This window comes from Saccopteryx leptura, chromosome 5 (genome assembly GCF_036850995.1).
Source record: "Saccopteryx leptura isolate mSacLep1 chromosome 5, mSacLep1_pri_phased_curated, whole genome shotgun sequence".
In the NCBI taxonomy this organism is placed as follows: Eukaryota; Metazoa; Chordata; class Mammalia; order Chiroptera; family Emballonuridae; genus Saccopteryx; species Saccopteryx leptura.
Window position 1 is genome coordinate 201,217,307 of NC_089507.1, and position 288,358 is coordinate 201,505,664.

Sequence of the window (288,358 nt, forward strand, 5' to 3'; positions counted from 1 at the left end):
GATCCCTCCCTGTTGTCACACACAGATACAGACCACGCTTTTTACATCACTCCCTGGCGAACCACAGCACAGTATGACTCTTCTGCGTTCGATCTCACCGGTCATTATTGGACGGGCATTTATTTCCAATTGTTTCCTAAGATAAGCCGTATTTTTTTCTAGCAGACCTCTATGCGTAAGCCTCCTAACGCACAGCACATGCAGAAGTGATGTTTGGGGCAGCAGCCTGGGCTCATTTTCGGTTTTCAAAGCTCTTGTCAAATTACCCTTCAGTGTGTGTGTGTGTGTGGGGGGGGGGGAGGTAGGTGTCAGTTTCTGTTCTTTGGGCCCGTGTAGTCCTGGTTTCTTGTCTGTAGTGGCTGCAGGGTGGAGCGGAGCCAAGGGGAGGCAGGGGGAAATTCACCTCTAGGTGTTAGAGGCTGGGAGGACCGCAGGGCAGACCTCTCTGTCAATGGGGACTTTGTCCCTGGGTGCATCCCTGAGCAGAATCCGAAAGCGAGATGTGCCGATGTGACAAAGGAGTCTGGGACCTCACCCCTTGACCCAGAGATGCCATGTTTCTAAGAGTCTTACACAAGGAAATGGAACAGGGGTGCATGCGTGTGTGTGTGTGTGTGTGTGTGTGTGTGTGTGTGTGTGTGGCAAACCCCCAAATAATTAGGTTATAAAAAAGAAATGAGAAAAGAAAAGCAGTAAAAGGAGCTGACGACTAACTATAAAGATGTAAAAGGAAAGGCCATGCCAATTTGCATCCCAGGAGAAGGGGGAGGCGCAGAGGGGACGATGGGGTTTGGGGGGGAACCAGGACCAGAGAAAGGCGTGTGTGCAGGATCAAGTCCGGTCTGAGGAGGGCACGGAGGGCCAAGAGGGAAGAAAGGAGGGAAAGGAGGAAGCGTGAGGAGGGAGAAGAGAAAGTGACAAGGTAAGAAGAGGAGGAAGCAGCAGGGGAGGGAGGGGGAGGCTGCGTCCCTGTCTGTTTGCGATTAGCACGGAGCCCGGTGCAGAATGGAGTAAACAGAAACTTCGAGGCGTCCCCACACCCCCCTCTGAGGCAAAGCAGAAATCAGATGCTCCATGATTAATCGCGGAGAGTTCAGGACACGACCACAAACGCTGTGCGGACTTGAAACTGCCTTTTCCCAGTCCCCTTGCCAAAATGGGAGTGGGGGGTGGGACGGGAAGGGGTGGGGGCCCCGCCTGCTGGGGGCCAGCATGGAATTCTCCCTGGCAGAGCTCAGAGTGACACTGACGGGCAATCAGCTGCGTCCAGAGCAGCAGGCAGCATCCGGGGGAGCGGGGCCGCTGGGGGCGCCCCAGGCGGGCTTCCTGGAACCCCGGCTCCTCGGCCGCCTGCCTGCACCCTGACACAGGCCAGATAAGAGCCAGGCCGTGCTATCAGAGCCCGCAGCGCGCCGTCCCCAAGACGCTGCGAAGAAGACCGGGACAGTGGCTCCTCCGAGGTGATCACCGGAGTGGCCCGTCTGGAGGGGCTTTCCCCAGTCCTGGCTCCTCTCTCCTCTCCCCGAGTCCTGCCGTGGATGGGAGCCCACGCTTGCTTCAGCGGTCAGCCACACTGCTTGGAGGAGGATGGCGTGACAGGGTCCTAAAAGTCCAGACCCGCTGATGGTGAGTGGGAAGCCACTGCTCCATGTGCAGCTGGTGAGGGTAGGGAGGTGTGAGGAGGGCAGCACATCCTCACTTTCCAACCTGGCAGCTCCCAAATCCAGTGAAGGGAGCCTGTGTTGAAGCTGAGATGGCACTGCAGTATCTTGCTGTGTGGCCTTGGGCAAGTTCCTTCCCCTCTCTGGGCCTCAGTCTGTCTCTAAAATGGAGTGGTTGAATGAGGTGATCTTTAAGTGGTTAAGGGGCTCTTGCTATGACTGCTAGTTCTTGTGTGTCTGCTGTGTGCTGGGAATTGTGAAACTGTAGATCTGGGAATCCCTACAAGCCCCCATGGAGTAGGTATTATTAATATTCTCCTCATTGTACACGGAGCAAACGGAGGCTCAGAGAGGAGAAGTGACTTGTCCAAGGTCACACAGCTAGTCAGTGGCAGAGATGAGAGTCGGATCTTGGCTTTTCTAACTTTATTTTCACTAAACTCTCCATCCCAGTATGTGTATTCTATGTTCTCTGAGTCTGGGGAACCCCAGGAAGCAGGGGTGAAGGAGGAGGGAGCATTAACTGGAGGAGGAAGGCAGAAAGGTTGGACAGAGGAAGAAGCCACAGGCTCAGTAGCCTTTAGCTCCTTGGCTAGTATGTCAGCACACTATCCTGGGATGGCCAAGGGCTCCTGACTTGAATGAACAGTACCTGATGTCATTTGCTGTGTTTGCTGCCCTGTTGGACAAGACTCCTAGGCATGGACACGGGAGTTAATATTAGGCAGGGGTGGAGAGAGCGGGGTAGGAGGTGGGGGGCGGAGAGAGTGGCACATGCCTCTACTAGATTTTGTTCCAATTTTATTTCGCCTTTTCAAAAATGTGTTTCAAATCATTCTGGGTCCCCACCACTCTTCTGGACGGAACAGAATTGTGAAACACACACAGTTCTTTCCATATGCTCCCCCCACCCCCCAGGGAATCACACATTAATATTATCGCAGGCAATTTGCATATACTTCCTTGCAGCTGGGGCCGGCAGCAGCCAAGAGATAAGAAGTATACAGCAGGGCCACGGCAGGTGGGAAATCCCTTGGGTTCCAAGCATCTGGGCAGAGTTGGAGGTCCTGGCACCCAGATGTGGCTCCCTGTTTTCTCTTCCTTGGAAAATTCCATCCTGCAGCAGCACTGTACTGACTCAGACCTCCTGTCTTTGTAGGGGCTGGTTCTGCCGTGGGCTCAGGCTGAGACCTGAGTGGTGGTCCTAGCTCTAGGGTAATGGCCTTGTCCCAGAAACCCCCTCAGTGCTGGGCAAACGGAACGGTTGGTCACCCTGTCTGCATTATCTGTGCTCCTCAGGTTCTTCACCTCTACTGTAGCTGTCTGGTAGAAATACTGTATAACCATGTGCTATGGCACATCTCTCCCCAGTTTCATTTTCAGTGATGGCAAGTGGGTAGCCTGTTATCAGCCACACTGGGAATGCTTACACTTGGGGAATTGGCAAACAAGTATAACTCAGGGCTTGAGTTATCGTTTTGTTCGTTGTCTAGATTTGAGAAAGTGAGGGAGAAAAAGTTAACTGATGCAGATTAAACATGAAAGTCTATTCTCTTTCTAGCTGTTACATGTGAATAGCTAAAAATCGAAGATGTTGCCTATTTCATGAACAAACAAGCTAAGTTCTGACATGCTCTTTGTTGTATCATGTTGGTCATACTCCTTAAGGTAAAATTAAATATCAACCAGTATTCTTCAAGAACTACAATCGCTCGCCTGTTATAACCATAGGTTGACTACAGATCTAAGAACTAGGGGCAAAAATCAGTAAAAACGTCCTGTGTGAATCAATGGATGATACGAAATTTACAAACAGGAGTATCATAAACATTATTTTTATTTGTAAATTGTGTGCTGCACGCCCTTTACATCAATACAATCTATAATAAGCCTAAGTATACGTGTGTGTATGGGTATTGTACGTGTGTGCATGTGTATGTTTGCATCTATTTGTATACACACATGTGCGCGCACACTTTCTCCTTGAGAGCTGGTTGTTCATCCTTCACCAGCACAGCACTGGTCCCGCAGTGAATGTGCTTGTGTCCAAGGTCTCAGAAGCCCTGTCCTGGACTGTCCTCAGCCCTCACTCAGAAGGATGCAAACTCCAGGCCTTGGACACAGTTCCCTCAACTTCCTCTTCTCGGCTGAAACAAGCCAACAGCCAGACGGCTCTCTCCTGCCCTGATCGCCGGAACAGACGCAGCGGTTGGGTGGGGTAGGAGGTGTCGTCCACACTTACAGCATCTCCGGCGGGCCTGTCAGTGGCAGTGGCCTGCTCATTCTCCACTCCCCCTCAGGTCTCACCCCTGCCATCCTGCATTTTCACGCACAGCGAACAGTTCCCTAATACAAATGGCATCTTGGCACAAGCAGAAGGAACAGCTAAGCCAAAACTATAGGAAAGTTAAGACAACTTTCTATTTTTAGAAACTTTAGGAGCCAGGTGGGCCCTTTCCAGCTCTCCCGAGCCAGCAAGCACGAGAGGAAAATATTTCTCCCTTCCAAGTTCCGCCTCCCTTACGACTGAGGCCAAGGAGGAGGCCCAGGTAGGGACACTGGCGAAGGGCAGGAAGTGTGCTGTGACGGTAGACGGGAGCTGTGTCGCAGCAATTTTAAAGAGAACCAAAAATGGGGTTTATTATCACTTTATTTTGCAAACCTGAGGTTAAATCTCCATTCCAAGTAATTAAGGCCAGGTGTGCCTATTTTTCCAGCCCATTCATTCCATTATATTCATAAGTTACAAAAATGAGATCATTTTCCATTCTATTCTGCCTCTTCCTTTTTTCCACTTGACCATGTATCCTGGGTGTTTTTCCTGGTTAACCCACGAAGACCAGAACCATGCCTTTCAATGCCAGCATGACAGAAGTCCCAGGAGGTTGTAAGAAGAAATCCCTTTTGATAACCATGTCTCTACTTGCTAACCAAGTCTCAAACTTTCTTGACCCCAAAACACATTCCGTAAAGAAATGTGATCAGCTCTACCCTCAACCTATAACTGGAAGCTGACCACTTTCTGTTACCTCCACTGCGCCACCCTGGTCCGAGTGGCCATTATCTTTCTTTGGACCGTGATCGTTGCCTCTTAACCAAGGTCTCTGCTTCTCCTCCTGCCTCTCTGACGGTGTTCTCCACTTGCAGCCACTCAGGTCCTGTTAAAAGGAAATCAGGTCCTGCCCCTTTTCTGCTCAGGACACCCTCATCCCCTCCAGTCCTGACTCCCTCTCACCTAGAGTGGAAAGCAAAGTCTATGGCCACGAGGTCTAGCAGGGTCTGAACCTCATCTCCCTCACCCCCCTCCTCACTGTTCTTGCTGTTCTCAGTTGTGCCAGGCACAGTACTGCCTCAGGACCTTTGCACTTGCTTTCTCTTCTGCCTGGGACACTCATTGTCCAGATCTCCACATGGCTCACACCTTACCACTTATCATCCAATGTCTCATATACTATATATTTTTCTTTTCTTAAATGTCCCCTAAAAGGTGAATTTCCTGAGGGCAGGAATCTTTCCCCCTCCTGCTTTGCTCAGTGCTGTAACCCATAGTAGGCACTCAATAAATGCTTGCTACACATAGTAGGCACTCAATACATACTTGTGGAAATATTTGCTTTGCTATGTTGCCAAAGGTGACAGGACAGCCAGACTTTTGGGGAGAATCCTAAGTTAGCGTCACGGGGAACCTCTAGCCTCATGCTGTATTTAATTTATGAACAACACATTTTATTTTATTTTATTTTTTTACAGAGACAGAGAGAGAGTCAGAGAGAGTGATAGATAGGGACAGAAAGACAGGAATGGAGAGAGATAAGAAGCATCAATTATTAGTTTTTCGTTGCGCATTGTGACACCTTAGTTGTTCATTGATTGCTTTCTCATATGTGCCTTGACCGTGGGCCTTCAGCAGACTGAGTAACCCCTTGCTCGAGCCAGCGACCTTGGGTCCAAGCTGGTGAGCTTTGCTCAAACCAGATGAGCCCATGCTCAAGCTGGCGACCTTGGGGTCTTGAACCTGGGTCCTCCGCATCCCAGTCTGACGCTCTATTCAGTACGCCACTGCCTGGTCAGGCTGAACACCACATTTTAGTAGCCTGTGCTGCTTCACTAAGTGGCCCTTCGCTGGCACTACAGTGACAGTGGAACTGTGCATCTTCAGATGTGCCTTTCAGACCAGCCGGGGCCCAAGTTCTGAGCCCTTCATGTGGCCCCTGCGCTCATCCCGTCTGTCCCAGGTGGGCTTGGAGGACAGCAGCCCCCTCTTCCTGACCTGAGTCCAGATAGACCCAGGAATCAGGCAGACTGTGGGACTTGGATCCTGTTGTGGTCGGGTGGCTGTTACCGTGTTGTCCCTTGATTTGAACCCCCCAGTCCCACGCCAGTGCTGCTGGCAGCCCTCCTCTGAGGACCATGCCCAGCATCGCCCCCCTCGGAGGGGAGAGAGACCCTGCAGGGGAAGCATGAGGAAGGGCCATAAGTGTCCCCTCCAAACACACCTTCGGGTGCCCACACCCGCCGGGGAACAAACAGGCTCATCGCTGGTTAACCACAGAGGGAATAGCCTAAGGCCTCTGCTCCTTTACCCAGGAGAGGAGTCCCCATGGATTCCTGGTCCCCAAATCCAGGTCTAGAGAGCTTTCTGCAAGACTTTCAAAAATGGAGCTCGTATGCCTGACCTGTGGTGGCACAGTGGGTAAAGCGTCAACCTGGAAACGCTGAGGTTGCCGGTTCAAAACCCTGGGCTTGCCTGGTCAAGGTACATATGGGAGTTAATGCTTCCTGCTCCTCCCCCCTTCTTTCTCTCTCTCTCTCTCCCCTCTCTATAATGAATAAATAAAAAATCTTAAAAAAAAAAAAGGACCTCGTAGGTTAACCAGTGTCATCCCAATCAAATTTAAAAAAAAAACCACCCAAAATAAATGGACCTGAGGGAGAATAAATCATCACCTCACCACAAACACACTGAAAGAGGCGCCCGAACGGCCCCCTTCCATCTAAGTCTCACTGCATCTACTTATAAAATAAAGAACTCTGCACCCCCATTGCCCACCGAGAGCCAGACTCTGACCATGACTTCCCAGGGCAGGAGCTGCTATCCTGAATGTCGTGTGCATCACCTCCCCGCACCTCTCCCACGGCTGAGCTCCCTTTCCCAGAAGCCTCCGTCACTGCGCTTCTCTCGTGCCCTTCGTTTCCAGCTGGGTTGGGTGCCCACTCCTGACACAGCTCTGGAGTACGTGGTTGGCGTAAGTCTGCCAGGGCGGTCCCCACAGCTGGGGGGGGGGGATCAACTCCACTCCAACCAGTGTCTGGGGGACCCCAAAGCCAACTGCCGCTCCCGGAGGGGGGAGGTGATGCTGTACCACAGGGGAGCCATGTGCATTCCAGGTGGGCTGGTTCGGGCTGTCGACCTCAGTGGCCATCTTAGTGCGAAACAGGCCAGCCCAGTTGAACAGTGGCCACCTTCGGCCGCGTCCGGGTGAGCCTGCCAGCCGCACACGGGCAGCTGCACACAACATGTCTGGAATACCTATTCCGGAGGGTAATTCCCAGGGATAAAGCATGTTTATCCTTTCTGGAGGGAAAAAAATTCCATTTCTGTTGCCAATTAGTTCTGCTTGAAAACAGCTTTCCTCAACACCAACACGTTGGCCGTCCGGCCTTGAGTTCTGCTGATGAGCTCAAAGGGGGGGGGGGGGGGGAGACAGATTTTTCTTTCCTTCCTCCCCTTTCCCCTTACGAAACCCGGCTGTTAGTGATGAAAGGGGTCCTGTGGATTGTTTCATTTTCCTTGTCATGACTCCAGGAAAGGCCATAAAGATAATCAGTGGGCCCCACTGGCCGTAATTGACTGGAGAGAGAAGTTGGCTACCACAGCATCCGAGTTATCGTGCTCTGTTCCGGTCAGGCCTCTTCTAATGACACCTGCGCTCCCGAGCCAGCGCAGGGCGGGGAGTGCTGAGGGCGGTCCGTGTGTTTCTCTTCTTTCCCGGATTCTGGGGTGCTCCTGGCAGAGGGAAGCTTGGCAAGATGGTGCGGCTGGGAGGCCGGGTGGCAAAGCGGTCTCGAGCATGACCTCAAATCCCGGCTGCACCATGTATAGCCATGGGCCTGGAGCCAGGGACTGGACCTCTCCATGCCTCAGTTTCTGTCTTCATTGAAAGTGATGATCGTGGTCCAGCCCCGAGATGGAGGGAAGGATTAATACGCTGGGATGAGCCTTGCCCACCTGTGAGGTTCTTCCCAAAGGTCAGCTTTTAGTATTGGCTCACGACCCTCCCACTCTTCCTCCGCCGACACTTGGGTCGTATATGGCTGTGCCAGAGTGTCTTCAGTCTCCTGTTGATGGACGTGAGATCGGTTCCAGTCTTTTGTGATCGCAAACAAGGCTGCATTGAGTAGCTTGTGGCTTTGTGTACCCAGCCCTCCCCTAAGGTATGCGAGCCCCACGGTAACCTTGGCTCTGGCCCTTCCTTCCCGAGGCCTGCAGAGTGAAGAGTGGTGCACAGGGCGAAAGGCCAGCCTGGCCTGGCATGCAGACGGGCCTGTGTGGCGGGGCGGGGCGGGAGGCAGGACGGATTCCTCCCAAGTCCCTCGGGAGAGTGAGGTGCCAGGCGTAAGTTTCAGAAAGTTGGGGCTTTAGAACCTCCAACTCCCAGGTTCCTGGCAAATGCCCCGAGGTGATCTCAAGAGAGGAAATCTGTGCTTTGCAGATTCTGCACATCCTTCGTGATCCTCTTCCTCCAGGAAGTCCCCTAGGATCTTTCCTTTAACACCCTTGACTGTCTCTGCATGGAGTCAGCACCTATGCTTATTCAACCCCATTTTGAAAAGGTAGGGCAAAACCTCACGGGTAGAATCAGGAAGGCCCGATTTTGGTCCTGACTTGTAAGTGCCACCACCCATGTCACCCCCTGGGCCTCCGTGTCCTCATCTATAAGAACAGAATAACAATAATGGTAACAACTCTCAGGAAGGTTTCATAAGGTCTCAGGGACATAATGTGTATGAACTGTTTGGCTCTATATCGGGCACTAGAAATACAAGCTCATGTGAGGAATGTCACAGCTATGGCCTCAGCCTCCCACTGGGCCGTGGGCACTTGTGGGCAGCAGTATGTGCTGTGGAAGCAGAATTTAAAGGAAGTCCAACCTAACTGGGGGACCTTGAGCAAGTTACTCCCTCTGAACTGAGTTTTCTCTGGAAAATAGAGGTCCTAGTGGTATGTATCTTACAGGCTTGTTGTGAGAATTCAAGGAGGCGAAGCACATGATGCTTTGGATCTAGCAAAGGCTCAGTAAATGGTGGCTACTGCTGATGTTGCTAAGCGTCAGTGTCAACAGTTCTAAGTAACCTCCCAGAGACTGGCACGGCGTTGTCGGGTATGGAGTTGGTGCTTTGTGAATATGAATGGATTTACCCACAGTCCGAGTCCTCGTGTTATGAAATAGGGTCTGGGGGAGGCACTGATACAGGCCCAGTTCTCACATTGCTGACCCTTTCGGGAAGACAGAGGAAACAGCCCAGCACGACCTGTGGCTGTCACCTGCTCTAGGCTCTCGTCTGTGAGACGACAGACAGACCCGGCCGTCGTATCCCCGTTTACGGTTAAGAAAGCCGGTGCCCAGAGAGGGACATCTCACCCGCTCCCTACAGCAAACCTGCAGCCCAGCAGGAGCCGACCCGCTGTCCTCACTCTCGGGCAGTGGTCCTCACTGTGACCCTCGGCTTGTGCAGGAAACAGACCGCGGGGGCGAGATCCACTGTCCCTCAGAGGCCAGCGCCCTTGCACATTTCTGACATTTTTGCATCTTGGGACAAAGGGTGAAGAAACTCAGATGAACTGTTTTGGTTTCCTGGTGGAAAAACACTCCTGACCTGGGTTGGGGATCTTTGCTATTGGGCTGCACCCTAAGGGTGGTTTTGTCTGTATTCTGTTACCCCCCCCCACACACACACACACACTCTACTGCTCAGCAGCAGCAATTGCAAAAAGCCCAGATAGAGTAAACCCAGGGATGACCTTTGAATTGAGGGCATTGAGTGGGAGGGGGCTCCCCGCCCCATTGATGCTGCCCGGGCTCCCGCCTGGTCGGCCGTTGGACTTGCCCTGAGCCGGACAGCAAACGAATGAGCAGCTACTCCGTGCCTTTGCAGCCCTCTTCCCAGTGTCCTCTCCTCCTCTTAGAAGGACACTGGACTTAGGGCCACCCTCATCCAGTACAAACTCATCTTCACTAAGTACATCTGCAGAGACTCCATTTCCAAAGAAGGCCACGTTCTAAGACTCTGAGGACACATGCACATTTGGGGGACACTGTTCAGTTTATGACACCACCTAATGAATATTGGCTGTTAATAACACTCCTCTCACCACACAATTCCTGCAGCATATTCCAGGCTTTAAAAAAAAATTTTTTTTCTATTGATTTGAGAGAGAGAGAGAGAGAGACAGAGAGACAGAGAGACAGAGAGAGACAGAGAGGAGAGAGATGAGAAGCATCACCTTGTTGTTCCACTCAGTTGTTCCATTTAGCTGTGCGCGCATTGATTGCTTCCCATAGGTGCCCTGACTGGGGATCAAACCTTCAACCTCGGCACACCAAGATGACGCTCTATCCACTGAGCAACCCAGCCAGGGCTCTAAGCTCCTTTCTTTTCTTTTCTTTCTTTCTTTTTTTTTTAAAGATTTTATTTATTGATTTTAGAGATAGGAGAGAGAGGAAGGTGGGGGGAGAAGAGCCGGAAGCATCAACTTCTAGCTGCTTCCCATATGTGCCCTGACTGGGCCAGCCCAGAGTTTCGAACCAGTGACCTTAGCATTCCAGGTTGATGCTCTATCCACTGCGCCACCACAGGCCAGGCCATAAACTCCTTTCTTTCATTCTCCCACTTAGCCCTCTTCACAACCTGTGAAGTGGGTTCTATGAATACGTGTTTGAGGCCCAGAGAGGAACACTGACTTGCCCAAAGACACACAGCTAGTGAATAGCAGATCTGAAGTTCAGACCACACCCCCCCCTTTTTTTTTACTCCAAAGCTGGTCAGGTTTCAAGACTCTCCAATCTCATCCCAAAGGTGTGGAGTGGGCATACTTTCTGTCTCCGAATCCCGTCCATCTGAGATGTGCTTGTCCTAGTCCACACCTCTCTCCAGGCACATCTCCTCCAGAGAGGCTCTGATAAGGCGGTGGGGGGGAGGAATCTCGACTTTAGAGTGACAAACGTTAAGCCGCATTCTGTCTCAGATCACTGGTGCCCTGCTCCCCCATGGATAGGAAGCCGCGTGGCCCCGTGCGTGGAAGAGCATGCCAGAAGCACACATGTCAGCGCTGACAGCTGGGAACATTTTAGGAGTCATGACTTAGGGCTACAGATTGAAAAATGATCCATTAAGGTGTGATTTATTCAACATCGAGACAGTGCTATTAAATGCTCGCAGTGGTTCACTCTGTCGGGTCCACACGCTCTGACTTGTGGGCCAAGCCTGGCCGAGACCTTCACAGGATGACAGCAAGGAGAGAGGGGGGCCTGGTGGGACCAGAGAGCGGGGCCTGACGGAGACAAATGAGCTTGCTGCCACATGATGTACGACAGTTTACATTTTAACACGCCTGGGTCGCGGCTGTGGAAAGAACTTGCTTTGGCTGATGGTAGACGTGTGCATTAGGCGCCTCTTGGAGCCATGAGCTCGGAGTCAGGAAGGAAGGATTGTAATTTCCAACAACTGTGGCTTTGGGGCCAAGAAATAGTCGCTGTGTCAGCAGGGCGAGCCGGGAGCCTTCCCCTGGCCAGCGAGTGGGTTGGAGGCCTCTGGGGAGAGCAGGGGTTCCCGAAGGACAAAGTCAGCCTGCAGAGCTTGGCTGGGGGTGGCTGGCCAATGTGAAGGAGCTAGCCACATCACGGAGAACACTGTCCCAAAGCCAGACTGCCCGGATTTAAATCCTGCCTCTGCTACCAACATGCAGGGGCTTAGCCGGTCTCTGTGTCAAATAGGGATTATAACCTAACCTACCTGCAGGGTGGTTTGTGGGGGTTCCCTGAGCTAGTAGCACAGAGGGAGCTTCTTCATTAATGCTGACCGTTGTTGTCATGGTGGTGACGGGGCCTGCTGGTGGTGCAGAGAAGGACGGGAGCTAAGACGAGAGGGAAACAGTGCTAGAGCCTCTCTTGTGGGCTCTGTAGGGGGCCAGGCTCCCAACTTGCCCGATGCACACTGGGCAGGAGCCTGCTCCTAGTACCTGCCCCTTTGGGTATCTGGGTGACCAGTACTGATGTCAGTCATCCTCCACCTTGAGTGGCCCCTGTGCCCCGCCTCCGAAAGGCTGTGGGTGGGATCAGCTGGAGATGGGGAGGACCCAGAAGAGGGGTGGGATTATCCCCAAGCTCAACCTGCTACAGGTGAGTTGCCTGTGGGCTGCCAGCCAGTCTCCATCAAGGGTCTGCCTCTCATTCCCAACTGAGAAGTGAGGGAAGAACAGACAATGGCCACGTGGCCCCTGTGACCCTTCTGCCCAGGTGGCTCCAGCCCCGGATGAGGTGAGGGACAGGTGTGCACTCCTCTGGACAGCCAAGCCAGGTTTGGCAAAGCGAGTCTTGCTCGGGTTTGGGATCGCACAGACCCGGGCGGGGAGTGCTGGACAGCGTATCTGATAAGGCTCCCGAGTCCTGTGAGGTGTATTCAGGTCGAAGTTTATTCTCCTGACTTGGAGTCAGCCATCTGTTACTATGTGAATGCTGACATCTGACCCCTCCCCTTTGTCCCTGTCACCCCCAGGACTGACTGCCGAGGAGCTGTGGCCAGGCTGTGGTACCCACGCCAGCTGGCTGTGACTCTCCCACGAGGGTCAGTTTCTAGGGATATCAGATGCTGTGGTTGTCAGCTTGTTTGTCCCTGTGGCGCCAAGCCCGGCCAAGTTCTGGGCAATAGCTGCCCCACAGAGAACATAACCCTTGAAGAAGGGACAGCAGAACCCAGCACGGGATGCTGGACGTCCTGGTTGCTCAGGTCACTGGTCCTTGGGAGCCCCAGGAGGAACTGGCCGGTGAAGTGAGGACGGAGGTAGGACTTCACCTTGGTGAGGGACCCTCCCGGGCTTACAGATGGGCCCTTGGCCCTGTGGCAGTTGCTCAATGAGAGCTCTTCACAGCTTTGCTCCAACCGGCCCCTTGGGTTTTCTTTCCTGAATCTGTGATCTTCTCCCTGCTCCAATCAGTGGTCCTATTCATTCATTCATTCATTCATTCACTCACTCACTCACTCACTCACTCACTCATTTTCTTGGTCCTTGTAATGAACCTGTAAGATGGAAAGGTGTGATTGTTATGCCCCCTTTTTTGATACGGGTACACACGTGAAGGTTAAGTGACTGGTCCATGCTTGCAGAGCTGTGTGAGTTACCTCCTGCAGCATAACACACGGCCCCTCAACTTAGCAGCTTAAAACAAGATGTTTATGATCTCAAGTTTCTGCAGGTGGGGGGTCCAGGTGTGGTTTGGCTGGGTCCTCTGATTCAGGGTCTCTCACAGGCTGCAGCCACAGTGACGGCAGGGCTCAGTCATCTCAAGGTTCAGCTGGGACGGGGGCCGTGTCCGGGTTTGCTCAGTGATGTGAGCAGGATTTAGTTCCTTGTGGGTCCTTGGACTGAAGGCCTCAGTTCCTCTGTGGCTATTGGCTGGAGGCCTCAGTGCCTAGCCACATGGGCCTCCCTAACATAGCAGCTTGCTTTATCAAAGTGAGCAGGCCCAGGCCAAGAAGGGGTGTGTGTGTGTGTGTGCGTATGTGTGTGTGTATATAGAGAGTATAGTCAATGTCTTCTACAACCTGATTGTGGAGATGACATTCTATTACTTTGCCATATTCCATTTATTAAAAGCAAGTCACTAGGTCCACTCACACTTAAAAGAGTCTGACCTCCAGGAGGTGGGGTTACCAGGGCCACATCAGAAGCTGTCCACACGAGGGCCGAGCCAGGCTTTGCACCCAGCAGGGTCTGACCTCAAAGCCTGTGCCCTGGAAGCTGAGAACAGAATTCCCCCTCTACAGTCTCAGAGTGGCCGGTCCACTGCCGATCAGGCCAGAGCTGAGGCCCAGTTACACTCCCCTGGACGATCAGTGAGCACTGGCCACGCTGCAGACACCGTGCGGAGTGGATGGTGTGGCTCCACCCACAGGAGCATCCCTCCTGGTGACTGACACGGGGCCCATTTACTCACACTGTCCTGTGTGGATGTGGAGAGTTGTTTTGTTTTCTTTTTTAAATTTCCCATAATTGACCTGAGCTTTCTCACAAACCCCAGTCCTAGGGCAACAAGGGAAAACACCAGATTTCATGTAATCTGGTCAGTTTAATCTGATCTAGAACAGCAGGCCTTCAGGTAATGCTCAGCTCAGGTGTCTCTGGGCTCCCCCCTTGGCTCTCTCTAGGACGGCGCCCTCGGGTCTGTGTGTCCGGAGGTGTGTCCACGGTGAGACTCTGCAGCGAGGGGAACAGGGCAGGCTCAGCAGCCATGTCTATTGCCCAGGTGGCCGCTTGCCTTTCCGGTGTTTGTGGAGGAGCTCAGGGCCTGGGACCCTGCCTGGCTCCCTGTCTCCACCTTGGCTCAGAAACCCCTCATCTCCACCGCAGCCATCCCCTGACCCTGGCTGTCACCGCCGGCCCCAGCTGCAGTCACAATGCCCCTTGCCCTAACAGCGTGTCCTCAGCTGCATCAGCATATGTGGATCCCTATCCTGGCCACGGGGGAACCCCGTGTAGCCAGGAAAAGCGGAACATCAGAGCTTCCTTCCTTTCAACCTGCTGCGTCTCAGGGTCCCCACTCTAAACTGGTGGCTGGTGGTCTCAATGCAGCTTCCCCCTTTGGGCCCCCAGGGGGGTCGTGCGAACCCCTGACTTGGAGCTGACTCTACTCGCATTAAAAAACATGAATACATAGAAACACATAGAATTATCCACCAAAGCCTACTATCCACCAAAGTCCATTCTAAGCACCTCACACCTGAATTCACATAATGCTCACAGCAACTCTGTAAGGAAGTACTCTTAGTCCCACTTTACAGATGAGGAGAGTGAGGCACAGAAAAGTAAAGTGATTTACTCATGATGACATAGCTAGTAAGTGGCAGAGCTGGGATTTGAACCCAGGTAGCCACCCTCCTACATGCTCCTGTCCTTTCCGGGCTGAAGCCAAGAGGGTCGGAGGGGATGCCCTTCTTCCTTCTTTGCTTGTGCTCCTGCCGTAGGTCATGAAGAAAGACTCTCCTACTTTCTCAGCAATTTGGGAAAATTCTATGTCTGTGCTACGTTAATTAGCAGCTAATGGACTTATATTGTTGTTTTTTTTTTGTTTGTTTTTTTTTTACAGAGACAGAGAGAGAGTCAGAGAGAGGGATAGACAGGGACAGACAGACAGGAACGGAGAGATGAGAAGCATCAATCATTAGTTTTTCGTTGTGCATTGTGACACCTTAGTTGTTCATTGATTGCTTTCTCATGTGTGCCTTGACTGTGGGGCTACAGCAGACCGAGTAACCCCTTGCTCAAGCCAGCGACCTTGGATCCAAGCTGGTGAGCTTTTTTTTGCTCTAATCTGATGAGCCCGCACTAAAGCTGGTGACCTTGGGGTCTCGAACCAGGGTCCTCTGCATCCCAGTCCAACGCTCTATCCACTGCGCCACCGCGTGGTCAGGCATTAGCTAATGGACTTTTAAAAAAATGTTTTCTCACAGTGGTGGCTTTTAAGTCTACTATGTCACGAGAAAATCTGTTTTGATTACGAGGAACTGACTATTGCCATGGTGCGGCTCTGTAGTCCTCTCTACATATCCAGACCTGAGGACCAGATGTGGAGGGGATACTGTTTACCCAGAAAGGCAAAGAGGAAAGTATAGTAATATTTTTCAAACGATTGCCTTTTACAGAAATGAGCACACACTTCATTGGTCATGGAGAGACAAAAAAGAACAATGAGGGTGCATATCAACTGTCGCGGTCCGTTCAGGCCACTGTAATAAAGCCCCACAGACCCTGTGGCCAGAGCTTCTGCCACAGCTCAGGCTCTGTCAACAGACTCTGGGATCTGGGCAGAGACTCAGCCTCAGTTTCCCCGTGTGGGAAAGAAAGATCAATCAACCCTCTGGAAGGATGAAGCAGACAGTTCTCTATAGGCTGACCCAGCATGCAGAAGAGAGCAAGTCTCAAACTAGGGTGGCTGGGGAGGTCATGACCACCCCTCGTTGTAGAATGATGCAGAAATTCTGAGGGTGTCCCAAACATCCTTCTCTCTCTCTCTCTCTTCTTCACCCTGTTGTCTTCCCGCCCTGGTCTAAGCTGATCAAAATGAGAATGACAGGAACGTTATTACTATACCAGGGGTCTCAAACTTGCGGCCCGCCGAACAATTTTGTGCAGCCCGCAGACTAATCCACGAAGTTCAAAATATTTTGGATAAAATTAAGTAAGCCTAGGGGCCTAATTGTATTTTTCATTTCTCTAGCATCCTAGCTAGATATTAGCTTAGTTAACAGCAGTTGTGATGCGAACTACAGTTTCTGGTCGTTTTGTGACACTGAGTAAACTGCATGTACGATTGTGCTTGTTGTACTGATTTTTTTTTTGTTTTCAACTGCAGTGAGAAAAGTGTTGCATAATAGTTGCCTTTTGTAGACCTAGTGCGGCCCGCCGAACGGCTATGATCTTGCTCTGCGGCCCACATGCTGAGTTGAGTTTGAGACCCCTGAGTTAGGCATTGTGCAAGCATTGCAACATCAAATTCTCAGAAATGATCTTATGGAGGGGTAGTATGATTATCCCCATTTTACAGAAAGGAAAACTGAGGTTCAAATAGGTTAAGCAATTTGTCCACGATGACACAACAAGTATGAATCAGACTGTTCTTCATCCCCAGGTCTGTCTGACTCCAAAGCCTTCACTATTCTCCTGCCGCTGCTGGGTCTTTCAGATTCCCAGATGTGGGGGGTGGAGGGGGGAGTAGGGAAGAATTTGCCTCAGAAGAAACTTCAGCAACTAGACTCCAGAAATGCCCAGAGCTGTTAGTCCCATGTCCTGCTTCCTGCACTGTGAAGGAGCCAGGCCAGTAAGCCGATATATTAAGAACTTTAAGCAGAAACCCAATTTTGCAACGGTCTAGACGAGGCAGGGAAGTTTCCTTGGGGATGGGGCGGGGGTTCCAGTCCATTTAACTGGAGGAGACGGGGTGGGGGTGGGTGTGAGCAGGGATATTAACTTTGCTGGTTGATGGTTAATGGTCCTTCTCAAGGGTATTTATGATTTGTGTCAATGTTTTCAAACAAACTTTAACCAAGCTAGATTCAGTGCCCCAGAAAGCTAAGGAAAAAAAAGTTCATGAAAACTTGGTTTTAAGGAGAATAGAAGCATGTTTCAGACAATTTGGCCTCTTTTTAACCCAACTGATCCAAAGCAGAGGCCGTCTTATCACAGAGACCCCACAGAAGGGGTCTCCCAGGCTTCTTCACCTGAACACATTGCTGCCTTTTCTCTGCACTCTAGGCCCCTTGTCTTGGCTGGGTTAAAAAGAAAAGAAAAGAAAAGAAAGACCCAGATGTTCTCACTGTCATATTAGCCAAACCCTCTTTGGTGCCTATTCTGGGCCTATTAGAACTCTTTGAGTTATAAGTGATGAAACTCTGATTCATGCCAGTTTTAGCAAAAAAGAAAAAAAAAAAAAAAAAAAGAGAGAGAAGATTCCCTGGCTCACAGAATTTCACAGTGTAGGGTAGGGTGAGCTTCAGATATGGCTGGACCCTGGGGGTGGCTGGGGCTGGGCGATCTTAGGGCTGATTTTCAGTGGCCTGCCCTGGCCTGGCAGAGATTTCCTTGGCTGACCCAGTCACTGCGGCTGTGGGATGTGGTGGCCCGAACGGGCCTCAGTCGTGTGTGCTGAAAAGTGGTAATGGTTCACGGATCATGAGAAGCCTGGATGTTGTTAGAAAAAAAAGTCAAATCAACAGAAAGATCTTAAATTTTGTGTGATCCAATGAGATCTTAAGAATCGAGCCATTTCAAACTTGGAGGAACCTTATAGAGCTTTTCTGGGTTGGGGTGGTGAGTGTGAGTGTGGGACACCGAATGTATCATTTTTGCCCATCCTTTGATTTCGCGGCCGACATTGGCAATCAATCACAGCACCCCCTTTTTAGCGAGCGAAACACAGGCTCAGAATCCATCGCAACACGACATCAAAGCATCCCACGCCTACCAGTTGGTGTTAGAACATGAGCCAAAACCAATTTGCAGTTTCTGTTCTAAGGCGATGGAGATACGGAAACCAATGCTCTGAGAGGTGGCGTGATTTGCCTAGCGTCCCATAGGAACGCGGTGACCACGCCCCCCTCCCAACTTCCCTGTGGGATTCTGCCTGATTTGAGCACTGAGAGGTCTGTCTCTCAGCGGTTTCTACTCCTGACAGCTGCTGCACACAGATCGGAAGTAGACTCGAGGGCAGAGGGAAGCCAGAAAGCTCGGCCGCTGCCCTGGCTCTTGCTCACAGTGCTGCCCAGAGCTGAGCGCAGCGGGCACACGGGTGGACGATGCACGGGGAACCCACCAGGCAGACCATTTGTCCATCCACAGAGATCTCGGTGGTCTTTTGTTGCCTTAAGCAATATAAACCCCAGGAACGTGGTCTACCAAACACGCATTCTCAAAGGGGGGTGAGGCTGAAATAACTCTTTTCTGGGGGTGGGGGCCCAAGTCCGCCTTGGAGGGGAGAAGAGACGGCTGGGAACCAGGTGAACAAAACCAGAAAGCAGAGACTAAGTCCTTGACGGCCATTGCTCTCCTGGCTCAGCTGCAGCCGATCAGCCAGAAAATAGGTACCCAAGCTCCGACTGAGCTGTTGGTGGTAGGAAGGTACCCAGGGCTGTCCTGACCTCAAGGAGTCTGTTGTGTTAAAAGGGTCACCATGTGCTTCTCCCAAAGCCAAGAGCTTTGCGTGTATTATCTCAATTTAAATTCATTATTGTTCTTAGCTAATAATTTTTGCCCTGTGAAGTAGGTGGAGTTATTTCTTATGATAGACGCTGAACCGAAGGCTTGAGAGGCAGCCAGACTGAAGTCAGGGCGGACCTGCCTCCAAGTCAGGGCTACCTGACCCTCGTTCCGACCAAGCCACACTCACGGCTGGCAGACATTGCGCAGAAAAACGGAACAGAGAGCGTGAGTCATTTAACCAGGAAGCACGTTGCGCCCAGCAGCAGCTCCGAGCGAGGTGCCAGGTGAGATCAGATGGGCACGAGGTCATTCCCGGAAAGGACGGGGTGTACACATCACCATGGAGGTGGAATAACATCAACACATGCCTGTCGTAGCTCCATCAGTTGAGCTCAAGGCCCGCAGACAGGTGCAGTCAGCAGTTTGAAAACTTCTGGTCTAGCACCAGCCCCTCATTGTATAGGTGAGAAAACTGAGGCTCAGAGAGGAGCACTGACTTACCCCAAGTCACAGAGCTAGTGAGCGTGGGACCAGGGATCCAAACTGCATCATGATTTCAGTTTGGCTTACTCCCCTGGGGTCCTGAGAAACGGCGGGAAGCCCACGATGAAGGACTGTGCTGGGCACCCATAGGAGGTTCCTGGATGGACCTTGGCTGAAGAACCGCCTAAGGGTGCTGGGCTTCGATGCCTTCTACGGTTGGCCCAGGGCTGACCCTGCAGTCTTTATAGCAGCACCTAGATGTCCACCACCTGGGCTCAAACCCCAGCCCAGTGCCTGGCTATTAAGAAGCACTCACTTTCACAGATGTGGCCAATTCTTATTGCTTATTTATTTCTTTTAGGAAATTTACTTCTAGTTCTTTTTGGTTTTCCCCTTCCTTAGGGGATCTGGTCCTCCCCAAGGCAGCCCTGTCTGATGACAAAAGCAGATGCCCCCAAGTGGGCTGGACATACCCACGCCTCCAGAGGGTCTGGCAGAGTCAAGTTTGTGGCAAATCCTTTTCCTGGTCAGCAGTCAGCTCCGTGCAGACTCTGAGGGACGTCTGGAAGGGCCACTGATTGCAGAACCAGCTGGAAGGGAAATTCAAGGGCGAATATTGAAAAAGAGGTCACACTTTGTGGGTTAAATAAGTTTGCAAATCTGATATATATGTTTGCTCGCTTATAGTTTGCAGTGGGTGTGGGAGACAGGCTGTAAATTGGCAAAGTCATAATAGCCTAAGGCTTAGTTTTAAAACTAAGCTTTTCTCCACACCCTTGACTGTTGCATGATAGGGGGTGGTGCACTCTTATGAGGAATCCCATTATGCCTCGGATAAGTGACTTTGTATCAGAGACTTCCTTGTTTTGTATATTGGATTAAAGGTTTTGATTTCTACACTATAAAGGAGAGGAGCCCATGCTGTAGTAGAGCAGAGAAAGGCCACGTGGAGGAGAGGAGAAGCAGCCAAGATGGCGGAGTGCTGAAGGAGAAGCCAGTTTGTGCAGAGTTTGTGCAGAGAGAAGGAGATGGGGAACAGAGGTGAATAAGGCTGGTGAGGTACAAACCTTTGATTCTAGGAAACTTGGATAAGTCAGTGGCTTTGGGAGCCCTGAATGGAAAGGGAAGTGTTTTCCCACTGTGTGTATTTCTTGCCCGCTGGGTGCAAGCTAGGATAAAGATGATGGCCCACCAGTTCTTGGCTCCGTTGTTTCATTACCGTCTGTCCGAATCAAATGCGAACGTACATGGGCCAGGCGGCTATGATGGCGGCCGTGGCTACTGGCCATACACACTTGAAGCCCATTAGACGCAGGTTCAAATCCCAGGGCCACCACTTGCTGCTAAGCCACTTTGCCTTGATGAGACTCGGTTTACTCCCAGTAGGGCCCTCGCACTGGGTCACCATCTGTCGAGTGAATGCTATTCGTTCCCATTGTCAGCTAAACTCACTGTGGACAACAGCTGTGCTGCGGGGGCCCAAGGGAAACAGAAGACATATTTCTGCCCCACCAGCAGCCTGTGCCTTCTCTCCCAGGCCCCTGCCCTGCCCTTCAACCTTAGGAGTTCCTGGCTTCACCCTTTGTCCAACCTCCAGAGAGATTCTGATAACAGCAGTTCTGAGGCTGAGAAGGGGTCGTCATGAGGACAGGGTGTTCCTGCAGCAAAGTTCTGACCTCTTTGTCTCTCTTCCAAGTGCCTCAGACCAGGAAAGGGGAGCTTGTCACTGGGACATGCAGGGACACTGCTTTGAATCCCGAACTCTTCCAAAGGGCTTCTGCCTGCCTTGGTGTGGTCGGTTTGGGTTCTGTGGATCATAAATCTACTCTAACAATTTCAGGTAAAAAAAAAAAAGGATGCGTTAGAAGGTTCTAGAAATGTTCCTTTTGGTTACTACACACACACACACACACCAAAACCCAGAAAATATAATATAGTGAATTTGGAAAGTCCAGTGGTAGGGTGGGTTTCAGGTGAAGGTTGATCCAGCCACTCAGTGCTATCACTGACATCCCAGGTGCCCAGCACCTACCCCTCTTCTGCATACATCTGTGTGCGTGTGTCCCCAGAGTGGCAATTCCAACACCAAACATCCATGACCCTCCAGCACAAGTATCTGCACCAGTTGGGATGTTCTATATCTCTTGATTTACATTTCTGAGGGAGAAATACAATATGTAGGCTCATCCTTTTGGACCAACCATCAGAAGTTGTATGTTCCTGGCCAGGGAGTAGATGTTCTCCCCTGGGTCCAGTGTCCAAGGCTTGTTCAGTCACTGGTGGCCAGATCACAAGGGTCACGTGCCTGCTCCACCCCAGTGGAGGCAGCATGTCAGAGAAGGGTAACAGCCCAGTCAACCACCTCAATACCTTTCCAAAGAAGTGGGGACCAGCCTGTGAGTCCCCAAAGACACTGCCATTCTTCCCTGACCTGGAGACTTTCTAAAAAGTCCTATTTTTGTTCTTAGCCAATAATTTTAGGAAAATTTTACATTTGGTTCGGGTTAGAGGTTTATTTTGCCTAGTTCTTTCCCAAGGCTCTGTTTCAGGCTCATTCAGGAGGAGAAATTCAGACTCGGGGTTAGGAAATGGTTTTAATCACTATCCCTGAGAAATTAGTCAACAATCACATGTGTGCCCCATCAGCGAGCTCAGGCTCAGTCCAGATGGCTGCTAACAGACTGTTTCTCCAAACAAGCTCTGCGTTATTTTATTACTGTCATACCAGGAAAAAGGTTTGATCTTCAAAACAATGCACCCACGTCATTGATTAAGCTGGAAGAACTTGTTTGGCCATAGTTAGAACCCACAAGGAGGATAGGGAATAAATTTAGAATTGAACTCTGAACCACGAGGACCAGCAGCTCCGAAGTCTGGCACTGTGTCTCGCTAACTCCATGTGCTACCTTGAGCTTGGCGGAATTTTCCCTCTGACTCTGCGTCCGCAGAATTTCTGTAGGATAATGTAGCCTTCAAGGGTACGACCTGGCATCTAAGCCTATCTCTACTACTTATAAGCTGTGTGACTCTGGGAGTGTGTTTAACCTCTCTGAGCAGTAGTTTCATCATCTTTTAAAGAAGGGGGTGGGTAATAATGTACTTTGTTGGATGTCATGAGGATTGATTAAGATTTTTTTATTGTCCTGGCCAGTTGGCTCAGTAGTAGAGCGTCAACCCGGTGTGTGATGTCCTGGGTTCAATTTCTGGACAGGGCACACAGGAGAATTGCTCATTTGCTTCTCCACCCCTTAGCCTTCTCTCTCTCTCTCTCTTTCTCTCTCTCTCTCCCTCCTGCACCATGGCCCCTGGCATTGAGGATGGCTACGTGGCCTACTCTCAGGCACTAAGAAGGGCTAGGTTGCTAGCAATGGAGCAACACCCCATGTGGGCAGAGCATCGCCCCCTCAGTGGGCTTGCCAAGTGGATCCCAGTCATGGCGCATGCGGGAGTCTGTCTCTCTGCCTCCTCTCCTCTCACTGAATTTAAAAAAAAAAGATTTTATTTTATTGTGGTAAAACATACATGACATTAAATTTACCATTTTAACCATTTCAAGGTGGACAGTTCAGTGGCATTAAGTATATTCACACTGTTGTGTAACCATCACCACCAGTCAGCTTCAGGATTTTTCCATTTCCCCAACCAAAACTGTGCACCCCCTTAAACACTAATGCCTCACTCCCCTGTCCCTCAGCCTGTGGTAATCACCGTTCTAATTTCTGTCTCTATGAACTACTGTAGGAACCTTATGTAAGTGGAATCACCCAATGCTGGTCCCTTTGTGACTGGTTGACGTCCCTCAGCACATCCTCAGGGTTCATTCGTGCTGTAGCATGTGTCAAAATTCATTCCCTTGGCCCTGGCCGGTTGGCTCAGCGGTAGAGCGTCGGCCTGGCGTGCGGGGGACCCGGGTTCGATTCCCGGCCAGGGCACATAGGAGAGGCGCCCATTTGCTTCTCCACCCCCTTCCTCTCCTTCCTCTCTGTCTCTCTCTTCCCCTCCCGCAGCCAAGGCTCCATTGGAGCAGAGATGGCCGGGGCGCTGGGGATGGCTCCTTGGCCTCTGCCCCAGGCGCTAGAGTGGCTCTGGTCGCGGCAGAGCGACACCCCGGAGGGGCAGAGCATCACCCCCTGGTGGGCAGAGCATCGCCCCTGGTGGGCGTGCTGGGTGGATCCCGGTCGGGCGCATACGGGAGTCTGTCTGACTGTCTCTCCCCGTTTCCAGCTTCAGAAAAATACAAAATAAAAAAAAAAATTCATTCCCTTTTCGAGGCTGAATAATATTCCATTGTGTGCACATACTGCATTTAGTCTATCCATCATTCCCTTGTTAGTGGACGCTGGGGTTGCTTCCACCTTTTGGCTATTGTGAATCATGCTGCTAGGAACACAGGTGTACAAACGTCTGTTTAAGACCCTGCTGCCACTTCTTACCCAGAGAGTGATTAAGATAGTTTACAAAGAGCCCTTAGCCCATGCGTGGCTTACAGCAAATATTAACAAATTGTAGCTAGTAAGATCAGTATTAGAAAAATAGTGAGGAAAAAACTTTAAACGCAAACTAAAGAATTGAGATGACATTTTGCCTCTCAAATCAGCAACAGCGAAAGGCAGTGACCGTCACTGCAGCCGGGACCCGGTGAGACGGAACCTTTCACAGACAGCGCTGGGTAATCCTCCTGGAAACTAAACTCGCAGTGCTAGATGGGATGCATTGAGGTTCTTGGAAGTGTTCGCATCATTTGACCCAGTAAGTCCACTTTTGAGAATTCATCCTATTCATCCTAAAGGCAGAACCTCGAATGCAGACCAAGATTTGAATCTAGAGAAGTTTCTCACAGTAATTTTTGTAACACTGTGGAAGCAACCTCTATTTCCATCCACAGGAAACGGTTGAAAAATAATGTTGGTGTAGCCCTGCAATGGAATATTTTGCAGTTTTTAAAAATGCATATGAGAATGGTGAAAAGAAAAAAAGAAGGTATACAAATGATATTTACTTATCCTATATAAATAGGTAGCATGTCTTGAGCATTTCTTATGTTCTAGAAACTAAGTCTGTATGTACTTTCTCTTGTTTACTCCTCTCAACAACGCACAGAGGTAGGTACAGTTCTTACTCCATTTCACAGATGAAGAAACAGAGGTTCCAAGTGGTGATGTGACCGTCAGGGTTACACAGCCAGCAAGTGTCCAGGCTGGAATTCAAACCCTTAGGCTCCAAAGAGTAGAGAAGGAATGAAGAGAATTGGGCACTCAAGGCTGATCGCGGCTCCTTGGAAGAGGAGTGAGTTTCGCTCCCGTCTTTATACTTGTCTGTATTATTCCCCAAAACCAGGGGGGGAAAAGGAGCATGTTAGGGAAGGAAAGGAGCAATAGCCTCTTGCAACCAGGCATCTTTGCAGATAAACCACGCAGGTCTTGTTTCCCACGTCATGAACTCAGTTTGTGTCCTTTTTTTTTTTTTTTTCTGGTTAAAGTAGAGCAGAGTGTCCTGGCTGTATCTGCAGGCTGATTGCTTAATAATCGTGGACACACACACACACACACACACACACACACACACAGCCCACGCTGCCTGAGACAGGAGAGGAGACAAAAAGCAGCAGTAGCCAAAACTCTGCTAGATCGATGCAGACTGTTACAGGCACGGCTCTCCAAAAAGCAGAGCTTGCTGAAATAAATATTTTTCCTGTGAGAAGAGGCTTTAGTCGGCGATCTTAACAGCCCCCCGATTCATTCCAGATCCGCCCTGATGGCTGGCGTCAGCGTGCCCATCTTGATGTACTTAGGATCGCTTAGTGAGCGCAGCGTGCCTGTGCGTCTGGCTGGCTTCTCTCACTCGGCAGTGTGCCAGGGGCGCTGGGCAGGAGGGCAAGGAGAACGTGTTCCCTGGGGAACGCCCTCCCTACAACCTCCTGGGGTCTCTGACTTGCTTTTCCTGGTAAACCATCCCGAGTTCATCTAAACTGGAGGCCTGGGAATTCAGCCTCTTTTCTTGGCAAAGGCTTTGTTCTTTTGAGTCCTGGAGACAATCTGCAGGAAGAATTTAAAATTGGGGACTTTGAAAACATACACACAGGAGGTCTGGGTTATCTCAAAAAAAAAAAAAGGGAGCTTCACTGTCCAGGCAAAAATTCGTTGATTAATTCATTCATTCACTTTCTCGCTCAGCAGTTGCTTACTGGGCCATCTCCTAAGTGGAAGACCTGGTACAAAGCTAGTGTTATAGTACAAAGCCTCTAGAGAGACAAGATTCACTTATTCATCCATCCATTCATCCATCTGTTCATTCAGGAGATATTTACTGAATGCCTCATAGGTGCCAGGCACTTCCTGGAAATGCTGGGCCCTTAGTAGTAAGCCGCTTCTTAGAGCTTGCTTTCTAGCTGGGGTAACAACAGGAAAATGTAGCGTATAGGATATCAAATGGTATTCAATGCTAAAGACAGAAAATAAAGCAGAGGTCTGACCTGTGGGGGCACAGTGCCTAGTGTAGACCTGGAACGCTGAGATCACCAGTTTGAAATCCTGGGCTTGCCTGGTCAAGGCACATATGGGAGTTGATGCTTCCTGCTCCTTCCCCCTTCTCTCTCTCTCTCCTCTCTAAAATGAATTTAAAAATTCCTTTAATATAATAATAATAATAATAATAATAATAATAATAAAGCAGAAAGGGGGGATTGGGAAATGGGTGCGGGGTGGACCCATAGAGATGAGGGGCTAGAAAAGGACTCACCAAGAGGTGATATTTAAGTCACAATCTGCAGGAGATGAGATAATTTAGGAGGTGCAGGCATAAAATAACAGTGACTCCCAGATTGCATAAGTCCCTTTTCAATGGACTTTCCATCTCGATTATGCCAGTGAGAAAGTCTGCTTGTTGCTAATGTCCTTGCTGCCTCACCGGGACCCACTAGCCTCCCCCTTGAAGGTGAAGGGGCTTCGCAGGCAACTGTGCCCGCCTGCACTTGAACCTGTGTTCAGTTTGACTACTTTGTGGTCCCTATGTTATTAATTCATGGCAAATGACCTTGGTTGGCTCAGTGTTTACAGGTTAAGGTGTCTTTTTAAAATACTCTTACTTTTGCCCTGGCTGATTGGCTCAGCGGTAGAGTGTCGGCCCGGCGTGTGGAAGTCCCAGGATCCATTCCGGGCCAGGGCACACAGGAGAAGCACCCATCTGCTTCTCCACCCCTTCCCCTCTCCTTCCTCTCTGTCTCTCTCTTCCCCTCCCGCAGCCAAGGCTCCATTGGAGCAAAGTTGGCCCGGGCACTGAGGATGGCTCCATGGCCTCCGCCTCAGGTGCTAGAATGGCTCTGGTTGTAATGAAGCAACAGCCCAGATGGGAAGAGCACCGCCCCCTGGTGGGCATGCCAGGTGAATCCTGGTAGGGTGCATGCAGAAGGAAGTCTGTCTCTCTGTCTCCCTGCTTCTCACTTCAGAAAAATACGAAAAGAAAAAATACTCTTACCTTTTTGAAAAGTGAGTTGACTTAAAGAAAAATATTAAGGGATAGCCTGTGGTGGAGCAGTGGATAAAGCATTGACATGGAATGCTGAGGTTGCCTGTTCAAAACCCCTGGCTTGCCTGGTCAAGGCACATACAGAAAGCAACTTAGGTTGAAGCTTCTCACTCCACCCCCCTCTTTCTCTCTCTCTCTCTCTCTCTGTCTCCTTTCTCTAAAATCAATAAATAAAATCTGTAAAAAGAAAAGTATTTAGTACCTTAGGATACAGCTGGTACTCACTTTATGGGGAAAATTGGGAAGGGGATAAATGAATGACATTTGAGACACACTAACATAGGACATGACCCTTCTCATCAGGTTGCTGAGAAAGACAAGGTAGGCCAGGGCAGAGGGGTGGACAGATGGGGACGATCAGCTTGGCGGCGTGGGTATCAGGGGGCAGAGCTGCTGGGGGAGGCAGGCCCTGGGGAGACCACCCGACTTCCTCCTCTCCCAATGACTAATCCCAACATGGATTCTGAAACCTCCATTTACTGAGCACTGCTTTCATGCATTTTTTAAAATAGGATTTACTAGGGTGACTTTGGTTCATAAAATTATAAAATTCTATAGGTTTCGGGTGTACAGTCCTATAGCACATCATCTGTGTATTGTATTGTGTGTTCACCGCCCCCTTGCATTTTCCCGTGTGACCCCAGCAGACCCGCACGGCAGCGCTGTGGTTATGGTCCTGTTCTATGGCTGGGGAGTTGGGGAGCTCAGGCCTAGTCACCTGTGCAAGGTCATGTCGCTACTAACAGTCAGAAGTGTTTTGAAAATTGATTTTAAAAAATTGAGATATAACTCGCGTACCAGAAAATTCACTCTTTTAAAGTGTTCAGCTCAGTGCGTGGTTTTCAGCGCCAGCTCACGAAGTTGAGCGGCGATCACCGCCATCTCGTTCCAGAACACTGATCTCTCCCAGAAGAAACGCCTTACGCACTGACAGTCACTCCCACTCTCTCTGCTTCCAGCTCCTGGCGACCATTAATCTACTTCCTGTCTCTATAGATTTGCCTGCTTGGCATTTTCATGTAAATGGAATAATAAAATATGTAGCCTTTCATGTTTGGGTCCTTCCACTCAACATAGTGTTGTCAAGATTCATCCGTGCTGTAACATACATCCACACTTCGTTCCTTTATATAGTGGAATAGTATGCCATGGTATGGATATGCCATCTTTTGTTTATCCATTCAGTAACTGGGTAGTTTTCCTTTCTTGGCTGTTAATGAATAATGCTGCCAAGATCTGTGCACAGGTTTTTATTGGACATGCGTTCATTTCTCTTGGGTGTGTACCGAGGAGCAGAATTGCCGGGTCATATTGTAACCTTATGTTTACCCACGTGAGGACCTGCCAAACCATCTTCCAAAGCAGCTGCCCATTTTACATGCCCCCAGCAGTGTCCGAGGCTTCCAATTTCCCCATGAGATGGAGGCTTAGCAGCGAATCCTTTAGAAAAAGTTTCCTCCTCAAGTAAATCAGTGCAGTGGGATCTTGAGGAAGAAACTACACCCAGGCCTGAGCCAGACTCCAAGGGGGAGCTGTGAGCTCTGAGGCCTGGTCTGTGCTCTGCTGTGCCCACTAAGAGGATTATGTACATGCCACCTATTTCCTTCAAAGTTGGGGCTCTCTTTTTATAGGTCCTGATTCCCCAAGTGGCCTGTAGCTCCCAGGTCAGGGCTGGTTCCCACGTTCTCGGTGTGTGGGGCGGGGCTCTGAAGACCACCAGTGCGCTGTGGTTAGCTGTCAGCTGATTCTAACCATCCACATGTACCATGCTCACACGTCTCAAGCATTTACGACAGGCCCTCACGATGTACTCTGCTCCAATGCTTTACACGTGTTTCATTTCCATCCCCATTTTACAGATGAGGGAACTGAGGCTCTGAGAGGTGAGGGAGGTTGTGCAGCCAACATCACACAGCCAGTGAGCTACGGTACAGTTGGGATTGGGGACTTGTCTCTAACCACCATGCAACCCCAGGAGGGCAGATCATGTAGGAGACTTTCATGGTAAGGCTCCCTTTACAGAGTGGGCGGTGGGGTTTCTGCTGCAGTGTAACAAACAGCCTCAAACCTAGCAACTTCACACAGTCCCCACCGAAGAGCTCCCGGTTCTGCAGGGCAGAGTGCCGGCGTGAGCAGGCTGGGGTCTCTGCTCAGGGTGTCACAAGGCTGAAATTCAAGATATTGGTCAGGCTGAGCTCTTGTCTGGAGGATCTGGGACAAATCCATGTCCAAGATCATTATTGCTGGCCTCGTTCAGTTCCAGGTGGCTGTAGGATTGAGGTCCCGCTCCCTTGCCAGCTGTCCCCTGGGCCAGCTCTCGGCTTCTAGAGGCCTCCCTATCCCTGAATCCCTCACCATGTGGCAGCCCATCTCCAGAGCCAGAGATAAAGAATCTCCTTCACACCGAGTCCCTTTCAAGCTTTCAGCTTCACAGCTTTCACCCCCACTCAAAATGGACAAATTATTCAAGATTGAAAGTCACTGGGGGAGGGGGGTTACTATTCTGCCTGCCACCGTAGGTCTTAGGTTCTAATGATACTGATGATGATAGCTATGGTTAGGTTGGTACTTTCATCTGCTTAGAGCAGCGGTTCTCAACCTGTGGGTAGCGACCCCGGCGGGGGTCGAACGACCAAGACACAGGGGTCACCTAAAGGCATTGGAAAACACATATTTTATATGGGGTCGAACGACCCACAGGTTGAGAACCGCTGGCTTAGAGCATCCTGGTTTTCAGGCTGATTCTACATCTGTTGTAGCCCAACAGTCATGCTGTGAGGTATGTGTTTTAGCCTGTTTTACCCACAAGAGAGATGCGAATGCCTAGTTAGCCGGCTGGGGCTAGAGCCCAGATCAGCCAACCCCCAGCCCAGGGCTCTAGGCGCCCCCAGCACCCCCACCTCCCCTTACTGCTCTCAGACCGCATTCCTGTCTTCGGAAGGGGCAAAGCACCTGTTTCCAGCCAGCCCCGCCCTCAGGGAGCGCTTCCTTGTAAACCTACCACACTGGGTTATCGAGACTCTAGGCATTTATGGGAACTGCCAGGGGGCTGGGCAAAGCTGACCTCAGCAAGCAGGAAAACCAATAAAGCCCGAGGGGCACAGAATCCAAGCAGCACGCGTGCGGGGAGGAGCACGCATGCGGGAAGGAACACGCGTGTAGGGGGCTCTGCTCAGCAGTGGCCCAGCCCCGGTGGGGGTGGGGGAGGTGGCTGGCCCAAAGTGGGGGGCCTCACTCTCGGACGGCAGTGTGTCACGTAGCGGTCCCCACTGTCCTGTGTCTGTGCTCCAGGCATGCTCCTTGGAACTTGACATGGATGCCCAAGCTGATATCAGTCCCTGGGCGCCCCCATCTTCTGGACTTTTTGTGGCTGCCCCTCCCTTTAGTGCTTAACCCAGGCTGAGGCCACGGTGAGAAACCCAGGACCCTGCCCCCTCCCTGCTTTCTCCACAATCCCCAGAGTTGCTCGAGGGGTTTAACGTTTCTTCCAGGCACCTCTGTGCCGTTTTGTTAATTTTTTATGTTTGTTCCTTTCGCCCCACGCTGTTCCCTGCTCCAGCTCTGCAGTTCTTCCTGAAGCATGGCCGCGACAAGGCTTCTGGGACAGCAGACTCTGGGGGTATCAGTTGTGAGCTGGTGTCAAAGAATCTGGCCCATTCAGGCTGGAGAGGGGGCTTGCTGATGGGTCCAGAGAACCAGGCCTGGGAGTGCGCCTGAACCAAGGGCTCAAGAATCCAAGATGGATTCACGGCAGTCATTCCGACCAGGGTCCCACCATGGGCAGGATGAATGGCATCCAGCACGGTCCGCGTCCTGTCCTTCTGGTCCAGTTTCCTCTTCCGGGGAGGCCGTGTCTGCCTAGCGTGGCAAGGGTCTTGTGTCTCCTCTCCTTGGTGAGGGGACCAGGCGGCGCTGGGCCAGTCCCATCAGGCCGACAGCAGCGGGCAAGAACTAAATCCTCAAAAGGAAAACAGGGTGCCATCAGGAAGAGAGTCTGCAGCATTAGGGGTCATGGGACCGTAGGGGGAGCACCCTTGGAAATAAATTCTAGAATCCCCATCTGAAATGTCACTTGCACAGAGAATTTCATGTGTTGCCTCCTTGCCTCCCCCAAAGCCTTCCCCTTCTCCAGCTGTCAGTCATCACACACATACTTCTGTGGTTTCCTATTCCAAACAATCTGTCGTCCCTTTTGCGCCACCCACCAATGCTTGGGGCCCACCTTGGCACACCCAACGCCTTATTAAACTGCTGGGATAAACAAAGTGTTTTCTACCTATGAGGGATTGAATTGTATCCCCCAAACCATAGGCTGAAATTTTACCCCTTTGTACCTGTGAATACGGCCTTATTTGCAAATAAGGTCTTTGCATATATAATCAATTTAAGATGAGGTCATTAGGGTGAGCCTTAATCCAGTATGACTGGTGTCCTTATAATTCCTTGTGAAGACAGAGACACACAGGGAGAATGCCATGTAACAAAAGAGGCAAAGGTTGGAGTGATGCAGCTACAAGCCAAGGAGCGATGGCCAACACCAGAAGCCGGAAGAGGCGAGGAAGGACTCTTTAGAGGGAGCATGGCCCTCTGGCCTCCAGAACTCTGAGACGACACATTTCTGTTGTTTTAAGCCACCCAGTGTATGGTCTTAGTTACAGCAGCCACAGAAAATTAGTGCCCTACCTCACATCTCTAACCTTAGCAGTGCAAAGTGCTAGAAAAAGCTGTCAGTTATTGTTTGGTTCTTCCTATTTTTTTTTTCTTTTTTTTTTTTGTGGCAGAGATAGAGAGAGTCAGAGATAGGGACAGACAGACAGAAAGGGAGAGAGATGAGAAACATCAATTCTTCATTGCAGTTCCTTAGTTGTTCATTGATTGATTTCTCACATGTGCCTTGACCGGGGGGCTACAGCAGACCGAGTGACCCCTTGTTTGAGCCAGCGACCTTGGGCTCAAGCTGGTGAGCCTTGCTCAAACCCAATGAGCCCGCTCAAGCTGGTGACCTCGGGGTGTCGAACCTGGGTCTTCCGCGTCCCAGTCCAATGCTCTATCCACTGCGCCACCATCTGGTCAGGCGTGTTTCTTCCTTTTAACGAGGAAAAATAGTATGTCCTAGCAAGTGTAAAGTAAGGTAATTTCAATGGCTTCCATTTTATAAATAAGGAAACTGAGGCTCAGAGGACTAGTGACTTCTCCAAGTCAAACAGTTAGAAAGAGGTAAAGGCTGGACTTGAACTTGGGTTTTTTGACTCCCAAGACCAGGGGTAGTCAACCTTTTTATAACTACTGCCCACTTTTTTATCTCTGTTAGTAGTAAAATTTTCTAACTGCCCACCGGTTCCACAGTAAGGTTGATTTGTTTATTTATTTATTTACAGAGACAGAGAGAGAGTCAGAGAGACAGATAGACAGAGACAGACAGACAGGAACAAAGATATGAGAAGCATCAATCATTAGTTTTTCGTTGTGCATTGCGACACCTTAGTTGTTCATTGATTGCTTTCTCATATGTGCCTAGACCGTTAGCCTTCAGCAGACCAAGTAACCCCTTGCTGGAGCCAGCGACCTTGGGTCCAAGCTGGTGAAATTTTGCTCAATCCAGATGAGCCCACGCTCAAGCTGGTGACCTCGGGTCTCGAACCTGGGTCCTCCGCATCCCAGTCTGACGCTCTATCCAGTGCACCACGCCTGGTCAGGCAGTAATGGTGATTTATAAAGTAGGGAAGTAACTTTATAAAATTTATAAAGCAGAGTTACAGCAAGTTAAAGCATATAATAATAATTACTTACTAAGTACTTTATGTTGGATTTTTGCTAAGTTTGGCAGAATAAATCTTTATAAAACAACTTACTATAGTTAAATCTATCTTTTTATTTATACTTTGGTTGCTCCACTACCGCCCACCATGAAAGCTGGAACGCCCACTAGTGGGCGGTAGGGACCAGGTTGACTACCACTGCCCCAGACTTCTACTCATCACCTTTCTGTGACTCTGTGGATGTGCATCTCACAGGTTATTGCAGAGTCCCCAAATCCTAGTCCCCAGATGTCACTTTTATTTTAATTACATGAGCTTCCAAACTTAGTACTATCCTCGTCCTTGTCTCTGTGGGAACAACCTGTTCTGGCCATGCTTTCTATAATATGAGTCTCTATAAAGTGAGCCCTCTTTCATTACAAAAATTTCATTGCAAAATCGAAGGCTTTTATTACAAATTTGGCAATTTTCATTCCAAAATTGGAGATTCATTCCCACCAAAATCATCTCCCAATAGACCCAAGAAAGAATGTTTGGCTAGGAGGGAATATTGATAAACAGCTTGTAGTACACAAACTCCAGAGTTGGCCCAGAATGTTTTGCAACACTTTCGGAAACTCCAGGATGACAATTCCAGCACAAGCTGTTTATTTCAGGCTTTAAGCCACACAGATATCCTGCGTGCTTGGGAATCCACTGTTGTCACTCCCAAGGGCCAGCACAGAGCCCCTCTCTCGCTTTTGTGGACATCTGCAGAGCCTGGTAGACCAGGGCTGCAATACCTGGGGAGACCAGTAGGGGGGAATCTTCCTCCAACAGGAAATAGATTTAAGGCTGAAGATTCTAGAAATTCAAGATTTTGGATTCGAGAAAATAAGTCTGTTCCTCTGGGAGAAAACCTACCCTCCTTACAATGTGGGTTAACCATCTGGCATAAAGAGGTGTGAAAAAATGTGACATTTCCTGGGGCAGGGAGGCACTTGAGCTGGGGCCAGGGTGCCTGGGACAGCCTCTCTCTCTGCACCCCACACCCAGATGGGAGGGAAACTGCACATCCCCACTGTCCAAAGAAAAACCAGGACAGCGGGCTGGCTTGATTTATCTCTTGTAAATTGTTTACCCCAGGACGACCAGATGGCTCATCTCTTGCTGAACCCTTGACATTTCTCTTGCTAACAGCCTCTCTTAGCAAACAGCCCCCTCTCCACCGGACCACGTGTCTGTGCAGGCGTCCTGGGGCCTGCTATTGGGGGAGCCTCGTGCATTCCAGGAGGTTGACTCAGTGGGCTATGAATCCTTATGAGACACAGGGTATAGGCTAGTCAACCAGCCAGGGGTGTGTGGTCAGGATAGAGAGCACCCAGGGGGCCCCGCAGTGACGGCCCCGGCCCCTCCCCCACTGACGGGCTCCTCCAGTGTGGTCTCTGTTCATCCCACTCCTCACCTGTCACCAGGAAAGTGCTCAAAATATGTCTGAATGCCAACATTTCCCTTCTGGGCCCTCCTCTACCTGGCTGTGTGAGGGTGGAAAAGCCACTTCCCCTCTCTGAGCCACAGTACTGCAGCTATTAAAGGGGTGGGGACTGGGTGGGGCACCAGCAGCTCTTCCTGCCTGCCTCACAGCCTGGGGTGGGGGGAACAGGGTGATGGTGTGAACTCCCGCCCATCTGCTCACTGCCACCATGCACCTGCTCCTCCTATGACAAGACCCGGTTGTGGCTAAGTTCTGAGGGGTGGGAAGTGGGCACCACGGGGGTTCTTGCCTTCCTGGGCAGTGGGTGGAGAGCTCCTGGAGGTCTCAGGGGGTCTCTCTGGAGACGGCACCTCCTTCAGGGCCATCTGGGTGTGGTGTGGGGCTGAGTCTTAAATTCTCAGCATGCCCAGAGCCCCAAGCCTGGGGTGGGCTGTAAGAAAGCTGATGGACCTTTCTAAAAGCTCACTCTGTTTTCCGTGGGGGCAGAGGGCGAGGGGTCCAATTCAGGGTGTTTCTGAAAAGCAGGGCAGAGAGTGGAATCTCTTGACTGAGCCCTAGAGAGGGAGAAATGCCCTTAAGGATGTCACAGCATGGCCAGGAAGGCAAACTTCCTACCTAGGGGGTGAGGCTTCCGTGGTCAACAGGTTCAAAAGGTCATCCTAGAGGCTTAGAAAGCAGGCTGCAAACTCTAAGACACAGGAGGAAAATGTCAGCAGACCCAGCATACAAATATCGGAAGCTTGTTACACACACACACACACACACACACACACACACACACTCATGCATGCGTGCGCGCACACACACATACACACACACACTCATGCATGCACATGCACACACACACACACACACACTCTCTCTCATGCATGTACATGCACACACACACGTACACACACACACTCATGCATGCGTGCACACACACACACATACACACACACACTCATGCATGCACATGCACACACACCCCTCATTACGAATGGGTTAAAAGGTGAGGAGGCTGGGAGAAAACAGGATCACCACCCAGCACCTGAAAATCAGTAAGAAAAATCTAGATAGTCGGACAAAGGAATATGGAAATTAAAAAGATTAAAAAGACAATGGCTCTCATCAGGAATCGGGAAGTGTAAGTGGACAATTGAGGCCCACCCTCATTGAGTAGGGGACCAAGTGAAGGTGGAAGTGGACTAGGAGGGCAGGCAGATGTGAGAGCTTAAACCCGACTCCTTAAGGAGGGGAGGCCTCTCACGGGGGGGGGGGGGGGTCATACTATCACAACGGTACAATCTGACTCCTGTCTGAAGGCCCTGACCCATTTTACTGACCCGTCAGTTGAGACCTGTAGGCCTGTGGTTGAGAGGCTGGGCAACAGCCTGGCTGTCTGGATTTGAACTCCTCAGTCCTGAGGGCCTGAAAGGGACAAAGTGGAATCTGCAGAGCCACATCTTGGTGAAGGTCAAAATGAACTAAGGCGGGCCAAGTGCGAGGTCTGGCCCTACTCTCAGCGGCTCCTCTCTGCTCGGCCAGGCGGAGCTGGGAGCAGGGAGAGTGGGAGGTGAACTGCGAGGAGGGGGCAGCAGAAAATGGCTAACTTGACCTCATAGGACTTGGGTGGGAAAGAGCTGGAGGAGCACCTGTGGGCGGAGGGGAAGGGCGGTGGAGGCAAACTGACTGGAGGGAGGGCTAGGAGCCGGCCACGGGCCAGTGTCTGCCCTGACCACCTCGGCCTTCATGGGACTCCTCATAAAATAATATTAGTGTGGCCCTGGCCGGTTGGCTCAGTGGTAGAGCGTCGGCCTGGCGTGCAGGAGTCCCGGGTTCGATTCCCGGCCAGGGCACACAGGAGAAGTGTCCATCTGCTTCTCCACCCCTCCCCCTCTCCTTCCTCTCTGTCTCTCTCTTCCCCTCCCGCATCCAAGGCTCCATTGGAGCAAAGATGGCCCAGGCACTGAGGATGGCTCTGTGGCCTCTGCCTCAGGTGCTACAATGGCTCTGGTTGCAACAGCAACGCCCCAAGATGGGCAGAGCATCGCCCCTGGTGGGCATGCCGGGTGGATCCCGGTCGGGCGCATGCGAGAGTCTGTCTGACTGCCTCCCCGTTTCCAGCTTCGGGAAAGTGCAAAAAAAAAAATAATAATAATATTAGTGTAGTATAGCATGACTGAACTGGTATAAATACCAATATGGACATATCACGTCATGAGATACATACTATTAACATATAAGTAATAATACAGCCAATATATTAAATGATATCTTCATATAATAGGAAATTCTCTGTGACCTAAAGGGTCATGTTTTGTCTTCTGAGTTTAAAAGTAATGCAGGCATGTTCATGGGCCCCTGACGCACTGGCCCCCGGGCCTGTGGAGAGGCAAGCGGTAGCTCTTCCGAAGGCGGCGGTAGGGAGTGGGATTCTCTCTCAGCCCTTTGGGCTGATGTGTAGAGAGACTGCTCTGATGTCCAGCTGTGGGGTGGGGGACTCCGTGTCCCTGACAGGCTGGAGAATTTGGGTGGTTTGTCCGGGACAGAGCGGTTGGCCCAGGTGGCCTTCGGGGCTCCAGCAAACAGGCCTCAAGGAGGAGTCCCGCCTCCTCTCCAAGTTCAGGCACCTGGCGTCCGGCCTCCAGGAGGCCAGACATGTGTGCATGTGCGCTCATGCATGTGGACAGGTGTGTGTGTGTGTGTGTGCGTGCGCACATGCACGCGAGGCTGGGGTGGCAGACGCCCGGCGGGAGCTGCGGGCTCAGGGCCCCTCCTGAGACGTCAGGCTGCCTGCTCCCCCACTTCCCACACCCTGTTCACATGAGGGAAACAAGCCTGGACAATATTTGAAGCCAACCAAATAAGACATCTTCAATATTGCTCCTTTCACCCACGAGAAATGCTCCGTGACAGCCATCTCGATAATTCATGGGCCCTTAGTGTGGATTTGAAGAGCTGCCTTTACTGGCTGGTTCCCACCGAAGGTGACTCTGTCCCCCAGGGGACAGGTGGCAGCGTCTGCAGACATTCTCGGTTGTCACAGCAGGAGAGGGGAGAGCTGCTGGCATCCAGTGGTGATGCTACTAAATACACAAGACCAACCAGCAGCAAAGAATCATCCAGCCCCAAACGTCCACGGTGCCGAGGCCCAGAGACTCTGCCACGCAGCTGTGGGCATGGGCGGTGCTCACTGAGTGTGGACTGTCGTTAGCGCCATCACTGGTCTCAGTGTTGACATCCAACAGAAACCAGTGTGGCCTCCCCCTGCCCTCCCCTGGGGGTCCCTCGGCACTGCCCCTCCTTCGGTACCCCTCACTTCAGTGCACTCCCTCCTGCCCGACCCCATTTTTACCCCAGGTTCTACAGCAGAGCAGGTCGTGGGCAGAGGTCGGGAGGAGATTCAGTGGCTTCCTGTGCATCCAGAGGCTCAGCTTTGGTGCCCACCTCTGTTACTGTCCACCAAGGCCGTCTTCCCCATCCGGGCCCCAACGTCACCCCGGGCACCCATGCACTCTCCCACCCCCATGACAGTTCGGGACGCTCCTTCCTCAGAAAGTGGCTGTCTCTCCCCGGTGACCCTGGCCAAGCTGGTGAGGACAGCAGCGATGAGACCATTTAAATTAAAACGCTCTCTGGATATTTCACAGAAATCCTGAGTCATCCTACCTTGTAAAACCCCAGCAGTTAGATGGGCATGTAGACATTATATGTGAACCTTAAAAAAAAATTTTTTTTTTCTTTGAAGAGGGAAGTTTCTCCTCTGATCCCAGGTTTATCATGAAGAACTGTGTTCTTGAGATAAAAGGGCACACAGGGTCAGCTTCATGGCCAGTTACTGTGCAACCGAGGATGACTTAATCAATCTCTCTGTTTTCTTCAATTAAAAAAATTTTTTTTTGTGAGAGAGACAGAGAGAGACAGATAGGGACAGAAAGACAGGAAGGGAGAGAGATGAGAAGCATCAATTCTTTGTTGCAGCACCTTAGTTGTTCATTGATTGCTTTCTCATATGTGCCTGGACCAGGGGGGCGGGGCTACAGCTCTCTGTTTTCTTCAAATTAACTTTTTTTCTAATTCTGAGGGACACACGTTCATCGTAGAACACTGGTAAGGCATCGTTTCAAATTAAAACTGAGCCTATGTTGCATATAGTTTACATCTGTCTTATTCACTCAACATCTTATTTTGACCATTTTGCGCGTCATTTACTCTCCAAAGTCATATTCCGATGGCCACACAATGTCTTCTGTGTTTGGCCGTGCGTGGCTGCATCCATTGTTCTCACCTGTGAAATGGCACAGGTTTTGCTGTGAAGTCCAAGGCGATGGCCCACCTGTGCCCTCCTGTGGTCACTCACATGATGGGCTCACTGCACCTGCAGATCTGGGTTGGAGCAAGAGATGAACTCCTCCCAGGCCTGCCCTGGGCAGGAAGGTCACAGGGGGCTGTAGACTGTGGTCTCCATCTGGGGACCACAGTCTAGTTTTTAGAGCAGCTGCCTCAAGGACGCCCAGGCCTTTGTCTAAACTCACATTCCCCATCCTGGGCTATTTTGCCATTTCCTTTTATGCTAAACCAAAGGGGCTATTTTGGAAACTCTTATAAGCAAACTAAGCCCTGGCTGGCATTTGAGCGGATATGAAAGAGCCCTAAGTGAGGGGCTCAGGCAGAAAAGCTGCCCAGCCCTGGGAGCCCGGCCATTAAATTTAGAAGCCTCACCTCCAAATGAGGTGAAATTGCAGGTTGCCTCTGGCGGGCGGGCGGCTTTGGCCAGCAGTGAGCAGGACAGATTTAGTGGAGTGGGCCCGGCTCCCTCCAGCCACACCTTGGGGGCAGAGGCCCAGGACAGTCCTGGAGTCTGAGGAGCAGCTGGCTGTGTCAGGACCCCCTTCGGCAGCCTGTTGTCCCTGTGCCCGCCAGCTGTGTGCCAGTGGCATCATCAGCGAGGGCTGCCGGTGGTGCCAGGCCGGAGAGAGAGGCAGCGAGGGACGCGGGAAGAGGCAGTCCTGTCTGCCACTGAAGGTTTGGGACCGGCACGACTTCTGCGCCTCTCTCCTTTCCCGGGGCTGCGAGGTCTCTGGCTTGTCTCTCACACCCTGAGGAGTGCCTGCACTGAGCCACCCGAGTGAGTGTCCCTCTCCAGGGACGTCCCAGATCTGCCCACACCCAGCAGCTCAAGGGTTCATGCCAGCCACAGCAGGAGAGGTGGGAGGAGGGGGCCTGCAGGTGGAGTGAGCCTTCCAGCTGCCCAGCCTTTGTTTTCAGTGGTTGGTGCCCCTGTCGCGCCTCAGTGATGAAACAGGAATACAACCCTGGCCCAAGGTGACCAGCCTTCATTGGGGCTGGTCAGGAGCTGCCCACCGAGGCTGCCTGAGGTTCCAGGGGTCTCAGCTAGGCCATCCCGTCTCAACGCCCCACTGGGTGAGATGGGAGCGAAGCTGACTCCGGTCCAAAGGGACCCACAGGGACCTGGGCTCCTATATCCCGAAGCCTGCAGAGCATGAGGCTTGATTTTCCTGGGCCACCCCCTAGTGCTGTATTTCTAGCTTGGCAGGTCCCGTTCATGAGACTACCTCCATTCTGGGGCCCCCGCCTCCCCACTCAGCTTGGGTCTGGCTCACGGGAAGCAGAAGCCAGTGCAGCCTGGCGTGAAGTGACCAGGCTGTGGGCTCCATCGCGCCCAGGTTCAAATCCCCGCTCTGAGGTTTCTTACCTGTGTGACCTTGGATGAGTCATTTCCTCTCTGGTTTCTTTATCTGCAAAATGGGGATAATAATAGTACTTGCTTCCGAGAATGTAGGGAGGATTAAATAAGATTTTAAGTCCTTAGGACAGGGAGCGGGCAGAGTGCTGGCTACCCAGGGTCACCCATCCAAAGCTGCTGCTTCTGTAAAGAACGTATTATTGGAGCACAGCTATGCTCATACATCTACCTATCGGCTGTGGTTGCTTTTGGTCTGAAATGGTAGAGCGGAGTCCTTGGGACGAAGATTGTATGGCTCGCAAAGCCAAAAAGATTTACTCTCTGGTTCTTTGCCGAAAATGTTTGCTCAGCCTTGGAGTCTGGCTCTGCCTGTCCTCTGGGCTGCACAGAGGTGAGGCGGGGGCAGCAGCCTCAGCCTTTCAGTCATTGTCCTTTGGGTCCATACAGATGTGAATCGAATCTTCCCCCAGCCCCCGGCTGGTTCCCGAGTCCACTTCCCCCCCGCTGACCTGGCAGTCAGCCTCCCTCCCTGCTCCCTCCTCACCCCCTTGCCCAGCTTGGCTGGGGGACGGGTGTCAAGCATTTTGAGACGGTTCACCCAGAGCAGATGCTGAGGGTGGTGGGACAGGGGGTCCCTAATACATGTTTAATAACCAGCAAGAAAAAAAGCCCTGATTGGCAGCCTCACTGATTTCCATGGGGTAAGTATTCCTACTGTAGTTGATTTCAAGCTAGCAAAATTCCTGAAAATGTTAACAATAGACGCTTGTGAGCTGGTGTAAGACAACAGATGTGGGCTGTGGGGACCTCCCTGCAGGGCTGAGGCAGATCGTTGGTGGCGGGACCCCTGACCACGCACAGTAAAGGTCAGGCGTCCTGCTGTCCTGCGCTCGGGCTCTGAACCTGGCTATGCTGCTTTTGAGCTGGGTCCCCAGGTCAACCTTGTGACCTCTCTGAACTTCAGTTTCCTCATCTGCAGAATCAGGTTTGCCATCGCTCCTACACCTAAGGGTATTGTGTGGATTTAATAAGATCATTTAATAAGGCATTTAGGCCTGACCAGGCGGTGGCATAGTGGATAGAGCCTCAGACTGGGATCCCGAGGACCCAGGTTCGAGACCCCGAGGTCACCAGCTTGAGTACGGGCTCATCTGGTTTGAGCAAAGCTCACCAGCTTGGACCCAAGGTCGCTGGCTCGAGCAAGGGGTTACTCGGTCTGCTGAAGGCCCACGGTCAAGGCACATATGAGAAAGCAATCAATGAACAACTAAGGTGTCGCAATGCGCAACGAAAAACTAATGATTGATGCTTCTTATCTCTCTGTTCTTGTCTGTCTGCCCCTCTCTCTGTCTCTGTAAAAAAAAAAAAAGGCATTTAGCCAGGGCTGGCTTAATAACGAGCACTCAATAAAGGATGCCTCCATCACCGGAGTGCCTCAACCTCCCCATCTGTACACAGCGCTGTTGTTCATGGATTTATAGCCGCTGACAGTCCCTGGCATGGGGGCCTGCCACACACTGGGCGTCTAGCGTATGCTCACCAGCTTCCCCTGTCAGGGCTAGAACTCTCTGGCTTATCTGTCTCCGCAACTTGCCTCCAGAACAGCGGCACAGAGACAACTAGATCTCTCTGAGTGTCTCTTGCATTGTGTACTCTCAGCTTATTGGCTCCTTAGTCCTTTTTTGAATTCCCATTTTACAGATGTGATCACTGAGCCCAGAGCCTGTGAGTGCACAGGCATAGCCAGGATTGGAGCCCAGGTCTGGCTTTCCTGTGCCCAGTGCTCCCCTGAGGGGCGGTGGGGTTGGGGGTGAAGAGGAGGAGGGGAAGGCTTGTGGGGGCCGCGTAGACCGGCTGGGGGTTTAGAGCGAGGGCTCTGGGGGCTGACAAATGAAAGGCAGGTGGCTGGAAAGAGAACATTATTCCAGGCAGAGGCCCCCGCCTGCGCAGGATGGAGACTGGGCCCAGTGGGGGTGAAGGGGCTGTGGAAGGCGGGGCGTTAGCAGCAGGAATCAGAAGGAGTTGGTGGGTGGGCTTTTTTATAGGTTTGGCCTAGGAGGTGGGGTCCTTGGACTCGTTGGGTGGACAACACCCTGGCTAAGGAGTCAGGTATGAAACCGTAGCAGCAGAGATTTAGGTTAGATATGAAGGTGAACTTTCCGACTGTCCTTGCTAGAAGATACTGGGCAACAGTCCCAAGAGAGGTGGTGGCATTTGTCCAATCTAGAGATGATTTGGAAAACAGGGCAGACAGCCAGGGTTCTAGGCTGGCCTCACTGCAGCCTGGGTCAGAGGTGGGGCAAGGGATTGGGGCTTCTGGAAGCCTCTGGTGCCAGCGGCCTGGCCTCACGTGAACTGGGCTTCGTCAGCCCCTGCTCAGAGCCCTCCCATGGCCCCCAGGTACCCCTGCTCCCATGGCCCCCCATGCCTGGAGCTCTGCTGGCCTCTCCAGCCTCACCTGGAGCCACTTCTTTCCCCTTTTGGATTTCATCATGTCCTCTGCGCCTCTAGGCCTTTACCACGCTGTTCCCTCTGCCTCAGATACCCTTCCCTCCCCTAACTCTCCCCCTTCTTTCCCTTCAGCCTTTCCTTTAACTCTTGGTCGCCTCCTCCATGGCTGGGTCAAAGACCCCCTGGGTTCCCCCACCACTTCATTATCGACTCCCCACTGTAACTGTCTGGTGGCTCGTTGGCCTCCTGGACCGGGAGCCCGAGGGACACTTGGCCTGTCTCGTTCAGTGTGTGTCCTCAGCATGTCTGGCACACTGTAGCCCAGGGGTCCCCAAAGTTTTTACACAGGGGCCAGTTCACTGTCCCTCAGACCGTTGGAGGGCCGGACTATAAAAAAAACTATGAACAAATCCCTATGCACACTGCACATATCTTATTTCAAAGTAAAAAAACAAAACGGGAACAAATACAATATTTAAAATAAAAAACAAGTAAATTTAAATCAAGAAACTGACCAGTAGTTCAATGGGAACTATGGGCCTGCTTTTGGCTAATGAGATGGTCAATGTGCTCCTTTCATTGACCACCAATGAAAGAGGTGCCCCTTCTGGAAGTGCAGGGGGGCCGGATAAATGGCCTCAGGGGGCCGCATGTGGCCCGTGGGCCGTAGTTTGGGGACCCCTGCTGTAGGTGCTCAGTGAGGATCCGTGGAGGGGTGAAGGTTCCTGGCAGAGAGGAGTAGCAGAGGGGGGGTGAGACGAGCTGGGTTCAGGAGGCACTGTCTCCTCTTGCACAAGAACGTGAGCACAGAGTACAGAGACCTGGATTCGAATCTTGCTCCTGCCACTCCTCCCAAGCAGGTTCGCTAATCTTACCGAGCCTCAGTTTTCTCATCTGTGAGCTGGGGACAGTGCCAGCTGCCCCTTCTCCATTGTAAGGACCTTGGAGGCCCCAGGGGAGAGTGGCCAGCCCTCAGTCAGCTCTCTCCAAGTGGAGGTGCAAGGCTGACGCTCCTGTCCTCTCCCTGCAGGTGACAGCCATGTCGGTGAGAGTGCGGTTCCTGTCCTCCGGGGACACAGGGGCCGTGGGGGTCGTGGGCCGGAGCGCCTCCTTTGCAGGCTTCAGCAGTGCACAGAGCCGCAGGATTGCGTAAGTTCTGCCCTTGCGGGGGGAGGGGGCAGGGCGGGGGCGCTTGTTCTAGGGCTGGACAGGACAGCAGGGACCTCTTTCTGCTGCCAGTGACCCTGAGGCTTGCTCTCGTGCCAGGCCTGCAGCCCAGGACTGGGTGTGTTACATGTGGTGCGTGGTGAATGTGAGCGTACGTGTGAGTGTGTGTGACTCTTGGTGTTGGGAGAAACCTATTAGGCCCACTTGGCAGAGCAGAAAACTGAGGCTCAGAGAGATGAAGCCACTTACGCAAAGTCACAGGGCCAGACTGATTCTGAGCTGGAACTTGGGGTCCTGGGGGTGGGTTCAAGGTGGAGTGTTCTTCCTGTTTGATAAAATGGAAAACGGGGCCACCTATCCCAGCTCTGTGACCTGGGACAAGTGACTTCAGCCCTCTGACTCTCGGTTTCCTCCAGTGTAAACAGGGATCACAAATGTCCCCCCTCACGGGGCTGTCACAGGGCACAATGAGGTGACACGGGGCAAGCAGCCAGCACACAGTGACATGCTGTCGGAGCTTGTGGGGAGTTTCTAAAGGAGGAGAAGCCACCTCTATGGAGACAGCGTGGGGTCAGTGCTGACCCTCTGGGCGAGCGTTGCTGGCCGCTCCGCACGAGTCTCCTGTAGCTGAAGGTAGTCCCAGGAGGAAGAAGGTAGTCCCAGGAGGAAGAAGGTAGTCCCAGGAGGAAGGAGCGTTTCTGCTCTGGGGGCCGCCGCCCCGGCAGCCCCAGCCAGCTGGCCCTGGGCTCTGGGCAGCTGTGTTAGCCACACTGACCCCTCTCCTGCAGGCCTCTGCACAGTCTAGGCCCTCCATGGAACTCGCCTCCCACTCCCCTCCTGGCCACTCCTGTTTAATCTTCTCCGCGGCTTGGCTTCAATGCCATGTCCTGGGTCCCCCTGGGTCCCAGACCCGGCCCTCACCCTCCCATAGCTCTTTCCCGTGGGTTTAACAAGTGCATATTAGACCTGTGAGGCCTGGCCCGCTGGTGGGGCCTGCCCAGCTCACTGACCTTGTCCACGGGCTGCTCGGTTCTGAGGTGTGCCTGGAAGGAGTGCGTGTCAGGGATGACATCCTGGAGTGTCCCAGCTGGAAGCACTCTTAGAAATCCCTAATTCATCCCACAAATATGTATGGAGCACCCACTCTGGCCAGCCCTGGGCCCAGGCTCTGGGAAAAGACCTGACTCGGCCTCCTCCGGGGCAGCCAATAGGAAGCCAGTGATCACCAAGACAGATTCAGCTGTGGCAACAGCAGCACGGCGGGGGAGTTACAGGCTGGGGCTGGGGGAGGGGCCTCAGAGGAGGTCTCCACAAGGCAGGGGCACCTGAAGGCCAGGGAGAAGAGGAGGAGCTGGTCATGTATGGATAGGGTGCAGGAGTGGGGGAGCCTCTCAGGTGGAGGAAACAGCAAGTGCAAAGGTCCTGAGGTGGGAATGCGCCTCGAGGGACAGAAAGTGGTCTTGTGGCTGGCATGTAGGACAGTGGTAACAGAGGGAGGAGGAGGACCCTGCAGGCCCTCATGGGCCACCGTGAGGACATTCATCGAGTGAAGGGAGGCACTGAAGGTCTGAAGCAGAGGAAACCGAGGCCCTAAGGTGGGGAGAAATTTGGCCACAGCCCCAGAGGGATTAATGTCCTGACCCCAGCCTCTAAGATGAGAAAGTGTGGATGCCACTGTGAGGAAGGCACACAGTAGGTGCTCCATAAATGCTGCTGAGAGGCCACGTGTAAACTGACCAGGCATAATCCTGTCTTGTGACTGAGTGAACCACTTCTGAGCTGCCTCCTTTTAGGCTTCGTCCAGTCCCCCGCCCCATGGCGTCTATAGTCAGCGCTGTTAAGGACTGCTGTGCAGGTGACCCAGACAAGGGGGCCTCCAGCCTGGGTCACCTTCCAAGCTGTGTGCCCTGGTACGAAGCTGGTCCGCCCGAGGGCACCTTTCTCTGGTCACACAGAGGCACTATGGGGACTCTGTCCCCGTGGCCTGGCAGCAGGGAGGGGCCCACAGACTGGCACAGAGCCCTGCAAGTAGATTTAACCCTCTGCTGTTACCATCTAGAAGTTCTTAAGTGTAGAACAAAGGACTCTGTGTTGTTGTTGTTTTGTTTTTTGTTGTTTCCCAGGGCTTCAGGAACTCTTCAGCTGGCCCTGCCTGCAGCTGCCCTCCAGTCAGGCCTTTGGGGGCCTTTGGACTTCCTACATCCGTGGGAAATGTCCCCCCAGGCCCCAGTTAGGACCCTACCCAGAGAGTGCCCCCCGGTGGTCCCCCTCTTGGATTCCTGCGGTCCGCACTCTGTGAGGGAGAGCAGAGAGGCGACCCAACCCCAGGCACTAGGGCTCACTGATCACCAGCAAGGGGAAGACACAGGTCCTGCACAGTCTGTGTTCCAGTCCACACTAGGACTCACTGATCAGCAGCAAGGGGAAGACACAGGTCCTGCACAGTCTGTGTTCCAGTCCACACTAGGGCTCACCGCTCAGCAGCAAGGGGAAGAGCAGGTCCTGCACAGTCTGTGTTCCAGTCCACACTAGGGCTCACAGCTCAGCAGCAAGGGGAAGAGCAGGTCCTGCACAGTCTGTGCGCTAGTCCACACTAGGACTCACTGATCAGCAGCAAGGGGAAGAGCAGGTCCTGCACAGTCTGTGTTCCAGTCCACACTAGGACTCACTGATCAGCAGCAAGGGGAAGAGCAGGTCCTGCACAGTCTGTGTTCCAGTCCACACTAGGACTCACTGATCAGCAGCAAGGGGAAGACACAGGTCCTGCACAGTCTGTGTTCCAGTCCACACTAGGACTCACAGCTCAGCAGCAAGGGGAAGAGCAGGTCCTGCACAGTCTGTGTTCCAGTCCACACTAGGACTCACCGCTCAGCAGCAAGGGGAAGAGCAGGTCCTGCACAGTCTGTGTTCCAGTCCACACTAGGACTCACTGATCAGCAGCAAGGGGAAGACACAGGTCCTGCACAGTCTGTGTTCCAGTCCACACTAGGACTCACTGATCAGCAGCAAGGGGAAGAGCAGGTCCTGCAGTCTGTGTTCCAGTCCACACTAGGACTCACTGATCACCAGCAAGGGGAAGACACAGGTCCTGCACAGTCTGTGTTCCAGTCCACACTAGGACTCACTGATCAGCAGCAAGGGGAAGAGCAGGTCCTGCACAGTCTGTGTTCCAGTCCACACTAGGACTCACTGATCAGCAGCAAGGGGAAGACACAGGTCCTGCACAGTCTGTGTTCCAGTCCACACTAGGACTCACAGCTCAGCAGCAAGGGGAAGAGCAGGTCCTGCACAGTCTGTGTTCCAGTCCACACTAGGACTCACTGATCAGCAGCAAGGGGAAGAGCAGGTCCTGCACAGTCTGTGTTCCAGTCCACACTAGGGCTCACCGATCAGCAGCAAGGGGAAGACGCAGGTCCTGCACAGTCTGTGTGCTAGTCCAAGAAAGAGGGCCCTGAGGGCTGAGACTATTATGGGGAACTCCCCCACCTGGAGCACCCCACCCTGGAGGGAATTCTGGAGGGTGCGTGACCCGGTGGGTTCTGCGGTCCCTGAGTGGCCACCATCTGGCCTCAGCCTCTGCAGTCCCCTTGTTCCCTGGGTGTGAGGAAAAAGCCGCCGCCATAGTAGGGAAGAGGGAGTTCTATTTCCAACTTCCTGTCTCGGTCCAGCTCCCAGGGGTCTGGACCCTTGGCTCGGGGTTGGACGGCCTGGATTGGGTTTCAGGCCTCACCTCTGACCTTATTTCCCAGGTAATTCAACCAGGCTGAAGCAGAGCCACATTGCCAAGGCCTGAGCGGCTGGCACGGGTCAGGCAAAATCACCTTAGACACCAGGAAGGAGAGCAGGCCTCCACTGAGATGGGGGTGGGGCGTAGACGGCCCCTTTGTTTTCCACCCCCGCCTGGCACCTGAAAACCCCTTTGACTCTGGACAGGGCTTTTTATTCCATAATCAAAGAATCCACTTGGGAAAGTAATCTGGTGGGGGAATTTTACACTAAGGTATGAATGGTTGCTATAATTAAGCCATATATAATAAGGTGGGGGGGACGAGAGGAGGCCAGGCCTTGACACTATCCCAGTCTGCCCTGATTGATAGGCATGGCTGCTCTCACCCCCTTCCTGCCAATCCACAGTCAGGCCTCCCTTGCCCCATGTCGTCAGGCAGGTACCCTCCTGCCAATGTCCTTACCAGCTGGGGAATCCCCTGTTGGGACAGCTGGGACCTGTGGATGGGAAAATTCAGCAGCAGCAGCCCTTGATTTTCAAGGAGAGGCGGCTGGAGAGAGAGGACACAGCCGAGGCCCTCCCACAGTCCTGTGCTGGTGGAGCGCAGACCTTGGGGACCTCAGAGAGCGTGTCAGGAGAAACGGGCTAGCATGTGTGAGCACGCAGAACAGCTTGACCTTGGCGAGTGCGTGTTTGTCATCATCCCCGGCCATCAAGCACCACTGGGCACCGGAGAAAAGGCTAGCTTACACCGCTGTCCCACGGAGGTGCGGGCTCGAGCCCTGCCGGCCCCCAGAGCTTGCATCGGCAGTGGCCACGTACCCGGGCCTCCAACACCAGGCAGAAAGACTGCCATCCTCACGTGAGGGCTGGGCCAGCGGCTTGCACGTGCCCGTCTGGAATCTTGCGTGGCATGCCAGGGGCTGTTTAATATTTACTGAGTCCTCCCAGAGCTGGTGAGACATCCGCCCCAGAGGCTGCTCCCGGCCCGGGCAGCTGTGACAGCAGTCCAGACATGCAGCCTGCTTTCGCCACCCCGAGGCTGTGCACGCATCGCCTTCCCCTGCTGGGCCGGCCCTCGGAGCGGCCGCCACACCTGCGCTGTTGAAGCTCACACAGGAGCACTGGGCTCAGAGCCTCCCCGGGAGCGGGCGCGTCCAGGCGCAGCCGCAGCGGCCAGGGTGAGGAGGTCTCCGGGGAGATGCAAGGGGGGGTCTGGCCGAGGGTGCACACCTGCCAGGACTGTGGGCCCCTGGGAGCGGGCAGCTGAGCGTGCCTGCCCACTGCACCTGCCGGCCTGCCCCCCTGCCGGGGACCCAGGCCTGTCTGACACCCGCCTCTCTGGAGGCTGCAGCCCTGCCCGTCTCTGCTGGCCCGTTGATGGCAACTTTGCAGAGGGTCTGTTCTGAGAGGTGGGCGATGTGGCCTCAGGGAGGGGGTGGGGGGAGGGAGTGCACCCCCTTTTTGGCCTTTGGAAAGTGTCTCTTGCCATAGAAAAATGCATAACAGCAACAGCAGGTACAGGGTGAGCACTAATGAGGTAGCAGGCTCTGTGACCAGTGCTCTGAGCATGTACCTTGAATCAAACATCACCTGATTGGAGGAGCCTTCCCTGTTCACTGTCCTGCCTGTATTTTTTTTCCTTGGCATTGAGCACTCCCTAATATAGGATTTTTAAAAATTATCTTACTTAACTTGGACACAAACTCTTTGCCAGGCACTGCTCGAAGCCCTTTACATTTTTGTAACTCTCACAGCAACACTGCCTCTGGTTCCCATTTTATAGATGAGGAAACTGAGGCACAGAGAGGTTCAGTAACTTACCCAAGTTCACACAGCTTGTACATTGCGGAGCTGGGTAGGGACGCCGACGTCTGGCTCCGGAGCCCACCCTTGTTACCGCTTCCCACGGTCTCCCCCTGCCAGCTCACGGCTCCCAGGCGGTGGCATTTCGTCTGTTTTGGTCACTATTGTACCCCCCCATCCCCTAAAACGGTGTCTGTTGCACAGTAGGTGCTTGTTTAAATATTTGTTGAATGAATGACTATCTCATAACGGTGGGACAAGCGCTCTGATTATCCCCCTTTGACAGATGGGGAAACTGAGGTGCTAGTTATATACCCGTGACCTCCGGGGCTGGGATTTGAACATGGGCAGCTGACCTGAGCTTGGTGAAACCTCTGCAGGGCTGGGGTGGGATTCCAGCTCCCTCCCTGCTGCCGCGTCCTCTGAGACCAGTTCTCCGCGTGTCCTACCAGGGCCTGGGGTCTCTATTTCCGGTTTATACTGTGGCTGTGCGGCCGTGGAGGGGAGCCATGGGCCTTGGGGCTCCGTCCGTGTCAGCAGGGGTTGCCGGCCAGGACAACTCTTCTCTGCTGGGTCAACAGCAGGTGTCCGCGTGTGTGTGTGTGGAATGTGCAGCATCTGGCTGGCCGGAAACACAGCCAGCTGCTTGTGGAATCCCTGGGGGACCAGGCACGGTGGGGGCCTGGGGGCCCTTCTCGTAGGCCTGGCAAAGGCGCAGGAGCTGTGTTCCACTTGCCCTCGCCTGGCTCTCCAGACCGTAATCCCCCCTCTCTCCTTGTGAACTGTGAGCCCTCCAGAGGGGGGTGCTGGCCACCTGGCTTTCCTCATGGCGCCTGACCCAGGGAAAGCCCTGCTCTGGGAGTGTTTGAATGAACGAACTAGTCCTGTGCCTAGGGAGTGAAGGCTCCTAGGGGGACGTGGAGCTGGGCTTCTAGCAGCAGGATGTCTCCCGAGTGAAGCAGAAACGGTGAGTCCCTAACTCTGTGCTCCTCGAAGTGTCGCCCCAGGACCAGCAGCGTCACCAGCTCTGGGAAACACGTGAAAACGCACGTTCTCAGGCTCCACCCCGGACTGTTGGGTCTGAAGCTCTGCTGGGGTGTGGGGGGCGCAGTCAGCAACCCGAGTCTAAGTCCTCCAGGTGGTTCTGAGCGTCACCAGCACTGGGAAACACGTGAAAACGCACGTTCTCAGGCTCCACCCCGGACTGTTGGGTCTGAAGCTCTGCTGGGGTGTGGGGGGCGCAGTCAGCAACCCGAGTCTAAGTCCTCCAGGTGGTTCTGAGGGCCCCGGAACCGGCACCCCGCTCCTGGCTGCAGGGTTCAGATCCCCTGCTGAGGGTCTGCGTACATTTGGGTCTGGGTATGGCTCTGCCACCTACATGACCCTGGGCAAGTCACTTATTTGAGCCTCAGTTTGCCTACCTTGCAATGGGATTTAAATGAACACCTGCTTCCTAGGTGGACGTGAAAGTTGTTATCTGTACAGGTGAAGCTGTTTTGGCAAAGAACCGCTCCCCCAAATACAGGGGGCGGTTCATGAAATAAGATAGGCATTCCCCTCCCCTCTGCCTTGTCACAGTGTGCAGCTAATGGGTGGTGTGCTCCACAGCTGACCCTCCTCCCTTGTGGCTCAGCCATGCCTGTGGGAGCCCTCGTCACAGGGCCCTTAGTGCACCCGAGGAAGACGAGGAGGAAGGGGAGAAGTCGGAGAGAAAGGCCAGCCACTCCCTTTTAAGACAGTGACCGTGGCCAGATAGCTCGGTTGGTTAGAGCATCGTTCCAAAGCACAGAGGTTGCCTGTTTGATTCCCGGTCAGGGCACATATGTTCCTGGCTTTCTTTCTCCTTCCTCTCTCGCTGAAAACAATAAATAAAACTTTAAAAGAAAAAAACAAAAAAACCCCTCAAGTGACCCAGAAGTTAGTGTTAAGCATCATTTCCACCCTTGTCTTCTATGAGAAGGCAGTCATGAAGCCACACCCAGTATAGTGGCATTTGGGAAACAATATCTTTAGAGCGATAAGATGGATGGACTTAAACACGTCTGGTGGCAGCATCAGCAAGCCCTGGGCCTGAGGCTAGAGGACAAGGCAGAGGATCATAAGGTGCTAGAAGGGGCTTAGCTGCCAGTGACAGCAGCTCCGTGCTGTAATGAGGGCACCCTGACTCTACTGCTATCATCAATCCTGAAATGCCCATCTATCCCCAAAGGGCTGAGAGACACAGCTGTCACTGCTGGGAGACAGCAGTTCTTAGCATCACCCAGTCTGCACTTCCAGCTCCAATAGGCTTAAGCAAAAACGAGAACCAAATGGCTTATATATCTGAAAGTCTGTGGACAGGTCTAACTTCAGGCAGCGCTGAATCCAGGAACTGTCCAATGGATTTGGTCTGCTTCCATTGCTTGTCTCTGTGCTGGCTCCATTCTTCCTACATGATGGCAAAAGAGGAGGCCGGAAGTTCCAGGTGTGTGTCTCCCAGATTAGCTTGCTGGCAGGGAAAACTCTTTTCCCTCCTGTAAATTTGGAACCAAATTCCTGACAGAGTTACTAGCCAGACTTGATTCCCATTCCTCTCCCTGAGCCAGGGAAGTGGAATATATTGAGAAACCCAGGCCTAGGCCATGGGTTGGCCTCAGAATCCCTATATATGCATGTGTGTGTGCACGAGTGTGTTAATTTGTCAGGCTACCTCCCTCCAAACCACATGTATAAAGATCAGGGTTGGGGACGTTCACCAGACAATCAAGTTACTATTAACAGAGGGAGGTAGATGGATGATGGGCAGGCAAAGCCAATAGGTGCCCACCCCATGGTTGTATCACAGGACTATGATTTGGCCTCTCATGTTGCTTTGCCTGCATTGACAAGGCATGCTGAACAGACAGCACTGGCATTTGGGCTGCTTGATTGTATTTCTCATATTGGCTAATTTCTCATAGTATTAGTAGTAGTAGTAGTAGTCTTTCAATCCTAAAATCTAAAGCTTCATTTTACAGATGAGGAAATTTAGGCCCAGAGAGTCTTAGCAACTTTCCAGAGATTACGCATCTTGGTGGTGACAGGGTGGGACTCAGCTCGGCCACTATTCCCAAAATGCTTGCCCCTGGGAAAGACTTTGTCCAGATCCCTGCCCTGACCCCTCCCCTTGCCCCCCGCCCATCTCTTTTCACAGAAAGTCCATCCAAAGGAACTCGGTGAGGTCTCGAATACCTGCAAAATCCTCCAAGATGTACGGCACACTGCGGAAGGGGTCTGTTTGCCCGGACTCCAACACGCAGCAAGTGAAGAAGGTCTTTGAAGCGCTGAAAAGAGGCCTCAAGTAAGGATGGGTTGTTTGTGCCTTTAAAAAGTGAACTCTTCCCCTGGCTGGTTGGCTCAGCAGTAGAGTGTCAGCCCAGAATGTGGAAGTCTTGGGTTCGATTCCTGGCCAGGGCACACAGGAGAAGTGCCCATCTGCTTCTCTACCCTTCCCCCTCTCCTTCCTCTCCATCTCTCTCTTCCCCTCCCACAGCCAAGGCTCCACTGGAGCAAAGTTGGCCCGGGGCACTGAGGATGGCTCAATGACCTCCACCTCAGGTGCTAGAATGGCTCCGTTTGCAATGGAGCAACGCCCCAGATGGGCAGAGCATCGCCCCCTAGTGGGCATGCCAGGTGGATCCTGGTTGGGCACATGCAGGAATCCATCTCTCTGCCTCCTTGCTTCTCACTTCAGAAAAATACAAAAAAAAAACAAAACAAAACCAAAAACAAAAAGTAAACTCTTCGGCTTTGCTTGCTTGCTCCTCTCTGCCTCTCCCAGGGGATCACAGTTAGGTCTTGTCTGTAAAAGGCCACAGAGGGAACTCCTGGTTATTCATTTAGATGGGAAGTGACTTATCCAGGACCCCACGGCCAGAAAGCAGGAAGTGGGACTCCAGGGCCAACACCACCCAGGAGGCATCCCTTGCCCTCCTCCCACAATGTACCCAGTGCGGGTGCAGCGTTGGGCCTGGGTGGTGAGCCTGGAGGGTGGATGCCTGTCTCCAAGGTGCTCACCTCCCAGGACAGCTTCTGGCGATTCCTGCAGGACCGCCTGTTTGAGACTTGTCTGGGCTCAACAGCATCCCGTTTTCCTGAGAAGCCCAGTCTCTGAGTGAGCAAAGGCTGGTAGATAGTGGTATGAGTGGGACCAGAGAGGGTGAGTCACTTTCCTGGGGTGACCCAGAAAATCTAGGATGGATCACCACTCCGGCCCCAAGTTCAAACCTCAGGTTTCCTGCCCGAACTTCTTTGGCCAGAAAACACAACATGAGACGTTCTGTCCTGGCCCACAGCATTTTCTCTGCTTTCCAGAATGGGTCTTCCAGGCTCCTCTCTGGTTGTTGGCCCTGGGCATCCAGACAGCAGGACGACCTGCCCTTGTCCATGAGGGCGGCGTGCTCTCACTGACCTCCCCTGGGGCCGGGGTAAAGATATTAGCCTCTGGAGACCACTGCCTGGTTTCAAACCTGGTTCAGCCTTTTCCCTGGGGTGTGACCCTGTGCCAGGTTACTTGCAATCTTTGAGGGTCAGTTTGCCTCTCTCTAAGATGGGTTTAATAAGAGTAGAATCTGTGGCCTGACCTGTGGTGGCGCAGTGGATAAAGCGTCAACCTGGAACGCTGAGGTTGCCGGTTCAAAACCCTGGGCTTACCTGGTCAAGGCACATATGGGAGTTGATGCTTCCTGCTCCTCCCCCCTTCTCTCTCTCTCTCTCTCCTCTCTATAATGATTAAATAAAATCTTTAAAAAAAAAAAAAGTAACTAAGTTACTAAAAAAAAAAAAAAAAGAGTAGAATCTGTCTGTTGGGTTGCTTGGGGAATTATCAGAGCTATCCCCCGTTTTTCACAATGCCAGGCACGTGGCCCACAGCGTGTGGGATCTGGAGCCCAGCAGATGGGGCCAGGCTTCCGGGTGGGTGGGAGGTGCTGCCCTCTGCCCTCCGAGCCTGCTGGGAACCTCAGCTGCTCTCCACGTGGTGGCTGTGGCTGCCTGCTTCCGGGACACTGGGCATCGACCTGCTTCTTTTTTCTCTTCCTGTTCCTTTTCCAACCCCTTCTCCTCGTCCTCCTCACAGGGAGCACCTGTGTGTCCAGCAGGCCGAGCTGGACTACCTGTCCGGACGCCACAAGGACACCCACAGGAATTCCAGACTGGTGAGAGCCCTCCCCGCCCCTTCCCACCGGGGGGCAGCCCTGGCCGGGGGTTCAGAGATGGACCCCGCCACACTCCCCTGTCTGCACCGTGGGTGCGAGTCTCTGGAACTCAGAGGCCTCAGGAACGGACTTGCTTTATGTTGGGATGAGTTTAACCGCAGAGACTGTTGGGAAGCTCCTCCCTGTTCCAACATGGTGCAGAGTTCACACATCTAAGGACCCACCTTCATTCTCTCTCTGGTTCTAGAAGTAACTGTAAGGCAGGTGGTGTACAGAGGTGTGTGTTGTAGAGGGCCCCGTTTTATGGGCCTTGGTCATCTGGGTGCCTGCTGTCAGGGTGACTCCTGTGATGCCAAGAAGTTGGGTCAGGCATTGAACCTAGGTTGTGGCACAGGGGCCCCGATGCTGTCCTTGATCTGCCCTGTGTGTCCCCCATCATGCGGCAGCTCTGCCATTTTCCGGCCACCTTGAGGGCAGTGGCTTTGAGACTGCCCTGGGGCCTGTCTAACCCAAGGCTCATCTGCTCTGGGCTTTTGCTATTCCCTTCCTCCTCAGCAGAGCCAGATTTAGAAACACACACACACACACACACACACACACACACACACACACACACTCTCTCTCTCTCTCTCTCTCTCTCTCAAGACAAAAAACTAACAAAGATTAGTATCCCAGTTAAATCTGATTTTCAGATAAACAACAAATAATTTTTCACTGTAAGGATGTCCTGTGCAATCTTGGGGACATACTTATACTAAAAAAAAAAAAAAGTATTCACTGTTCATTGGAGCTGTAAATGCCACTGGGTGTCCTGTGTTGTACTGCTCATTGCCTGCACTCACTGCCCAGGACCTCCACCCTCCTGGGGAGGAGGCTTTCTTTCCGGTTTGGGGAAGTCCCCGCCCACTCTTCTCCACCCCTCCCTTCTTTCCTTAATGGGATTAGAAACAAAAGCCAGGAGGCCTCCTTGCCTGTGGGCTCCTCCAAACAGCCAGTTTATTCCCAACATCCCTCCTCCCAGGTGCCAAGCAGAGAGCAGGGGTTGGAAAAATGGGAGGGGCTAGTGAATCTCTCTACCAAACAGCCCCTGGCCCCCTCTGTATCCTGGCTCCAGCCCAGAAGTCCTTGGGGGTCTGCAGGGCGGAGACACAGGGCCTGCAGGCTCTCAGTGTGCCGGCTACTTCAGGGCGGCCACGCAGATGGAGGAAGGAGGCATTCCCAGATCCTGCCCTGGTTCTGGCCCTGCCCAGCAACCAGGGCCCCTGCCTCACAGGGGTGCAGAGGGTCTCACATCCCCCAGGCTCTCTGCCCCAGTTCTAGAGAAAGTTCTAAGGTAGATGAGTGTACAGAGGTCTCTACACGGTAGCTGTCCCCCTTTCATAGATGGGCACGCTGAGGCCACATGGCAGGATGATGGATGTGGGTCCTGCCTCCCTGGACGCTGCTGATCTTGGTTACCAGGAAGTGGTGTGCAGTTACGTTCCTTTCCAAAGACTTGGGAACTTTCCTAGTTCTTCTTACGTGGTGCTTCAATTTCATGATCCCACACGCACAGTTTCATGTCAGTCCATACATGGGAACACACAGAATCTGGGTGGGGGTTAATCTGCCGTTCCTTTTTGCTTGACACCCTCCCGCATTGTGTCTTTCCCACCCTGTTGAATCCTCACGTTCACCTTCCCTGGTTTTCTCTCTGGTCACGTAGTCATACAGACACACATACGAGAGCGCAGGGAGGGCTCTGGTCAGTAGCTGTCTTACAGAAGTGAAGTCGGAGCTTACATACCCTTCTCCCCAGTAGACTCCAACCTTGTGGAGACTCTCCGGGCTCAGATATGGCGATTCTAGTCTGCGTGGCCAAACGAGGGCCTCTTTCGGAAAGGCGGTTTGTCCACCCATGGCCACACCCATCACTACGTATTGTCTGTGGCTGATCTCACGCTGCCATGGCACATGGCAGAGACCACACGGCCTGCAAAGCCTAAAGTGTTTACTATCTAGCCCTTCCTGCAAAGATTTGCCCACCTCAACAATATATTCTTTTTATCGGTGATATGCCGGCCCCTGGCAAGGGTGGACCAGTCTGGGTTAGCCGTTTCCTATGATCTGAACTCCTGGGTGGTGCCGGCCACCTTTCCCCACTCCCAATTCTCCTGGTCACGGCTGAAGTCACCCCTGAAACAATCAAATCGCAATGGTCCCCATTTTGCTGAGTGCTGACGATGTCTTGAACTCTTCATAGCAACCCTGTGGAGTAGGTGCTATGGCTGTCCTGTTTCACGTGAGGAAATAGAGGCTCAGAGAGATTGAGTAACTTGCCTAGGACACACAGCTGGGAAACAGAGCCAGGCTTAGAACTGCCTCACTCAAAGCACACGTGTTTAAACCCTCTTCTTCCTCTGCCTGAACCACGGGCCTCAGAGGATGGAGTGGCTGCTGCCTTTCCGTCCTGTGAGCTCAGGTGCCCCTGGGGTGTAGCCTTACGGATCTTGGGGGACAATCTGGAGCCCTGATGCCGTCTCCCTCCTCCCTTCCCTCCCCCCACAGGCTTTCTATTACGACCTGGATAAGGTGAGTGGAACCCTCTGTCTGCATGTGGTGAACGAGGTGGGCCAGGCTGGACTTGGCTGGAGGAGAGCAATGTCTCTGTCCCCTGCTCCAGCCTCTGGCTGTCCTCTAGGAGAAATACCTGGGGCCCTGCCCTTGTACAGATGGGCAGACTGAGGTCCAGCAATGCAGCTTCCTCAAGGGTGGTGAGGGGCTGTCCTGGCTTGGAGCCCAGTTGTCTGTGTTGGGGCCCATGGGAGGGTGGCAGGGGCCAGTGGGGGGTCCAGGCTACTTGTAAAGCATCTTCTCTTTTCCCGGGAGAAGCAAACACGCTCTGTGGAAAGGCACGTCCGGAAGATGGAGTTTCACATCAGCAAGGTCAGCCTGGTTCCTGGGGTGTCTCAGGGTGGGGCCAGGGTCATCTCTGGCCCCGCTGGGCCTGTGCTGGATAGCAGGAGCCAGGAGGCCCCTCTGAGCGAGGGGGAGGGCTCTCTGGGTGCTGAGCAGCTGGGGAAGCAGGAACTTCAGGGCCTGAGCCCAGAAAGATGTCCTGCTCAATATCAGAGGGCCAGGAAGGGTGAGACCGAGCACCCGTTATAGAGATGAGAGAGTGGAAGCCCAGAGAGGGACAGGAATTGCCCAAGGTCACACAGCAAGTCCTTTAAGGTCTGAAGTCAGCAACTTTTTCTATGATCTTGCTTTACTCCCCAAGGAGCCCAGTGGGTAGGCAGGATGTCAGAAATCCACCTCCCGTTACTGTGGAAAGTCAGGCAGTGGCGGGGGGGGGGGCTGCAGTTGCCTATCCAGTTCCCTGTTTTCATTGCGCACTGTGTACCAGCTGCTGCCGGAGCTGGGGGTGCGGAGCGGATGAGACGTGGTTCCGGCCCCCATGGGCTCACTTTCCGTGGGGGCCAGGGACCACTGTCAGGGGCTGGGTGGGGACATCAGCTGAGGGGCGGCCTCTCCTAGAGTGACAGGCAGGTCTGGGTCCCTGCTCTCCACCCCGGCTTGGGCAGCAGCCACCGTCCGGTGCCCCTGGTAGGTGGACGAACTCTATGAGGGCTACTGCATCCAGTGCCGCCTGCGAGATGGCGCCTCCAACATGCAGCGGGCCTTCTCCAGGTGCCCGCCCAGCCGTGCCTCCCGGGAGAGCCTGCAGGAGCTGGGCCGCAGCCTGCAGGAGTGCACCGAGGTGGGCTGGCTCTGAGGGTCCCGGTGGGCAGTGGGAGGCCTGGCCCAGCCTTGGGGGGGGAGTGCCCTGGGCCCTGAGGAAGCTCTGCCCACCAGCCTCTGCCTGGCAGGGTCTGTGCGTGTCCCCCTGCCCCACGTGACCCAGCCTGGGGGCCGGCGCTGAGCCATCCTGTGTGCGGCTTTGCAGGACATGTGGCTCATAGAGGGGGCCCTGGAGGTCCACCTGGGCGAGTTCCATGTCAGGATGAAAGGTAACAGGGCTGAGAGGGGGTGGGCAGCGGCCCATTGGGGTGGGGGGTCAGGCCTTCTGGAGGACCCTGGGACTTCTGCTGAGGGTGGATGTGGGTCAGGAGTTTGTACTCCTGTGACATGTGACTTCAGACAGGTCCCGCCCTCTCTCTGAGTTGGATCTGAGGGCCCAGGCCTATCCATTGTCCATCATAAGGGCTTATCCCTGAGTTTAAAGATTCCCAGACTCAGGTCAGGGGGGCGATCCCTCTTTGAGGGCCTGTGACCCATGGGGCAGGGGCAGAGGACAGAGAGATCAGCCCATATCTGTGTTCCAGGCTTGGTGGGCTATGCACGCCTCTGTCCAGGAGACCAATATGAGGTATGGCCATCCTCTGGGGTCAGTCCTCAGGGCTCCCCACCAGGTCTTTGGGGGCCCCAGGGTCCCAGCTGGCAGGGAGGGCCCCCATGCAGGTGGCAAGGGGGGGTACCCACCTGGGGCAGCTGACCTGTCATCCTTGTTGGACCTTGCCCACAGGTGCTCATGCGCATGGGCCGCCAGCGCTGGAGGCTGAAGGGCCGGATCGAGTCTGATGACAGCCAGACCTGGGATGAGGAGGAGAAGGCCTTCATCCCCACCCTGCACGAGAACTTCGAGATCAAGGTGGGTGGGGCCTAGGGCCAGGGCCAGGGCTTCCAGCGGCTCGGCAAGGACAACACCCACAACTCCCTACCCCAGGTGACAGAGCTGCGTGGTCTGAGCTCGCTGGCGGTGGGCACAGTGACGTGCGACATCACCGACTTCTTCACGACCCGGCCGCAGGTCATCGTGGTGGATATCACAGAGCTGGGCACCATCAAGCTGCAGCTGGAGGTGCTGTGGAAGTGAGTAGGGGCCAGCCTCCTTCCATGCCCTGTGGCCCCTCCCCAGGGAAGCCCCAAAGTTCCACCTGGAAGTATACCACACAGAGCGCGAGCCTGATGGGTCTCGCTAGCTCCCCCTGGTGGCCTGACTATAACATAGCGTCCACTTGTGGGCATTTCTGCCTGCAGGGCCCGAGTCACAGTCACAGGACTGTGTCCCAGACACCTCCAGCCAGGCCTTTGTGCAAATGAGAGAGAGAGCGGGTTTCTGGGAGGCAGGGAGGGTTTATCCAGACCTACCTGCTCTGTGACTAGAATTGGCAAGACCGTGGGCCCCACCCAGCCTTACCTGTAACAGGGACTGACACAGGGGTCCTTCTAAAATGGTGCCCCTTACAGATGAGAAATCTGAGAGGGGTGGTGACATGGTTTGCCCAGGAAATGGTAGCACTGTCTACTGCTGGTCTGCTGAGCTTCTCCAAGGCACCTCTAAAGAGGGGTGGCATTCACATGTGTGGTCGCCCATCACTGCCCTGGCCACCTGGCTAAGGGCCCTCAGGGTGGTGGCTGTCTGAGAGACGGTTCCAAAAAGGTTGAGGATGTGATCTCGAGTCCCTGGGCTTTGCCTGTGGTCCGGGGCAAGGCCCTGCCACTCCCAAGGCCTCCATTCCCTCTCCAGTCCCCTGGGTCGTGGACATGTTTAAATGTCCTCCCAGCCATCAGTGACACCCCAGCCTTCTGTTCTCTCCCCCAGCCCGTTTGATACCGAGAGCTTCTTGGTGTCACCCAGCCCCACAGTCAAGTTCTCTATGGGCAGCAGGAAGGGCTCCTTATACAACTGGACGCCCCCGAGCACCCCCAGCTTCCGGGAGAGGTACTACCTGGTGAGTGGCCGGGCCGCTGTGGTCATGCTGTGGTGGGTGGTGTTGGGCGACTCCCCAACCGCCAGCATTGGGACTGGGCTGAGCAGCCTGGCACCTCTCTGTGCAGCACACTTTGGGCTCAGCCTCCCTTGCTTTGGGTTATCCTGTGTGCTTTCTGTACTTTTTCTTCCTCGATGCTGGTCCCTCTAATCCGGGGGGGTGCTCTAGGCTTGATTGAGTCTCCTGGATGCCTGGAATAAGGTGTTTTGGATGGTCCTATCACCCAGGCCATGAACTTGGCCTCCAATTTATTTGTTTTAAACTTAAACTGAGTATGTTTCCAGTAGGTAATATCTTGACATAGTGTATAGTAAAACATCTCCTTCCTGTGACCTCCCGGGATCTAGGTCCCCTCTTTTGTGCTGTTGTCAACTTCTTCCATATCCTTCCAGAGATACTCTATGCCACCTGGGAGCAAATGCATCTTTCCCCCCATCTTTTAATCCGTAACAGCCTTTCTAGCCTAATGATGCATTTGGACACTGGCGGTGTGAGGGATAAATGAGGCAGGACTTGAAGGCCCTCAGACCAGCCCATGTAAACACCTAATGCTTAATGTAATGATGAGCTGCAGTTTCTATACCGTGAGCACTTCTTGAGTATCGTATGTCAGGTCCTTCATTCACTTATCACTTCGCTCATTCAAAACTATGTATGTGCCAGGCTCTTCTCCAGGCTGGGTGAGGACTGTGCCCTCAGGGAGCAGTGCCTGCCCGCCCGAGGGTGGAAGGGCCATGGGGAAATAAAGCAGAACATTCTTTGGCAGGGAGCTCAGTCAGTGCAAAGGCCCTGAGGTGGGAATGTGTGAATGAACCTGGAGGGTGTGAGAAACAGCAGGGGGTCCCTGGGGCTTGGAAAGCGCGGGTTAGAGGGGTGGTGATGGATAAGAGCAGAGAGGCTACAGGCTGCTGTCAGCACCTCCGAGTCAACTTGGTGGGCCTCAGCCATCCAGAGAAAGTGGGCAGGCAGAGCCAGTGTCTGTGGTAGGGGTCATGGGGACCCTCTGGGACCCTTGCTGTGGTCCCTGGCTTAGCCAGTAAGGTTGGTCCTGTGTTCCCCTCTGCAGTCTGTCCTGCAGCAGCCAGCTCCGAGGGCCACCTCCATCCTCAGCTACCTGTCCGACAGCGACCTTCAGGGCCCTGGCCTGTGCAGCCAGAGTCAGGAGCTGCCTGAAATGGACTCCTTCAGCTCTGAGGATCCCAGAGACACTGAGACCAGCACATCAGCATCCACCTCGGACGTGGGCTTCCTGCCCTTGGCCATGGGCCCCAACGCCTCCATCGAAGAGGAAGCCCAGGAGGAACCCCCGCCCCTGGGCCTCCTGCCAGCGATGGCCCACCTGGCAGGAGGCTCATTTGTGGAGCGGCCTGGCTGGAGGGACTTGGGAGTAGAAAGCCCCAGCCTGCCACAGGGCTCCCCACTCCACAACCATACAATGCTGGGCAGCCTGAAGGACCAGGACAGAGAAACTGGGGATGGAGTGGATGAACCTGGGGTGAACCCTGAGAGGTCCCTGCAGGAGGTCCTGGACTTACTGCGGAGCACCGACCCCTCCCAGCCCCGGCTCCGGGAGCTGGAGTACCAGGTCCTCAGCTTCAGGGACCGGCTGAAGGTACGTCCACTCTGCTGGTGTGACGACTGGGAGTGGGCTCTGGGGGCAGCCAGCCTGGGCCACATCCCGGTCTCACCTCTGCATCACCTGGGTGGGCAATGTCTCCTCTCTGGGCCTCAGATTGCTCATCTGTCAAATGGGGATAACAAGAGCCCCATCGGGCAGGAAGGAAGATTAGGAGAAAGTCAGGGCTCAGAGTGGATAGCCTGCTCCATATGCCGCCGGAACCCAGCCCCAGCTTGCATCTTCTGACTCAGCATTAAAACCCCAAACCTGAGCCGTCCTCACTGTCAGAGCCGGCGCTGTGGAAGGGCCCCAGCAGCCACACCCCGATGGTGAAACTTCTCCTCGACAGGGCCCACACCACACTCTGTTCTCCTGTGGCTCTCAGAGGTGCTGCCCTGGGCAGATTATTCTACTCTTTTTTGGTTTATATAATTTTTTTTTTGGGGGGGGGCAAAGATAGAGTCTGAGAGAGGGACAGATAGGGACAGACGGACAGGAACGGAGAGAGATGAGAAGCATTAATCATCAGTTTTTCATTGCGTCACCTTAGTTCATTGATTGCTTTCTCATATGTGCCCTGACCGTGGGCCTTCAGCAGACCGAGTAACCACTTGCTCAAGCCAGCGACCTTAGGTCCAAGCTGGTGAGCCTTGCTCAAGCCTGATGAGCCCGCGCTCAAGCTGGCGACCTCGGGGTCTCGAACCTGGGTCCTCTGCATCCCAGTCCGACGCTCTATCCACCTTGCCACCGCCTAGTCAGCCTATGCTTGTCCTTTTTGCAGTCTATTTAGTGCTACGTTTTCCACATTTTTTGTGCCCTTTTTTTAGGGGGGGGGGGCGATTATGCTGTTTTAAATGGTCCCCAGCGCACGCTAGTATCCTAAGAGCAACACAGCGGTGATGAGCCTCACAGAGAAAATACTCAGGTTAGGCATGAGTTACGGGCTGTCGGCTTGGACTCATTGTTAAGGAATAAATACATAGGAAGTACAGTGTCTTTAAACAGAAACACACATAAAACAAGGTTATATAATGGCCACTGGTGAAAATGTTGTGACCAGAGGCTTGTACCTTCTATTTTTCGAGAAGGGGCCATGGCTCCAGTTTCACAAAGCCAGTAGTGACTCTATAAACCACCGCAGATGATGAGAATTGCCTGTGTGTATGCGCGCGCGTGCGCATACAAGCACGCATGCACACGCACACGCACACGAAAAGATATATAGGCATACATTTTTTTCCATCAGGAAAGGAAATCTCTGCAGCTAGCTTATTATTCTCTTGTTGCTCACGGTTTTCTGTCGTTGGGCTCACCTTTCGGGACAGGCTGGGATCTCCACTAGTGGATTTCTAGATGCTGAGGGAGGCGCCTGCGGAGGCTCTGAGGCCCCGGGGGCAGCATGCGCGGCGGCTCCCAGCGCTCTCCGCCCCCAAGGCAGGGCTGCTTTCCACCGCCCCTCCTCCCGCGTCTCCCTGGGAGAAGAGACACCTGGAATCCGCAGGCTAGCCTGGCATCTTTGAGCCCCCTGAAAAGGTGTTTGGCCTGACTCATACCATATTTTAAAAATAAATTAAAATTAGTTGTCAATATTTAAAAACAGGGAGGCTTCCTACAAAAATCTAGGTTTCCAGCTTTTCTTAGAAAACTGAACAATCTGGTGACATTGGCTCCAGGTTCCCAAGTGGCAGGTGGCAGCTGCAGCAGCAGCTTGTCCTCTTGTGGGAGGGCACCTGCTCTGCTTTCCATGGTCCCCCCACGACCACTCACCCACTCCTGTCACTTGTCCTGACCCTAATGGGTGTCTGCGACCAGGTGAGATTTTTCAGATTTGTCTCTCTTGAGATTTGCACCACATACATTGTCACATGCCATTCAGGAGGGTCCTTGGGGAGTGGCGCACCCCCGTGCCCATCACCCGCTTGGAGGATGCTGTTGGGCGGGGGTGTAGCGGGGTGAGGGGGCCGGCTGCTCTCAGGCCTTGCTCGCCCACAGCCCCGCGGAGGCCGCCGGGAGCACAGGTCTGCCGAGAGCCTGATGGAATGCATCCTGGAGAGCTTCGCCTTCCTCAATGCCGACTTCGCCCCCCACGAGCTGTCCCTCTTTGGGGACCCCCCGGACCCCCGGTGAGTGCACCCACCAGCACTGACTAGATGACTAGCCTTAGCTTCATGCTTCCTATCGGCCTCCTGGCCGTGTCTCCCACTGCCCACTTGGTATTTACTTATTGTGCCCCCACCTCGCATCCCCACTGCCTGGCACGGAGCAGGTCCCCAGTAGCCAGAGTGAATGAAATCAGCTCAGCCTGGCCCTGAGCTTTCTTCTCCGAGCAACAGATTTTAAAAAATCTTTAAAATGATGATGAAAGACACAGCAGAGCCTCTGCCCTTGACCTGACGCACAGCAGTAATTGTGGTTCCTGGCCCCTCTACATAGCTGTCCACCCTCACCTACAACCCGCCTTGACCTCCCCGATCAGAGCTCTCCAGGGAGCGAGGGTCCCCTCTACCCTAAGCAGAATGGTCACTTGGTTCTCCATTCAACTCAGAAATGACAGGACCCTGCCTCCGCCGCCATCACTGAGAGAGTCACCCAGGGAGCTCACAGCTGGCACCCCCGAGCTGGACGTGCTGCTCACGGTCCACCTCCAAGTCTGCAAGGCTCTGCTGCAGGTGGCCGAGGGGCCTGGGGAAGGGAGGGGAGGGGGGAGAGGGCGGGGCTCCCGGCCAGGGGGTCTGGGCTGGGTTTGGAGTTCTTGCAGAGGGCTGATCTTGAAGGTGGGGGGCATGGTGCAGGGATGAGAACCAATGAGACTGAGGAGGTCCCCCTGTGGAAGGCTCAGGCCAGGCCCACGAGAAGAGTCATGTGGCTCTTACACAGCCCCGGCCCTGAGACAAAGGCAGTGGCTGTGACTCCTTCGGTTACAGAAGCCAGAACTCCAATCCGAACTGGCTCAGTGGAAGAAAACATGTTTTGGTCACAGAATTGACAAGGCCAGAGGTGGGGCTTCAGGCCCAGCTAGATCCAGGGTTTCAGATGTCATCATGACCGGACCTCTTCCTCTCTCAGCTCTTTCCTGCAGAGGTTGGCCTCACTTTCAGGCAGGCTGGTCCCTTCTGGTGGCAAAGGCAGCCCCTGGAAGCTCCAGCCTATGTCCTACTGTCTCAGCCACCATGGTGAAGGGGGAGTCCCCAGGCGACGGAGCTACCACGGGGATAAAAAGGGTGGGCACGGGGCAGGTGGGGGCCAGGGTCATGACGGCTGACATCAGAGGGCGTGTCTGTGCTAACTTGGGGCGCTGTGGGCTGCTTCCCAGAAACTGGCCTCTCCTCATCTGTCGAGGATGGTGCAGGAAAGCCTTCTGGAAGAGGCTGCGCAGCAAAAGCAGGTTCTGGAAACCCTGTCTATGCTTGATTTTGAGAAGGCCAGCAAGGCGACATCCATTGAAGAGAGTAAGTAACTGCCAAGCGCCACGGGCTGCTTGTGGGAACGGCACGGAGTGACGGGCTTCGAGCGCGGGGGAGTCTCGTCTCCCCGGACGTCCCAAGTTAACCGGGGCCCAGGGTGTCTCAGGCTGGACTGGGCTCACAGACACACTGTAGGGGCAGGAAGGGAGGCCCTAGCCGTGGAGGGAGCAGCACCCGCTCTGTGGTCAGCTGTGTGACTCTGGGCACAAGAGCCCCGAGCCTCAGCCTCCCCACCTGGATAATGGGCCGGCCACTGGGGAAGGTCCAATGAAGGGATCCTCGGGACACACACCGGGCACACAGCATGAGCTCAAAAAAATGTAGCTGGGACCCCAGTTCCGCCTCCACCCCCTGGGGTCTCCCCTTGTCCAAAAGAAGAGGCTGGTGACAGTCAGCTGCTTGTTCTGTGTCACACTCGAGTGTGGGAAAGGACACTGCATATTGCTCCTGAGGTCCCTGACCGTGAGTCCTCGTGGAGGGAAACCTTTGGGCCCCTGTGCTTGCTCTTCCCGCCGCAGCCGGGTGTCTGAGGCTGGGCTTTCAGTCATTCCGCAGGCCGCATGGAGGAAGGGCTGCCTGAAGCTGTGGAGGGGGTGCACGGAGCCCGGCGGGGTCCTGGCCTGTCCTGCCGCGACGCTGCTGAACCAGCTCAAGAAAACCTTCCTGCACAGAGTCCGGGGGAAGTACCCGGGACAGCTGGAAATAGGTAGTGCCCCACCCTCCTCCCCAACAGGAGGCGCTGTGCCGAGTCCCCGTGCCTTCAGTAGTGTCACAGCAGGCCTCATCGTAGCCCTAGCTCCATCCCTGAGTGTCTTTATGGCATCAAACGGAGGTCGTTTCCCAGGGTGACCACAAGTCACCTCCTTTTCCTGGGGAGACGAAGGAGTCGTCTGTGAAACTGCAAACGATAGTGGGTTGTTGCATTTTTCTGGGGACAGATTCCATAGCTCCCACCAGAACCCGCCAAGGGTTAAGCAAGAACCTTCATGGGAAGGCAAGCAGGCCTTTATCTGCCCCATGAAAGTGTCCTGACATGTCTTCAGAATGCAGAGCATTTCTGTTAAATATCTGAGAGGTGACAGCGGAACTCTGGGTAGTGTCTCTGGAATGAAGCAGCTCTAACCAGCACCTGGGCCGCTCAGTGGCCTGCATATTCCCAGGCCCTGGCCCTGGCCACATGGACATTCCCTCAAGACCGCCCCAGTGCCCCGCTGGACCATGCTCCTTCTCCTGGGCACAGTGGGCACAGGGAGACACCCGCCTGCATGCTGTTAGAAAGCTTTTACCTGACCCGGCCACGCTGGGTAAGGAGCTCCAGGGGGCGAGGTCTCCGTCTCTCCTCACGGCTTTGTCCTGTGTCATCAGTGTGCCGCAGGCTCCTGGAGCAGGTGACCAGCTGTGGCGGGCTGCTCCCCCCTGGAGCCAGCCCCTCCGAGCAACAGACTGTCACCTGGTTCCAGTTTCACAGCTACCTGCAGAGGCAAAGTGTCTCAGACCTGGAGAAGCACTTCGCTCAGCTCACCAAGGAAGGTAGGGGACTGGGGAGGGTGACAGGTGGCCTCAAAGCCACATGTAACAAAGGAACTTCCATCTTTGGAAGTCCCGGCTCTTGGAAGCCAGTTTTTCAGAACTGTGTCTTTCCCCTCCAGCTGTTCTGCTGAAAACCCCAATGTAATTAGATTCCACACTCAGCCCATGTTAGATGAAATTAGCTCTAGGGGAAGAAGGCTTTACTCAGCCCAGAGCAGAGGTCAGAGCTGGCCAGTGTCCTTGAAGTATGGGCTGGGGTTGTATTAGTCTTCAGGCGAATTTGATCCCTTGCTAGAAAGCCTTCCTAGAGACTCCAGGAGGCCCCTCTGTAGTCAGTCCAGACTGGGGCTTGGTGAACCCATGAGCGTGCTCTGGGAGTTGCTTCTCCATGGCTAATGGCAGGGGCTACACTCACCTGCAGCTGCAATCAGAGATGGACCCTGGGCCCACTTCTTCTGTCCCTTCCAGTAACCCTTGTCGAGGAGCTGCAGTGCAAGGGGCAGGCCAAGACGGTCAGGAAGCTGCAGGGGAAGCGGCTGGGCCAGCTGCAGCCCCTGCCCCAGACGCTCAGGGCCTGGGCGCTGCTCCTGCTGGACGCGACTCCGAGGGTGTGCAGGGCGGCCAGTGCTTCCCTGGCCAGCGCGGCCAAGAACAAGAGCTTTCGGGAGAAGGTACGGTCTGAGGAGGGGAGGTGGCGGCCTCCCGGCCACAGGTGTGGGGAGATGGAAGCAGGCAGGCTTTCTTTCTCAGAAAAATAAAGTTGTGTGTGACCGTGGGCTGCATTCACTGCAAGATATTTGGATTTAGGGATGCTCCAAACATGAACGCTGCTCCCCGCACACCACCACCACCGGCAGCACCAGCCCTGGGGAGGGATCTAGGCTGGGTGGCCAGGCCGTCACATATGGTTCCGAGTCACCCACAGAGCCACATGGCACACACTTACCTCCCCCACCTCAGTGTTTCTAAAGCAACATTATATGCTCTCTTAGAAGATGTCACTTGCATGTAGTTTGTTAGAATTCCAATGGTAATACTCATTTACTTGCAATTTATACACGTGGCTGGTTGTTCCTTATGTTCAGTCCATTTCAAAACCAAGAAATTGGACCCCTCTGCCTTTTAGGTTCCTGGATCTGTGACTATTCTTCATTTAAGGTACAGCCCCCAAGGTAGGGGAAGGGCACTATTAGGGCTCACTGAAGGCCAGGCACATCTCCATGTGCTTACAACTATTTTGAGAAGGAAGTGCCAGCTTTATTTTCCAGAGGAAGTGACTTGGCCATGGTCATATGACCAGTGTGTGGGCAGAACTGTCTGGAAGGGGGTGATGAAGAGATGCTTCTCCTTCCGGCCCGAGGAGCAGCGTGCTAGGGTAGCTCCATCATGTGTACAGTTGTCCTGGCTGGATATCCAACTGGACATCCGATTGCTCTGATTTAGCATTTTCTCTGGATAGCAGTTTCAGAACATTCTGTAAACATTATTAGACAAAAAGCGCTTTTTTCATCTGATGACCACCAGCCCAGGGACCAGTGTTTTAGCGATAAGCTCAATACTCTAGTAGACAGCTCAGGACTGCACCTGACCCAAAGATGAATGGATCATGGGCACCCCCCGCCCCTTCATTCACAGCAGCCTTATTTCCCAGGCTGTGCTTTTCTACACCAACGCCCTGACCGAGGATGATGCAAAACTCCAGCAAGCTGCATGCATGGCACTGAAACATCTCAGGGTGAGTTCAACCCTGTCCTCACTGGTGATGGGGGAAGCCTGCTTGCGGTTACTGTTAAAGTTAGTTCATTTCAACATTTTTCTACCAGGACCAAAACAAAAAAAAATAAAATAAAATAAAAATAAAGAAAAAAAAATCACTGCTAGCTAAAGAGCTAGGTTAGAGGAGCAGCCAGTCGTTGGCCCCACTAGCAGAGTCCTCTCCATAGCGAGCATTTGCTCTGGTTCCGGGTAAACAAGCAGATGGTTCCAGGGACTTAATTCTGAACTCTTTGATGGTATGTTTTAATATCCTCAATTAAAAATTTTCTAAAAGCTTGTTGTAGGGAAAAAAATGTGAAACATAAAAATGTCAATGATCTGTTATCCTACTACTAGTGATGTTTTGGCATATTTCTTGTTTGAGAGTGTGTGTGAACATTGAAAACAGGTAATATTAGCCTGACCAGGCAGTGGCGCAGTAGATAGAGCGTTGGACTGGGATGCCGAGGACCCAGGTTCAAGACCCCGAGGTCGCCAGCTTGAGCGCGGGCTCATCTGGTTTGAGCAAAGCTCACCAGTTTGGACCCAAGGTTGCTGGCTCGAGCAAGGGGTCAGTCAGTCTGCTGTAGCCCCTCCCCCCGTCAAAACACATATGAGAAATCAATTAATGAACAACTAAGGAGCTGCAACGAATTGATGTTTTTCATCTCCCTTCCTGTCCTGTCTGTCCCTCTCTCTGACTCTGTCTCTGCCACAAAAATAAAGAAAACAGGTAATATTAAATATAGTTTTAAAACAGTGAGCAAAGTAAGTTTTTGTTAGGCTGGTAGTCTTTGGAATTTTTTTTATGAAGGGTCTATCAAAGGTATACAGTGGTACCTTTGAGATACGAACAGACCAACATATGAATTTTTTTTAAGATATAAGCTGCAACTTGGTCCGTATTTTTGTTCGCGATCCGAGCGAAATTCCAAGATATGAGTCGTGATTCGGGAAGCTGCCGCTAGTTGGCGCATTGGCGCATGGGTCCAGTATCGGCAGTTTGATAACTAGTTGACTGACTTACGAGCTCGGTTACAGAACGAATTAAACTCGTACCTCAAGGTACTGTAACCGAGCTCGTAAGTCAGTCAACTCATATATCAAACAAATTTCTCCCATTTAAAATAACTGAAATAGATTTAATCCGTTCCAGCCCTGTGAGACATCCCCAAACCATCCTAAATTATGAAAAAAGACGTTTTTAATTAAGAAACATACATGTATACTTTACCAATGCATAACAAAATATATGAAATAAAAGAAAATAGTGTTATTTAGTACTGTATTCTTACCTTGGAGACAGACGAGTGCGACTACAGTAAATGGCGGAGGAGGAGGGAGGGAGGGAGGAAGGGATGCAGGCACTGTAGACACGTACATAAACTAAAACTGCATTTTCTTAACTAAACTAAAACTGCATTTTATTTACTTTAAACAAAACTAAAATTGCACTTTCTTTACTTAAAATGAAACCACAAAAACTAGAGGCAGCTTCCCGAATCACAACTCGTATCTCGGAATTTTGCTCGTATCTCGAACAAAAATACGGACCGAGTCGCAGCTTGTAATCTTAAAAAAATCGTATGTTGGTCTGCTCGTATCTCGAGGTAACACTCTATTCTCATTTTCAAGACGGGCCTTTTAATCGTCCATCTATGCTGTGGCCTGCTTGCTGGCAGGTGTCAGGACTGAAAAGATGAGACACTTGCAATGGTCTTTCTGATGAACCTAAGGCCATGTAGGCAACTAGAACCTTCAGAGAAAGGTTTCAGACCCCAGGGACTATTCTAGGGCGGGTCCTGCAGGGATTATATATACAAGTGGATTCTACCTGCTAAAGTGTCTCCTCCTAATGAACCCTCTTTCCTCCAAGCAGGGCATTGAAAGCATTGATCAGATTGCCGGCCTGTGCCAATCTGACCTGGAGGCCGTGCGAGCGGCAGCCCGAGAAGCCACACTGTCATTTGGTAAAGTATAGCATCTGGCATCCTGTGCAGTGCAGTGGGGTTCCCGGGTCCTTAGCGAGGTTGTGCTAGAGCAGCCACAGCCAGCTCTCGAAATATGCAAATTAGTACAAGGATGGGCACTGTTAGCAACCCATTTAACTGCCTTTGGTCAAAGCAGGTGTTTTTCATGGTCGAGGTGGCAAGAAACGCTTTATTTCCTTCTTAAACTTCAGTTTATGTTTCTTGGGAATGAATGCGGATGCAAGGGACACAATTCACGTCCAGTTGACTGTCCTGGATGTAGAGGCAAGGCATGAGCCAGCCAGTTAGGAGCTCCCGAAGTGCTCCCGGCCCTCCCCTATACAGCAGCGCCTGAGACCCAGGCGTCCAGAATCGCTAAGGCCATCTTGACCTGCCAGAGTAGGAAACACAGGCAGGGGACAATCCCATGACAAATGACCTTAATATTGCAGGAGAGAAAGGTCGCTTCGCTTTTGAGAAGATGGACAAACTTTGCTCAGACCAAAGAGAAGAAGCCCTTTGCCAGGAGGCAGATGTTGAAATCACAATATTTTAAAAAGCCTCGACCGAAGAGCTGAAATCTGGCATCTCTGTTTTTGCTGCTGCCCAGGCTCAGCACAGGGACCAAGCTGTGGATGAAGCCACACTGGGAACGCCCCTTAAGTGTAAACCGGCCAGAGCCGCTCCGAGTCTCTCGGTTGGTTACAAAGCTCGAGGGCACAAGTGGGACCTCTGTACAGGAGGGACAGGAGGTGATATATGGCACTTCAAAGGCCAAACCACTTCAACCAAACTATCACCTTTTGGCTTTGGGAATCTGTCTCCTCTGGGATGCAGAGCCAGCCACACCATGAAGGAATCGAGGCCTGGGATAAAAGGCTCCAAGATGAATGTGAACTTGTCCCCTCGCAGGTCAGCTGGCTCAGCACTTCTCGTTCGACAAAGGCTGGGATGGAGGCCAGCAGGCCTGTGAGCTTGCTAAGGAAAGAGTGCAGATTGAGTCACTTCCTCTGCCGGAGCTGTCACCTGGGTGACCTGGGGAAGGTGGGAAGGCACAGAGCCAGGGTGTGTATGATTCAGCTCTTAACCCGAGCTGTGGCTCAAATGCCTGGTGGCAGCCTGCTGTCCAGGGACCTTATTTTCAGTGTTCAACAGCACAAAGGCAAGTGGAAGTCTCGAGTGTCATGTCAGTAAAAGCCTTCACTTTGACCTCACTAATCGAAATCACATCTAACTTCTGAAGCAGGTCAATTTAGGGCCCATTATATAAATTGCTTCAGAAGTCACAGGCCGGTGTGAAGATTTTGCTGAAGAGCATGTTGCTTTAATGAAAGAAAATTAGTTTCTTATTTAAGCTAAGACTTGAACATGCCCTGAGCGGTTTGTGTTAACAATGTCCAGATAACCTGGGGTATGAATATGGCTGTCAGCAATGGCATTAGAGAACTCTGTAACTTAAAACATTTACATTTCCTGTATATAGTTTGTGCTTTTCGATTTAATGTAGTATTTATTTGCCTTGTTTATATGTTCAACTTTATGAAACTTCAATTAAAAAAGATTTTTATTGGTATTTCACTTTACCTGAAAAAAGTCAAGAGTACTGTAGTTGTTTTCCTAAACACCCTGCTGAGGGGAGAAGTCGCCCCTCCTGTCCCTTGGCGTGCTCCCTCCAGTGTGACACTGTGAAGTGAGCTTCCCGCAGCAGCAGCAGCAACAGGCGTAGGAAGGGCGGCGTGCCCCTAGGACTTGCCGCCTGTGCTCAAGGGCTCCCCCAGCAGGCGTAGGAAGGGCGGCGTCCCCTAGGACTTGCCACCTGTGCTCAAGGGCTCCCCCAGCAGGCGTAGGAAGGGCGGCGTCCCCTAGGACTTGCTACCTGTGCTCAAGGGCTCCCTCAGCCGGTGTAGGAAGGGCGGCGTCCCCTAGGACTTGCTGCCCGTGCTCAAGGGCTCCCGGGGGCCCTCCCCTATCCAGACACCACTGAGCCTTGGCCCTTCTGGCCTTCGCTTCCATCTGATTTCTGTTCCAGAGTCACACAGTTATCTTGCCCCCACACCGGCATTTCACCTCTTCATAAAAACTTAGATGCCATTTTTTGTATGTGAAACAAAGACTGAAGTGACAATGGGCGGGACGACACCATTCTGGCCCCCACAGTCCTCTATGGGTACGGCGTGGTCACATGACCATGATGTTTGTTTCCCAGTTCTGCAGATCCTGCCAGGAGGCCAAAGCATAAACAGTTCCCTCAGCAGCCAGCTCTGACACAGTCAGAAGACCTTGAAGGATGTAAGGGAATTCTTTGTACTCTGAAACATTTTGCAAGTCTGAAATTATTTCAAAACAGAATGCCAAAAACTCACTTTGGGGGAGATTTACTTTTGTATAAAATGGAAGACTGCATGGATCTTGTGTATCTCACTATTTCTGTCAATTCTACACCAAGTGTGGCCGGCTGAGGTACTGAGATGCAGTAACCCATCGTGCCTCACAGACAGTTGGTTAAGGGGCATGTTCTTGAGGTCTAAATAGTGCTTCAAACAACCAGTGTAAGTTTGTCAAGTTATCTGAGAACGCTCTACTGTCCAAAGGTGGGTTTTGCTGTTGGAAGAAGTGGGTTGAGGCCTGATCCGTTACTTGAGCTCCTCAGCAAGGGAAGAGGCCCCAGCCCGCAGGCACTCACGGCTCCAGGAGGCCCTCTGGATTCTCAGGTGTGGAATGACAGCTGCACAACCTCTGCTCACATCAGCAGTGATGGGAAGGAGCAAGTGCTGCCCATCCACTAAGCAAAGAAACACCACAAATCCATGTTCTCTGGAAATAAAATTTTTATTGTTCCAACTAAAATGCAAACCCATCATTTATATGGCATGTTGGAAAACTGTGTACAGTTTGACAGTTCTGTGAGGTCACAGAAGACCCTGAGACGCGCCCCCCTCCCCACCCTGTCATGCATCCACGTATACACACACCTGAAAAGGTATTATACGAAAACACCTCGCTTTTTTGTTTGTTTTTATTTTTGTAAAAATGGTTTATTTCATGGCCATTGTAAAAAATAATGACCTTCTGAGTAAATATTGGCTTAAGGCATATAGCAGAGCAGCTCGCTACTTCTCTAACATACATGTAACAAGATGGAGAGCCATCTGTTTTCGAAGGATAGGAGGTTAAACCAGTATATCCATTTTGAAATGCTACTATATATACACACCCAACCTACTACATACAGATACAGGACTTCAAAAACAAACAAACAAGCCCAACTCAAAAATGCTTACAGCCTGGCACCTCAGCCATATCCACACCTCACCAAGGCTCTGCGGGCGACGCCTCAAATGTTCCCACCACAGAATTTCTCTGCACGGGCTTCTAACACAGGAAAGGCAAAATGTGAAAATGCTGGCAAAAGAGCAGCTCGTGAGCTACAGCTGCCTTTTTATCTTGTTTAAAAAGCCACTTAACGTGGAGGTCTTAAGTTCCCCTCGCAGGAAGAGTCATGAGCACCATCAGTCCCCAGGGCTCAAGGGCAGGGGCAGACACGCTCTTTAACAAGGCCCTCCCAACTGAGACAGCAGCCGGCTGAGTCCAAGGGACCACCATCATCCGAGTTGCTTCAAGTGTGGTTTCCGACAGTTGCCTTGGTTCCAAATCACAGTCTTCACAAGAAGAGTGTGAACTTGGGATAGTGGAGGCTGATCCCAAAGGTGTGTGTACAGGGGACCCTGCTTGCTAAATGTCCAGAGCGTGTGGTGTGACTATGGCTTTCCAGCTCCTTGGAATGTCTGAGTTACAGTGGGACCCAGCTGGACCAGGACAGGCCGGGCCTCACGAGGAAGTCACCAGAGTGTCATGCCAGGAAGTGGACAAGTATCTGTTACTGGAAAACATCCCTCCAGTGCTGAACAGCGAGTACGAGTAGTTCAACACAGTCCTGGGAACCACAGCCACGTAATGGTCTGATCATGCAAGGGTAGACTGGACTTATACACGAGGGCGCTTTAGTAAGCAGAGATCTAAGTATTTTCAAGACGTGGTATTTGATCAGGACACAAGAAGACCAAACATGCATTCTAATACACACAGGGAAAGTGGTGATTGAGAACAAGGTTCTAGCAGGTAAGACCGGGGAGGAGAATAACTAGGCAGTCATCTCCCATCATGTATGTTAAATACCCAAGTGTCTGTTATATATTACCCCACTGCTCTATACACATATGCCAAACTCCTCTCACGTTACCCACAGTGTCACGAAAGAACCACTGCTCACAGCCGTCCTCCTTCCTAGTACTGGTCTGACGCAGCAGGCTCATGGCAAAGTCCTATGTGCCCAGCACTTCCTGAGGGTTTATTATTGTACTTTTTGAGAAAGCCTTTGATGCAAGGCTGACATCAAAAATTGTAATACATTATTGGTTTAAGAAAATGCTAGTGCATTATGGACACCTCTGGGGAAAAAATTAAAAAATAAATATAGAGAGTGGAGAGGCTTATGACACACAGTCTCCGTGGAGGTCTGCCGGGAATGTTGTGTGCCACCCGCCCGAGCTTGCACAGGCCACCTTTCCCCAGCGCCACCAGCATGGCACTGTCTTTTGCTCTCCTCAAAACCTGGGTTGTGGATTTGGTACTCAAAAGAAAGGAGGGGAGAAAAGTAAAAGGAAAACGGTAAGACCAACAGCTGGGGAGGGCAGTTTTAATGCAGAGCAAACGTCCGCCAGGGTCACGCTGGCTACCCTGTGCGTCGGCCCTTACCTACCACGGCATGCCTGATAGTCGGGTGCGGGCTCTGTGAGCAGAGGCGGGCAGCAGGGTGGAGGTGGGTCAGATTATGTGTTGTTGTTGAACAGGAACTGGAATGAAACCAAACATTTTCAGTTGAGCCCAGACCCACCTTGCAGAGCTGCAGACTTGGCACTACCCCTAAGGTGATTTTTTTTTTTATGATAGCTGCCCACCCCTTCCAAAAATCACCCCTAAGGAAAGCTGTGTGTCACTAAACCATCTGATGCACTCAAAGATGGTTGCCTCAAAAGAAGTAAAATTTTTAAATGATAAAAGAGTCTTATGAGGTGATTTCCATGACCGAGTTTGAAGCCAACCCTCTCTTCCCCTTACTGTAATAGCAACACACTTGTCAGGTGTGGACTTCTACTGAAATGGCATTTGTAGTCCAAATCAAGTGGAAATCGCTCCTTCTGGATATCAATGGCAGGGTGAAAAGCCAGGGGCTACTCTGTGGTGACCTGTGACCCCGAGGCAGGGGGCCTGAGGAACCCCACTTGGGAGAATGGGTGCTAAGGGCAGGACATGAGCAAGATGGCTGTAACAAGAAGGGATGGATGGAAAATGAACGACGGAAAACCAGTGGGGACACCCTGAGCAAAAGCACAAGCCGGGTTTTGTTTTTTAAAGATGCCTTTTGTTGTTTAACTTCTTAAAACGGGAAAGCCAGGGGGACTGTCCAAGCTCAGTGTGTACGCACAGCAGAGGAAGTGACTGAGCAGGGCAGCGCCCTGAAGCCTCAGACCCTCTTCTCCAGAGGACTCCACGGTCCTCAGAGCGTGGGAGTCTTTCCCTGGGAAATCAAATAGAAATTGTCTATCAGGCTACATCACCTAAGGGTACAACAAAGTTTTTTAAGTGCCCAGACCTTTTTTTTTCTTCCAGAAATAACAAAAAGCTAGCTGCTTTTTATAAAGATTAAAAACAACAATGTGTTGTAATTCTATTTTTTTTTTCAAAAACAAATTAAAAAAAAAAAGAAAGAGAGAGAAAGAGATGTATTTGGCATTTTCTCTACTTACTCCTGAATAGGTTAAGGCCCTGAGATTAGATGCTTGTATTCTTGGGACCACAGGGCTCCTTAAAACCCCAGTGCATCACTCCTCACTTCTCTCTTGTTAGCCCTTCACAGTTCCAGACTTTAAACCTTTGATCTGTTTCTTCTGAGACTGGCTCAGATCCTTCCACAGCACTGAGTGCTAATGCCAGGCTGTTGGCCAGTGCCTTCTGTATACGCGGTCTTGCCAGCACATCCATCAGTGAAAACATACCCTGTAGCAGAGGTACGCGCCAGCCGTGAGGACCGTGGCCATGCACATGTTGACCAGAAAGGGCTTCCAGTGAGTCAGCGCCTGTTCCTGCTCCTCCTTGGGTGGCGACGGCTCTCCCTGGGTAGGGTCGGCCCCTAAGACCCGCCTTCTGACTTCAGTGTCTTGACTCATGCTGAAGAATAAGGGGGGCAGAGATGGGTTACTCACTCTGGGGAGAACAACTGCAAAGATGCCATTATTATGAGGGGGAAACCGAGGAAAAAATGAGCCGCATCTATTTAGATTTAGTAATGCTGACATGGGTCTGAGCCCTCTTGTCACTGCCTCCCTAGGGTAGGGCTCTGGAGACCTATGGACTCCTTCGTGATGGAGGCTGGGAAAGGGTCTGAGAAGAAATACAGCCACTGGTATTAAGACAGGTGCCAACTTTGCCCTGGGGTCTGCTGCACAATGTGTCCCTTCAGATCAGGGAAGGCGATGGTGTGGCCCACATGCTTTCACACCCTGCCTGGGCACCCTGATGGGTGCTGACCCATGGGGCCTTTGTCACTGCTGACATGAAGACAACACTCGTTCCTGCTGACCCTCTGCTCACCATCCCAGGCCGGAATCCCCAGCACCAATCCAACCCCGTCAGGACCCTTCCCCAGGGTCCGTGTGCAGTCTGCTGGCTGCCCTCCTGGACGGGAGCCAGTGACCGAGGGCAGACAATGTGCAGAGTTCTCGCTCCAAGGCAGTCTCAGGAGAGGCCAGCAGGCGCTCGTGGCCCATGAGGAGCCAGGACCTTTGTCTCTGCTCCGGGCCTTTCCCTTCCCACCCTTGCCTCCTTCAAGGAGGCCCCGGCCACAGGAAGTCTGGCCTCTCACGTGCATCCATGGCCTTCCTACCCCAGCAGCATCTATCTCGTGCCTGGAAAAACCACCTCAGCCACCATCTGCCCAGGAGACGGGAGGAGGCTGCAGGGAGCACTTGGTTTTCAGCGCCCACCCTGCCAGGTGCTGCTACAGTGCTGGGGTCTATGGGCACATGGGTTCCCACCGAGGCCCAGGAGCACTAATGTTCTTGGTACAACTCCATTTTTTTCTGGAACTCTCTGGATTTTTGCTTCCCAAATCCACACTTCCCTATACACCACCTTCACACACAGAGTGTGAAAAGCACTGCCCTCTCCACAAGTCTCAATGAATAGAAAAAACAGAACACATGACACAAATGTGACACAAGTAATTTTCAGCCTGTTTCTCTCATTCTTGGCCCTCTGGATGGAACACAATGGCCCACCCTGAGGATGTCAACAGAGGCCCTGGGAAGCTGCACAGCACCTCTGAGGGACAGTCAATGAGCTGCTGTTCAGCACATCACATGGCACTTGCTCTGGAGGCCCCACTGGACACGTTTCTCTCAGAACTATTACAGATGACACCACAACAAACACCTCTTCCAGGACATCTCTTTGCACACTTGTTTGAGAACTGCTGTAGGCTCGTTTTCTAGACACATACAGATACTGGGTCAAAATGTGCACTCGCTCATCTTAAACTGCCTGCCAAAACACAGGTCCCAAGGGCACTGCCCCCACAGTTTCCGGCTGGAGCTAACTCCGATTCATTCTGCAAGCTTCCCCCAGTGCCACCTCCTGTAGGCAGCCTTCCTTGACCCCTGGGGAAGGCTGAGTGTCTCTTCTGTAAGGGAGGCCATCTCAGTGTGTACCTCCATCACTGACCACAGGCTCCTACTACAATTTTCTGTCCCCTTCACAATGACAGGGTCTAGAACATAGACGAGGAGCTGTATTTTAGTTATCTCGGTATTTTACATACATCAATAGGTGCTGGATAATCTTCATTAAACTGTAAGGAAGCAAAACAGCTATCCACTTGGTCAAGATTACACAAAAAGGTTAAGTTACCAAAAGGACCATTTTTGAGGCTAAAGGTACATAGGCAAGCCTGGACATCCCATTTCTGAACAATCTGGAAGCCTGGGAGAAGGCACTGTCATCTCTGGGCAGAAAGACTCCCAGCGCTCTGAACTCCTGATTCCAATGAGCACCACAAGGTGGTGCTAGAAGCCAACTGAAGCTACTCACTTCCCAGGGCCAACCTGTGGCTCAGTACCTGGACTCCTCCAGCCTAGGCAAAAGCAGGAGGCCCCATTCCCCAAGGACATAGAAGCACTGTGTGCCAGCAGGAGGCTGTATCCACAGGGTTTCAATATCAACATGTGCTTCTGGAACAGGTCGTTTCTCCTCACCCCCAATAAGCCAAGCCCCTCTCACATTACCTTTCCGTGCTGCAGGGGACACTTAAAGGAGTTCTGGTTTCTTCCTGGATGGGGCCATCTTCTTTATCCTCCTCGGACTCATCCTTTACCCACTGGTGGTTTGGGAAGAACTCCTTGCATTTCCCATTGTGTGGCTCCAGGATTCGTTTGGGTGGCCGGGGTGGGGGAGGGACATGCTCAGGTGGGGGCTCCAGGTCCTCATGGGAGAGCTCCTTCCACTGCTCCTAGAAAAAGCAGCAAGAGGATTCTCATTAGCGTTCATGACTGACTGCTCTGTCTGGAAATAGGGCCCATTTCAGCGAACAGAGGTGACAGCTCGGTGAGGGGCTGGCTCTCTCTGATTCTTGGGTCTCCAGACATACACTTTCAAATCTTTTGAAAATAAACTATTCTTCCTATTAGTATTCTCTGTGTGAACTTTTTTTTTTAAGTGAGAGGAGGGGAGATAGTGAGACAGACTCTTGCATGTTCCCCAACTGGGATCCACCCAGCAACTCCTGTGTGGGGCTAATGCTCGAATCAACTGAGCTATTTTTAGTGCCTGAGGCTGACGTGCTCAGACCAATCAAGCTATCTTCAGCATCCAGGGCCAATGCTCGAACCAATCCAGCCACTAGCTGCAGGAGGAGAAGAGGGAGAGAAGAGGGAGAGGAGAGAGAAGCAGATAGCTGCTTCTCTTCTGTACTCTGACTGGAAGTCAAACCTGAGATGTCTATATGCCAGGCTGACACTATCCACTGAGCAAACCGGCCAGGGCCTATGTGAACTCTTCAAAGGCAGAAACTGGAACCCAGTGAACACTTCCACAACTTTCTCACTATTTAAACATAATGGGGAGCTATTTGTTCTGGCACATATACTGTTTGAGTATTTAAACTGACAGTCCCCTTCTTCAGAGACAAAGAGGAAATCAATACACCTGGATGAAAGCAAAAGCAATGCGGACCTGCACTGAAGAGTCTCCCATGATGAATTTGGCACCTTCAATCACAGCTAGGTAGGAGAAACGGAGCTGGTCTGCTGTCTGGATCAGTCCCATCCGAAATTTCCTCATTTCTAACAGAACTTTCTTGATATCAACAGAAGAAGGGTCTTTCCTTTTGTCCATCTGAAAGCCAGAAGGGAGACACAATTCAGCCAGCCCTGATCTCTAGGGCCCATGCAGGAAAAATCACAGCAGGGAAGGCTGAATTCTAGAAAATGTGAGCCAAGGCAGCAAAACTGGGACCATGTGAGCACAAGGGAAAGAACGAGAAACAAGGAGATTCTTTTGATCTTCTTGGATTTCACTTTAAAATTAAGAACATGCTTTTGAACTAAGCTATTTAAGGTAAAGCTATTTTTATGGAAGAGAAGGTTTTCAAAAGTGAAGATCAAAGCTTGTTTACTGCAGACACAATACCAGAGAAGCTGTGGCCAGGCCAGAATAGAGGTTTACTTGTCCCTTCTCTTCCCAGGGTCTTCAAAGGCTTCCTTACCAGCAAGAGACAGGTGTCAGCAAGGCAGAAGGTCCCCGACCTGCCGATGCCAGCGCTGCAGTGCACCACAATGGGGCCGTGCTCCCGGTTAAGTGACCCTGACTCGCGGACTTTGAAAAGAAAGTTCAGGAATGAGGCTGGTGATTCAGGGACTCCAAAGTCAGGCCATGTGGTATAGTGGAAATGCAGGATCTCTCGAGTTTCTTTAGACTGAAAGAGAAAATACTGATGACGATTCCAAGAGAATTATTTGTACAGAAGTCACAAATTCAGCCCTGGCCAGTTGGCTCAGTGGTAGAGCATTGGCCCAGTGTATGGAAGTCCTGGGTTCAATTCTTGGTCAGGCATCACACTGGAGAAGTGACCATCTGCTTCTCCATCCTTCCCCCTTCTCTCTCTCTCTCCTCCTCCTGCAGCTGTGGCTCAAATGGTTCAAGCAAGTTGGCCCTGGGCACTGAGGATGGCTCCATGGCCACCCCAGGTGCTAAAAATAGTTTGGTTGCTGAGCAATGGAGCAGCCGCCCCAGATGGGCCAAGCATTGCCCAGTAGGGAGCTTGCCAGGTGGATCCTGGTTGGGGCACATGCAAGGGGAGCTTGTTTGCCTCCCTTCTTCTCAATAAAAAAAAAGTCACAAATTCCAAGTAAGCACGAAATGCCTTTCTATCTATTCACTCTTAACAACAGTTTTAATTCTCAGACTTTCTCTCAGGGGCCATGTACCTCTAGTCCACAAATGCCAAGCACTAAGGTACTGGGCCATGTGCTCAGCAATGGACTGTAGGCTGCTCCTGCTTTGACTTCACTTCCTTTAGGATGGAACAGTATCACCCACCTCTTTTCTCCAATGTCCCTCCCACCTCTGCTGTCTTCATGGTTACAACTGATTTCTCTCTGACCCACAACAATGCCACACTGCCACCCACAGTAACTGTGTCATGAAGCAGAACAAGGTTTCACATGAAAGTGAAAATGTGAACTGCATGTGTGTGGCATTAGCTCTAGGTAACAGGGCTTTACAGGACTATCTGGATGTCTCAGAGGATCATCATTTTAAAGAAGGAACCAACTCAGTCTACAAAGACTAGAACCACATGTGGCTCAATATCCAGCTGAACAGATGGTCCTGAGCATTTACTTCATTTTTGTGCTGAGCACCTTAGGTCACTAATTCTCACACCAACCCTTCGAGGCATGTATTCCTATTATTCCCATTTTCCAAATTAGGAGACTGAAGCTCAAAGGCCAACCCTCCATAAGTGGGGGAAACAGGAGTTTTGATCTAAGTTTCCTTTGACTCCAGAGCCCACGGTTTAGAACCTGTTGCAGTAACTTTTGAAAGGAAGCCCCTGGCCTGTGTCCCCAAGCGTGTCTCCCCCAGCCCAGTCTGCTGCCACTGAAACAGATAGGAATGGCCTCTGGTGATGCTTCCAGTTCTGCTCCTTCCACTGAGCCTAAGAGAACCCACACCTGGTCTCCAGAAGCAACAATCAAAATGCAATTCTCACTGGCAACAGAGCACTCGAGAGCTTTATTAAGCTAAAAGCACACAGTAAATGGGAACCAGGCACTGAATGGGCAAGTCAGGCCTGCAAGCCTTGCTAAAGTGGGTACAGGAAGGTTTAAAGGAACCTTGCCAGTCTTCAGGGTCTCCTACTGAGCTGTGCCAAGAGCCATGGCAGTGTCTAGGTCACCTGGAAAGCAACTGATAGAGAAAGGCTCCAGGCCAGAGACCTGCTTACCAACACTGTACTCCTTCATTTGGCAAATGTCCACAATGTGCCTGCCATTGTGCCAGCCACCGTGCCAGGCATCATGAGGTCAAGACAGCAGCACCCTTGCCCTCCCAGAGCTTACGCTTAGTTATAACAATGTTCCCTAACCCTAGTGTGATGAAAACGGGTGAAGACCTACCATACACCAATGACCTAGAATCAGAAAAGACTACCCACATTTCACCCCATACCAGCTATTACATACACTGAGAGAAATCTGCCTGTGACATTAGAGTAATTTATAGATTCATACTAAGCAATTCCATTCTTTCCTCTCCGGAAAATGATCTCCTGTTACTTTAATGGCTTTAAAGAGAAATGCCTCTTCTATATTTTAGGGAGGGAAAGCACTTAAAAATATATTTTAAAAACTGAGTAAGAAGAAAACATGCCAAAAGTGAGTTCTTTCTTTTGAGCCTGAAGACAGTGTGGGTTTTCTCTTGTTTATACCCTCCTCACACCTGCCCACATTTCCCAGGGAATTCATTGTAGATCTGTGCTTGAACAAATATACGTGTCTGAGAACTGACTTTTTAAAAAACAAAGTGTGTTAGAGGCCCAGGTTAGGTAGCTCAGTTGGTTACAGCACTGACCTGATGCACCAAGGTTGTGGGTTTGATCCCTGGTCATGTCACATACAAGAATCAACAAATGAATGCATGGATAAATGGAACAACAAATTGATGTTTCTCTCTCTCCCCTTAACCCCTTCCCCATATCAATAAAAAATAACATAAAATAAAATAAAAACGTTCTGTTAGAGCAAACAGATCCTCCTAACAACAACATCAAGGTTTCCGAGCCACTGCAGTTGCTGTGCTACCCAGACAGCACAGGCCTTTTCTGCTTGGTCCGAATTCCATTTCCCTCAACAAGCAGGAGAAATACTCTCAAGAGTTTACCAGAAGTCACTCTTAATATGTCAGGCTTGCAAATGCTAAAAAGCATTTTAAAAAGTCTACTACATAATCCTCTAGGCACATTCCAACCCGCTGCCAAGATTATTCCTGAAAATCCTCCATCAAACCCCTCCATAAATCACTTGGAGAGCCTCAGTGCATAGCTAGGGCAGGGCTCACAGCTCATGCTATCACAGAGGGAGGAGAGAGAGAGCACTCAGATAAGCCACACTGCTGCATTCCTCAAAGGCCATGTGATTTTAACCTGTTCTCTACTTCTCAGTAACCTGTGCTAAGTTCTAGATCTTTAACTATTAATTCAACAGCAGGAGTCATGATGACAGTAAGCACCTAAGCTGCAAATGTAACCCAGAAACCAATCCTGCTCTTCAGCACCGCCCCACACAGCCCAAACCATGTGATTACCACCCCCACCTTTACTTCAGACTGGCCATCTGTCCTGCTCCTTGAATGATCACACGTGACGTCAACCCCACCGCACAGCTAACCCTCCCTGAGCACATGCTCTGGGCCTGGTGCTGCTCTAACACTTCACATCTATGCCCCCCTCCCAACCTGACAGAAGAGGAAACCGAGACACAGCGAGCTGTATGCCCCTTACCTAGAGGCTGACAATTTGATATGGGAGGCCAGGATCAACCCCAGGTACTCTAGTTCCAGAAGGTAGTGGCTAACCTCGATGATGACGGTGTCCCCAGGAGCTGCCTTGAGCTATGGGCTCCTGAGAGAGACGGCTCTAGTTGAGCGAGTCAGAATCCTTAGGGGCAGGACCTTCCATGATGTTGCTTACCTCCTTAGTACCTTGCCATGTTTTGGCACCATCTTTTAATAACAGTCAGCAGTTGGTGTTATCAATTCTCCCCACAACAAATAAACCTAAGACCTCACCTAGAAAACTTCCCCTGGCTATGAAACTGGGCTCAGCCCTGGAAGGGCCCTTCCCCCTCACTTCAGAAGAAAGAGACTGCGGACAATGAAAGAAGGCAGCATGCTCTGCTGATGTTTACCTTGCACGCTGTCCCTCCAATCCCAATGCAGTTGCAAAGGCAGTAACTGGTAAGTTTAGATTAGAAATTCCCTTCTACTAAGAACTGGTGTTATCAGGTGTTAAACTTTAGAGAAAGAGCTCTGTGGGAAAGGAGGTATCTAAGACCACCTCCTTTGCCACCCAGGAACCCCTTGTCAGCTGGTAAGTAAGCAGGTAAGCTCTGTTCATCAGCTGGTAAGTAAGCAGGTAAGCTCTGTTCATCAGCTGGTAAGTAAGCAGGTAAGCTCTGCTCACCATAGTGCCAAAACCACATCTTGCTCAGAGTATACAAAACCCAGAAAAAAACCAGCATTAGGTAATATCACCCATGGGAAGGGACACCTCAACCAGTGACTATCTGAAATACTTAAGTGCATACCATACTTACTGTAAGGTTTTCCAATTCTAGTTGCCGTACTGTATAGTATGACTTAATATCTTCAGAGATTAATGTTAATTTCAAATTTGTATCTTCAAAGATCATTTCTTTTTCTTCTTTTTGTGGCCAGTACTGTGCACATTTTAACTAGGGGAGAAAATAACAGTGAATTATTGTGGGCAGTTGACTGTTTCCCTATGACAGAAGGTTCGAAGTACATTCCATAAGCTTTATGATAACTCAAAGGCCTGAGGTTTCCTGACCTTGGAAGTCACCATCAGTAAAACCTGCCTTCCCTTTGGGGAAATGGGGAATGGCCTGTGACGCTCTAGCCAGGGTGACTTGTGCAGATAGGGCACACACTTCCAAACCCAGAAGCTCCCTGGTAATCCATACAATGAGAGTTTCAGGAGTCAGATCCTCTTTTTCCCTGCCACCGATGAGGGGAAGCCATATTGCACAAAAGGGCTTAGCCTCTCACAAAGTACTTTATGTAGCCATCTCAAAGACTGCCACAAATCTGATCAGTGCTGCTGGCATAACGCAGACTCTTTACCCTATGGAAAATAACAGGCGAACTGAAAACATGGCAAGGAGAGACTGTGTGAAACACTCTGAAAGGCTGAAGGACTGTTATCGAGTGAAAACTATTTAACAAATGCTTTGAGAAGGGCTCCACCAAGACTTGGGATCACCTACTACCTCGTTCCGCCCTTTCATTCTCATTTGGTTCAGTTCAGAAAAACATTTTTGATGTTCTAGTTTAATAATTTCAGAAACTACTTGACAGTCTTGATTTAAATGTAACATTAACTTTTTTTTTAAAGGAAGCAAACTTCCAGAAATTTGGTTTAGAGTCTAAGAATAATAATTTCACTCCAGTTTTATAGCATACTTTGCTTGTGCTAAATTTCCACACCAGTTACCTACCATTTCTGCTTGCTGATGACTGTTCTGGACAAAAACAGTCAGTGGACAGGGGTTAAGCTGCAAGGTCTATAAGCCTGAAGGACCGACAATATGCCTAGACAGAGGGAACCTCAATGATGTTATGGCTTCCATAGAATGAAATTTCAGTGTGTGTAAATAGCTCCTTGGGAAATGGTACAAATTCAAGACACTGGTAATTCAACATGCATTCATCTAACTCAACACCTCCCCCAAGGTAAAGGATGATTTTGTCTGAAATGCCAGGACAGACTGTTCATGCCCAGCAGTGACAAGGTGGCTTGAGGGAAGTGCTGAGGAGGAAATGCTATAGAAGTGCCACAGGAATTCAGAAGAGGTACATGTCTCAGGCTGGCTGGGGTTACAGGAAAGAGATCAGAGAAGTGGGATGGAAGAAGCAGGCCTGAAGGAGGCATGTTTGGAAGAATGTCTAGGACTTCCTACGCTGACTACAAAGAAGCCTGTCTCAGAAGAGCAGTGGGAGATGGGGCCAGTGGAGGCCAGAGCACGGTGACTCTGGCAGTAGGCCCGGGAACCGGCAGCATCACCTGAGCAATGAGGAGCCAGAAGGTTCCTGAGGAGGTGAACACAGAACCACAAATGCCCATCAATCCTGCTCTGCTGAATCTGCGCACTATCCAAAACCAAAACAGAAACAAATCAAGAAACACCAGCATGTGATGTCAATGCAACATCAAACACCAGGCCCCAAAGAGAAGGCTAATAGGGCTTTCTAAAGAGTCTGGACACAGGCTTGTTTGAAAGTCTTGGCCAATTTCACCCATGTCACCCCCCCAAGGATGATGAGCAACCAAAGAACAAACCTCTGGAATAGGGCCAATCTGTCAGCATGGAGGTAATTCTGCCACTCAGGACACAGAGCATTAACAACATGGCGAGGTTCCATGCTTAGCCAAAGTAGGTGGGGCAGCTGAAAGCAAGACTTTCGAAGACCTTTAAAGGGTGCATTTTATTCCCACACTTCAAATAATTAGACCTGTGTAATTCCTTAAGATCCCAGGAACAAAGAGACTGCCACGGTAGGTTCAGAACCATGTATGCAGGCATGGGCACTCAACGTGGTGGTTAGAGAGAGCATGGGGCAGAGAAGCAGACACAGAGAATGGCCAGTCACCACTGAGGAAGGAGGCAATGCTGTCATGTCTTGTGGGCAGGGAAGATGAGTTTTTTAAATTCCACCTTCACACAGCAAGCACTAATTTTCAAAACCTAATATAAAGCCTAGTAAATCTCTATAGTCCGGGTAAAGACCAAGATTTTGGAACACTACAATGGAGGAATTCTGGCAACACTGTCAATCAACTGATATTTAGTTTTGAGAACTTTTAGGCATCTATAGTAACATGCCACACTTTGCACTGCCATTTCCTGTAGAATTTTTTGTTTTAAATGGATAAAACAAACAAACAAAAAAAGCAAAAGTTCACTACTTCCTGTTACCTTATTAAATTGATACATACTGACCCAGAAGGAGATTTAATTAGAAAGCAGTCCTTTACCAGAATATAAACTGAGGTATGTCTTGGATCGGCAACAAACAGCAACATGGCATCGTTGTCTAAGTTGCCATGACAGTCATGAAGGTGATATGAGAGAGAGACCTTGGGATCTTCTAAAAAAAACAGCTAGGCAATCTTAAGAAAAACCTATGAGAGTCATCTGGGTGACCCTTTGACAGTCAATTTAGCTTTCCCAAAGAAAGATGAACACAGGCCCTGGCCGGTTGGCTCAGCGGTAGAGCATCGGCCTGGCGTGCGGGGGACCCGGGTTCGATTTCCGGCCAGGGCACATAGGAGAAGCGCCCATTTGCTTCTCCACCACCACCCCTCCTTCCTCTCTGTCTCTCTCTTCCCCTCCCGCAGCCAAGGCTCCATTGGAGCAAAGATGGCCCGGGCGCTGGGGATGGCTCCTTGGCCTCGCCCCAGGCGCTAGAGTGGCTCTGGTCGCGGCAGAGCGACGCCCCCGGAGGGGAAGAGCATAGCCCCCTGGTGGGCAGAGCGTGGCCCCTGGTGGGCGTGCCGGGTGGATCCCGGTCGGGCGCATGCGGGAGTCTGTCTGACTGTCTCTCCCCGTTTCCAGTTTCAGAAAAATACAAAAAAAAAAAAAAAAGAAAGATGAACACAGACAACTAAGCAGAGCATGAGATGGATGAGGCACAAAAGGACCTGAAATCAAATAGCATCTTTAGGAGAGAGACACAGGCCATACTTCTGGAATACCCCGTTAAACTCACCTTGTTTATTTTTCTTGCCTAAATGACAATCTCAACCCTTATGTATGTAATGCACTTCACACTGACATGCCTAAAGTTAATACTGAAATCAAACCAATGAGACCTCTAGCCATTTGGATGACCAGAGTCTAACACATAATCATTTTCTACACACAGTTTTCCAGGAAGCACAAGGTCCCAAAAGTGTAACAGGCAAATGTGCCAAAAATAAGAAGAGGACATCCTACACTATTTGGTGAAGGAAACCAGAAAACAAATACACATTAAATGGAAACACTCTGCAAGCTGGTTTTTACCACAGGCTGTGGGGATAGTTTATAATTAGATTAGCTGAGTAAATAAGACTCATCTTCTTATATTTTTTCCCAGTCAGCCCTTATGAGGGTGATAATGTTGATGCTGACTTGAAAATGTCAAATTGTATGTTGCTTTTCATGCCAATTTTCATGCCTAAATGATCAAGTGAAAAGAACAGTTATAAAGGAAAATAGGGACCACTGTCACATCATCACAGCCAACTACAACAAAACCAACCAGCCTTGTTTTTGTAATGGCCAACACAGCAATCCAAGGGGAAAGGTTGTTACAGTGGACCTACGGTCCCTGTATGGTGAGCCCTCTATGGAGACAACCAAGAAATAGTGCTGGGACACTGCTCCTTGCTGTACTGTGACAAAGTAGCTAAAGCAAACAAGCAAACTGTGTGCAAAAAACAAAGTTTTACCCGAACTTTCAGCAACAAATACATAAAAAGCAAATGCTACTATATCTGATGATTTCTGATTTTTTTTCTTTTTTTGTATTTTTCTGAAGTGAGAAGCAGGGAGGCAGAGAGACATACTCCCGCATGTGCCTGACCGGAATCCACCTGGCATGCCCACTAGGGGGTGATGCTCTGCCCATCTGGGGTGTTTCTCTGTTGCAACAGGAGCCATTCCAGCACCTGAGGCAGAGGCCATGGAGCTGTCCTCAGCTCCCGGGTCAACTTTGCTGCAATGGAGCCTTGGCTGCAGGAGGGAAAGAGACAGAGAGAAAAGAGAGGGGAAAGGGGGGAGAAGCAGATGGGTGCTTCTCCTGTGTGCCCTGGCCGGGAATCGAACCCGGGACTTCCACACACCGGGCCGACACTCTACTACTGAGCCAACCGGCCAGGGCCTAAGTCTTGATTTAAAATGTCCAACCCCACCTAACCAGGCGGTTGGAACAGTGAATAGAGCGTCGGACTGGGACACAGAGGAACCAGGTTTGAAACCTTGAAGTCACCGGCTTGAGCACAGGCTCACCAGCTTGAGAGCAGGGTTGCTGGCTTGGGCATGGGGTCACAGACATGACCCCATGGTTGCTGGCTTAAGCCCAAAGGTCGCTGGCTTGAAGCCCAAGGTTGCTGGTTTAAGCAAGGGGTCACTCGCTCTGCTGTAGCCCCCACCCCCATCAAGGCACATATGAGAAAGCAATCAATGAACAACTAAGGTGCTACAACGAAGAGTTGATGCTTCTCATCTCTCTCCCTTCCTGTCTGACCCAATCTATCCTTCTTACTCTGTCTCTGAGACACACACACACACACACACACACCAAAATGCCCAACCCTTCACATCATCTAGAATAGTCAACCAGGGAAATTCTGCCTCCCAGGAGACACCAGACAATATGAGAAGACATTTTTGTTTGCCACATGGGGGCGGGGGTGCTACTAGCATCTAGTGGGTGGAGATCAGGGACGTGGTGGCCCCAGTGGCAGCTGTGTTCACGCTGAAGGACCCTGATGCTGGTCTGCGCTGAACACCCACAGATGCCACCACGTTTCACTTTCCCTTGTAGAGAGTGTGTGCTGTGGGAACCTCATGTTTTGTTTCTTTATTCAAAACTGCTGACAAGAGTGGTGACAGGTAGGGGGTCGCCTCACAGCTACAACTTCACATTTTATTAATCAAGCTGCTAAAGCAGAAAAAATTAATCATTCACTAAAAAATTTTTTTCTAAGACAAAGAGCATTATTTCAATAATCTCAACACTCAGGTTAAGCGAGTAATTATTATTGAGCAAATAAACCCTTCCCTTTAAAAAGAGGGGACAGAGGCAGCAAACACAGTTTATACAAGTGCGTGGTAAGAGGACTTCCTGCTGTGAGCAACTGAACCATGTCTCCTGTGGGGATGAAGAGGCTCTGCAGGGAATGCCTCCCGTTTTCACTGCTGAAGTTGCCTTTGATGCTTTACCTCTGTGCATTTCGTACCCTCTAGGGCCATGGCTGTGCTTTCTCTGGAGCCCTCATGTTCTTCTGCCAAGCCACATCTGCGTCCCAAGGCGGCCAGGACGGCGCTGAGGGTCCAGGCTAAATAGGGGAGGCAGAAGGAGCCCCAGAAAGGTTTTCAGCTGGGAAGAGGTGTGGTGAGACTGGGTTTAGGAAGGTCATTCTGGATGCAGGGCCAGAAGGAGCAAGTCGGAAGGCAGGGCGGTGGGGGGTGGCTGAAGGGACAGATGTACAGGGGTGATGGCCTGAGCAAACATACACCTCTAGTCCACATACTATCTCAATGGATGTTTTAAGAGCTGCTAAGAACTTGGAAGACAAGGTGACACGAACCCTGAGGTAAACGCACAAGCAGACAATGTCCACATTGAATAATGTGGCCAGGAGCCAAGCAGCTGGAATTTTATGGAGGCAAATCCAGAATCCAGATGCTCCCAAAGCCAGAAGGGTTAATAGGAAGATACAGTAGACACTGGCCTTTCAAAATAAAACCGTGCTCCCACAGCTCCATGCTGTTCCGGCAACAGCGTGGGGCCACAGGTGGAGGGGGCAGAGTGCCCCACTGATGGGGTGAGGGAGGGGGGTGGACAAGTCAATTTTACTTTTGTCCCTCTTTTTCATTCAATTCACTTACTTTTCTCACTTGTTTACGATAAACATGCATTGATATAGTGCCTCTTTAAACTTTTTTTTAATTTATTTATTTTTATTTTTTATTTTTCTGAAGCTGGAAATGGGGAGAGACAGTCAGACAGACTCCCGCATGCGCCCGACCGGGATCCACCCGGCACGCCCACCAGGGGCGACGCTCTGCCCACCAGGGGGCGATGCTCTGCCCCTCTGGGGCGTCGCTCTGCCGTGACCAGAGCCACTCTAGCGCCTGGGGCAAAGGCCAAGGAGCCATCCCCAGCGCCCGGGCCATCTTTGCTCCAATGGAGCCTTGGCTGCGGGAGGGGAAGAGAGAGACAGAGAGGAAGGAGGGGGGGGGGGGTGGAGAGCAAATGGGCGCTTCTCCTATGTGCCCTGGCTGGGAATCGAACCCGGGTCCCTCGCACGCCAGGCCGACGCTCTACCGCTGAGCCAACGGGCCAGGGCCTAAACTTTTTTTTTAAATAAAAAAGATACTATGTAAAAGAAACCTAAAAGCAATTCAAAGACATAAACACAGACACTATTAACGCTCTGGACTGACACACAGGCAGACAGTGGTATAAGAGTAGGTAAATGTTCGACTTACCGATCCCTTCTCCATCACTCTGTTGAGCATGACCACGCCCCTGCTCTTCTGCTCCCACACCATCTCCCAAAAGTGACCACACGTATTAGGTAAAGGGCCCTGCAAACACAACCACAAAGTGCATGCCATTTACACAGAAACATACTCCAGTGCGAGCTCATCATTGGTGGTTAGCGGATAACAGTGTCCTGAGGCAGAGTGGCGGCAGAGGCTGGGACAGGGACCCACCTCTCCCTGCCTAGTGGTCAGTAACCACAATTCTATTTTCTAACACATGGTGAAAGGTCATTTCCCCATCTCAGGGCTGGTTTAGGGCTGACCAACAGAGAAGAAAATGCTGATTCTGCTTTCTGGTTTGAACTGGTCAGCCAAGGGGCTCCACTAGAACCTACCCCTATAAAGGGTGGGTGGAGCATCAGGCAAAAATACTGGGTACAGGCAACAACAGGCAGTATGGGGAAGCGAGCAAGATGATGCTCTGGCGGTTCCAGTTCCAATCATTTATCTGTGTGACCTTGGACAATTCACTTCACCTCCCCTGACTCAGTTTCTCCATCTCTCTTGCCTAACTACTCATAGGGTTTTGAAAATTAACCTATGTTCAAATATATCAAGGCTTTCCCATAGTACCTGGAACATAGTAAACAACCTATAAAACATTAGCTATTATTATCACTGTTAATAATGGTAAAATTGACCATAGATAGCCTTCATCCTTGGATCAAATATCATGAGATGTAGACACACAAATGGTCTGTCATGTGGCCCAAGGGGCATGGTGTCACCAGGGCATGGTGGGGTACTGTCAAGCAGCTGGCCTGTCTCACTCTAGCCCACCTGGCAATGGGCACAGATGTTTACTGGATACAAGAGTATGAATGCTTCAGGTTTGTCTCAGTTTTCAGGAAGGCCTAGAAGGAACATCACCTATGACCTCCATGTCAGAATGTGTCATCTCCTCCAGCCAGCATTGGAATGGTTTCCATTCTCACCTGTTTTCATCCAAATTTTCCATATTCGTTACATGCTTTCCCTTTGAGTCTCACCACACTCTCCTTGTCCACGCAAACCTTCAGTGCTCTTTCTTCCCTAAACTCATCTTGGACTTTTTGTTTGAACCAAAAGTCTACACTCCATGCTGAAGGACTCGGACAACAGGGATTACATGTGTAACCCTCCCAACCAACAGAAAGGCAGCTATTGGAAGGCAGGCATCATGTGGCTTTCTGACTAGCCACCCAGGCCTTTCATCCTCTGACCTGGGCACAATGACCCCTCACTGGGCCTTCCAGTATCACCTTCCCTACCCCTCAGCACCCCAATTTAGAATGGGTCTGAGGAATTAAATATCACATACGATCTGAAAGGATATACACCAGACTTAGCCAGCACTTCATGGGAGAGAGGTGAAGGTGGGCATTGATGACATTATTCTCTACACCAGGGGTCCCCAAACTTTTTACACAGGGGGCCAGTTCACTGTCCCTCAGACCATTGGAGGGCCAGACTATAAAAAAAACTATGAACAAATCCCTATGCACACTGCACAGATCTTATTTTAAAGTAAAAAAAAACAAAACGGGAACAAATACAATATTTAAAATAAAGAACAAGTAAATTTAAATCAACCAACTGACCAGTATTTCAATGGGAACTGTGCTCCTCTCACTGACCACCAATGAAAGAGGTGCCCCTTCCGGAAGTGCGGCGGGGGCCGGATAAATGGCCTCAGGGGGCCGTATGTGGCCCGCGGGCCGTAGTTTGGGGACCCCTGCTCTACACTTTTATGCGTCGGCTGTTTAAAAAGACTTAGAAAATAAAAAATGGGCAGGTTTTTCTTGGTTTTGTGGCTTGTAAAATTATTTCCGTCATCCTATCTAGAGGTACAACTTTAGGGTCAGGCTGCTTTGATCCCTTCTGGAAATCCCAGGGTAAAGGGTAACCATGTCAGCAGCTAGATACATCCATGGTGTCACCCAATAAAACAGACAGGAACTTCAGATGAGTCAAGTAACTGCCAGGGCATGGGGCTGGCATGCCAAAGTTTCCATGGTGTTTTTCTTGCTTCATCTGACTTTATACAATCTATCTTTGCTTTGGGCTTCCTGATCCCACATCAAGGTTGAATGGCTGAAAGCAGGAAGGAAGACCTGACTTTTAAAAAGTTCCCAAGAAGTCACTTTTGTTTTAACCTCTTTCTACCAGCTTGCCACCACCAGGGATCTCCTTCTGATCACCCCAGCCCAGCCCATTCCAACCATCTCAGAGGTGCTGGGTAAAGGCCTGTCTCCTACTCATATACCAGGAACTTAATAGCCCCCAGAAGTGAACACTGCATGGCTGACATTCCATAGACGACTGGGAGGTGTCAAGGCTGATTTTGGTCATGGACAGGGGGAACTGGGACAGGACAGAAAGGGGCAGAGAAGAAGGACAACAGTGTATATGCCCTCATCTGGCTCCCTGCCTCAAAGTAGCCCTTTGTTCATAGTGCTGGCTTCTCCATAATTTTAATTTCAAAAAACGTTAGACAGAATTCTGATGTTCAAAATCACCCTATAACCCAAAGTCATATATAATATTGTTAAACTGATACGAAACAAGAAAACAAAAAGAGAGAAACTTAGATTGTTTAGAGCAACTTGCAGGTAACAGATTAACACTTGAGAAAATTAATCAAAAAGAAATTCATTTATCCCCACTCCCAGATACCCACTGTTTTGGCTCATATTCCAGTGTTTCACAAGAAGATAAATTCTGAATTAGTAAATCACCTTTATGATTCTTTCCATAAAGATACCAAAAGCCAATGTGAATTTTAAGTGATTTTGCATCCTTATTCACATAATCTAATTTTTTCTATACCAAAAAATGAGGACCACGCCACAGAGTTCCATATAGATATCTGGACACAGGTCCCTGGTAACTGCTAGCCCTCCAAGATTTCCATGAGCAGCACTCAGCACTCTGAGGCACACACTTAGGGAATCACAGAGGTCCAGGCTCTTCTCTGGCCATGGCGCTGCCATGTCTGTGAACAGACCACAGGCAAGTCTGCCATTTTAAATGCTGTTTTGCACAAGCCCAGCAACGTCATACTTCTCAGAAAGATTAGTGTTACAACCAAACAGAATCTCTGAAGGAGGTTTTTTTCCCCCTACCCTATTGCTTTTATGGGTTGTTTAAAAGCTGAGCTTCTAAAGGATGTGGCAGATTTCATCTGAGGTGTAGTTAACAGCACTCTAAAATGCTTCAATTGATAGAAGGTAAGGCAAAAACCATTACAAAAAATTCAGACAATCTTGGGTTACCTGGGTAAGAATGTAACTTCTTTGCGCTTCTTCCATTTTTATCAAACTAGCATTGATATAGTCGTTATCTTCCTGATGCAGTTTAATCCGACTATGGTCAACTGAAAGGCAAACCAGAGCTCAGAGGTTAATCCTGGACAACCGAGTGTCTGCACAGGAAGTGCACCCCACAGGAAAAGCAAAGAAGGTGAGCTGGTGGCAGTAAGGCGTTCACGCTGGCTGAGGCCATGCTTTTAAAATTGAGATTAGTCATCAATATGGGGATAACTAGTACTTTCAGAAAGGTTTCTCAAGTGTTGAAACAATGCTAAATAGCAACAGAGACAAGCGACACGACAACATGAATTACGTCCTATTTGGGAAATCTGTTCTTAGGCTGTATCTTCCTATGACACTTACTACTGTCCTCACAACTTGGCAGGCTGGAGAGGGGGTGTCAAGAGGTCTGTTCTCTGACGCCTAACACAGGGTGGGGCGGAAGTAGGTTTATAGTTGTTAATGAAACTATTGTAATTCATAAATAATAATACAAGAATAAATACTGTGCTTTGTGTACTCAAAACTGCAGACCTACTTTTGCCCCCACCCTGCATATACAGTACTTTTATAGGGTAGGAGTTTTGAGCACAGCTCAACTTCACCTCCATCTGAAGGTTTAAAGATTAGATGACCTAAGTATACAACAGTATGACAAGTCACAACTTGAATTCCTTTACACAAGTTTCTTTTTTTTCAGTTCAAGTGTAATATTTTAAATGATTCTAAATCCCTCAAAGTCAGAACTGTCATGATCAAAGACATGTAAAACACAGTTTAACTGGAAAAAGTCACTTTGAATCCAAAACACTGAAAGTAGATTAACTGTAACTTTCAGAATAGTGTTTAAAAATAAACTCTCATTTGGAAGTTCTGCCAGGTTAATGAAAGAGTACAGCTACTTTCTTTCCCTTTTACCACAACGCTGTCACAGAAACAATGGCTCTAGAGGGCCACTTTCCTTATCCTACTAGTGCAGCTAACAAGAGCAGGTGGTCTTTTATTCCGGATACAATGCGAGGGATGATTACTTAGGTGACCACCCATAAACAGTATCTTCTCCCCCAGCCCAATGGGAAAGGAGAAGTTATAAGGTTAGGTAGTATGGGGCTTTCATGTTTTAAAGAATTCCAAAGAGCTGTTTTTGAAAGTTAGCCACTGTTTAGAATACTTTTTCTCATTGTGGAGGGTTAATACAAACTGTAATACTTGGATAATATGTAAGTGGGTCATGGAAATAAAAGATCTCAAAAAAATTATGTGACTGGCATTGGTGAGTTTTGTGAGCAGGTTCCTGCACTGGAGGACTGTGGGCAAACAACTCCTCTGAGCACTGGGTTGTTCACTTGCCACATGAAGACAAGCTCTCCTTCTATCTTGGATCATTCCCGCTTTTCCTCAAGAGCACAGTTTTTTCTATTGGAGTGGAGGTAGGGGAGAAAGGAAATATATAGAGGTGAGACTGGGGGTAAAAAAGTTTCAGAATGTTTCTTTGGAAGAGTATTTTAAATGCTTTTTATTTCTGTGAAGGTTCATAAAACCACGAGCACTGAGCAAACAGGTAGAAAAGGGCCTGACCAGGTGGTGGTGCAGTAGATAGAGCGTCAGACTGGGATGCCGAGGACCCAGGTTCGAGACCCCGAGGTCGCCAGCTTGAGCGCGGGCTCATCTGGTTTGAACAAAAGCTCACCAGCTTGGACCCAAGGTCCAAGGAAGGGGTTACTCGGTCTGCTGAAGGCCCATGGTCAAGGCACATATGAGAAAGCAATCAATGAACAACTAAGGGGTCGCAATGCGCAACGAAAAACTAATGATTAATGCTTCTCATCTCTGTTCCTGTCTGTTTGTCCCTGTCTATCCCTCTCTCTGACTCTCTCTAATTCAGGGCAAGTACAGCAAAAGCTAGCAACCAAGGGTATCTGCTGGCACTGCTGAAAGATGCAAACTGTAACTAACTGCTCTTTTAAGCTCAGGGCATACGGCCAGGATCTCACAGCAGAACCACTCAGCTTTTTAAAAAAAAAACACCTTTGATATGCCACAGCGTAGACATGCTAACTCAAAAGAGTATCAGGTGCTGGGACACAACCATGTGTCAGCTGATGACCTAGAACTGCACTGCAGATGTTGCTGGCGTGCACCTTCATTCAGTGAATGATGATCTCAATCACCGTCAATGTTTCACAGCGAGACACTGGGCTAAATGGCTGATGTGATTTTATTTCATCTTCACACGAGCCGACAAGGTCAGTGTGACTACTGTTTTACTGACGGTCAGAGAAGAGAACAATGTGCCCAAAGCCACACAGCTGTAAGTGGCAGGCTGAGACACAAGCCCAGGCAGGGAACTGCCGCAGCAGACAGAGGAAGACATGCACTGTACCAGTCTCGGTCCACTTCTACTCCCCTCCCAGGAACCTGGGCGCTGACAATTCAGGGCAGGAGGCACTGCTGACTTTCCTGCAGAACCCCAAAAGCCACCACCCACAACCATGGGTGCAGAATACTTTAGGAGGTGTGAGGAAGTACCAGTTTGAGGAATGACCCACAGAATCTCTACCCTGGCAGAGAATACTGCCACAGGAGATGGTGGCAGCTATAAACCTTACTGACTGACAATGTTTAAAAACCCTGGAGGTGGCCCTGGCCGGTTGGCTCAGCGGTAGAGCGTCGGCCTGGCGTGCGGGGGACCCGGGTTCGATTCCCGGCCAGGGCACATAGGAGAGGCGCCCATTTGCTTCTCCACCCTCCCCCTTCCTCTCTGTCTCTCTCTTCCCCTCCCGCAGCCAAGGCTCCACTGGAGCAGAGATGGCCCGGGCGCTGGGGATGGCTCCTTGGCCTCTGCCCCAGGCGCTAGAGTGGCTCTGGTCACCGCAGAGCGACGCCCCAGAGGGGCAGAGCGTCGCCCCTGGTGGGCGTGCCGGGTGGATCCCGGTCGGGCGCATGCGGGAGTCTGTCTGACTGTCTATCCCCGTTTCCAACTTCAGAAAAATACAAAAAAAACAAAACAAAAAAAAACAACCCTGGAGGTGAGTCAAAAAGGCCTCTGTGGCCTAAAGGAGATGGCCAAGTTCGTGTCCTTTACTTAGCTCCAGTGTCTTGCTTTACACAAACTCTAACATGTTTACTTATTTATCTTCAAGGTATCAGTAAACTGAGAGCCAAGTCCTCAGAAGGCAGAGGAGGCTGCCAGAGGCCAGCAGGCACACCAAGAGTTAGAAACATGATGGCAGCAGGGTACAGGGCATGTGCGTGGGGCGGGGAGTGGGTAGCTCAACTAGCAGAGCTGACTTGCGTCTTTAGTAAAGGGGGTGAGCAGCTCTCACCCCTGAATGCCTACACAGGGCATCATTACAGTTCAATGCAATGTTTGGGTCTAATAATACTGTTGCTGAGTCATCCAGAAAAGGTTAAATACGCCTGCTCTATTCTGTTTCAGCTGGTAGGAAAATGATTCATCAGAAAAATAGTCAAAGCTAAAAAAAGTGCTCTGAACTTAGCTGAATTTTCCAGAAATTGAAACCTTACCACTTATACAATGATAGAAAAGGAACCATTATTATAAGTCTCTAATGCCTTTGTTATAGGAAATAATCAAATCATAAACCTCTACTGTTACTGATTTATAACCAAACCCCAGGGCTGAAGGAGTCTTGACCGAGAGGCCCTGCAGTTGAGGAAGAGCCTGACGCAATAGAAGCAGTGAGACCGGTAATGGCGATGTGAATACTTACAGGGACTGACATCTCTGTACCTGTTTCGGTTTTTGTTCTTGGGAAGCTTGGCCACTCTACATGGGAAGTCACTAGCTTCGTGTCGGATATCCTACAAAAAAAGGACAAAGAGTTCTCTTTTGAAATTTCTGGCATCAGGAATTCATTCAGACATTTAAACGAGCATGAGCTATGTGCCAGGCACTGAGCAAGACCCAGTGAAGAAACAGTATCAAAGACAGCCAGGCAGTGTGAGAAACTCAAGGTGGTAATTCAGAGGCATGTACAAGGTCATGAGAGAAAAACAGAAGAGGAACAACTCCATGCCCAGGGTGTAAGGAAGTGGCATGGGGTTGGAAGCTGGACACATGCAGAAGGCGGCAGGGAGATAGAAGGTATGTATGGGGGATTCCACTCAGGAACACCCAGCACAACAAAGGCACAGGAACTGAAGTTCGGATCTTATGCAAGGAACAGTGAGTGGGCTGGTAGGGAGGAATGACAGATGGCTGGAGCGTACAGGTGGTGGGCCAGACCTTGGAGAGCCTTGAACATCAGGCCTGGGAGTGCCCCCTGTAACCTTTTATAAAGTTAGTTACTAAGAGCAGATGAAATATACTTTCATGCCAATAAACTACCCAACAGCTTTCCTAGGAGATGGTTAACAAATCTCATTACACTCAACTATCACAAAGAGGAAGTGCCTGGATTATACCTTCTGCAGGACTGATCACACATTGAATTTTGACCCCCTAAATCATCACCATAATTACATTTAAAAATCTTTCCTTTTTAATTTGCATTTTATTATTTTTAAAGGACAAACCCACACAACAATGTGAATGTACTTAATGCCACTAAATTGTACACCTAAAAATTATTACAATGATAATTTTACTACAATTATGTATAAAAAAAAGATAAAACTCATGAGGTGGGACAGGTGAGAAGACAACAGTAACAGCACTTTGGAAGCTGGAAATCGGACTGATTAGCAGCTGGCAGGACTTACAAGCCAGCAGTGGGGAAAGTGGAGAACCACCTGATTTCTACCACAGAATCCTCCAAAGGCTCAGGCAGTGCTGTCTCTCTGGAAGGACAGGTGGGATTCACTGCAGTGTGAATCTGTCAGGGTGGGGCTGTCTGAAAGGAGCTAGATCTCTACCACCCCTATTGTCTGCCCCCCTCTGGCCGCCTCAGGAGTCTGCAGAATTCTGGAGATTTTTCTGGAAAACATAAATCAGGAGGCAGAGTATTCTCTAGTCTAGATAAGAGTAGACAAGAGGAAAGAGCAAAAGATACTATCACTAGGGTATACAACTGACAACCCCCGAGAGGTTCAGTGGCCAAGTAAGTATTAACAAGCCTGTTACACCTGCTCAGAGCTCTTGATCTGCCTTGTAAGCTCCTACTCTTCTTCATGTGCAGACAACCAATGGTTACAAGATATAAGAGGAAGGCCTCTAGTATAAAAGAGATTTACAAGAAAAAAACCCTGTTCTAATAGACCACAGAGAAAAGAAAGTTTTAGACATATATATTAATATACTCAGAAAGATAAGGAAAGATAATATACTCAGAAAGATAAGATATTGTATCCATGAATTAAGAACAGGATGTTACATAAAATAAACAAAAATGTCACCTGGAACCTAAAAACAAGATAGCAGAAATGATAAGCTTAATTGAGGAATCATAAGATAAAGATAGAAGAAATTTTCTCAGAAAGTAAACTCAAACAAACAAAAACAACCACAATAGAAAATTAGGCAAAACAAAAAACACAAGAAAAAACGTAACAAAAAAATAGTTCAAGAAAATCTTCCAGACCCATCAAGTGCTCATCATAATAATAAAAACAGACCCATACAAAGGCATATTAACTTGCAATTCCAGAATCTTGCAGACAATGAGAATATTCTATTAAATTTCCAAGAAAAAATAGATGACCTTCAAAAGATAAGGTGATCAGAACAGCTTATGACTTGGCCAGAAAGACACTGAAAGCTAGATGGCAATGGAGCACTGTCTTCAAAATTCTGAAGAAAAATGATTTCTAACCTAGAATTCTACATCTAGTCTAATAATCATCAAGTGAGAAGGAACAATAAAAACATTTCCAAGTATGCAAGGTCTCAAAACCTTTACCACCCATGCTCCCTTTTCTCAGCAATCCAGTGGAACATGTGCTCTACCTGAGGGGAGGAAAAACCAAAGAAGAAAAATATAAGATATACAGGGAAAACAATCTGATATAAGAGCAAAAGCAAAGGAGAATTCCCCAAAAACTGGGAAAGGAGGAGTTCCCAGGATGATAACCATGCACGGATCTAGGAGATATGTAAGCCAGATTAAAGTAGAATGACTCAAGAGATAGGTATGTCAACAATATGCCTTTGTCCATGTACTGTGACTGAAAGGACCAGAGAGAAGTGAGGAAAAGGCCTGAAATATAGGAATAGGGGAATCTAATTGAGAAGAAAAGAAAAGCAGTCTCAAGGTTATGATAGGTCTGTGTGACAGGCATACAGCCCAACCAACCCAGAGAGGAGAATGGTGGTATGTGGTAGGGATGTTTGCAAGAAAAAAAACAAAACCAAGAAATCACCTGAAACTGCTCTGTCCAACACAGCAGCTACTAATCACACATGGCTACCGAGAGTACTTGAGATATCTAAAAAGAGGTGATGTAAAGTGTAAAATACACATTGGGTGTTGATGACTGAGTTCTTCAGAAAAAAAAAGTAAAATGTCTCAAATATTGTTTAAATATTATTTGTTGAAATAACATGATGAACATTCTGGGTTAGGCTGACTATATTATTCATTTTATCTGCTTCCTTTAACCTTTTTCACTGTGGCTACTAGAAAAAGTAAAATTACATATGAGGGTTGCACTGTATCTCTACTGGAGAGCACTAAGTGACCTTGAGGAAAAGTGTTCTGAGAAGCTATCAGAAGGTATGGGAAGAATTAGCAATACGTAGAAAGAAAACTATGCAAATGAAAAGAACAAGGCAATTATGAACTATAGGAAAAATTTTTTTAAATGAAATAGTACGGTACAACACTACCTGTGACTACAATAGGCAAATAACATAAATAATATTGTTTTTACCAAAAAATATACCATATTGGAAGGATGGCAAGAGGAAGCAAAGGGGAGGAAAAGCAGGAGATGGCTGTTTAAGAAAATAAAATTTAGCCTGACCAGGCAGTGGCGCAGTGAATAGAGCATCGAACTGGGATGCCAAGGATGTTCGAGATCCCCGAGGTTGCCAGATTGAGCGCGGGTTCATCTGGTTTGAGCAAAGCTCACCAGTTTGGACCCAAGGACGCTGGCTCGAGCAAGGGGTTACTCGGTCTGCTGAAGGCCCGCGGTCAAGGCACATATGAGAAAGCAATCAATGAACAACTAAGGTGTCGCAATGCTCAACGAAAAACTAACAATTGATGCTTCTCATCTCTCTGTTCCTGTCTGCCTCTGTCTATCCCTCTCTCTGACTCTTTCTCTGTCTCTGTAAAAAAATAAATAAATAAAATTTAGTTTAGTAAAGGCCTAAAATAGATTTTAAAATAAGGTATACATAGAGAGTAATATGCACACATATTAAATGTGAAGTTTAGTAAGCTTTTCTAGTAAATTCTGAGATTTAATTTACAAATAATAAGATACAACCCATGTTAAGTGTTTCTCTTCTTTAGAAGAGCCTATGGGAAATAGATGCTGACTCTGAATACAAGTACTTATATTTCATGTAGCAAAATAAATATGCCAAGATTACAGTCTTAAAATTGAGTGATAAAGTATCTTTAAAATTAAAGGTAATTACCAATAGTGGTTAAGAAGAAAGTAAGCAAACTACTGTGCCATAAAATTTTATATACAATTACAGCAAAACAAGATTTGTGTATTCTAAAACTATCAAAGGTAGGCTAACTTTCTAACAGCTATAGAAAAAGGAGATTGCTCACTAACAAGTGTAAACTGATTTCCATCACAAGCATTAAATATCCTTATTAGATCTTTTAGTATGCTGATTGAAGAATAAATAGTGCACTAAGTATGTAAAATTTCCATAAAATAAAATAAAAGCCTTAAAGCTGATGACAAGAAGCTGAACACTGGGTAATTTAGGAGCCAAGCCAAAAAGGAAATGATAAACTTGCTGTGGAACAGTTTCCCAGAAATATCTCCTAACCAAAAACGTAGAATAATTCAAGAATTATCCAAATGTACGCCAGCATTTCAGGGATGAAATAGCACTAATTTAACAAGACAACACAATTTTCCAATGAATACCAGGGGATAACATACTTATAATAAAGCTCTGGTAACAATGAATTCATGCCCAGAATGAATTAATTCCTGTATCTGTTCAGGAAAGCCCATTATCCATTATTCAAATACCACCCAAGTCCAATTAGGCAAAATTCAAACAGGTGAAAAGCTATCAATTTCTGATTTGAGATATCTATTTTTCTTGAAAACACAGAGACATAAAGGCCAATAGAGCCTTGCAGAAATACGTTCTTGTTTATAGTAAGCACTAGGTTAAACATAGCAAATTTGGTTTTAACCTCCTTTTTTCTTTAGTTTCACAACTGGGTGAATGTCTCTTATTGGTTCTGTGGTAAAATGCATTATTCATTTTAAAACTATGACAAGCGTTGAGGTAGAGAGCATACCTCATCCTTTTGCAGCCGAAGCCTGATAAGAAGGACCTAGATTCTCACTTTTCAAACTCTTCCCTAGCTCATGGCCACATCCCAAGTAGGCACTCAACATAATTTTGCTGACTGAATTAATGAATGATTCTAAAGGCTCTCTCAAAGCTCCAAGTCCTTAATTCAGTGGTTCTCAAAGCGTGTGCCAGAGTGCACTGGTGTGCCCTAGATTTCCAGGTGCGCCCTATGGTATTCCAGAGAAATATGTGCTTGTTGGGGACCAAAAAACTAACAGGATTTTTGGAGTTTAGATTTTTGGGGGACAGAGGTATGGGGAATTGGCTGTAAGCTGACAGTCTGCCCAACCCCCCACCTCACTTGCCTGATTAGGTTGCAAAAGGCTGTTAAACTGTGGTGCTGGATTGTTTACACTACCCCCAATGTTCCCAGAAAAGACTGGAGGCAAGTTTCTTCTATCTTTTATTTGGTGTAAAGTTAAGATGATATGTATGGTGGGGGCTTTCTGCATTCAACACAATTAAGAGTAAAAAGAGAGAAATTTTTCAATGCATTGACGAGGAAATGAGTTTGCCTTTCAAATATAAATATATATATATATATATATATATATATATATATATATATATATGCCCAAACATTGAAGAAATTGCTAGGACACATCAGGCTCATGTTTCTCATAAACACACAAATGAAAAAACACATTCACGCCAGGACCTGTGGAATTTACTAAATCTTACTAAGAATATATCTATAAATATAAAAAGATAACATTTTGTCGTTTTTTAAATTTTTAACCCCTCTTTTTAAGAATTCTCAAAAGCATAACTCAAAAAATGTAACATAAAAATGTTTTTTAATTTCAGAATAAATTTAATTTTGTCGTTATTTCATTTAATTACCATAAAAGCGCACTTCGACAAGTGTTATATTTTCTTTAATATTTGACTTAATTATTATACCATATTTCTCAGAAATCTGTATATAGTGCACCTACAATTATTTGTAGGATTTTAAATGTGCCCCAACTTCAAAAAGTTTGAGAACCACTGCCTTAAATCTATACCAATGCTACATTTTTATGAAACAGAAATGTTCCTGAAAGGGAAAATGTTTAAGCAAATGTCTTATCCAATCTTATTTTGTTACGTTACTTGTTACAAAATGAAAGTTATTGGAACAATAACAACTATTATTATTTTGCTTTGCAATTGGGCCAGAGAGTCCTAATGAGACAGCACCAAAATACTACAACATGGATTCAAAGACGAAACGGTTATTTTTTAATATATAGTTCTAACAGTGATGTTTCAAGTCTCAAGGAAGAGAAAACTCCAGTGACACCTTTTATTCATTAGGTCTGTGATGAACTGCAAAGTCCCTTAGCACCTTTAACATGTTCTATGCTCCCTCGCCCCCCCCCCCTCCGTTTACAAATGGTTGCCTAATTTGATTGTTTGAGCTGTTAGCTAGTACTTTATGGAAGCTATTGGCTCTCAGAAATGGACAAAGCGAGCTAGACTGAAGGGAAATGCAGAAGTACAGTCAAGGCAATACTTTGAAATGTGGTAAGTAAATACACAGGATATACATTTCCTGGAAACCTAGCAGTAGTCCCCACTGAACAGGGTGATAAGATATAGAAATTGGGGGAAGGGGGTGCTAGTCTAAAATTTTAGAATCCAAATCTTCAAAATAACGTGTGTTGAACAAATTTTGATAATCATAAATCTCAAATGAGAACATAAAATTTCTATATAATAAATGAGAAATACACAAATAATGAAAGTCAGAGGTTAAATGTCTTTCAAAGTTAAAAGCAATGCTATTTCCTTTATAGAGAGAAGTTAAGGGAACAATATAATTTACTACAAAGACCTTAGGAAAATACTTTTATTGGAATATGCAAGTCATATACTAAATACTACTAAATTTTAAGATAAACTACAATGCTTAGATAATAAGAAAGCTTAAAATATAGTTTGCCAATCAATACCAACCTTGTTTTGGCTGAAATGTTAAAAATTATTACTTACTAAATAAAAAAAATAAAAAAAACTGTTGAAAAGTAAACCCAACAACCCAACACCTAAGAATCCTTTGTGGTAGCTGAAGGGGGCAGGGCGAGGAACAAAAGTAACCATTTTTAAAAGACTGCAGGATATACAATAATCAGCCCTGCCAGAGCATGAGGAAGTGTTGGGTCATCTTATACACTGGTCTGGGGCGAGGTTAAAAGATAATGGAGTTACAATCACTAACAGAACAATTATGTACATTTGGAAAATGACATGGAAAAAGCATAACCAAATTACTTTACAAATTTCCGACAAATGAGAGGATGAGGCAGGAATGGGAGGTATGAAATACGCTTCATGAAGTTGACAAGGGAGCATCTGGTAGAGGCGATGGGACCAATTTCACGCTGTGATGTACACCCTGTGTTCTGAACACAAAGCAATGGTCAATTAAATATAGAGAAAAGCACAAAGGCACAGCGAGGCTCAAAAACAGAACAAGAACAAATGAAAGGGAAACAAAGGTCGCCCACTCAAAATGATCTGCAAACAAGGGACCAAAAACCAGAAGATAACTAATTCTGAAAAATAAATCCACTCCACGTGAAATGTGTTGTATAATCCATCAGGTACTTTAAAGACATATAGGTATATTTAAAATCAGGAATAAATAAAGGAATCATATGTAATAAAATGTTATAAATAAAAACAGAAAGAAACCAGAATAAGTAGATAGGAAAGAACAAAAGAGATTCTGGAAGTGAAATTGATAATCACCGAAATTAAAAAACAAACAAAACAAACAAAAAACCACCTCACCAGAGAGGGTCAACTCGATGTTGACTACAAAGAAAGGCTAAGCACACTGAAAGCTCCTATAGAGGAATGCACTGTAGTGCACTAGGAAACACGAAGGAACAGAGGACAGAGGGGCCTCAGCAGACACACACGAAATGGGTCAGCTCAGACACATTAGGATAAGGGTAAAGTTGTACAATATTAAGGATAAAGAATCTTCAAAATCACAATTTTTTTGGCAGCTTATTAGAGCTTTAACATTGTCATTTACTTGATTTTCAACAACTCTAATGCAAACATGGTTAGCAAAGAGGTATAAAATAGTTCTTTCAAGTGTATGACTTTAAACCTTATTTTTACAGATCTTAATAGTATCTGCTTTTTTTCTTTAAATCACTTATGTTTTCTGTTCAATGTCATGAATTTCACCTTGGGCAAAAATCAATAGGCAGAAAATGAATCAGTCTTACAGTAATTGATGTCAATATAACATATTGGAACCAGTATCTTTTTAAATGCTGAGAACCACAAAACTATTCCTGTAAGAGAACTGTCTTAAAAACTGAATCTACTTTCACTTCTGTTTTGTTTACCTTCTGCTTTCCATAAGGACAGTTTAAGTATTTCAGGCCCTGCGGTTGCTGCACTGCTGGAGGACAGTGGTGCAGTTGACTAAGGCCACACGAGCTGGCAGACATCTGGAAGTGGAAGGTTTACACCTTCCTTTACAGGGAATCAGACTGCCAACCACCAGCTTCCTCCCTTCATGGTCACAGGGAGGAACCTCATGAACCCACATGATATTCCTACTCTGAAATGACTGAGAACCGTAATTATAAAACTGGTATGATACTTTTGTGCATAATTTAGAATGTGAATGGGGGGGAATAGAATGTCAAAATGAAAGCAGATTTGGTTAAGAATTCCTTTAATATTCTCAGCAGAACATGATTCTGATAACATAACAAAAAAAAGGGCTTTTGCATTATCAACCAAATGAGTTTTCTAAATATAAATACTTTCTAGATGTAATATACTTTTCTATAATACCATTTGGGAGATTAGGGATGAAGAAAGAAAACATGACCAATGCTCAAAAGCATTCAGTGATAGTTCTTCAGTGAGACACAAAAACAAAACAACCTGGGAGAGAGGAGAAGCAAGTGACCAAGCTCTTCCACATGGCTCTCCAAAGAGCTCTGAGCTCTGTGTATGTAAATTAAGAAAGCAATGTTCAGTTTTTTTTTTTGTTTTTTTTTACAGGGACACAGAGAGTCAGAGAGAGGGATAGATAGGAACAGACAAACAGGAACGGAGAGAGATGAGAAGCATCAATCATCAGTTTTTCATTGCAACACCTTAGTTGTTCATTGATTGCTTTCTCAGATGTGCCCTGACTACAGGCCTTCAGCAGACCGAGTAACCCCTTGCTCAAGCCAGTGACCTCGGGTCAAAGCTGGTGATCTTTTTTTTTTTGCTCAAGCCAGATAAGCCGCGCTCAAGCTGGCGACCTCAGGGTCTCGAACCTGGGTCCTTCCGCATCCCAGTCCAACGCTCTATCCACTGCGCCACTGCCTGGTCAGGCACAATGTTCAGATTTAATGTATGAGTCTCTTCAATTCAACCAAACAGTATATACTGAGTACAGACTATGTGGCAAGCACTAAGACTATGAATGTTGAGAGGCAAAAGTCCTGCCACCATAGACATTCTGTTCCAGTGGCAGACAGCCAGGTAAGCAGATTCTAAGTTCTGTGTTAGGTGCTGTCACATGTAACTCTCATAAACACATCCATGACTAGTCATCAAGGTTACAGAGGAATAATAGTGTAACAGACGAGGTAGAACCCCTGAACAAGTGGATACTCTACCTATAACCCCCTGCCCACCATCAGGATCTGATCACTCTCAGAAAGGCAAGATGAATGGATCAAAAGTAGACCCAAGACAGGTGACTCTGATGGCTCTGGAAAGTGTGACAGGTCAATCTGTGTTTGCAGCCAAACTGAGAGCAGATTCTGCAGGTTCCAATTCACAGTCAGTGAGTGCCTGGTTCTGCCTCCCCACAAAGTGCTAGTAAATCTAGACCCAATGGGCTCTCAAAACTAAGGAACTGAAATGCCCTTCTAGGACAAAGCTCTGAGGAAAGAGGAGGTTGAGATAAAAGCTAGGATGGAAGGAACAGGGAAGGCAGGTCTTAGAAAGTAAAAAGTCATTTTAAAAATCACAAAGACAACTGAAAAGAGAGCCTGAGAGCCCTGAGCTACAGTATCTGTCTGATCCACCCCTTCCTACCTAAAACTACAGGGAAACACTGTTCACTTAAAAATGAGCAGACAGGAGACAGCTGAGTTCCAAACAGCATTATCATGTTAAAGAGAAGAAGGGACAAAACAATATCCTCACAGAAAATAAAAGAAAGCTAGAAAGATGACTACTAAATTAACAAGCTAAAAAACATTAAGAAAATGGTAGAAGCTATGAAAGAACAACATAAATGAGAATGAGAAATTAAGAAACAAGGTAACTGGAAAAAAGAAGAGTTTAAAAGAGGTGAAATCAGAAAAGAAAACATTTTCAGAAATGAAAACAAAACAAGGAGGAACATAGAACAAATAAACATTTAAAGCTTAAAAAAAATAGAGTGGAGTTTTAAAATATTTAAAAAGAAATAATCAAATAGAAATAGGGCCTTACCAGGCGGTGGCGCAGTGGATAGAGCATCGGACTGGGGTGCAGAGGACTTAGGTTCAAAACCCCAAGGTTGCGGCTCACCAGCTTGAACGCGTAGTTAATGGATGTGACCCCATGGTCACTGGCTTTCTGAAGCCCAAGGTCACTGGCTCGAGCAAGGGGTCACTTGCTCTGCTGTAGCCCCCCGCCCCCATCAAGACACATATGAGAAAGCAATCAATGAACTAAGGTGCTGCAACAAAGTTGATGCTTTTCAACTCTCTCCCTTCCTGTCTGTCCCTATCTGTCCCTCTCTCTGTCTGTCACACACAAAAAAATAATAAAAAAAGAGGTTCTTGTCTTATTACTATAATTTTTCTATAAGTTGAAATTATATTTAGTATTTTTTCATTTATTTTATTATTTTTTTTTTTTATTTATTCATTTTAGAGAGGAGAGACAGGAGAGAGAGACAGGGGGGAGGAGCTGGAAGCATCAACTCCCATATGTGCCTTGACCAGGCAAGCCCAGGGTTTCGAACCGGCAACCTCAGCATTTCCAGGTCGATGCTTTATCCACTGCGCCACCACAGGGTCAGGCTCATTTATTTTTTAAATTAAAAGATTTTAAATTTTGTGGAAATGAAAGAGGCAGATAGATAAAGAAGGTCAACATACATATAATCAGCTGAGTCCTTGAAGATGGGAACCAAAGCAATTTAACAGAAGAAATGCAATATATGATCAGACTTTGACATAAAAGGTTAAAATAAAATCTGCTAGGAATCTAAGCAAAAAATTCCAAGCCACTTATAAGGGAAAAATAATTAGACTGTCAAACCCCAAGAGCAATACCAGAACACAATGAAATGACATATTTAAATTACTTTAGGAAAGAAAACATAGCCCAAAGGTTTTTAATATATAGATAAAACGGCCTTCAAATATAAAGGCTTCAGACAAATTATTATGAACATGCACTGTTAATTTATGGAATGTTGTTTTCCATAAACACTTTCTGAAGAGTATGGTAGAGAATGAATGTCAGGCAAACAATGACTAGAGAAACGTAGGAAAGAGCTCAGAGTGAGCATTAATATTTATTAGTAGGTCTAAGACAAAAGGATGGTTGGAAGGAAGACAGTGTACTATATAATGTAGAGTAAATACACTATCAAAAGTGTGGGAGGCAGAACAGGAAGAGTTTTTAAAAAGTAGTAGAATAATCTTGCTGATTAGTTTCATAGATATAAACAGAATCCTTAGATATCAACTGTGAACACTTCAAATCAGATGCTGGAGGAGAGGGAAGAAGAATAAATGATAACAGTCATGCACCATTTAACGGCGGGTATACATTTTGAGAAATGTGTTGTTTGGCGTTCTCATTGTTGTGTGAACATCACAGACCGTACTGACAGTAAGCATGTATGATAGTCATGTTAGCAAAGAAGTAACCATTAGAAAATACAAACATTCCTAAATACCAAAAGACTTAATCAAAATCTCTCCTCTAAAATTATAAAAATAACACTTCTAGTACTTAATAAAAGATATAATGAAAAATAAACTTAACCAACGTTAACAATCTAGCTGCGTTTACTCTCCCAAACTTTTTTCCAAACATAAAGAATTCTTACTGCTTGTTATATAGATTGGTTCACACTATACATATTATTTTATAATACCTGTATCTTGTCAGTCAGCCATCTACCCTATCTTAATTTACTCATGTTGTTTTTTTAACTGGGTTTTCTATGTGCATCAATCACATTGGCAAATAGAATAAATCTGTCACTCCCAATATTTGAGCAGTAATTTAATTTTCTTACCTTGTTAACTTTATCTACCTCCAAAACAATGTTTAATAAAGGCTGGGGTAAAACTCAAACATTTTAACAGTTCAGGTTTGTTAAACAGGTTCTTCTATTTAAGTAACTTCCTTCTATTCCTATATATTTTTTCCCTATGTTATTATTAAGTTTTTGTTACTAAGAACTGCCGTGTAAGTCCAGCTAGACTTCAATAGTTATTGTTCATTAGGCTTTTTTAAAAATTATTTTTATTTATTTATTCATTTTAGAGGGGAGAGAGAGAGAGAGAGAAGGGGGTGAGGAGCAGGAAGCTTCAACTCCCATATGTGCCTTGACCGGGCAAGCCCAGGGTTTTGAACCAGCGACCTCAGCATTCCAGGTCGATGCTTTATCCACTGCGCCACCACAGGTCAGGCTCATTAGGCTTTTCAACTTTTTTTTTCATGGCACAAACACACACTAATTATTGATACTAAGGTCAGTGCTCCTGACTAAATACAACCATTTTCATCTCACGGCACAAATAAATTAGTTACTAAAGAAGAAGAGGTCAGGGCTCCTTTTTCTTTAGTAATTAGTTTATGAGTGCGTGAGAAACAAAGGTTGAAAATCACTGCATGGACAGAACTCCCTTTTTTCTTTCTTTTTTTTTTGTGTGACAGAGACAGAGATAGAGAGAGGGACAGATAGGGACAGACAGAAAGGGAGAGAGATGAGAAGCATCAAATCTTCGTTGCGACACCTTAGTTGTTCATTAATTGCTTTCTTGTATGTGCCTTGATGGGGGAGGGGGCTAGAGCAGATGGAGTGACCCCTTGCTCGAGCCAGCAACCTTGGGCTCAAGCTGGCGACCTCGGGGATCTCGAACCTGGGTCCTCCACATCCCAGTCCGATGCTCTATCCACTGCACCACCACCTGGTTAGGCCAGAACTCCCTTTTTTCAATACCCAAAATCGTTAACCCGACAATCATACCTACCTAGTTTTTCTTCCCAGATCCTTTTAATCTGCTTTGATAGAGTCCCTTGGCAGTTATCTCTTGCTTTTAAATTTTTTCCAGCTGCCTATCGGTTGCTGTGCTTTTAGCTACCCCATGCAACTTGAGGACCAGCATCAATCATCTTGGCTTCTCCCTGCTCTCTTCCAGCTTTCTGAACTTAGTTACTCTAAAATGACTCCCTATTTTTCATTTATCGTGTTTCTTTCCTTTTGACACCCCAAAATTGTTTGTTGGGGGTATTTTTCTGATTCTAAAGAAAATATATTTTCATTTAGAAAATCTGAGCAACACTGAAAACCAGACCACATATGAAAATCATAAGACCACTGAAAATCAACTGACCACATGTGTACCAGCCAGGGTGGTGAATATCTTTCTGGTTATTTGTCCCACAGAGGGGGGTCAGTGGAAAATCAGACAATCTATTACCATCTGAGAAGAACATTCACTCAAGATTAAGAGCAGAAATCTCAAAGCCTCCTTTGTTACTGGTACTTGCCATGTATGTTTATTCTTCTACTTACTCTGCTCTGCTTGAATTACTGGCAACTTGACATTTGTATCATTGTCAGGCCTTTTTCAGACAGATTGACACTTAAGTCCATTTTGAATGGCACTAAACGTTCTCTCTTGGTTAGAAATAATCCAAAGTATCTTTCAGCAGCCAACTAAGAAACTGTAAATTGACTGAAACTGTCTGTAACAATCAGCTGGCTGGTAAAGTATATTCAGACTCACAATTCTGTTTTCAATCTATTTATTTCTCTTACAAGTAGCTGCTTTCTTAAGCAGGCTTTGAGAAAACACACAAAAACAAGAGAGGGATATATGATTAGGGGAGGGGTGTTTTTTGAGGGGGAAAAAACCTAAAACTAAATCACATCAAAAATAGCATTACTAAACAATAGTGTGTGGAACACACATCATGCACACACAAGTGAGTACCAGGTAAAACTGGGGATATCTGAATAACACAGACAAACAGTATCAATGTCAATATCCTGGTTGGGATATAGTACTACATTCAGTTTTACATGGGGGTAGCAAATTGTACAAGGGATCTCTCTGTATTATTTCTCACAACTGCACATGAATCTACAATTATCTCGGTAAAAATTTCAATTAAAAATGGCAAAATGTAGACAAAATGTTTATAGTACTTATACAGTACTGTGTAGTGATAAGATAAAAAAAAATTGTTTTCCACAGTAAACATACCACTTTTATATAATATATAAAATATATTATATGATTGGAAAAATAAGAATTCTTAACACGGGGAGAAAGGATATAATCAAAACCTGGAACATTTAAAAATATTTTATAAAATCTCAAAGAATATGAATAAAAGGATAAGTGTTTAACAAATCATGGGTTTCCAATATAAGATAAATTCTTAATTTGTAAATACTGAATAAACGAAGGGGAAGCACTACTCTCTACTAGTGAAGAATTAACTTCAGCAGTCATTACCTGAGGAGGTGATGTACTGCGGAGACCAATGCCCCAGCCACACCCGCCTCCCCCATGTTCTTGAAAATTGCTAAGGCACTTTTAACCACAAGTCTCACCCACCCCAACCTTCAGGCTTCACTTAAGCATCCAGGGACTGCCTCAAACCAACTCAAAGCTCCTTCTTCTACACTTTCATTGCACCTTTTATTTTTCTTTTATAGCATTTCCTCCACAATTAAATGAGTCATTTGTGTGACTGTTTCATGTTGTCTTCCTCCTATGACTACAGCAGAGACCACGGTATGTGCTTCTGATCTTCCCTGAATTTGTCAGTGCGTAGCACACTGCTTGGCAACTGCAGTCACCCAATCAAGTTTTAATGAATTAAGTACTGACATTATTTATATGAATTTATAGCTGACTATCATAATGGATGACAGAGAAAATTGGGACTCTACTGTTGAGGAATAATTGTTAGGTACATAATTCTCAAGTGCTGAGTCCTTCATGTGGCTTATTTAATTGTACAATCATTTCTGAAGGATTTACAGAAGTACCTCACCTTATACAGCAATTCTATAGTTAGCAAGGAGGCAAAATTGCATATAATTAAAGTTAACCTTGGAAATAATACCTTAAATCGCCAGGACTGAAACCTTAGATATTTTAAAGCTCAGATCTTAACCTTGTTTCTCTTTCAACTTTAGCCTCCCTTTCCTCACAGAGGTTTCAAGGTGTGGTCTGAGGGGACAATGTAGTCTTTTAAGGAATTTCTTTCTCTCTTTTCTTCTTTGGGGGGAATGGCAGTATTATAGATAAACTGAGGAAGGTTAAAAGTGTGTGTAATATGATTCCACAAGGCGCCGCAAAGCACTATGCTACCTTAGGTGCTGAGGACACAAAGATGTGACAGACAAGATCCCCAATTCTTATAGGGATTCTCTTCTAGCTAAGAATAAAGTAACATATAAGCAATAGAAGAAATATATTAATTCATATAAACTGTTATGAACTGTTAAAAAGGAATAGCATGCTGCAAAAAAGGTATTTGGCATGTTGGAAGATGTATATATTCTTTCTAGTGGCTGTCTTTAACCAAATCTCAATTTACTAGCTCTTGGCAGATAGATTCCTCTGGTGGATTAGGAAAAAGGTAACGTGTTCACAGAGGCAATAGAGAAAGCATATTAATGTTTCACATAATACCAGAAAATGGGATTTAACAGAAGAGTTGGCTCGGTGTTGGAGGCATGTGCTCCACTGAGGCAGGGACTGTGAACAAAGAGGAGGGTGAATGGAGGTGGCGTAGTGGGCAGATGCAGCACCAATGAGGACGGAGACTGGAGTATGTGTGACAGAGGGGGGGGGCAGGCTGGCAGGGACAGGTGAGCCTGGAGAGGTGGGGGAACACCTTTATCCAGACCTGCTTTAAGCACCTGTGTTAGGTGAGGCCAAGGAATCTGGATGCTATACTATTAGCAATGCAGAGCCTTTGAAATGCTCAAATAGAACAGTGACTTCACTTCTCGACCCACAAGAGACAAGATGGAAATGAAAAGGCTGGGCTGAGGATGACTGTAAAAGGCCCAAGATGAGGGGGGCCTGAAGCAATGCAAGGGAAGAGGGTAAGAAGAGAAGGAAGGAGGTTCAGATGCACATTTCAAGAATAAAGTTGGAGGACTAGGCAATCAATCAATAAAGATTACTTTAGGTTTTGAGTTAGTGCAACTAAGAATAGTAACATATATTAACCTGTAAACATCAGTGTCCACGAATTTTCTAATTAATGTATTTCTAAATACAAAAAACAAAGCTTAGTGGTTAAAAAACATCAAGTTTACAAGACATGATGAAGCAGTGCTCTACATTACAAAATACATTCTCTAAACAAAAGCATGAGAAGGTCTACAGAAACCTATTGTATATAAAAAAGAATGCATTAGAAAATATATAATTTTATGCATAACCCACTTCTGACATATTTTAAAGAATGTAGCATATGTGCAGAGGTTAAAAAAAGCTTAAGAGTATCAGTGATTTTTCTGGCAAAAATAATTATTTTTCAGAACTGCCAGTAAGTTAGAGAGAAAATCTAAAGTGTCATTTGAGTAAAATTTGCTAAAAGCAGAAAAGTGCTGTTTCATATGACAACTTCTACAGTGAGACAACCCTCCCATCTTCTGTGCTCATAATTATTAAGGGAAAAAATGCCAGAAACTTCCATCACACTGTGTCAGAATGTACTTGCGGAACAATCTATAGTTCTGAGACACAGCCATCTTTCACCTCCAGCTCCACCGGACCCATCTTCTTGATGCTGGAGTGAGTCTTTCAGAAGTGGTAAGTCTAGCCCTCCTTTCTGGGTGGGTGTGGGTATGCATAGGTGCACAGAGGGGTCCCACAGGTGCCTTTCTGCTGAAAAGTGAAAGAGCAGCTGTCAAATCAGGGACCAAAAATTGTATGTGAAGAAGCAGGGGCCCTTAGCTCTGCAGCTCTCCACAAGCTGGTTTAAAAGCACAAACTGCTAAGGGAACATCTCAGGCCTGCTACCTTCATCATCTAACAGCCCAATGCCCCAGCATCATGGCAGTGTTTGGCTGAGGGCCTGTGGGTTCAAGGAAGGTGATGAGATAGTTATTGGAGAGGACAGTCCCAGAGACAAATTATTTTTTTGCATCCCTGCCAGGGCCAGGTCCTCCAGAGCCATTCAGAAACTCTCCTAGGTCCCGTATGTTATGACTGCCTCATCTTGCCAAGCCTTTTTGCCATGTGAAGCATGAGCTGAGCCATAAGAAACCACAAAGATAACCGACGACCCACAGGTTTATCCAGTCTCTTGGCAGAAGAAATATTGCACTGGACAGTTTCAGAGGGTTTAAGTTAAGAAGGAAGCGTACTGTATGGTTTCACATGCTTTCATGAAAAGGTCTCATCTGAAAACTAACCCTAAATAAAAAAATCAAGGGAGGTGATGTTAACTGTAAAAGCTGTTATTTTCTATATGTGATACATAATAGAGAAAAATGAGATTGAAGTATGTGCACGGTTTATAAAGACTAGTCTGGGATTCTACAATAAATCACAGCAAAATTAGCATGTGATAATTCTGCCACAACACTTAACTTAGAAAATCTCTAAAAGATATATTTATTTAAAAAACAGGAGACTCTGGTAGGATATTCAGTTGTAGACAAGAAGCAAAAACCCTAGTCAAAAGCAGAATAAACAAACAAACAAAAACCATGGTAACCATGGAAAAAACAGGCCAATGCCTGGGGACCCCATAAGAAAACAAGAGGTGATAATGGAGAAATAGCCAGGCCCAAGAAGTGTCCCTGGGAGCCATCATGACTATCCAGCCCCAGCAACTCCAGCCTAATCCTAATCATATTACAACTCTGATCTGACCCTAGCATACTGGAATCCATCCTCCCTCCATAATCCATGGGAGTCACTACCCCCTAGCTGGAACCCAGAATGGTTTCTATTTGTGAAATCACGATTATATGTAATGTTAAATATTATATGTAGTAATCATTATCATATATAATAATTCTATGGGGAAATTTCATATTATCTTAATATATTAAATATGTCCATGGGTGAGCTTGGAAATTAACCACCATTCATAACACTGATTCTATAGAAAAATACATTCAGAGCCTCAGACAAACCAACTTTCAAACTTCTGAAGGAGACACATTTGTGTATTAGGAACTGTCTGTACTCTCTGACTGCATACTAGCCAAAAAAGTCCATCTCAACATTGTTCCTGTGAACTGACCCAAGTAAGATTTAAGGGACACTCTGAGTAGTAATACTCTTTGAGCCTCACAAGCCAGGTACTCTGTGACACATATGACTAGCCATGGCTTTTAACCAAAGCCTATGGATTTTAAAAGGACTATAAGAGGATACTAAAAAACAAACAAAAAACAAAACCCATGAACACAAAATTTTGCCACAAACTGACCCTGTCAGTTTTACAGGCTATTGTAGTTAGTTTTCCAGCGATTACTAACATCACTCAACTTGCTTAAGCATATGCTTCTATCTTCCATCCTCTTCAACTGGCATTAGGACAGGCATGGTCAACATATGGCCCACGGGCCAGATCTGGCCCGCAATTAAATTTTTAATATTCTCCACTATTTTAAATCTCAGTTACTCCAAAGCGGAAGCGTCTTTGATTATTGGAAATCGAGATATTTAAGATAGTGATACGCGGAAAAGAATTCCGCGTGTGACTAATCTAGGGTTAACTTCCAATAACTGGTCGAATGGATTTGCAATACTTCTTTATTTAAAAAAAAAATTCCACTATAAAGATTTACAACTTTTGTACTCGTCTGTACTCGGTATGAACTGTTTGACGTTTAGCGGCGATGTGAAACCCACATTCTTTTAGGTGGAGTTTGCCAGTGCGCACCCAAGGTCAAATAATTCATTATTTTTGTGGTCAAGTGTGCTGAATCAAGTGGCATTGTAGCATAGACAATAGCTGCAGTTGATAACTGAAAATGTGTCCAGGCTGTTTGTAAAACGAAAAATTGTTTTATTTGTGATATAACCCCTTCAAGCTCATTCTATTAATTAAATATTGTTTCGATTTACTGCGATAGTTTGGATATTTATACAGTATGTATAAATATTAAATATTAAAACAATTTTTATTAAAATATTGTATATTAAAATTTTTTTACTCACATTTATTCATAAACAAATTATATAATAAAATTTTGTTTACTTAAACGAATCGTTTTTGTATTTAACATTTTTAACTTTAATATTTCCTTCAGCCCGTGAAAAATGTTTTCTTTCTAATCTGGCCTGGGGGCAAAAACTGTTGGCCATGCCTGCATTAGGAGAGTATACCTATACCATTAAATACCAAGGTAGAAAGAACTACAGACAGAGAGCAGAAGCAGCAGTTTATTGCTAGTTTGCAGTTTGTCAAATGTCACGAGGTACACAGGGAGGGAACCCACAGAGTTTGGTTACCATGTCTATAGCCAACACCACATGCTCTGTATCCTTATAGGGAAGTAGCCCCAAGATCCAACATGTGGGTAATTGCTAGTGGTGGTTGTGGTAGCTATGGGGGTAGAGGGTGATGAGGAGGGGAATCAAGTAAGGGGAAAACTGTGAGTGGGGACTCAGTAACACACTGACTACAACATGGGGATGAAATAAGTATTCCTGAACCCAACACACTACAATACAAAGTATTACTTCCCACATAATCTTCAACATCTTTTCTAAGACTCTGGCCAACAACCCTGTCTCTTTCAAGCTTTATTTCTACTTTGTTCTCAACTGCTCTACCTCTGTCCTTCAATCTTATTAAAATGCATTTTTATGTTTAAATGATCTCAGTAAGTAACGCTGAGGATTCAGAACCACTGCTCTGACATAAAATGTCTATACTGCTTAGACTCAGTTACCCCGATGAAAGGCAATCCTGGGCCTTTAGGAAAGCAGCACATCTGCAGGAAAGTGCACTGGACAAGGAAGAAAAGGATTCCCTTCTGGTCACAGGTCTGCACTGGGGCTACTTCATCATGGTGGGTCTCCGTTCTTCTGAAAAACCATCCTTGCCCCAAGTCACTTACCACAATGACCAGTCTTCAAAATAGGTAACAAAAAAGTGCTCTGCAAATTGTGAAACTAATTGTGCTTTTATTCTAAATTCAATTACATTCACATAAAAATTCCAGTTTAAAAAACTAAAAAAAAAAAAACAGAAAGCCAAACTAACCCTAAATAGCCCTTCTTCACCAGACTAGACATGCCATTCCGCTCCAAGATATAAAGCCAAGCTTGCCAAGGCAAGAACAAGGCTTCTACATTTATTTTTACTCTTCTCCTCCTCCTCCATTCAAAAAACACTCATTTTGTAAGGTCCAGAAGATGAGGGAAAAGTTGAAACCCATGAATAATGGGATAATCTCCAGGACTGAACCAAGGATAATATATTAAGGAAAAAAAGTTTAAAACGATGCTTTAGTTTCAGATGGAAATGCTTCACCTGCCCAGATTTTTTTTTTCTTTTTTTTTTGCTGCTGTGAATTTTTTGGCAAGATCAAAATCTCAGGAAATTCCAAACAAATGAAACTCTAAAGGCAAATTAGAAAAAAGGACCTAACGTTAGAGCCCAAACATGCTCCTCCTGTTCTTGTCGGGTTCTTCACTTTTAGAGAGGATCACCAAACCAACCACAAAATCATATGCTAACAAGAGCTTTTGCTTCCTGCAAGTTGACAGCTCTCTGGCTTTGAATAAAGGCCTCCATTTCCTGTAAGCATTGGTCAGTCCTAGCTACCAAACCTATGAAGTTTGAATAAAAAGACTCTCATACTACTGACTCTCTCATACTTGGCCAGCACACTGGAACACAAGCGCTAAGAAACCACAGGGAAATTGCCCTTCCAGAGTGGTATAGTCTGTGCACAGCACAGAGACAGGACCAGCTGGGGAAGACAAGGATGAATTCCAGATGAGATTTAGTTCCATCATATACACCTAGGATTAGGCCCACTGAAATGAAGTCCAACTACATACAAGGCACCCAAAGGAGACACCGAGAATCATACACCAAGTTCTTGCTCAGAAGGGGTTTCTAATCTCACTAGGGAGGTATGCCACATAGAGAAAATTAATATAAAGGGCAACAGAAAAAGCAAAGTGTGTGCTAAACTGATGGTGAGTCAGTATCACGTTGCGCACAATACCATAAACTTTATGCCTCCCTATCCATCAGTTTCCAGTTCATGAACCTTCCAAATAACATAGCTCATCTCTTCATTCAGGAGCTACTTATTAGGTCCTTTCTATATGCTGGGTACTAAGAGACACACATCACTGAAATGAAAGCAGTCCTGCCCCTTCTAAGCCTTGATGGTTACTTGACAACAGGCAAGAAAACAGATTATTAGAGAACAATGGATATAATTACGGTATAATCACACAAAGTGCTATGGAAGGGGGAAGTACAGGAGCCAAGGGAGGACCGAAAAGAGGCACCAAATTTGGACCTGGGGAAAGAGGAAATCAGAGAAATCCTCTTCAAAAAGGATGCCTAAAATGTGACTGGAAGACAAGAATTAGTGAGGTAGAATATTCCAGGCAGAGGAAAGAGAATATGCAAAGGCTCTGTGAGAGACAGAGAGCATTGCCATTTCAGAACTAAAGGTGCTTTTGAAAGCTGTACCAGAGTGCAGGCATGTGTGTGTGCATGCTCTGAATTCAAGGGCCATCACTACCTCCTGGGTGAATAAATGAGACAGCTGAGGAAGAACAGAGGGGAAAGAAGCAGCATGGGGAGACCCTCAATAAAGTGAGTCAGGACTAGCTAGAGAAAGAAGAGCTATAAAAGGAAGAAAAAGAAAAGAGTTAAGGAAACTGGGATTATAAGACATTGAGGAAGCAAACAAAGGTCAACCATGTTAAATGGTGCTATGGTCAGGATGCAAAACATCTTACTGGATAAACAACAAGGAAGCTAATAGTGACCTGTCAAGAATTATTTTAGTGGCTTGGTAGGGTGGAGCCTAACTTACCTGGGTGAAGAGTGACTGGAGGTAAACAATAGACACAGTGACCTATTTATTTCAAACATTTCAACTAGAGAAGGAAAGGATACAGCAGTGGCTTAAGGGAGAGCTGCAGCTGGAAGCCTGAGAAAGCTTAAATGGTCCAAGTAAATTGGCAATTGAGAAGGAGGGCTAAGGAGACACACCTAAAAGAGTCTCTTAGGGCCTGACCAGGCGGTGGCGCAGTGGATAGAGCGTCAGACTGGGATGCGGAGGACTCAGGTTCGAGACCCCGAGGTCCCCAGTTTGAGCGGGCTCATCTGGTTTGAGCAAAAAGCTCACCAGCTTGGATGCAAGGCCCTTGGCTCAAGCAAGGGGTTACTCGGCCTGCTGAAGGCCCACGGTCAGGGCACATATGGGAAAGTGGTCAATGAATAACTAAGGTGTTGCAACTGACTCTCGCTCTGTCTCTGAAAAAATAAATAAATAATTTAAAAAAAAGTCTCTTAGGTGACTATGCCTTGAGCAGCAGGTGAGGTGGGAAGGTTTCAAGAGCACAGATATAAGGGCTGCCTTAGGAACAAAGGCTTCTTTTCCCTTGCAAGAGAAATGAGGCAGAAAGGATGGCAGGCAGGTAAGCCTTAGACATAATGGCCAGAACTGAGGGAGAAAGACCTGAGGTTAAAGACTGGAATTCCAGTGGATCAAGCTACAAAAGTGGGACTTAGGAGCCTGGGCCCAGGAAGAGAAAGGCAGGTGGCTGGCCTGGTACAGAGCTAGAGTTGGTCAAGTATGCCAGTGGCGAGAAGATGGGCAAGGGGCTAGGAGTGTTGGAGAGGCAGCATTTCAAGTGACAGACCGTAGCCTTACCTGCATAAGGTAAGAAGTAGATTCTGGGTCAGGGAAGGAGCAACTGGAAATCTGAGAAAACTCAGAGGAGGGAAAGTCACTGAGAGGGCGTTTGGGGGCACACAAGGCCATGATTGGAGAGCAGACGGGCTGAGCCCAAAGATCTGTCAAAGGTAGAAAAGATCCCAAGGCCAGGAAGGAAATGGCAGGAAAGGGACATGAAATTCTCAGGGTGAGGGAGTACGGTCGGTTGCCTGAATGAACACTAACAAGGCCCAGGGGTGACAGCAGCTTTGACACAGAAGACACCTGCAAGCCAGGTAAATTATGGCGAGAAGGGAGAGATGCAGAGGGGCTCACTTAAAATACAACTAGCATAATATAGGCAAGTAATTAAATAATTCCCCAATATAGCACTTAACTGACTAGGAGAGCTTGATGGAATCTTCTCTACGATATATACACACCCATATCTTTAACTCTCTCCTCCAACCCCAAGTGTTTTCACTTTCCTCAGCAAATTTTAAGACAAAGCATAAGCAATGAACTGGGGGTCCTAGCCACAGTGTGGATTTCTATTCTACAGAGGATGACTTTTTAAAATTTTTTATTCACACCTGTCTTAAAACAATTGCTTTCCCCTGCAATATTTAGGCCATTTAATGGCTATGTTTTAGTGAATCTGTTGAGAGGCTTGTGAATTACTGTTTTTCTATTCTACACACCTACTTCTGCTATGTATGTTCTATTGTATCCACCCAGTGACATATAAATGATTCCAAAATAAAACTAGGCCCTGGCCGGTTGGCTCAGTGGTAGAGCGTCAGCCTGGTGTGCAGAGGTCCCGGGTTCGATTCCCGGCCAGGGCACAGAGGAGAGGCGCCCATCTGCTTCTCCACCCCTCCCCCTCTCCTTCCTCTCTGTCTCTCTCTTCCCCTCCCACAGCGAGGCTCCATTGGAGCAAGGACGGCCCGGGCACTGGGGATGGCTCCTTGGCCTCTGCCCCAGGCGCTAGAGTGGCTCTGGTCGCAACAGAGCGACGCCCGGGAGGGGCAGAGCATCGCCCCCTGGTGGGCAGAGCGTCGCCCCCTGGTGGGCGTGCCAGGTGGATCCCAGTCGGGCGCATGCGGAGGGGAGTCTGTCTGACTGTCTCTCCCGTTTCCAGCTTCGGAAAAATACAAAAAAAAACCCCCAAAAAAACTAGGAGGAAAAACCCACACTTAATCATCCTCCCCCCACCAATAAAAGAAAAATAGTTAAAGGTTCTTTTATTCTGTTTATTCTATTGTCAACTTTAGGACTACTTCCATACATAATCTTCATAGCCAGCATTAGAAGAAGGAAAAAAGAGAAGATGATTTCACAACTTCTACAGTTTGCAGATAATCCAATCCTGACTGCTTCTATATGGCAAGGAAAGAGTTTAGTAAATACGTGAATGGAAAACAAGCAATAATCAGTAAATCATTTAGAATTCTCAAGATGATAATTTTGTGTTTAAATCAATCATAAAGTCACAATTTGTAATGACATCCAAAATTTTAAAATGTCTAAAACTTAAAGCCTATCATGTAACCATTAAAAATAGGATATTATCAGTAAACTTAAGTTATTTTACAAGGTACTTCACTTGAAAGAGTCACTCAAACAAAGCTATCTGTGTATGAAGAACTGCTAATAAATAGATCACATAATGGGATAAGCCAGCCAGTATCATTAAAAATATCCTTGAAAATTCACAATGAATAAATGAGACCTTTATTCTCATAGTGTCAGCTGCAAATCAGGGGACTAGCCTCATATTTTAAATTTATTCTCAATGAGTTTGGCTTCTACTGAATAAGATTCTTTTTAAAAATACTTTGTATATTAAATATATTATAATTCTGCTTTTTGAACAGGCTAGCTAGAGTATCTGCAAACATATTTAAGAAAAATAAAACTCTTTAAACAAAAGTTATCAGTTCACTGCAATAAATACTGTAAGACTTGCCTACTAAGTGCAATGCACCTTGGTACTATGAGGTAATGCCACAATGTAACCTCTACTACTACATATCACCCTTCTTAGAAGGGGTCAGAGGCCACCATCATACTCAAGGTGAGAAATAACTGCAGAGAAAATAGCAAAGAAGGGAGAAAGAGAAATATATACACATACATGCAGGGGTGGGCAAAAGTAGGTTAACAGTTATTTGCATGGAAAATAATACAAAAATTAATAAATGATATAAGAATAAACTCTGATTTGCATACTCACAAGTGTAAACCTACTTTTGCCCCACCCCCACCCCCAGAGCGTGTGCACATATGAATTTGAGAGGGGAGAGGGAATGATGGGAGGAGAAGGGTTAAGACAGAAGAAAATTAAATATGCTCCTATGCTTTCAAGCTTAAGTAATATAACATTTAATATGAACAGAAAAGGGTAAGGAGAAGCAAGCCCCAGATTAGGAGTCCGGAGACCACATGGGGCTTACCACTACCTGGAATCTTCATGCAGATATTCTTTTCTAGCACAGAGCCTGGTACCTAGTAGTAGCTACTCATGTATTTGTTAAATGAAGGGACTCTGCCTGCAAGGAACTTACAATCTAGAATAGAAGAGGAAATGAAGGATAGATGAAATGCTTTATGGAGAAGTTGGTCTTCAGTTACTGATTTTAACTTCATATATACAAAAAAGTATAAAGTGGCTATGCCATCATACCACATGATTCAGGAATGCTAGAATACCAAGCTGGTTTTGTACTTTTGAGATTCAGTTTTGGGGAGGAAGGTACAAAACTTAGAACAAAGACCTTCATTGTTTCATAATAGTAAAATATCCTCCTAAACTATTTATTGCTGGTTCTAATATGTCATTATATAACATACATCTATGAAATAATACATGTTCAAGGAGCAAAAAAAAAAGCACATCCTACAATATTCTACTTCTTTTTATTTATTTTTTTAGAGAGAGAGAAAGAGAGGGACAGACCGAAAGGGAGAGATAAGAAGCATCAACTCATAGTTATAGCACCTTAGTTATTTATTGATTGCTTTTTCATATGTGCCTTGTCCGGGGGGGCTCCAGCTGAGCCAGTGACCCCTTGCTCAAGCCAGCGACCTTTGGGCTCAAGCCAGTGACCATGGAGTCATGTTGATGATCCCACGCTCAAGCTGGTGACCCCACACTCAAAATGGATGAGCCCGCACTCAAGCCGGTGACCTTGGGGTTTTGAACCTGGGTCTACACCATCCCAGGCCAACATTCTATCCATTGCACCATCACATGGTCAAGCTATCATTTATTCTTGATAGAAATAGTAAGATAGAGAAACCATTTAATCATGAGCCCAGGCAGATGACAAATAGTATTATTCCTAAGCACAAAGCAAGTCATTAAAAACACTACTTATTAGATTTCTCAGTATAAGTATATTTAGACAAGTCATTCCTTTTTATCAATTCCCACAGGAACCACCCAATTCAATTTCCAAGTTGGTTATCAAAAATAGTTCATGGAAATAACTGAACATGCGACAAAAATACCATCATACTCAGTTGCCCAAGGTGGAAAAAAATTGTGGCAGCTTCCTACTTCCTCAAAATGGCAGAAGGTATCTAAGGATGAGGAGAGAAAGGGGAAGAGTAGGAAGGAAGGAAGCAACTGGGCTATGATTTTACCCTGGAGTTTAATGTCAAGGGTGCTCTCTCAGGCATTTTCACCTTAGCCACCAAACTTTTAACTCTAGCTAGTTTAGCTTTGCTTTGATTTTATATAATGATAGTACCAACTACTTATGTGGCTCAACAGCTTTTTAAAATTATCTTAAATCTAACATTAATATCAAATTCCAAAAAATAAACAAAAAACTCAGCCTGGAGTAGAGGTTGCAAACTCCAGTGCATCTAAAGGCTGGCTAGCACACATAAGCGAGGACAATGTGACTTACCACGGAACTGTAAACTAAAGAACACACATGCATCCCCCAACTCAGTAGACGACTGCCAAGGGGGACCCAGACAGTGTGGTTTTCAGGTTTTTTAAGAAAAGCCATAAGTCTAGATTTGTACACAATTTCTCCTGATTTATAAACAATGGCCCAAAAATAAACTCTTCTTTTTATTAAAACACTATGTGGACCAAGCAAAATATGACTGCAGGTAGCCAATTTGTGCTATCTAGGTAAGAGGTAAAAAAAACTACGCAAAGGTCAAAATCTACAAACTATCCCCTCCTTTGTCCTAGTAAATCAGAGAGGCTTAGCACAATTCTTCATCTCTCTTTGCAGCTGTGTTTCAAGGTGAACCCCTAAAGCTGGCTTCAGGATGCGGAGACCTCAGACAGAGAACATCCAAGCTCTGACACCTAATTGTCCTCCTAAAACATTTCCTTTTATAAAAGACGAATTTACGGTGTATATAATAAATGGCACTGCAGGCAAAGCACTTTGTACATTGCCTGGGGCACATAAAAAATTCAATAAATGTTAGCTATTAGCCCTGGCCGGTTGGCTCAGTGGTAGAGCGTCGGCCTGGCGTGCAGAAGTCCCGGGTTCGATTCCCGGCCAGGGCACACAGGAGAAGCGCCCATCTGCTTCTCCACTCTCCCCCTCTCCTTCCTCTCTGTCTCTCTCTTCCCCTCTTGCAGCCGAGGCTCCATTGGAGCGAGGATGGCCGGGGCGCTGGGGATGGCTCCTTGGCCTCTGCCCCAGGCGCTAGAGTGGCTCTGGTCGCGACAGAGCAACGCCCCGGAGGGGCAGAGCATCGCCCCCTGGTGGGCGTGCCGGGTGGATCCCGGTTGGGCGCATGCGGGAGTCTGTCTGACTGTCTCTCCTCATTTCCAGCTTCAGAAAAATACAAAAAAAAAAAAAAAAAAATGTTAGCTATTATATTGAGTTTTATTATGAATGAAGATAGAACATGGATCAGACTGTCCATTTCTCCCTTAAACAAAAGTTTTTGAACAAATTACAAAACCCAATTATCCCGTTTAGACATGAGAAATATTTCAAAGGGAACTGCATTCACCAATGTGGTATCTGGTGATTGTATAAAATAATCTAATTTATGTCTTCACAGGGTATTTTGCTATTTTTAAGAACATAATAATGGATTTTTAAAGTTTTGAGTTAATATGAAATTTTAAAGTTCTGTCCCATATTAAATAAGGGGGATCATAAAATATGCAGATCTAGCTTGAGTTAGACATGAAGCCCATTTTTTTCCAAAAAGGTTGCCCCACTTTCCTGGCTCCTCACGTGACCATATAGTTGCAGAATGTTAGATCTGAATCATGCTATAAGGCTGTCTGGTCCAATCACTACATTGTATAGACCCTGCAGGTAACTCTTTCAGGTCCCACAACAGTCAAAGGCAGACTAAAGCCCCAGTCCTCTTTTCCCATTACCTCACAAGTTCCTGGAGGCATGTATGTTTGAGGTGGTTGGTTAAGGGTAGCAGGGCAGCTTGGGACTACAACTTTGAAACAGAGCTGTTCTCTGTGAAACCAGTAACCGGTACTGCATACAGACATAAACCCTAGCCCTTAGGAGCAAAATGTTAAGGGGCAGGGTGGAAAGGTTTCCTATACACAGATCAAAACCTTGCTTCAACACACCTCAGGTTGATGGGAATCTTGTTTAAATTCCTCTAATGTTGACTACGCCTTTTTAGCCACTAGCTTGGAACAAGAGTTCCAAACCTCTCTGAAAGAATTTATTGTACTTTATTTACTGGGAAAGTAGTCACTAAGCAAAGGAACCAATGATTTTCAAATAATGTATTATGCTTCAAGCTGTCCAACTTTCAAAGCACTGAGAAGTATTTTTTGAAATGTAGCCTAAATAGAGAATATAGATTGTGTCCTACATTCAAAATGTGTCTTTCTAGAAAGCACCTTTTAATGTCAAAGGATATAAAGCAAGCTGTGAATAGGAGACTAAAATTAGCTCAAACCACAAATAACCTAACATACTTATCACTTCCTTATGATCAACCTACAAAAATCAAACACTAAAGGCATTTACAAAACTAAAGGTGCGGTGTCAGTTAATCCTTTAACTTCAGCTGCATCTTTTCTTCCTTATAAAATGGACCTGGCATGTAAACATTACCAAAATATGACATTTTATTAATTTGAAGGCAAGTGTAAGGGAAACCATTAGAGCGAAGTTTTGCCCTGTGAATAAAACATCATGTTCCGTGCAGTTCTTAAGTGGTTAGAATGGTAACCACCTCCTCAAACTGAAGATAGGAAATTTTAGATGATGGACCACACCCATCTCCAGCTGTGTTTCACACTGAACACTAGGGACATACCGGACTCCTTTAAACCAAAGCTTGCCTCCATCTCCTACAGCCATTTATTTCCTACTTTCAAAAGCAACACCTTCGAATGAACAAAGTCTGTTGGGAAACACAAAAGCTTGTTGTCACCAAGTAGTGGACAACTTGCAAAAGGATGTTTGATTGACAAATATGCAGTCATGGAAAAAAAAATTTGTTCAACTTGAACTACTTTTACAGAGATTCTCTCTGCATAGTAACCAAGTTTTCTGGGGAAGATTCAAGCTTACAAGGGATGGAAACAAGTGCTGAAACAAAGATGAGTATAGAACCTATCAACTGCCACAGTAGACTGTATTGTTACTCAAACTCTCAAAAGCAATCTTATTAGCAGGAAGAAAAATAAAGGAAAGTAGCAGACCTGGACAGTTATTTGTAGCGAGAACAGATGAAATGAAACACTGCTAATGACACAAATATTCCCAGGGTATATCATGTCAGAACATGAAGAATATTTAAATATTCTTAGAAATGGTACCTCGATAGGTACATAAAGGACCCATTTCCTTGTGAACCCAGCATCACAGGATGTGGATTCCCAAGGACTATTCAAGGGGTATATGGTCCAGCTGATCCTTATGTGTGGCTAAATCATCTGGTGTACCAATGGTTGTTCCAGAAATGTGGCTCTGTGCCTGTAAACCCCATGTGGCTTAATGCAACTTCCTGATCTTGCACCATTCTGTTTCACCCCACCTCCAAGGTCGATCCTAAAGACTCTGTCAACAGGGAGGTGGTGTCCAGGTAGTAGAGAACAATAATGCTCTTACCCCTAAGATGCTCTTAAAATACAGGGCCCAAATCAGAGTGATAGCAACAAAGCACAACAATGTCAACAAAAACCAAAACAAAATCTCCTCCCCCCCAAAAAAGACCACTGGGTATCTTCTCAGGACCCCTTCTTTCTGTGCAAAAGGGAGCCACACAAATATCTGTGATCCTGTGAAGGCATATTTTGCCTTTATCTTTGCAGAAGCAAACTAAACCTTGACTATTTGAATAGCGAGGCAACACAAAATCCAAAGGGATAAATATAACAACGACCAATGTTTAACCATCAGGGAATGTAAAGCTAATTTACCATATTATGCTAAATGCAGCCTGCCTATTTGTTCTCTTAAGTGAAGCTATATTCAGAATTGATTTCATCTGCAGACGTTTCTAAGTAAGCCCATGTTCTTAAGAGAGCTCCAACTATCCGGAATAATTACTGTACTTGATGTCCACTTTCCTGTAAGCGATTCACAATAGTGTACAATACTCCAAGTTAATCAGTACTCATCAGAATAAAAACCAGCTAAGCTGTCTGCTGGAACTCAGCATGGCAATTTTTAAGAGATTTTTCAAGGGGAAGAGAAGCATCAATAAGAGATCCACGAAGAAAGAAAAAAAAGGGTAGAGAAATTTCATAACAGAGTAATGAAGATAAGGAAAATTTTCCTTCTCTAATCACTAACAAATAAATTCTTAAAATACAATTTGGAAACCTAGCTTTGCTATGCTCATCTTAATCTTTGCAAGTGGTGTTGCTCACCCACAAAAGCCACATACACAGCTGAGGCTTTTCCTTCTTCATCTATAAAGAAAACATGCCTCATTCAGTCTTTGGGAAGAAACCTCTGCAGTAAACGAGAAGAAACCCACCCAAGATACAGACCACTGGGCCCAAAGGTTTCCGTCAACAGTGGTTCAGCCTCAATAAGGATTTAAGAGATTCCTGGCACAATACTAGATTAACAGTAGTAAGGAATACTTATGTTCTCCAAGGAAAATGCAAGCCTCAAGTGTCACTTTGCTAATAAGTCATGTTGACTTTTTGAGTCCATACTAAAGAACTAACTTCTGGAAGCACCAATTCTAAGTACCATGGTATACCATAAAACTCTATGGCAGGGGTCCCCAAACTACGGCCCGCGGGCCGCATGCGGCCCCCCGAGGCCATTTATCCGGCCCCCGCTGCACTTCTGGAAGGGGCACCTCTTTCATTGGTGGTCAGTGAGAAGAGCATAGTTCCCATTGAAATACTGGTCAGTTTGTTGATTTAAATTTACTTGTTCTTTATTTTAAATATTGTATTTGTTCCCGTTTTGTTTTTTTACTTTAAAATAAGATATGTGCAGTGTACGTAGGGATTTGTTCATAGTTTTTTTTATAGTCCGGCCCTCCAACGGTCTGAGAGTCAGTGAACTGGCCCCCTGTGTAAAAAGTTTGGGGACCCCTGCTCTATGGCCTTGGTAGAAACATAAGCATTCACAACTTCTAATTGAATCATGTTACTTATTTTTAAAAAATCATTTATCAGTTGTTTGCAGTGTGACTTGTACTGCATCACAAAGATCAACTGATGGGGGGGTTAATCTTTTCTTTGGCTATTTATTTTGAGAAAAGAAATTTTTCCATGTCACATGGTCTTGTTTCCAGTGTTCAGACATTCAAAATTTACAAACTGTCAGAGACTCATGATAATGTCAAGCAGCTCTGAAAAAAGAGAGGGCAGCAGCTAGTAAACTGGGAAGCCCACTTCCACACAAAGTAAAGCATTATTTCTAAAATGCTGGAGACTTAGGTACTTTCTTCTAAAACATGGCAGATATGTAAACTATCACACTATTCAAATGAAGTTTAGACCAGATGTTGGTTTCTTAAAAAAATTACAACATAAAGGGCAGCTACTCTTCATGTACCTAGCTAGGGCTGAAGCTTTCGTAAATTCTCAAGAATCAGTTCCTCTATCTTTACAGGAAAAACCACTCAATTGCTACTTAAGAGAAAAAAAATAACTCATGTGTCAGAGCTACTCATTTTCCCACATTACTAAATCAAATGAACCCTACTTATTAAGAATGTTTAATTTAATACCTCTTGGGGGAAAAAGTCAATTCTTTTGAGTCCTTAACTGTACTTGCAAACTCCTATAAAGTTTTGAGCCTAACTATACTCACTGACACCTATACACCTCACAAAACTGAGCAACCACTGCAGTGTTTTACAAGGATTATTTCAGGAACACTAAATTTTCTTTGTGAGCATATTAAAGACTTTTATTACTTGAAGTGAACTTGGTGATCAGTCCAGGATAACTTTACAAAGGAAGGGACCTACTCAGCATTGTTAGTTTTAAAGCTAAGACACTCTACCAAAAGACTTAACTACTCTCTTGTCCTGAAGGGTGATCTGATCAAAGGCCATAAATGTTAGCCTTTACCATTTATACTTTGAAAAAAATCAAAGCCTTTGTAGAGTTGTTACTTTATGGGGAACTATATTTTATATTCCACAATCAAAAGACATTTTACAAACCAACTACATGCAAAGCCCTTCTAGAAGGCATGTGAAATAAGTCAAGAGTGATGAAGACAAAGTAGAGTAATTCAACAATTCTTAGACATATATCACCTGCAAACTGCCTATTGAGTTAGCCTCAGGCCAAGTATAAATGTGTTGTTAAATTTAAAGTTCATGTGAAACAAACTGGCAATATCAACTTCTACTGGGTAAGAATTCAAGCCTTTATTCCAAGTCACCAAGTGGGCAATACTAAATTCCCTCATCAGGCCATGGCTCACAATGTGGTAGTTTTCTCAAAGAGTGGCCTTTGCTATTAGTACTACCTACCATTCCCTCCTCTCCTAGAATGAGAGTTGAGAACCACGTCCTGTTCGTCTTTCTGTTATGAGGGCCTAGCAAAGTGCTGACAATCAATTCAATTCCAGCATTTGTTAGGCACTTATTTTGTCCTGTTTGCAGAAGACACCAAGTGAATGAGAAAGATGGACTAGCAGACCTCAGGAAGCTTGGATCTTGGAGAAGATAGATGATCTGGATCTAAAGGAACAGCTCCCATGAGAACTGGCCTTCAGAAGAGATAAGTATGAAGCTGTATGGAAATGCACAGGTGAGAAAGCCAAGATCTGGTGTGAAGAGACACACATCTGAGTGGGAAAGGCAGGCCAGACAAAGTGTTGAGCCAATGTGTAGAGGAATAAAATAGAAAGATAAGTTTGGAGAACTCTTCACCTTCTAGCACGGCTAGGAGAAGGTACATGGGAGGGGATGGCTGGGACCTGGCTGCCATGCTAAGGAATTTGGACCTTACAGGGATTATGAAAGCATTAGAAGTAGTAAAACAGAGGAGTGAGTGACAGGCTCATGTCTGTTTTTAACACAGTTACTAGTGATAAAGTGAAGAATATACATGGCAGGGTAGGGGGAGATGTGGACAGACCTTGAGGAACCATATTAATATACAACTGGTTTCACTCATTTCTAGAGTAAAACTAGAAACAACTGTAATATTATAGGCAAAATTTGAAAACCTAGACCACTGGGTGGTAGAAAGAATGCTCTAGTGACCAATCAACAAGATGTGGTAGAGGGAATCAAGAACTAGTCCAAAATCCCCAGCATTCCTGATACTCAAAACACACACCAGTGCCTGGTACCAACCATGCTGTCTTGGAAACAATGACCCAGCTAGACTTTCCATTTTCCAGAACATGCCCAGCCTATCTGTCAGAATTAGTTTACCATGAATGAATGAACACTAACACTATAGGGAGGAATGCCAGAGTGTGCAAAATACATATGGGTTCTAGTGGGCTTAAGAAAAAGTACCTGTAATTAAAAGCACATCATAGGAAAAAATTTCTGCAATCTAAAAGATCAGGGGGAAAAAAGGAAAGAAAAGAAAAAGAAAGAAAAGGCACAGTCATTATTCTAACAGTTTATTCTCTGAAAAACCCCCTACAGAAAATTTCATATTCGTTTCTATCATAAATTCAGTATATATTCAATCACATTAGTCAATACCAGGTATTTTAATAGGTTTTGGGGAACTATTCATGCTAAAATGCAAAATGCAGTGGGAAAGCCATGAAGCCCAACAGCAGATAACTGGCAACTAAAAACCATTTGCATTACCATTATCCCCCACCTGACCGGTGTTTATGTACTTCCAAAAGTTCCCAAGTATTCCTATAAATATGCCAGTGATGTCAAACAAATAATGATAACAGAAAGTTCCCTCTACTATTACTCCTTGTGCTCCCAGTTAATTTAATATGAACCCTGACAATTACAAAGGCCTTTACACCATTTCCAAAGTGGTGATCAAACACCTAAATTTAGTTCACTCAAACCAGGGCGAAACAAGAACATTTAGATCTAATGGGTCACTCAAGATGACTAGAACTTCCCAATCTCTCTATGTCATTTCCGTTTATCTTTTTTTTTTTAAGTGAAGTGAGTCATAGGGTATAGATTTTTCTACTCTTCACAAGATACAGTTTTTCTCTGAAGAGAATGGTATTTAAATAAACATTACTGGGAAATTTTAATATTCATCTTGGATGGTAACAACATAAGCTGTAATATAATAGTGAAGAGTTTTAGTGAACTAATGTTATAACATGGCTTTAACCTAGATAGGCATTAGATCGTATTTCATAATAAAAGCAGTTATAAAAACAAATGTCAGTTGGAAGAGTGGCCCATTTCACTTGCCTGCCTCTAACATGGAATAAATATTGCCTTCAAGTCACAAGCTATGGTTGCCATTTCCTTTATATGAAATAATCAAATCATTCACATCAAAAAGCAGTGAACAGTGTCAGAGAAATCAAAGAATTTAGAGATGAGAGAAAGAACAAAACACCTGACCCAAACCTTAAAACTACAGATGGAGGGCAGCTTGATCAGCTATTTTCATTCATTCAAGCTCTGTCTTCCCTCATCATAGCTTCAAAAACCAATCCCTTTGTTCTGTCTCCTCTTGGATGGCCAGACCAATTAAACTCTAAACTCACTAAATATTACTTCCACTTTTCAAATCAAGCATGTGATCATTTAAATGATAGAAAACAATTTTTAAAGCTATCTACATATGCTATCAAAGCTGACTTTTTATAGACCTAAATGCTTATTTGTGTCTGTGCTATTTATTAGCACTAACAATTAGAAACACGGGTATGCTCACTTTGTCAGGTTAAGCTTGCAGAGAATCTTGGCCTGACACTATTAGTTTTCTAAGCTACCACATTTCTCAGCATTCAAGTCTAGTTTTTACCCTTTTTGTTCATTGCTACCAAGTTTTGCATCTTTTTGTGCTAGTGTTAGTAGTGTTGTGAGAAATAATTGCTGCCTTGTTTACAAAATTTTAAGCAGAAATTATATATTTTTGGCCACAACAAATGAAGAAGCTCAAAATACTTTGTACAAGGCTACCCTCATTGTGACACGGTACAAATTGTTAATTTTTTAACTTCCATTTCCTCCCAATCTGAAACACATTTCTTTGAATTCCTGAAAATTAATGGTTTCGGTAAACTGACAAATACTTTGGAAATTTTGCCGTTTTCAACTCAAGGTCATCTGAACTCTATGTTTTTTAAAATGCCATACTGCCCAATAAAGAGCCACTTTTCAACTCAAAAAAGGAGAAGAGCTTCTAATTTCAATTTCAGAAAAGAAAAATACCTGTGAGGTAGAGGTGAGAAAGCCCGTATGGGACAACTCTCTAAGATCAAACGAAACAATCTCCAGGAATGTGGCAGTCCGTTAGGAGCTCAGGGAAACTCAATATATAATCTTGAATAAGACTTGGAGTTCAAATGCGGTAGGGAAACTTAAGAACAATGAAGGAAATTAAAGACGAACACACTCCAAGCTATGGCCTAAAACAGTAAGGAGAGAAATTCAAACAAGAACTTTTCAGAAAAGGAATTTGTTGTTACCAACTCAGTTTCGGTATAAGATTTTCCCCAATGCCTCCTGGAGGCCACCTTCACTTGTGATGGGGTATAACATAAAATCCGACAGTTCAGAGCTACAATTTTTCATTTAGAGCCACTTTAAACTCCACTGCATTAAATTTGACATGTCTACACATTCTCAGTCGCTAGTGGAATTCATTCAATTATTTAAGACAGACTAGACACAGGATACAAGTTGTATATATTTACCAATCATACTTATACAGATTACAGTGGTTATAAATATTAGTCTACCAATAACTAATCGACTTCTATTCCAAGTAAAAAGAAGCCTGTCAAGTAAGTCTGATGCAAATCGACATGAAACCAAGCCTGCCAAAAAAAGGCTCGTTAGTCAAGCATACCCAAGAATCGCTTAAAGCTTTTTTCCCTTTTAAGTGGAGCTCAAAATAGATGTTAATACTACCAGCTGATGGATCTCACAATTTTCCTTTTGAGCCCCTAAGCTGGACACAGAAGAAACTGCCTTCTCCCTTTACACAAGTAACAAAATCTCTCTATTCTGTACATTGTTTATTTTAAAATACCGTGTGGTTTTGGTTAATCCTCACAACCCCCGCAATGACATTTAATCAGGAGCACATATTTTCTTTAGAGGGTTTAGCTGCTTGTGAAGGCAGACCGTTCCGTGTTTTTAATGTTTTAGAGATGTCAGAAACCTTACCTTCCTAACTTTTCTCATAACCCACAAGTAGAGGACTAAAGACCTGAGCATCTCAGTCAGGACCAAAGGCCAAGATGCTATTTCGGAGGAGGTAAAACCGTTAACTGTCCCTGGTTCCTGCCTGAAAGGGTAACATTTTGGCCCCAGTGAAGTGGGTACCTCGGCCTTTCTGGCTGGAAATATCTTTAGCCTGAGGTTTCCAGGGCTTGCTGCTTCTCCTCATCCAGCTCATCTGCCCAAATGTCTCTTGCTCTGACAGACCTTCCCCGACCCCCTTCTCTGCGATGGCCCACCTTCCGTTACAATGTTTTGTTTTCTTCTTCACAGCACCTGCCACTAACTGAAATCACTGGCTTGTGTGTCTGCCCGCCCTGTTCGACTCCAAGCTCCACGAGGGATAAAGGCTTGTCTGTCTCGTTCAGGAAACACGACCTCCAGCGCCTAAGCAGTGCTTCGCACAGAACAGGCACGTCAATTCCTATCCACTAAATGAATGAACAGGAAGGGGGAAGGCGACTGTCATCCTTGGGACTCCCGACGCACGCAGAGCAGGGCAAAGGAAATGTGAAGGAGGGAGGGGGAGTAACCCTTTCCCCCAGGGAGACAAAGGAAGAGAGGCTGAGGTGGTCCAGCCGAGAAAAGGAAGTGGTGGGGGTGTTCTATCAACCCCAGGGGACAAAGAGTAAATGAGAAGGGGGGCGGGGTCGGGCTGCAAGGGATTCGCGCTGAAGGCATAGACCCCAGGCCTCCGGGCTTGAGAGGTCACCGGGCTGGAGGATGTGAGGTGAGGGAATCTAAGGGGAGTGCGAGGTTTGGGACGGACGAAGGCCGGCCCGAGGGACAAAGAGAGAGGGGGCCGGCCTCTGCCGCCGTCGGATCGAATCCTCAAGCAGTAGGGCCGAGGCGGAGGTCGTGACACAAAGGGGCAACACGGCCCGAGGTTCTAAGGGGAAGGTTCACGCGGCCTAAGAGAAGGGCCTGCCGCGCTCCGGGGCGCTCCCGCACCTGGTAAATGGCCGCCCAACTCCCGGCCTTGTCGATCTGCTCGAACTCCTTTTCCATCTCCATGACGGGCCAGAGCGGCTGCTGCACCTCCTCCTCGGCCCACTGAGCCGTCTGCCGCTCTAGGCCGCGTCGCGCACTCAGCCGGGAGTACCGCTGCAAGCCTCGACTCCCGCCGCTACCGCCGCCCTAGCCGCTGCTTCTTCATGTCAACCCGGCAACCGGAAGTACGCACCGCGCTGCCACGGGCTCCGCCCCTCAAGCCAATGAGAGCTCGAGAATGCCGCCCAGCATTTCCGAGGGGCGGAGCCAGGGGCGGTACTTAGGGAAGTGGCCTCAGCCCCGCGAGAGGTCTTGCAGTGCACGCTCCCTCCTCCCCTCCTAGACTCCGAGCTTGGGCGTGGCGCGCCCCCGTTACCTAGGCGACTCCGGGAGCCCCGCCCAGGGCGCATGGGTTTGCAAAGCCTGCGCGGATCGTGAGATCAAACCTCGGCGAGCCCCGTTGAGTCACAGGGTGTCCTTGAAATAGTCATGTTTTTTTCCTGCAGCGCCGGGGCCCTGGCCTTAGTACTCCAAGCTGGAGTATGGGCTTAGGAAGCATGCTTTATTTCCTGCTTCCCACCTCTAGCCAGAAGTCTACCCATTTTTTTTTTTCGTGCAACTTACTTAGAGCTTCAGGATTTATATACCAGTCTGCTGAGGAAGGCCCCCTACTCTCTGTCCTGTCCTGTACTGAAATGCAAGATTCCCGTTTGGAGTCTCCAATTTCGGTAGCTGCAGGAATGAATGGATTGGAGTCCTGGGATGATTTTCAGCATTTCCCAAAGTATCAAGGAAATCTTGACTAGAGGGGAAGCAATAGAACACAAATTCCATGGTACATTAGTGTGTTGAATAATGCAGCTCTCTGGGTCCAACCCCTAAGTATTCCTTCCGGTACCAAGAATTTATATTTTTTACCAGTAACCCCAGCTAATTTCATTGTACACCTATGGTCCTGGGAACTTATATGAGAAGAGCCGGTCAGGTTGCCTTCCTGCAAGTTCTACTTTAAACCATCCAACTCTGTTCTGGTGCATTATATGGAGTTGTGAACTGCATGGGGTCAGGGAACCTAGAGGACCCAGTCATTTCTATTCCCTGTTTGCATCCCAGGCCTGCCCAGAGTAGCTGCTGGTATGGCTGGTTGAGTTCATTCTTGAGTGCTTGTGGCAGGCACTGTGCCTGGCATTCCAAGTACATACTCAGTCTCAACAACAATTCTACCATATAGCAGCACTATTTTTTATTAGCGTTTTATGGATGAGGAAAGTGAAGTGCAGAGAAGGAGAATCACTTGTCCAGAGTAGCATTGTACATGAATATGGAAGTCAGGATTCTAACCCAGTCTCCAGGGGAATGCTTGCTTTGGAGCCAGGCTGGCTGGGTTCAAATTCTAGCTCTACTACATACTAGCTGTGCAACCTTTAGCAAAATACCTAACCTTTCTCTGGCTCGCTCTGTTCCCTCCTTTGTAAAATGAGAATAATAAAAGTACCTCCTCCCTCACAGGGATGGTGTGAAGATTGAATGAGTATATATAGTGCTATTAGTATAGTGAGTGGATCAATAAATATTAGCCTCCATTATTATATAACTTCAAATAATAGCAAATGGGTAGATAAATGAATTCTTATTGAATAAATGCTATTGGCTTGATAAGCAAGGTCTTTAGAAACTGAGTGTTCCATGAGGGAAATTAACAAAAGATGCCCACTCTGGTGAAAAGTTTGAGAGCCCCATACTTGAAAGCTGCCTAATTTAAATCTTAGCCGTTTAAGTGACTCTCCAGGCTCTTGTGTACCCTTCCTGCCTTTGTTGATTTGAGTGCTAGTTTGTCTGGAACTCACAGAACTCCTTGGTGGAAGAGAGAACAGGGCTGGTTCATTCCTATCTTAGTAGGCTGAGCTAAATAAGGAAATAAATCAAATGCCCATCTGCAGCCCAGTGGCCCTCATGCTTGCAGGGCGTGTCACCCAACAACTGGAGCAGTCTTTGAGTGGGACCAAAACTATGCACAGGATCTTGAAGGAGGAGAGGTGGACATGGCAGGTTAAAGCAGGGTCCAGGTTTGGGCTGTTAGCTGTGCTAGTTTCCTAACGGTGCTATAACAAATGACTTAAAACAGCAGAAATTTCTTTTCAAACAGTTCTCGAGGTCAGAAGTCTGAAATCCAGGGGACTGACATGGCCATAATCTCTCTGAAATCTCTAGGGAGAAACCCTCTGTGCCTGTTCCCATTCCTGGTGGCTCCTTGTTCCTTGGTTTGTGACAGCATCATTCCAATCTCTGTCTCCATCTTTACCTGGTTTCTTCTCTATATCTCCTCCTCTACTGTCTACTTCATCTCCCTCAACTTTCTGTGTGACATTTGGTAGAGAGGAGAGACCCATGGTGCCGGAGTCTTCCATGCCTTTCTGAGGCTTCCTTTCATCTGTTAAGCTCACCAATTTCCTGCCAAGGCCTGGACTACAACCAGCCAAGCCCTGGTATCCCCCAGAGATGTGATGGTGGTGATTGGGAATCTTTTAGTGATGACTAGTTATAAAATAAACAAATGACCATGTGTCATGATAGCAGAAACTTTTTCCTGGCAGGCACGATCTCACGTGGTTTCTCTGGCCTTTCCTTCACAGATTTAGCTAATGGAGGAAATCAATGGCCCATTAAACTTTTTAAAAGGTCCTAAAGAGTTGTCAGTGGAGAAGGATGGCTGTTTCCCAAGGATCATCGACTCCTAACTTAGCAGTGTCAGCAAGTTGCCTGGTAAAATCAGTCCTGGTCTTTTTCCTGGCAGATGGCTCAGTGTTAAGGGATTGGGATCCAGAATGAGACCAAATTGGTCTCTGATGAAATGTCACTTCCTCAGAGAGGCCTCTTCTGATGCCTCCTAATAAACAGTGCCCTGTCACTCTACCCATTGCCTTCTTAGCACTTACCAGGCATTTGGTGTCATATTTTCTCCCTAGTATTACCTCATGGTATTAAATTCTATATTTGTTTTAGGTGTTTATCATCTGTTTCCATCACTAAATGTAGACTTCGTGAAGAAAAGTAACTAAATCCCTTTGGTTCGGTGCTGTTTTCCTTTAGCTACAGGTCATTCCCAGATGAGCCCATGAGTCCTTGGAATGTTCCAGAAACTGAGAAGACAGGGCTTCTTTTCACTTAAAAGACTCAGAGCTGAGCCTGACCAGGAGGTGGCACAGTGGATAGAGCATTGGACTGGGATGCAGAAGACACAGGTTTGAAACCCCAAGGTCACTGGCTTGAGCGCAGGCTCATCCAGCTTGAGCATGGGCTCACCAGCTTGAACACAGGGTCGCTGGCTTGAGTGTGGGATCATAGACATGACCCCATGGTTGCTGGCTTGAAGCCCAAGGTCACTGGCTTGAGCAAGGGGTCACTCACTCTGCTGTAGCCCCCACCCCCGTCAAGGCACATATGAGAAAGCAATTAATGAACAACTAAGGAGCTGCAATGAAGAATTGATGCTTCTCATCTCTCTCTTTTCCTGTCTGTCTGTCCCTATCTGTCCCCCTGTCTCTTTCTCTGTCTCTGTCAAAAAAATAAAAATAAAAGAGACTCAGAGCTGAAGGGTCCTCAGGGTCACCCAGCTCCCTCTGTCCACCTCTGAAGACACACAGCCAGGAAGGGAAGTGGCTCTTCCCTCAGATTCACACATGCTCTTCTAACATAGTCTGGGCACCTTGACTGGTTGGCTGATTTGGGATCAAAGACACCCCTGAGGTAGGATAACTAACTGGGGACAAAACCAATGGCCAAGAAACTGGAAACCTGATGCACAGAGCTTCTGCCTCCAGCTACAGACAGCGCTCAGTAACAGTGCTGTCTAGCATTTTGTTTCCCAACAGTCCTGCACGTCAGGTGTTAGTCCATTTTTCAAGTGAGAAAATGGCTGCTCAGAGAGGGTAAAGTGGTGAAATCAACGAACACCCGAATGGCATGCCGGCCCCCATGTTGGAGCAATGGGCACAGAGAGTTAGAAGCTTAAATCCTGGGTCAGCTACTTACTAGCTGTGGCATTGGGCAAGTTGCTTAACCTCCTGGTGTCAGCCTGGATGCTTTCCAGTGAGAAAAACCCAACTGAAAGTGGTTTTCACAAAACGGGGAATTTCCTGGCTCATGAAACTGGGAAGTCCAAGCTGGCATAAGCTGCATCAGGGGCTCGAGCGATGTCATCGTGACTGTCTCTCGGCAACGCTCTTATCCGCTTCCCCCTATGTTCACTTCACTCTCAGGCAGGCTCTCCTCCGGGGGTAACCAGAATGGCCCCAGCACCTCTAGGCTCACATCCTGCCAGCCCAGAAGCTTTCAAGGAAAAGAGCACTTCCTTTTCCTGGTGGTACCAGCACAAGTCCTGGCCTTCAGTATCATTGGTCCAATTGAGTCTTCACATACCATCTCTAAGCCAAGGGAAATATTGGCAAATGAAGAAACTGAGACCCAGAGAAGTTGATTTCTTAACCAGGGTCACACAGCTCTTAGTAGTGAGGAGGGATTTAAATGCAGGCAGTCTGATCTCAGCGTCTGTGCTCTCAGCCATGATGTATACAGGCTCTGCAACAATGCCCACGAGCTCTAAACAAACAACAACAATGAAGAACTAATAATAGCAATAACATCACTACAGCAACATGGTGAAGCCTGTATACTACAGCTAGTGCTCGACTTACGACCACAATTGGTTCCGACAGACCAGTCGTAACATGATTTGGTCGTAAGTTGAGTAGGCTATATGTACAGTACTGTGAAATGTTATAAAAATCTTTAAGTCATATTTTATCATAATTTTCTTTCATTATTGTTATATATCATAATTTTCTTTGTTCATTTTATGCCATTTGTATCATCTCTACACCATTTTGTTTCTTATTTTTACATTCATCAGGTTTAAGTAAAACACTGCATTACCAGTACAACTAGTTTAATATTTGCAAAACATACAAAATTACAAAATACAGGTGTATACAAAAATACAAAATACAGGTGTAAAAAATACCATAGGAAACATTTTCCCAATTGTATTCTTTCTTTCCTCCTCATACTGCTTAATTACCTTCATTTTCATGTTGAGATCAATGGCCTTTCTTTCCTTCTTGGCAGGCTGAGGCGTAGACAAAGACAATTTCCTCTTGGTAGACATCTTGGGAAAGGTTTGATGAAAAATATCCAAGACACAAAACACAAATTGCTGTACCGAGTCTGGGATAACAGTTGAAATGGTGTGCATGGAAATGGTAGTGCTGCCGGAAGCTGGTCCGCACTGTCGTAAGCCCAGCTGGGCAATGCTTGCGCTGCCAGACACAGAGCAGTCGTGGATAGTGGTCGTAAAGTCGAATGATTGTAAGTTGCATAGGTCGTAAATCGATCAATACCAGTATTATTATCTCTCATTTGAACCAAGGCACAGAAAGGTTAAGCAACTTGCCCATGGTCACACAGCTAATGGTAAATCCAGGATTTGAATCCAGTTGAGCTCCAGATACCACTTCCAGTTCTGAAACTCTGTAAATATATGTGAATTCTGCCCTGTTTCAGAACTCACAGGAAGGTTGATGGCCCAGAAGCTCCTTGTTCACATTTCCACTGGCCTCTCTTCCCATCCTTATAAAGACTCCCCTACCTCTCCACCCCCACAAACTATTTTAAACTTTACTCCAAGCCATTAAAAATTTAAACAAAAATAAATACATACAGTGTGTCCGTAAAGTCATGGTGCACTTTTGACTGGTCACAGGAAAGCAACAAAAGATAATAGAAATGTGAAATCTGCACCAAATAAAAGGAAAACCCTCCTAGTTTCTGTAGGATGATGTGGCAGCATGTGCACATGCGCAGATGATGATGTAACACCGTGTATACAGCGGAGCAGCCCACGGCCATGCCAGTCGACATGTGGACGGTATAGAGGAAAGTTCAGTGTGTTCTGTGGCTTGCTAAATTCGAATCCGTGATCAAAGTGCAACGTGAATATCGGCGCGTTTATAACGAAGCGCCACCACATAGGAATAACATTACTGGGTGGGATAAGCAGTTGAAGGAAACCGGCAGTTTGGTGGAGAAACCCCGTTCTGGTAGGCCATCAGTCAGTGACGAGTCTGTAGAGGCTATATGGAATAGCTACCTAAGGAACCCTAAAAAATCTGTGCGTGAGCCCACATCGAAATACACTGAATAGGTATGAAACTGGGAGAGTTTTCCTTTTATTTGGTGCAGATTTCACATTTCTATCGTCTTTTGTTGCTGTATATCTAATCTTGAGCTGCCTGTCTTGTAAGGGTGACTGTCCCGGAGTGGGGGAGGAGAGGGCACTCAGGGGAACTAAGGGCATCACATGGGTTCTGAGAAAGGAGGGTCAGAGGCCTAGGGGAAGGTTTGAGAAGGAAGTTAAACCTTGGCCCCATACTTTTGGCAAAAGCGGAGTCTGGGAGGGTTTCTAGAGGTCACTAAAACCCTCCCCCACCTCCAGTTTAGAGGGTCAGGATGGGGGATACTTTTGTCACACACACAAAAGTGGTTCTGGGCACAGGTTCTAGAATCTGGCTAACTTGGGCTCTGTGCCCTTGGACAAATTCCTTTCCCTCTCTGATCCTCGGTTTTTCCTTCTGTTACTCAAAGCAAGGATGTGATGGTTGAAGGAGATGGTGTCTCAGCCTGGTCTCTAGTTCACAGCTAGGACTTACTATGTAGCTGTTGTTATTACAAGTATGTAGGTTGCTGAGTGGAAAAAGCAGGTTATAATCTGTCTCCAGATGTTTCCATAGTATATGTTGCAACCTGCTCTTTGCCTGTCTAATTTTTGTCCTGCTGGTAGAGGTGAGCAGGGCCAGCTTTGTGATGTGTGTGCAACCCATGTAACTGCACAGGGCCCCATACTCAGAAGGGCCCGCTCTTGGTTTAATGCTCTGCTATTACTGTCTTGAAATTCTTAATCAGTTTTGAATAAGGGGCCCTGCATAATCATTTTGCACCAGGCCCCACAAATTACATAGCCAGTCCTGAAGGTGAGATTCTAGATCTTCAATTTCTTGAAGAGGGTTCGAAGCAGTTTCTGTCTTTGAAGGGACTAGTCTTCCCCCTTTATTCTGGGAGGAGCCACTGCTCCTGGGGGAAGTCCTAAAACAGTGATATTACCCAGGTACAGATTCTCCATACTGAGTTGCTTATTACTAGTTATTAATAGTAATTAGAATAGCTCCATGTATTGGGTGTCAACTGTGGGCCACATCCTGTGCCAACCTAGCATTTTACCCCTACCGTCTTTCTAGATCTCTCCAACGACCCTGTCAGAGGGTCTGCCATTAACCTCATTTCACAGATGAGGAAACAGAGTGGTTATGTAACTTGTTTAGTACTACACAGCAGTGTCAGGACTAAGTTGAGTGAGTCTATAGCGAGACAATAGCAGGACCTTTAGAGAAAGAGAATTAACTTTTAAGTTCACATTTAGACAGAAGTGTTCCTGGAGTCCCTGGGAGAAATGTGTGTCTTTCTGATCAAGTAATTGCTCTAGTGTTTTTGTGTTTGAATATGGAAATTGTCTTCCATCTGAGACCCAACTGTGCAGGGAGAGGGGAGCTAGTCTGAACTTTTCTTCCCCTTGAGCTACAAGGAGGCCCATGGAAAGGAGGCACACTTTGTGTGACAAAAAGCAGAGGGACCCAGGTTTGGAGGAATCTGCTTACAACTTACATGCTTGCCTCACCTGGGCCACAAGGGAAGGAGCTTCCCTCTGAAGGACCTGGACAGTTCCATTGCCCACACCTGGAGTAGGCAAGGAATGGCGTGGAGAGCCAGGGGGTGGAGAGCCCTAACTTCTAGTGAGGAAGGGTTAGGGAGCCTCTATCCAAGCAAGGTAGACTGACTCCCGCAACCTGGTGGCAGGTTAGAGAGCAAGGAGGGTGAAGATGAGCACGAGGGAAGAACAATGCAGGTGCATGAGCTCTAGGAGCTATTTGCTTACAATTTCATTTTGGGTTTTCCTTCTCTGCATTGTGTAATTCCCACCTGTTATCTCCCAGAGTTCAGTACAATTTTGTTTCCTGTTGTGGGCTCATCTTAGTTGTTGGGTCAGATACTAATTGTCCCCAGTATCAATTCTCTTCTTTCATAGAAATAGGACTGTCGTGGGGCACATGGCTGCCTAGCTAAAGACTACATTTCCTAGAATCCCTTGAAGCTAGATGTGCCATGTGACTAAATGCTGGCCAATAGCATATGGTGGAAGAGATGTGGTTCACTTCTGCATCAGCTCTGAAGGCCCAGTGGGCACCATGGGGAGGATGGGGTAGGGAAAGTTCTTTCTTTCACCTTTTCCTCCATCTTGTTGCCTGGAATGTTTACATAGTGGGCTTCACCATGAACTGTGCAGGCAAGGGCAACATGCAAAGGGTGGAAGAGGAAAAGACAGAAGGAACCTGGCACCCTGATCCTGTGGTCATCATCCCCAGACCAATCACATACAGGATGATACATGAGAGAGACATAAAAAGGGCTGATATTCAGCTGATATGCATGAGTCCAGTCTTCCTGGTTGTTTATAGGAATCATTCTGACTGTTAAAAATAGTCTTCTGCTTTGTTTAAGCCACTGTTAGCGGGTGTCTCAGGAACAGTAGCTGAATCTACACTCTAATTAACCTAGCCATGTTTTGGAGAGCTGTTAAGGAAGGGAATTGGGTACTACCTCCAGGTTAAGATGGTGTTGGGGGCCCTGGCCGGTTGGCTCAGCGGTAGAGCGTCGGCCTGGCGTGCGGGGGACCCGGGTTTGATTCCCGGCCAGGGCACATAGGAGAAGCGCCCATTTGCTTCTCCACGCCCCCCTCCTTCCTCTCTGTCTCTCTCTTCCCCTCCTGCAGCCAAGGCTCCATTGGAGCAAAGATGGCCCGGGCGCTGGGGATGGCTCCTTGGCCTCTGCCCCAGATGCTAGAGTGGCTCTGGTCGCGGCAGAGTGATGCCCCGGAGGGGCAGAGCATCGCCCCCTGGTGGACAGAGCGTCGCCCCTGGTGGGCGTGCCGGGTGAATCCCGGTCGGGCGCATGCAGGAGTCTGTCTGACTGTCTCTCCCTGTTTCCAGCTTCAGAAAAATACAAAAAAAAAAAAAAAAAGATGGTGTTGGGGACGGGGCATCATCCTGGTATAGGTAGTTAAGAGGTGGTAGACAACGGCAGTAGACGTCCTGGGAGAGATGGCTCACTGCGGTTGCCAAGCAACCACAAGGATGCTCCATGGGACATGTGAACATCCCCCAGAGACTCTGAGTAATATCCTGCAGAAAGAACCTGATAAAAGTTTGGTCTTCTTAAAAAAGTCATGGGGTCCTGCTGTTATTTAGATATTAAAGGGGAAGCTGGAAATTTTGGGGACAGCTGGGGTTATAGACAGTGCCCAGCAATGGTTAATTCCATTCTGAGGTAGATACTGTTGGTCCTATCTACCTATTATTGGCTCTTCTTGGCTACCAGAGCCCACCCATTATAAAAGAAGCTGAAAACGTGAGATGTTCCTGATCCTTTACCAAGCCACTGTTTGCAGGTAAAGTATGGACATAGGTCTCCGTCCTGGCCAACAGGATATGAGGCAGAGTCTGCCCAAGAGTTTCTGGGAAAGGGTTCTCCCTCCTGTAAGAGAGTCACATGGGAGAAAATATGCCTCTTCTTCACCAGGCTAAGGAGGGAGGGGCATAGAGATAGACAGCACCTGGGTCCTTGACAACAGCGTTAAGTTGTGGAACTGTCCCTGCAATCGTCTAGCTCCAGCTTCTCTGTAAAGATCGCGTACATTTTTATTGCTGAAGCCACTTTGGATTGGCTTTTTTATCACTCGCAGCCCAAAGCTTGCTAACTGATACACAATCTTTCCTCTCTGCTGTCCTTCGGCCCTATGGGTCTCAAGTTCAGCCATGTTGCTTTCCCAGAGTCCCTATCATTTTGGAAGTCATGATCTTTTGGAAACCACCCGCATCAATTTGTCACCACTGTCCTTTTAAATAAGAATCTCCCTGATAACTCTTAACTTCTTCATTTCTTGAGCGAGATCTGTATCTGGGTGTGTGAAAGCAGAACTTCAGCCTCCGTGCAAACCTCTGTTTTGGAGTGGATCGATCCTCTTGTGCTAGTCTTATCAGTCCGCATGTGTGTCTCTTTCAGCCAACTAGGAGTCCCTCAGGTGCACGCACTGTGTAGCATTCATCTCGGTATATCCCCAAGGCAGCTCAGGACTGAATGCTTGTTAAATGAATCTATGAAAGAATGAATCATCTACACCCAATTTTATTACCTTCGTAAACAGAGCCAGTTTCCCTCCCACTGCCCTCCTACGTGACTCTAGGACAAGATAGTTCTTGCAGAGGTAGAGCTAGGAAAAAGAAGCGAATACAATTCTCAGTTCCAAGGTAGCTTCTCGTCCCCCTCTCCTGAAATTACCTTCAACCCATCCACTCTCAGCGGAGCTCTAGTTCACACTGAGCTGGCTCAGCCTGATCCAGACCTTCTCAAAAAGCAAAACAAAACAAACAAACAAAAAAAAGGAGATGAAAGGAGGGGGAGAAGGAAGGGAACTGTGTTTGCATTTAAATCATTTCAGGAAAACACGAAAGAACTCAAGTGAGAATCAACTCAAAGTGGGGAGTCTCTCATTCCAAATCGTAAGTCCTCGCATTGGAGGTGTGACGTTTTTGTTTTTCTTAATTCTTTTCCTCATCACAAAGGTAATAACACAATTAATGAAGAAACCTTGAAAACGGCATGCAAAAGAGAGGAAACTTCCTCTGTCATTTCACCACTCTGGACGGCCGCTGCGGACACTGTGTGTATTTCCACATCTATCCAGTCCTCACTGTCTCTGCATCCCTGTCCCCATCTCTGCCTTCACCTCAGCCCGCCTCCTACCTTTCACTCTGCCTGTCTAGCTCCAGGTCTCTGTCTCTTTCTTTATCAAACTGAAATATTTCTAGGCCTTCCTCCCTCCCTTTAATGAGCAGTCTGTGTGGTCTGATTCCCACCGTAGGAAGCAGCGGGAAACTAGGTCCCCCTCCTCTGTGAAACTTTCTGGGAATCCAAATACATTTTCCTCCAACTCATTATTACTTGTCTCTTCTTGCTCTGTACTCTTGCTTCAGTCTACACTCCAGCTTCTTCCTGCTCTCCACCTATCACTTAGGAATGCTTTTGGCTACAAGTAACACCCGATCTGACTTAACAGTAGCTTAAGCAGGTCAGAGTTTATTTTCCCCACAGAACTTGAAGTCTGGGGATAGGCGCTCACTCCTCATGCTGATGACCTGCCCAAGTTCCCTCAACCCGCACTGTTCACACCTTCAGCTCTCTGGCTGAAAGTTTTCTCCCGCCAGCAGAGCAGGCTCAGTTCACCTTAGGGTCCGTTTGGCAGTTCCAGGAACTTCAAAAGAGCCCTCAACCAATGACAAATGGAAGCTAGTGGATAAAACCTGAACTGCTTGCAACTCAAGTAAAGCAACTCAGAGGTGTGGTCTTCACAGTGTCCCAGGGGTCCCCACTGGGAGTGAATCCCACCTGCCCACTGTGGCAACCTGCCCAGGAATACCTCTTCTCTTCCTCACTCAGCTGGTGCTTCCAAGATCTCCTTGCAAACTGGAAATTTACTTGCATTCAAATCCTTGTCTCAGAGTTGGCTTTGGACAATCTCGGCCCAAGACAGTTGACTTTGGCTATTGCTTGTGTCTAACTAACTAAAGACCTTCAAAGAGAAATGTCTTCCTTTACCAAATGAACTGACAAGCTTCTAGCATCTTTCAAGGAGCTGGGCATCCTAGTGTCTAGTCTTCAAGATATCAAAAATATTGTATTTCTATCTCGGGGCCCCCATTACACCTGCTTTGTGCCAGGCACTTTACACAGTTGTCCAATAAAGTGATGTTACGGGCCTTCTGGCCCTCTGAGTCGTTCAGTCTAAGTTCAGAGGTCATCCAGCAGTTGGGGCCAGCCACCTCTCTTCAGGGCTGACTGTGAAGCCAATTTGGCAGAATGCTACCCACCCCCACTCCTACCTCCCCTGGAGCCCTGAGTCTAGCTTGAACTGAGTGAGGGAGGGCGGGAGGGTGTGTAGAAGAACAAGTAAATGTTTTTGTGTTTTTTTTAAATATAACAAAGAGCCTGACCTTTGTGGCGCAGTGGATAAAGCGTCGACCTGGAAGGCTACAGTCGCCGGTTCAAAACCCTGCACTTGTCTGGTCAAGGCACATATGGGAGTTGATGCTTCCTGCTCCTCCTCTCTCTCTCTCTCTCTCCTCTCTAAAATGAATAAATTTTTTAAAATGTTAAAAAAATAAATATAACAAAGATACTGAAAAATCTACATAAATATACAGCTTAAAGAATTTCCACAAACTGAACACACATAACTAGCACCCAGATCAAGATACAGACCTCTACCAGCCACCCAGAAAGCTGCTTTGTACCCCTTCTTGACTTCCCCTCCTCAAGGACCACTGTCCTGACATCCTGGATTCATTTTGCCTGTTTTTGAACTTCACATCAGTGGAATCACACAGTGTATACTATTTTGTGTCTGCCTTCTTCCGGTCAACATTGTGACCATGAGATTCATCCCTGTTGGGTGTAGTTGTTTTTCACTTGTTGAAAGTGACATTTTAATCTGAGGAGTTTTGACTTGCAAGAGCTGGAAATGAGACAGCTTTTAGTAACCACAAGTCTGACAATTTATGAAATTAGAGAGAGGTAGGTTGAGGAAGCCCAACCCTTAAGAGCTGCATGACTTTGGGCAAATTACTTAACTTCTTGTTTCTCTGCTTCTATAAAATGGGGATTCTATTGGCTCCTACCTCTTTAGGTCATTGTGAGGATTCGGTGAGTTAGTTAGTATTCGCAGGGTGTTTACAGCAGCGCCTGGCACATAGGGGACGCTTCGTGAGAGCGTGCTGCTCCCTCTACTCCTGCCTCTACTATTGATACTGCCACTACTCTATTGTTTTTATTATTACCAAGAGGGAAACAGGGGGTTTCAACAGAGAATATTTGGTAGTAGTTATTATAAAAATAAAATCTCATAGTTACACCTCAACGAGTTGAGACAGATCACTAAACCGGTTGGATGTGTCATCTCAGTTAAACTGTACATCAACCCTGAGAAGTTAATATGCTAATGCTCACTTGACAGATGAGGCAACTGAGGCTCGAGGGAGAAGCAACTCCCTTCAGGTCACAGTGCGAGGTGGGGATAGAGCCAGACCACAATCCTGTTCTTCCCTTTGCCCTTTCACCTAATTCTAGTGGATCTAGCAGTCCTCAGGATGCACTGGGTGACCCTTCCGGGCTGCTCTTGGCATGACCCCCACCTCCTGTGCAGTGCTTCCTTTAGAACTTACTAGAATGTTCCCCATGTTGATTTTCCCAGCAATCCCTTCACATGAGGCTCAATCTCTCCTGTAGGTCTCATAAGCAGCACTTTGTAAAATACCAGGTGAATCAATTGTACTAAACAAACAGGTTCTAAGGTAGCCCCAGGTGGTATGGTGTTGGGAATGTTGGGGTTTGGGGGCTGAGATTAGTCAACTGAGGGAACAGAATTCTCCCACTGCAAGTCACAAAATTGGTTCTGGCCAGCAGGAACAGAGGAGGAATTTGTGAGAAGGGTGCAAGGCACTTTAGAGAAACGAAGAGAGAAAGCTCCAGAAGCAAGTTTGGGAAGGACTGGAAACAGGATGCCCTGGGGGATCTTGGTGGCATAAACTGGCTAGTGTTCTTTTAGCTCCGATGCCATGTCTCTTAGGATGCTTTGGCTGCAAGTGTCAGAAAACAACTCCAACTGGCTTCAGCAGTAAGGGAATTGGTAAGAAGGGCAGCTTCAAGGTTAGTTGACTCAGAGGTTCAGGAATGTAATTGAGAATCCAGGTTCTCTCTCTCACTTCCCTCTGCCACCCGCTGTTGGCTTCATCTGAAAGCTGGTTCCCTACGTGGCTGCAAAGTGGAAGCCAGGCTACAAAATTGTTAACATCCAGTGGGGAAGAGAGAGAGAAAGTAGTTTCTCCCAGCTTTCTCTTAAGAGTAAGGAAATTTTGCTTCCAGGAGCCCCCTCCCCCCACCCCAAAATCTATTTTGGTGTCTCATTGGCCAAATTGGTTTGGGTCTGTTTACCCTTAAACCAATCATCAACGAGAGTCAAGGGACTGATTTGGGTCCCCAGAGGACACTGGTCAAGGTTTGGAGACACTTCTGGATAGCACAGCTAGGGGGATGTTAGTGGCATCCCTTGTATAGAAGTTAGGGGTGCAGCTAAATATTCTACAGTGCCCAAGATAGCTCCTCCCACCTTCACATATTATAGAAATCTATCTGTTTTATAATGTCAACCATGGAGAGGTTAGAAAACCTGCCTTAGACTAATCAGGCCTTCCCCGTGCCTGGGGTGTAATAGCTAGCGGAGAGTAGCCTACAGTGTCCACTGAAAACATTTTTGCAGAATTCTTATTTGTCACTCTGTCCAAGATTCAAATTTCAGAAAGAGTTTATTTGGCTTGGCTTGGGTCACTTGCCCACTCATAGGCTAATAGAGTGCAAGGCACTGTGGTAGACCAGTAGTTCTCCCACAGGAGACTAGAATCCTGGCACAGGAAGTGGGAAAGGATGTTAAACTAGCAAAAAAAAAAAAAAAATATATATATATATATTTTAAATGCCCACCTCAACTTCTCTAAGAAACTTAAATTCTTGATGCCGCTAGAGGGGACAAATGTCATGCCTTAATTAAAACCCCACAAAACCGTGATGCACTTCCTCAGTGATACTCCCCACAAAGAAGAAGGAGACATCCGAGAACGCGAGAATGGCGTGGGAGAAGGGGAAAGCAGGGAACATCCTGAGATGATATGGGGGAGGGGCAGTGGAGGAAGAGGAAGACATGTTAGCTTGACTTAGAGGATGCCTTCCATCACTACTCTACCTCCGAGTATGTGTTTGCCATTCCTCCCTTGAGATATGGGGTCTACTCCTACACCCTCTTGAATCTGGACTGGCTTGGACCTCATGTCTGTTTTGACCAATAGAAGACACTGGACATGATGCTGGGCCAGTTCTGGCTTCCAGCAGCGCATAGCCCTGGGCCAGCATGAAGGAACTCCAGGTTACTTCAATGGGAGAGCAATGAGATGCCAAAGTCAAGATGGTGTCAACCCCAGCAGCCATCTGCCTGTAACTGCACGAGAGACCTCCAATGAGACCACTCGGCTGAGCGCAGTGGCACTGTGAGGGATAATAATAAATCATTGTTTGTAAGCCACTACATTTTGGAGTGCCTTTATCATGCATCAATCGATAGCCAGAACACTATATAAATATAGTGATAGATTATAATATCTAACTATATATAATCTAATTATAAATATAGATTAACATAGCTAGTTAAGATATTTCTATCTATTTTTATATTTACTAATATTTTAATTAGTATAAAAGTGTTAGGAAAAGGCAGAAAAGAAACACCTTTTAATTACACAGATTTAACCTTGATCACAATCACTTATTAGCATTTCCTATGGGGCTTTTCAGACAGCAGTTTGAGAGCACCTTTTTCCTTGGTCATCATTGTTCTACGTGGCCATAGAGCTTTTGTAGCCAGTGAACTATACTAATGATGCTATTAATAGCCACCTATAGTAGACAGAATATGGTCCCCTCCAAAGATGCCTATGTTCTACCTCCTCAAATCTGCAAATGTGTTACTTTATGTGACAAAAGGGACTTTGCAGACATGATTAGGTTAAGGATCTTGAGATGGGGAGATTATCCTGGACAATGTGGGTCAGCCCAATGTAAAACCACAAGGGTCCTTATAAAAGGCAGGAGTCCCTGACCAGGCAGTGGCGCAGTGGATAGAGCGTTGGACTGGGATGCAGAGGACCCAGGTTTGAGACCCTGAGGTCGCCAGCTTGACTGCGGGTTCATCTGGTTTGAGCAAAAAGCTCACCAGCTTGGATCCAAGGTCACTGGCTCGAGCAAGGGGTTACTCAGTCTGCTGTAGCCCCATGGTCAAGGCACATATGAGAAAGCAATCAATGAACAACTAAGGTGTTGCAACACACAACGAAAAACTAATGATTGATGCTTCTCATCTCTCCGTTCCTGTCTGTCTGTCCCTGTCTATCCATCTCTGACTCTCTCTCTCTCCCTCTCTGTTAAAAAAAAAAGGCAGGAGGGTCAAAGTCAGGGGTGATGTGAATAAGGAAGCAGGGCCAGAGAGAGAGATCAGAAGATTCATACTGTTGACTTTGAAGATGGAGGATGTGCCATGAGCCAAGGAATTCAGGCAACCTCTAGAAGCTGGAAAGGGTGTGAAAAGAAATTCTTCTCTAGAATCCTGGAGCTCTGCCAACACCTGGATTTTAGCTCCATCAGGCCCATTTTTGGTCTTCTGACCCCAGAACTGTAGATAACTTTGTGTTGCTTTAAGCCACTAAGGTTGTGATAATTTGTTATAGCAGCCACAGGACACCAACACAATATTTTATTGAGCATTTTACACATAATATCTCTGTAATTCTCACAACAGCCCTATGAGGCAGGCCCTATTACCATTTCTATTTTAGAAATGAGGAAGCTGGTGCTCACAGGGATGAAGGAACTTCCTCAGGTCACATAGCCACTAAATGGCAGAGTCAAGGTCATATGCTGGCTCTGGCATTTATGGTTACACTTACAAATACCACTAGTATAGGATTTATTTGGACTCATGTAAACACACAGACATTGGCCTATGCCTTTGTCGTGTTGCCATTTTTTAAAAAATTGTTCTGGTGTTAACGTTGTGACTTCTGTGGAAGACACCACCAGCCATAAAATAAACACCACGGTCTTGAAATTGTAAGAGCCATTGACTAATTAGTCTCTGTTGTTATTGGCACCAAAGTGTCTCATTTAAAAAAATGAAATCTCAATTCCCCTTGGGGTTTGGATGGGTCAGATGTGATTTTGATCTCCCCGAATTGTAACTGGTATGTCAATCTCCCGCTTTTGGAACTAGGTTTTAATGATACATTTAGAGAAGATTTACAAAGCTTCTGAAATGGAGTCAAGACCTAACGTGTCTACAATCTGAAGATGGCCAAGAGTTTGAGCAAACAGATTGTTTTCTACTCAGCTGAAATTCAGCTCTTCTTCCCCTCTTTCAGCAACATTGGTCTTTCTATGGCTAGGCTCACAGACAGGTGTGATATATAGTTGTACACCCCCCCCCCCCCACCAACTGCTTTTGCATTGACCTGCTTTGAATAATCATTTTGTGTGCTGGAAAACAGTCATGCCTCACATCCAACACCAAACATCTGCATTTCCATAAACTTCATCTAGTTGCTTACAGGTCAGTGTTGTCCAAATTGTTCTAGACTCTCACAAGTCCCCCACTGAGGTAAAGATTTGCTTCAGGGTCCTCACCAACCTTGACCAACATCCCCCTAAATGCACCATTCTACTGTAGAATCTTCTGAAATAATTTTTTTTACTATTTTGATTAAGGTATAATCTACCTACACAGTAAGATTTACCCTATCTACTGTCCAGTTCTGCAAGACTGAACATCCTTCAATGCACAAGACAGTCCCCCACCACAAAAACGTCTAGCCCCAAATGTCAATAGGGTTGAGGTTGAGAACCCTGCATCACAGCGTCACAGCTGCGATCAAGTTACACCCTTCATTGGCGCCTCCCTTCCCCATTACCCTTGCCCACTCTGAGATCCATGCTGCCCTTGCTGTGGAATGTTTCTTTCCCCTGCAGTCATATAAATCCAAGGCGCAAGGATTTTGTCTGTCTTGTTCTCTTTGTATTGCATATAGTAGATGCTTAATAAATGCGCTGACTGAGAGTGCAAATGAAAACAATTTTGTAAAGTAACTTTTAAATTTGAGGACATCAGAAGGCATATTTGGCTTCTATCTTGATAACTCTCTAAACATCATTTGGGGGAAAAATGAGAGAGAGAGAACATTGTAGACTAAATCTGAACTAAGAGCAACTCACAATCCTTCTCTGAACCCTAGTTCTCTCACCTGTAAATGGGAATTACAAGATTAGATGTGCTAATGGATGTCAAATGCCCTGCACTTTGTAAATGTTGGTTTTGTACCTTCTTCCCCTTTTCTTCCTTCTCCTGAGCTTCCTGGCCAGCATTAGTGCCCACTGTCGTCCCACTGAGCCCACCCCAGAGGACAGCCTGCGGCCTGGTGGACAGTTCTGCACATGCCTGTGGCTTCCAGCTTCCACAGAGGGCCCGTGTGCTCGGGGTGCACATAGCAGGCCACAGGAAACGCCTGGGAGTTGATGGCACAACCTTCAACCATTGCGAGATGGGTATTGTGGATAGATGTCCCAGCTTCCTTACCCTTTCATAAGAGGATTCTGAAATGTACTCCACACCTCTCCCAGAGGCCCCCGCTGGGACTAAGCCCCAGCTTCCCATAAAGGGAACCACCCCATGGACACACCTTTGACTGGCAAGCTTTCCTTTCTTATCTCTCTTTCTTACTCCTTCATTGTTCTTCCTGGGGTTGCCTCCCAGGTAAACCTAGGGAGTAGCATTTGTTGTCTGTGCCCCTGAGGTTTTACCATCAGCCCAATTTCTAGCTGCTATCATCTGCATCTTTTTGTATGAGTTTGGTTTTATTCCCTGGCTGTTGGAATCAAGCACATTAGGAGACTGAATCCTCCCGCCCTTCCCCCCAGCAGCGGTCCAGGACGCTTGGAAGGAGCTTCTGGTGCCTTAGATAGGACAATTCTGAGACATGTTCTACACCAGTGGGATTAGCTCCAGTTGCCCACAGTAAATGTCTTGATAACTTGCTTAATTTTGGTTGTTTCCCTTCCCTGGCTCACTTTCCTCTTCCCTTTTTTGTCTTCCAAATAAATTATTTGTCTTTGAACCTTTGTCTCAGGGTCTGTCTGGGGAAATCCAAACTAAGATATAAGCTTTGCAATCGGGGGTTTCCAAACTAAGATATCAATTAGATCTCATTGCGAACAGTCTTGCTTTAAATCTCCCCCAAAGAACTGGGTGGAACATGTTGTTCTTTGATTAAACAGCACTCCTGTAATAATGCCATTTGGACCAGAAGAGGATGACTCCTCTTCAGTGGGTGGAAGGCCCTCATCTTCCTATGGCATTAACAAGCCTCATACCCCACCCTTTGGTACATAATCACCCCCTTTATTTCACATGAACGCCTTTGTTTTATTTCACAGAAAGTTACTGGAACACAGAGGATGCTCTGTGGGTAGCTTTGGATACGTCTCTTGCTCCTGTTTATTTAGTTACTTTCTGGGGACAGTCACATCGTGACTGTTGGCTAGGAAGAGTTCGTCTGGCTCAATACTTTCATTTGCCAAAAGGAAATTTTGCAGAGTGGCTGATGGGAAATCCCAGGAAAACTATCCTGAGGACCATGATACTTTATGTTTTTTCCAATTTTCTTTCTTTCATACTGGTGAGCGTAAAGGTTGCTGATTCGGAGCCCTCCTAAAACTAGTGCATTCTCTTCTGCGCCAAACATCCTGCATATCCACTGGGAACCACCCCTTTCAAAAGTTCTCTCCATCCAGGAGGTTCCAGTGACACCCCATCCTAACATCCACCCTGACAAAGAGCATGTGACTCGGCACCAGCCAATCAGAGCAGCTGAAGTACAGTGGCCAAAATGATTGGTTCAGGAATGGGCAGTGGTACAAATTGGTCCAATCAGTGTTCATCTCAGGATTTGTTTGGTAGTTACTAGGCAACAGCTTTCTCTTCCTCCCCTGTGAGTTTAGAGAGGTTGGGCTGCTGACAAGTGTGCTTGGCTTAGCGAACATCTCAATTCCAGAGGAGTTTTAGATTAAACACCTCCCCGCCCCACCACCAAACACTACTCCCTACCGTATTATGTTGATTCTCCCTGGAAAGCAGATTCCACAGAATTTTTGAGCTGTCTGTAACTTTCCAGTCACTTGTTTTAAGAAGATCAGCCTAAAATAGTTCCAAAATCTGAGCAAATATTTGATTTAAATCTTGTATTGGTCAGGCTATCAGTTTAGTTGCAGTAATAAAAGCCAAAATAACGGGCTTGAACAAAATAAATTTTAATCCTCCCTCATGGAACAGCCTGTAAGTTAGTGTCTGGTTGGCCGTGGTGGTTCCACACTGTCTGGGATTCAGACTCTGGTTGTTGCTTGGCACCTTCAGCACGAGACTTCCATTTTGTGGTCTAACAGGGCTGCTTTAGCTCCTGCCATCATGCCCTTATCCCTTCTTGTGAGTCAAGATAGGAGAAGGGGAGGAAGACGGCACTTTGGTTCCTTCCAATGGCACAACCCAGAAACTCAATAATATGGCCAAGGATGCAAGCCCTGGTCTCCAGTCTCCTCCTCATCCAGGCTTCTCTACTTTGCTCTGTGACTTAGTGGGGCAGCAGCAAAGGGCTCACTTGCCCCCCGCCTTCTGATTGGGTTTGACCAATGAGAGATACTGGCAGAAGACAGGAGGAGGGGAGCAGAGTACGTTTGGGTGTTTCTTCTCCCAGCATTCCTGTTGGGTCACCATGGGTTACAGTGTCCCTCAACTGAAGGTCACAGCTCCTCAGGCAGCCTCTGCATGGGGCTCCTTCTCTCCAGATCTGGCAACTACTTTCTCCTTCGCTCCTTCAGGCCTTGGGGGATAACGCCTTCACCATTACTATCCAGGGGTTGGACTGTCTCCCTGCTACTGCCTAGTGACAGTATTCCCTCTGCTACTAGCCCTGGGATGTTGTAGCACCTGTGAGGCCCCCAAGCCCTGCCCACAACTTTATAAATAATCCATTCATAAAACTCTCCTTCTGCTGGAACCCTGACTGATGTGAATCCTCCTAACAACCCTAGGTAGAAGGTGTTTCATCATCATCCCTATTTCACAGATGAGAAACTGAGGGACAGAGAGGTCAAGTGAGCTGCCGGAAGTTGCAGAGCTAGTCAGTGGTGGCACCGGTCTCTGAGCCAAGGCAGTCTGGCTTCAGAAATCACGTTCTTCACCACCACATGGGCCTTAGCTGCTTGGAAATGTGAAGAGAGAAGGACCAGGCTGTGGGTTAGCACCCAGGTCATCACTCACCTGTTGAGGGCCTCAGTTCCTCATCATTTTGGTGAAAAGGTTGGACTAGGCCAGGAGATGCTGGCAGGAGCCAGGAAGTGACATAAAGGAGGGAAGTAGGCTGGGCTATTGCCACAGAGAAGTAACCTTTCTCCATTTTTACTTTAAACATGTGGTCCTCTTAGTCTCTCTTTCCTTTCCCCACTAGCATAGAGAACTAGGCACAGAGTTCTAAATCAGTGGTCCCCAACTCCCAGGCCGTGGACCTGTACCGGTCCGTGGGCCATTTGGTACCGGTCTGCAGAGAAAGAATAAATAACTTACATTATTTCCGCTTTATTTATATTTAAGTCTGAACGATGTTTTATTTTTAAAAAATGACCAGATTCCCTCTGTTACATCCGTCTAAGACTCACTCTTGACGCTTGTCTCGGTCACGTGATACAGTTATCTGAAAAAAGGCCGGTCCGTGAAAATATTTTCTGACATTAAACTGGTCCGTGGCCCAAAAAAGATTGGGAACCACTGTTCTAAATCATTTAAAAGTTGCACTTGGCTGACAGTAACAAAGACTGTACTTCAGTGGCTTAAACAAATTAGAGCTTTCTTTCTTTTACATAAAACCAGGCTGGAGGTCAACACTGCAAGGAGAGGGTATGGTAACTACCCCACAGTGCTGTTAGGGATTCTATTTTCTTACATCTCCAGTGCAGAACTTCCCTACTGAAGGTCACAAAATGGCTACGTGAGCTCCAGCCATCAGGTTTGCATTGCAGGAAAAACGAGGGAGAAAGGCAAGGCACCAAAGTGCTTTCTTGGAAGGCTCACTATCAATTTCCACCTATAGTGCATTGGCCACTCAATCTCAATACTATTGACATTTTGGACTGAATAAACTCTCCATTGTGGGAGGGTGACCTGTGCCCTGTAGGATGTGTAGCAGCATCCCTGTCACTGGATGTCTCTAGTATTTACCTTCCCCCATTGTGAGAACCAAATATGTCTCCCGGCATTGCCAAATGTCCTCTGGGACACAAAATTGCCCCTGATTGTGAAACATTGGGGTACTCTTAGATACAAGAGATGCTAGGAAATGTGATTTTTGAATATAGTAGTTTCACACCCAATAATGTAGAGTTTCTATTACTAAGAAAGAAGTGGGATCAGACATTCAGATGGCAAATAACAGTCTTTGTTTCAAGAGAACTCATTTACTTTCTTCTTATCCTACTAAAAGGAGAACAGTGGCCCAAGGGGGATAGAAAACAGTCTGTGTCAGGAGTAATAGGAAACGGTGGGGACTGTGGCAAACTGAGAGCCAAGGCCCCAATGAAAGGTCCTTTCCGGCTCTGTTACCAAAAGGGGGTATGGAGCCAGAGTTTCCAGAACTTCCGATTTTTCAAGAAAATCTGGAACTCAAGATTTTTATATGCAATCTCTTGTTTTTAAATATGGGCAACTAGTTCAATTTTTATACTTTTATGAGGGATATTTTTATCTGACAGTATGCTAGTTTGCAGCAACTGGCATATAGGATTTTAAAAAATGACTATGAAACATTTCAAAAGAAATATACAATAGAATCATGTCATAAATACCTGAGTATCCATCTTCAATAATTATCTACACTGATAACATTATATAAGTTTCAGGTGTGCAACATTATAATTTGACATCTGTATATACCATATCATGCTCACTATTACAAGTCGAGCTTCCATCTGTCTCCATACAACAGACCCCCTTTACCCATTCACCCACCCTCCACCCTGGTCCCCTCTGTGAGCAGGGGGCTGCCAGCTCTGCCATTCTAAACTTTATTAACTGGTTCTTCTCTCCCGATCACCTTCCCTCTCTCACCTCTGTCCCTCCTTTTACACAGATAGACACACAGACAGATTGTATTAGATAGACAGATTATATTAGATAAATACATGGAAGCACATAAACACACAAATGCAGAATTACACACAGACACACAAAGCATACACAGTCCAACTCATAAAATACCACACACAAACATTCCAGCACACACACACACACACACACACACACACACACACACACACACAAACACCACAAACACACACGTGCACTCCTCTTTTTTTTTTTTTAATTTTTTTATTGCGAGCGAGAGAGAGACAGGAACATCAATCCGTTCCCATATGTGCTCTGACCAGGGATCAAACTGGCGACCTCTGTGCTTCGGGATGATGTTCTAACCAACCGAGCTGTCGGGCAGGGCATCCTCAACCACCGCTTTAAGAATATCCATCTTGAATTTAGACTTGCAAGCATTTAAAACTGGGCTGGAACCAGTGCCTTCCTGAGTCCCACCCATATCCTGTCATCTCCCTCGTGCTGACTAATTTTTGACCCTGAACTTGTTCATTTATCCAGGCCTTAATTTTCTTTTGTGCAAAACAGAGAGTACAATTCCAACTTGCCTCTGACAATGACACAGAGTGGATCATAATTAAAGGATTGCACACTTCTTATGCAAGTTATTAAAGTGCTTAACAATCATTGTAACAAGATCAGCAGTGATGAAGCAGTTATAAGCCCCAGTGGAAGCACAGAGTCAACAAAGGCCCAGAAGAAAGAATGTTGATGGTCTTAACTTTCTGATTCCAGACTATCTACAATCAACATCCCCCTACCTTCCCCAGTCCCTGAAGCCTTATACTCGCCTTCTGTTAATACAGGAAGACATTTCGGTGGCCCGGCAAGAGAAGAGGTTTAAAGTCCAAATTCCCAACTCAAGCCATTATGGGAGAAAGACATTTGGTAGCTCAGTTCCTAAATTAGAAGATGATTTCTGGGTGTTTAAATATCTCCCTTTATCTCTGTCCCATTTATATGCTGCTGACACAGCTCTGGGGCCCGGGTAGGGTCAAGGGGAGGCCAGGTGATGAATTCTTTAGGTGCGCCTTTGGAGAAGATGTACAAATAGGCCCTTGGTTGCTGCCATGCTCTGCTGAGGACACTCCCAAAATATCCAGGGGACAGATGCTATTTCTGAGGTTCAGCTTCAAGGCCATCGGTGCCCCTGCATAGCCTGGTTTCACTCTGAGTTGGCTTTTAAACAGATCCTGCCTTGCCTTTTGTTCTTCCAGGAAACTCGGTTTCTCTTGGGGTCGTAAAATGTGAATTAGCTTCCGTTCCTCTGGCCTTTTCAGAAGAACCAAAATCTCTTGATGTTAAAAAAAGGTGGTTTTCTTTCTTTCTTTTTTTAAACTCTTGATCTGTCTTTCATATTATTGAATAGAGAGGATGGCCGCTAAGCGCTTAAGATAAAAACCTTAAGATGCCAGCTTTTAAAATCCAGCTCTTCCTGAGAGGGTATGGATTTATCATTTCCAAGTTCATTTTCTGGCCTGGATTCAACAGAAAATGAGGAGTTTTTGCTTCCTGTTTTTCTGCTTTTTAAATACATATTGGAGGCCGGTACCCTTTGAAGATAATTTCATTTACAAAATATTTTAAAGTTGAGAAGTGGCCATTTATATTTCTGCAAAGTGAGCAAGATACTAACAAGCTAATAATAAAGATGATGGTGATGGTGATAACAACAGTCCTGTAAAAGCTGCCACTAATTTGAGCACTCGCTGTGCCATGCGCTGTGCTAAGCATGTCGTTAGCATGTCTCACTTAATCATCTCCACAACGTTATGAAGTAGGTATGGTTATTTTCTTGATGTTGGCCTCTTCCAGGAAGCCCTCCCTGAGCCCAGCTCCATGCTCTTACCCCAGGCTCAGTGCTCTCTGTATTTTGAGCTAATGAGCTGCTTTACGTGTGTTTTCTCAATGCACTTGCCAGGCTCTTTGAAATGATTTGATTTCATGTCTTTGAGAGCAGAGCCCATGTCTTATTCAGTACTTGTATTTTAAGGGGCCAGAACATAGTAAGCACATACAGTTAACATTCACTGAATGAATTGAATAAAACTTTCAGCAAATTATCTATTTTTTTCTGAGCTTCTTTTCTCCTCGCTAAAATGGGAGAATATCCTGGCCTGTGGTGGCACAGTGGATAAAGTATTCACCTGGAATGCTGAGGTCGCTGGCTTGAGACCCCGGGCTTGCCCAGTCAAGGTACACATGACAAGCAATCAGTAAACAATTATAGTGAAGCAACCATGAGTTGATACTTCTTGTTCCACCCTCACCTCCTCTCTCTGTAAAATCAATAAATAAAGTTTTTAAAATGGGGAGAACAATACTAATAACAGCTAATATTTATTGTGCCCTCATGTGGCAGAGATGGCTGGCTGCCCTCCCAATGTTTATTCCTTATTAACTGACCCTGATTTGGACTGGGCAGCAGTGTGCCTCCCATGCAGCTAGGCGTGGCCAATAAGAAGCAGGCAGAAGCTGTTGGGTGAGGTTGATACACACCTTTTGCCCCTCTTCACTTCCTCTTTATTCTGGCCTGGAATGTGGACATGATGGCTGGTATGCTGGCAACCATTCTGGTCAATGCAATAATCTTGGAGGATGATGGAACAAAAAGATAAAAGCCTAGGATCCTGATGACTGTGTATTCATCATTCCAACCCTGATGCCCCAGCCTTCAATTTCTTAAGCATATGGGATGAGGTGGATTGGGGGAGGAGAGGATGTCTTTCTTACTTAAGTCACTTATTTGGGTTTTCTGTTTTATATAGCCAAATCCTGATTGACAAGACTTGGCCAGGCTCGTGTTAAGTACTTTTTATGCATCTCAGTTAATGCTCACAACAACTCTTTTAGGCAGGCATCATCATTATCACTTCTATTTTATAGATGAGGAACAGAGGCTCAAAAGGATTTCAAGGAGGCTGTCTGCCTCCAGAGCCTGAATTCACAGCCACTACGTGACGCTTCCTACTTAATTGTGATATTGTGAGGGCTGTGGAAATTCTTTGGACACTATAAATCACTGGACACATACTCACTCCCTCCCTCACTTACTCATTCACTTGTCAGTTCACTTATTTAATCCACAAACATTTACTGAGAGCTAACTTATAGACTGATGCAAGACTTGGGGGCTATTAAAATTACCAAGATGGTTGTCTGCCTTCCAGGAGCCCCTGTTGTGGAGTTCTATCATTATTTCTTTCCAGGGAAAGACAGTGGACCAAATTCCTATATACAGTGATGCACTGTACAACGCTAGGGGCACCATTTACACAGACCTCAACCTGAAGGGCGCCCCCTAGAGTTAAACAGCCCACATCTTGTACAACTATATGTGTGGCAGCCCTGCTAGTAATACAAGGCTGGGATGCAAATCCTGGTCTCCAGTCTCCTACTAGAATGCCTTTTCATCTGCTCCCTGCATATCTTGGTGTGCTCTCAGGCCCCTTTTACTCTTTGTTGGTGCTGGTCTCTGTCTTTTATGATGAACATTTCCACCCCTTTCCCCAAACTCCCCTGTTCCCAGTCTACACCTGAAGAAACACCTATTGTGACTTTTATCACCGTAAGTTAGTTTTGCCAATTCTAGAACCTATACAAATGGAGTAACACAGTAAACAATCCTTGGTTTCTGGCTTCTTTTGCTCAGTATAATGCTTGTGAAATTCATTCATGTTGTGGGTATATTAGCTCATTTCCTTGTCATTATTTGAGCATATCCTATCTATCTATCTATCTATCTATCTATCTATCTATCTATCTATCTATCTATCTATCTATCTAACTAACTAAAACTTTCCATTCTCCTGTTGAACACTCGGGCAATTCCCAGTTTTGGCCTATTATGAATAAAGCTGTTATGAACATCGTGAACATATGTCTGCACTGCTATGGGGTAGGCAGGTCCCCCATGGGACCCACACAGGATCTGTCCTTGTTATTCTGTATAAGTCATCTCTCACTGGCTTCCCCATTGCAGGCTCAAGCACCCAGCTGCCTACTTGACATGTTTCACTGGCCTCTCCAAGTTAATGTGCCCTGACCCTGGAGTGCACCCTCAGCCAAGCTACGCCTGGGCCCCCTTCCCTAGTCTTCCCAGCTAAGCCAACACCATCAGCCCCCACAGGGTACACAAACCGGAAATCAGCCCCCAGTCTTCCCTGGGCTTCACTGCTACATCCAGCCCATGCATTCCAACTTCAAGCTCTGCATTAAATCTTTCTGCTCCTCACCATCTCTGCTGCCACCTCCAGGTCCAGCCCTTAGATAACTGTCCAGACTCCTAATTGGTCTCCCTGTTTCCATCTGGCTTTCCTTCAATAATTTCTCCAAGTGGCAGGAAGAAGCTCTTAAAATGTGAATCGAATCATGTTCTTCTTCTGAATGCCTTCCCACTGTGCTTGGACTCAAGACCAGACTCCTGAATGATGGTCTACAAGGCTCTGTAGCATCTGGGCACCACCTGTCACATGCTGCCTTTTCCAGCCACACTCTTAGTCTTTGGAATTTGCTACTTTTTTTTTTTTTTTACCTTGGGACTTTTTGCATATGCTGCTCTCTCTAGCATCTGGTTTGTAGTCCCTTGCATATACTTCTAAGATATTGTTTTGCATATGTAAGCAAATATGAATATGTATTCTTTTCCTCTCCACCCCCTTACAATGTTACTAATGAGTACATGCTATACACAGGACTTTGCACGTTGCTTTATTTTGCTTAGAAGGTTCTAACATGGGTTTTCTTTACCAGTTCATACACAGCTGACTCCTTTTAGTCTACTGAATAGTATTTCATTGTGTGGATAGACTGTCATTCATATAGTCCTTTATCAATAGGCATTGTTTCTTTTTATTAAAGAAAACAATGTCATAATGGATAACTGTATATATGTCATTTAGCAGATGTATGAACAAGCCCCTAAGATAAATTCCTAAAAGCATTTAATACTATTTTTAAATTCGATTAATAAATTTTACCAAAGTTTCTGTGGAGGTGCTTTAATTTATAGTCTACTAACAATGTAGGGGTGTGCTCATTTTCTGATACCCTGACCAACACAGTGGATTGTTTAACAGGGATTTTTGTTCATCTGATGGGAGGGGGGTTGATATTTTATTTCTCTTAGCATGTGTGGAATCGAGCATCTTTTTATATGCTTAAAAGCCATTTGTTTATTCTTCTCTGTGAATAATTTTTTCCCTATTTTCACACCGAGTTGATCTTTTTCTTATTGACTTGTCAGAATACTTTGTATATGAGATAAATTAGCCCTTAGTGATTAGCCCAAATTAGTCCAATTTGTCTTTAGCCATAAAGATTGTTTTTAAACATTTTTATATTATTAAATTTATCTGTCTTTCATTTTAGGACATTTGGGTTTTGCTTCATTATTAAAAGGTCTTATTACAGACTGAAGTTATGAAAGATGTATACCAGTTTTATTTTACTACATTTGTGGTTTCCTTCTATATTTTTAAATCTCTGATCTATTTGGACTTTATCCTGGGTTGGATGTGAAGTAGGAATCCAACTTGATTTTTTCCCCTATGGCAACCTGATTCTTCCTGCTCATCCTTTGTGTCACAGTTTAAATATCACCTCTTCTCTGATCACCTTATTCAAAATATTTTCTCAGTGTTCTCTCTGTGTCTTTTATATAATTTATTATAATTTGTCATTTAAAAAAATTTTGTGCCTGACCTGTGGTGGTGTAGTGGATACAGCCTCGACCTGGAATGCGGAGGTCACCAGTTCAAAACCCCAGCTTGCCGGGTCAAGGCACATACAAGAAGCAACTACTACAGGTTGATGCTGCCTGCTCCTCCCACCCCTTTCTCTTTCTCTCTCCTCTCTCTAAAATCTATAAATAAAATCTTCAAAAATTTTAGTTAGCTTATTTTTATCTCTCCCACTAAGGTGTCAGCTCCTTAAAGGCAGGGAAAATGTCTGTCTTGTTCACCATCATATCCCCTCAGCTTGCACAGTGCCCTGTACACAGTAGGTGTTTGTGGTGGATACGCGAGGTTGCTTTCGCCTTCCACCAGCTGTTGTTCCTTCTTCTAATAGCATTCCATGTTTCCTCTGAGCAAAACCACACTTCCATTGCTCTAGGTCCCAGTGGTTTAGGTGGTGTAGACTTCACCTCTGGCTTGAGGAATGGGGTGTGGCCAATGAGTGGCACACCCATGGGCAACCCTGATTGGTTTAGATGGGCACAAGACCCAAACTCAACCAATGAAATACAGTATCAGGAGTGACGGGCGTTACTGAAAGAGAGGTACTGTCATAGGAGAATGCCCTTCCATGTTTCCTGCAGCAGCCCTGGATTGTATGAGACAGTGACCGACCTCCTCACCTTAAAAAAAAAGCAACTAGCTTTGATCTTTCTCTTGTTCATCTTAAAAACAAACAAACAAACAATATATATATATATATATATATTGAATATATAGTAATTTCAAAACTGGGTTCTTTGGTGATCTGGTTAAAGAGAAACTTCTATTTCTTTTCATCCAACAGATATTTCCTGAGCACCTATAAAGTTAAGACTTGACTGAATTCTGATTCTGGCTTCAATTTCTGATGGTGATGTTTCTGAAGATACAATGTGCTTCTAAAATTTTGTTTTGAATTAAGATGACATATATTACAATTTTTAAAATACAAAAACTATAAAGACAAAAGAGGCCAGATAATTCTGACATTAGAAAATAATAATACAGCCCTGGCCGGTTGGCTCAGCAGTAGAGCGTCGGCCTGGCGTGTGGGGGACCTGGGTTCGATTCCCGGCCAGGGCACATAGGAGAAGCGCTCATTTGCTTCTCCACCCCTACACCCTCCTTCCTCTCTGTCTCTCTCTTCCCCTCCCGCAGTCAAGGCTCCATTGGAGCAAAGATGACCCGGGCGCTGGGGATGGCTCCTTGGCCTCTGCCCCAGGTGCTAGAGTGGCTCTGGTCGCAGCGGAGCGTCGCCCCCTGGTGGGCAGAGTGTAGCCCCCTGGTGGGCGTGCCGGGTGGATCCCGGTCGGGCGCATGCGGGAGTCTGTCTGACTGTCTCTCCCCGTTTCCAGCTTCAGAAAAAATACAAAAAAAAAAAAAAATAATAATAATACAAGTACAAAAATAATACAAGTACACTTGTACATGGTTAAAAAGTGAAGTCATTCAGAAAAGATCATAAAACAGCACTCAGGTGTAACGAACCATCCCCAAATTCAGGGGATTAAAATAAAAATTGTTTTCTTTAGCTTATAGACAATAAAATGGCACCAAGTCTATGCCTCTACTAATGGTTTCCTGTGGGTGCTTCTGGAAAAGCTTTATGCATATGTAGGACTATTCATCCATATATGCTAAAACACTGTTTTGCTTTTAATTTACAAAAGTGATGATAATATGCATCCTGTTCTGCCCCTTCACCTTTTCATTCAATAACGTCAGTAGAAAAATGGACAAGGGATATGAGGAGCACACGGTTCAAAGAACGGGAAATACAAATAGCTCATAAACATATAAAAGGATGTGTAACCTCCTTTATAATAAGAAAAATGCAAATGAAAAGTACACGGAGAGATTATTTCTCACCTATCAGATTGGAAGAAATCCAAAAGTCTGATACACCTCGTGTTGACAAGGCTGCAGGGAAAGAAGCACTCTGGTACCTCATTGGTGGAAGTGAAAATTGGTATAGTCCTATGAAGGGCAATTTGACCATATGGGTCACAGTGACAAATGCATACACCCTTTGATGCAATTGCCCTAACTTCTGAACGTGTATATTCAGATATTCTGGCTCAAGTGTAAGATGACATACACATGGGGTCTTGTTTTGAACAGAAGGTTATTCCAAGGGAAGCTTGGCGAAGGCGGGGATCTTGCTGGTCTTGCTCACCTATGGGTCCCAGCCCCTAGAACAGTCCCTTGAACATAGAAGGTATCATAGAGATAATGCTCACTCAATGTCCATAAGTTCGTATGCTTTTCCCAGTCTCCCTTGCAATTAGGTTGGAACTATGTGGCTCATTTCTGCCCAATGGGATATGTAAAAGGGCTGTAAGCCACTTACAGCCTAGCTCTAAGAAAATCTCATGTGACCTTCTTCTAGCTGCCTCTTCACCTGTCATGTCCAGCTCCAAGACCATGTGCTCCAGATGGCATAGCAACAAGATGAAGAGCAGCCCTGGCCTGGTAGCTCACTTGATTAGAGCATTGTCCTGATATGCCAAGGTTGCAGGTTCAATTCCCACTCTGGGCACATACAACAATCAACGAATGAATGCATAAATAAATGGATGACAAATCTGTTTCTTTCTCTCTCTCTTCCTCCCTCTCTCCCTTTCTTATTTTTTTTTAGATTTTATTTTTATTTATTTATTTATTCATTTTTAGAGAGGAGAGAGAGAGAGGGAGAGAGAGAGACAGAGAGAGAGAGAGAGAGAGGAGAGAGAGACAGGGAGAGAGAAGGGGGGAGGAGCTGGAAGCATCAACTCCCATATGTGCCTTGACCCGGCAAGCCCAGGGTTTCGAACCGGCGACCTCAGCATTTCCAGGTCGACGCTTTATCCTCTGCGCCACCACAGGTCAGGCCCTCTCTCCCTTTCTTAAAAAAATATCAATAAATACATTAAAAAAAACAAGATGGAGAGCAATATTCAGTCTAAATCAAAATTCAAAAGCAAGAAATCAATTGCTATATTAAGCCACTGCTGTTTAAGGGTTTGTTACTGCAGCTCAGCCTATTTTACCCTGACTCAAGTGTAGGTGCTCAATAAATGCTGCAAAAAGCACTCTCAGGCATGTAGCTGGACTAGTGAGAGCAATCACCGGCTGTTTTCAGTTGTTGTAATGCTGGGCCAGAGAGTACATGTTTAAGTACATCAGAGTACATCTTGGTAGATAGTGCAAATTGTCCTACAGAAAGTTGACAATAATTTAGATGCCCACCAATGGGCATAAGGATAACTAATATATATTGATCTCACTTAATTCCAGGCACTATGCTAGGTGCCACCCTTACAACAATCCAATTGTGGCAGGTGCTATCACTGTCTCCATTTTATGTGAGGCAATGGTAGAACTCTCAAATTAGATAATACGTTCAAGGTCAGCTGTTAAGACAGTGAGTGTTATAATAATGACAAATTCCTAATACCCCACTTCTTCAAATGAACTGGCCAAAGCCCAGGAATCTGTATTTTAAAAAGACTCCCCTGCCTGACTAGGCGGTGGTGAAGTGGATAGAGCGTTGGACTGGGATGCAGAGGACCCAGGTTCGAGACCCTGAGGTCGCCAGCTTGAGCGCGGGCTTATCTGGTTTGAGCAAGGCTCACCAGCTCAGACCCAAGGTTGCTGGCTTGAGCAAGGGGTTACTCGGTCTGCTGAAGGCCCACGGTCAAGGCACATATGAGAAAGCAATCAATGAACAACTAAGGTGTTGCAATGAAAAACTGATGATTGATGCTTCTCATCTCTCTCCGTTCCTGTCTGTCTGTCCCTGTCTATCCCTCTCTCTGACTCTCTCTCTGTCTCTGTAAACAAATAAATAAAACAAATAAAAAATAAAAAGACTCCCCATATGCTACTAATGGCCAGCATTAGTAGGCCGGAGAACTTAAGTTACAGGTGCCAAAGAGTGGTTTGGTAAAGCTGCCAAGATATAGGTGCTCCCTGTTGAGGAGGAATAAACTGTTATCAGTGAATAAAAACTATGTACTTCCTTTTGTTTAAAAAAGTGATTTATCTCATGTATGCATTTCATGGAATTTTCCAAGCCAGACCAACTTTTTTAAAGTTGTATTACTTAGAATATAATTTCATCTGTGGGGTCCAGAAACATATGAGACTGAAATACATTAAAAGTTTCTTTTTCACACAGAAGCCTGGATTAGTGGCTCTATACCATGAAGCTGTTAGGGACTTGGACCCCAACTTGTTCCTCTATCATCAGCAGCATGTTTTCCCCATCCCAAAGTCCAAAAGGCTGGCCACCATATTGACTTTCCCTTTTTCTGCTTAACATCCCATTGGCCATACCCAAGTCACATGGTAACTCCCTGCTGCAAAGGAGGCTGGGAAATGTAGCCTTTATTCTGAGCAGTCATGTATTTCTATGGAACTTCTATCATTATAGAAGGGGAAAACTGACATTGAGGGACAACTCTCAGACTCTACCAGTGGAGGCATTATTAAAGAGTTTAGAATTTCAGTTCTGGAACAAAATAGATCACTCGTTCCCAGTAACAGCACTATGCCATATGGTTTTAGAATTTCAGCTGACCGTGACTGCCAATTTCAGGAGGCCTCACTTGGCTGGTCCACTTGGGTTTGTGGTACGCCTTATGGTTGTATCATGCAATAAGCACATGTGGATCCTCAAGCTAATCAACAGTAATAGATTACAGCCAACAAGGATTATTTCAAAATTTCTTCTCAAGAGTGTCATCCTCAGTGCCAGAAGAGAGATTATTATTTTGTTGATTATGTAAGAAGCTGCACATAGAAAACTGAGATTTCTTTTGGCTCCTAAGTTCTAACCTCTTTCTACAGTGTTCTAATGCCATAGATATACAGGTGTGTAGGGGCTGTCCGAATCACCTGCTCTGTGTTCTAGCTCTTTCTCTGGTCTTAGTAACACCTACCCTCACCTGCATACAATCTGACCCCAAATAAGCCTTGCTCAACTGAGTGGATGACTTGTTTTTATGTACCTGGCATCGATTTCCTCTTTCTGTTAACAGAATCATAATTTTCTTACAGAACACTCCTGCCTCACTCTCAGTCCATATGGTTTAGGTGGGGCTTCACTTACTTTTGGGTTAAATGGGCAAGTGACTTAAGCCTGGCTAATCAGTGTATTCCATTCTCCTGGACACAGTGATTGGTTCAGGGAGAGACACGTGATCTGAGATAGCCAATGAGACTCAATTCTGAACCATTGGAAAGAAGTTCTTTATCACCTGGCTTTGGGCCTGGCGCTGCTGGTGTCTGCTTTGCCATCATTTATTCATTCCTTCAGTCAGCAAATACTTACTGAGCACCTACTATGTTATAGGCAGGATTCTAGGCACTGAGGCTACAGCAGTGAGAAAAATCAGACAAAATCCTTGCCTTCAAGGAGCTAACATTCTCATGGAGAACACAGAACAGTGAACAAATATGTAATATGGTCGGGGGGGGGGGGGTAATAGGTAACATGGAGAAGAACTGGGATGGGGGAGGCAGGAGACTGGGGGGATTGCTGTTTTATAGCATTACATGGGAAGAACTCTTTGAGGAAGGAATATTTAATCAGAGACCCAAGGAAGTGAGGGAAATGCCATGTTTCTATTGGGGGAAAATAGTAATGAATGCAAAAGCCCTGAGGCAAGAGCATGCTTGCTCTATTTGAAGAAGAACAAAGAAATCGGTGTGGCTAGAGCAGAAAGAGAGAGAGGGAGAGAAGATGGAGATGAAGGGGCAGACTATGACAGGCCTGCTAGGTTATGATGAAGAATGTGCATTATCCTGAGGGCACTAGGGAACCATCAAAGAGGTAGAGCAGGGAATGAACCTGACCAGATATGCAATTTATAAAACTCACTCTAGATAACATGGTGGGAGGCAGACTGGAAAGTTTAAAATGTGAGCTGAGTAGTGTTTGGAGGCTCTGAGACCAGCCACCTGCAACCTGGAGTAACAATTTTTACATTTAAAACTCTGCATCAGGCTCTGGCATCTTCCTGATTTACCAGGGTTGTGGGTTTGATCCCTGGTCAGGGACACGTACAAGAAACAACTAATGAATACATAAATAAGTGGAACAACAAATCGATGTTTCTCTCTCTCAAGTCAATAAGTTAAAAAAATATTAAGACCCTGCACCAGAGTTTCCCAAACTTCAGTCCTCCAATCACTGTGTTCATTATGCATGTCCCCTACTTCCTGCACCATTATCTACTTAATATTTTTCTTTAAACAAACACATTTATTTTACGTAAGTGTATTTATTTTTAAAGGAAATATTTCATCTCTACTGTATCAGTCAACTCAGACTAGGTTTCACTGCAATAACAAACAACCCCAGAATCTCAGTGGGTTGTTAACAACACAGGTTTATTTCTGGTCCATGTGTCCTCTTAACTCTGGGATTGAGGTTGAAGAAACAGTCCGTCCGTCCCTGGGGCAGCCCATCCTCCCAGTAGGAAGGGAAAGGGCAAATGTCAGAACCACAGGCTGGCTTTCAAAGCTTCTGCTTGGAAGCTTGGCTCACATTCTTTTTTTTTTTTTTTTAATTTTTCTTTTATTAATTTTTAGAGAGGAGAGAGAGTGAGTGAGAAAGAGAGAGAGAGAGAAGGGGGAGGGAGGAGCAGGAAGCATCAACTCCCATATGTGCCTTGACCAGGCAAGCCCAGGGTTTTGAACCGGCGACCTCAGCGTTCCAGGTCGACGCTTTATCCACTGCGCCACCATAGGTCAGGCCTTGGCTCACATTCTATTGGTCCGAAGAAGCCACACGCCCAAGCCTGATAGTAGAGTCACCAGGGAAATGCCTGTAGGAAGGACCGATAAACACGGACAATAACGCAGTCTACCAAATCTATTGTAAATGGAAAACCGGCATCACTTGCCATCAATAAATACCTACAAGAAATAAATGCATGTATTATAAAACAGTTAATTTTATTAAATTGTGGCCAAATAACCTTACCTTTTGGAGGCTCTAAGTTTCAGGTTCGCTTTCTTTTCGTTCAAGAGGGAGATGGGTGAGCATTAGAAAGACATTAAAGTCATATTGGTATCAAACTGAGACCCATACCTTGGGAAACTCTGCTTTAGAATCATCATGGGGGATGGGAGAAGGAAACTAGAAGTTTGGGAGAGTGATGATCATGAGAGTCCCAGGTTTCCAGGCGCTTGCCGGGTTACACAATCTCAATCTCAGGAAGGACACCCCCTGAGTTGTGCAACCTAGCGGCTCTGGAGATGATTTCCGTGGGTTACCTCATTTAATCCTCACCTCTGCCCTGCGAGGTAGACAGAATTACTTTCATTATTTACAGCTGAGAAAACGGATCCAGAGCGATTCAGTGCCTTGCTCAAGGCCACAGCTGGAGGGCATAAGGGGACGCTCCCAGATCCAGCTAAACTTGAGGCTGTAAAGTGTTCTTCCAGAATTGGCCACTTGGTGTCACCCTCTCCAAACTGTCGGAAGATTTGCCTAGGTCGTTTGGGCCGGTACTGGGTAGATAATCCGGCCAGAGGCACATGGCGATCAATCCCGAAAGAAGCAAAGCCCTCCCGTCTCCATCCTGTCCTCCGTTCTTGGGTGTGCAGAATTTCTGCCCGTTCCCTATTTGCCGGTCCCCTGTTTGCCCGTCGTAAGTGGGATAAGAACTGGGTCCTTCTCTGTGTACACCTTGAGCTAAGTGCAGATAGGCATCATCCCACACAAGCCTCCTAGGGTTTCTATGGGTTTTTTCCATATTTGAGATGAGGAAACTTAGGCCAAAGGACTTGGAATGACATGCCCAGCTAATCAGTGGCCCATTTGAACCTAATTCAAGCCCAGATCTGAGTTGGAAGCTTGGAGTTTTGATGCATAGCAAGTGCATGGTGGGACGACTGTATTCATTCTCACTTTTTCATAGTGTATTTCCAACCACCCAACTCGAGACTCTATAACATTCTTGGCCATAAAGATAAATTGTTTGGGGAGTGCACTTTGTGATTTTTGTTTTGATATAGAAGTTAGTTTTCCTCTGACTGCCAAGAAAACATAGAGTGTCTACTTTTTAAAGAATTTTTTGAACTACCAAATATTCCTTGGTAATTATTTTTAAAAATTAGAAAATCCATCTAGGTAAAAAGAAGAAAATAAAATTCACCCCCAGTTCAGATCAGCCACCCAGAGATAAGCATGCTGACGCTTTGGAGCACATCCTTCCAGGCATTTCTCAATCTCATTTATCAATGCATTAGAAAAAATTTTTCAATAAGAAAACATAATCACGCCCTCCTGATCCAAAACTCCTGGCTCCCCTCCCCAGAAGCCGTCCTGGTTTATTGTTTCTCGGGGATCACCACAGAGATATCCAGAGGGCAGGTAAGGAGACATGTATGTGGATTCCTGTAGCTGTTTCTCTAAATAGAAGCACACCATACATCGTTTTCTGCATTGGTTTTAGTTAGCTTTTCTTTTTCTTTTTAAACTTAGCAATGTACATTGGAGAGCTTTTCAGACCAGCACTAGGAGAGCACTCTCCCACTGTCCGGTGATAGTAATTTATTAAACCAGTCTCCTGTTGATAACTCCAATTAGTATCCTTTTCACAGAAGTCTCTCCATATATGTGAATCTGCTTCTATAGAATACATTCTTAGTAACTGAACTGCCCAGTCAAAGGGCAGATAAATTTTTCAATTTTGACACTAATTGTCTAGATGCTCTCTGAGGGCATATTTGCTAATTGACATTCGCCAATTGACAACAACCTACATGAGCATTAGTTCCCCCATGCTCCAGAAAAGGCCAACTATGATCAGACTTCTTGATCTTTGCCTTGCCAGGTAGGGGAGAAAGGTGTTCACCATAGTTCTAATCTGCATATTCCTCCCTTTTATTTCAAGTGGAGAATTAAAAAAAAAATATCTAAATGCCATTTGTGTTTCTTTTCTGGTAGCAGAGTATTCATGCCCTTTGCCTGTTTTTCAATTGGATAAGTTGTCTTTTTATTCATATATAAGAGTTCTTTATATACTTAGAAAATTAGGCCTTTGTTTCTCATGTATGTTACAAATAAAAATATTTTAAAATACAGAAATATCAAACAAAAATGGGGATCCCACTGTACACAAAGTTTTTAAGGCCTACGGTCATTTGCTAATATATTGTAGATCCCTTTTCATATCACTAAATATGTCTTGCAACAAAATTATTTATTTGGTATATATTTTAAAATCACTCTGGGTACAATGGAGTCATCAAAAGCAAATAGCTATGGATTTATATGAAGACGAGTGTCAGAGAGGAGGGTTATAAAGCATCCAATATATTTATTTGCCATCTATCTATGTATGTTACTTAATCTAACTCTCCCAACAATACTGTGAAGTAGGTAACATCATTCCCATTTTACAGATGTGGAAACTGAGGCCCAGAGGGATCATGGGATTTGTCCAAGCTCTCCTGCTGCTCTCTGGTGAGCTGGGATTCAAACCCATGTCAATTTGTCTTCCAAGCCATTGTTGTCACCTTTCATTACCTTAAATCCCACATTCTCAACTCGTCTGGATGAAGAACAATTCTGGGGCAAGTCCCCATCCCCCAGGCTAAGGAGTGTCATGTAGTTTAAGGATGAGGCCACCAGGAGGCGCCAGGGACACATCCCTTGCCTCCATGTGGGAATAGGGTAGGTCCAGGCACCCAGAAATGGGACAATTCCTGGGGCCTGATGATCTGAGGGCTGGGTGGCTCAGGGCCAGAGGGAACATCTTCTGCAACACTCAAGGCACCCTCCTTGGCTTTGATCTCCCTTGAGCCACCTCTGGCAGCTTTGGGGCTTCCCAGATGACTGGCCCCAACCTATCCCTTCTAGCAGTCCGATACCTGTAGACCAGGGTTTCCCAGGCTCAGCACTATTGACACTGGGACTGAAGAATCCTTTGCATTGGGGTCTGTCCTGAACAGTGGAAGATGTCTAACAGCACCCTTAGCTTCTACCATTAAATGCTAGTAGCAACTCTCCTCAAGTTGTAATAGCCCTAAATGTCTAGACATTGCCAAATGGCCCTTGGTTGAGAACCCCTGTTATGAACCCACAGGGCCCAGGCAGGTCACATAAATGACCAAAGCAGGTCCTGCATAAGGTTATTAATTAACACCCTGGGAAGTGGGACTGATACCACCTCTGCTCTACAAATGAGGAAACTGAGGCCCAGGGAGGTTCAGTGACTTGCCCCAGGCCACACAACTTGCATGTAGCAGAACTGGAGCTTGACCTTGGGTAGTCAAGTTCTAGCACCTGTGCCCTTGAGCTCTGACCTCTACTGCCGCTCCGGAAAATATGCATCCTTCATTCATCAACTCCACTGGAATATTCTCTCCACATACAAATAATACCTTCTCTCCGTTTTCTCTTTACCTAGTTTTATTTTCCCACTTTGATGGAGAGCTGGACACAAAAGATATAGCATTTCCTTATAATTGGACTATGACAAAAACTCGCTGAAAATGCCATGACAAATGGCAGCCGGCACCCAACCTCAACATCAAGAAATCATTGGGGAGTGGTGGGGACCGGTGGGGACACCAGAGGGCTCAGCTCTGTCCATCCTGGCACATTGTTTCCTGGTCTGTGTGCTCGATTTTGTAAGAGAAGGTAGAAATCTAGATTTCTAATGTGGAATTTCAGGATTTTCAAATAATGAAAATTATTTTAAAAAATTTAAAACCCTGTCATGACCAAACAAGGCCTGAGAGCTGCCAGTCTGTAGCCTCTTCACCCTCTTCGTGCGTTCTGCCTTCATTATCATTTATTTAATTGAGTATTTACATATTCATTCCATACTTGCATTCCACACACCCCGTCATCTATCCATCCATTTACCCACCCATCCATCCATCATCTTTCCCTCCTTTCACTATTTTTAAAAACTTTTATTTACTAATTTGAGAGAGAGAAAGAGAGAATACTTATTTATGCATTCATTGGTTGATTCTTGTAAGCGCCCTGATCAGGGACTAAATTTGCAACTTTGACATATTGGGACAATGCTTTAACCAGCTGAACTACTACTCAGCTATGGCTTTCAAATTTTTTTATATTATATATCCTTTCATTCATGCATTTCACACACATCCATCCATCTATGCATCTATCCTTCCATCCATCTACCCACTCATCTAGTCAGCCATCCATCTACCTACCCATCCATCTATCCATCTACCCATCTATTCATGCATGTATTCATCCATCCATCCATCCATCCATAACCCATTTGTTAAACTACTCACCCATTATGACCCCAGGCCAGGCTGTGGGGACATGAGGATGATAGTGACCTAATCCCTTTCCTCTAGAAATTCACCATCTAGTTTAGTAAAAATGAGAAGAATGATGTCAATTATAGATAAGGATGAAACCAAATAATGTTACCAGTAGATTCAGACTCTGCCATTTACCACTGGACAAACTTGGGCAAACGATTAGCCCTTTGGAGCCTGTTTCCCCCTCTTTGCAATAGAGCTCACAATAATCACCTAGGGCTTGATCTCAGGGTGGCTGTCTGGACCAGGTTGGGTTAGCTAACGCCTGTGAAGTGGGGCACATGCAGGCCCTTTACAGACACGGTGGTGTGATACATGTTGGGCTGCCGGGCAACGCCGACAGGTTGCTAACCCAGTCTGGGGGTCTAGAGAGGCTTTGCGGGGGTGGCAGCGCCTAGAGTGTCCCACTGTACTCCACGTTGGGAGAGGGCTGCTTTGTCATTGTTCGCACAACTTCCCCCTGGTTGGCTGACACCCCACTGCCTGGACTGCTCTGGTTTTCCAGTCTTGCTTCACTGCTAACGGGCAGCTTTTCCTCTCTGTGCCCGCCCTGCCCCACCCTGCCCCACCCCACTTTGTGGGAAAACTCTATGGAACAGAAGGACTTGTGGGCTCCCTTTTCTAGATTTGTTTTTTTTTTTTTTTTTACCATTTTAATTGAAACAATGCTTATTATTAAAGAAGATGAGGGAAAAACACATCAAACAAGAAAGAAGAAAAATTATTCTTTGTCCCATCCTTCTAATGCAACCACACTGAACATTCTGTTTTTTCTTTCTCCTAAACCAGGGTATTGGTGTGTGTATGTGTGTGTGTGTGTGTGTGTGTGTGTGTGCGCGCGCGTGCGCAAATCTAATTGTAAATCATGCTGCTCAACTATTTAGTGCTGTACTTTAAAAAACTTTCCTACTATATCACAAGTATTTCTCCCCACAGCTCATCTTCATAAACATATTTGAAGGGCTGCAATTATTTACCCAGAAAACATTAAGTGAGCAACTACTACAGTCTGTGGGAGAGATGGGGCAGGATTGTAGCACGACAGTCAACTTTACTGAGTGTAAACTCTGGGACAGGTGCTATTCTAATCATTTGCATTAAACTTCTTCCTCATATCCATCCCATGAGGTATGTGTCCATTTTTCAAGTGAGAAAATTGTGGCCCATGGTTGTACAGCTATGAGGGGGGGCAGCATTTGAATTCAGGTAGGCCAGTGACAGGGTCTGACCCTGAGCATGCTGGACTACTTTGTCACCCACAAACAGGTGACTTCAATCCCGTGCAATCAGAGCTGGACAGGGAATGTACAGGAGTGTGTTGCAGTCCTGAGGAGGCTCCTGACCCATCCTGGGGCATCAGGAAAGTCTTCCTGGAAGAGGAGGTGACTTCTCGGCTGAGGAGGTGGGAAGTGAGGATGCTGTAGGCAGAGGGAGCAGCGATATTAGGACCCGAAGCGGGAGTGAGTGTGGAGTGTTGACAAGCTGACGATGCTGACACTGACTGGAGAGGTGAGGAGGGCCAGATCATGCAGAAGCTGTGGGCCCTAGGAGTCCCAGGGAGCCCCAGGGAGGCCCAAAGGGGTGTCCAGCTAGGGTGTGGCACGAGTGGGGAGGCCTTCTCCCACCCTAGGCCAGCCAGGGCCTCTGGTCTCACCCCCACAGCCTGTCTGTCCCCCATTGTAGCACCCAGCACCCTGGGCATTCCTTGCCTACATTGTCACTTCTCTGCCATTTGAGATGGAAGAAAGTTCTGGAAGGTGGGAATCTGAACTGATCAGTTCACTTCAGTGGCCCAGGAGTTAGACCCGGGCTGGACAGGTAAACATCCCAGAATGAGATATCAGTGACCAGCATGTGCTGATACCGTCAAGACTGTGGCAATGTTGTCTGCCACAGCCATGGAGACAGGATCCCCTCTGTGGCCCCTGCCGTCCCCTCGGGGTTCAAGACCTCTTGGGATATGCCTGAGCCTTGAGGTTTGCCAAGACTTTGCTCCAACTTGCCCATAGCGTCTTGTTTGATTTAGAAGAGGCTCTAGTAAATAAGCCGACCCTTGCCGGCTCCTCTCCACACTATTCCTGAAGGTCGCAAGGAGTTGGTGAGGAGCAGGCCTGCTCACCTCCACCCCTTCCCCAGCCTGTAGGGGACTGAGCACGAGCACGTGTCACCCTCCTCCTGTCCACACCGCCCACTGCGGGAGGTGGGGACAGCCGTCGGGGGCCACGGCCCCTCCTCTGCTCGGGCTGAGGGCCTCCAGAGTAACTATTGACTCCCGTCCCCCTCAGCCAAGCCTGCTATCTTATCAGCTCAAACACTTCAGAGTTCAGGCCAAGAAGCCAAAGTCAATTTTGAAAAAGTCTTTAAAAGGCCAAAACACAAACACCAGGGAGGCTGTTTGGAAGGGAGTAGAGATGAGATTGGGGAAGGGTGAGCTGTTGGGTTCCTTTAACAGGTTAAAAAGGCTCCGGTGACTGTCCTGGGCCCAGAGATGGAGGCGCAAGGACAGTCACTGAATGTCCGTTTGCAGTAGCAACAGTCTAGACTAGAGCCACCATCAGAGCCCGTCGGTAGAGGAATGGGCAAACGCCTCACGCAGTCCCATCAGTCTCTAAAGAGACTCCAACCCCTTCACGTGCAGCGACGTGCAGAGAGACCGCACAGTGGCCATAAGAAAGAGCACAGATCTAAGGCAGTTTACACAATCAGATCCTATCTGTGTAAGCAGAAAAGGTGGGGATCTAGTCCTCGACCTGCCTGTTTATGTACAGAAAACTTCTGGAAATATTGACCAGGTATCTGGACATGCTAGCTGCCTCAGGGGCAGGAGTCAGAGGGACACAGACTTCTCATTACACACTCCTCGTACCTTTTAAATTACTTAATACCAGGTTAATATAATAGTATATAAATAAAGAAATGTAGAAATGGTATAGAAGTAAATAAGAATATTAGTGATTTTGTCCCAGGCAAAAGGCCAGTAGCACAAAAGATGAGGAGGGGGGAATCGCTGCAGAGGGTATAGTGACTTTTAGTCCAGATCAGATCATTGAAGGTGTAGCTCAGGGGGAATCCTAAGTTTATTTAGATTCCTCTCAGTGGAGTTAACCACATTTAAACAAGGCTTTCCAAGTCCTCTCCTGTTTTATAAACCTGGTTGCTTAAAATGTACTTTTAAAATATCATCTCATTGAATCACTTAAAGAGTCGATAAAGTAGAATCAGATCACTGTGTAGACAGATGAACTAATCCAACAACTATTTATTGTTTTAATAACAATTTAGGTGATGAGGATGTGGTGACAACCAAATCAATCAAGATCCCTGATCTCATAGGGTCAGTGGGTCTAGGGAGAGTGCCGAACAAATAACAAGTAAACAACACACACGTGATGATTTCAGATAGTTAGAGGAGCTGCGGAGAAAATGAGACCAGGGAATGCAACAGATGGCTGGTGTGGGGAATGGTCAGTGAGGGGCTCTCTGGAGAGGGAACTCTTTTTTTTTTTTTTTTTCAGAGACGGAGACAGAGTCCGAGAGAGGGATAGATAAGGACAGACAGACAGGAAGCATCAATCATCAGTTTTTCGTTGCGACACCTTAGTTGTTCATTGATTACTTTCTCATATGTGCCTTGACCGTGGGCCTTCAGCAGACCGAGTAACCCCTTGCTCGAGCCAGCAACCTTGGGTCCAAGCTTGGTGAGCCTTGCTCAAACCAGACGAGCCCGTGCTCAAGCTGGCAACCTTGGGGTCTCGAACCTGGGCCGTTGGCATCCCAGTCCGACGCTCTATCCACTGTGCCACAGCCTGGTTAGGCGAGAGGGAACTCTTGAACTGAGTCAAGACTAGGAAAAAAGAACCAGTCACAAGAAAAACAGGGAGAGGATCGCTCCAGGTAGCAGGAATAGCCAGTGCAAAGGCTCTGAGGCTACTGAGGTTAAACTAAGCTTTGCCTGTGGGAGGAACAGAATGGTGGCCAGTGTGGCTGAAGCTTACAGAAAGAGCAGAGAGGGTTGGGAGACCCAGTTGGAGAGGTTTAAAATTGCACAGAAAAGTACATGCATCATACAGTGAATTTCACCAAGTGGACAAACTCATGTAGTCAGCACCTAGATGAACAAACAACACTCCAGAAGGCCCTTGCACATCCTTTCCCAGTAAATCCCAAGGTTAACCAGAGTCCTGAATTCTAATCCCATAGATTCATTTTACTGCTTTTGAACTTTATATAAATGCAATATGTGTTCTTTCCTGTCTGGCCTCTTTCACTCAACATTACGAAGATTCATGGTATTTCAGTAGACTTTCACTGTGTTACAGGCCAGACCAAGAGATTGTGTGAACCACGCGAAAGCTTCCCTGCTACCAAGAGGGCCAGGAGAACGTAGCTGACCTGGAAGCAGTTCTAAGTATGTCATTATGTGAAAATGAAAGGTGCAGAGCAATGCATCTAAAGCAACCCCATTTTTGTTGGGTGGGGGGGGTCTCCTTTCATGTAGAGTCGAAATGATCCTAGAAAACACATTAAATTTTCTCTCAACCACTGTGCACTGTGAACTCCTAGTAAATCAAATCCACTGGATGGAGGGCTGTCTTGTGCTTGGGTACAAAGACAGGATCTGCCTGCTGGACTCACCTGTGCTATTTAGATCCTCTCTCTCTTTTATCTCTCTCCTTTTTCCTCCCTTTTTCTCTCTCCCTCTCCCTCTCTCTGTCTCCCTCATCCTCTTTTTGGTTTATAAGTTCCATGAAGTGAGGAATTTTTGTCCTTTATTCACAGCTATAATCCTAGTGCTCAATAAATATTGGTTGAGTGAATGAAGTATAAGTGAAAAGAGAAGTGAGTGAAGCAGTCCTGATGGGGGTGGGGCGTATGGGAGTGGTGGGGACTGTGGCTAACTGGTAGCTCTTATCCCATCAGAAAGGTATAACTACCACCTGACTGCAGCTTAAAGTTTCCACGTGGGAATGTGGGCCCAATGTGGCTGGGCTCCAAGTATTTCAGGGGAATACTTCTATACTTATGTGAAATGTCTTGATCTTGATACCACTACTGATCAAAAAATCCCTATCTGCTGCTTACCTAGGGTGGGAGGCTGCCCTCTGTAACCTCTAATCAAAGTCAAAATGCTTCCAAATGGGTCTCATAGAACCTGAAATTTCTGGGAAAGCTGAGTGGAGTTCCAAGAGAGGGTGTTGAACAAGCAGACTTGGCCTTTAAGTGTTTCTGTGAAACAAGTGACATTTTTATATTTAGGATCTTGAAGTGATTTTATTTCAGGGTGAGTTCCTTTCTCTTCTCATAACTCTCAGTTCCACCCTCATATTTATGCTGAGCCTGGGCATCTTTCCTCCACTCTGGAGCAAAGATCAAAAGTAAATATTGGCAGAACATTGGTTTACTGTGACCCAGATAAGGAACAGCATAAAATGAAAATAGCGAGATTTTATTGCTCCTCCCACAACTTCCACCCCAACCAGACTCCCTCAATATTTACTTATTAATTTCACTTCATACAAATTCCTGGTGTTTGTTTGGTTGCCAACAGGGTGAACCCTGCACCACTTCAGGGGCTCCATCCTATAAATGACCCTACAAACAGTGCCCCCTAGAGTTGTACCATGGTTGCCAATTGTGTTTCTTGAGATCATCCCATTCTCATGGACCACAACATAGGAATCCTTTTGGCTTTGGCAAATGTGTTCTGCCATGTAAAAGTAACACGCGCACATGGAGAAAAATTCAAACAGTACTAAAGGGTTGTAGTGAAAAATGTCTCCTTTCTGCCTTGATCTAATTTTTCCCAGTTCCTCTCCCCAGAAGCACTTACTCTTGCCAGTTTCTCGTTTTAGATACATAAACAAGCCTCTCTTTCACTATCTCCAAATATCACACACACATACACGTAAAGTAACATCTCTCTCTCTATTTTCTGTGTTTCGCTATCATTTCTTTTGGTACCAGTGGTTTATACGAGAGATCAGCAAACCACAGTTCTCAGGTCAAATCCATCTGCCTGCCTGTTTTTGTACAGCCTGCAAGCTGAGAATGGTTTTTACATTTTCTTACATGTTTAAACAGTTGAGAAAAAAAAATCAAGAGAAGAATAATACTTTATGACAGGTGAAAATTATGATATTAAAATCTCCGTGTCCATCAATAAAGCTTTATTGGAACACAGTCCTGTCTGTGGCTGCTTTGTGCCACGATGGCACACCTGAGTACTGTACCAGGGTCTGCTTTCCCCTTTCCAGAAAACGTTTGCCCTCCCCTGGTTTAGACTGTACACAGTTGTTCTGCTTTTTACACGTGATCATGGACCCTAGCGATCTTTTGATATCAGCACGAATTAATGTACCTCATTCCCTTTAACAAAGGTTCTAGCATATCTCATTGTATCGCTTGAGCTGTATTTATCTATCCAGGTCTTACAATGAACCCCCAGATACTTGTTTAAACAAAAAGAATTCATGTTTTGGGAAAGTCTGAAAATTCCCGGCAAGAACAAGAATCTCAAGTGGTCACTCTATTTAATATTTATATCTTGTTCTTTCCGAAATAGGATTTGCAGCAGCTTACACCAGGAGGGGCAGGCCCCATAAAACTGTACAACTACTAAGACAGAGGTGAAATACCAGGGAAGGCCTGGAGTCAAGATGCCTGCCCTTCCCGGCTGAGGAAGCCTGGATTAAATTTGAGCTGGAGGCTGTATTTGAATCATATTTGCAGATGATGCAAAAATCTATGTGGGTGTTTATTTTCCTCAAGAGGGAGGTTGAAGGCAGAATGCCTGTGAGAAGTTGGAAAAAATGCCAAGCAGGATAACACAGAACAGTGTTTCCTATCCTTACGACTGCCAAATCTTGAAGTAAATGAACTATTATTTACTTAATATTTTTTTCTTGAACTTGTATAGTTTTTAAAAAACTTTAAATACAGTTGTTTCATCTGGAGAAATAATATCCATGGTTCTGATAAGGTAGTGATATATATATTTCTTTCAAAGGCACATAAATATTTAATAAATACTAAACTTAAAAATAAACATACACAGCTTCATCCATGTACCACCTACAGTCCTCTTGCAAACCAACAGTGGTGGCTGTGCTAAACATTTTTAAATGCTGGGTGTCAGACACTGTGGGTTGCCTTGCCAATAGCCATTTCCCCCTTCCTTCCTAATGGCAGTACCCTGACTTCTTTCAGCTGCCACATGCCCAGCCCTGGGGGGGGGGGGGAGGAATCACATTTGGTTTAAGCCAACCATGGCCATGTATTCTTCTGGACCTGTGATCGGCTGAGGGGCAGTCATGTGATCCAGTTCTGGCCAAAGGGAAACGCTGCTGGGGAATTCTGGGAAAGAACTTGCTCTCTGATAAGAAAGAGGCACAGGAAGAGAGACTTAGTTGCCTCTTTCTTTCCCTTCTTGCTTCGCACATTGTTGCGTGAAGGAGTGATGAGTGAGCTATGGCAGTCATCTTGTGACATTAGGTGACCAGCCTAAGGAAAAGCTGGTGACTTGCTGACGATGGCGGGAAGGAAGGGTGCAAAGAGCCTTGGTCCTTTATGAAACCTTGAGATGCCAAACACACTCCAGGGTCTCTAATCTCCAGATGCCTTTTAAGTAAACAATAAATGTTATTATAGTCTGAATTGCTGTAATGGAGACTTTGAAACTATCCTAATGGATCCAGTTGGTTTTGTCCTTTAGAGCTGGACTTCAGAGTCAAACACACTCATGGTCTTATTTCAGCTTCACTAAAGTCCTAGCTCTACTATTACCCTGGGCAAGTGCCTTAACTTTCCTAAGCCTTAGTTTTCTTTTCCAGAGAGTATAAATAGTAATATTACATAGACAGTGATTTTTGAGGAAAAAGAAACTTACATTCACTTAAAACACTTAGAATATAGTAAGTGTTGTCATTACTATTATTGCTATTATTATTGATTATTATTTCTATAATATTTAGGTAATCCTCTAAAAATAGGAGGAAAGGCAACATGGACAGAGACAGGAAGCTGACAGCACCCAATTAAAGGCCACCAGCTGGGCACAAAAAGAGCAGAAAATGACCCAAGTGTTAGAGCTGACCAAAAGCTGCAGATGAGTCAGAGCTTTAGTAAACAAGCTCAATGGGAGCCTGGGGGACTGGGCCACGAGCGTGATAGGCAGACTCCTGGCTGTGAACCTTCTGCTCCACGATTCATGACTCACACCTTTCCAAGAGCACTGGACTCTACATTTGGTCAACTCATCCTTTTAAAGGATGTGGGAAGTTATCCTGGGTCCAAAGGCATGGAGACAGTGGCCCAGGGGTTATATTTACGTAAGAGAGTAGAACGATTCAAGACTAAGGTCATCACTGCCTTATGTTTAATTTATGAAGCAGCTGTTGGTCAAGTCTAGAAAAGCAGCCCGAAAGGGAGGAAGTAGACCAGGAGGTATGGCGTGAGCTGAAGGAGCACCCGATGATGAGTCACTCAACTCGTGACTCCACGTGGGACCCAGAGAAGTTCCTCTCCATTTCGTATGTCAGTGTCTCCATACGTAGAGTGGGGATCCAGGGCAACCTATGACCCTGTGACTGTGACAGACAGAAATGCATTTGGCTGCAAGTAACTGGAAACCTAACTGATCGTAGCTCAAACAAGCGGGTGTTTATCTTCCCCACATAATACGAAGTCCACAGGGAGGCAGTTGTTGGTCTTGACTTAGGGGCTCAAGAGAATCAGGTCTCTTGCTGGCATCTCTACAATCCTCTTGGCTTCTCTTTGTGGTTTCAGAATGAATGCTTTGGTTCTTCGTAAGGTAGGAAGAAGGAAGAAGGGAGAAGGGCAGCACCAGCCACATCTGATGCCTTTATACCAAAGTAAAAGCTTTTCCAGGACCCTCAGAAGACCTCCTCCCACATCTCATTGGGCAGAGTTGATCATATGCTTGATTACATGCCTGCCTCAACTGCAAGGGATGCTGGGTAAGCGAGCATGTAGGCATCACTGTGAAAGGTGAAAGCAAAGAGGGAATGGGTGTTAGGTCTTCTGACCACAGGGTCTCCAGGCAGCAAAATTCTACTCCTGATCACCTAAGGCAGGGGTCGGGAACCTTTTTGGCTGAGAGAGCCATGAACGCCACATATTTTAAAATGTAATTCTGTGAGAGCCATACAATATGTTTAACACTAAATACAAGTAAATATGTGCATTTTATGTAAGACCAACACTTTTAAAATACAATAAGTCTCTGAATTCTTTTTAATAATGTTGTTATGCTGTTGCTAACCAATGATGAATAAAGTACTTCTTACCATTAATGTGACTTCTGGTGCTGCATGGTTTTGCTGATGGCTTTGTAGTCTGGTTGAAACGTGGTGAGGTTAAGCTTCATGCAGGTGTTGAGACTTCCATCTGTTAAATGTGATCATAGGTTGGTCTTAACATTCTTTAGATGTGAGAAGACTGCTCACATGCATACGTAGAGCCAAACATTGTCAGCACAGCAATACTCACACGCTGCAGTGTGTGGTATGTGACGGGAAGCGCGTTCCAAGTTTTGACAATCAGCTGGTCTGAGGGTTGAAGTTTTTTCATTTCTCCCCACTGGTGTTTGCTCACCAACTCTGCTTGCTGTAATGCAAGTCTTTCCAAATCTTCATTCAGTGACTTGAACTTATTCACCCACATGTCTGAGGCCTTCAGGTCAGCAGCTTATAGCTCAAAATCTCTGACGGAGACACCGGGGATGTAACTCAGGTCAGCACTGTCCACTGCACACTCGTGTGGATGGGTGATGAACTTAAAAAGACGAATGTGCTCACGAAATTCTCCAAAGTGCGCTTTGAATGACTGCAGGAGATTAGATGTGAAGCCCACTAGCTGCTGGAGATCAAGATGTTGAGCAGGGTCACTTGCTGTGCATGCATCTTTAAACTCTCCCAGTTTTTCAAAGTGTAGTAAACAACCTGTTTCAATGTCAGCGATGAAGAGTTCCAGCTTGTTTTCAAATGCAAACACTGCTTGTTGAAGGGATAAGACTGTATTTCCAAAGCCTTGCATTTTCACATTGAGCTGGTTCAAATGTTCAGTCATGTCCACGAGATAGTAGAACTTCAGGAGCCACTCAGTGTTAGCTAACTCAGGATGCTCGATGTTTTACATTTCAAGAAAAGTCCAGATTTTGCTCAGACAAGCCGCAAAATAGCTAAGCACCTTCCCTCTTGACAACCAACGCACATTGCTGTGCAGAAGCAGACCAGGATAATTATTCCCAACTTCATCCAGCAGTGTTTTAAACTGGCAATCATTTAAAGCTCGGGCAACAATAAAGTTGACCACCCGAATGACCAGCGACATCACCTCACCAAGCTGCTCGCCACACATCTGAGCACAAAGAGCCTCCTGATATAGGACGCAGTAAAAACTTAGGATGGGTCTCTTTTATGTCCACGGAGAAGTGCTACGAATCCTCTGTTTTTCCCCACCATGCATGGAGCACCATCAGTACACATCGAAATAAGTTTATCCATCGGTAGATTTTTTTTCTTTAGCAAACTCAGCGAAAGACTTGAATAAATCCTCACCTCTTTTGTCTCCTTCATAGGCAAAACAGCAAGACTTTTCTCATGTAGTGTGTCACCAACAGCCTACCTTGCAATCACACTGAACTGGGATAAATGGCTTACATCTGTTGACTCATCCAAAGCGAGAGAAAAAAATGGTGCTGCATTTATGTCCTTCACTTGTGTTGCCTCAATTTGATTTGCCATCATGATGGTACGATCATGAATAGTTCTTGCCAACAGAGGCATGTCTTTTATTTGTTTGATTATCTTGTCTTTATCCGAAAAGTCATTAAAAAGTTCATTGGCAACATCAAGCATGAATGTTTTGGCATACTCCTCATCTGTGAATGGCTTTCCATTTCTCATAATTGCTAAAGCATCAGCAAAGTTAGCCGAATTCCAGTCACCTTGTTGGGTCCAAACACGGAGTTACTGCTGACTAGCTTGCAGTCTGCACAGTAGCTCTTGACTAGCTTTCTTCCTGCTGTCCCCTACTAGATATTTTGATGCAAATGTAGTATGACATGTGTCGAAGTGCCGCTTTATATTTGACTGTTTCATCCATGCAATTTTATCATTACATATTAGACACACTGCAGAACCTGCTCCCTCCACAAAGGTGAATTCCTCTGTCCATTCCTGCTGAAAAGTACGATACTCCTCATCATTTTTTCTTTTAGCCATCTTCTTCGTCAAAAGGATTTCTGCCCCTGGCCGGTTGGCTCAGCGGTAGAGCGTCGGCCTGGTGTGCGGGGGACCCGGGTTCGATTCCCGGCCAGGGCACATGGGAGAAGCGCCCATTTGCATCTCCACCCCGCCCCCCTCCTTCCTCTCTGTCTCTCTCTTCCCCTCCCGCAGCCAAGGCTCCATTGGAGCAAAGATGGCCCGGGCGCTGGGGATGGCTCCTTGGCCTCTGCCCCAGGCGCTAGAGTGGCTCTGGTCGCGGCAGAGTGACGCCCCAGAGGGGCAGAGCATCGCCCCCTGGTGGGCAGAGCGTCGCCCCTGGTGGGCGTGCCGGGTGGATCCCGGTTGGGCGCATGCGGGAGTCTGTCTGACTGTCTCTCCCCGTTTCCAGCTTCGGAAAAAAAAAAAAAAAAGGATTTCTGCAATTAGGTAGCTGACTACTTGATTAAAAGGAGGAAAGTTTACTTCCTGACCTCACAACGACCTGTGTACATTATGCATTATCCAATAAAAATTTGGTGTTGTCCCGGAGGACAGCTGTGATTGGCTCCAGCCACCCGCAACCATGAACATGAGCGGTAGAAAATGAATGGATTGTAATACATGAGAATGTTTTATATTTTTAACGTTATTATTATTTTTTATTAAAGATTTGTCTGCGAGCCAGATGCAGCCATCAAAAGAGCCACATCTGGCTCGCGAGCCATAGGTTCCCGATCCCTGACCTAAGGCCTTTGGCATCCTCCTCCTATGGCCCTCCCAGGTATCATTTTTGCCAGAACAAAACTGGAATTCAAATCTTGACTCCAACATTGGCTCTCTGTGGGACTGTGAGACAGTCACCGTATGTCCCTGAAACTTCATGTCTCACCTGTACAGAAAATAAAATCCAATTCCTAACTGTGGCTTCAGGGCCAACTTCATGGATGAGCAGTCTGTGTAGTCACATAGCACCCCTTGGTCTGAAGGGCCCTTCACTTGCTGCTGCCATCTTGAAATGTTCAATAATTTTGGAGCAAGGGGCCCTTTGTTTTCATCTTGCACCGGGTCCTGGTAATCCTTAGCAGGTTCTGCATGGTTTGACCCGCCTTCCTGCTCCTCTCTGCTTCATTTTCTGCCATCCTCTTTCTCCTCCTCACTCCCTTCCCACTGGACACCCTTCTGCTCCCAAATGCTCAGAAGGACATGACCTGGGATGAAGTGGCTCTCTGCAACTGAGGCAGCCCCTGAAGTTGTGGGAAGCTGTCTGCTGATCACTCTCTCCACGGTTGAGCAGCAAGGCTTTCCTGGAAGGGGCTCTGGATGGCACATGTCCATGTCCATCACTTTATTTTTGTCTTTATCTGTTTGCCTTCTCTTGGTAACACATTTTCAGGCAAAACTTTAGAATGTTGGCAACCTGGAAATGAGGCAGTGCAACAGATGGGTGAAGTTTGGTTTTCGGAGTCAATGCTTCCTCATCTAATTGCTGTGTGGCCTTGAGCATGTCAGTTCACCTCTCTGAGCCTCAGTTTTGTTTGATGATAGTATATACTTCATGATGCTGGAGTAGGGATGAAAAGTTTGGGAAAGGGCTCAGTGCAGGGCCTGACACCTGGTTATCATTCAGAAAATGGTCATTGTTATTTGAAAGTCACAACTCTGAATGAATAGTGAATTTTTGTGGAAAGAAAACAAAAGACTGCTTCTTCCCAGAAGTCAATTCCGGTTCTCTCCTCACAATTCCCAGAGCCCTTACCATGGTTCTCTCATGGTCTGCTTTTGCTGTGGCTGCTTGCTTTCCGGCCTGGAGATAGCTATTTACCTGCTTGTATAGTCCAGGTCTTTTGGCTGAAAGTGACAAACTCAACTCAAAGCAGATTAAGAAAATGTGTGTGTGTGTGTGTGTGTGTGTGTGTGTGTGTGTGTGTGTTTAGGAATCATGCTCTCTCCAAATGCCAGCTCTGCCAGTTAGGGTCACCGCATGTGGTAGCAAAGAGAGTCCCCAGCTTTTCCTGGGCTTTCATTTGGGCAAGTCAGCAAGTCAAGGGTCTAGAAGCTGACTTTCCTATGGAGTCCCTGCACAAGACTGCAGGTTGACTCTGGTTGGCTTGACTTGAGTCCCATGCCCATCCCAGAACTAATCCCTGGGGCTGGGGAAAAAAATCTGCTTGGCGCCCAGGCCTGACCCCTCTACAGCTCTTGTTTGGGGGACGCCCACTCCCTCTTGAGCCACACAGATAGCCGGGGAGAAGTGGTTCCCCAAAGGAAAACCACAATGCTGTTACCAGAAGATGGGGGGTGGACAGTCGTCAGGTGCAAACAACAGTTGGCCAGTGAAGACCCCCTCAACAGTCCTGCTTATCTCTACTCGAAGCCTCCTGTGGACATGCTTGGTGCTTGATAAATGATTGTTAAATGAATGAGTGATTGTACAAACAAACTACTAAAAAAATCAGTTCAGCTGATTTATCAGGAAGGGCACGATCTTAGGGATACCTTCTTAGGGGCAGGAAGATAGCTTCTGCTATTCCATGTCTTGCCCACTTTTATTTTAAGCTCACAGGTTGGCATCATCTCAACTTCAAAGCCTTGCTCCCACCTGCCTTGGTGCAGAGCGAGGCTGTTTCACAGGTCATGTCCCACAGCAGGTCCCTGTCCACCACAGGCCCAGGCAGAGGAAGGGTGAATTCAGACTGGCTCATGCTGCCTCACGGAAAATGCACAGGATGCCCCGGCCCAGGGAAGTGATGAGCAGGGTCTGATAAAGAGTGTCACCAGGTCCCTTTCCTCCTCATTGGCCAGCTCCAACAGGCCATGCTTCCACCCAGTTCTCTTTCTCATCAAGACCATCCAGAGATTCCTCTTTATGCCTGAATCACACACAGTGTCTGTACAGGGGATGCCCAGAGCGAGGTGGGCCGAGGGGTCTGGCAGACTTGGACACACACGCTCAGTCAAAGGGGACACTGGGACTCGGTTGCAGCTCACTGTGGCCCCATGAAAATGTAAGAGCAGTTTAGACAAACCTTCTGATATTTTTAAATAGACTTTTTTGGGGTATTTTTCTGAAGTGAGAAGCGAGGAGACAGAGAAACAGACTCTTGCATACGCCCGACCAGGATCCACCCAGCATGTCCACTATGGGGTGTGAGGCTCTGCCTATCTGAGCCATTGTTCCATTGCAAATGGAGCCATTCTAGCGCCTGAGGCAGAGGCCATGGAGCCATCCTCAGCGCCCAGGCCAACTTTGCTCCACTGGAGCCTTGGCTGCGGGAGGGGAAGAGAGAAATAGAGAGAAAGGAGAGGGAGAGGGGTGGAGAAGCAGATGGGCACCTCTCCTATGTGCCCTAGAGGGAATCGAACCTGAGACTTCCACACACTGGGCTGATGCTCTACCACTGAGCCAACCGGTCAGGGTCAAATAGACTTTTTAGAGAGTTTTAGGTTCACAGCACAATTGAGTGGAAAGCATAGAGTTCCCATATCTGTCTGCCCTCTCCACACACAGGCTCCCACTATCACCTCCTTCCACCGGAGCGGGACATTTGTTATAATCAGTGGATGCACACTGACACAACATTATCACCGAGAGTCTACAGCTGACACTAGGGTTCACTCTTGGTGATGTACATTCTGTGGATTCGGACAAATAAATAATGACATCTATCCATCACTAGTATTGTACAGGGTAGTTCCAATGCCCTAAATGTCCTCCGTGTTCTGCCTCGTCCTCCATCCCTCCCCTCTAACTCCTAAACACTATTGATCTTTTTAGTGTCCCGATAGTTTTGTTTTTTCTAGATCTTTCCATTTTTTTATTGCTTTTTCTTATCATGTTCACGGCTTCAGCTCGACTGAAGGCATCCACTCTGAGAGGTAGATGCCGAGGCCAGTCTGGTTAATTTTGAATATGATTCTTGGAACTATTCCTTTTCTTTACATACTGATCATAAATTTTAATTTTATGAAAACACCATGTAGGCCAAATTAAAGAGGCAGCAGGCTGCCTTTGGCTTCTGGGCCACCAGTTTGAGATGTCAGGTGTGGGGATTAAGAAGAGTGAGGGTGGAGTCTGGAAGACCTGTCCCCACTCTGCAGGACCCTGGGCTGGTCACCTTGCTCTCTGGGTCCATCTGTCAAGGGAAGGCCTGGAACATGTGATTATGAAGGTGGTGACACACCCAGTGCCAATCTCACAAGTTCCCTCAAAATGCAGTAGGCCCAGCAAACCAAAACATAGATGTACTGCTCTTGCAAAACTCGAAGACAATAAAAATATGAACAATCCCCGGAAATATACAGGCTTTGATGCATGTCTGGCTGGGCAAAGGGAAAACCAGTTTCTCTGTATCCCAGAAACCCTCACTACAACAACCATCCTGACGAGGGCTAACACTGATGCAGGGTCAGGAGCCTCAAGCTCTGGAGTCAGGCTGCCTGGGGTGTCGTCCCAGTTCTGCCATGCAAGAGTGGTGTGGCCTGGAGTGAGCAACTCCACCTCTCTGTGCATCAGAACTTCAGGGGTGCTGGTCCGTGTGATGGGTGCCCCCCTGAGCTGGGCAGTGCACGGCTGTCTCTGGTGGCTCTGAGGTCCTTGCCTGGAAGGTGAGGATAGTATGTGTGAGGGTTAATGAGTTAACACATACAACATGCTTGCAGCAGTGCCTAGCACAAGGTAATGGCTTCCCAGGTGGCCACCTGGGAAGTATTATTATCTCTACTCTGTGCCGTGTGCTTTACCTGCATCTGGCACTACTGCGGTCACAGCCAGGACAGCCTTGAGTGCTAATTTCTCAGAGGCCCTCCCAGACTATCTGATCTGAAGTAGTTCCCTCCCTCCTCTCTCTCTCTCTCTCTCTCTCTCTCTCTCTCTCTCTCTCTCTCATGCACCTGCTCTGTTCCTGTGCAGTGCTTAACAGTTTTTTTAAATTGCTTATTTACTTAATAGCCTATAGACTTAAAAGCATAGCAGCAGAGAGCAGCCACTATGTCCTGCTTCTGCACTTTGCCTGCATTAACTTCCTGGGACACAGAGAGGTTAGGTAGCTTCTTCCAGGTCACATTGCTAGTGAGGAAGCTGTACTTAATTGTTTATTTGTGTGTCTATTTGTCTGAGTATTTAGTGTCTGTCTCCTCCACTCATCCATCCATCCAATCATCTATCCAGTCATTTAGTCAACACATTTATTTAACAAAACTACACGCCTGGCTGGGCTTTAGGACCTGAGCACATAGAAGCGATCTTGTTCATTGCTGCATCCCCGGTGCCTAGTAAAATGTCTGACACAGAGGGGGCACTCAATAAACACTTGCAGATTGAATGAATTCAGGATCCTGTGCTCGCTCGGCTCGTGTGACAGACAAGTCTTTGTGTAAACATAGGTGTCTCTCTCTGTGCCCCAGGGAGAAGGAAAACCACAGTGTTGGCTCCCCACATCTCCACACCTTCGCTTAAGCTGTTTCCTCTGTGGCCTTCCCGTTCCCATCATTTAGAGCAGGGGTTAACATAAACCACAGCCTGGGGGCCAAATCAGGCACATCACCTGTTTTTATATATAAAGTTTTATTGGAACAGAGCCCTATCTATTTGTTTAAGTATTATTTATGGCTGCTTTTGGTTTACAACAGCAGAATTGGGTAGTTGTGACAGAGACCAGCGGAATCTAAATATTTACTATGTGACCCTTTACAGAGAAGGTTTGCTGATTCCTGATCCAGCCGACTTTTCTATATCCTTTAAACATGAACTGAAATGTCTCCTCCTCCAGGAAGTATTCTGTGATCTCCCAGGTGGGGTTAAGGGTGCCTACTATATATTCCCATAGCCTCATGCCTCCCTCTAAAACTGTTTCTCAACCTATCTGTACCCTAGGTGTCTTTTTAAACATTTTTTTTCCTACTTGCCTACTTCCCTCTCTCAATGAAATTTGAATACACAGATAAACTGGTGTATTTACTTATGTACTATGGCTCTTTGTAACATCTAGGATTTTTTTGGTACCCTTGTTAAGAATGCATGCTAACATAACTCTTATTACCCTGTATTTCTTCAGTTGATCAGAATGTATTGAGCACCTAATATGTGCCAGGCCCTATTCTAGACAACAGAGGACAGACGGTGAACATAGCAGACAGAGCCCCTGCATCTAATCGTCTTCATGGGAATGGTCCTTCACCAGACTCTGAACAACTTGGAGGCAGGAGCTTGGCTAATTCAACTTTACATAAAAATTGTTTCCCAGGGCCTGGCACATAGTAGGCATTTAATTAATTCAACAACTTGTTGCTGTGAGTAGCTATAGAAATGTAAAGGCTCTGGAGGAACAGCATGATTGGAAAAGATAACATTGCATTGGAATAGAGAGAGGGATTGTCAGACTGATGGTCGCATCTTGGAGCTTTTCAGTGATCCAGTCACTCAGTCAGTCAACAAACATTTACTCATTGCTCAATCTGGACCAGCAGACCATGATGGGGCACCATCTTTTCCAAGGCTCTGTGACACAAATGTCACAAACTGCTAGTCCCAACTGTGGATGTGTATTTTGGTTGATCTTTACAGTTGGTAACATACATACAGAAATTAAATTGATTGCCAACCTTTAGAATTTGGGAGATTTCATATAAAAACCTGAACTTCTGTCTTCTGGGGAACAGCCTAGCAGACCTAGGCCTACATTCCTCACTGGCAGGAATCAGAAGTAGCTGAGCAGCAGCTGTCCCGTGAGATGGGACAGACGCTCACCAGTTTGCCCCAGTCTCCGCCTCTCCCTGCTGTCTGCCTGACCTGAACACGGGTCAGTTGTTGTTGAGCACCATGTGGTTTCTTTACACCCTTCACTCCTGCTAGGCTCCTAAAGGCTTTCGAGTGTTTGATCCCCGGGGTATGGTGGCAGGAGGGTCACAGAGACCTGAGGGGCGTGTCTACGGCAGAGACATCCTGCTGGCTCTCAGCCCCAGCCCTTGCCCTTCCTGGCTCTGCCTGGTTCTCCCTGCAGAGCTGTCTTTCCCCACTGCCCTGACCTCCGGCTTCCTGGGGGTGGGGGGAGTATGGCCTGTGGGAGGCCGTTTTGGAGGGTGGGAGGGGAGGGAAGGGAAAGACAGAAGCCACTCTCTGTGTCTTGGGCATTTGACATGCTCCCAGGTGCCTGCGGACGCTCCCTGGTCCTAGCCCTCACTCAGCGAGTTTCTGGACATCAATGACACCGGCTTGTCTCCTGTCCCTCCAGCCCCAGGGGCTGTAGCAGCTTCCTGCCCTGGACTGTCTTGCCCTCTGTGGCTTCTCCATCATGTGTCCCCAGTAGCCTTGTCAAACCTCCTCTGTGGAAGGATGTGAGTGTGTGCCTGGAGGCAAGTGACCTCTCTCTGGGAGATAGAAGAATATCTGCGATGGTCTCAGGTCTTCTGGGCACTGCGGAGCCCCCCAGGGAATGGACAGCATCTCTGACCCCTCTGACCCCCGCTGGCAGACTCCACCGGAAGCCTTGCTGAGGCAGGAGGAAAGGCCCTTCTGGAGTTGCTGGTGACAGACACTTGGATGAGGTGGGGCCATGGAGTGGGATCAATATTGCTGTGGCAGCACAGGGGAAGGGACGCTCGAGTGGCCAGTTGGAATCTTTTTCTGACTGCTGGGAGGGGCAAGACATGAGCCCCTACACTGGGAGGCCAGAAGATAAAACCTGGCACCTTCCCAGGGCTCAATATAGAACTCACTAGGGGACTGGGGCTGGCCTGGGCTTTTGCTAAACTGAAGGGTGGGGGGAAGTAGGGAGAATTTATATGGACATGTCCTTTGTAATATAAATGGTATGGCTCAGTTTTATTCTTTGTTGAACTCAGGAATCTGCAACCCTGTGCTCATGATGATCACATTGGTAGAAGATGACTAATTGAATTATTAAAAAACAAAAAGAAACAATACTGAGTGTTCTTTTTTGCTTCCTTTTGGTGGGCAATGCAGGGACTTCTTCATTTGTTGTGAACGTGCATGCTCGTGCACGCGTGCTTACGTGCGTGCTCTGTGTGCTTCTTCAGAGCATCCAGCTGGGGTGTTTTAGAAAATGGGTGTTTGCCGTGGATGTAACAGGACCTCTGCAGGGCAGCTCAGGCATTGGGAACAAACATCCTTCCAGCTCTTGGATATTATCTGTAATCACCACAAGATTGAAACCACCAAGGGGACTGCTCTGCTCCCCTTGTACTTAGGAGCCTGGCACATAGAAGGTGGGAAAGTATTAGAAAAGTCGTGGTTTATCACACACAAAAATGAACTAAAAATGGGTTAAAGACTTAAATTTAAGACCTGAAACCATAAAACTCCTGGATGGAAACATAGGCAGTAATTTTCTTGACACTGATCTTGGCAATGATTTTTTTAAAAAAACTTTTCCCATTGATTTGAGAGAGAGAGGAGGGGAAACAGAGAGAGAGAGAGAGAGAGAGAGAGAGAAGCATCAACTTGTTGAACCACTTAGTTTTCCCATTTAGTTGTACACTCACTGACTGCCTCTTGAACATGCCCTGAGTGGGAATTGAACCCATAACCTCAGTGCACCAGGACAATGTTTTATCCATTGAACCACCCAGCCAGAGCTTTGGCGATGATTTTTTTTTTACTTTGACACCAAAAGCAAAGGCAACAGAAGTGAAAAATAAACAAGTGGAATTACATCAAACTAACTTCTGCACAATAAAGGAAACCACCAACACAGTGAAAAGGCAACATACTGAATGGGAGAAAATATCTGTAAATCATATATATGATAAGGAGCTACTGTCCAAAATATATAAAGAACTCATACAACTTAACAGAAAAAATAAAAATCAAACAATCAGATTAAAAAATAGGCAGAGGGTCTGAATAGACATTTTTCCAAAGAAGACAACAGACGGCCAACAGGTACATGAAAAGATGCTCAACATCTCTAATCATCAGGGAAATGCAAATCAAAACCACCATGAGATACCACCTCACACCTGTCAGAATCGCTATCCTCAAAAAGTCAACAAGCAACAAACGCTGCTGAGGTTATGGAGAAAAGGGAGCCCTCCGTGCACTATTGGCGAGATTGTAAATTGGTGCGGCCACCATGGAAAAAAGCGTGGAGGTTCCTCAAAATAGTAAAAATAGAACTACCATATGACCCAGCCATTCCACCTCTGGGTATTTATCCGAAGAAATCTAAAACACTAATTCGAAAAGATGCATTTACTCATATGCTCACTGCAGCTTTGTTTACAATAGCTAAGACATGGAAACAACTTAAGTGCCCACATATGGATGCATGGATAAAGAAAATGCGACACACACACACACACACACACACACACACACACACACACACACACAATGGAGTATTATTCAGCCTTAAAAACATGAAATCTTGGCCCTGGCCGGTAGGCTCAGTGGTAGAGCGTCGGCCTGGCGTGCAGGGGTCCCGGGTTCGATTCCCGACCAGGGCACACAGGAGAGGCGCCCATCTGCCTCTCCACCCCTCCCCCTCTCCTTCCTCTCTGTCTCTCTCTTCCCCTCCCGCAGCGAGGCTCCATTGGAGCAAAGATGGCCCGGGCACTGGGGATGGCTCCTTGGCCTCTGCCCCAGGCGCTAGAGTGGCTCTGGTCGCAACAGAGCAACGCCCCAGAGGGGCAGAGCATTGCCCCCTGGTGGGCAGAGCATCGCCCCTGGTGGGCGTGCCGGGTGGATCCCGTTCGGGCGCATGCGGGAGTCTGTCTGACTGTCTCTCCCCGTTTCCAGCTTCAGAAAAGTGCAAAAGAAAAAAAAAACCACACAAACAAACAAAAAAAAACATGAAATCTTGTCACTTGCGACAATATGGGTGGACCTTGAGGGCATTATGCTCAGTGAAATAAGTCAGATAGGGAAGGACAAACACCATTTAATCTCACTCACACGTGGAATCTAAAAGAACAAGAAAACTGAGCTCATAGATACAAAGAACAGATAGGTGGTTGCCAGAGGTGGGGGTTGCGCTATGGGCGAAATGAGTGAAGGGAGTCAAAAGGTACAAATTTTCAGTTATAAAATGTGTGAGTTATGGGGATGTAACCAACAACATAGTGCTTATTATTAATAACCTGTATTACGTATTGGAAAGTTGCTAGGAGAGTAGATAAGGTTTCATCTCAAGGGAAAAAAAATTGTAATTTTTAATAAGACTCATTGTGGTGATCATTTCACAATATGTCAAAATCATTGGGTTGTACACTTGAAAGTAATGTAATATCGTATGTCAATTATACCTCAATAAAAATTAAATTAAAAGTCTTTCACAGTTGGTTTCCCTGCACAGTTCTGGTGTGACCTCTGGGATCTGCCTCTGAGCATTTGCACATGCTGTTCCTCTGCCTGCATAGCCCTTCTAGCCCCATCGGCCCAGTTACTACCCCATCCCTATTCACATCTCAGCTTCAATGTCAGCTCCTCAGGGAGGCCTTTCCTGATTTTCCAGACAAGATTTGGTACCCTGTCCAATATCCTCATGTCATACATTTACTCATTGTTTCTTTCCCTCACTTAAACATTCAACCACTTATCCAACGAACATCCATAGAGCACTTACTCGGCTCTAGGATTTGTTCCAGGCACTGGGCCACAGCCCCTGCCTTCAAGGAGCCCTCATCTGGGGATCAGTCAATAAAGAAGTAAATAGACAAAAGAACTTCGGCTTGATTTGAAGTAAACAAACAGGGTGAAGTGGCAACAGAGCGACTGGTGGGGGGCAGTCGGGGCCTCTGTGAGGAGGTGATGTTTTAACCAAGATTTAAGTCGAGAAGTAGCAGCTGGCCATGCGAAGATCTGGGGAAAGCACACCAAAGAGAGGGAACAGAAAGTGCAAAGGCCCTGAGGCAGGAACATGCCCAGCACAATTTAGAAAGAGCCAGAAGGCCACTGTGGCTGGAGCACAGTGGGGAGAGATGAGCTCAGGAAGGCTAAAGTGGTGGCAGGTCGTGCAGGGCCTGTAGACCACAATGAAGACTTTGGATTTTGACCTGGGAGCAGAGGACAGCTGTTGGAGGGTTTTAATAAAATCTTATGTTTCTTCATAGTCCAAGCCTTCATCACCCTTTGTAATTCTGCTTTTGCGTGACTATTAGAGGGGCGTCTGGCTTTCCACCTGATTGTGAGTTCCCAGTGGGGGCAGCCATGTCCCTTCCCTTCTGATCCCCAAATACCTGTGTGTCTGACTCATAGAATGTGTAGGCCTCAGGTTGGGTGCCCCCCAAAAGCAAAACAAGGATTTAAGTAGTTTGTTTGGGGGGTGGTCCCAGGAAGTAAGGGAGTGGGGACCTGAGACAGGGAAGGGAAGGCAGCCATCCAGTGCATTTATGAACAGGTCCGTTACTGCTGTGGGCTACTGGGGCTCAGAGTCACTGGGAAATTCTGGGACCAGTAAGAACATGCCCCCAACTGGCGAGGAAATGGGTTTTTATCCACCATCTCCCATCAGTCACTGGGTGAGGGCTGCTGCCAGCCCATGAACTCGTGGGCACCTCTGGCTTATCACGCACGGGTTCAACGGGCTTTGGTGGCCAAAGAGAGCCCTCAGCAAAGATGCAAGTACTGCCAACTGGAAGCCACTGGGTTGGCGAACAGTGGGGTGCAGTCTATATTTAAGTAAATGAATGACTGCTTACCGGTAGAGAGAAATGCCTCTGAACACGTTAGCGTGGGCGCCACATCCTCTTGAATTTTCAGCGAGTCCCTGGAATTCCTCAGGGGGGGTGGCTTTTGCTCCAGTCTGTTGGTTTTTGTGTGGCTGGGATGGAAGGTTCTGGAAGCCTGCCCTGCCATCCCAGGAGGCTGGGGCTCACCACATCCTAGGAATTTGGGGAAGAAAAATTTGGATTTTTCTCTAGGAAGCAGTTTCCTCAACAGTCCACAAGGCTTTATCAGCTCCCAGCCATCTCTGACTCGGGCAAGCAGCCCTGATGGTTGTCCCTGCATTCCAGGGCAAAACTCTGCTCTCCTCCCCCCCCCCCCCCCCCCCCCCCGGCCTGGGAAAACGGGACCACACTGGAATGGCACCATGCCCTCCGCCCACCATCCGGAAACTGGTCTGGCTGGCAACAGGGTGGGTGGGGAGGAACGCAGAGCTGTTTGAACATGCCCCTCGCCACCTCAAGAGATGTGGGAGATGGGAGGGACTTAGCTGCAGAAACGGGATGAGGTTATCATTTCCCCTGATGCAAATCCCCTTACCCCACGAATGGGCCTGTGCAGACAGGGAGGGTGAGTGATATAAAGACGTGGTGGGGCAGAGGGATGACTTTTGGCAGAGGAAATCAAAGAATCCTGCCCATCATCTGGAACCCAGGAGACCTCCTGCCCCTGCTGAGCACTAGGTAAGTGGTGGGCAGCACCCTTTCAGACCAGGTCCCTTAACCATGGCACTGTTGACATTGGGGGCTGGTTATTTAATTCTCTGTGGTGGTGGGGTCTGTCCTCTGCACTGTAGGATGTTTAATCGCATCCCTGGTCTCTACCCTCTATGTGCCAGGGTCAGGTCCCCTTTCCCAGCTATGACAATCAAAAATCTCTCCAGACATTACTAAATGTCCTCATGGGTACAAAATACCCCTAATTGAGAACCATTGCATTGGAGCCACAAGTACTTACACAAGAGCTTACTTTGCTCCAAGCCCTGTGTTTAGCAATTTATGTGTGTCCATGCATTAAGTCTTCACAACAAACTTATCAGGTTGGGGCTGATAGGGCAGCTCCATACTGTCACGCCCAGGCTGCTGTTGTTCTCTCTGTAGGGTGTTGCCTGTACTCATGGAGCAAGATGCCTTGACCTCACATCCACATTCCAGCAAATGGGAAATGGAAAGGGGGAAAGGCTTATCCCTCCCCTTAAAGTACAAACTGGAAGTTGTCCATATTGCCTGATTATATCTTATTGGTCAAAACTTGGTCACATGCCCACATCTAATTACAAGGGAGGCTGGGAAATGTAGTCTTTATTGAGATAGCCCCATGCTTACTTATGAGTCCATTACTATGGAATACGGTAGGATAATGAGGGATATCTCAAAATCTCAACCACATCTTTTTTCATAGACAGAGAAACTAAGGCACAGGATGCATAAGTACTCCCTTGAGGTCACACAGAAAATAAGAAAGTAAGAAAATGCACACAGAGTGCCAAGCCCCCGCAGGAGCTCAAAGCCGTCCCTCCCTCCACACATCCTGTAGTATCAACCACTGCAATCTATCAAGGGTCTCCTTTAGTGGAAGATGCTAGAATTTTTCCTCCACCTCCAGGACCGATGAGTTTCCTTTGGCCCCTGAAACCCACACCCTTTAGGACCCAAAGGTTTTCTGGATCATTTCTCAAAGGACCCGTGGCCCCTGCTTCCATCCATGCCCAGATTTCCCTGAACTGCAAGGACACTGTGGCCCAGAGAGGGGAAGGGCCTCTCCCAGAGCCACACAGCTGGCTCCAGGCAGAGCCAGGACTAGGACCCCAGACGAGGAGCCCTGGCGAAGTGTGGTCTTCCAGCTTCTGAAACCTGGGCCGCGTCACTCCTCCACCTTCTCATCGCCTATTCACTGTGCCGGGTACCTTGGTGCCCTTTTCTGTTTTAATCCTTTTACTTCCGTGTCACTGAGATTTCTGGAAGAAGCTGAAGTTTACACTGTGTAGACACCAATTGCTGTCTACCTGAAAGCCAGATGCTCTTGTTCTTAAAAGGAGAACCCTGATTTGTTCAGGGGCAGCAGGCAGTAGGGGGGGATAAGGAGTGTGGGGAACTGGAAGGTCCCCTTGATTGCTGTCAGGCAGAACATGGGCTCAGCACAGTCAAATCTTCCAGAGTTTTAAGGGAGGTAGAAATCTGGGTTTTAAAGTAAAATCTCTTGATTTGTGAACATTGGATCAAATTTTACTAAAATGCCATGAGGGCCAAAAGAAACATATCTGCAGGCTTGTGGGCAGCCAGGGAAAAAACCTCAGTTGTTTACCTTTGAAAGAGGAGGCTGCAATAGCTACAAGGAGGGAAACTGTGGAGGCTGGCCAGGAGGCAGCCTTGGCAACAGCAGAGTGCTTGGAGCTAGGGATTGTAGCCAGACGCAGGTTCAAAGCCCCTCTCTTCTTGGTAACTGCTGTGTGACACTGAGTGGGTTGGATTGCCTCTCTGTTTTCCAAGCCAATTAGAGGATGTGATTGTATCCATCTCACTGTGTAGCTGGGAGGATTTCACTTAGCAAGCTCACATGGGCAAGATGCCTGGCACATAGAGAGTGCATGCTAATTCCTTTCCCTCCCCTGGGAAGGGCTCACACTTAGAAATTCAGTTTGAATTAGACTTTCTCAAGCTTTCCCTCTGTCCCTTCCTTCCTCTTTTCCTCCCTGCCTTCTTCTTTTCCTTCCTTTTAAATTAAACAGTGTGGAAATGTAGGGTCAGGCATCAGGTGACTTGGCACTAGGCCTTGGCTCAATTCCAGCCTTAGAGTGAGACTTCAAGGGAAGGGTCTCACCCTCGTGGGGCCTCAGTTTCTCTCTCTGTGAAATGGGCAGGTCTAACTGGAGATTTAGATGATCTTCTGGGGGCCAAGGTCATGCAATTCTGTTGAGCCTTGGGAAGGAGGGATGAGGGTGGGAACAGTAGCCTCAGTGGTGATGAGAGAGGGTTTCTGGGGCAGGAGGCTGAGTCAGACGGCACTCTTGGCTGGGAGCAAGAGAGGAACATACCTGCACATAGAACTCAGTGACTAGCAAGCCACAGGAAGGCAGCACCCGTGTCATCAGCGAGCCTGTAAACACACTCCGAGTACAGCTAGGTCCCTGCTTGTCTTGGATCCGGCCACAGGCCCATCCCAGGGATTTGGGGTCAAAGCTCTTACTAAATCATCCTGCCCAGAGCATGGAAACCCTGAGTCCCTCCTTCCGGCTTTCTGAGAGCTGACCTCTGCTCACCTCCCCTCTCACCCTCCTCCCTCTTGCCAGGCCAGAGTCTGGTGAGTTTCTGAAACACGCAATTCTCTGCCTGCCTCCAGGCACAAGCTGTTCCCTCTACCTGAATGTTCTCTCCCTCTTCTCTAGGCCTCACCAAGGTAAGGCCTTCTTATGATTCAAATTCCAGCTCAAATATCACCTCCCGTGTAAGGGTCTAGCCCCCAGATAAATTCAGGCCCTTTTGTGGCCCTTGTCTTCTCCTCAAAGAACTCACAACCATCTGTGAGCTGTGCTGATATGCGTGCGTGTGTATTTCCTCAGTATGTCTGCCCTTCTCCTGAGGGTCATTTCTGCTACTACAGCCCATTCATTGAAGGAATGAATGAATGGATGATGAATGAATGAATAAATGAATGAAGCTTTCTGAAGGGTTCCAGGTAAATTTTGCAAACCCAGGGAGCTCCAAGTCCTCTTAAAGGGATATCACAGCAGGTCAAGTCATTCCTCAGTTCAGTCCTCTAGTACCCACTCCACTGTTCTTTGGGAAAAATCCCAAATTCCACTCTGGGCTCACAGTCTCCCCGAGGTTCTAGCCTGACTTCTCTGACCTTGTCTTCTCTGGGCTGTGCATCCCAGCTTCAGCCACGCTGGTATCCTTTCTATTTCTTCACCACATCAGGCTTGTTCCTGCCTCATGGGGTACACTTTTTGTTCCCCTTGCCTAAAATGCTAGCCCCCAGGCCTCCTCATCATGTACGTCTCAGCCATTCTCCCCCAGGTCACCCTCTTTTGTTCCTTCATGGCATGTATTTCACTATCTGAATTTTCTAGTTTATTTACAAATGTTTAATCGACTTGTAGCTGAGTTCATGGTTGTGTAGAACAAAGACAGCTTTTTCCAGCTTCCCTTGCAGCTAGGTGTGGCCCTGTAACCAAGTTCTGGCCAGTGGGTTATGATTAGGAGTATGTGTGGCAGTTTCTGAAGATTCAACTGTTGCCTGCCCTTTACTCATCGTCTTTTTGTATTTCTTGCTACCTGGAATGCAGATGTGCAGGCTGTGCTGTGACTTCCATCTTGGATCATGAGAAGGAGGGCCGCAGCCTAGGAATAGGTGAAGAAAAAGGAGTCTGGGACACTGAGAGCTCTCTGGAGCCTCCAAACCAGCCCTGACCTGCCCACATCTGTACCTCATTCACACAAGAGAAAAAGAAATTCCTCTTTTCTTTACTGTTGATTTTTTAAAAATTAAGTTTATTATATTTTTATTATGACTATATTTATATGCCTTAAGCAGTAGATGCTGGGTCTTTTTATTTTAAAATGTGCTTGATAGGCTGTTATCTATTCTGTCCAGAATTTTAGTTGGAGTGACTGAAAGAGCCCTGAGTCAGAGAGGGGAGGCCACTTGCTGAAAGTCACCCACCACATCACAAACTCAGGGTTGTTGTTTGACCCCATAGCCCCAGATCCTAATGCCCAACCCTCATTTCTCAGAAGCTCCCAGCTCAAGGTGTGTTCTCTGACTTTCTCCAGGCTAAGTCAGGACAATTGGCCGAGTGATCTACACCTAGTCTGCCTTTTAGGCCAAGAAATTCTTTCTTGTTTCTCAGGGGCCCCGAGCATGCTGTAAATGTAAGAGAAAACCCCAACTTTTGGATCCAGAGTGGGCTGAATCTCAGCCTTGCCACTGGCAAGCTGTGCAGCTCAGGGAAGACCCCAGCTTCTCTGAGCCTCAGGTTCCCTGTCTAGCAAAATCCTCTGGCAGGTCAGGTGCTCCGCAGGTTCTGGGGCGCTGTGTTTAGAATGTCGGACACCTCAGAAGAACAGAGTGCTACACCCACAAAGTGGGTATCCCTAAAGCGCAGGCCGTATCATTGGTGTTAAGAGGAAGTGAGCTACTTAAGTGTAAACTTTGGAATTAGTCCTGGGTTCAAATCCTGACCCTGCGCTTAGAAAGTGTGTGATCCTAACTGAATCCATTCCCTAGCTGTAGCTTTCCTTAGTGTCCTCATTGGAAAATGGGGATTCATTCACTCATCCCACACTACGGGCTGAGCCCCTCTCATGCCAGACCACTCCTAGTTGCCAGAGATTCGGCGGTGAAGAAACTGAACAAAGTCCTTCGAGTGGGGGAGCCAGACAGCCAAGAACCAGGCAGACACGGAGCATGTAGAATAAGGTTGAGATCCACAAAGCAAACTAAAGCCAAGGGAGGGAGGGGAAGAGGGAGGAGGCCGACCTGAGGAGATGACACCAGGGGAGAGACTTGAATGGCATGAGAAGCGAGGTTCTAGGGCAGCTAAGCCTGGTCATTCTCCTATTACCCTGTAACTTTTTCTGGGCCTCCGCCAGCCGAATTCTTTCTCAGAGCAGGAACATGCGGCGGCCCGCTCTGTGTCTTGGGCATCAGCCTAGGGATGCCTGAAGGAGCCAGAGACCCTGCCTATCTCCTCCCTGCCCTGCAGTGTCCAGCCAGCAGCGAGGCTGCCTGCTCTGGCTCCTAAAGCTCTCCTGAGTCCATCACTTCTCTCCATCAGCCCCCGTTTCCTGCTGGACTATGCAGTGGCTGCTCCTCGTCCTCCGCTCCTGCTGCACTCTCCTACGGTCTGTTTTTCCCACAGAATCTGCATTAGTTTCCTCTGGCTGCTATAACAAATTAGGACAAACTTCGTGGCTTAAAATAACATAAATTTATTTTCTTACCAGTCTGGAAGGCAGAAGCCTGACTTCTCAGAAGTCAGTCTCACTGGGTTCAAGTCAAAGTGTTGGCAAAGCCTGACCTGTGGTGGCTCAGTGGATAAAGCGTCGACCTGGAAATCCTAAGATCGCCGGTTCGAAACCCTGGGCTTGCCTGGTCAAGGCACATATGGGAGTTGATGCTTCCAGCTCCTCCCCCCCTTCTCTCTCTCTGTCTCTCCTCTCTCTCTCTCTCTCTGTTCTCTCTAAAATGAATAAAAAAATTTTTTTTTTAAAACAAAGTGTTGGCAGGGCTGGGTCCTGCCAAAGGTTCCTGGGGAGAAGCTATTTTGCTTGCCTTTTATAGCTTCGAGGGGTCACCTGCATTCCTTGGCTTGTGGCCCCTTCCTCGATCCCCCCTGTCTGATTAACAGGGTGGCCAGGCTGGAACCCTGGCTCTGCCACTGTGAGCGGGTGGCCCTGGGCAAAGGACTGTAGCTCTCTGAGCCTCAGTTTCTTCATCTATAAAATGGAATAATAATAGCACTCACTTTCTTGGGGCTGTTGGGAGGATTGAGGACCATGCCCTGTACACAGTAAAGTGTTCAATAAAAAGTAACTCTGAGGATGAGGATGATGAATACTCTGGATAAAGTGGAAGCAGAAGAAAGGATGCTTTTCCAGTGCTACCTGGAGTCTCCAGAATGTGTGTCCCTGCATTAATGGGGGACACGCTGGCACAGCTGTCCACACCTGGGAGGGCAGCTGGCTCAGACCCTCAGCCTTGCTAGGCCATTTAATAATTAAGCTGGATAAGGCATGATGAGCGTAGAAGGCCAGCAGTGGCCAGGGCCTGGCCTTGTTTGGCTTTGGTGACGTGATGGCCCTGGGATCACGGCCTTCTTGAGCCTATAAACAGGGGGTTGGGCCCCGAGACAGGCAAGGCCAGGCCAAGGTCTGTGCTGGTGGCCTCATGCTGAGTCCTGCAGGGAGTGGGGAGGGGGTTTGGACGGAGTCAACGCCCACTTCCACCGTTTCTCTTTCCTTCCCTACCCAACACCCTCTCACACCTCCAGTTTACTGAGCGCTCACTGTATAAGGGCTCTGCCAAAGCACCTCTCACAGATCGACCCCCTCCAACCCCATCATGAAGGGGCGCTCTGTCCTCTCCACAAGTGAACAGGGCTTGCCATTGCCCGGGTAAGGAATCAGAGGACCCGCGTGAGAGTCGCCAGCTGCACACCAGCTCAGGTCTGGGGTCTCCCAAGCTTGCACTTAACCCCCTGCCCCGCTCACAGTCTCTCCACCGCTTCCTCTGTTGTTCCCTCCTCTCTTTCTCTCTCCTCTCTGACTTTTCTCTTTTCCTGGTTTTCTCTGAACAACTTTTGTATCTGTTTTCTCTATCTCTATGTCTCTCAATTTCTGCCTCAATTTCTCTTTTTCACTGTCTCACTCTCTCTTCCTGTTTTTCTGTTTCTTTCTCCGTTTCTGTATTTCTCTTCTTCACCTCTCTCTCTCTCTCTCTCTCTCTCTCTCTCTCTCTCTCCCACTCTCTGTTTTTCTCTCTCTCCTTTTCTCCCCCCTCGTCTGTCTCCCTCTGACCGCCCCGCCTCGCGGCCCTGTCTCCCTGCAGCCAGCCCTTGTCCTGACGCCAGCACATTATGTCCCTGGTCAGACCCTGACGTCAGGCAGGGCCTGGCAGGCGGCCACGGGCAGCTGCCGGGCAGGCGGAGGGAGGGCACGCCTTCCTGGTCCCCGTCGTGGTGGCCGTCTGCCCAGCCCCACGGCTTGCAGTTCGGGCTTCGGTTCTCCCAGCTCAGGCTCCGTTGGCTTGAGAGCAGCGAGCGCTTGGTGGCCACCTGGCCTGTGAGCCTAGGGCTTCAGGTCACTCACCTCTCCCTCCCCATTGCCCTAATCCTACCAGAGACAGCTCCCGCCTGGTCCCAGACACAAGACCTGGAGCCAAGATCTGACTGTGTGACCTTGGGCAAGTTACCCAGCTTCTCTGAGCCTCATCTCAACATAAAACGATGCCACCAAGGCACCTGCCTCTCAGGTCTGCAGGGAGGGTCGGCTCTAACAGGTGTGCCTAGCCCACAGCAGGAGCTCAGTGTCATCACAGGGTCCCATTCAGCAGTCCTCAACGGCAGGGATGGCTCAGAGAAGTGCCGGAGTCTAGGTGACACATGACATGGGGGGGCCACAGCATTGTTTAGAGGGCAGGGACGTGCCATGGGGAGGGGGCAGGAACAATGAAGGAGCGCCTCACCCAAAATACAAATAGTGTCCCTGCCGAGAAACCCTCCCCAAGCCCAGTTGGTCTCAGGCTGCATCAGAGCTTGAATAAGTGGTTAAAAAAATGTAATATTTCTTGTTTGGTCTGTTTGCTTTTCTCCCCTCCACCCCCCACTCCCCCATTTTCAAAGCAATGCAATTTGCTTGTAAGACATTTTGAAGAGTACCTGAGTATCCTGGTTTAAAGACAGACTTTGGGGTTAGACGAACCTGGATCAAATCCAGTTGTGTGACCTTGGGCCAGTAGCTTCACCCGCTGAGCCTCCGTTTCCCCATCTGTCAAATGGGAATAATAAACATACATGCCTTAGAAGACTGTTGTGAGGATTAAGCAAAACAATGTTTGTAAAGCACAGTAGGCTGTTTTCTTATATATATATATATCTTTTTATTCTTCTAATTTAAATAGAGGAGATACAGAAAAGCACAAAGAAGAAAACAAGGTCACCCCAAGAGAACCACCCTAAGATTTATGTGGAAATTCAGCCCAGTTAACATATTGATCTTGCAATCCCGCTGTTGCCTGCTTTTTCATTTTTTACAAAAACAAAGGCCAACTTGAAGTTTCATTTAAAGACCCCTTTGCTTATTTTATTATTATTGTTTTTCAAATACATGCACAGTCGAAAGGTTAAAGGGTGTCTGTCCAGTGAGAAACGAGGCTCTCTCCCACCCCAGCCTCTGGCTCCCCTTCCCGGAAGCAAACACAGTTAGCAGTTTCTTGTGTGTCCTTCCTTTCTTTCCTGGCATTAAATCATCTTTGGACACATGATTTCCAACCCTTCTATTCATTTTGGTTTTGTTTGTGTTTTCAATTCACTCAATTATAAAGCATGAGATTCTTTAAAAAAGAAAAAAAAAAACAACAAAGCCAGACAATGAAAAGAAAGGGAATCAAGGAAAGCAGAATCACCTGAACTCTAACTACCCCTTTGACATTTTGGAGTAGATCCTTGCTGCCTTTTCCCATCGCTTCATGTAGGTGCACGTTCTTGAAGCACCAGGTGTCCTTTCTTCTCAGTGCTGATCAAAGTTTGTGATGATGTTTGTGCACCGAGCTGATGATTATCTGCCTTCCCCGGTGTGCAGTGAGTTCCAGGAGGCAGGGTCGGCCATGCTAGCGTCCTCCACTCCCAGCAGAGTGCCAGCACACAGTAGGCCTGTAATGAATACTTTCCAAATGAATGAATGAATGAATGAATGAGTGAATTTCCAAAAGGGATTGCACAATATATCACACTATCCTGTGACCTACTTTTTCTCACTTAATATATCGGCTACGTCTCTCCACATTGCTAGCTAGGCAGCAAACCTTCATTTGTCATGTCTGCACAAAGGCACCACAATAAACGTCTTTTTGATGCCGGCCAGAAACTTCTGCCCCTAACTGGGAAATTCTTTTTCAAACCAGATCTGTTAACAAATTCCACATGATCTGCCCATGCACCAGCCCTTTGGCCATTTACTTTCAGCCTGACACTTTGCTGGTTTCGTGGACCTATTGTTTTCTGGGACAAGTCAAGATTTACTGTCTGTTCCTGACATCATGTTTTTCCAGAGAAGCTTGAGAGTGAAGAAGTCATCCCACCCCCACCCCACTGTTTCCGCCAGTTAAGGGTTCTGTAGATCTGCTGAAGTTGGGAAACGTGGTGTAACCCTTGCCTCCCTGGCTGCCTGTTGCACCAAGCTCATTCCTACCTCAGGGCCTTTGCACTGGTTGTTTCCTGTGTGTGGAATATACATCTCTCACATACATACTTGGCTTGCCTACTTTAGGTATCTGCTCAGATGTCACCTTCTCAGAGAGGGCTTTCTCAACCATTTTTCTACATTAGCAGCTCTAAGTCACTTACCCAGTTTTGCATTTCTTCATAAAACATTGACCAGTACCAGGTATCATATTATAACATATTATATTATGTTATATTAATATTTTGGGGTTTTCTTATCTATTGTTCCTCTCTGCCACTATGAGGGCAGAAACTTGGTTTGTTTTCTTTCTATAGTACCCTCAGCACTTGAAATAGGGCCTCGGGTATTATAGGTGTTCAGGAAATATTAGTTGAATAAATCAGTGTTAATTCTAGGATTTCAAGACTTCTTCCGAGGCTGAAGACTGACTGTCATCATCCATTTATTCCTTTAAGATTTTTTTAAGTGAGAGGAAGGGAGACAGGGAGACAAACTCCCACATGCAGCCCCAGCTGGGATCCACCTGACAACCCCTGTCTGGGGGCGATACTTGAATCAACCAAACTATCCTCAGCAACTGAGGCTAATGCTTGGACTAACCGAACTATCCTTAGTGTCCCAGGCTGATGCTTGAACCAATCGAGCCACTGGCTATGAGAGGGGAAGAAAGAGAGAAAGGGGAGAGGGAAGGAAGAGAAGCAGATGGTCATTTCTTATGTGTGCCCTGACTGGGGATCAAACCTGGGACGTCTGCACACTGGGCCAACACTTTATCCATTGAGCCAGCCAGCCAGGGCCTATTCCTTCAAGATTTATCTATTGGGCACCTACTGTGTGCCAGGGCCCATGTGGGTGCTGGGAGTACTACAGTGGGGAGGCAGACAGGCCTTCCTCCTGAAGGATGTGGTCAATGGTCAGGGAGACACACCCACATCAGATAATGGCATCCCGGTTGACTTGCTAGCTGCGGGTGGTGCGGTGAGAACAGGGCTTAGGGCCTGAGGCACATGGGTTCCCAGCTCTGGCTTAGCATTTGCCGAGCTGGGTAAACTGCAAGGGTGATACAAATGAGAAGGATATCCTTGTCATCTTTACTTCTACCTGTTGTTTTTTTCACCATAAGTGGAGCAGAAATAAAAGAGCGAGGCCAGAAACCTCTTTGTATTTCTCCTACTGGCCCAGTGGGTCTTTGCTTGTGGAGCAAAGCTTTGCCTTACTTTCCGGCTGCTCCATACCTTGCATACCTCCTTCAGGGAAGTTCCGACCTTAGTAGCTATACCTTCCCAAGGAGGATGCCAGAAAACTCGCTTTCCCAGCCTCCCTTGCTGCTTGGGGCAGGCTTGGGACTTGGCCTTCACCAGTCAGACATGCCTGCTAGAGACGTGTAATTAGGCAAGAAGCACAGGACAAGAAGTGTGGAGGAGAATGGACCTGGCCCTAGGAGATGCAGTGGGAGGGGTCCCCCGGGAAGAAAGCAGGCTCTCTGGGATCACGCATCTGTAAACCCTGGGTCTCCCTCTGTGAACAGCCCAACAACCCTGAATAAACTCTGTCTCCGTGGAAACTAGCCAGAGTGGTAGATTCTGTTGCTTATAACTCAGGCCCCCTTACTGACAATAGATCATTCTAGGTCCCTCAGCTTCATGGTCATTGATTTCTTATTATTATCTCTTATTCAAGAATTATTAGAAAATGTCCATGACTACTTGCTTTTGGCCAGTGGAGGCAATGATTTTGAATGTTAGAATTGCTACCCTGGCTCCACAATGGAGCCTCACTTCCCCTGCCTTGGGGAGGGAGGCAAGTATGTCAGCTGAACCACTCTGGAAAGCAGTTAGGTCACAGGTATTAAGAGCACTCATGTTCTTTGATCCCCAAATCCCTCTTCTGGAATTCTATCCTGAGTAAATCATCAGAAATAGTGAAAATGCACAAAGATGTTTACAACAGAATTATTTAGAGTAATGAGCAGTCAGAAGCTACTAAACGCCCAATGAGCAGGGAAGAGTTAAGTTAATTAAGTGATAACTCCTAAAAAATATTATAGACGATTCTTCTAGCAAAATGTTAGTGCCATACTCAGGGTTAGGTTCAGCTTTGAGTGACTAAAAAACCAAAACAACAGGGGCTTAAGTGAAATAGAAGTTTGTTCCTCTCTTATATTAAAGCAGTATGTAGGTGGCAGTCAAGTTAGTGGGGTGACTTCATAAACTTATCAGAGATTCAGGTTTCTTTTCTCTTGTTGCTCCACCATTGCCCAAGATAGCGACTCAAATTCTGACAATTACATCTGCATTCCAGCCAGCAAGGAGAATGGGAAGAAGAGCAGGTATCCTTCCTCTAAGGACACTACTCAGAAGTTACTTACTTATATTTCATTGGCTATAATTTAGTCACATGAACACACCTAGCTGCAAGAGAGTCTGGGAAATATAGAATTTTTTTTTCCTGAGTGGACACATGCCAAACCAAATGTACATGTGATTTCTGTTACTAAAGAAGAGAGAGAGAGAGAGAGATGAAACAACTGGAGAGAAACAGGGGTCTCTGCCACAATAGGCAACAATTAAAAATACTGTCTAAGAAGAATTTCTAGTAACATGAAAAAGTGATGTTGTATAGTTTGGGGAAAAGTGGAATTTGATATATGAAATGTGATTGCAACTATGTAACAAAATTTCAAAGCAGAGAAAGCTACTCAGAGGACAAAACAAGAAAGATGGCCTGGCTGGGAAGTCCAATAACAAATTTCATTTTTTCTTTTTATTCTATATTTTCCAAATTGTCGATAATTGAGCAAATTTAACTTCCTGAAAGAAAAAAAAAATCTCTGTGCAGATTAGAGTCTACTTGAGCTATAATTTGTGCCATGCAACTTCTGTCTTCAATTGTGCCAAGGCAGCCAGATGGGAAAAGAAAAAATGAAATGATCTCTAGTCTCTGACAACATGATTGTGAATGAAATCCAAAGAACCCCCAAAAAGCAGCTAGGAAAAGAGGGACCTGGGACTTATCACAGGTTCAGGTCTCAGCGTGGCTGAAGTACCAGCTATGACCTTGGGCACAGCACTGACCTCCCTGTTCCCGCCTCGGTACAGTGGAAGGACGAACACCATCCGTCGCAGGTGTGAGGAGGGCTGGGAGGAAGTGGTTCTGGAAAATGTGTGCACACAGCAAGCTCTGAGCCAGAGGTCTCAGTCAGGGGTGATTTGGTCTCTCAGGGGACATGTGGCAATGTCTGAAGACATTTTGGTTGTCAACTGGGGGAAGGGTGTGTGCTACTGGCATCTAATGGATGAAGGCCAGGGATGCTGCTAAACATCCTACAACGTAGAATGGACAATCCTCCCACCACCAATACCACCACACCACTACACACACACACACACACACACGCACACACGCACACACACACACACACACACACACACACAACAAAGAATTATCTGGCCCCAAATGTCAATACTTTCGAGTTGAGAAAACTTGCTCTAAATACACATCAGTTGCTACCATGATCAGGCTTGTTTCCTGGCTTTTGCTGTCATGAACTGCACAGTAGTGGTCATCCGGTCACACGTCTATGGACACGTGTCCTTGAGCTGGTTATATTTCTAGAGTTGCTTCAACACCCCAGCTCTGCACACATATGCTGTGGCCTCCAGAATGCCCCCAAGAGGTCTTCTTCAGCTCTTCTCAAGCTCTTAGCTAGGAGCGTGGACACACGTCTGTACACAGGTGAGCTATGGAAAGGAGCAGGGTGGCCATCACAGCCATCAGCCTGCAGTCCAGTGACAGCGATGCTGCTGCCGCTGCCAGGACCATTTGCATGACATTCCCCAGCGCTTACTGCCCGGTGGGCACTCTGCTCACATCATTCCATTATCCTGAAGCCCCCAGAGGTAGGCGCTGCCATCACCCCCACGTCACAGACGGGGAAACAGGCTGCGAGGCAGCACTGCCCCCTGATCAGCTGGGTCCAGAGCCAGGGTGTTCTCCCACGTCTCAGGTCTGGCCTGGGGGTTCTCAGACTGACTGTCTATCAGAATCACCTGGGGGAGCACTGAAAATCCAGATTCCCAGGTGCCCACAGGCCCAGTCAAGTCAAACTTGGTTCTAGAATCACACAGATCTTCAGATGAATCATGGCTGTTCTGCCTCCTGGCTGTGTGACCCAAGGTCGGTGACTTTACCTCTCTGAGCCTCAGGTTTGTGCTCTCAAAATAAAGTAGCATTAGTTACAAACTCATGGGGAGACCATGAGAATTTAGTGAATGTCCTGCATCATAGGCTGAGCTTGGGGCCCAGCATGCAGTAAACATTCATTAAATGTTGACTTTCATTTTTATTTTTGAAGCAGGGCTTAAGCGTGTGTGTGTGTGTGTGTGTGTGTGTGTGTGTGTGTGTGTGTGTGTGTGTGTGTGTGTGTAAGCTCTTAAATTGATGCTGATGTGCGCAGCTAGTTAGCCATCCATCCACCCATCTGATAAACACCTACCAAACATTTCCTTTGTGCCAAGTTCAACGCTGGACTCAGAGGCACTAGAAACAAAAACGGCTTGGTCCTTGACTTCCCAGAGCTCCCAGAACAATGGGAGAGACAAAGTGATAACAGGTAAGGACTCATCCATCCATTTATTCCACATATCTTCCATGCTGCTTCCTATGTCTTAAGCTGTGTTAGGCCCTGGGGAACAAAGATGAAGGTGACAATGTCTTTGGGCTCCCATCCTAGTAAGAGACAGAAGTAAATACGAACCAAAGCAGGAAGTGCCTGTTCGATCATCATTTCGTTCACTCAGCACCTTTGCTGATGCCTCCCACATGCCTGGGCTCTGGGGACACTGAGATATAAAGGGCTGGCTTTAACCACTGGGAGCACAGAGTAGTGGAGGGAGAAGTCCAGTGGAGAGTCTCAACAGAGTGTGATATGAGCTGCAACCAGGGGTCCACAGAAGCAAGGAAGGTGGTCAGGAGGCTTTCTGGAGGAGAGAGGGCCTGCTCTGAGCCTGCAGCGTAAGGTGGGGGGTGCCCTGTCCCCACCCAGGATACCCATAGCCTTTGCCTTCCTTCCCTTCCAGAACATGAAGGGCAGACTCAGGGGCCCCCCCATACCTCCCCTCCATCCTAGCCATCCAGCCCTTTTTGAGGCGAGAACACAAACCCTGCTTCAGGGCAAGGCCCTGGGCAGCTGGCCGGTCAAACCTTGGAGACTGTCCCACAGGGACCAAGGTCCGCTAGTGACATTGAGGTTGTTTGTACAAATGTGCTCCATTTTTCCAGGCAGTCTTGTTCACAGAAGAAAAAACCCCCAACTCTGCTGATATACTTATGGTGAGGTGCAGAGGGGTGGCTGAGAATGTCCACCACGCATAGTGCCCCGGGGAATGGGGACATTGGCGCCAGTGGGCGGGGACAGTGAGAACCGCAGCGGCTGGGCTGGAGGCCTTGGGAAGGACCCTTGTCTGATTCAAGTGGGGAGCATTTGAGCTGGGTTCGAATGGATTAAAACATAAGATTCAAAACCTCCAGATGGCTAGTGATTAATTCATTTGTTTATTTATTCATTAAACCAATATCTGAGCACAGACTCTGTTCCAGGCACTGTTCCAGGCACTGGGGAAGCAAGGGTGTAAACATAAGAGACACAGACTCTGCCTTCCTCAGAGCAGAGGGGACACATACCTTAAATCAAATAATCGCACAATGACAGACAGTGATAAGCACTCTGAGGGAAGGCTTCTTTAAGATGACACACGAACAGCTGGTTCAATACATCATTCAGCCAATATATACTGACACCGTGTCAGGCACTGTGCTAGGGCAGGACTGCAGGGTGAGCAAGACAGACCCAATTCCTGCTCTCAAGGAGTTGACATTCCAGTAGAGGAGAAAAGCCTATAAATCAGGGGTCGGCAACCTTTTTGGCTGAGAGAGCCATGAATGCCACATATTTTAAAATGTAATTCCATGAGAGCCATACAATGACCCGTGTATGTTAGGCATTATCCAATAAAAATTTGGTGTTGTCTCGGAGGACAGCTGTGATTGGCTCCAGCCACCCGCAACCATGAACATGAGCGGTAGGAAATGAATGGCTTGTAATACATGAGAATGTTTTATATTTTTAATGTTATTATTATTTTTATTAAAGATTTGTCTGCGAGCCAGATGCAGCCATCAAAAGAGCCACATCTGGCTCATGAGTCATAGGTTCCCGACCCCTGCTATAAATGATCAGCAACAGTACAGCGGGATAAATGCAGTTGGGGTATGTGGAAGCAGGGAGGGCTTCCTGGAGGAAGGGGAATGAGCAGCAGTTAGGTGAAGAATTGTGCCTGAAAGTGGGTAGCCCTGGTTATCTGCTGGATTGGGAAGATGTGGTAGGAGAAGTTGCTGTAGCCTTGGAAGAAGGTCAAGACCCATTGAAAGGAGACCCAAGGGTGTGGAAACTCCCCTTGGAGGAGACTCTGAGAGCAGCGGGTATCTGCAGGGCTTCCTCCATCTCTCCATCTCTCCCCTTTCTGGCTGTCTCCTCTTTCAGTCTCACTACCTGTCTGTCTTTGTCTTTGTCAGAGTCTGACAGTCTCTCAGATTCGCTCACTGTCTCTCTCGTCCTCTGTTTCTCTTTCTCTGACTCCCTTTCGCGGCTCTGCTCATCTTCACAAGATGTCAGTAAGAGACAAGGATACTAGGAAAAACCCCGGGCGGGTGGGCAGGAAGCGAGGTCAGGGGCACAAGGACAGCTGAGCACAGGGACAGGCGGTGACTAAATGTTCTGTTTTGGAAAGACAGCTCTGGTCAGGGGCGAAGGTGGCTGACCACGAAACCTGATAACCTGGCCAAACTCTGCCCTAGCCAGCCCTCTAGCCAGCAGCCCCATGACCCGTGGGTGCTGCACAGAATTTTTCCACAGGGAGGGAGAACAGGGATAAAATGGGCAGCTTCTCTAGCAAGTGGAACCAAAAGGAAGAAAGAGACAGAAATAAAGGCACAGTGAATTCTCTAGCAAGCTCTCAGTGAGGTTTAGAAATAGGAAAACCCTGCTTATCTCTATGTGCTTTTCGAAGTTTAATAATTTATTGAGCACTGCCTGTGTGCCCGGCACTGTGCCTTGCCCTCATTGCTCTATCCCTCAAGTGGAGCACTGTGATTTAAGACCATGGACTCTGGAGCTGGACCACCTAAGTCTGAATGCTGGTTTTGTAAATGACTAGCTCCGTGACCTTGTATAACTTGCTTAACCTCTTTCTTCATGCATTAAATGGGAAGAAAATAGCACCTGTCTCATACATTTGAGGTCAAGATTAATATTAGCTCAAACATGTCAAATGCCTGGACCGATGCATTGCACAGAATAAGTGCTCAACAAAATTCAAGCTATTATCATTTCAGACTTGTGATTGAAGCACTAATAATGCTGAGGAGGCAGAGGGAGTCAAGTTCAAACCCTGCTTCGCCACTTCCTAGTTCTGTTAAGTCTCATAACCTCTCTGAGCATCAATTTCTTACTGTTCAGTGAAGATGATTTTAGTACCCACCTCATCCTGTGGTTGAGAGGTTCTGTGTACATGTAGATGGTAAGCACTGACTTTATAGGTGAAGAAAGCAAGTCCCAGACATGTTCATTAAGTTCTTTCCATGTGCCCAGCAGGCTCTCGGTCCCCAGAACACCTATGACGTGCTGGGTCCTGGCTCTTCCTGTCCTGGAAGACAGTGGTGAGCAGTTGAAGATGGAGGGAGCCCCCTTGGCACCCAGCTTTGCTTGTGACAACAGACTTCTGATACGGTCATTATCAACCCATTTCACAGAGGTGGAAACTGAGGTTTGGGGAAGTCAAGAGGCTGCCCAAGGCAAAAAAAGGTTCACAAGCACCTTATCCTCTGAGCCGCTCTTGATCTGAACTCTGACGATAACGCCACCGCTTCCCATGCCGTCAGAGGCAACGAGAGCCTCCATTTCTCTCACATGCTGGGCCGCATGCTCCTGCCTCCGGATCCCCAACACCTGCCCCAGCGCTGGCCTCAGAAATGTTGGTTGTACTGGACAGAATGCACAGGCCCGAAGAGCTGTGCTGTTCCTAAATCACCTCTCCCCGTCCTCAGCCGCTTTCCTGGTCCTGTGCCGGACAGTTGGAAGAACACTCATCTTGGCCATCAACCCTCTGAGCACTCCCCTCACTTCCAAGGCAAAAAGCAGGGGGCGTGCACAGGCAGTGTGGAGAAAGGGACAGCATGAGGGCTGGAGCCCAAGAACCCAGGGTTCTCACGCCTGGCTGTGTGACTTTAGACGTGGGAGCTTCTTCTGTCTGAGCCCCGGTTTCCTCATCTTTAGAATGGGTGCAATCAGCATAACATCTGCTCCATATCCGTCCCCTCGTGGGAGACAGCATAGTGCCGGGGCATCTCTGAGAGGTGGAAGCTCCCTCCTTCCAGTTGTTCAGCCTGGAACCCAGAGTCATTCACAATTTCTTGATTCTTGTCCCATGTGGTCCAGCAGTGTGTCCTGTCAGCTCCACCTTCCCAACAAATCCGGAATGTAGGGTCATGGGCTTCTCCCCACCTCTCCACCTCCGTGACCATGCTCTGTAGGGTCATGGGCTTCTCCCCACCTCTCCACCTCCGTGACCATGCTCTGTAGGGTCATGGGCTTCTCCCCACCTCTCCACCTCCGTGACCATGCTCTGTAGGGTCATGGGCTTCTCCCCATCTCTCCACCTCCGTGACCATGCTCTGTAGGGTCATGGACTTCTCCCCACCTCTCCACCTCCGTGACCATGCTCTGTAGGGTCATGGACTTCTCCCCACCTCTCCACCTCCGTGACCATGCTCTGTAGGGTCATGGGCTTCTCCCCACCTCTCCACCTCCGTGACCATGCTCTGTAGGGTCATGGGCTTCTCCCCACCTCTCCACCTCCGTGACCATGCTCTGTAGGGTCATGGGCTTCTCCCCACCTCTCCACCTCCGTGACCATGCTCTGTAGGGTCATGGGCTTCTCCCCACCTCTCCACCTCTGTGACCATGCTCTGTAGGGTCATGGGCTTCTCCCCACCTCTCCACCTCCGTGACCATGCTCTGTAGGGTCATGGACTTCTCCCCACCTCTCCACCTCCGTGACCATGCTCTGTAGGGTCATGGACTTCTCCCCACCTCTCCACCTCCGTGACCACGCCCTGGGCCCACTCATCATCGTCCTGTGCCTGACCATTGCAGTCACCTCCTCTCGCCACCTCCCCTTTCCCTCTTTGCCCCTGACAGTCCATTTTCCACACCCAGCCACATGAGTTCTTTCAAAACCTAGACCAGAGCATGCCCTCCTCTGCTCGGGACCTCCCGGCTCCCATCTTCCCCAGAGACAAGCCCGGGTTCTTCCAATGATGTGCAAGGCTCTGCATGACCCGCCCTCACTTTCCCCAGGCTGCCCCTCACTCTCGCTGCCCGGCACACTGGCCTCCTCGTCATCCTCACACGTGCCAGGCAGAATCCAGCCTCGGGGCCTTTGCACATGCTGCTTTCTCTGCCAAGAATGCCCTTGCTTCAGTTATCTCCATTGCTCAATCCCTCATGTCTTTCAAGTCTGTCCTCAAATATTTGCTCGATAAGGTCTCCCCTGGCTCCCACATTAGATCCGTGCCTCTCTGAGGCTCTCCACCTCTGTCTGGTTTGCTTTTCTCCTTAGTCCTTACTGCCATCTGAAACACAATATATTGAATTTACCTATTATGTTTATCTCTCTGCCCAACTCCAACATGTCAGCTCCACAAGGACTTCCCACGGGGAAGCCAGAGAGCAGGTTTTGGATGAGTTAAGCGGGAGTTGCCTCTCAGAGCTAGGCTGAGGCCCGGACGCAACTCCAGGGACGAGGGGCCCTGCAGAGCAAAACACTGAACCCATGACTTCTTGGAACTTCATTCTTGTCGATTTGGATGCCAGCACTGCCATAGATTTACCAGGAAACTTTGAAACACTGAGTGGTATCACTCCCGGCCTCAGTTTCCCCACCTATAAATGGGATGATGATCCCTCCCTCCCAAGGCTCAGTGAGCTAATGCCTCTGAAGTGCCTAGCACCCAGTAGGCGTTCAATCAGAGCTTGGGGGCTCAATCAGCCCTCATGCTGGCTGTCCCCCAGGGGACAGAGACTTATTTTTAACCGTGGCTCAAGCCATAGGAAGACCACCGGGTGAGCAGCATCCCGGATCAAGACGCCAGTTGACCACAGCATGAAAACACCAGGGGAGGCCGCCCTGCGTTCATGCTCCGCCTGGTAACCCTTTGTGCGCAATTATGTCATGTCACCCGATGCTGTTTATAAACTTAGTGATGACCTTTCCCAAGCAGGGTGGTGGGGGAGGGGGCTGCAGCCCAGTCTCCTCACCCCCGCGAGGAACTGCTGGTGGCCCACATTCACACGGAGCGGAGTCGGGGGGCTGGCCTCTGGCCAGAATCTGCCCGCTGGTTTCAACACCTCTGAGTGCTCGCAGCTGACCAGCCCTGGAGTATTTTTAAACCCTGGCCTTGGTCAACCTCTTTGTCACATTCCGGTCGGTTGGGGCTTGGATGGAGTGCATGCCCCAGTTAGGGTAACTGGGCGGTTGGGATTCATTCAACAACAAACATTTAAGCAAATTCCAGTGGCTGTGGCCCTACTGTGTGCCAGGCCCAATAAAAGGAATGGAGGCCCCAAGGGGCCTAACTCACAGAGCCAGTCCGCATGGTGGCCTCAATCTGGTGGAGACACCATGAAAAGAGTTAGAATGGAGGCTAAGATGGCAATGACAACTCAAATATCTACAGGGCCCAGCGGGTTATATAAATAAATGAAGAGGGCCTGGCATGGGCGTGAGGCGGCAGGGAGGGGTGGGGACTGTGGTGTACTGGGCAAGCTCATGCCCTGTCTGAAGGGAGTAACTAACTGCCCTTCAGCCCTGATCTCTGTCATCATGACAGAATCAGGCCCCGTCTGCCCAGAGCTTCTGACTTTCAAGAGAGGCCGCAAATCGAGGTTTATGTGAAATTTCGTGCAAAAATCTCTTGACTTTTAAATTTTGGCAACGAATTCTTTTAAAATGTTGAAAACATTCCGAGAGCCAAATGAAACCCATTTGTGGGCTGGACTGAGCCCACAGAGTCAAGGTGATGGAGGCGAACAGTTTGTGCTTTCTGAGGCAGACTGATGCACTACAGCATGTTCAACAAATACGGGCTGAGCACCTGCTGAGGGCTCCTCCTACTATTCTAGGGAAACAGCGGGGAACAAGATGGACAGTATTCCAGTCTCCATGTCGCCTGTTTCCAGTGCGGTGCTGGAACTGGCTCATACTGGCTCACAGATTTTGTAAGCTCGTTGTTCTACATAGCCATCATTAGAAATCAAATTACATAAATTTACAATTAAATAATTATAATAAAAATAAAGGTAACAACTACTCAAAGCTCATCGCTTTCTATTTTACTATTTTCTATGTTCCTGAAGTTACTGACCTCTATTATATCTTATTGTATCACAGACCATACCACACGGTGAAAATAATAACAGAATGATGTGCCACTTGCCCATCTCTTCCCAGCTCCACCTTCAGTGAGTCACATTGGTGGCTAGAAACCGGCCTTGGTGGGAATGTTTATACCACAGAAATTGGCAGATGTAAACATCAGAGCTCCCCCCTTGCCGAGAGCCAGTGGTTAAACATTTAGCAGCAAACTGGGTTAAAACAAATGTACTAGTAAGATGTAATAGATAGTAACAACTGCAGTGAAAGAAAATAAAGTAAGTAGAGGGATAAGGGGTGATGCAGGGAAGTAGATTAGAAGGTAGGTCATGGACGTTTTCTCTGAGATATTTGAGCAGAGACCTGAATTAAGTGAGAGAGTGAGCCAGACAGCCATCTGGCAGAAGAAGTTTCAGGCAAAGGGAACAGCAAGTTTCTGCCTAGGGACAGGAACAAGCTTGCTAGTTCAGGAACAGGGAGGAGGCAAGTGTGACAGAAACATAGTGAGTGAGGGAAGTGGGTAGGGATGAGGTTAAGGAGGTAAGCAAAGGTCAGATTATACAAGATCTTATAGCCCACAGTCGAGGAGAAGAAATTTTATTCTAAGACAAATGGGGAATCCTGGGTGACAGTGTTGAGCAGGGTGTGACATGACGTTTTTTTCTATTTAAAAGTTTCCTCTGACCATGATGGGTAGAGTGGAGCAAAGCTGGAAGCCAAGAGACTAGGGAGGAGACAACTGTCACAGTCCAGGTAGGTGAAGATGGCGGCCACGTGCACTGTGATGGCAATGGAAAGGTGGTGACAAGAATATGGATTTGAGATAGATGCATTCCACAGTCAAGTGGATAGGCCTTCTGATGGGTGGGATGTATAGGGTGAGTGAGCCACACTCAAATACGCCTTCTAGGTTTGGGCCCGAGCCCCAGGGTGAGGGTGGCACCATTTTTGAGATGAGAAGATTAGTGAGAAACGTGATTTCAGAAGAGGAAATGGGGGGGTCTGTTCTGTGACATTCAAGGGATCTGTGTGACACTCCTGTAGAGGTATCTTTCAGTTGCTATGGTAACCCTAACCAGGGGGCAAATGCTGTTGGGGGGCTCAGGAGGGTGTATTCTGGGAAGTACTTATACTGTGAAGGAGTCACAAGTGTAAGGAGAAGCATCCGGCAGGCAGAGAATGGAGGAACAGCATATTGGGAAGGGAACAGCAGGGGCAAAGGTCTCAAAGCAGGGACAAGCATAGCCTTTCTGGAGGATGGTGTGGGAGAGAGTCCAGGGTTCAGAGACAGAGCTGAAAGGCAGAAGGGAAAAATCTTTCAAAGGGCTAGTTCCTTCAGTAAAGGAGGCTGGGGTGTACTGTACCCTCAGGGCACTAGGTGCAGGCCGCAAAGAGCACCTTAGGAAGAAAGCACTGCATCCATTTCTGGCCTAAGGTGACCCACGTGTCGGAGCCCGGTGCGCCCCTCTCCAGCAAGCCCCTAGTGCTCTGCCCCCCCCCCAGCACACACAGCAAAACGCCCTTCCAAGTCAGCCCCGGGCTTTAGCCAACCCAGAGAGTTTCTGGGAGATTTTTGCTCATGAACCAAGAAAACAAAATAAGGGAGGATGGTCAAGGGAATATTCTGCAACCTTTGGTTTCTGGATTCCCATCACATGCAAGAGCCAAGAAGTCACTCCCCAGAACTAAGGGATGACCAAGTTGAACACAGCATGGTGGCAACTTGCGTGTTTGTGGGACCTGAGTGACCGTCCTTAGGAAGAGGCTTCGGGAACAAGAGGTCTAGCCTTGGGACTTGGGCCAGCCCTGTTCCCTCCGGTGGTATAAGTTCAAAGGCACATTTTTCTGCTATATACTTTCACTATGGTCTTGGGCAAGTCATGTATTTTCTGAGCCTCAGTTTCCTTATCTATACAAAGGGATAATAATGGCACCGAGAACAGTGTCACTCACTGCCTCCAGAATTATTGGGACAGAAGGAGATAAAACAGATCAATAACTTAGCCCAGTGACTACCTCATGCTACACTCTCAATAAATGTTAGCTGTCAATCTTTATTTACAAAGTTATTGATTATTGACTTCACATCGCACACACTGTCTCATTTAAGCTACATGCCTTCCCTGCGGGTGAGGGTTAACACTACCAGCTCCATTTTACAGACAGCAAACTGACTCTGAGAGTTGACCCAGCTTGCCCAAGGTAAAACGCCTAGTAGGGAACACAGCTGTGTCTAATCTCAAAACCTGTTCTTGTAATCATTCTGGACTCTGCATCCCATGAATCGAATCGGCTCCAGAATTTGGGGAAACAGTAGTTCACATGACCCCCAACATCTGTTCACACCAGTGGGGCCCCCTGTCTTTCCCAGAGCCAGTCAGCTCAGGCTGCACTCTTGGCCTGGGGTGCAGAACAGGACACAGATGGTCGCTGTCCCAGGACAGCAAAGGGCCTGGAGCAGCAGAGCCATCCTCGGCCAGCCTTGAGCCTTCCTCTTGAATCAGGAGTCCAGCAGGCACTCATGTCCCATCAATAAACGTGCCCTAAAATAGCTCATTGGACCCGTCCAGGGCAACAGGACCAGGACGTCCTGTTCCCACTATCTCTGGCCAGAGAGTAACCGTGTACTTGGCCTTCCCCATTGAAGGCTGCTGGGAGGGTGGGCAGAGCTCCTCCTGCCTGAAGACTCACAGAGCGAGCTGGGCCCCAGGCACCAACGCCCCTGACCTGGGCTAGTGTCTTTTATCTTAGTAAACAGCCTCCTGGGGAGGTTAAGGGCTTGGGTGCTGGCCTCCGACAGGGGTGGCTTCAAATTCCAGCTTGGCCATTTCCTACCTGTGTGACTTTGGGCAAATCACTTCCCTTCTCTGAGCCTTGGTTTTCTCATCTGGAAAATGGGGACAAATACTTCATAGGGTTGCTGATTCGGTGAGTTTATGTATATAAGGAACAGTTTGTAGACTTGGCAGATTTATGTATCTGCTTCTCTCCCTCCCTTGTCTCTGCAATGTGAGCCCCACCAGCGCAGGGACCTCTGTCTGTGGTTTATTGATGAGCTCCAAGACACACGGGACATGCTCAACAACTATCTGTTGAATGAATGAATGAATGAATGAATGAATGAATAAACGAAAATGTCAGGCATATAGCAAGTGCTCAAAAATGCTTAAAAATTCTCATTGTCTTCATGGGCACTTGAAAAAGAGAAACTTGAGCATCAAATGTGACTCACAAATGGAGTAGAAAGTTAAAGTGAGTCAAAGGAAAGAAAAACAAATGCTACACACAAAGGACAGGAGGGACAAAGCCGGGAAGGAGAGCTAGACTGCCTGAAGCTGGGAAACGGGGTGGGGGGGTGGGGGGGTGGACGCTGGGAGTACCTGCTTCTTAGCACAACATCCGGGCCAGCAGCAGCTCTTCACCTGCGACCCCTTGGGGTGTCCCCCGTGAACATGATTGTGGGGGCTCCAGGTCTTCTATATCTAAGGAGCCGACTGGAAGGGGAAGAAGTGAGTAGGTTGGACGACTCAATACTGCACATTTGTAATAATGATAGCAACAATACCGATTCACGCTCAGAAGCCCCTCCCCCAGCCCAGCACTGGCCTTTGCATGCGTTAATGCACGGACTCTCCAAGACAACCCTAGGAGACGGGTACTATAATTATCCCTATTCTATAGAGGATAACACCAAGGTCCAGAAAGGGAGTGTAGGCTGTTCAGGTCACATGGACAGTGAGTGGTCAAACCCCTCCCCCAGCTCTCCAGCACAGGCGACCACGTCCAGATCACTGTCCAAGCACACAGGCTCCTGTTGCTCAGGGCTCTCCCTGGGAGCATCTGCCCAGTCTTGTTGTTTTGCCAATGTCAACACTCCCTCGGCCCCTCCTCATGAGCCTCTCTTCAGGGAGCCTCCCCTGATCTCCCCCTGTCTTTTCTGGGCTGGATAGTTGTACATTTGTCTGTCATCAGGATCTTGGGGGCAGGGGAGGAATCTGCATTTTCTCTGGAACCCAGCGCCCAGCTCAGAGTGGGCTCTGTCAGAAACTGTGGAGCAAACACACCCATGGGTACCGCTATGTCCCAGGAGCCAGGGCTCCCGAGCCTCATACCCAGAATTGCACCTGGGACAAGTGATGAGTGGAGGGGATGCCATGACCACCAAGTCTCAGGCCACACTCTGGGGTCCTCAGTGCTACTCCCTGCTTTGTTCACAAAGCCACACAGCTAGGAAGGGCAGAGCTGGAAAAGAGCCTGTGACCCAGGGGCCATTCTCTCAGCCCCTCTATCGTTAGCCTTTAGCTATCTGTCCATCCCCAGGGAAGCTCTCAGAGCCATTGGCCTTGGTCTCTTTGGGCATAACATGGAGAAAATGTCTTCTGTTTGTGCTAAACTTTGTCCAGAACTTACCTCTTCCCAACTTCAAACAGGCCCTGGTTCCTGACCTTGTTGACTGCATGGACCTTGGCACCCTTAGAGATTTCAAACAACTGCCGTTTTTTATCTTTCCGGATTTGAGGTCTGGGCAGTTTTCCGTCTCTGCCTGAGACTGTCCTAAGACTCCCTAAGCCATTTTACAATAACAGCACCCATCTATTGGACCTATTATCATCTACCAGGAGCTTGATGGGCTCGAATTCATTTAACCCTTAACACTCCCTCGAGGCAGAGGCCACGGCAGATTTGGAAACTGAGGTTGGACAGGGTGAAGTCACCTGCCTAAAGTCACACCATCATAAACGGGATGGATTCAAAGCCACTCTGTGTACCCCTGTGCCATGTGGCTTCTCTCCACCAGCTTTGGGTGGGGGGATATTTCGGTTCTTCACCAGAAACTTAAACTACTGCTCAGTCCACTGCCAGGCAAATGCCTGAGAGTTACATGTTCCCTTAGTCCCTAGTTTTGTTTTTTGTTGTTGTTGTTGTTTTGGGCTTTTTTTGTTTTGTGTGTGTGTGTGTGTGTGTGTGTGTGTGTGTGTGTGTGTGTGACAGAGACAGAGAGAGGGACAAATAGGGACAGAGAGATAGGAAGACAGAGAGATGAGAAGCATCAATTCTTCGTTGTGGCACCTTAGTTGTTCATTGACTGCTCTCTCATATGTGCCTTGACCGGGGGACTACAGTAGAGCGAGTGACCCCTTGCTCAAGCCAGTGACCTTGGGCTCAAGCTGGTGAACTTTGCTCAAACCAGATGAGCCCGCGCTCAGGCCAGCGACCTCGGGGTTTCGAACCTGGGTCCTTTGCATCCCAGTCCGACGCTTTATCCACTGTGCCACCACCTGGTCAGGCAGTCCCCAGTTTGAGGGCTCCTTCCTGGGACAGGGAGCCTAGTTGTTAATGTGCCAGAGGCCCCCTTCCAAGCTCTTTCTCCCATCTCTTATATGGGGTTCCAAGTGGGGACATCTTCCTGTCTTTCTCCTCAAGTCTCCTAGAAAACAGTGAGAGGGGATTAAAGGTGGACGTTTTGGGCAGGGTGCAGACTCTGGGGTCCCAGATTCCACACACCCAGGGAAAGGCTGGTCAGGAAGGTGGAGCTGCCCAACTCAAATTTGGCTGGCTCTTATCAGCTCCAGAGGCAGGCAGAGAATTCAAAGGAGACCAGGGCTGTCTGCTTACTTCTTTCCTCCTTTAGGGCAAAAGGAGATCATACCAAAGCCTCTGCTCTGCCCACCTCATCCTTGCCTTCCTCTTTTCCTTCTCTCCCCGAAAAGCCCAACAACTAAAAACCCTAAGTCTGAGAAGGAGGCTTTTTGTTATCCCCATGCCATTTCCACATGTCCCTGGTGTGACTCTGCCCTGAGCCCTGGGCCATGCATTTCATGGAACGGTGGCCCAGATTCCAGTGTCGAGGGACAGCTCTTATTATCCCCACTGGTAGAGGAAGAAACTGAGGCATTTAGAGGGGAGGTCACTCTTCAGAGGTCACTCAAGGCTCTTTGACTACCACGTCCATGCTCTTAGCCATTCCTCAAGCCATATCCCTCCTCCAAATAGATTTGTATCTCCTTCAAGAAAAACAAAATGAGTGCAAAGGTGGCAATTAGCAGAAATCCAACTTCAATTGTCCCCTGAGCTCAAAGACTCCAAACTCCAATGACTTCAGTGCCCAGGCAAGACACACGTGAAATGACTGAAGGCAGCCAGGTGGGAGGCAGTAGGGAGTAGTGGGGACTGTAGTGAATTGGAACACCCCTGAGTTTCAACTCAGCCCCAGCCCATGGCTGCCTTAGAAAATGAGGGCCTAATGTTGCCAGAGTTTTCAGGCAAGCTAGAAATCCAGATGTTTTATGTAAAATCTCTGGATTTTTTTTATATGGTAGAAGATAGGAGTCTATTTTTATCTTAGTGATAAAATAAATAAGTTGACCGTGTGCAATGCTTGTCTCTGGGATTAAATATTCCATTTTCCCAGTGAGTCGAAATACCACCTTTGTCATAATCTTTCCCACTGTTCTTCTATTTCATACTTTTCTTTGTCAACTCCAACATTATTTTATTCAATTAAAAGAACCTGCGGGCCACTTCTTGAAATTACATTAAGTTTACATATGTTGCCAGAACTGTCATTTTAAGGATGTGAAGTCTTCCCGTTTATTTACTCTTGTCTTATGTCATGCCCTTTGGGAAGATATTTTCTTTTTTCTTCCAATGTCTCCTGATTTTTAAATGATGATGAAATTCTAAGCTGTTGGAACTGTGTGGGCCAAATAACACCTCCTGTGGGCTGCGTTTGGCCCAGGGGCTCCCTGGTGCCCCTGAGATTCAGGGCGGCCTCACCCCGTGGAGGAGACCAAGCATGCTGTCATTCAAAGATAACTCTGTCCCAGGCGGGGAGATCTCCGGAGCCAGAGAAGTCAGAGCAGGCTGGGCTGAGGAACTCTGGGATGTTTGCTGCTTGGCCCACTCTCTGGCAGGCAGGGTACCCTCTTTGGAAGCACTGCCTTCTTACGGAGGGTTCAGCCGGCTCATTTCTGACCGGCACTTTAAAGAAACAATTGAAAATAACCCATATGGTCTTTTTCTTTTTAAGTAAATTCAAAATAAACAATAAGGAAGCATATGAACAATAATAAGTCAGTTATCAAGTTGCATCTCTTGAGGCCCTCTTGTGTCAGGCATTGCTCAAGGAGCTGTGGACAGAACCCACGGGCCGGGTTCCAGCTTCGTGGGTCTCCTGCTCTGGTAGGGAACACAGGCGAGGAACCCAGAAACGGATGAGAAACTAAGGTAACTTCTGGTGGTGATAGGCAAGTGAAGAGGTGAACGAGGTGGCGGGGTGAAGAGGGGCTGGAGGACCACCGCAGAAGGGGGCTGGGAGGGAGCCTCTGGGCAGAAGTGACGACTGACAGCCCTGGATCACTGTCTCCGTGGCAACTGTGACACACAGGAAGATCACTGTGACCTTTGGGTGTATATGTCCTGACAAACTTTAGTGCCCATGTATATTTTTATATTTATATGTTTTTGTTTACTTAATTCCTATTTTACGTTTGCATTTTCTAGAAAACAAAAGTGGCCACACAGTATTTTGTAACCACCTTCTTTTCCTACTCGAATCCTCAGTGCCCCCTGCCTGTAAACCAGAGATGATCCTTGAAGCTACTCCAGAGGGCGAAGACCACCCTGAAAGATGGCCCTATGGGACATGATTGAGCCAAAGGTTAGCTACTATTGGTGACTGTAGCAAATCATCTCAGTGGCAGCCCTGGGAGAAGGTAATCATTGTTTCTGTTTTGCAGGGGAGATTTGGAGGCGGAGCGTGAGTCAGCTCAGGAGGGGGCGGAGCGTTATTCCCCACCCACCCACCCCACCCCCTTCCCTGGCACTCAGCCTCTGCATCGTGAAACCTCAAACACACAGTGCTCCTTCCCCCTGGGAGAGGAAATCGAGGCTGAAACCAGAGTCTTCTTTTCGGTTGTTTATTCCCTCTCCGTGATGTTGTTCGTTTTTGTGAACATCGCACTTATCTGATGTCACAGGTTTTAGGAACCCAAACCACAGACACAAATACGCCGTGTTATTCTTTGAAGGATTGTGCAGTGAGATAAGAGAGCTTGGTGCTGGGGGATATGGCGTGCAAGGACGCAGGACTTGTTTTTGCAGAATTAGGAGCATCGGGGTTTGTTTTCAGGTTCAAAGTCGTCAGCATCTTTGGTGGGAGCTCGGTCACCGTCACCGCGGCCACACTGCGTGCGCTGAGCCCTCACACCTTCCGCAGGGCTGTCCAGGACAGACAGGCAGCGCGCAGATTATGGGAAACCAGTCCCCTCACCAGCACTACAGCACCACCAGCACGTGTAGAGGACGTTGTGGAAAAGGCAGGTGGTCTACAATGCCTGGGAATGGAGCAGGCTGGTACTGTCCATCTTAATAGATTCTGAAGTAACTTGAAATTCTGTTTGGTGTGCTTGGGCTTTTTGAGAATGTCACTCAAACACCTGAATCTCCTCTTTTGACCTAAGTGTCATGAGGCCTGCAAAACCCCACTTCCTGCTTCTGCCCTGGCCCCATGCAGACTACTACAGTGTGTCCGTAAAGTCATGGTGCACTTTTGACCGGTCACAGGAAAGCAACAAAAGATGATAGAAATGTAAAATCTGCACCAAATAGCCCTGGCCGGTTGGCTCAGCGGTAGAGCGTCGGCCTGGTGTGCGGGGGACCCGGGTTCGATTCCTGGCCAGGGCACATAGGAGAAGCGCCCATCTGCTTCTCCAACCCCCCCCCCTCCTTCCTCTCTGTCTCTCTCTTCCCCTCCCGCAGCCGAGACTCCATTGGAGCAAAGATGGCCTGGGCGCTGGGGATGGCTCCTTGGCCTCTGCCCCAGGCGCTAGAGTGGCTCTGGTCAGCGATGCCCCAGAGGGGCAGAGCATCGCCCCCTGGTGGGCAGAGCATCGCCCCTGGTGGGCGTGACGGGTGGATCCCAGTCGGGCGCATGCGGGAGTCTGTCTGACTGTCTCTCCCCATTTCCAGCTTCAGAAAAATACAGAAAAAAAAAAATCTGCACCAAATAAAAGGAAAACTCTCCCAGTTTCATACCTATTCAGTGCAGTTCGATGTGGGCTCATGCACAGATTTTTTAGGGCTCCTTAGGTAGCTATCCCGTATAGCCTCTACAGACTCTCATCACTGACTGATGGCCTACCAGAACGGGGTTTCTCCACCAAACTGCCGGTTTCCTTCAACTGCTTATCCCACCCAGTAATGTTATTCCTATGGGGTGGCGCTTCGTTATAAACGCACGATATTCACATTGCACTTTGGTCACGGATTCGAATTTAGCAAGCCACAGAACACACTGAACTTTCCTCTGTACCATCCACATCTCAACTGGCATGGCCGTGGGCTGCTCCACTGTATACACCAGGGGTCCCCAAATTTTTTACACAGGGGGCCAGTTCACTGTCCCTCAGACCTTTGGAGGGCCGGACTATAAAAAAAAACTATGAACAAATCCCTATGCACACTGCACATATCTTATTTTAAAGTAAAAAAAACAAAACAAAACAGGAACAAATACAATATTTAAAATAAAGAACAAGTAAATTTAAATCAACAAACTGACCAGTATTTCGTGGGAACTATGCTCCTCTCACTGACCACCAATGAAAGAGGTGCTCCTTCTGGAAGTGCGGCGGGGGCCGGATAAATGGCCTCAGGGGGCTGCATGCGGCCTGCAGGCCGTAGTTTGGGGACCTCTGGTATACACGGTGTTACATCATCATCTGCGCATGCGCACATGCTGCCACATCATCCTACAGAAACTGGGAGGGTTTTCCTTTTATTTGGTGCAGATTTCACATTTCTGTCGTCTTTTGTTGCTTTCCTGTGACCGGTCAAAAGTGCACCATGACTTTACGGACACACTGTATTCACAAGCAGCCAGAGGGATCCTGTGAAAAACCTCTGAGGTCACGTCCCTCCTCTGCTCAAAGCCTCCTGTGGCTCCCACTTCACTCAGGGTCAAAGCCAAATCCTTAATGTGGCCCAGAAGGCCACTGCCTTCCCTGGTCTTTCCCTCTCCTCCTCCACCTCTCCCACTCATTGCACTGGCCTCCACCAAGTCCTTTTGCCTCACGGCCTTTGCACTCGTTCCTCCCTTACTTCTTTCACTGTCATGTCTTCCTATGAAAGAAGCCATCCCCGATCCCACGAAAATAGTTTCTCTTTCCCAAAATAACTCTTCCCATACCCAGCTTTATTGTTTCTCCATAACTCTCTGTCATTACCTGACATGTTTCCAGGTACCAGGGACACACAAAAGTCCTTTAGAACTTAAGTCCAATGACAATAAACAAAAGAATAAAAGGTTTGGGGTGTTTTGTTACACAGCATTATGAGATGATTGATGCATGTTGTGAGAATGGAAATCAGATTACAGTGAGCTCAGGAGAGAAGAGGATGAAATTTAAAAGTTCTGGTTAACAGAGATGTGGTAGACACTGTTGATGGCCCAGCCACAGCCATTGTTAACACTTCTCCCAGGCTGAGAAAACCCTCTTTTATTTGAAGGGCATCAGTCTATGTGCTCAAGGAAGATGCCTTCTCCAGCCTGCAGAGGTAAGTCGTCAGGTCTCGGGACAGAAGCCCACACATGGGTAATAGTAGAGCCGAGAAGGAGAAAAGACACACGTCCTTCATAATGTCTCTGAGTCACTGTATTAACAACCCTTGAACTACTTGTGGAAGACATTGTTCAGTGCCTACTCAATACCTACTGTCCCTTTTTTGCTTGTTTACAGAATCCTGATTTTATTTGGGATGGCAATGGGCCAGCTAAAACACTCACTCTCCTAGACTCCATCAGAGCTAGGAGTGGCCATGTGACCCAGGTATAACCAATGAAAATTAAGCCAAATTTGCCAAGTGGGACTCTGGGGAATGGTTTTTGAAAACAAACGCGGTGAGCAGGCTGCTCACCCCTTGCCTCTTTTTCCTGCGTGGAGTGTGGATAAGAGCTGGCTGTGAAGTGGCCATCTTGCAACCATGACCAAGCATGAGAATAAAAGCCACAGGTTCACAATGACAAAAAGTGGAAAAAAACCTGGGCTCCTGGTGGCATCACTGAGCCATCAATCATCCAATTGGCTCAAGATGCTTGAATTTCTAGTAGCAGGAGACACTATAAACCTGCCAATGTCAGGTTTTGTGGTACTAGCCACTGAGTCCATGCCTGATGGACCCACCACATGATCGGTGCATTTTTGAACATATAAGAAGATCCAATGCCTTAATGATTAAGCTATTTTGCATTGGGTTGTCCTGTGCTTGGAATTGAATGCAGCCTAATGAATACCTGAGTTTTGCAGTGAGTTGACTTGAACTGAGATATGCCTGACCTTGGACTTGAGGGAAATGGTAGACAGGGGGTCATTCTTGCTCTTGGAAAATCAGATGGTGAAAGAGAAGCAGTCTGATTGCCTGAGCACGTTTCTGCCAAGACCAAAAGCACTAAGAAGAAGGGTCTATTTCCACTTTAGGTTTCTCTGACTAATCGGGTTGTTTGTTTGTTTGATTTGAAGGAGGCATCTAAGGTTCAAGAAGGCAAATTTACCATGTAAGGCACTCAGCCAGAGTCAGGTCTGCCTGAGTCTGGGACTGTCTTTTTTTTTTTTTCCTTTCTTTCTGGGCTCCTTGTCTTCTCATTAGTAGGGTGAGATTAGTCAAGATCAAAGCTTTTCAAACATTTTATTTCAAAGTAGGCAAAACCCTTTTACAGCTGGACCTTTACTTGTTGTCTAACCAATTAAAAAAAAAAAGATAAAAGACAAACTGATGGGAGCACAGGGTCAGAAGGCCTGCAGTTTCTTCCCCGAGCCCTGTGGCCTGCAGGCACCCTGTGGCAATCCCGGGTTTGCGGGCAGGCTTTTAGGAAACACCACCTTAGATTATCCCAAGGCTTTTGGAAAGGTCTCTGAAACCAAGAGGGGAGTCTCTGATCTTTCAAACATTATTAAAATGTTTCTCAAAAGACAAAACCAAAACAAAACCAAAACAAAAGCTTTCCAACAGTGCAAAGGGACAAGAAAAGTTATTTCCCTCCCATCTCTGACTTGCTATTCTCTCCCTTGACTCCTCAGCCCAACAGCCTTTAGTCTCCCCCGGAGATGGTCTGAGTATCTCCCAGCAAATATGTTCATCTATTGTCCCTCTTTCCTTTAAACACACACAAACATGCACACACACACTGGAGCATTCTATCATCACTGTTTTGAATCTTGTTTTTCTCGGTTAACATTACATCCTGGTGATTTTTTTTCCATGTCCAGTACTGAGAGATCTGTTCCATTCGCTTCGGTGGCTGCGTGACATTGGAATGCTATTTAATGTATCTGGTGGAAAAGGCACCTATTCTTGGATACTCAGGTCGCTTCCAGTCTTTTGCTGGAAGAACCCTGCAATGAAGGTTCTTATGTATGTATCTTGGTGCACGTGTTCATTTAGAAGCTTGGTTTGTCGCCTCCCCCGCCCCCACTTCCCACTCCTTCTTTCTCTGCTTTTCGGCCATATATATACACACACACACACACACACACACACACACACACACACACACACACACACACACACACATATATATATTTGCCTATTTGCATTTTCAAATTTTTATTCCATGAGCATGTTCCATTTGTGTAATAATTAAAAGGATATGTTTACAGGCCCAGGCCTCAAACTTCAGCCAAGTTAGATAAACAGCCCCATGCATAAGCACAATTCAGAAAGAAAAAAAAAAATTCAACCTCTGCTGCCGAGGCCTGTTTGGCTAGGAGGTTGCTTTTCTGCAGAGTCATGCGCCAAAGCCCAGGCCTGCCTGCTGCAACGTGTCCGGGAGCGTAGGGTCTGGGTTCCAGTTCAGGCTCTACCATGAACTTGCCGATGACTCCCAGTAAATCACTAAGCCTCGCTGGACCGTCAGGAGAGCATTTACTACGTGCCGGCCCCTGAGCTAAGTATGATACAGGGTCTGGGGAGGCTGGTGTGAGACGAGGGAAAAATGACTTGGGGAGATGAAGCACTTGCCAGTCTCCTCTGGTCAGCCGAGGGACCACCGTCCATCCAGCCCAGGTGTCAGCTCTGGTTTCTCCTACCTCCCCTGCAAATATCACTTCACCCTCAAGTACCACGGGGTTGACCTTCAAAATACAGTGGACCCTTGACTAAGGCGGGAGCTAGGGGTGCCAACTCTCTACACAGTCAAAACTCCAAGTATAACTTTTGACTCCCTAAAAAATTAATTACTAAATGCCTACTTTGACTGGAAGCCCTACTGATAGCATAAACAGTCGATTAACACATATTTTGTGTGTATCACATACTGTCTTCCTACAATAAAGTAAGCTAGAGGAAAGAAATGGTGTTAAGAAAGTCATAAAGAGAGAAAATACATTTATAGTACTATACGTATTTTTTTTTAAACCCTCGCACCAGTGGACCCAGGTAGTTCAAACCCATGCTGTTCCAGGGACATCTGTATATCTCTATCTCTCACCAAATTCTCACCATGGTCTGGTCTTTGCTGCCCTCTGTGATTTGCATTCACCACCTCTCTAACTTCATCTCCCCTCCTTACTCTTCCTGGTTTTGTCTGGCCCATCACACAGGCTCACTCTCGACCCCAGGGCCTTTGCACATGTCATGCTCCTCTACTTGGATTCTTTTCCCTCCCAGCAGGTCCAGGACAAGTTTGAAGCAAATGAGATGCCCAGGATGAAAACTTTAAGGGGGCACTCACTCTCAAGGGCCAGCCTACACTTGAACAAGGCTGAGATCAAGTGCCCCCTCACACTTTGTACGCTGGGTCACTCACTTGCCTCACCCTTATCCTGCTCTGCTTCCCAGACTTGCTCTTATCATTTGGGTCAACTTAATCAACTCCCTCTTCAGAGAGACCCCCCCTGACCATCTTAGTTGATGGTGTCGCTGTCACTACCCGGCCCACCACATTGTCTCACTTTTATTATTTTCATTGTTCTTATAACAAAATTATTTGTTTCATGCCCATCTCTACCAACTCAGTTATACGAGAGCAGGGAGGGTATCTGCCTTGTTCTCAGATATTTTCCCAGCACCCAGCCCAGTGCCAACATTTAGAAGACACTCAATAAATATATCCCTGGGATGCATGAATGAATGAATGAATGAGCTGGTCAGTGGCAAAGGCAGGACTGGAACCCAGGTTTGCCTGACTCTGAAGTCAGTCTCCTATCCATGATTGAGAAATGAAAGGTTTAGGTCCAATCAGCCAGGAACCCCTGTTGCTTGTGTCACAGCCTGTCCTGATGGGAACCCTGCGTCCCAAGGACAGGCTGCTGAGGAAACTTCTGGGAGGGGGAGGAGCTTGGCTACAATCACAGGGGCTGCTCTTAGCCTTAGGCCTTCCTGGGGCCAGCTGTGCCCGCCCCCCTCGTTCTAGTTTTTATTTTTAGCGGCGAGATTTTGGGCATAGCAGACTCTCCTTAGGAAAAGTCCAACGAGAGGATGAGGGAGGCAGTTTTGAAATCCGGTGGGAAAGTAGGTCAGACCGGGTTGCTGGCTGGAGTCCAGACGATAAGGCCTCCGTGGAAGCTTAATAACGTGAGCGGCCGTATCCATGACACAATTCATAACTGAGAGGAAATAGCAATTAAGGGGCAATTGTGCAACGTGGGACAAGCCTCCTTCTCAGCTCATAAAAGCAGGGGAGGAAGAGGTGACGCTGTCATTCTGGGGCCACTGGGGGCCAGGCAGGCGGCCTGCGGGGGTTGGGGGCTCAGTCTCTATATTGAGGAGCTTTGCACCCATCTTTCTTCTGCCCCTCAAGCCTCAGGGAAGTGGGAGGATGTGTAAGGCACAGACCTCTTTAGCAAGCACCCACTAAGTACCCAGCGGGGCTCAGGGACGAGCTGAGAGCCATAAAGCCGGCCCTTGGCTGCGACTGGGAGATTTGGTCGCAGCTGCACTATTTTGATGCTGCCTTGTCAAAACGGAAAATCGCTTTGATTATCGGGTGAATCGTACAATAGACACCCTGAGCCTTAGTCCATCTCCCCTCTCCCCTTCCAGTTACTATGGATGTTCAGTTTCTCCTTTATTCATTCTCTATTATTTGATCTTTCCATGAGCAACCTTTTATAATCAGTTAACACACACACACACACACACACACACACACACACACACACACACCATTAAATCGACAATGGCACCTTTTCTCTTCCTTGGATCAGCCAGGCATGCACTCGCCCCCAAGGCCTTTGCCCTCACTGTGCCCTCTGCCTAGAATGCTCTTCCTCTAGATATCCACACGGCTTACCCCTCACTCCTCCGGGTCTTCCCTCAGATGTCACCTTCCCGTTGAAGTCTCGGCTGACCAACCTTTTCCAAACAGCAAACCTATCTGGTGCTCTTGACCTCTCCCACTTTGTTTTTATCCCCAGCCCTTAACACCAATTAATTCTACATCGCTGCTCATTTTTTCTACAGTCTGCTTGGTCCCATCAGCTTATTAATGCGTCCTGCAAAGGGGTTTCTGTCCATCTTGTTCTCTGTGGTGTCTTTAGTGCTGGGAACTGTGCCTGGAACACTATAGACAACCAGAAAAAACTTGGTGAATGAATGAATGAGTGAAGTGCATGAATGAGTGTTTACTATTATTATCGACTGATTAAAAGGCTTACTGTTTGCTGGTTTGCTTTGGAGGCTGCCTCAGAATGTCCCCAGGGCAATACCTTCTTGGATGCTGGTGGGATTAGAGGAAGTTGGGGTAATGGGAGCTGCTTTGGCTGGCCCGGGTATTTGCAGCTGACCCCTGTTCAGATTGGTCAGTGCTCAGTTTGAAGCTCATACCTTTACCCTCTTCCCTCCTCCCTGGGAGCTCCTGGACTCTTTAGTTAGGATTCTAAATGCATGACCTCACCTATTCATGAACTTTTTTTTTTCTTAAGTGGGAAGGGGGAGGCAGAGAGACAGACTCCCTCATGCACCTGACCAGGATCCACCCGGCATGCCCACTAGGAGACGATGCTCTGCCCCTCTGGGGCGTTGCTCCACTGCAATCAGAGCCATTCTAGCACCCGAGGCAGAGGCCATGGAGCCATCCTCAGTACCCGGGCCAATTTTGCTCCAATGGAGCTTTGGCTGTGGGAGGGGAAGAAAGAGATAGAGAAAAAGGAGAGAGGGAAGTGTGGAGATGCAGATGGGTGCTTCTCCTGTGTGCCCTGGCCAGGAATTGAATCTAGGACTTCCACATACCGGGCTGACACTCTACCATTGAGCAAACCGGCCAGGGCCCATCCATAAACATTTACATGCAAGGGAGCAAAGCTCTGCATGGAAAAGGGGCTCCTCTCTCAGGACTTTTCACAATAGTATACACATGTGCGCATGTGCATGTATGCATGCGCGTCCACGCACACCCCCCACACACACACACACACACTCAGACATATCTGACCTCAAGATTCAGACCCCAGGGATATACACACACACGCTCATGCAATTAAACATACATACTCATTTTGTCATGCACATACCCAGACACACATGCTCACATGCTCAAACCGGTTTGTACACTCAGTAATGATGCTGTTCCCCACCCCCACTGGGCACTCTGACACACACAGATACCTACTCACACCCACACATAAACATGCACATGTATGCATGCTCACTTGCCTTCTTAACACCCTGCTTTAACTCACTCACACATCCTTAGACACACCGTCACCCCCCCCCCAACACACACAGTGGACCCCCTACACCTCAGCCACACCTCCTGGGACACATAGCACCAACCCCTCCTGCAGGCTGGGCCCCAGGGAGCCAGCCCTCGGCTGTGTTTTGAAGAGTGGGGACAGACTGCGTGCCCTGATTCCAGTCCACTCTGACCTAGGGCAGCCTCAAAGCCACATGACGTGGGCAAACCGGGAAGGGCTTGCTCCGTAAGCAGTGGGTACGTGATGCCCACATCAGCCCTGACTGTGCCGCCTCAGGGCATGTCTGCCTGGCTCATCGGCGCCCACTTCCTCCCCATCAGAAGGAAGGCCAGCCCTGCTGACACCACAGGGTTTCTGGGCCTGCCTGGCACCCAGAATAGAGGAAGGAAGAAATCTGTACCAGCTACAAGGCCAACCAAGCAGCCTGGGACATGCCTGGTGGCTCCGTGACCCATGTCTCCTGTGGCTGGGCTGCCCACCCATAAACCACAGGGCCACTGTGATACAGGCTGGCGCCACAGGCAGGGGACAGAGGTCCCTGAATTAGCTCCCTAGGTTGCAAGCACCTTCCCTTCCATTCCTGGAAGTGACTGATGTCCACTGAGCACTACTGTGAGCCAAACACCGCTTTAACTCACCACAGTTAGCTCATTCATCTTCAAAACAGCCCTATGGGTGGGTCATCATATCCTATTCTTACAAATAAAGAAACTGACATACAGAGAGGTCAGGGGACTGGCCCAAGGAGAGGATTTGATCCCGCTGGTCTGGCTCCAGACCCTGCTCTCAATTACCCACACCCTCTCCAGCTTGTTTGCTGTTTGCTTCTTTTTCTGAGTCCTTGACAGTCAGGGCCTCTGCACCTCTCATCTCTGAATCCCGGCAACAATCTCACAAGCAGGGCACCAGTATTAAATGGGTTTAACAGATGAGGAGACTGAAGTTTAAATGACCCAATCTGGGGCAGACAGCAAAATAAGAGGCAGAGTTGGATTTGTATCAGGCTCTTTCTCCAATGCCTGCTCATCTCCTCATGCACCAGAGGCTTCGACGGAACAGAGGTGGGGGGAAAGGGCACCAGTGGGGCTTTGGTGGCCATAGGACAGTCAGAGAAATACTAATAATACATTTATGTCAATGAGAACAACAAGTTTTTTAAAACAAGGGGGACATAGTGAACACACACTAAAATACACAGACATTTATGGGTTCAGTTTGATGAGTTCTGACAGATGCACTCATGAATCAAGCACGAAAAATAAGTTGCAAACATTTCTACCACAAAAGGCCCTCATGCTCCTGTCCTCACAATCATCCAGGACCGCAGCTTCAGGTAACCACGGACCCGCGTGCGCTCATCGTCTCATCTAGAGCTTCAAATAGAGGGAATCACCCAGCACGTGCTCTTTTGCATCTGGTTTCTTTCACTCAATATAACACCGGCAAGATCCACAGTGCTGTTGTGAGTATCATTAGTTGGTTCCTTTTATGACTGGGTCGTGATCCACTGTAAGAACGCTCCGCAGCTTGTTTATCCAGGTCTAAGATCCTGACTGTTGTGAACATCCGTGCACACTGAGTACCTGCTTTGGGCCAATTGCAGCTACAGCCCCGTGTCCTTCACAGGCACAGTGCCTGTAATCACTGTCCCCACTGTGGGGCAGGTGGAAATGCAGCAGGCTCAGGGAGAGAGACCCAAAGACACAGAGCTCGTGGAGGAGGAGGCTGTACAGGAATACCAATACCAAGCGAGAGGCTGATGGAGACACGGTGATTGACAGGTGGCCTCTGGACCTGGGACCACCATGTTGAGTGAAAATCGAGCCAGAGCAAGAGTAGAGCAGCAGCCTGCATTTACTAGGCACCTATACTAAGTTCCAAGTTCTATTAGTTCTAAGCACTTTGCATAGATCAACCCATGCACTTCTCCCAACAACCTCTGCTAACCCATTTCACCACTGGGAAAACTGAGGTACAAGGAGGTTGAGTCATATATCCAGAGTCACAGAGTTAGTGAGAGGCAGAGCTGAATTTGGACTCCAGTGGTCCAAAGGCTACACTGCCTCATTAGCCCTTCTTCTATTAGCTGGGGCCTCTAGTAGGGCAGGCTCGGGTCCTGTTTTGCCCTGGTGGCATTGCCAATCATCTTCCCACCTGACTGGGAGCTCCCCCAGTCTGGTCAGGTGAGGATCTGAGGGCCTGGTGCTGGGAGCGCAAGCAGCAGGGTGGAAGAGAAGGTCAAAAGCAAGACTTTAAATTCAGTCTCAGAATCCTGGCTGTGCCATTTGCTGGCTAAGTGACCAGGGATCAGTCACTTAACTTCACTGCACTCCCATTTCTTTTATTTTTTTTTGTATTTTTCTGAAGTTGGAAACAGGGAGGCAGTCAGACAGACTCCCGCATGCGCCCGACCGGGATCCACCCGGCATGCCCACTAGGGGGCAATGCTCTGCCCATCTGGGGCGTTGCTCTGTTGCAATCAGAGCCGTTCTAGCACCTGAGACAGAGGCCATGGAGCCATCGTCAGCACCCGGGCCAACTTTGCTCCAGTGGAGCCTTGGCTGTGGGAGAGGAAGAGAGACACAGAGGAAGGAGAGGGGGAGGGGTGGAGAAGCAGATGGGCGCTTCTCCTGTGCGCCCTGGCCGGGAATCGAACCCGGGACTCCTGCACGCCAGGCCGACGCTCTACCACTGAGCCAACCGGCCAGGGCCTATTTCTTCATTTGTAGAACCAAAGATGATGATGAGTTGGGTTTGTAATTACTAGAGCTGATATATACCTGCATTTTGCTACCTGACTGGGGCATCTCAGTGCTTAGCCCAGCCTCATAACACCCTTGCAAAGCCAATGCTGTTTAATTCCACTTTACAGGTGAAGAAACCGAGTCTCCAAATGCCATTCATGCTGAAAATGTCTAACATACATTTCCCACCAGGAGTCTCACCCGAACTCCGAACTCCGAACTCCGGGGTTGAATACCCAGCTGCTGCTCAACATGCTAATCAGCCACTTGGAGCTCCAGGTGAGAAATGGAGCTTCTTATCCTCCCTGCGTGACCCTGCCCCTCCTGTAGTCTTCATTTAAAAAACTGCCTGCTCTGCCTTCCCAGGGCGTCAGGCCAAAAGCCTGTGTCCTCACTGACTCCTCTCTTTCTCATCCGTCAGACTTCAGAAGGCATCCGGATCTTGTCCCCTCACTCCCTCTGCCCCGCCCCCCAAAGCCTCACCCTGGTGAGTCACCAAGCGCTTGCTTGGATTACTGAAGTGTCCTCCACACCATCTACCATTCTGCCATTGCTCCCTACCCGAAGGAACTCAGGCCATGGTTCCTCCCTGCTCAACACCCTCCTGTGGCTCCCATGTTACCCGGAGTAAAAGACGAGGTCCTAGTAGTGGTCCATTGGTCCTGCGTGGCCGCCCCCATCGTCACTGCCCGACCACTCCCCTCCAGCCACCCCGGCACGCTCCCCAGACCTGGGACACACCGGGTACTCTACAGCCCCAGAGCCTTCGCACTGGCTGTTCCCTCTGCCTGTGACTCTCTTCCCAGAGATAGCAACATGGCTCCTCCCTCACCAGCTTCAGGTCTTTGCCCAGATGTGAATGTATCCCGGGGCTTCCTTGACCGCTCTGTTTAAATGAATAAGCCCCCTTCCTCCACACTCTTTGCCCCTCTTCTCTCCACGGCATCATCACCAATGGAGATGTGGACTTTAACATTTTAAATTTGATTAACATCATCCTCATTATTTGTTTTGAATGTCTCCACCCACTGTGCCCCCAGGGCAGGACTGTTTCTGGGGTGTCCATGGCAGTATCCTCAGCATATTCATGTCCTGCTCAGAATGCTTGCTCAATAAATGTTTACTGAACGCATGAGTGGGGATGGGGAAGGGGTTAGCTGACTTAACCCAGGCTGCCAGGTGAGCACACATTGGAGCCAGGATTTGAACCTAGGGGTCTGAGTCCCAAGCTGTGCCCTTAACCTCCCAGGGCCTGGTTCGAGGTCAGCACCCCAGAGATGGGGGCTGTCATTATCATGATTTTTAGGGTGATATGCCCATCCTTCCCTACCTGAAAGGGAAGGCTGGGGAGGGGGGCAAAAGGAAGAAATCAGACCCGCTGTGGCCTCCAGCCAGTGGGAGGTGACTCATCAACCAGGTGACATTCCACCCCCTTCCCCTGGGGACTTTGGCCTGAGATAAAGGGAGCGCCCTGCTTCTGGGAAGAAGAGGACTAACCAGTGGGAAAGGTGCCCAGGCCAGTGCCTGGGGGGATTGCATGTTTGGACTGGAGAGCCACAGGGTCCAGTCGTGAAGCAGGGGCAGCCCCGTTTGGGCAGGCCAGATTGAGCCCTGAGCCTTCCTTCTGGGGTCAGACACAGCCTGAGTGCTCTTATCAGGAGAACGGAGTTGTTAGCCACTCGGTGCCGTCCATGCACCCCTGGCATTTTTACGTGGCTCAGACAGAAGACACGGAGCCCATCTGCAAACACTTTTGGAAAAGGAACATCAAGAGGCCACAGACTCTAGCCAAATGAGCTATAATTGATTTCTATTTTAATTTTTGAAATCCTAACTATACAAATAATACTTGAATACAGTTCTGTTCCAAAAGGTTCAAGCAATGCACTCCCTACTGTGAATTTACTACATCTCTAAGATTGCACTTGGCTGCAAGTAACAAGTAACTGACTTTGATGGCTTTGCCAGCTGGAGGCTCCATTTTTCTTGTGTAAGAAGAAGCCCGGCTTCCTAGTCCCCCATGTTGGTGTATGACTTCCAAACTCATGTCTATAGAGGGCTGCTTCACTGCCTAGCGTTGCAAGCTCAGGCCGGCCAGGAGGGCAGGGAAGGGGCCAGGTGTGAGCCTCATCCCCTTCTCAGATTAAAGGCATGTAGCTTTCCCAGAGCCCCACATAGTGTTTTTCTATTTACATCCTACGGACCTGAACTGGATCACACGGCCACCCCATTGTATCTGTGTGCCTGCAAGGGAGGCTGCGGAGGCAACTATTTGATCTGGGCCCACTGTCATCCCATTCAAAATCAGAGTCCTGTTAGTGAGAAAAAAGGGCGATGCGTGATGGGCAAATACCAGTGGGTCTGCCATGGATTTGTTTTTTGTTACCTGAATGGAAACGGGCTGTAAATATGGTCTTGGCTTTGCTTTTTTTTTTATTCACTTAACAATACGCATTTAGAGATTTTCCTTACAGTTTTCACCCGCTGCATAGTAGTCCAGGGGGGATGGATGCGCCACGGCTGACTAACCTCTCCCTGGCGCATGGACATTTAGCCTCCCTGCACCCGCCACGTTCATTACGCTGAACAACGCCTCAGTGACCGCCTCCCTCAGCACTCCGTGCCTGGTGCACTTTGACAGGACTGGTAGACGTGCACATCTACTTAAATTGTTGGCAAGTGTTACCAAATCAATACCAGGACTTTGCCAGTTTACACTTGCTCCCACTGTGTATAAGACCTGCTTTCTCCACACTCACCAGCCTGGGTATTGTCACTTAAATCCACCCCCCTCCCCTGTGATGAAAGGCGGAATCATTATTTTTGCTCTAATTTGCATTTCCCTGGTTAGAATTAAAGAGAAGTCCTTTATTATTTATGTGCTGTGAAGTCAATCAGATAGTGCAGTGCGGGAGACACCTGGGGCGGGGGGGTGGCTCTTTGGAAAGAGTAAGGAGGTAAAACATCTAGGTGAAGAGCGGAAGGAGGAGCCGGAGTAGCGGGGAAGGGAGATCCAGACAGAGGGAACAGAAAGCACGAAGGCAGTGGACACCTTTGCAGAACATTAAGAAGTGAGGGTGCCTGGGACAGAGCAATGGGGATGGAGGGGATACTCAGCTGCAGGGAGGTAAAGAGGTGGGAGTGGATCATGCAGAGCCTTGGCCACCTGGATAGGGGTTCTGTTCAATTCTAGTGTGCAGTGATGACCCACTGGACAGTTTTTAGCTGGAGAGAGACACGGTCTTTCATTCACCAAACTCTGAGTTCTCATTCTACACCTACCCTGGAGAAGAGAGATTAAACTGTGGTTTGCCCAGCTCACCTGACCTGTGCCAGGCAGTACCCTATTTATAACACTAAAAACCAACTTTTTCCTCTAGGATTCAAGGCCTCAAAGCCCTTTCACATTCATTTTCTGATCTCAGTCTTATACCAACTCTGAGAAGCCAACCTGGGCTGCGGGCACCCACTTCACAGATAGAGAAGCTGAGGTGAAGATACACAGTTGGAAAGCATCAAGCTGGGACTTGAATCGAGCGTTCTTTCAGCTAAGCCTGCTTCTCCTGGCTCCAGGTCACGGCCCTTAGGGAAGAGAGGGAGGGGGAGCATTCTCTCTCCCTTCCTAAGACAACCCTGAAGCTGGGACTCAATTCTGCAATGCTCCTCCTGATTCAGGCTTCTCCCAGGGGCTCCTGGGCTGCCCACAGGGAAGGCGAACCACACCCCTAACCCCCTCAGGAGAGCAACTAAGGGCCCAGGAGGCCTAGCACTGGGTCCAAGGCCAGATAAAGCTGGGGCAAGGCAGGAAGTGCGGTGGGCTCAGAGCCAGGTGGGATCAGGATTCAGGACCTGCCCTACCTGCGAGCACTCATGGGGCTCCTCCTTCTGACTGTGGACTCTGCCCTATTTCTTCCTTCTCCCATCAGGCAAGACCTTGCAGCCCCAGACCCAGTGTCTATTGGGATTCTGCTGGGCTAGACTAGCCTTACTGCCTGAACACCTGGATCAGGTTGTGAACCCCAGGATTTTACATGAAATAGGCACCCAGAAAAATGTGTGGGGAACTAAACTGGGGCCTGCCTCAGTTTCTCCAGTTTTCACTTCTGGCCTTTGCCATTCATTCTCACTTACCACATGCCAGGCAGGCTGCTAGTTGCCAAGGATGCACCAATGACCATCATACATGGTCCCTGTTCTTAGGGAGCTCACAGTCTGGCTGTGCTGATGGATGGAAATCAGATAATACTGTGTGCTCAATGCCAAGGGCGAGTGTGATGGGGACTCCACAGTCTTTTTTCCTCAATGTGAGAATGTCGGTATATTAGTGGAACACATGCTTCTCAGATAGTGATGCTATTTCTCAGCTTCCTTAGCAGTTAGGTGTGATCATATGACCAGGTTCTAGCCAACAGAATAAGTGGAAGTGATGTGAAACCACTCCCAGGCCATACTCTTAAAAAGAGTGACCCTTTCTCTCTTCCTACAGACTGGAATGTCAGCGAGATGGAGGAGCTTGAGCAGCCATTTTGGACTTCACTGGAAGCTGTGAAACGATGATGGCAGAGCGACTAAATAGAAGAAACTGAGATTTGCAGAATGACCCTGCAGAACTAAACCAACCAGACAAACCTGAATTTTCCATCCCCATGCTGGAAACAAAATTGTTCCATTGAACCACTGTGGGTCTCTGTCACAGCAGCTCAGATGGTAGCCTGACTTATATAAAGAAGTAAACACAGCCTGACCTGTGGTGGTGCAGTGGATAAAGTGTTGATCTGGAATGTTGAGGTAGCTGGTTTGAAACCCCGTGCTTGCCTGGTCATGGCACATACAAAAAGCAACTACTATGTCTGAGTTGATGCTTCCCGTTCCTCTCCCCCTTCTCTCTCTCTTTCTCTCCTCTCTCTCTAAAATCAATAAATAAAATCTTAAAAAAAAAAAAGAAGTAAACACATGTCAGGAGAGCCTCAGAAATGTTTAACCTGGCCTGGTAGGGGTAAGTATGGAGGGCTTCCCAGAGGAGGCAACTTTTAAATGCAAGCTTGACTATGAGAAGAGGGATTATCTTGACAAATATTCCAGGCAGAGACATAGCATATGGAATCATGTGGAAATCTAGAGGCAAGAGAGGAGCCTAGGGCTTTGAGGCCCCTCAAGAAGCTGAGGATGGATGAAGCACAGAGTAGTGGGGTGCAGGATAATATGGGGCTGGGTGCTGGCAGGATCCACCTCCACAGCCCTAGAAAAGCCATGTTAAAGCCTCTGGACTTTGCCCTGAGGGTAAGAGGGAGTCATGGGAGGCTTGAGGCAGGAAGGTGAGGTGATTAGATTGGCTTCTTAGAAAGATTTTTTTTTTCTGGCTACAGGGTGGGGAATGGATTTTTTTATTTATTTGAAAAAAGTTGAGGCTCTGCTCTGTGCCAGGCACTGAGGATTACCAGTGAACAAAACAGACTTAGTTCCTACCCTTACAGAGTTTGCAGCCTGGTTTGGGGGGAGACACGAGTCCAAAGACCACACAAATAAATATGAAATGTGCTAAAGGCAATGCAAGGCTGTGATAAAGGAAGCATGCAGGCTGTGAGGGGGTCTCAGGTGGTGGCTGACTTGGGGGGAGCGAGAGGAGCTTCCCTGAGAAAGGTGGTGGGGAAACAGCAGTGGGAAGAGTTCCAGGTACAGGGAACAGCACAGGCAGAGGAGCCCAGACAACATCCAGGAGAACAGGGAGGCTCGGCTGGAAGATGACGGTAGAGATGGAGAACCAGGGACGTACATAGATGGTGAGGGAAAGCAGGGAACCTCAGGGTCCAGCCAGCTTCTGACGTGAGCAAGATGGGCAACAACAGAGGAGGGTAGGGGAGGGGAGGTTATTTGAAGAGAAGACCCTGAGCACAAATCTGTTGCGTTGGACTTGAGTTCCTATGATCCATCTAAATGAAGATGGTGAGCAGGTGGTTGCATATAGAGGTCTGGCATGCAGAGGGACCCCCTGGTCAATTGTAGTTGTCCTTCCATGCATGGACTCCCAGACCAGAGCCCACCAAATCCTGGCACTTGGGGGACCTACTGTATGCCAGGAACTATGCTTATACAGTGGTTGCCCACTCACAACTTTGCTAGCAGGGTCTAGTTTTGTTGAATGTGCATCTACCCCAGATGCTCAGGGACGGTGACCATTCCCCACTCTATCCTCAGAGTGAGTTGTAATGGGTCTAAGCCAACTGTGGTAATTCTCATTTCCCTTGTCAGTGATTGGCTTGGCATTAGACATGTGATGCAATCTTGGCCAATGAGAAGTCTGCAAGGGAGCTTCTGGCTACAGCGTTTTCTCTCATAAACGAAGGCACAAGGGAGGAGATACCCCTCCTCTCTTTACTTGATACCATATCTGTGTGTGATGACTGGAGCTGCAGCAGCCACCTTGAAGTCATGAGAATTCATGAATTGCTGAGAATAGCAGAGCAGGAAAATGGAAAGAATGTGGGTTTCTGTTTATATCTTCATGCCTTGGAATCAAACAGCCTTATTAGATAAAATTAGCAATACCCCTGCCCTTTTCTTCTCTTTTTCTTTTTACTTGTCTGAAGGTGACAGCAATGGCTGGATTAGTCATGTGGCTAATTTATCTCCAAAGGTTTGTTTAGCACATCAAAATATCTTTTCTCTTGGCATAAAGAAAAAGATAGTGAAATGTGCACCTTCTTACCATTTTTTTTTTTTTTTTTTGCCACCTTTGGTCAACGGTTCTATTTCTTGTGGGTAAACACATTCTAAAAAAATGCTTCGTATGCATTCTCGTTTAATATTTTCAATAGCCCTCTGAGATTGCTGTTATTATTATAGCCATCGTTGCAAATGAAGAAGCAGAGGTTCAGGTCAGTTAAATGACTTGCCCAAGGTCACAAAGATAGTAAGTTACAGAGCTGGGATTTGAGTCCAGACTGGTCTGAGTGGAGATGGCCTCTGGGCTAAAGTCATAATCTCCTCTTAAAAATCTCTTCCTTGCCACGTTTTTAGTAGGAAACCATAGCCCCGTTCTTATTTTTCTCTGGAAAACTGTTATTATGGTTGGTGGGAGATTTAGAGTGGGCTGCGTTTCTTTGCACACAGTTAATGGCTTTGATTATGCGTTTCTGGCTTCTTCCTTCTGAGAAAGGTTGCCATTGGTTGTACAATATAATCAAATCATTTCTTATATAAACAACCGTCTGGCCCCAAGTCAACAGCAGTTCCATCAGCGGGAAGGTGAAAATGAAACTGTGTTCCCAGCTCCGGAAAGCAATCTGCTATTCAGCAGGAAAAGATCAAAGGTTAATGACATGGAGTTGGGCAAAGGCTGCTGCTGTGATTGTAAGCATTATCAGGAGGCGGGAACAAAGAATGGTTGTTAAATGGGTTTGTTACAAAAGTTATTTCCTAATGCAATTCATGAAACGCCTGCCAGAACATTAGGCACATCCTTCGAAAGCACAAGGGAACTATAAAAAGAAAGAAAGAACAAGAGGCTTCTAAAGTCAATTATGGAATGCTTACAAAGGGTTAATACCCTTAATATACAAAGAGTTCTTGCAAAACAATAGGAAAAGGTAAATCACCTTACTATAAATCGACTATTCACAAATGAAGAAGAACAAAAGGCAGGCAAACATATGAAGACAAGATCCACCATGCCAGTAATCAAGGAAATGCAAATAAAACGGCAATGATATGTCATTTTCCAACTATCAGATTGGCATAGAATGGCAGTGCATGGCATGAGGCTCAATGGGCAGAAATTATAAAGCAACTCAGAAATTTAACCTTGCAACATCTCTCCTAAGACTGTAATAGGCAAGCCGTCTCAATGAACAATGGTGTTCATCGAAGCATTGTTTATAATAGTAAAACACTGGGAAAAAAACCCCAAAAAGCTAAACTACAGAGGGTTCATTAAATAAACAATGGCAAACGTACATAATGAAATAGTGTATTAAAAATAAATTGTATTAAATAAATACAAAAATTGTATTAAATTGTATTTAAAATACTAATTCATAATGGCAATATAGAGATGTCACAACATAGTGTAGAGAAAAATATTTTCATGGGCATGATCTAGTTTGTACTAAGTGGTGTGTGCACATGCACGTAGATTAAAGAGAGTATTTGGATGTGTACCAAAATGTCAGTAGTGTTTCTTTTTGGGTGGTGAAATTCTCAGTAATTTTTACTTTCCATAAAGTCAGAATTTCTCAGACTGAGCACTACTGACATTTGGGGCCAGATAATATTTTATTTCAGGGGCCTGTCACGTGCACTGTAGGATGTTTAGCAGCATCTTTGGCCTCTCTACCCACCACATGCCAGGAGAACCCTTGCCCCCAACCCACCACCACTCCCCAGCCATAACAACCCCAAATGTCTCCAGACATTGCCAATGCCTCCTGAGGGGCAAACCACCCTTGGTTAAGAACCACTGTTTTAAATACTTTTCTGTATTATTTAAATATTTCGAAAATAAGCATGTATTGTTATCATAATCAGAAAAGCAAACACATTAAAAAAAATATTCAGTAAAGCCATTAGTGGCTTTGTGAATTGGCTGTGGGTTCGGTCAATGGAATTCAATCAGAGAGCAGAAAAATCCGTTATCTTCTTGCCTTTGATACAAGGTTCTAGTGAAACATCTCGACATCTGGCAAAGTTTTTCCTGGATTAGTCTTTGCACAAAGAACAACTTATTTTTTCCTCCAGATTTTAATACAATTAAACTCCCAAAGAGGATGCTCTGACTCTCCTGCCCCGCCCTCTCCTGGTGACTGCGCCAGCTTGGGGAACAGGTATTATTTCCCTTAGGCCAGGGGTCCCCAAACTATGGCCCGCGGGCCGCATGCGGCCCCCTGAGGCCATTTATCTGGCCCCCGCTGCACTTCTTTCATTGGCGGTCAGTGAGAGGAGCACATTGACCATCTCATTAGCCAAAAGCAGGCCCATAGTTCCCATTGAAATACTGGTCAGTTTGTTGATTTAAATTTACTTATTCTTTGTTTTAAATATTGTATTTGTTTCCGTTTTGTTTTTTTACTTTAAAATAAGACATGTGCAGTGTGCATAGGGATTTGTTCATAGTTTTTTTTTTTATAGTCCGGCCCTCCAGAGGTCTGAGGGACAGTGAATTGGCCCCCTTTATAAAAAGTTTGGAGACCCCTGCCTTAGGCAGCCCTTCTTCTGAGGGCATTGATTGACTGTCCTCCTGGACCCCAACCTAAGCGAACTTTCTAAATCTCACCCTCTGGCCGTGGCTAGGGGCTCAAGGACGAACATATAACCAGCTTGGTCCATTGAGTCTAGAGGTGACTCAAAATGTTCGGGGCTTCTGGAAAAGATGCATTTCAAGTTCTCCTTAGAAGCCGCTGAAAGAGACCTTCTGTTTCTGAACAGAGTGAGGCAGGAATTGCTATGCCCACTTTAATGCCACGAAGAAAGGCAGCCAGAGGGGGGAAAAATCAACATGCACAATCCCAGAGCTGGCTGAAACACAGAGGGAAAAAGTGGGGGCCCTGACCAAGTCAAGCCTGAAGCTCACATTCTGCTATGTTTTTGTGTTTCTGGGAGCCAATAAATTTCCTTTATGGTTAAGTCCATTTGAACTGAGTTTCTACGACTTGCAGCCCCAAACTAACGGATACAACTCCCTTTGATGACGGAAATCCCTCCCAGTTTTCTGCTTTCGTGTCATTTCAGCAAATATGTATTGGACACTTCTTACTAGATGCCATGCCCATAGCCTGATCCTGTGGGGGGGGGGGAGGGGGCAAAGAGAACGTAATCCCTTCCCTGGCAAATATGCTGCTTGGTGGGGGAGGGGCGCAGGGATGGAGAGAGGACAACAAATAGACAATGGGCCTGTAGCAACAGGGACGCAGAAACGTGGTCTAGGCACAGGGATAAGAAGAGGAAATCCTGACTGAGCCAGTCTCCAAGGGAGAGCGAGGAGAAGGAGCAGGATGGCTGGACAAATAGAGCAGCCTGGACACTTGAGAGACTGTTATGGGCTCAGGGCATGGGACCACCAGAAGAGAAGAGCTGTTGGGGAACAGTGGCATGACCCCAGAGGACTTCAGAGGACCTTGCATAAAGGGGACCCAAGCAGGGGTGGGTCCCCAGAGAGAGCCAGCAGCTTGGAGCATGAACCCCTGCCTCCCCTGTCTCTAGATGTGACCCAGCTATTAGCAGAGAAGGTGGAAGGTTGATGAGAAGACACTTGTCAAAGCCCAGCTTTTCCATTCCAAGGACAAGAAAACTAAGGTATAAGTGAGGACGACACTGTATGACTAATATTCTCTCAACAACATTCATTCCACACAAGCACCACTATGGCAGAGGGCAAAGATCAACTTAGGCTCAGGGCTTAGTGCGGAAGACAAATAATCACTAATGATCCTAAAAATATATAAACTCCAACCATGCTCTGGGGTCTGCTGACAAAGGTGTTTGACATTCCAGTGGAGTCAGGGAAGGATTCTTGGAGTAGGTAGCACTTGAGCAGAGAGCCAAAGGGCTAGAAGGAGTTTTCTTGGCAAAGGCAGGAAGAAAGGTGTTCTGGGCAGAGGAAACAGCTTGTACAAAGGCCCTGTGGCAGGAAGGCATGTGTAAGGATGAAGAATTGATATGAACAAGTCCTTTGCACTTACACTATGGTTTTCATAGGTCCTGGAAACAAGCATGTATTATTATCATGCTGTCAGGCAGGTCTTTTTATCATCATTTTATATGTAAGGAAACTGAGGCATAGAGAAGCAAAGTGACCTGTTCAAAGACACACATCCAGGAAGCAGTGCAATGGGATGTTCTTCATCCTACCCTGGCATGTCTCTCCTGGGAGTCAACCAGCAGCTTTCTGTCTGATAGAGTATTTATCTTCTTTTAGAACTCAGCAGGTCCTGGCCAGTAGGCTCAGCAGTAAAGCTTTGGCCCAGCATGTGGAAGTCCCGGGTTTGATTCTTGGTCAGGGCACACAGGAGAAGCAAGCATCTGCTTCTCCACCCTCCCCCCCCCCCCTTTTCTCTCTCTTCGTCTCCCACAGCCATGGCTCGAATGGATCAAACAAGTTGGCCCGGGCACTGAAGATGGCTACATAGCCTCACCTCAGGAGCTAAAATAGCTCGGTATCTGAGCAATAGAGCAGCAGCCCCAGATGGCTCGCAGGGTGGATACCAGTCAGGGCACAGGAGGAAGTCTGTGTCTGCTTCCCCACTTCTCACTTAATAACAAAAAAAAATTTTTTTTAAGTAAAGAACTCAGCAGTGCTCAAAGTATGATCCAAGGATCCATGGGGGTCCCCTAAACCCTTTCAGTGCGTTGACAAGATAATTTGCCTTTTTTACTTTTATTCTCACGTGAGTGTAAAAAGTTTGAAAGTTGACCTATAGGTATTTAGAGTCCACATTGCAACTGAACTTTAAGAAACTCCCACCGGCAGGTTTTGTATAGCACTGAAGATTATCCGCAGCTTTATGCCTTCGTCAAGCTGAGTTTTCTGCAGATACTTCAACCAAAGCAAAATATCACAACGGACTGCATGCAGAGCCTACCTGAGGATCCATCTGTAACGCCTACAACTGAGAAAGTTGCAAAAATGTAAAAACAGAGCCCCTGCCACTTAGTGTTCATTTCTAATGTGATTATCACTTGATGCAATCCACTCAGACAAAAGCTCCTTAAGTTTTCAATCATTTTTTTTTTTAATGTAAAGTAATCCTAAGACCCAAATGTTTGGAAATGCTGCATTAACTGGTATTTCTCTCTCTTCTCGCCCTGCCCAGCTCCCACCCCCTCATTTTCCTTCTTTCTCCTCTTGGTCCCTCCCCCTGTCAGGCAGCCCTTGGGCCAGTCTGTGCTCAGTGCCTCTGGGAAGGGGTGGGACATGGGACACCAAGTCCAGTGATCCCAGGAGGCTTTCTAGCTTTGGAGTTTCAAAAGAGAGGAGAGTAGAAAGATTTCCCATTTGTGAAAAAGCGTCTTGCAGAGAACAAGGCTCCCCCCATCCAGAGCCAGAGGCCGGGTTCCCGGGTAGGCGCAGGGAGGGGAGTGACAAGGGTGGCCCCAGGCCTGAGCCCAAAGAGGCTGCAACTGCAGGAAGGAAAGGAAGTATCAGGGATCCTGGAAAGGGGCCTCCAGCCAGCCTCTGGGAGTGGCCGGGAAACAGCCAAAGGACTCCAGGACACAGGATGTGGGAAGGGGACAGCCACGGCACCATACGGGGCCTCAGAGGTGGGAAGCAGCTTACCGCAGACCCGTGTTCCTGCTTCACTCCTGTTTGTAACCCCTATGCCTCGCAAAAGGCCAGGAACCCAGAAGTGAGGAAGGGTCGGGGGAGAAATAGGAATCAACCACCAGAGGAAGTTTCCCCCAGCCTGGCCCCAACGGCACAAAATGAAAATTAAGTTTAATTTGGAAAACAAACAAGCAAAAACAAAACAAAAACCCATACAGCCCCTGCGAACTGGGACTCACACACCCATTCGTGTAAAAGCCTCTCCTGTGTGGGATGTGACTCCTTGGCCAGTCCTCTGTCTCTGGGCATGAGAGCAGTTGAGTCACTTGCCTGAGGCTGCACAGAGGAAGGAGCAGAGCTGGGATCTGCACGCAGGCCCCGACTCCAGCCCCCATGACCTTGACCACCAAGCTAGGCTGCTAGTAAGGTGGTTCGTCTCCAAGGCCTGGGCAGCTTCTGCCCGAGTGTCGGGCTCACAGTCTGAGGCTGGGCCTGGGGTTACAGCTCCTGAGGTCAGAGGTTTGGACCCAAGGGCCCTCAGATAGGCAGAGGGCTGATGTCACTACAGGGCATACAGGAGCTGAGCCAGGTCCTGTCTCTTGCCCAGGCCCTGCCCCAGGTGGCCCCTCTGCCTGCTGAGGACCGGGGAGGGGCCGGCAGGACAGGTTATTCCAGGTTCCCTGCCTGAGCTGGTGGCTTCCTGCACACTCATGCTCTTCCTGGAGAGGAGGACGCACGGATGCTCCAGAAATGGGCCCGGAAGAGGCCAACAAGTACGCCTGGGGTCACACACGGAGTGTGGCAGAGCCGTGGCCACACCTGAGAGAGCCTAGAGGGGAAGTGGAGTTCCAGGGGGACAGAGCTGGGTCCCTGCACCTGCCCCTCAGAGAGGACTCTGGGAGGCGTGGAGGGGGGCAGGTTCCAGAAGGGTCCTGACCTAGGCTACTTGGTCATTGTCCTAGATGTTCCCCCTCACACACACAGCCATACCCAAACCATCATAACTATCAGTTTTGTGCCTTAAATCTCTCTCATCAGACCACACGGCCCATCTCCACGGCCAGGCCACCATCCTCTCCGACCTAAACTGGGGGAGTAGCCTCCTCTCCGCTCTCCCTGTTCCCATCCTTGCCCTCTAACAGTCTCTTCTGCACATGCAGCCGGAGAGATCCTGATAGAAGCCAGGTCACATCCTGTCCTCCTCTGCCCATAACCTTCCATGGCTCTCAAATCACTCAAGAGAAACACGAACTCCTCCCGGCGGCCACAGCCCCTGCGCAGCCTCCCATCTCATCACTGCGGTCCACCACCAGCGCCTGCCCCTCCGACCGGGGGTTCCAGCCACATGAAACAATCTTGCCATTTCTGTCCAGAATCGTCCAGAATCGTGTCTGATTCTTCTCAGTATCCCTGGCACCTGCATATTATGTGGACTTGGAACATGTTTATTGAATGACTAACCAACTGTCAGGAGGAACAGGTCAGAGAGGCAGAGAAGGGGCGAGGCAGTGTGAGGTGCGGACTGAGCCTCTACTCCACGGCCAGAGCCGACACTGTGCCTGTCCTGGTGAAGCTGACTGTCCCTGGGCCAGGGGGAGGGGGGTGGGGGCAGGACCAGCCTGACAATTACAAGATGGTATCGTCAGGTCTCGATGGCAGATTATGAGAGCACCTGGAAAACTCCTGACCCCGCCTGAGGCTGGGAAGGTTCCTTGTTGGTGGCATCGGAAGGACCTGAAATACGGATGGACGGACGGGAGTAAGCAGGAGGAGGGTGGAGGGCTGGGAGGGAGTGTCCTGGAAAAAAACAACATGGACAAAAGCTGAGCCCAGTGGTTTCCATCCAGGGTGACTGCTTTCCCGATGGGGGGGAGGGGGGGGGAGATTCAGCCAAGTCCAGAGACATTTTTGGTTGTCGCAACTGGGGAAGTGTGTAGCAGAGGAGGCTGGGGGCGATGCTAAATGCCCCACAGTGCACGGGACAGCCCCCACGACAGAGAAGGTTCCAGTCCGAGGCTGAGCTACCCTGGACATGAAGGAGAGCTCAGGGGAAGAGGTTCGGGCAGCCTCAGCCTCATCCAGGGTTTTGCATTGCAGATTAGGGGGCCTAACCAAAAAGAGGATTTAGACAGGGGAGAACCTTGCTCAGATCAGAGTTCAGAAAGCCACCTTTGGGCACAGTGGTGGACTGGACTCTCAGGGCGCCAGGGTGGAAGATGGGAAAGACAGACTGTACTTGGGCTCAGGGAGTCAGGAGGGCCTCCCTGAGGTGGTGACATCTGAGCCAAGGATGAAGTAGTTGTGTGATCTGAGGGCTAAGAAATCTAGGCAAAGGCCCTGAGGTGGGAACTCGTGGAGTGGGTTCTGGAAACGGCGGGGAGCCCAGCATGGCTCAAGTGTGGAGATTACTGAGAGATGCCACGTGGGGCCTTGGTGACTGTGACAAGAACTTGGAGGGCATTCTAAGAGTGAAAGAAGCTGCTTGAAGGGTTTTTCACCAGGGGAGGGACAAGATCTGCTTTAGGGTCTCACAGGATCTCTCTGAATGGATTATAAGGGTGAAGGCAGAAGCAGGGCGACCAAGGGAGGTGATGACAGTTATTCAGGAGGTGTGGGGCCAGGTCTGACGGGGTGAGAAGCAGAGTAATGGAGAGCTGCTCAGATGCTTCTAGCTTGTTAGGGGGCCTGGGCACAGGTCCCCGTGGGTGTCTCTTCATGTCATGGCTCCTGCTCATTGAGGACCCTGCCATCTGTGCCTCCCACCCTCTCTATGGGTGTGTGTGGCCCAAACCCCTGCTAGGAGCTGGCCCTGGACACTTGCTACTGGGATTTTTCCCAGTGCTCTCTCCCCAGGATACTGCTTCTAGGAGAGGAATCCAGCCACTTTCTGGATTCCAGACAGTTTCTTAAATAAAGGTCAGAGCAGAATGTTGCCAGAAAAGTCCCATGTTCCAAAGAAGTCCATGGTTCTTGGAAGCATGGGTTTCTGCTGTCTGATGGGCCCAGGTTTGAACCCTGCCTGTGTCACTGCCCCACTGTGTGGCTGTGGGCAGGTCCTTCGTCCTCAGAGCCTCGGGCTCCTCATCTGTTGAGTGGACATAACAGAGGCTCCCTCAGAAGGTTATGTGAATTTTAAAATAAGATTGTGTGTGGAAAGTCCCTGTGCCATAGAGAGAGTGTTCAATAATTGTCACTTAACGTTTTATCACTACATTATTATTGTTATTATTCAGACACAGAAAATAATTCACTTTAGCTCCCACCCCCAGCTGGAAAGAATGGTTTTAGCTTCAAATCATCCTTGACATGAGAGCCACCAGAGGCCCCAAATAGAGCCCAGTGCAGAGCTCCCAGGGGATAACCACAGGATGCTCCCGTCACAACCGACAGCTTGTGAAAACCGCGGTTTGCGAGGTGCTGACACGGACGCGGAGGGCTTGGCACCTCTGGAGCCGAGCACGGAACCGGCTCCCTCATGTAGGTGCTGTGGGACCATGGGCACTGCACCCATCCGCCAAACGGGAGATTGCTAAGACCACACGGGTTGCTAGGAGGTGAAGCTGCACCTTCTCTGCTCTATTCTTGAGACACAGGATGCTTCTGGGGACAGCGTCTTGGCCCCTTTGAGAGATGAGGGCTACTTGGTGCCAGGCACTTGCCACTGCCGTCTCATAGATCCTCACACCGACCCCTCACCATCCTCCCCACTGCAGAGGAGGATGCGAAGGCTGGGCCAGGTGCAGTCACTGTGCCAAGGCCATACGAGGCTTGGCACCCTCGCAGACAAGGTGCCCCACTCGGACTGGGCCCTGTCATCCCAAGCCAGGAAATGGGGCCAGATGGTGGCAGATGCATGGGTGTCTGTTGCATAATTAAGTAAGGGCAAAAACCATTGTTTGTAATTAAATGAGGGAACCAGGACAGCAGCGGCCTCCACAGAGGCTGGGACGGCTTGGGTAGGGGAGGCTGTCCCTTTAGCAGCCTGGAAGATTCTGGCTGGAATGTGGGGACACAAAGCCTGCAGAGGTACCGGCCCCTGTGTGCCTCCTCCACACATCCCCAGCTCCATCTCTGCTAGCTGCATGGCCTTGTGTCTGTCCCCACCTCTTTCTGTGCCTTGGTTTCCTGGCCAGCAGCAAGAGCAGGGCTTGGCCCAGTTCTGGCTTGCCAGTTCTCACCTCAGGGCCTTTGCACTGGTGGTTCTCCCTACCTGGAAGATGCTTCCTGAGCCTAGATCTTCCCAAGGAGGCCCTTCTCCTTCAGGACACTGCTGGGATGCCTCTAGAACAGGGGTCCCCAAACTACGGCCCGCGGGCCACATATGGCCCCCTGAGGCCATTTATCCGGCCCCGCCGCACTTCCGGAAGGGGCACCTCTTTCATTGGTGGTCAGTGAGAGGAGCATAGTTCCCATTGAAATACTGGTCAGTTGGTTGATTTAAATTTACTTGTTCTTTATTTTAAATATTGTATTTGTTCCTGTTTTGTTTTTTTTTACTTTAAAATAAGATCTGTGCAGTGTGCATAGGGATTTGTTCATAGTTTTTTTTATAGTCTGGCCCTCCAATGGTCTGAGGGACAGTGAACTGGCCCCCTGTGTAAAAAGTTTGGGGACCCCTGCTCTAGAAGAAGAGGCATCTCAATCACCCTGTCACTGTCTGACCATCCCATTCTATTTCCCCCATAGCACTCACCACTTGAAATCATCTTGTTCCTCTCTGTGTTGACTCACTGGTTGCCTGTCCCAGCACAGGAATGTCAGCTCCCAGAAGACAGGCAGTTTGTCACATTCATTGCTGTGTTCCCAGCACTTAGTTCAGTGCCCAGCACAACAAGTATTTGTTAAATAAACAAAGGCCCCTGTGTCACTTTGTCCCAATTTATGTCTCTTTATTCCACAGCTGTGAGGCCATTTTACAGATGAGAAAGACTGAGGCAGGTGAAAGGGGACATACCTTGCCAGGGATGGCCTCACACGTAAAACACCTACTACATGACAGCCTCTGAGCCTTGTGTTGTTATTCACAGTTCCGGGGCTCTCAGGCGAGGCCACATAGGTCCAAATCTCAGCTCTGCCTTGCCCTGGCTGGTTGACCTTAGACCTTCTACAAGTGACTACTTCTCCATGCCTTTGTTTCCTCATCTGTAAAAACGGGGTGGTTATACTTCACTCCCATGGTTATTGTTGCGAGGGTCAAATAAGTTACTACCTACAGAGTGTTGAGAATAGTGGGACCTAATAAATGTCAGGTATAGTTTTCCATGTGACATATGTTGAATTCAGGAGGTGCAATAATTGTCCCACTTCACAAACAGAGAAATGGAGACACAGAGAGATGAAGCAATTAAGCAATGGAACTAGGTATCCAGCCCATGTCTGTCCATCTCTAAAGGCTGCCTTCATGCAAAGAAGGTAACACTGGAAAAAACTCTAGGCCTCAGACTCCCGGGTGATGGAAGACCAGCCACTATGAGAGTCTAGGGTCCTCTTCAGGGGGAAGCAGGATTGGAAATGACTCCATCATGGCCCCCATAGGGGGATGGCTGTGCCTGGCCAGCCCCCAGGTCTTGCTGACAAGCCCCTTGTCACCATTCTCAGTCCAGGAGGTTTGAGTGGAAATGACCCCACTGCCAGCTTCAAAGATGGTCACACAAACCTCATCTCAGAAACTGGCCACGGCCCACAGGGTTTGGTTCAGAGATGGCCACACAACCTAACGTAAGCCAATGAGAGCCAGTCCTGTGACTTATAGGAAAAGTTAAGAAAACCATTCACTTTTTCTGGGTTGCTGGGTTGATAGATTAGCAGTAATAGTCATAGTAAAATAGTAGCTAATATCACAGAGCGTTAGGTGCGTTCAGTGCTGTTTAGTGGTTCACATATATTAATTAACTCAACCTTCCAGAGAGACATGGAAAACTGATGATGTCATTCAGGTACCTGGATCCAGCTATGCCTGAAGCAAGACACTTCTGGAATTTTCTTTCTTTTTTTTTTTTTTTCAACATGATCCAATAAATTCTCTTTTGCTTAAACCGGTTTGAGTTGGGTTTCTGTCCCTGACGAATCCACCTGCCTTCCGAACGTTATCTAAGCTTCTATCTCTCCATCATTACTGTAGCCATGGTGGCACACCCATTAACTGTTTCGTGCCTGTCACTGACTCACAGGTTCCCACTGCAGTTCTTGTTCTATGCTACCCATCCGCAGGCTGCGGGTCTGCCCCTTTCCCATGCCCTCCAAGCAGGAGAGTGGGTGTGCGGCTGTGTGTGTGCACACCCTGGTTCCAGGAAGGTGCTCTGTGGGGTTTGCTTGGCCCCAAAACAGACCTCATTATTAGTGTGATGACTGTTAATAAATAGTCTCAGTTCCCATGCCAGGCCAGCTGCTTTGCATACACGGTGATCTCATCCAGTCCTCCCGAAAACCCTGTGAGGCAGGCGTTGTCATCACCATTTTAAAGACGAAGAAAATGAAAACTGGAGAAGCAAGGCCTGAGTCACTGAGTCCCTGAACGGCAGAGTCCGACGCCCCAACTCCAGAGCTGTGCCCCCCCCAGGACACAAAGCCCACTGACCCTGGCATTAGCCCTCAAGGTCAGCTGGGTTTGTAATACATGTGTTAAATCTGTATGTACGCAGAATACATATATGTAGGTATTATACAGGTGTGGAATCTATACATGTTCAGAAAGTGTGAATAATATGTGTGTGCAGACTCTGTGTGTGCAGTATATATACATGTGGAACTATGTAAAGATAGAATATATTTGTGCATGTGTAGAACCTATATAGAAGTAGTATATAAGCATATGTGTATATAACATACATGTAGGGTCTATGTGTATATACAGTATATATGTATATATAATATACATGTACAGTCTCTGTGTATACACGGTATATATGTATATATGTGTGTAGCATCTATGTGGATAGAGAGGATATAAGTACTATATAAAATGTGGAGAATCTATATGTATGTGGAGTGTGAGTGTGTACGTGTGTCTCCTGTGTGTGTAGACTCCCGTTGGTTTCACCTGTCCTGTCTCTTTGGGCAATAGGTAGGTTGTGGAATGAGAAAACAGTGGCTGCTTTTCCCGCCTCTATTATTATCCCCTCCCCACTGACTACTGCAGTCACCTCCTCCCTGGCTTCCCTGCTTCCACCCACAGCCCACTCTCGGCCTTGGGCCAGAGGATCCCATGAGAACCTAGATCAGATCAGGGCCTTCTCTGCTCAGAACTCTCCATGGCTCCCACCTCACTCAGAGCAAAGCCGAAGTCCTCATCACAGCCACGTGGCCTGCTTGGTCTGGCCCCTCATGATGTCCGTGACCTCATCCATCGCCCTCCTCCCACCCAGCACAGTGGCCTCCACCATGCCAGCCATTCTCCAGCCTTGGTGTCTGTGGCCTGAAGTTCCTCTAGCTCAAATATGACTTCACTCAAGTCTCAGCTGAAATGTCACCTCCCCAGAGGGGCCTGCCCTGACCCCCTGTCAGAAACACTGCCCCTGGTTCATTCTAGCTCCTCACACTGCCTTGCTGTCCTCCAGATCCTCTCGTGTGGCATTCTGTGCTCCGTGCATTGCTTCTTGGTCCACTGCCGTCTCTCCCGCTAGAAAGTCAACTCCATGAGCGCAGAGACCGTGTCTCTCGCAACACCTAGCACAGTGCCTGGTAGGTGCATAGTAGGTGCTCAGCCACGGTTGATGAGTGAAGGACTATTAGCCAGTCACAAACCCAGCCAGGAGTCAGGTCAGCCTCTGCCTCATTGAATCTTCTTGGGCCACCCAGGATTTTCCTGCCTCACCTGGTCTCTCCCCTCCACTGTCTTCTCTACACAGCGCCTTCCCTGACTTCACCCCTAGAAAAGGCTCAAACTTCTTCCTGGGGCTCTCGGTGTCTTTCCTAACTCCTTGGTGCTGGCCTGACTTTAGGTGCTGTGTTTCTTAAGGTCCTTGGGGTCAGAGAGTGACATCTCAGCAGGCCCCCCAGCCTGACCTCCGCCTCTACGATCCCTGCCAACCATTCCTATGCTCGCAGGTTTCTGTCTCCTCCTCATTGACGGAGGTGAGGCTGCGAGAAGGGAGGGAGAAGGAAAGCAGCCCCCAGCCTGCTACACACGCACCCCAGACTCCAGAAACTTTCCAGACGGACACAGGGGAAGTTGCCAGGCTTGCGCTGCAGGACCCTGAAGCTGACCTGAACCACAGGCTCACCCTGCTCTATTTCCTTCTCGTTTGGAGCGAGAAGTGAACAAACAGAACCTTTCTCGGCTTGCATTTAATTGTTTATTTTTAAAAGGCGCAAAAAGGGAAGTGTCCGGAGCAACCCCCCACCCCAGGGCGTTTCTCTATCGCGGCTGAGCCCCAGGAGGAAATCCTGCCCTCTGGGGCAGTCCCGCCTGTTCTGTGGGGACAGGCTGTTCCAGGTGGCTGCACGTCTGGATAACGGAGGATGACCTCCTACACCAGGGAACGGAAAAGCGTGGCCTACGGTTGACTGACCAACACTTTTCTACTTTAACAGCTTTTTGGAGATATAATCCATGTATCATACAATTCAATGATTGTATTGTGCGTATTGTGTGATTGAAGTGTACAGTTCAATGATTTTAGTACATTCAGAGTGCTGCAACCATCATCACCGTTCATTTTACTGCCCAAAACACCCTGTACCCATTATAAGCCACTTCCCATTCCCTCTCATCCCGAACAACTACTAATCTACTTCCTGTGTCTGTAGATTTGCCTATTCCGGACATTAATAGAAATGGAATCCTATATTCTATGGCCTTTCTTTTTTTTGCTTTAAATTTTATTTATTCATTTTTAGAGAGGAGAGAGAGAGGGAGAAGGGGGGAGGAGCTGGAAGCATCAACTCCCATATGTGCCTTGACCAGGCAAGCCCAGGGTTTCGAACCGGCGACCTCAGCATTTCCAGGTCGACGCTTTATCCACTGCGCCACCACAGGTTAGGTTATGGCCTTTCTTGTCTGACTTCTTTCACCTGGGAATGTTTTCAGGGTTCATCCATGTTGCAGTGTGTATCAGTACTTCACTCCTTTTTATTGTTAAAGAGCAGTCCATTGTATGGCTACACCACATTCTGTTTACCCACTCACTGGTTGATGGATGGTTTCCACTTTTTAGCTGTCGTGAAGAATGCTGCACGAACATGGACATGCAAGTTTTCTGTGGACGTGTTTTCTGTTTTCTGGGCTTTCTACCTAGGAGTAGAGTTGGTGGGTCACACAGTAACTCTGTTTAAACTTTTGGAGCAAGCCAGACTCTTTTCTACAGTGGCTGCACCATGTTACATCCTGCCAGCCATGTAGGATTCTAATAGTTCTGCATCTTTGTCAACACTTGCTACTGTCCATCTTTTGGATCTTAGCCATCCTAAGAGGTGTGGGGTGTTAGGCCAATGCTTTTTCTCACTTAGAAACATTTAAAAGTGGGGAATGTTCATATAAAGGTTTGGATTTCTGGCTTTTCTTGAGGACAATGGCTTTCTGCCATGACCAGCGTGCATTTGCCATGGAAGCTGAGTCACGGCCGCCCCTGCGGGTCACCAGAGTCCTGTCCAGCTGCCTCCCTTGTTGAAAGGATTGGGCTCCTCTGAGCCCAGCTGATGTTTGCACCTTCATCATTTGGCCTATCTGGGATCCTCCAACTGACCAGGAGGTGAACTGCAAAGGTGTTTTAATTCACAGTGTTCCACGCTATTGCACGATATTCTCCCAATGGCCCTGGAACAATGCATTGTCCCTGTTCCTGAATGCGGAAAGTGAGGTTTCCAGAGAAGAAGAAACACAGCCCGCACTGAGTCACATGCAGGTAAGCGCCAGGGCTGAGGTCTACCACCAGAGGTCGGACCCCATAGCCCGTGTCTCCTGCGATATCATGAGCCCTTCTAGGTAGGTCCTTCGGTCTTTCTCCTCATATCCTGACACCCTAACTTTGCAGGGGAGAGTCTGGGTTAAGGTCTTTCTCTTGAGAGAACTGTATTTGGGTTAAAATAAAAAGCCTGGGAAGGCTACAGTGTTTCCACCAGAGTCTCACACAGGTCTGCTCTGTACCGATTGGCAGTCTCAGCATCAGCGTTCAAGTCCTCGACCAATGGCATCCACTGGACCTCGGGGTCCAGGGGGTGAAGAACTTGCCTATTTGTTCACTTCCTTGTCCCCCGTGAAAAGCACCTGCTGACACATAGCATCTACTGTGGAAATATCTGTTCAGTGAATGAATGAACTGATAATACATTTTAAGTAGAATTTCCAATTTTTTTCTTTCTAACCTTTTTTTTTCTCCCTACAAAAGTGTTTTGTTAGATGTTTAAACACGATTGAATTTCTATACCAGACTGCTCTGGTTCAAACCGTGGCTGTTTTCCTTATTAGCAAGTTACTCAATGTCTCTGAGCCTCCTTTTCCTCCTCTATAACATGGGGATAAGCAAGGTACCCCCCTCAAAGTTAGTCCATGAAAGCATTCGAGACACTCTTAGAACTGGCAGCTCTTAATATTATTTCTGTTTCCACCTGTGAACCAGGCTGGGGGCTTCCAGGACCAAGGTGAACGGAGGTGCTATCTCAGGATGACTCAGGTTCCAGGCTGCACCGTGGAGGGTTCACAGGAAGGGTCACAGTGTCCCCTGAGAAGTGACAAGGAACCAACTGGTTGATGAGTGTGAAAGGAAGTGAATGAATGGTGGTTAGCATGAGCTGGAAAATGCACGCCTGCACGACTTGCTCAATCCATCCGGTGACAGCGAGGCCTTCTGATACCCTGGGGGCCAGAAAGGTGCTCGGGACACCATGTAGGGGTGCTGGGGAGTCTGGCTGGGTGTGACAGGAAGCTCCAGTCCCAGGTTTGAATGCTGGAGGCCCTGGAGAGGATCCCCGTTTACCCTTCCCAACTCATACAGCTGGAGGCCTGGAGCCAGTGACACTGAGGAGTCTCTGGAAGGAGAAGTGAACGCTGCCCAGGCTGTTTCTGGCTTAATGCAGGGTGTCCCTCAGCCTCCTGTCTTCCTGGGACCCTTCTTCTTTCACTTTCAAGGAGAAAGGCACTTTTCTCACAAGATGGAGACCCTGGGACCTTCCCCACACCTCCTATAGTCTCAGGGCCTCATGCTTCTCTTCTCAGCGTCTTTGCCTGCTCTGATCGAATCCTTTCTTCTCACCCAGTCTCACCTCCTGCGGCGGCCAGCCTCATTCTGCGCCTGCCACCCGAGTTCCTCCGTCCCTCCCCCCAAGTGATAACAATGGCAATAATAGTAAAAGCTCACATCTGTTGAGCACTCACCACATGCCTGGCATTCTGCCTGTTACTTTATAGGAAATAATAGCTCATTGAATCCTTAAAACACTCTGTGCAATAGGTTTCCCCATTTGCACCCCCAGTTCACAGATGGGGAAACCCAAGGCTCAGAGAGGCAAAGTCTGAACTTAACAGAAGAGCAGGAAGGTAGTTTCCTGGGAGTCCTCCTGCCTGAGGCCTGAGTGCATCCTCAGGCCACAGAATAGGTCTGGCGGCCGGATGATGACCCAGTGTCTGACCTCCCTGGCAGTGAGAGTGGGTCCCTCTGTATTACGCAGAAGGCAGGTAGGAAACGTCAAGAACAATTTGGAACAACTTATCCATGAGCTTTGGCACATTGGTCCAATGCTCTCAGCTCTGAGGAATAAAAACCCAACTTACAGAGGCTTTAAAAATAAGGACACATTATCTCATACACCACTGGAAGTGATGTGGAATCAGGGATTGGTTATTTCAACAGCTTGGTGACATCAACAAGGACCCAGGTGCTGGGACTTGGCTCTCCTCCTTGATTCAGAATGGCTGCCACTGCTCCAAACATTATGACCTCTCCCCAACAACACTAGAGAGAGAAAAGCTTGTTCCTTCTTCCCCCTTTATTTAAAAACTTCCACACATAAATTTTTTTAAAATATTGGCATCACTGAGAACTCCAGATGTTTTAAAGATGCTCTTTTTTATTATAGAGAGAGCATTGAACTTGAGATCTATCCTTTTAACAAAATTTTAAGTGTACAATACCGCACTGTTTACTATAGACACGATGACATACAGCAGATCTCTAGAACCTAATTCATCTTGCATGATTAAAACTGAACACCTGTTGAATAGCACCTCCTATTTTCCGCTACAGACACCATGCTACTCTCTCTCTCTCTGAATGTCACTAGTTTAGATGCTTCATATAAGTGGAATCAGGCAGTATTTGTCCATCTATAACTGGCTTATTTCACTGAACCTAGTAATGATCGAGCAATCCCACTTCTCGGTATTACTCCAAAAGAACTGACATCAGACTCTCAGCCATATAGTTACTCCCAGTTCACTGCAGTATTATTCACAGAGGACAAGATGTGGAAACAACCTAAATGTCCATGACAGAAAATGTGGTATCTACACACAATGCAATATTCCCTAACCGTAAAATGAAAGGAAATCCTGTATTATGCTAAGGGCAATAAGCCCCATCTCTTTTAAAGAGCAAGGGAACCGTTCCCAGATTTCCCAGCAGGTATCATTAGCCAGAATTACATTCCATGGGCAGCTTAAACCAATCACTGATCAAGGGGAAAGGGCCACTGTGACTGACTTAAAATAATTGGGACCCACCCCTCGGAGCTTAGCTGCAGCCTTTCCCTGTGTCTATGGCAGGGGTCGGGAACCTTTTTGGCTGAGAAAGCCATGAACGCCACATATTTTAAAATGTAATTCCATGAGAGCCATACAATGACCTGTGTACGTTACACATTATCCAATAAAAATTTGGTGTTGTTCTGGAGGACAGCTGTGATTGGCTCCAGCCACCCGCAACCATAAACATGAGTGGTAGAAAATGAATGGATTGTAATACATGAGAATGTTTTATATTGTTAACGTTATTATTATTTTTTTTATTAAAGGCTTGTCTGCAAGCTAGATGCAGCCATCAAAAGAGCCACATCTGGCTCGCGAGCCATAGGTTCCCGACCCCTGGTCTATGGGATGGTGTGTATATGTCAGGGGTCCCCAAACTACGGCCCGCGGGCCACATGCGGCCCCCTGAGGCCATTTATCCGGCCCCCGCCGCACTTCCGGAAGGGGCACCTCTTTCATTGGTGGTCAGTGAGAGGAGCATAGTTCCCATTGAAATACTGGTCAGTTGGTTGATTTAAATTTACTTGTTCTTTATTTTAAATATTGTATTTGTTCCCGTTTTGTTTTTTTACTTTAAAATAAGATCTGTGCAGTGTGCATAGGGATTTGTTCATAGTTTTTTTTTATAGTCTGGCCCTCCAATGGTCTGAGGGACAGTGAACTGGCCCCCTGTGTAAAAAGTTTGGGGACCCCTGGTATATGTGATGGAGGGGGTGGGGAGCATGCAGGGGTGCCTGAGCACAACGGGGTCTGTTAGGAATAGGGAGTGGGAGGAAATGGCCCAAACAAGGAATAGCTTGTTACCGCATTGCCACTGTCGCCCGTCCACCCCTGGCCCCTCTGCACTGCCTCCGTTTCTGTGCTCTGTCCCGATTCGCCCCTTCCTCAGTGGTGGGATTCAAATAATTTAACAACCGGTTCCCTGCCCTAATGACAATTTTTAAGTATAAAAAACAATATACCAAAAGATACAGTAGTTTATTATTTCATGCATTTAATACTTGAAGATGAACAATAAAAGAGGTACACAAAATTAGATAAGAGTTTTAAAATATTAATAAAAAAATATTAAACAATACCTGACAAAAAAACAATACAACTGTTATTTAAGATATTTCTATATTGTTTCTTGATTGGCGTCCTCACTTGCCATTCTTTTCCCCTATGGACAGAATGAGCATTACTACGGGCGCTTAGAATACGCTGTTGTGCAGATGAATATTAAAAAAGAGTAAGGAATGTAAATTTGTGATTGCCACATTGGGCAGCTGCCCAGGTGCCCACTTTAGAGAGAGTACCCTGATTACAAGTGCTATTTTAACAACCGGTTCGCCGAACTCAACAAAAAATTAGGTGTTGGTTCTGCCGAACTGGTGCGAACCGGCTGAATCCCACCGCTGCTCTTCCTTACAACTTCTGTAAGCTCACCGTGTCCCTCCAATATATTCCCTTCCTGCTTAAGTTAGCCAGACCTGACTCTTCCTGAGACAGTCGACTTTCCTAAGTGATCGTCCTCACCCCTGTTGTCGCCACAATATCACTGCTGGCATTTATTGAGCACCTGCTACGTGCTAAAGCCCTATGCAAAGCACTTTACCTATACCAGGGGATCTCAGCCAGGGTGCTTTGTCCTGCAGGGAACATTTGGCAAAGTGATGATGTCTGTGGTTGTGACAACCCAGGGCAGAGAAGTCTACTTGCATCTAGTGCATAAAGAAGAGGAGAATGATGCTAAGCCGTCCTACAAAGCACAGGACGATCCCAACAACAGAGAACGCTCTGGCCCCAATGCCAGCAGAACGGCAGTAACTGTTTCCCAACCAAGTCTGGAGGGAAGTCACAGGGAAGTTCTGCTTCAGAGCGCGCCTCATGTCCAGGTTCAGAAGACTTGCCTTAGACTTCAGAAGAGAATGGCCAATGAAGCATCCTCTGTGTGCCAAGGCCCACGCTCAGCGCCATGGGGAGGAAGCCCCAAGCTTAGCCCTCGGAGTTTGAGCCCGTTTTACTTCTTTAGATTATTCTATTTGCCTCCTGCCTTGTTCCAAAAGTCTCTTGAGGCAACTTGAACAAGTGACCGTTACTTGGATTATCCAGGAATAAGAAAGGAAACAAACCTATCAACTCCATGGGTAGATATTCAAAGTAGTTTCTCATGAGGAAATTTCACATTGGGCCACGGAGAGATGGCAAGAGGTTTATTCGGGAGAAAACTCACTAACTGTCAGGAATTCTAGTAGCGCGAGTAATGGAAGCCCAACCCAAAGTGAGTTTTAAAAGAGAGAATGAAAAAAAATTGTATTGGTTTATGTAATTAAGAACTTCAGGGCTATGTCTGCTTCAGGCATGGCTGGATCCAGGAGCACCAATGGTGTTTTAGGACTGTCCCCCTGTCTCAGCTCTGCTTTTCCCTGTGTTGGCTATATTCACAGTCTTTGCTCTTATGGGGGCACAGTAGTCACAGCTGCTGTAGACTGACATCCCACTAGCTCAGCCAACTCAAGGCAACATCTTCTATTCCACAAAATTGACTTCTGTTGGCTTTGTTTGGATCATTTGCCCATCCTAAATCAATATAGCCAAGGGTCCAGAACGTTCTAATTGGCCAGGCCTGGTCCAGGAGTCTACCTCTGGAGATGGGGGTCAGCTTACCTCTGATCACCATGGACCAAGAGGGTGGTGATACCCCCGGGAAAAGCAGTGCCTTCTCCAGAAGAAGGGGGAAAGGGCACTGGGTGGGCCCAGAGCGTGGCAAATACAGCACCTTCCACAGTTTACCACCGACTCTAATGAGGACCTGTTTGGAGCCTGGCATCAAGCCCAGAAATGAATCTGGCACCTTTCTGCCCTTGGGGAGGAGGGGAGGATATAAATAAATGTAACTCAAAGCGCAGTGTGATACGTCCTGGGAGAAAGAAACAAACAAAAGGCAACAGACATTAGTAGCGAGGCCTTTAAACTCATCCCTGAGGTAGGGCGAGAGAGGCCACGCTGATGGCAGGAACGGCTTGGAGGCTGGAGCAGGGAAGGGACAGTGTGTCTGAGGAGACAAGGGGTCATCTGCCTGGCTGGCTGCGTGGGGAACGAGGCTGCCGAGGCCAGGGAGGTGGTGCAGGGCTGGGAGAGCCCAGCCAGGGTGTTTGGACTCTATCCAGGTAGCAGTGGGGAGCCATCGGTGGTTCTAGAACAAAGCAGAGACAGGATCTAGAGGTGTGTCTTCTGAAGACGAAATCAACAAGTGTGGAAGGAGAAGGGCTGGAACGCGGAGAGGCGGGGAGGACTATCGGGCAGCTGTCCCAATTGTCCTGGGGCAGGTACAGGCGTCTGAACCAGGACAGGGCAGTAGGGAGGTGACAGGTGGCAGCTTTCCTTGTTTGCCCGCCTCTGGAACACTTTAACTCAGTACACTCTGAGCTAAGCACAGCTTCTGCCCCCAGAGCTGCCCCTCCCCCCACAGCCCCGTGACAGAAAACGGTCCCATCAGCCTCCCAGTTGCTTCACCAGAAACCCCAGAACTAGGCCTGACCTGTGGTGGCGCAGAGGATAAAGTGTCGACCTGGAAATGCTGAGGTCGCCGGTTCGAAACCCTGGGCTTGCCTGGTCAAGGCACATATGGGAGTTGATGCTTCCAGCTCCTCCCCCCTGTCTCTCTCTTCTCTCTCTCTCTCTCCCTCTCTCTCTCCTCTCTAAAAAAAATGAATAAATAAAATAAAATTAGAAACCCCAGAACTGTCCTGACTCCTCTCTTTCCCCCGGACCCCTACAGTACGCCCAGCAGATAACACTGTGGCCCAACTTTCAAAATACATGCTAAACGCCACTTCTCCCCACCTCCGTGCCCTCCACGCAGGACCAGATCATGCCTCCCTGGTCCCCAGCTCCACCCGCAAGTTCCCCAACCCGGTGTATTCTCTCCAAAGCAGCCAGGGGGATCCTCTAAAAGGACAGGGTCTCTTTTGTGACATCAATTAAAAAGCAGTTCCTACACTGTCCCGCTCAGGGCCCTCTGGTGGGTCTTCATCACAGCTAGAAGGAAGTCCCAACTTCCCTGGCCTGGGTGCCTTACGAATCTGGACCCTTGACCCCCTCGTCCTCACCTCCCCCGCTCAGCTCACTCAGTTCCAGCCACACTGGCCTCCTCACCCTCTGTCACAGGCCAAGCCATTCCCTACTCAGGGCCTTCTCATTGTCCCCGGGGGACCAACGCACATAGAAGGTGCTCAATAAACGTGGACTGAATGGAGGACTGTAAGACAGAGGCCTGAGCCCTGGCAGCAGGGTGAGGACAGGGTGGGGGTCCTGTGGGCAGATACCAAGGTCACCCAGTTGTGCTGAACAAAGCTCCTGTGTGCCTCAGCTGGTTCTAGAGGAGGGGATCGTGGCTACCCCAGCCCCACCTCCCGTGTCTGCTGAGCAGCCCTGGCACCTGCTGCGAGTCCCCGGCCAGGGCTGGGAGTCAGGAGCAAAGGAGGAAGGAAGTGAAAGGACAGAGGAGGCTTGTTCTTTGCCTGGGCCCAGTCCCTTCTCCAGCTCCTGCCCCTCCTCGGGAAGTCAGGGGTGCAGGGTGCGGAGGGGAGCCCAGAGCTGATGGCCAAGTGGCAGGGGGCTGGACACAAGTCCCTTGGGAGGTCACTGCACTACCCAGTGACCCTCTGAGACCTAAGCCTCTCCTTTCATTCTTTCTTAGGAAGACTGAAAGGTCACAAAGCTGCCTTCTTGACAAACATGCTGGACTTAACTGATATTTGCTCAATGGCTCCTTGTGACATTGTCTGGACATTTCTGTCAGAACTGCCAAGTGGATTTGTCTCCCCACTAGAGGGTTCTGTTTGTTGCTGTCAACAGAGGGACAGGAATCCTGGACAGTGGGGGTGGTCAGGCCCCAATACTGGGAGATGCCCTGAAAAAGCAGATATTAAAGCCATAGCCATGGGGTAAACCAAGTCACTGATCCCTTATAGGGGCGCAAAACCACCAGCGCAGAGCACCTGACAGAGTCGACCTGTCTCCAAACCATGAAGACTGAAGACAGAAGACGTAGGCCCACGGAGGGCTAAGCCACCCCGGAAGTGGAGAACAACACGCAGAAAAGTGAATAGGGACCCAATTCCCATGTGGCTGATGGGGCTTTGGTGTTTCCAATTGCCCAGCTCCAAGCCTGCACCCCAGTTTACAATGTAGCTCGGGAAGTCAGGGGCACAGGGTGCGGAGGGGAGCCCGGAGCTGATGGCCAAGTGGCAGGGAGCTGGACACAAGTGACTATGTGTCAAGTCATGTTCTAGCATTTTACCCGTATTTCCGGGTGTCATTCATTCAACAACAATTCACTGAGCACTGACAATGTGCATGACACTATTCTAGACACTAGTAGTGAGCAAAATACCCCCAAATGCCCAGTTTTCATGGAATTGACACTCTAGTGCTGCAGCAAATACATATAACATGTAGTGTGTTAGAAGGTGTTTTGGAGAGAGATAAACAGCGAGGGAATTCTATTACGGGAAGGATTATCACTGGCATAATATAATTTAGAGGTATGATCATTACCTCTATTTTGCCCGTGAGAAGACTGGGGCAAAGAGAGGCTATGTGACTTGCCCAAGGTCACACAGCTGTCAAGTGACAGAGATGAGATTTGAACCCAAGCCCTCTGGATCCCGAGTCCTGATTCCTAAGAGTAGAAGGACAGGAAGTCCTCTGTCTTATCACAGCCCCCCCCCCAGCCTCGGGACAGAAAGGGACTTGGGGAGGGGCAGGCAGCCAAGGTGAGGAGGATGAGAGCTAGCTTTGGCCTTGAACCAGCTCCCAAACTTCCAGCCTTAGAAGGCATGTCTCCTCTTCAGGCCTCAGTTTCCACCTCTGCAACATGGGGAGCTGCAATTCCTGCCTGGAGTGGGGGCCTCCCGAGGTCACAGCTGTGGAACCACTTCCTAAAACAGGCCATGGTGACTCCCCAACAGCTGTCACGATTGCCCTGCATCCATGTCCATCGGCAGGCAGACCTTGTCACTCCCTGGAGCAAACCCTCCAGTGATTCCATCTCACTCAGAACGAAGCTCCAGCTCCACACCCTGGCCCGCAGGTGACCCTCACTGTCCTCTGCCCTCCCTCACTCTGCTGCAGCCGCCCTGCCCTCCGGGCTGCTCCCACACAGCCCCTCGCTCGGCCCTGCCTCCCCTCTGCCTGAAACCCGTTTCCTCACATATAGGCAACAGGTGCAATGCAGTCTGCTCTGCTGTCCCCTCGGTGTCAAGACACGCTACAACAGACCCAGGTGGAAGTGGTGACACGTACAGACCGAGGGCAGACTCACTCAGCACACTGGGGCATTCAAGCCAGTGCAGTGGGAGCTGGAGACACACAGATACACCGGGCAGATACATTCAGTCAGACACAGTAGATGCCAAAAGCCGCAGCCTGCTCAGACACACCGCTACAGTGTGCAAGGCGTGTGTGGGCACACTCAGAGGCAGTGTCAGACAAGCATCCCCCTCCCGTACACACATGCCCACACACACTCCAGCATCACACACACACACTCCAGCATCTCTCTCCCCCATGCACACACACGCGCACACACACACACACACACACACATGCACACCTCCCTCAGGTGCCCAGAAGAGCCCTGTGCCAAGTGCCCTGGGATGGGGACCGCCGCCAGCCATGGCGGGAAGATGTCGTGGGGAACAATGCCTCCCCTCCCCTCCCCACCACCTGCACAGACACAGGAGCCATTGTCAGCCTGGAGCATGCCACAGGGCAGCCTCTCAACAGGCAGTCCTGGCTGCTGTGCCTGTGTGTGGGGGCGGAGGGCTGGCGGCTCCCCAGGCCCACCTGTGCCCACCCACCTACCCCAGGACCCTACCTCCTCCAGAGTCTCCTGCCAGGTCCTGCAGACCCTGAGGGGCTCAGCGCCCTGACCCTCCTGTTCTCCCTGAAACCGCGGGGCTGATTAACTCTTGTCAAGGGGCAGCCAGGATGACAAGGGGCAGGGCTTGGTGGCAAGAGTGTAGAACATAGATCCCAGTGCACGTGCTGTGTGACCTTGGGCAAGCTCGCCTCTTTGAGCTTCAGTTACCTCATCTGTAACATGGAATCATGCCACCAGCTTCTCACAGGGGTAATGGGATGATAAACTGAGTCAGAGCATCTGAACGCCAAGGCGGTGGGTGCAGCCCCGAGACCCTAGAGGCCTGGGCTTCACTGCCCGTTCTGCTGCTTCTGTGCCACAAGGCCTTGAGCCATTGATGTCCCCTTCTGCCCCTCCATTTTCTCACCATGCAAGTGGGGGTGACCATGGTGGCTTCCTCCAAGGGGTCTCCATTCTATAAAACCCTTACACCCAGCTCTGAGTGGGTCAAGCGCAGAGTAGGCACTCAATCAGCGCTGGCCATGATCATTACCTTACATGGACTGGGGCTTGCTTATTCATTTAGCCTTTCTTTGCTTTCATCCAACCAATGTTTTCGGCATACCTATTATGTGCCGTGACTGGTGCTGAGCATCTCACCCTGAAGCTGCTCTGTCCCACTAAGACACAGTGGGGTCCTGAATGACGTTGGTTGACAGATCAAACGAGAGATGGCCATTTGGTAATAATTATCATCACTTGCAGGTGCCCCAAGAACACCAGCTTGGAGCAGACAGATGGTCTTGGCCAGAGCCCTTTGCCTGTAAAGTGGGAACAAGCCACTGATCCCTGCTCCATGGGCAGGTGAGGACAGGCTGGTGAGGACAGAGCAGGGCAGAAAGACGGAGAGGGCCACTCGGTGAGCGATGACAGTCCAGAACCACCCTGCTGCACTCTGACTAGTTTCATCAGAAAACTCCGCCACGCCTGACTTCAAATGACGTATTTAGTGGCTTGTCTGGTTTATCATCTCCTCCTAACCCAAGGTTTCTCGATCTTGGCACTACTGACACTTGGGGCCAGATCATTCTCTGCTGTAAAGGGCTGTCCTGGGCGCTGTAGGATTGGTTTAGCAGCAGCCTCTACCCACTAGAGGCCTCTAGCATCCCCTCCCCCATCCAGTTGTGACACCACAGATGCTTCCAGACATTGCCAAGTGTCCCTGGGGGACTAAATAGTATTCAGCTGAGAACAGCTGGCTGAGATAATGAACTCAAGAAGAGCAGAGATTCCTATCTGCTCGGCTTCCTGCTGTATGCCCCCGTGTATACAGTAAGCATTCAATGCATATTTGTCAAGTGAATCTTGAACAGATGAATCCCATGGACACATGCTGTTCCCCTTTCCTGGAATGTTCTTCCACCCCTTTGTCTGGTAAACTCCTACTCACACTTCAAGACCTTGGTAGGCAATGTATGTGAAGAGTGGGCTGAGCAGGGACTGGGTTAAGAGCAGAGTACCTGCTCTGTGTTACCCTGGGAGGGGCACCCATGACCCACTCTAGCCTCCTGTGCCCTGCAGGAGTGGGAGCCAGTATAGCCAGATCTTTCCATTTTTTTCAAGGAATCCAGAAAAACAAATTTTATGTGAAATCTCTTGGTGTTTCAAATGTTGGCAACTGATTTATGTTTTTAAAATGTAAATCAGAGCCAAATTAATCAAATCCCTGGCCTAGATTTGGCCTGTGGGTAGCTGGTGGGCAAGGTTGATTCCAGGAGGTTTAATGGGTATAGTCACCTTTGAGTATGATCAAGTGTTAGAGGACAGTTCTTCCTAGTGTCTCACTTGCATCCCTTTCACTGTAACAGTAGGGGAGGTGTCTGTATATAGCTGAGGCAGCTCTGATGGGCAGAGGCAAAACCCCCAGCTTTAGGCAAGACCCACAGGCAACAGCTCAGCCTATTCGAGACCAGCTATAGGCCCAGCTCAACCCAGAGTCAGGGTGTAGGTGCAGGCAGAGGGTCTTATCCCCAGACTGTGAAAGGCCAGTGTGCGGCTCCAGAATTCCCACATGTCAGGTCCGTGGGAGACCAGCCCTCATGCCGAGGCCGTTCACCCCAGACTTCCTGGCCTCTCTAAGGAGTAGAAACAGGGAAACCAAGGCAGGGCTGGGCCTCAGGCTCTCTAGGGCAGGCTCAGAGGAGCCGGGAGGCAGACCGCTCTGGAAAGTCCCTCTTCTTCAGAACTGGTGGGGTGCCAGAGACAGAGGACACCCCAGGTCTCCTCGTCTCTGAGGCTCCGGCCACATCCAGCAGCTCCATAGGCCTCTGCCCGGCCTGGGACAGAACTTTCCAGAAACAGAAGTTGAAAAAGCCCCTCTCTGGGAACCCTGGGTCCCTTGATGGGAACTGTGAGGCTGCAGGACAGGGGCGTGAACCTCGGTCTTAAGGCCCAGTGTTGGCTGGAGACCCTCGAAGCCAGAGCCAGCTTTCTTCACTACTCAGAGCCCTCTCCAGGGTCTGAAGGGCCCTGCCAGCCACTTCCCTCAGCCAGACCCTAAACCAGCCAAGTCCAGATCATATCCGAACTGCCACTATCCCCAGGAGGCTGAGATTCCCGCAGACCAGATTTCAAAGACTCACCTCACTGCACGAGCCAAGGCCTGTCACCTGGGCTCTCCAGCCTTGGTCCTGCATCTGCAAAAGGCATCCTTCTGTCACAGACAGTCAACAAACATGTGGCACATGGCTGGTGCTGGGAAGGGGAAAAATAATAACATTTGTGAGCAAGTGCTCCGTGCTGGCACTGGACAATCTATACTTTCCATCTTCACCATAAACCCTGCACTTGTTCACTCAACAAACATTTGGTGAGCACCTACTATGTGCCAGGCTCTGAAGATGGAATGGAGAATAACACAGAACTGAACTGAACTCTACCGTTTTGGAGCTTAGAGTCTAGAAGATGGGGAGTAATAAATTCTCACAATCATAATGTCAAGTAGTAGAAGAAAAATTAATTCAGGGTAAAAGGCACAAAGAGTAATATGAGCAATTTAAAAGAGGACATCAGGCCTGACCTGGGTGGCATAGTGGATACAGAATTCAACCTGGAATGCTGAGGATGCTGGTTTGAAACTCTGGGCTTGCCTGGTCAAGGCGCATGCGAGAAGCATCTACAAGCTGATGTTTCCTGCTCTTCCCCCCTGCCTTTCTCTATCTCTCTCTCCTCTCTCTAAAATCAATAAATAAAATCTTTAAAATTTTTTAATAAATAAAAAATAAAAGAGGAGGTCAGAACAGGCTTCTTGAGGACATTTAAACAGAGACCAGAATAGGGTAAAGGAGGCATATCTGTTGCAGGCAGAGGAAAAAGTAAGTGCAAAGGCCCTGGGGCAGGGGAGAGAGAATAGAAGGAGCTGAGGTTGTAAGGGGGAGAGGAGGGTGGATAATGGGATAATGTAGGGCCTGATAGGCCACAGGAAAGACTTTGATTTTTCTGCCTAGTGTAGGGGGGAGCCATGTGAGGATTCTGAGCAGAAGAGGGTCATAACCTGACTTATTATCTCTATATTAGCGATGAGAAACCTTACGATCAGAGAGGTAAAGTTACTTGCCATAAGATGACATAGCCGTTGAATGACAGAGGTGGAATTGGAACTTATATTCATGTGACTCCAAGGCCTGAATCTTTTTCATTCCTGACTGCCTCTGGTTCTGGCATGAGTCAGGAGGCCGGATCAGGTGGGGAGAAAAGGAACCTCTCAGCACTGCGCTTTGCACTCTCCTGCCTCGGCCTGAAACGCCACATATTTTCCCCACTCGCTCTCAACCGTCCTACAGCTACCTGGGGCCTGGCTGAGCTCCTGACATTGAAGACCCTCCCCTCACCTGGGCAGATTAAATTTTCAGTGACAGATAAAAGGGGCTATTCAAAGGACCCTAGCACTAATGGAGGGTGACAGGCAAAGGCAGCCGCGGCTCTGCCTCTAATTTTCAGAGTGGCCAGGGCAAGTCCCGGGCCTCCAAAGTCAGGCTTTCTTCAAGGATAATCACTTTCCTTTTCTTATAAAAGGACGAAAACTTGTCAGCCCTTCAGTTTCACTCTGAGCTTGTCAATGTCTTTCCAGTAACTGAAGGGCCAGGGGCTGGGTCACTGCCTGGGCCCCCCTTGCATCACCCCCCCTTCTCCGCACCCCCCCCCACCCCGCCTTCTCCAACATTTGTGGTATTTGGTTTCCCTTCGACACCAAATGTGAAACTCTCCTGGAGGTAATGCAGAAGAGAATCGGTGTCAATCTCTGAACTGTGGTTGAATGAAGGTATTCTTAGGCGCCTGCTTGCAAGGGTGGTGAACTTCTGATACTAAAAGCAGAATTGCTTTTCAGTAAATGTGATTACTCAAAAGGAAGTTGTCACCACCACCGCCACCTCGAGCCTCTTCTAACTGCCACACTGTCTGTCAGGCCCAAGGCAGGAGAGGGATCGTTCTGTGACTCCCAATGATCCCACCAAGCCCCCAGGGGGAAGCTCTAGTTGTCCCAGCTGACCCTGACCCACTGAAGCTGATGTTCAAATACCCACTGCCTACCTAGGCGCCGTATTTCAGGGTACCAGCTGGGTGCTGACTCAGCATTTACGTCTCCAAGCTGGAGTGGTCTCGGCTGGGCGGAGCTGAGGGTGGGGTTGGGGGCATAAGGGAAAGCTGTCAGTGGACTTTTTTCGAGAACTAGTGTCTCTCTTGGCAACTCATCTCTCTTAATCCTCGTTTCCTCCTCTCTAAAATGAGAGGGGGCATAATGATTCCCAGTGTGAAGAGCTAAGTATTCTAAGTGACCATAGTAGATGCTTAATAAATGGTAAAGTTATTATTAATAACGCAAATGACACTGGATTTAAATCAGACAGACCAGGGCTCGGATCTCAGCTCCACCATCTACTAGTTGTGTGACCTTGGACAAGTCTGTTCACCTCTCTGAGACTCAGTTTTCTTCTGTAGAAAGTAGGGATAATAATGATACCTATTGTGCAAGATTGTTGGGAGACTTCAGTGTGTTTGGAGCATGTAAATCATCAGGCATGCAGTAGGTATGCAGTAAGCATGAGACCCATTCCTTCTCTTTACTGTCTTAGAGAGGCTAGTCCCTGGGCTATTGGTCACCTGAGCAGCCTGGCCCACAGGCAGTGGTTGTGTTCTTCCTTCTCTGAGACACGTCCATGAAAGTATGTACCAGAGTCTGGTCTACGGCCATACCACCCTGAACGCGCCCGATCTCGTCAGAGTCTGGAGGACAGACAAGAACTAACCAGGCCAACCTCTATGCAGCCCATTTATGCACATTCTTATTTAAAAAAGGACTCTGACCCTGGCTGGTTGGCTCGGTGATAGAGCATCAGCCTAGCATATGGATGTCCTGGGTCTGATTCCTGATAAGGCACACAGAAGTGACCAGATGGTCACTTCTCCACCCCTCTTCCTTCTCACTCTCTCTCTCTCTTTCTCTCTCTCTCTTCCTCTCCTGCAGCCAATTGGTTTGAGCACACTGGCCCTGGGCGCTGAGGATGGCTCCCTGGAGCCTCAGCCTCAGGTGGTAAAAATAGCTCAGGTGTGAGCATGGCCCCAGATGGGTAGAGCATCGACTCCAGACGGGGGCTGCTGGGTGGATCCCAGTCGGGGTGCATGCAGGAGTCTGTTTCTCTATCTCCCCTCCTCTCACTTGAAAAAAAAAGACAAGAAAAAGGAAGGACTCAAAAACACCACCAGATGGCCGGTCACAATCCCAACCTGGAGCTATCAGAGGAGTCCTTTCCAGGTCCCTTTGTCTACCTGCCACAGCACTGAAAGCAACAGCACCTGAGTGAGCACTGTGCTCTGTGTGTTTCATGATCATCTCCTTGGGTCCCCACAGCAACCTCTCAAGGTAGGTCCTCTCATTGCTCAGCTACTTGTGGAAACTGAGGCTCAGGGAGGTGAGAGGTCTGGAAGGCTGAGATTGAACCCCAGCCACCCCATTTTTCAAGCCACACACTTAACCACGGCACTATGTCAATGCTTTAGATTCTAATGCTGCCTCCATGTTACCAAACATACAATTATCTGCAGATGTGTCTGGGCGCAAAAATTTGTATTTGTGTTCTTTGTTAATCTTTTCTTAATTTGGGGATTATTATAGATTCACAAACGTTGGAAGAAATAAGCAGAGAAATCCCAGGAATGCTCCCCTCGGTTCCCCCCAATGATAACGTCTGGTAAAACTACTGTATAATGTCACAACCAGGATGTTGACATGGACACAGCCAAGGGACAGAACATTTCCATCATCACCAGGATTCCTCATGCTGCCCTTTCAGAGCCAAACCTCTTTCCCACTCCCAACTCTGTCCCTGACCTCTGGCAACCACTAAATCTACATTTCTATAATTGTGAGTTTAAGAACATTATATAAATGGAATTATATGGGATTGACATTTTTACTCAGCATACTTCCCTAAAGATTCACCCAAACTGTGGTGTGCGTCAATATTTGGTTCCTCTCTATTGCTGCGTAGCATTCCAAGGGGTGGATGTGCCAGTTTCTTTATTCACTATTAAAGGGCGTCTGAGGTACTTCCAGGTTTTGCCTGTTATGAATCAAAACTGCTATGAACATTTGTGTACAGGTTTTTGTGTGAACATAAGTTTCCATTTCTACGTCCAGGAGTGAAATTTCTGGGTCATATGGTAGTTTTTAAGAAATTGCCTAACTGTTTTCCAGAACTTGTACCATTTTACATTCCCACTAGGAATGTATGAGTGATCCAGTTTCTCCGATCTTCACCAGAACTTCGGGTTCTCAGAGGTTTTTTTGGGGTTTTTTTTTTTTTTGGTTTTAGTCATTCTGATAGGTGTGCAGTAATAACTCATTGTGGTTTTAATTTGCATTTCCTTAATAGTTGATGACATCGAACCTCTTTTCGTGTGCTTACTTCCATCTGTGCATCCTCTTCAGTGTAACGTCTGTTCTGGCTCTTTGCTCATTTTCTGAGTGGGTATTTGTAAGTACTGAGTTTTGAGAGTTCTCGATACATTCTAGATACTAGCCTTGTGTCAGACATGTTGTTTGCAAATACTTTCTCCAGGTCTGTAGTTTGTCTTTCATCCTGTGCAAGGGCCTTTCGCCAAGCCAAAGGTTTTAGTTTGGATGAGGCACAACTTACCAGTTTTTCCTTTTATGAATCGTGCTTTTGGTGTTCAAGTCTAATAATTCTTTGCCTACCCTTAGATCATGAAGATTGATTTTCTTACAACTATAAAACACTTATGGAAATGTGTTATAGTTTTATGTTTTACATTTAAGTTATGATTCATCTTGAGTTAATTTTTATATAAGATGTGAGGTCCCCCTCCCATAGATGTCTAATTAATGCAGCCCGATTTATGGAAAAGGTTATCCTTCTTCCATTGAATTGCTTTTTACCTTGTCAAAAACCAGCTGGGCATATCTATGTGGGTCTATTTCTGGGTCTTCTTGTCTATCTGCCAACACTACATTATTTTGATTAGTGTATAGTAAATCTTAACATTAGATAGAATGATTCCTCCTGCTTTGTAGAAAACAGTACGTCATATTTAACTCATTGATAAGCGGAGTGGCAAAGCTCTGTTCTTCAACTTATTCATTTAAAAAGAAGAAGACCTGAGGCAGAGATGGCCAAGGGTCCACCACAGACTCATGCGCCTGAAGTGTAGAGTTGTAGATAATAAGTAGCTGCTCGGTCAGGCAATTACCCAATTGCCTTTGCGTCTGGGTGGAAACATGTGACTAGTTCTGGAATGTGGGGGTACATGTATACACGTCACTCTGGGCACGCGGGTGCCTCTCCACCATCTCGCCTGTCCTTGGCTAGATGTTGATTGATACCCAGGGTGACCTCGGAAACAACCAGTTGAAGATAGCAGAACCCCTGTCAGAGTGACAGTGTAGAGCAGAGCTCCCCCTCCCTGTGGCCGTCCCAATGACCAAAAATGTCTGCATTTACAAATGAAATAACACTATTAAAATTTAAAAGTAAAAACAAAAAATACAACTTATCAAAATATCCATCCATGTACAACTGAAACCATTTCATGTACACTGCGGGCATATTCACAGTTGGAGAAATGTATAGTCTACTCCGAACCCTGTTAGATGCTTACCCACGCGCCTCCTTCTACAGCTAGCAAAACGGAGGCCCAGAGAGGGCAGGGAGTTGCCCAAGGTCACATATTAAATCCAGGGCTGAACCCAGGTAATTCCACTAGTTAAGTATAACTTAGTTCCATGAACCTTTGATTCCTTCTCTTAAAGGATGGACAAGCCTGAGCATGTGTCACTCCAGACTCCAAATGGACGATTATAAAGACAAATCATAATTAATAATTCCTTATGGGACAGGTCAGAGAGCTTCCGGGGCAGGGTGGCGCCTCTGAGCGCTGTTTTTGGAGAGAGGTAATTTTAAGACTTCCCGCCTTTCATGGGGTGTGGGGGGAGCAAATTAAAATAAGCCTAATAAACATGGTCGTGCAGCTGTAGCCCATGGAAAGAAGCTCTCGCCTCCAGAAGCCGTTCAGCCTTTATGATGTGGGGTTTGTCTGCGTGCTGAGGTTCAAGAAAAAATAACAAGACCAGGAGGGATTTATGGCGAAAAATAACATCAACAACAATAATCCCTTGTGGAACTGAGTGGGTCAATTCCTTGTGGTTGCTGAACTGAGTGGGTCAAAAGGCATCAGAAATAGCAACCTTGGAGGAGGGGGGAGGGGGCAGCCCAGAGCCCCCATGTCAGACTCACAGACCCCGGTGCAAGCCTGCTGCTCTTCCACGGGACAGCTGGCAGTCCATAGCCATCGATTTTGCCACTCTGTGCCTCACCACCACTATGAAATGCGGATAATAACACTACATACTATCAAGTGCTGTTTGAAACTATTGTCTCCCAAAAAGCACAGTCTCTCCAAAAGACTCTTGTGTCCACCCAGGTGGGAATCTGTGCCTTGGTCACCACGCCCCACATCGCCCAGCTCCACTGTGGACCTCAGGATCCCCGGGTTCAGCTTGACAGGTTAAGCTTCTACGATTAATTGCAGCAAAGTTAAGTCGCTGACTTGCCAGCCACTTCCTGCCCTGGGCTATAGTGGGGCCAAGCAAAGGAGGGAGAACAAAGGCTTTTGTTTGCCCAGCCTCCGAGGAGGGAGAGAAACGGGGACTCCTGCCTGATCCTGTGGAAGCCCCCAGAGCTGTCTGCTCAGGCTTGGAGCCAGAGGAGGCAAGTCAGAACAGCCGAGTGGGGGACCCAGAGCCCAGGGCTGGGAAGTGATGCTGGGAGAAATGTTCATCTGTCCACCCATCCATTTATTCATTGATCACCCATCCATTCATCCATCTATTATCTATCCATCTGCTCCACAAGCACATACTGAGTATTATGGGGGGCCAGACCAAAAGTTGGACATGGGAACCAGCTGTGAATAAAGTCCCTGTCCTCAAGAAGCTGGTATTCTAGGCAGGAAGATGGGCAATAAACAACTATATAAAAATTTAATATAATGACAGAGACTGAGAAGGGCTAGACAGAAAAATAAATCAAGGTAGGACGCGTGAGTGCAGGGCTACCGGCAATGGAGTAGTCAAGGAAGGCAAGAAAGAAGTAACGGCCTGATGTGGTTAAGGGAAGAGCAAATGCAAAGGCCCGGAGGCAGGATTGAGATTGACCTGTTGGATAAGAACCTAGAGACCAATCAAGCCATCATGAAGGGAGTCAAGAGGTTGGAGGGGAATCAGAGGGTTAGACTGGAAGGACCCTGGGAGCAGGGAGTCCCATGTCCAGCTCTGGTTCTGTGTAGCTAGAAGATTGTTCCTTTTCCTCTCCACACTCAGAGTTCCCATGTTTGTAAGGAAAGCCTAGGTGAGATTGTTCTTTCCCATCTGGGGATCTGTCATGTAAAAAAGGTGGCCTTGCTATTGCCTTGGGATCTGGAAGAACAGGGTCTAGACTGCAAGGGTGAAGGATATAGGCTCTGGAATCAAGGCATGTATTCTCTTTCAGCCTCAGTGTTCTCAGTCATAAAATGGGAATAATAACAATGGCATGGTGCAGGGAAAGCGTCTATTCCTGGCACCTCCCCGAGCCGCTATTATATAATTAGGTAAGACAGTGACTGTCCCTCCAACTCAGAGGTGAAGAGTGTGAAGCCCTCAGATGCCCCTCTGTGATACTGCTGGCCTTGGCTGGCAGAGCAAGGTTGCCCCAAGCCTTGCAGGCTGGGTCTCCAATGCTCAGTTCTAATCAAGAGGAGATTGCTGGAGAGGTTGGATAAAGCCCTTTGAGCAGCTCAGAGGCCTCCACCCTGGTCAGGCAGCTCAGCATCAGCACAAAGCTCCCCTGGGGGCAAGGAGCAGAGGTTCCCATCTGGCTACACCATGTCTAGTGCTCTGGCCTTGGGCTGTCCTTTTCCATCTCTGGGCCTCAGTTTTCAAGTCAGAAGCATTGCTTGGGTTCTTATCCCACTTTATCTGATCTATTCCAACCTCAGGGCCTTTGCACTTGCTGAGTTGGCCACCTGGTATGCTCTTTCCAAAGCCAGCTCCTTTTCCTCCTTCAGGGCTCAGCTCAAATGTCACCTCAGAAAGGCCATCCCTGACCACCTAGTCCAATATAACCTATGTCTCCATTCATTTTTTGTCTTTACATCTGGTTTACTTATCTTCAGAACACTCCTTAACACTCTGAAATTATCTGCTCATTTCTTTGTTTAATTCTTTTTTGCCTGATTCCTCCAATAATGTCAGTTCCACAAGGAAAGAGACTGCCTATCTTACCTATCTTTAGGAGCTAGTATATAGTAGATGCTCAGTAAATAGTTGATGAATGAATAAAGAAGATTTAATGATTCCTTTATTTTTCTCTTAATAGTTCTCCCACTTAAAATTAATTTCAATTATTACATTATTGTACTCTTCAAATTTTTCTTTATTGTTAAGCTTACGGTTAAAATTCCCTTTGACCTCCATCCTGGACACTCCCCAAGGTGGCCATGTAACAGATTTGGCCTATATTCTTCTATTTCTGTGCACTTATATACATAGAAATGCATAACACTGTTGTTGACACTGCGTGTGTAATTTTATTTTATTTTATTTTATTTTTTTTCCATTTTTCTGAAGCTGGAAACAGGGAGAGACAGTCAGACAGACTCCCGCATGCGCCCGACCGGGATCCACCCGGCACGCCCACCAGGGGCGACGCTCTGCCCACCAGGGGGCGATGCTCTGCCCATCCTGGGCGTCGCCATGTTGCGACCAGAGCCACTCTAGCGCCTGAGGCAGAGGCCACAGAGCCATCCCCAGCGCCCGGGCCATCTTTGCTCCAATGGAGCCTTGGCTGCGGGAGGGGAAGAGAGAGACAGAGAGGAAAGCGCGGCGGAGGGGTGGAGAAGCAAATGGGCGCTTCTCCTGTGTGCCCTGCGTGTGTAATTTTATACAAGGTGGATCAGATAGGGCTCAGACTTGCAAGTGACATACACAACTCTGAGTCATTGGGATTGTTAAATTTTATATGTCAGCTTAGCTAGGCTATGTTGCCCAGTTCCACTAGTCTATTGCCATGAAGGTATTCTTAGCTAGTCTATGTTGCCATGAAGGTATTCTGTGGACGTGATTAACATCTACACTCAGTTGATTTTAAATACAGGAAATTATCCTTGATGATGTGGGTGGGCCTCATCAAATCAGTTGAAGGCTTTGAGAGCAAAAACAGGCTTCTGGGGAAGAAATTCTGCCTCAAGACTGTTCCATAGAAATTCTGCTTAAATTTTCAGCCTGCTGGCCTGCCTTACAGAGTTCAGACTTGCCAGCTTCGACACTGCATTAACCAATTCCTAAAAATATATAAATATAAATAAATATATCTTATTGATTTTGTTTCACTGGAGAACCTTGGCTGAGACAGCAATCAAAACAGACAAGCAATCTATTAAAAGTACTTGGGGGGGGGGAGGAAAGGACAATAAATTTAATGGACAAAAAATGGCAAAGATTTGAGAGGCATTTTACAAAAGGATATGCCAAATGACCAACAAACATGCAAAGGTGCTGAATATTACTGATCATCAGTGCAAATGAAAACCACGTGGGATACCACTATGCACCCTGTAGGGTGGCTAAAGGGGAAAGATGGAAAATACCCCGAGTTGATGGGGAGGTAATCCAGGAGAAGCTCTCATACATGACCGGGAGGAATGCAAAATGATGCAGGCACTTTGGAAAACTGGCAATTTCTAATAAAGGGAGACAAGCCCTTACCATATGACCCAGCAATAGGTCTATACTTAACAGTAATGCAGACAGATGTTCACGAAAACACATGTATAAGAATTCATAGCAGCCCTATTTCAGAAATAGCCTCTAACTAGAAAGTACCACATGCCCATCATTCGGGGATCCCACGAATGAACTGAGTCAGATTCAGTCAGCAGACTATGGCCCAGAAATGAGGATGAGTGACATGAGACCCCATGGAATACTGTTTGATTCCATTTCTGTCAAGTATAGGAATAGACACACTACCTATGGTTGGATACCCTTGGGGAAGTCGTGACTGGAAGAGGACCCAAGGGGAGCCTCTGGGGGACTGGAATGTTCTGTTATCATTTACGACCTGTTCATTTTTCTGTATGTATGCTGCACTTAAGTGAAAAGTTCAAATTAATTCCATACGTAGGTGGGACATAAAAGTGAAACTAAGAGACATTGATAAGAGTGTGGTGGTTATGGGGGGAGGGGGGAAAGGGAGAGGGAAAGGGGGAGGGGGAGGGGCACAAAGAAAACTAGATAGAAGGTGACAGAGGACAATCTGACTTTGGGTGATGGGTATGCAACATAATTGAACGACAAGATAACCTGGACTTGTTATCTTTGAATATATGTATCCTGATTTATTGATGTCGCCCCATTAAAAAAATAAAATTATTAAAAAAAAAAGTTCAAATTAAAATAGGGAACTTGGGGAGCTTGGGAGAGTTGGAGAATCAGGTTTCAAGATCAGCAGAGGCAGTGCCCTAAATCGTACCACAGATCTGGGTCAGGGAAGACACCTCTGCTGCCACTGGACTGGCCCTGCTTCCAAGTCTGGGGAGGTGTGTCTGATTAGGGGAGTCTGGGTCATCTGACCAACCAACCACTAGCTGCAAGGGAGGCTGGAAAGAGGGAGCATCTGGCAGGTCAACATCTGTGCTAGAGGTAGGCATGCCCTGCCTTAAAACATAGGGAGCCCTGAGACCACTGCAAGAAAAGTTTAACCTTTTCCCAATCAATGAATATTTTGGTTGTCTCCAATACCCACCTTCACACACACTACTTGTGCCTGATGCTTCTCTAAGGGAGGCACCAAACAATGCAATTGTGAGTTCTAGAAAATACGAATTCATAGCTTTACTGGACACTGTAACATTGTCTTCCTAAGAGGCTGTTCCAATGTACATTCCCTGTGAGTGTGGCCATTGGCCCACAGCCTCCTGAACACTTGACATTATCAGTCGTTCACTTTGTCAACCTGAGGAGTGGTAGACAAATGATTTCTGAATCATTTCTTATTAACTTTGCATTTGCCTGGTGCCCAGCAAGGTTGGCCACCTTGCATGTTCATTTGCCATATATAGCTCATTTTCAGTAAACTGCCTGTTGCCATCTACTACCCTCTTATGCCAGTAGGCTGGGGATTTCTTTTATATATAATTATTGTTCTACAGGGATTTTTTTATATATTATGGAAATAAATCATCGGTCTACATTTATGTTGCAAATATTTGACCCAGGTTGTCATTTGTCTTTTAACTTTAGAGTGACTCCACGCTGTTCCCCCAGGCTTACGCCTTTTCTGAGACGGGGGAAATAGACGTTGAGGGGAAGGGGGCGGGACAAAGGGGAAAGGGGATCTTTCTGACCTTACCCCATTTTGTTCCCACTAGCCCTGAGTACATTTTGTAATAGCTCTACCAGTCATCCTTTCATTTCCTTGTTCTTGTCACCAATAGAAAATAGTATTAGATCCCCAGCCATAGGACTTCTTAACTTTCACTTTAGGGGTTGTTGTGTTTTTTTGTTTTTTTTTTAAGTAAGAAGTTTACAGAAGTTGGTGTGGAGAAGAGACCCTTGGCACTCTCAGTGTCCCTGATGAGGAATCAGCCAGGTTGAGTATCCTTCATGGGTGTCATTCATGTACTGACCATTGTGAATAAAGGAATTAGATTAATTCCAGGAATATGAAAATTCTTTCATTCAGATGATCCAGGCTCCACTAATCAGAAGCTGCCCAGAGTGGGCAAATGGGTAAATGATATAAAGGGCATGTGGTGAGCAAATGAACTGGAGGTGAAACCCAATGATGGTTGAAATTACCCTTGAAAATCCTTTGTTGACACTCATAAAAGGGCAAGAGAACATAATTTGGTGACTACAAATACATGTGTAATGCACAAAGTCGGGGGTTGGCAAACTAGAGCCTTTGGACCAAATCTGGCCCTCTACCTGTCTTTGTAAATAAAGTTTTATTAGCATACAGCCACACCTATTAGTTTCAGATTGTCTGTGGTTGAAAGAAAAGAGTTGAGTAGTTGCAATAGAAACCATATGACCCATAAAGCCAAAAATATTTATTATCTGGTCTTTTCAAGTTTGTTGACCCCTGAACTAAGTAGCAAAGACATAATGAAGTTAAAATTTTACTGTATAAAATTTACTTTCTATTACAAATAAGAAGATGAAAAAAATGATTTAAAAAATATTTGTCACCTGGCCTGTGGTGGCACAATGATAAAGTGTCAACCTAGGACACTGAGGTTGCTGGTTCAAAACCCTGGGCTTGCCCGGTCAAGGCACGTACACCAAGCAATGAACAACTAAATGAAGCAGCCATGAGTTGATACTTCTCACTCCCTCCCTCTCCTCCCCCTTACTCTCTCTGTCAAATCAACAAATAAAATCTTTAAATATATACATATATATATATACATATATATATATATTTGTCCAACCATGTATGGCTGAATCTTTCTAAGCTAAATGCATATAAAGTGCATAACATAGTTAAGAGTAGGACTTTGTGTCCAGATATTTAATTTTTTAAAAATTCCGCGGCTACCTAGCTCAGTCCTCTCAGCAAGTTACTTTACATCCCTCAACCTCCATTTTCTCATCTGTAAAATGACAGCACTGACCTCATAGAGCTGGCTGTGTGGGTATTAAGTGAATAAAGATGACTCTCAGAACAGTGCCTGCCTGGCACATAGTGAGTGCTATATAATTACTTGTTATTATCATCATTGCTGCACACAGACAGGTCTAGATCGGTGCCAAGACTAGACTACTTCCCAGCCATATGACCATGAGCACATGACTCCCCCTCCCCGAGCCTCAGTCTCCCCATCCATAAATAGCATCATAATGGTTTCCATCACCTGGAATTGCTGTAAGGGCTGTGCTTTGTTTAGCATCTGGCACACAGTAGGCATTCAACACATGTTAGCTGTTATTGCCACTGTTCTCATTACTCTTACTTCCTTTCTGACCCCAAAGCCTTCTCACTGTCTGGAATTCAGCCCTCCTCCTGCTGTGAAAGGCAGGTCATGACTCTGGACCCGCTGTGTACCAGCACCGACTGTTTCCACCCAGCGGTTGTTTACTTAACTGTCCCCTTAAGTAACTCTCTTGCCATCAAAGGGCTGTTTACAAACCCCATAATTAGCTTTCCTGGAACAACAAATAAACATAAACTTAATTAGGCGTATTTCTCCTGGCTCAAGGCACAGCAATCTGAAGGCTTGGGCACCGCAGCCACCAATTAAATAAACACTTGTGGGATGTATGGATGAATAGATATGTAGAGGAATACATTGATGGACGGATAAATGGGTGCATGGATGGATGGATGGATGGATGGATGGATGGATGGATGATGGATGGATGGATGATGGATGATGGGTGAATAGAAGGGCTAGATAGGAAAATGGAAGGAAGGATGGATAAACATTTGGATGGTAGATAGGTGGGTGGATATAGATGGCTAAATGAATGGAAGGATGGCTGGGTGAGTGGATGGATAGATGAATGGATGGGTGGGTGGAAGTTAGTGGAATGCTGGAGGGAGAGGACAATGGGAACTGAAGTTCTAGGCTCTTTCTGACATCTGGGCCCTGCCCTGCTCATTGAAGTCCCATGTTACCACCCAGTAGAAGTGATTCCAGCCTTGCAGTGTCAGAAATAATCCTAGGTTTGAACTCAGCCCCTGCCACATCCTAGCTTTGTGACCCAAGGCAAATCCTGTTACCCTCTGGGCCTTAGTCTCCTGTGTAAAACAAATGTTAGTAACCATCCCCACTTCACAGTATTACGGGCAGGGTTCCTGGGTTAAGTGCCCAGACCACGTGCCCTGCCCCTATGTGTAAATTCCCTTTCAGTGGCTGTTGGTGGACTGTCCAGACCCTGTGTTTGGATTCACCTCATACAGGGGCCAAGGAGCAGCTTGTGCTGATGGCAAGGCCATCCCACAGGGAGGCTGTCCCCGGAAGAGAAGGGCTGGTTCCCACTGCGAGGACACCACACTAACACAGAACCCAGGACTTGAATACCTCCCTGCCCAGCTCCCTAAATCCCAGCCTCAGCGCCTCCACTCAGGTCTCTGGATCTGGGGCTGAGATTGGAGGCTTGCCACCCAGACTGACTAGCTTCAAATCCCCTCTCCCGCTTACCAGCTGGTACCTGGCGCTAGTTACTAACCACTCTGTGCCTTGGGAAAATAAGAGTCCCTACCCCATAAGATTACTGTGAGGGTTGAATGAGTTAATACAATAAAAGGTTTAGTACAGTGCCTGGCACATGGTAAGCATGGCTAGTTACTATTATTATTGCATTATCATAATAATAGTAATTATCAGATATTATTATTGCTATTATTACCTTTCCCATTACTCCCTTAGCCTTCTGGCCAGAGGACTTGGATATTTCCTGAAAGGCAATGGCTCTCAGGCTGGGCTTGAAGGAACAGGAAGGGCTCCAGGAGAAGGGCTCGTGGACCAAGGCACAGGGTGGGAGAGCTCCCCTGGGAGCGAGGCGCTGGAGCGTCCCTGGCCGGAGGGAGGTGTGACTTCCAGTGGAAGAGGCTGGGCGGGGTGAGGTGAGTCAGTGTTTGGCTCAGCCAGGCCCTAGCAGAGCTGTTTCCCATCAAGCAGCCGGGTGGGGCGGCTGCGGCTCCCTCTGGCCAGGGGTGAGGGTCTGAGTCAGCCCCAGTCAGGTAAGTGGAGGAGGATGTGGGGCTTTCCCACCTGCACCATGAAGCCTGTGTGAGCAGGGCAGGGCCACCTCCCACAGCCGGCACGTGGGCAGAGGCCTCTGCACCAGGTATAGCCTGGGTGCTGCCTGCCTCTGCAGCTGACCCTGGGCCCCCAGTCCAGAGTGGGGCCTGGGAGCCTCCCCTGAGCCTGAGACGTGGGGCAGGGCCCAGGACCATAGCCAAGAGCCTT

General features: G+C 47.7%; 2 protein-coding genes across 5 annotated transcripts; one reads left to right on the forward strand and one right to left on the reverse strand.

The window, feature by feature from the left end:
* The first annotated feature begins 795 nt into the window (after positions 1 to 795).
* On the forward strand, positions 796 to 71,659 carry RIPOR3 (RIPOR family member 3). Of its 4 annotated transcripts, none has more exons than XM_066387506.1 (22): positions 796 to 922; positions 43,044 to 43,162; positions 51,886 to 52,032; positions 53,809 to 53,887; positions 56,435 to 56,458; positions 56,759 to 56,812; positions 57,477 to 57,626; positions 57,813 to 57,876; positions 58,192 to 58,235; positions 58,392 to 58,517; positions 58,593 to 58,738; positions 59,472 to 59,601; positions 60,707 to 61,252; positions 63,251 to 63,381; positions 63,804 to 63,927; positions 64,572 to 64,707; positions 65,267 to 65,428; positions 66,088 to 66,252; positions 66,721 to 66,923; positions 67,904 to 67,987; positions 69,887 to 69,977; positions 70,430 to 71,658. In XM_066387506.1, exons 2-22 carry the CDS (start codon positions 43,053 to 43,055, stop codon positions 70,531 to 70,533), a joined length of 2,820 nt encoding a protein of 939 aa, XP_066243603.1. In that variant the 5' UTR covers positions 796 to 922; positions 43,044 to 43,052; the 3' UTR covers positions 70,534 to 71,658. The 4 variants fall into 4 exon arrangements, with proteins under 4 accessions (XP_066243603.1, XP_066243606.1, XP_066243602.1 ...); XM_066387509.1 differs by lacking the exon at positions 796 to 922 and adding an exon at positions 1,240 to 1,626 and having other exon boundaries at positions 58,677 to 58,738; positions 70,430 to 71,659; XM_066387505.1 differs by lacking the exon at positions 796 to 922 and adding an exon at positions 1,240 to 1,626.
* Positions 71,660 to 72,787: 1,128 nt separating this feature from the next.
* PTPN1 (protein tyrosine phosphatase non-receptor type 1) lies at positions 72,788 to 135,461 on the reverse strand. Its single transcript, XM_066387511.1, has 10 exons — positions 135,246 to 135,461; positions 97,668 to 97,758; positions 93,898 to 93,998; positions 90,587 to 90,685; positions 83,903 to 84,040; positions 79,795 to 80,004; positions 79,263 to 79,424; positions 78,317 to 78,540; positions 76,034 to 76,205; positions 72,788 to 74,830 (listed from the first exon to the last, which is right to left on the reverse strand). The coding sequence occupies exons 1-10, from the start codon at positions 135,306 to 135,308 to the stop codon at positions 74,807 to 74,809; spliced, it is 1,284 nt and encodes a 427-aa protein (XP_066243608.1). The 5' UTR covers positions 135,309 to 135,461; the 3' UTR covers positions 72,788 to 74,806.
* Positions 135,462 to 288,358: the final 152,897 nt, after the last annotated feature.

Coding starts and splice junctions, on each gene's coding strand:
- RIPOR3 (XM_066387505.1), top strand. Junction 66,253..66,720: donor CGCTCAGCTCACCAAGGAAG/GTAGGGGACTGG, acceptor TGTCCCTTCCAG/TAACCCTTGTCGAGGAGCTG. Junction 69,978..70,429: donor AGAAGCCACACTGTCATTTG/GTAAAGTATAGC, acceptor TTAATATTGCAG/GAGAGAAAGGTCGCTTCGCT.
- PTPN1 (XM_066387511.1), bottom strand. CDS start 135,308: ATGGAGATGGAAAAGGAGTTCGAGCAGATCGACAAGGCCGGGAGTTGG. Junction 93,999..97,667: donor GTACAGAGATGTCAGTCCCT/GTAAGTATTCAC, acceptor TTTGCCTTTCAG/TTGACCATAGTCGGATTAAA. Junction 80,005..83,902: donor TAGAATTGGAAAACCTTACA/GTAAGTATGGTA, acceptor TTTCTCTTTCAG/TCTAAAGAAACTCGAGAGAT.